The sequence below is a fragment of the Desmodus rotundus genome, chromosome 3, assembly GCF_022682495.2.
Source record: "Desmodus rotundus isolate HL8 chromosome 3, HLdesRot8A.1, whole genome shotgun sequence".
NCBI lineage: Eukaryota > Metazoa > Chordata > Mammalia > Chiroptera > Phyllostomidae > Desmodus > Desmodus rotundus.
In genome coordinates, this window is record NC_071389.1 from 198292201 (window position 1) to 198574744 (window position 282544).

General features: G+C 54.7%; 4 protein-coding genes across 13 annotated transcripts; 1 reads left to right on the forward strand and 3 right to left on the reverse strand.

Moving 5' to 3' along the window:
- The first annotated feature begins 462 nt into the window (after window positions 1-462).
- Window positions 463-58622, forward strand: MPPED1 (metallophosphoesterase domain containing 1). Its single transcript, XM_053920676.1, has 7 exons — window positions 463-523; window positions 11801-12114; window positions 19434-19615; window positions 42249-42474; window positions 54777-54892; window positions 57244-57357; window positions 58078-58622. Exons 2-7 carry the CDS (start codon window positions 11891-11893, stop codon window positions 58194-58196), a joined length of 981 nt encoding a protein of 326 aa, XP_053776651.1. The 5' UTR covers window positions 463-523; window positions 11801-11890; the 3' UTR covers window positions 58197-58622.
- Window positions 58623-62534: 3912 nt separating this feature from the next.
- On the reverse strand, window positions 62535-229379 carry EFCAB6 (EF-hand calcium binding domain 6). Of its 10 annotated transcripts, none has more exons than XM_045187052.2 (33): window positions 229246-229379; window positions 227992-228150; window positions 223391-223481; window positions 215302-215447; window positions 209765-209976; window positions 204347-204435; window positions 191309-191375; window positions 177850-177986; window positions 173665-173777; window positions 164670-164794; window positions 159172-159320; window positions 150969-151079; window positions 148763-148868; window positions 142892-143059; window positions 141859-141918; window positions 141611-141771; window positions 140436-140609; window positions 138233-138401; window positions 122433-122547; window positions 119768-119895; window positions 118155-118387; window positions 112291-112387; window positions 108578-108696; window positions 104488-104682; window positions 100550-100705; window positions 95559-95754; window positions 92549-92740; window positions 77215-77442; window positions 74410-74640; window positions 72006-72174; window positions 69826-70010; window positions 65732-65881; window positions 62535-64107 (listed from the first exon to the last, which is right to left on the reverse strand). In XM_045187052.2, the coding sequence occupies exons 3-33, from the start codon at window positions 223444-223446 to the stop codon at window positions 63985-63987; spliced, it is 4560 nt and encodes a 1519-aa protein (XP_045042987.2). In that variant the 5' UTR covers window positions 223447-223481; window positions 227992-228150; window positions 229246-229379; the 3' UTR covers window positions 62535-63984. The 10 variants fall into 10 exon arrangements, with proteins under 10 accessions (XP_045042987.2, XP_045042986.2, XP_071077204.1 ...); XM_045187051.2 differs by lacking the exon at window positions 229246-229379 and adding an exon at window positions 228946-229235; XM_071221103.1 differs by lacking the exons at window positions 215302-215447; window positions 229246-229379 and adding an exon at window positions 228946-229235 and having other exon boundaries at window positions 209765-209903.
- Window positions 229380-241045: 11666 nt separating this feature from the next.
- Window positions 241046-264662, reverse strand: SULT4A1 (sulfotransferase family 4A member 1). The gene is made up of 7 exons (XM_053919668.1): window positions 264377-264662; window positions 251160-251290; window positions 249806-249886; window positions 249031-249157; window positions 246084-246178; window positions 244527-244665; window positions 241046-241770 (listed from the first exon to the last, which is right to left on the reverse strand). Exons 1-7 carry the CDS (start codon window positions 264543-264545, stop codon window positions 241658-241660), a joined length of 855 nt encoding a protein of 284 aa, XP_053775643.1. The 5' UTR covers window positions 264546-264662; the 3' UTR covers window positions 241046-241657.
- A 5341-nt stretch (window positions 264663-270003) lies between these two features.
- PNPLA5 (patatin like phospholipase domain containing 5) lies at window positions 270004-279467 on the reverse strand. The gene is made up of 9 exons (XM_053919811.1): window positions 279275-279467; window positions 278659-278891; window positions 277881-277946; window positions 277397-277606; window positions 276114-276174; window positions 274788-274973; window positions 272947-273079; window positions 270865-270976; window positions 270004-270054 (listed from the first exon to the last, which is right to left on the reverse strand). The coding sequence occupies exons 1-9, from the start codon at window positions 279465-279467 to the stop codon at window positions 270004-270006; spliced, it is 1245 nt and encodes a 414-aa protein (XP_053775786.1).
- Window positions 279468-282544: the final 3077 nt, after the last annotated feature.

The following is a 282544-nucleotide window of genomic DNA, read 5'->3' on the forward strand; positions in this document are numbered from 1 at the left end:
CTGGAGGCGGGCAGCCGAGGGGCCAAGAGCAGCAGACGGCCGCGGGCCGGGTGCCGCAGCGCGGGCCGCGCTCGTCCTTCCTGGTCCCGGCCGCTCCCGCGCTGCCTTCCCCTTGGCGGCGGGATGCGGGCTCCGGGCCTGGGTGGGGGCCGAGGGCCGAGGCCTGCCCTGCCGGGCGGCCGGCGGGAGGCGCCGGGCCCCGGACGGAGGGCGAGAGCGCGCCCCTCCCGGCGCCGAGGCGGGGGAGACGGGAACGGGGGGAGGGGGGGAGGCAGGCGGGGGAGTCGGGAGGCTCGGAGCCGCGCGGCGGGCGGGCGGGCGAGGGAGGGGGCGGCGGGGAGCCCCCCGCCCCCCGAAGGAGGAGTCTGGCTCCCACTTGCTGCCTCGGACGCGCGGCTAGGCGGCCGCCGCCGGAGGAGCCCCCGCCCCTGCTCGCCTCCCTCCCCGGAGCCGGGCCCCTGCCTCCCTCCGAGTGCGCTGCTGCTCGCGCCGCCGCGGCCGCCGAAGACGAGCCCGGGGCCAGGTAGGGCCGGGGGCGGGCGGGGCGCGGGCTGGCGCGCTGCGGGCGCGGGGTCGGCGGGGGCGCGGTCGGGACCCTCTCCAGGCGCGGGGTGACGCCCGCGGCGCGGCTCAGGGGCGCCCGCAAAGTTACTTTGGCTGCCTTTGGCGCGTGCCGGTGCCCGGCCGGGCATCCCTGCTGCCGAGCGGATGCCGCCGGAGGGGGCTCGGCCGGGCGCTGGACTCGGACTGGGGCCGAGGGGTCAGCGAAACTTTTCCCCAGCTCGCCAGCCACTGCTGACTGCTGGCGGAGTGGCTGGGGAAGAGGCGGACTGGTGAGGTGCAAGTGATGGCGGTTGTAACAATAGCAGCCCTTGGTCTTTGAGAGCCTACTGTGCGCAGCGAGGCTCCTGCCGGTACTCGGGGGCAAGGGAGGGGCACTAATACTGGGCTGGTGGTCACTTTTTCTAGCCGTTGCTGGAAACTCGCTCCCTCCTCCTCTCTGTCAGTCCCTCCGTCTGTCCATCCATCCATCCATCCACTCACTTACTCCACACATATTTATCGCTGTCTGCTATGTGGCTGGCCCAGGGGATCGAGCTGCTAACCAGACAGGTCCCAGCCCACACAGGCAATATTTCACGGAACGCCCGTGCTAAGGAGCAGTTCCGTCTCTCGCGTGTTTATTCTGGGACTTGTTACAGGAGAGTGAATTCGTGCCCAGTCTCCCTCCACCCTGGTGCGTGCAGAGCTGGTGTGTCCCGGGGGCTGTGGCAGGCCACAGCTGCAGGTCCCAGACTCCTCTCCTGTGTCCCCTGCCATCCCCTCCCCACGCTGCTGGGTGACCTGAGGTGGGTCCCCGAGGCACTACCCCGGCATTGGACCCCAAGTCTGCCCAGCTGACCTGTCTGGGACATCTCTCCCCCCCACCCCCATGCCGGGGCAGCCTCTCTCCCACTTCCCTGCCAGGAGCTTGGTTGCCTCCCCCTCCCCATTTCCAAGGACCCTATTGAACAGCCCCGAGGAGAGCTTGTTAGATGGCGAACAATTATGAAATTAGACTGGGAACAAAAGTGGGCCGGCTGGTGAATGGTCGAGCTGGCTCGGCAGGACTGGAATGGTGATGCTCGACTTGTTAGCTGGGCTCAGCCGCGCTGTGGGCTCAGGCAGGCTCAAGCGCTGTCATACCCTGATTGGTCTTTGCCAAAATAAATAGATAAACCAACTTCATGAATAACTTATCACAGGGGCCAAAATGCTTGGGGGCATGTCCGAGAGGCCACCGGCTGACGGCTGCAGCCACATGCAAGTTGGAAGCCAGGCCTTGGTCCGCCGGAGCCAGCGCCCGAGGAGGCTGTTCGGGGCCGAGCGGTGGACTTGGCTGGGCTGGGGCAGGCTTCTGGCGGTCAAGGACACTCCAGGGCTTTAGAGCCCTGGTGACCAGAGGTGTCCCAGCGCCCGGCACGTGGTTCCAGGGGCCGCGGTGTGAGAGCCGTGCATGAGGAGCGGCTCCCTGGTGCCTGGCTCCCTGCACGCCCGCGGCTCCACAGCACCGGTGAAAGCTCCTTTCTCACGCCAGAGAGTCTCTGTGAGCAGGTCACACCTGTTTGAGTGCGCGCTCGGTGGGGGTGGGGGGCATTCGCTGGCTGTTGGCCGGTCAGAAGGTGGTCATGCAGCCGCAGGGGCCGAATCGCCTGTCTGGAAGTGCTTCATCATGCCACTGGCATCCTAGTTATGTCTCAGCCCTTGGGACTTCGGCAGACCTGGATTGGACTAGGTCCCTGTGATGTCACCTTGGGCAGGTTCAGATTGTCACCCACGTGTGGGGTGCCCTGTCTCGGCTGTGACTGCCGTGTGTGCACGCAGAATCACTCACACCTACCCGCCCCCCAGCCAGTGCCCCGTGGGCTGTGCCGGTGGACAAGCAGGCCAGAGCTAAGTTTAGGTAAGAGACAGGGCTTGGGGGTCTTTCTCCCTGAGCCCAAATACCAGGAATGCAGAGACAACATAGAATAACCATTCCAGAAAAGCCCACTTGTAAAAAAATGTCCCCGTCCACCCATGGGACTATTACATCTTCGTCTGATGAAAGTAATTTAAGTTCATTTGTTCCCGTGAACTTGCTGCACGGCCCTACAGGCAGTGACGGCCCCTGGTGTGCCCACCTGACCCGGGGCACGGCTCTCTGCACGTGTCCGAGGAATTAAGGGTGTTTGCGGCTCTCACCAAAGGGCCGCACTCAGGGAGAAAAATCAGCATTCTGGGTGCGGGTTCCAGACTGGCAGGAAACGGAAAACCCTCCCCAAAGCGCAGTCATCTTCTAATCTCCCAAAATGAGTTCGTTTCTCCAATTTCAGGCCTGCGAACGGATCACGGATAGTGGGGCAGAGGAGATGAATCGGCCAGGCAAAGACTTTTAACAAGTAAATATAATGCACAGAAAACCATGCAATTAGTGGAGGTTAGTTAATGCCTTTCAAGTTGTGGTGAGCTGCAGCTCAGGGTGGGATTTCTGCATTATCCCTGAATTGTCTGTCAAAATCTTTCATGTGACAATGTGACATGTCTCTCCCATCGCCCCTCCCTTGCCGGCAACAGAAAAAGGGCCTTTTCAAGCACCCCCCCCTTTCCATTCTTCTCCCTGAGCTCATTCTGTTTGGTATTCGGTACCTTTGTCTGCCTGCACCTCTGGAGCCAGGGACCCCAGGGGAAGGGGCACGTCAGGTGCGGGAACCTGGGCATGGGTTCTCAGCCGGCTCTTTGCCCACAGGTCACCATTCTTGGCATCTCGGATGAGGGGCAGGCTGCTTGTGGGGTCCTCCTTCTGGCTAACCCCCGTGCCCCCGAGGACAGGATGAGCCGAGCTTGAGGGGAGGAGGCAGGGTGAAGGGAGAGCTGGGGGCGGCGGCAGCCCCTGTGTTTGGGCTGTGCGGGGTCACTCTGAGTGCAGTTTCCTGCCACCACCGGGGTCCCTGGGGGGGAGGTCCCCTCTGGAGGAGACCCACAGCTGGAGTCCTCTCCAGACTGCCACTGAAATGTTTTAGTTGGTCTGCGGAAGTGGAAAAAAAATGGAAAAAGCAAAAGCGTCCCCAAGGGAAAGAAAAGAAGAGGCCCCTTTTGGGGGGTGGTGTTGGGGGCAGGTGTACACAGAGCCTGGGGCAGTTTGATTCACTGCGGCTCTCCCTGGTGACCTGGCCATTCTGCTGGCAGAACAAACGTGTTACCTTATTTTGACTTTTTTTTTTTAATTCCCCTAAAGAGACGAGACTTAGTTATGCTTTATTCCCTTTTAAATATCTCTGACCAACGAGGACAGACCAATCTCATGGAAAAAATCTTCGGCTGAGATTCTGTGTTTTAATTTTGAACTTGGATAGTGACTTGCAAGTTCTTTGGTCTCTCCGTGCCTTTCTGTGAATGAGTCTTTGGGGGCTTTCTTGGACATGAACTTGGCCGGCTTGATGTCGGAGCCTGGTCATACATCATAAATAGAAGCAGCTACAATAAAAAAAAATTTTTTTTTAAAAGTCTCCCCTCTGGTGGATGGTGCTCCACTGAGTTCAGAGCCAAGGACCGAGTAGGCCCCTCTCTGCACCCAGCGCACACCTGGGAGTTCAAGTCTCCTGCATCTTCAGGTCTCCATCCCCTCTTTCCGGGGAGGATGGAGGCTTGGCCCGATGTGCATGAAAAGACTTTGGGCATCGCCCATGCTAATTCCATCACTTTAAGAAGAAAATGATGCCTGCTTTCAATTTCAGCACACCCGACCGCTTCCCTTCACTTCATTCTTTTGCGTTACCCAACAGTGCTGCAGCCTGCGAGGCTGCAAAGCGTTTTGCACCGGCTACCTGAGATGCGGGAGCCCCCCCCCCCCCCCCCCCCCCCCCGCCCCCTGCCTTCCCCCTTCACTATAGAATGCATGGCAGTGCCCCTGACCCCAGGCTCCCTGCACAAAGGGGGCAGAGCGGGGGTGGCAGGTGGAGTTTTGCTTTTGTAACTTTGTCATCCAGGCACATTAGCTCACTGATCATACTTTGGAGGTTTAATCTTTAATTGCAAATTCCTGCATGATCACAAAAAATCCACTTAAATGGATCGTAAAGACGGCAGAACCCCAGCCTCAGACTTGAGAGTAGGATCACCGTCGTGCTGATTTGATTGTGCTTCAGTGGCGTCCGTTTAATGGATTTCCACGAGAACAGTAGGTCCACGTTCACTTTCTTTGTACATTGTATGTAAACACCGACAACCAGGACCCCCGCCCGTGCGTGTCCCAAGCCCCCAGTAACGCCAAGTGTGACTTCACGTGTATGGGGACAGGGGCTGCGGAATGCTGATTTTTACACGTCCCTCTCGTTTCCTTTCGTGTGTGGGCACGTGTGGGAGCGTGTCTGAAACGGGTCCGAGCGGCTTCCCGTTCCGACTCCCCAGATACGTGAGTCTCCAAGTGCTTTATTTAAAAAACCGGGACGCAGCCCTCGGCCGAAGAAACATCCGTCCATTCGCTGCTATGTGTGTGACTGTGGATCTGATAGGTGGATGGAGAAAGCACCAAGAATTATGATAATTTATGGAGCGGAGCACCGGGGTGCAAACCTCTTTCTCAGGGAGCCCGAGCTTTCTGGGTGTCCTTGCGCTCTCTGGCCTCTCTCGGCGCTGTGGGAGTGGGGGACACCCAGAGTCTGAAGACCAGCCGGGTGAGCTGACTGCATTCATATCTCAGATTAAAGGAATAAGTGAGCAGCTATTTGTGGCGGGCAGGACGAGATCCAGTAAGTAGACTCTTCATCATTCTGAAATAAAAGGACATAATTGGAAAATGAAGCAGCGGCAACCGGGGTGTGTGTGTGTGTGTGAGGAATTAGAAAGAGTAATTTAAAATCATGTAGTCATAATTCAAAAGGGGCCCAGCTAAAAGGTTTTTAAGTGGTAAATGCTTTAAAGTCACTCATGGCTGATCCTTTTTCAAGGAATATGGTCCAATTTTCTCGATATTTCTGGATCCCTTCATCACTGAAGCTCATCGACTCATTCAACTTGGCTGCTCATCTCAGCCGCAGGCCGGGCCGCCTTCCTCGGGCACCCACAGTGAGTGGGGGAGGTCACACGGTTTGAGGACATGGAGGCCTTGGCTCTGATTTTTTTTTAATCCTCACCTGAGGGTATATTTATTGATTTTAGAAAGAGAGAGAACGGGAAAGAGGAGAGGGAGAGGGGGAGCGAGAGAGAGAGAGAGGGAGGCATCAATTGGTTGCCCCCCATACATGCCCCAACTGGGATCGAACCTGCAACCTATGTGTTGCGCCCTGACCAGGGATTGAACCCACAACCTTTCGATGCACGGGAGGATGCTCCCTCTCCAACCCGCTGAGCCACCGGCCAGGGCTTGGCTCTGATTGTTTTCCCCACTGGACAGTTTGTTCTTTTTGCTTTCCCTTGAGTTCTTCTGTTTATTTTTTAGCCTTTATGATATTTTCAACTACCAACTAATCAATTGCATATTTTCGGACATAAGCAAAACAAGACAAAAAATACATTTTTTAAGGTGATTTTTGAGCTTGTGTGGACCTGTGGCTTCTGGAAGACGGGTTCCCAACCCCCCACCCCACGGTGGTAGCTTCCTGTTAAATATTATTTCCCTTGCATGTTCCTTGCGGGGACTACTGCGGAGGCGTTGCTGTGGTTTTCCCTGACATTTCGGCACATTGCAACTAAGTCATCAACAGCAGCCTGGGTGAGCGGCGTCTCCACTGAGCTGGCCGCCACGGCATCCCTCTGGGCTGTGGGCTGAGCCGTCCTGCAGGCGGGGCTGGCCAGCGGAGGAGCTGGGGCCGAGGTTGCCACTGCTCTCCCCTGGTGAAGGGTGGAGAAGAGTGGGAGCGCGCATGGGCTGGAGCCCTGGAGAAAACCTCTTCCCCGCACTGGGCTCTCGCAGAAGGCCGCAGCGGGGACGGCTGTCAGGGCAGGTGTTTCTTCGTGGCTTCTGCTTAACAGACAGCCGTCCCTGTGCTGTCGTAGAATGTCACCCGAGTTTCAGACTCGGGACAACACGAGGCCATCCTAGCGTCTCAGTGAGGGCCCCAAACGTGCCCACGACCGGAAGAGAAATGGGCGCCTTCTGGGCGTGGTTGCCCTAATTAACAGCCTTTAGTTGGCTTTGAACACAGGTGGCCTTTACCCTTGATGACACTGTCAGTGATGGAAACGGGGGCACTTCCGTGACCCAGAGAGGGTGCTGGGAGTAATAATCAATAGGGGACCACAGGCGTGGTCTGGGATTGCCCTGGGCGTCCACCTGGCCCTGGGGGCAGGGGCGGGGCAGAGTGGATGTATAAAGTCACGCAGCGAAGGAAGTCCACCTTCTCTCTGCAGGTAGCAGCCCCCCAACACCCCCACCCCGCTCCGAAGCCGACGCGGTAGACTTCACTCACACACTCGGAGTGATTTGGGCGGCTGGGACCACCGGTTCCTCTTTGCCAGTCCCTCCCGCTGCCAAGATGCTCCTGTAAGCCAAGGTCCCTCCGGGCTCTCCTTTCTGGGCCTTTGGCCCGTGCTGACTGGCCTCACAGTTGGGTGGGGTCCCCCGAGACTGCTCTCCCCTTCGCCTCCTGCTAACAGGCTTCCAAGATGCTCTGTGGAATAGTCTGGCTGCTCCTGCTGGGCCCCAAGGCCTGGGAGGGTCAGTTTTGCCACTGAGTCATTTGGGTCCCCAAACAGAGCCTTCCCTGGAGCGGGGGCCATGAGCGGTTCAGGGCTGGACCTGGGCTGCCCAGTATCCATCGGCTCCCGGGTGAGGGTGTGGTGAGCTTGCTCAGAAAAATTAGTCGGAGGGCACCGCAGGTGTCCAAACACAGCACCGGGGGAAGTGAGATAACTGATGACTCGCCGGGTGTGGGTGGGACGCAGGGGCCAGGAGCTCAGGCTTCCAGGCAGGGGAGGGGGTTTCTGAAAATCGCTGCTTAGTTCTCGGAAGTTCCCGGTACGGCTCCTGGGTTTGGTCAGAACTTTCTAACTGCAGCGCGAGAAGCGTTTAGTGTGCTGGGCCCTGGGCCAGCTGCCGCTTTGGGTGCTGCGTCCTGGGACCCTGCCGGGGGCTCTGGGCCAGCAGCTCCAGCATCCGCGCGGGTACAGAGAAAAGCCGAGGTCCAAGGACGTTAACGCTGCTTTTGGTCCTGGGCTGTGCGACCCCAGGGCTGTGCCACTTCTCTCTCATTCATTCCCTCCTGGGTGTCTTATCCTGTGTCTTCTCAGCTCAGACACAGGACGAGACTCCCGTGACAGCGGCTCTGGGGAGCGGAGGGGAACAGTGCCTGGCCCAGCCTGGGGAGGTCAGGGAGATGCTCCCGAGCTGGGAAACGGGTGTGGGTGTCAGTGCCCAGAGCCCGCCAGGCAGACGGAACAGCAGAGCCACGGCTCCTGCTGGAGGAGCTGGACCAGGCCTCGCAGGGCCATGAAGGAGCAGTGGGGCCTGGGGCTGGCCTCTGCCTACACCTGAGCCGTCCGCTGGGCACCTTCGTTCCTCCTGGAAAGCCCTGGGCTGACGACCCACAGATAAATGCCTTGGCAGAGATATGGAAAGAGAAACGGTTGTGGGCCGTGGGAGTTTGGAAAAGCCAGCCCTAAACGTTGCGGGGAGTTTTTCAGCCAGAATTTTCAACCCAGAAATTTCAAGAACTGAACATTAGGGCTGATTGGGCCTTGTTGGAGGGCCAGGCTCAAGGCTAACTTCACCCGCTCTGTTACCCGAAGAGGAGGCAGCGGCACAGAGAGGGCCAGGCCCCACAGCCAAGCAGCACGATCCGAAACCACCTGTGAAGGCTGCTTCTCCAGACGCCAGAGCCCAGGCCGTCCTCCGTTGCAGAAGCACACCAGCTGCCGAGAAGGAGAGCAGTGAGAGCGAGACCGTTAGGGGCTCCCTGTGCCTCGGGGCCTTTGCACTTGCTGTTCCCTCTGCCCTGCTTTTCCTGGCCCAGGTGTGGGCTGGCCTGGCGCCCTTCCATTGCCTCCTCAGGCAGGCCTTTCTTGATCACCCAGCTTGAAGGGACAGTCCCCTCCCTCCCCATCACTGTCTCTGCATCCCCTGTTCTACCTCTCCCAGGTACACCTTCTTATCAGACCGTGTTGTTTGATTTACTCCTGTGTTTACTTTATTGCCCGCCCTCCCCCCCCCCCCCCCCCGCCCCAGTTCCCTGAGGGCAGTGACTGTTTGCTTTTTACTGCTCTTTCTGGCACCTGAAGGGGGATCGCACTGTGGGGTGGGGCCGTGGTGAATAAGTGAATGCCTTCAGCCGTTCCTTCCACTCTGCTCTCTGGTTCCATTTCCTTCCCACCCCCTGGCACAGAGCAGGCCCCGGTGGTCCACCCGCTGGGAGGCGTGAGCAGGGATGGAAGCCGGGCGCTCTCCCCAGTGGGCCCCAGCGCCCCTCCTGTTGCTGCTGCTGTCTTTGGCATGCTGTGTTGTTTTGTGGACCAGGTGTAAACGCTTCCCGGTCTAAAGGCTGTTTGTCGGGAACTGCCGCTCCCCCTCGGTGGATGGGCTGTGTTCTCTGCATCGTGGCTGATGCTGCTGCAGCTCCATAAATATTAAGTGGGCATTAAAAGAAGGCTCTGCATTCCCAGTTCCCCTGGTTTCTCCGAGCAGGGCCCGTTGCGAACCCCCTTTATGTGAAATGCAGCATTTCTCTGCGGAACGCCTCCGGATGCCTCGCTGCCCGCCTCCTCCAGCTGAGTGCCCTGGTGCGGAGCCGGTCTCCCCACCTTTGGGCACCGGTGCAGCCGTGCAGGCTCCTGCTTCCGGGCAGGGGTGGGTGGAGGACCCAGGGGCCTCCCTTTCATACGGGCTGTGCCCAGCTTCCTCAGCCTCCTTGCAGGCTTGTGAGGGGGGAATGGTGGAGGGGGCCATTGCTCTTCCACCATTAGTGAGCCCTCTCGACACCCACCCTCTCCCAGGTCTTTACTGGCACCAGGGAAGGAGACTAGCGAGACCCTCCGTCTGTCTGCCCCTCCTTCTGTCCATCCCTCCTTCCGTCCTTTCATCCATTCACTAATTCAGTGTTTCTGGAGTATCTGCGAGAGGCCCTGGGGGGCGATGAGGATAAAATCATGGCTATAGCTAGCGTTTATTGGGCGCCTACTATGTGCTGGGCTCTGTGACAAGCAGTCTGCTCGAGCCGCCTCATTTCATCTTCGCTGCTGCATGAGGGAGGTATCGTTTTCTTTCCGCCCTGTGGACGAGGAAACGGAGCCTCTGGCTGGTCACGCTGCCTTTTCGGTCCGTGAGGCATGGTATTCGTCAGAGGAGCCATGGTGGGGATTTCGAGCAGGGGCCTGTGGTGAGCTGACATTTGAGAAAATTTGGGCCCTTTTTCAAGGCTCCTGGAGCTGCCTCGTTTGCTCACACTGGACACCCCTGTACCCCACGTGCCTGTCCCTGGGCGGCCCTGCTTGCAGCAGGCCTCCGATACATTTGTTACCACATTGAACGGAATAGTGATTATAACAGTCACTGTGAATATCAGCTGGGCGCGGGGGACCTGCCAGGTACTGTGCCCAGGGTCCCCATTCACTTAACCTGCACAGCTGTCTTGGAAGGTGGCATTATTTTTAAACTCATTTTTCAGAAGAGGAAGCTGAGGTTCAGAGAGGGTAGGTAGTTGGCCTAAGGCCACACAGCAAGTCAGCACAAGGCTGGGGCTCAAACCCTTGTGCAGATCTGGACCTTGGCAGCCCTGGACCTTGGAATCTGCTGCCTGAGGCTCCTCTCTGGGTCCCGGGACAGGATGGCAGGGCCACTTCCCCAGAGGCTTTGTGAGTTTGGGGCCAGGACACCCAGCTCCCCCTCAGAGACACCTGCCCTGCCGTGCCCACTGAGGAGCCGACTTACTTAGACACCAGCGCGTCCTGTGGGCAAATGCAGATTTTTTTCCCTTGTCCTCCCAAGTGGAGAGAATGGAACTGTGTTGCAAATCAGGATGAGGCTTTTTGGGGGTGGGGAGGGTGGTGTTGAGAAGGATATCGCTATTTGTCGCACCTTGTATGGGCTTGGTTGTCGAGATTCTTTAAAAATTAATAATCCATTTCTCCTTTGCGCATAATTAAAATGTCCTCCAGTCTCTAATTTTTGTCCCTTCCCTAATCTAATTTGTTTTCTGACGGTGCCGATTTCTCCTCCATGTGCAAAGGACAGGGGGTTGTCTTCTTCTTTTGGTGTGGCCGGGATGGGACTTGTCCAGCACAGTTTAAATGGCGCTGGTTTCTCCCGGGTGAAATGCAGCACAAATAGAACCATTGGAGGGTCTTAATGCTCCAAAACAGAAACAAAACAAAGCAAAACAATGTTCGAGGCGTTTCTTGTTGAAGCAGTTTAAACACACAATCAAGAACAGAGCGGTGAATCGGTGGGGCCTCCGGCCGCCGCCTGTGGGGCGTGCTGGGCAGGGCAGCGGTGTCTCCAGCACTTTACCAAGCTGACTTAGGATCAGTCTCAATGACGTTCTGGCCCGGCACCACAAATGCAAACCCACTTTCTAATGAAGGAAATGTAGAAAAACGATAACACTACAAACTGTGATTCTCATTGATGACAGAATTCCCGAGATCCTCAAAAGGCATTGGGGAAGGTATTTTTTCTTTAAAGGTAGATTCCTGCCCCCCTTCCCTCCCCACCCGGCTCCCCACCACAGGCCACCCCCTGAGCCGAGTTGGTGGATGGCAATCTGGGAAAATCCCCTCTGCAGGCCCCGAGATATCTGTAGGCAAAATTGATGTTGAGGAAGGAATTTGTGCCTGTGCCATCCCACCTGCTCGGGCTTGCAGGGGTGTGGGTGTGGGGCCCTGGGGGAGTGGGTGTGTTTGGGGGTCTGAGGGGCAGGGGTGGGGCTGGAGGGGCACCCTTCCTATTCCCTAATTTCATAGAGTGAAACTCCCCTTACCTGTCTGCAGAATACCCGCCGTTGTCCTGCCCCACCTCCCGGTCACCTGGTGGGCTCTGGAGGATTTTGTCGGAGGCCAAAAAAAAAAAAAAAAAAAAAGTCTTAAGTATTTGAACATGTTGGACCGTGCATGCATCCGTCCATGGCGTTGTGAGGTTTTTTTGTCGTCTCCTTCCTTTCCCTTTTCTTTTTACCAAAGTATATTCATCAAACTGCTGAGTTGGAAAGATTTGTAATGAGTTTTTGAGCTGTACGACTGTGTTTTTTTCCTCTCCCCCCGCCCTCTCCCTCTTTCTAAATCTTCATCTGACATTAAATAAAGCAAATCCCAAACAGATTAACTGTCGCATGGTTCTGCTCCGTCTCCTCAGTCTGTTTCCAGGTCTGGCGCGGGGCCGGGCGGCAGCGGCGGTGGTGGCGGTGGTGGCGGCAGGAGATGCCCGGGCGGCCAGCGGAGGTCCATGTGGCGCGCTAGGTGGGACCCCGGCGTTCTGAAGGCAGAGGCCCTGGCCCTCCTGCCCTGCGGCCTGGGCATGGCGTTCTCCCAGTCCCACGTGATGGCCGCGCGGCGGCACCAGCACAGCCGGCTCCTGGTCGAGGTGGACGAGTACAGCTCCAACCCCACCCAAGCCTTCACCTTCTACAACATCAACCAGGGCCGCTTCCAGCCACCACACGTGCAGATGTAAGTAGGCGGCTCGTGGCGGGGCCGGCGGGAGCGTGAGGTGTGGTGGCAGCGGCGGCGGCCGGGCTGGGCTCATGGACTGGAGCTTCGGAGCCCGCAGTCTGGGGCTCTGTGACTGAGAGGATGCTGGGATGCCAGGGTCACCGAGCTCTGAGTTGGGAGGGACGGGTGAGGAGTTGGAGAGCCATGGCCTGTGGCCGATTCTGGCCCCGAGTCCTGTTTCATTTGGCCGGGAAAATGTTTTACAAATATTAAAAAATGAGGTGACTGCATATAAAAATCCAGACTTTTGGCTTTGCTGCACAAACCCAGAAGGCCTGGCAATCCCGGGCCCGCACGTCCTCAGGGTGGCCTGGGTGGGGGGAGGTGCTGAGTTGCAGCTGCCCCTCCACCTTGGTGTTTGGGTTGGAGACCCCTGGACTGACCCACGTTCCTCACTGTACAGATGGGGAGACTGAGGCCCAGGGAGGGGAGGGACTCACCACAGGCCCAGGGCGGGTTTGGGCCCCGGTCTCGGGCTGGCTCTCTTCCCTCCCTTTGTCCAAACCCCCTACCCCCAACACGCTTCCTTTGAGAAAGCAGAGACACTTTCCAAAAGGACTGGGGAGTTCTGCCCCCTGCCCCAGGGGCTGATGGGAAATACTAGGGGGCCCAGCAGTGAGGCAGTGGCGAGAGCATGGACTCGGGACCCCATGGGCCCAGGGGAACTCTTTCTCTCTTTTTGGATTTTCTCTGCTGTCTGGAGAGGTGTGGGTGGCCCAGAGTGGAGATGGGTAGATTCCTAGCCCTGCCCTGGCAGCTCCTTGTGTTCCTGGAAGACCCCTCCCCCTTCATCCCTGCACTGCAGGGCTCGCCTTGCGAGGCAACAGAGGCCTGGACAGGTGAGGCGGCCCATGCAGGTGCACACAGCCAGCCCGGAATGCAGGCCAATGCAGGCCATCTGCCCCCGGACCAGGGCTTTCTCCGGACTCGTATCCTGTCGGTGTCTGTGGGTGCCAGTGCAGGGAGGTCAGAGCCGTGACAGGGACATGTGTCCCAAGCTGGCCCTCCTGACAGCCAGGCTGGGTCAGACACCCCTGTGAGGGAACAGGCCCCACCTTCCCCTAGGCCCAGGAGCACTGTCTCACCAGTGGGGGTCCTAGAGACTGTCTCTTTTGGGAGACCAGAGAGTCCAGCACGAGGACCCCTTAGAGAAGCTGCCATGGGGTGCCTCCAGCCTGGAGCTGGGGTGGGTGGGGTGCTGCCTCTTATTACAGTGTGGTTCCCTCAGGACCCATCCTCCATTGTCAAGGGCAGGCCCAGAGATGTTATTTTTGGGAGAAAGGGCTTGGGAGGGCAGGCGGGCTCCAGGCCTGGGGCGGGGGCCAGTGCTGGGAGCACCCTTGTCCCTGTGGCCCTCGTCTGCATTCCTGGGGTACATCAGGGCCGGCACGGTCTGTGGCTGTCTGCCTTATTTACTGGTAGCTTCCTAGTTGGGAAACTGCCTCCGATGTCCACTGGAGGGCCGGAGGGGCAGATCTGGGCAGGACAGACAGATGGCCTTGGGTCTCAGGCATACTGCTCTCCGGGACCTTGAGGCCTGGCAGGACGGGAGGCCTTCCTGGGCCAGCCTCTCCCTTTGGTCAATTGGCTCAGGCCTCCAGGGCCGGAAGCAACCGTGCCCGTGGTCCCTGGATGCCGGGCTGGGCCCCTGCTGCAGCGGGAGTGGGCTGCAGCCCTGGCCCCAGGCAGGGGGGTGGTGTACGCATGTGTGTGTGGCCGTGTGCGTGGCCGTGTGAGTGCCCACACAGGGTGTCCCCAGGCACCGTCCATGACACCGCCACGCCTCGTAGCACCAGGCACAGCTGTCACTGTCAGTGCCTTTGCCTGTCCCCACGGACACGCAGCAGCCCCCGTGCAGAGCAAGGGAAACAGCCAGTCCTCAGAGAGCAGGCCGAGGGGCTGTGGGAGGACCCTCCAGAGCTGAGACCCAGAGGAGGATAGGCGGGGCAGCAAGCTGGAGAGGGCTGGGGCAGGGGGCCATCTGAGAATGGCAGAAAGGCACAGCTGGGTGGAGGGCGCCCCCGCAGGCCAGATGGTGTCCTGAGCGAGGACAGTGAGTGAGGTGAAAGAGGGCGATTCCCCCCTTTAACTCACGAGCAACTGCGGGTTGTTTGTTGGTCCGTCCGTCCGTTCACGTATTCACCCGTTCAGGATGCTTGTCAGTGGCTGCCTAGCAGGCTGGTAGAAATGCAGGCTCTGGGCGGGTCTGCCTGCCTGGTGTGAATCCTCCCTCTGGGCTCTGTCCTCACTCACCAGCCCTGCCCATGCTGAGCTGCCCCCCGCCACAGAGCGGGGGGGCAGACGGCACGCAGGTCATAAAGGGTGTAATGGCACAGGACACTTGTCCCGAGACGTGCTCTGGAGAAATGCTTACTGGCTCTCTGTGGTCACCCAGCTGAGTGGCCAGAGTGGATTCACGTGGGCCTGCCCATCTCCACACCCCAGCTGTTCCATGCGGCCAGCTCCTGGGGCTGGGGGTGGGGTGGGGCCGGGCTTCCACAGGCAGACGGGCGCCGAGCCCAGTGCCCGGCTCCTCGTTCAGGGCTTTGAAATACAACTTTGCACAAAGCTGGGTGAAGCCAGGGCTGGGCAAGGACTTGGGGGGGCTGCTCCTCCCAGCCCCTCTCTCAGCCCCAGGCCCCGAGTGCCGGGGAAGCAAGCGGGCTGCGGGAGGTGGCTGTGCGGGTTTCCATGGTGCGTCTCCACAGAGGCAGATGCAGGAGATGGACGCCACTCCCCAACACGTGATTTGTCACCGCCCTGGGCTTTGTCTCTGGGCTGAGGGAGTGAGGGGGCCTTATTTAATAAATCCACAATTTATATTTAATAGCAGCAGTGGCAGTCCAAACGTGGCCTCCGACTGAGCCGCGTGATTCATGCGGCGGCCCCCGGAGACCCTGGTGGCAACAAGGCTGCCTTTGCCTGAGTCATGGATCTCTGGGCCTCGGGGTTTTAGGCCCTGAGAAGGGCGACCCTGCCCCTGGGGGCCATGAACCTTTGCAGTGGCCTGGCAGAGCCCCTTCAGCCGCCAGCCGTCTGTCCTGGGTGGGCGGGTGGCCGTGTGGCCTGCCGGTCGGTGAGAAGACGGGTGCTGCTGGTGCGACAGGCTCATCCTGGGCATCTGCGTGCAGGTGCCGGGGGAGCTGGTGCCAGGCACGCGCTTCTTCTCTGCAGCTTTTAAAAAGAGTCCTGTGGGTGGACACCTGAGTCCCCCAGTTCAAAGACTCTCGGAGAGCATTGGGCTTTGGGGGCTCGTGAAGGAGGCAGCAAGCATGGGGGGAGGGGCACAGCCGGATGCTAGGCCTGGGGTGGCCCCTTTGTGTTCCCAGCCCTCCCACCTGTGCCAATCCCCTTTCTCGATGAGACTGAGGCTTCAGAAGGGACCCTGTGGCCTCTAGCCTCTCCTAGAGACAGAGAGCATCAGCCTGGAGCTATGGGGGGTCGGAGGGGCCAAGACTGGAGGACCGAACCCAGGCTCTGTCTGGTTCTCAGCCCCCATCTAGCGCCCCGTGCTGAAGGGCCCCAGGAGCAGCAGCTGCTTCTCTTTCCATTCCCTCGCACAGCCCATTCTTCTGGCCCAGGCCTTCACGCACGCTGTCCCCTCTGCCTCCCCGACTCTGCCCTGCTGATACTAACCCACTCCTCAGACCTCGGTCGGTGTCACTTCCCCTGGGAAGCCTTCCCGGATCCTGACCAGGTCTCTCTCCCTCCCTCAGCCCCCCCCCGCCCCAGCTCCAGGCACTCACAGGCTTCCCCTGCACCTCACATGCTTCAGCCTGCAGTTTATACATTCACTTGTGGGATGGTTTTCTAAGCACCCGGCCCCTCCACTAGCACAGGCTGGTCCCTTGAGCAGTGCAGCAGGAAGAAGAAAGCAAAGGGAGGCAGGAGGAGGCAGGGAGCGTGGCCCAGGAAGAGCAGCAGATCAAGGAGGGCCTCCTGGGGGAGGTGGCTTAACCCCTGGACTTGGAGAACCAGCACAAGCAAAGGCCAGGGGGTGGGGAGGAGGGGCTGGCACGGGGATGCAGGAGGGCAGCGTGGCGGGGTTGCCTTGGAACCAGTGCTTCGTGGAAGAGCACTGGGCAGTTATGTGACACTGAGCCGGTGAGTCCCTGCCCCTCCTCTGGGCCTTGGCTTCCCCACTTGTAGAGTGAGAGGAGGGGACTGGAGGGCTCTCCCGTTCTAAAACACCATGGCTACTGCCCCGGCACATGGCTGGATGTGTAGCTGGAATCTAGCTCGAGGGGAGGAGCCCTCTGCACTCTGCCCCCCACCTTCCGAAGGAGACAGGGGAGGCAGGCCTCTGCTTCTGATGCCTGTGGGAGGTTCTGGCAGCAGAAGGTGTGTCTGCAGGGAGCTAACTCTCACGGGAGAGAGGCGGCTGCAGTGGGGACCTCTGGGGCACAGGGACCGGGCTGCGGCAGGGGGGGGGGGGCAGCACTGAAGGGGTGGGCGCTTTGTAGGTCCTCTGAGATCTCTCCATAGCTCTAGGAGTGAGTGGGTCCACCCCCACCCAGCAGGGCCAGGCCAGGAGGGCCCAGGGGCTGGCGAGGGGGCGCCAAGCTGCCGTGCACGCTGGGTCTCACTGCTGCTGCACCCTGGGTCCCGGGGGAAGGCCCCCACCTCGTTAGGCTGGGGACAGGCCGTGGGGCTTCAGGTCTCAGAGAGAGAGAGAGAGCAGTGGCCTTCGCGGGGCCCTGCAGAACATAGCTGGGAAATAACTGCTACGTTGTTGCAGGAAGGGGTTGAGGTTAGATGCCCGAATCCCGTTGTGAAGCCCAGGCTCAAGTCTGCTCTTTGACTGCCTAGCCGGGGCCTCGGACACGGGTCTGACTGTTCTGTGCCTTGGTTCCTTGGGGCTGCTGTGACGCGGAGGGTTTTGCCATCATAAGCGTGAGAAACCCAACTTAAAGGGTCTTAAGGAAAAAGGAGAGTTTACTGGCTCCTGTAATCAGCCAGGAAGTCCGGTTTGGGCTCGGGGTTCAGACGCAGCTGGGTCCAGGCATCAAACGGTGCTGCCAAGCCCACCCACCTGCTTGTTTGCGCTCTCCCCCCCTTTCTCCACACCTCGACTCTTCTCCTTTCCCTCACGTCCAAACACCAGCTCTGTTTCTGGGAGCTCCAGGAGGCGGCCACGTGTACACCCCTTGCAAGCAGCAGGCGCCTGTCTTTTAAGAGGTGCTCAGTGAGCATTTGTCCGCAGACTGACTGAGTGACAGGAATGAGGGCCAGGCCCTAGTCCAGCCTGGCGTGGGTTCTGGAACCAAAAACCGGCTTCACGTGTTCCGCTCTGCTGGCTCCCACAGCTGAGGTCCTAGGCAAGGCAGTGTTTTCCCCACCTCAGTTTCTTGCTCCATGAAATGGGCACGCCCTTAGCTCCCTGCCCTGTGGTCACTGTGCAGGCGAAGGGCGCGGATGCGTGGGGAGTGCCAGCGATAATGCGCCCCCAGTTCGTGGGAATCGTCCCTCCCATTCCCGCTGTTACGCGGTTGAACGTTTGTTACCATCCAGATAGCCGGAGGCCAGTGCCGGGAAATGAGAGTCTTTATTTTTCCTCTGGGGATGAGTAGGTTTGCGTCTTCAGTGAGCTCAGAAGCCTCGGGGTGGAGGGAAATAGGAACAGAGTTAATTAAAGAGCCTGGGCCTGGCGGAGGAGAGCCTCGCGCTGCTCCAGGCTGCTGGGGGCAGAGGGGCTCCTCGCTAAGAGACTCACAGGAGGGGAGATTCTGGGGATGGAGGTGGCTCTGCAGGTGGCATCTCGCTCCCTCCCCGTTTTTGTCTCTCTTTGTCTCTTTCACTTGGCATGCCTACCGCCTCAGTGTGTGTGTGTGTGTGTGTGTGTGTGTGAATGAATGAGTGAATGAGTGAATTTGATTGGCTCATTCATGTCCCTGTGCCAGGCCAATAGCCCAGTAGTGACTGGCTGCCTTTGGTTCAATAGCTGTGTTGGGGGTGGGCAGGGTGTACAGGTGGATTGAGAGACCAGCTACCTGTAAGATCCTCTGCCACATGGAGGTGGGGGAGGGGAGGGAGGGACCCAGAGGACTGACAAGTGGCGGGAATTACTGAGAAGGAGAGTTGAGTTTCCAGATCAGCTCAGGCACCACCTCCTTCTCTGGCTCCTAGCCCCACTGCTGCCCCATCAAAGTTAGTGGCTTCATTGTCACTGACTGGCCAAGCCAGGGGTCTCCTGGGCTCACAGGTGTGGCCAGAAGGTGCTGTGTTGAATGAATGAATGAATGAATGAATGAATGAAGAAGGAAGAGGAGGAGCCCCCAGCACCCTCCTGTGGTCATCACTGGACTCACTGGGGAATTTTCCTCTCCTCCCTGGTTGGATCCAGTGCCGACCCGCAGGGGTTCTAACTGGGCTCAGCAATCCCAGAAAAGGACCCGGCATGCCCCTCCTGTCGCGGCACCGTGACGGGGAGAGGCTGGCTCGGCGCCTGCGACGGCGGCGGACGGAGCGTGCAAATGCGCCCTGCACATTAGCATGCTGAACCCGCTTGTCTCGTAAGGTGTTAATTAAATTTCTTTGAAGTATATTGTCTGAAAAAAAAAGGATAATTAGAAAGATGTCTTTAAAAGTATTTATGTAACTGATATGGTCCCGCTTTTGGTTTGCCGCATAATTAGATTTAAACACAACTAACTCCTCGAGCGGCATACTCATTTGGGGAGAGCCGCTCGTTGAAATGCCATCCCGTTGCTGTTAAGAGTCGTGAGCCTGGCAACATCATTCAGTGGGGAGGCAGCGCGTGGGGGGCAGGGCGCCGAGCATTTCTTCCCTGGGACACCGGCCGCTGGCTCGGTCAAGCAAAAAGCAAGGCCAAGCGTTTTGCTTCAGGCCACACTTAGTGACAAGTGGCAGAGCTGGGAGTTTGAAGCCTGGTGTTCTGGTTCCAGGACGGATCTCTGACACCCCCTGGGTAGCCTGTGTTCCCAGGAGGGTCAGAAAACCTCACAGTTCGAAAAAGTACCGCTTTTCTCTCCTGCCTTTGTTTCACGCGCTCCCTCCGAGTCCCCCGAGTCCCCCGTTGCCTGTGGCTCTCCTCGGGTGCTGCCTGTGCCCTGTACAGCCCTGGGGACTCATCTGCATCACCCGCACCGCGGACGTGGGCCTTTGCATTCTCACTGGCATCCAGAGGGCGCCCAAGGGGGTGAACACTGGTTTTGGGGTTGAAAACAACTTACTCTCCTTATTATAAAGACAGGTCTGCAGACAGTCCCATGGCCCTGTGACCGTGGCCGTGACCACGTTGTCTTCTCTCCCTGTAGGGTGGACCCCGTGCCTCATGACGCCCCCAAGCCGCCCGGCTACACCCGCTTTGTCTGTGTGTCTGACACCCACTCGAGGACGGACCCCATCCAGATGCCCTACGGGGACGTGCTGATCCACGCCGGGGACTTCACGGAGCTGGGGCTCCCGAGCGAGGTGAAGAAGTTCAACGAGTGGCTTGGTAGGTGCTGGGCAGCAGGGGGACTGCTGCCGATGTCCAGGCCGGGGGCCGCCTCTGTGCCCGGCTGTCCTTCCTCCCTGCTCTGCCCACAGCCTCTGCCTGGCCTCCGTCTGCCTGTCCCCTCCTGCCCGGGGAAGCGTTCCCTGACCTCGGGACCAGGTCACAGCCCTCTCACTCTCCTGCCTCACCTCCCACCCCGGCCCTCGTCTGGGCTGTGACTTTCCGTTTGTGTGGGGGGATTTTGGGTTCGGGAAAGCCCCTGCCAGAGGGATTTTTCCCCAGCCGTGTGTCCTGCCCCCAGTGCCTGGAACAAGTAGGTGCTAAATAAACGGGATGAATGAGCAAGTGGGTGAGAGAGCGCGTGGCCGAACGAACGGCTGCCTGGGCACGGTGATGCCAGGGCAGGCGCTCAGAGGGCTCACACTGGCTCAGCCACCTACCGCCCTCAGATGGCTTCCCCAGGAGGGGACCCCCCTGGGCCTCTGAGACCCACAGCAGGGGCCTGGGGACCAGGTGTGGGCACAAGCAGCAAGCTGTCCAAGGCTGTGGGCCGTGATTTGCAAGCACGCCCCCAGGGTTTTGTCTGTGGTTTTTTACTTTCTTCCTAAATAAGAAAGACATAGGCCCCAGGTGCCCCCTGGGAAAAGCTGCTTGTTTGGAATCCAGAGAGACCTCACTGTGAGTCCCCCGGGGAGGGGGACACAGATGGACTGGCCCTGGGTGGCCCTGTGTACTGGCTATCATCTCAGAGGCGTGGGTGCAAGGCCGGCACCTCCATGCGCCACCCCACTCCCCTGCCAGACGGTGCGCCTGCCGGGAGGGTGTCCTGCTGCGCAGTCAGCTGGGAGCTGTGTGAGCAGAGCGGCCAGGAGCGAGGCGGCAGCTGCGGTGAGCAAGAGGCCGGCTTTGCCGGCTGAGACAAATATTTACAAGCAAGGCCTTCTCCTCCACTTGGCAGGCTCAGAGCTTTCAATACCGATTTTCCAAATGGGAAATTCTAAGCAAGGGCCCCGTTTGGGCTGAGCCCCGTGAAGGCTGGGGTGGGACAGGGCCCTTGCAGGGCAGACCTGCTCAGGCTCCTCACCTTGCCCGGAGTTGCTTTGGGGTCTGGACCGCCTCCTGGGAGGGACCCTCTCTGAGCCTGGCTTCTTATCTGTCCAAAGACGGGAGGCCACCATTGACTGAGCCCAGGGCCCGTGTCCAGGGCCGGGGACAGGAGTCGCGGGGTGCCAGGCTCATTAGTGCCACTGCCCAGTTGAATTTTGGGAACAGCTGTTTGGGGGGGATCGCTATTGGACAGAAGAGGATGTCGTCCCCCCTCCCCCCCTTGCACTGAGGTTCTTAGGGTGGAGACTGCTTCAGAGGTGCAGGCCTGAGTGTTCCCCTCGGGGTGGTGAATGAATGGACATGCGCTTGCCTGCACAGTGGGGGTGTCTCGGCAGCTTCCCCTGGCAGGCACAGGCCATGGGGAGAAGCTGGCTTGGGGCCAGGCCTCGATGGAGGGGCTGGGGGTTTGTGCAGAAAGGGCGCCACCAGGCCAAGGGGACAGCTGAGGCCAAAGCACACCAGTGGGGGGCCTGAGAGGAGGCGTGACGCACCGTTGCAGCTGGAGCCAGGGGTCTGGGCAAAGCGCGCCGGTGGGGGGCCTGACCAGGGTCCTGGGGGGCTGGCACAGTGAGATGGGCCCTTTAGGACGGTCCCTCCACCTGCCTCGTCACAGAAATCGTCAGAACAGTGCCCACCGGACCATAGGGGCCTTCTTCCTAATGTGCACTTGGAGTTGGGCGGATTCATTCTCCTGAGTTACTGGGGGCAGGAAGGGTGAGCTTACAAAGGGTTTTTGTACAGAAGGTTTTCCCCTGGGGCCTCTCCCCTTCGGTGCCTTCAGGCGTTTGCAGACGCAGCGCTTGTCACTCGGGGGGTGGGGAGGTTGCTCTGGCCCGGACTGAGTGGCCAGCAGTCTGCGCGTCAGTGGAGCCTCAGTGGGTGCTGGCTCAAGCAAGCCTCCCTGCAGCCAGCTTTGGGGGGACTTGTCCATGGTGCAAAGGGAGACACCCCTCTGTGGGCTGGCTGTCCAGCCCCCAGGGATGTGGTTCTCGTGGCCGAGAGGTGGGCAGTGCACTCACCAGGCACCTCCAGGTGCATCTGCCCAGGTGTGTGCTTATGGAGAGCTGGTGTCTGCTGAGCACATGTGTCCCCTGATTCTTCACGCTCTTCGGTGCTGCCCTTTTTGCATATCAGTATCATCAAATTTTTTCACCCTCCTGACCACGGGAGGAGGCAGGACCGCTGTCATCCCCATTTTACAGAGAAGAAAACTGAGGCCAGCAAAGGGGGCGACTTGCCCAGGCCACACAGGGTCCCAGCTGGGATCCCAGCCCAGGCAGTCGGGCTCTGGGGCCACGCTCTCGGCACCTCCCCCTCTGCTCGCCTCCCTGGTTCTTCTCAGGCTGATCCTCTCTGGTGCCCGCTCAAGTCGTGGGCTGCGCCGTTTGGGTGCGGACATCTGGGGTCTGCCCCCTGCCAGGGCTGTGGCAGCCATGTGTCCTCCGTGAGCTTCAGTGGCCTCGTTTCAAATGGGGGTGGAGCTCCCTGTGCCCTGCCCACCCCCAAAAGCGGTTCAGAGACTTCGCTGGGCTGGAGGGAACGATGAAGACACGCAGGCTGTAGCATGCTGCGTGCGGGTGTTTCTCCCCCAGCACTGGCCCGCGCCAGACCGCGGCTCCCTTTGGGGAGAGCAGGGGCCGAGGGTTGGTCCCACAGAAGTGGGGGCCTTTGACCCGAGCCCAGGGGTTGTTCGTGTAGGCCGGGGGAACAGTAGGAGAGGTTGTGTGCAAACACGCGTGGATTTCCCGAGAAACGTGGACGTGGGACCTTAGCTGTGCCAGCAGCACACGCACACGGAAGAGACTGGGAGGAAACGCTCACTCGTCTATTCAGTGTGCCTCACAGAGAACTCCCCGTGTGCCAGGCATGTCCCTGGCACTGGGTGACAGTGGGGACAGGGGTGGGCCCGCTCACATTCTGGTGATGGACAGACAGTGGCTCGAGAGGTACACAAGAAGCAACGAGGGCGCCTGATGGTGCCTGAGTGCAATCAGGGAAGCCCTCCCTGAGGAGGTGACCTTGGACAAGGGCTGGAGGATGGGAATGAGGCAGAGGTAGGAGCAATGCTGGAGGCTGAGGGCACGGGCAGCTGCAGAGGCCCTGAGGGGGGAGCAGAGGATGAGGCAAGTGTTGGGTGAGGAGGGTTAGGGGAGGGGTGCTGGTGTGCACAGGCGCTGCGGGCCCAGGACAGGAGTGTGGGGCTGGTTCCAGGGGCGATGGGAGTTTGGGACTTGGGAGCTTGATGGTGGGGAGGGACCTGTAAAGACGCCGTCAAAGGCCTGGGCTGCGGAGTGGAGTGAAGCAGCGAGGCCAGAGAGGGCAAAAGCTCTGTGATGTTCCAGAACTCTTGTCCCGGTGGGGGCGCTGGGAGAGGTTTTATCTTCCTTCCCATGGTTCTGTCTTCTTCCCCCTTGATTTTTTGCAAAAGCATGCGTTATTTGGTAGCGTCACATAAAAGCAACGCTGAAATCTCATTGTTTTTAATGAAATGTTGGCTTCTCTGGTGTCTGGTGCATGCGTCCCAGCGTGGGAGTGGCCACAGCACCGGACTCAGGGCGGTCCTGGCCTCACCCAGGCCCTCAGAAGGCCACCACGTGCCCCTTCCCCAGGCCCACTAGCCCAGCCTCCTGTGTGTGGGGGTGGGGCGGGGGCAGGGAGGCGCCATTCTTCTCCATGAGGACATGCAGCTGAATTCTGAACCTGTCAGTTCATGAGCCGGGATTTGCAAGATGCCAGAAAGCTCGCTCTCGCTCTCACTGTCTGCGCCGGGCAGGTGTCGGGCTGGCCTCCCCCTCTACCCACCCCCCAACCCCTCCAGCCAGGAGGAGCCTGCACCTCTGCACCCTCACTCCTGTGACCCCAGCTCCCACAGCCTTGCCCCTTCCCTGGCCTTGGGAGTGACCTCCAGAGGCCACAGGTTTGTTCTCTTCTGGCCTCTCCACTTGAACCCTCCAACTGGGGTTCTCTTCTCCCGTTTCCACCTTCCTCTCTGGGAACCCTCTTCTCCATCTCCTTTGGTCTCCTGCTCATGGTCCCCCCAGCTCTCACTCCCACCCAGACCTACAGAATGCTCCCAACTCTCTCTGCAGTCTAGACCTTTCTTTGAGATTCTGCCAGTGTATTGTTCCATCTTTTCAGGAGACACTTCCTCCTGGCTGTCTGCCAGGATTTCAGACTAGTTCCATCCCAAACTGAACTCCCAAACCTCAGACCCATCCCCACAGGCTACACTGTAAGGTGTAGCCCTCCAGTGTGGTGTTTGAGACCCTCCCCACCTCAGCTCCTGCGCCCCCTTCTCCCTTCCCTCCGAAGCAGATGTCCGCTGCTATCTCTTATTATTCCGACCCCACTGTTGTCTGCCCTGCCTGTGTTCCTCTCCATTCACTCATATCACCTGCTGAGCTCCTGGGGGCACCCAAGCAGGCGGCCTGCCTGGCTCCTTCCTCCTGTAGGTCCTCAGAGCCAGGCCCAGCCTGGTGCTGAGGGGGCTGGGCAGGGGGTGGTTGAATCGGCTTGGAGAGGTCTGCAGGGCACAGGCTGGACCAGTGCATTAAGTGACATGGCCCTCCGCAGAGCCAGGCAGGAGAGGAAGGCGAGGGCCTGGTAATGGCGCATTTAGAAGTTATAATTAACTTTTTACTGGTGCTCTAGCATAAAACGATATATAAGACAATATAAAAGGGGTCCAAGGATTTCGCTAAATAGAGCTAGGTCTTTTGCAAGTAAACCCTTAATTAAAATCTGTGAGGGAGGAGAAAGGAGGAAGGGAAGTGGAGAACACTTCCAGGCGGTTGCTCTGGTTCTTGCCTCATTTGCCACTGGGGAGGGACGGCTTTGGAAATGGGCCGCCGCCTTCCTGCCTCATTGTGATTCAAGGCAGCAGCCCAGGACTGGGCTCCAGGTGGAGGTGAGGGGCTTTGGGAAGGAGCCAGTGGCCACTCAGGAGCAGAAGTTATCACTCTGCTCCCCCTGCTCTGTCCCCAGCAGCCTCTGCAAGCCCTTCTGTTCTTATTCCTTCCACTGTTTTTTACGTGGGTGCCCCCCTCTCCTCACTGGGCGTTTCTCATCCGTGTGCTTGGCTTGCTGAGTCTGGGCCGAACCTCACTCTCGCTTCCATCTCTCTGTGCTCAGTCCTGCCCTGAGGCCGCAGAATGCTCCGTGGAGGGTGGGCATCCCAGGTTCTTTGTATCAGGCCCTGGAGACAGCATCGGGTGGCCCCACCTGCGTGTCCCAGGTGTAGTCTGCACGGGGCTGCCCTGGGGCGCTCCGGCCTGGAGTGGGCTGCGCTGGGTGTCCTGGGGGGGAGCCCTTCCTTTCCCCTGGCCCAGGTGGGTGGGTGGGGTGGGACAGGTGAGGTGGGGACCAGGGGTGTGAGCAGCTCTGACAGGTCCCCCCTGACCTGGGGTCGGGAATCCCGACAGCAGGGGACAGAGCACTTAGCCAGGGTTCCTGGGGCCACTTCTGGCCCTGCCGCCACCAGCCAGGTGTCCTCGCTTCTCTCACACTGGGTGTCCACACCCATAAAATGTGGGTGCTGGATTGGACCACGTGCTAATGAAGCCCCCTGCTGACATTCTGCTGCCCAGCACTCCTGGCCTGGCGAGCCCTGTGGGGGGTTCGCGGCTTCCCCGGCTGTGACTGCTGGAGATGGGAGGGGCCCACACTCACCCAGTCAACACATGTGGTGGGTGGGGGGCTGCTATGCACACTGGCTTGGGGTCGAGATTGAGCAGGGGGGTGAGCACTTGGATCTTGCTCTGAGTGTTAAAGAGGCCGCTGGGGGCGAGGCAGGGGAGGGACGTGCTCTGACTGGTTTTGAAGGACCTTTGGCTGCTGTGGGGAGCAGGGCTGCAGGAGGGTGTGTGGGGGTGGAATATGGGGCACCTGGGGGGCTGGTCCAGGTGTCACCGAGAGGCAAGAGGACCTGGAGGTGGCCAAGGGGACCGAGAGCAGTGTGGGGGTTTGGCCACAGTTTGGAGGCGAAATCAGTGGGATTTGCTGATGGGAGACGGGGGTGGAGGGTGCGTGAGACCCCTGACCTGCTGCTGCCCAGCAGTGGGCCTGGCTGGAGGCAGGCCTTCCACAAGTATCTGTGAAGTGAATGAAAAAAAAAAAAAGACATGTTTTGGGATGTGGTCCCTTCAGTCAAAATATCCAACCAACTTCTTTTTCTTTTAAAAGAGCTCGCCGCAGTCGCTGAGCATGAATAGAACAGAAGCCGTGAACCTAAAGTGGATTCTGTTCCATCGGCTAATTCCTTCGATACAATGGCCGGAGTCAGACACTTTCAGAAACACGTTATTCTCACACAGACTCAAGATGGAACATTTAAAACAAATGTTTTTCGACTCTGGGCCTCACATCACCCTGACACTGTCGGCTCAGAGGCCGCCGGCGTCCAGGGCTTTGGCCGCGAGCGGCCTCAGCGGTCGGCGGCTCGTCCAGGGAGGGGGGACATTCACATGGAAAATGGGCAGACAGTGCACCAGAGGTTTGGCTTTCGCCTAAAAAATTAATTTTCTGGATTTTTCATTAAAAAATTCCTCACAAAGCCCAAAGTGTGTTTTAGGGGCTACCAAGGAGAAAATTAACTTCTAATGAAGACGAAGAACCTAGAATTCTGAGTTGTGGTCAAGCAATTTTGGCCAGTCGTAACTTCAGTATTTCCACGGTAATGTGTAGGCCCCTCGCAAGGTGTGCTTGAGTGCCACTGTTTCAGAACAGACCCAGGGGGGGGCAAACGACATACTATTACCGAGTAGGCCCGCCCTTGTGCTCCGGGGGCCCCCCACCCCGTACTAGGTTCGCCTTGCTCGCCGCCAGGGAAAGAGACTGGGGAAAAGGAAAGGGGTTACTTATTTAAAGAGTTATACAAACTTAAGAGTAATGACTTAATGTCTTCACTGAGATCCCAAAGTCCTTTAGAACACCCACAAATGCCCAGTCTGGGGTACCATATCTTAGAAAAAGAAATAGAAGTCCGTGGTTCTTCTCTCCCCAAGCCCCATGGCCCCCAAAAGACCCCGTATGGCTCCGCGCCTGGGTTTAAATCCCAGGACCAATCTCCTCTGCTGCACCATTTCTGATTCCTCCCACAATTGGCCCCAGCTGCCAGCATCCCCGTGTTTTTCCAGCTTCAATGGGCTGCAGTAGTAAGTCCGGGCAGGTGTGGCCCTGTGGTGTGGAGCCAATCATCTCCAAGCTCTCACACAGGTGCTGCAACCAGGGGGCGTTGTCTCCTAGTTGCATCCTGGGTTGAAGTCACTCCCATCCCCCTGGCTCAAAGCACGGCCACAGCTGTTTAACGTATCCATGAAACCAGTTAAAGGTTATAGATGTTATATGACCGTTCTAGAGGTTAGCTGCAGAACTGTTGCTATGCAAAACAGCTCTCAATGGCCCTGCTCCATGCGTCCCATCCCCCAGCTCAGACTTGTGGGGGTGAGGACATCCTATATATATACATATTTTCTAATATTTCCTGGACACCGAGTTCGGGACCCCATTACAAATCCCTATTTGCCCCTCCACCCCCCGTCCCCGGCTGCACCCTGTTATGCTAATTACCTGTTTAGGGCAGAATGGCTTTGGAAATGAAATGAGACGGCTCGAGTGTGAGCGTGACTGTGTATGTGTCTTTCAAACATTTGTGGCAGTGTTTTTTTTTTTTTAAGATCATCAAAAAAAATTTTTAATTAGATGCCTTAAATTTTTAAAAAATTTAAAATATTTAAACAAGGTAGCGATACATTGTTCTGAAAACTCTGAGCTTTCTGAAAGTTCTTTCTTGGTTTTGCATATTTTGTTATTTGTTTGGACTTTTTTTGCTTCCTTGTTTACTCCCATGTTGTGCCAAAGGATTTGAGATGGTTTATAGAAACAAGAATAGTAAAATGGTACAAGACTGATGAGAAATCAAAAGGCAATTAAAAAATAGAAATTAGAGCAGCTCAAAGGGAGGGCCTAGAATATCAACACGTAGGGCTCAGTGGGTTCTGTGAGTTGGAAATGGAGCCTGAGCTTCCCGGGGGCCAAAGTGAAAAGGGAGATACGTTTGATGATGGCTCTGAGTATTGGGCGGAGGAAATGGGCCAGCGCCTCTGATGGGTCCGTCCCTGCAGCAGGTCCATCTCCTCTGCTGTGAGCACCTTGAAGACCAGACGTGCGTCCTGGTCATTTCTGTGCAGGAGGAACTTGGTAACACTTTTGTATCTGAATAATAATGAATATTCGTTTAGGGTTTCTTAGCATGTAAAACATGCCCATTTCTGTCATTCATTTTGTATTTCTCTCTCCCCCTCTCTGTTTTCTTTTGGATTGATTGAAGTTTCTTTTTTTTCCCCCTCCACTGGTTTGGAAATTCTATATTCTTTTTCAATTCGTTTAGTTGTTACTCATAAATTTTTAATAAGCATATCCGACTTGAGTCAGAATAAAATTAACCAACATCTCCATTCTCCCCGAAGTTCCCTGGCACACACCCACCCCGGCCCCTCTTGCCACCATCTGGCGTCTCACTTCTGACTCGTTTTTAAGCCTGCCCTCACGTCGTCGGTATCGCCGTTATGGTTTGCTTTCCGGTCTGCACTGGCCATTTGCTCGCTGGGTGTTTGCTGAGCGCTTCTCTGTGGCCAGCCTGGATCTGGGCCCTGGGGATGCGGCCGTGAGCAGATGGCCCATGGCGAACAGCTATCACCTGTGTGCCGGTCAGGATAAAGGGACAGGGAGGCCCCTCTGTGGAGGTGGCCCCTCAGCAGAGACCATTCTGAATGGAGGGAGCGGGCGTGTGCAGGTCTGCGGAGGCCACATGAGCAGGGGCAGCAGCTGGGACAGCAGCATGGGTGGCACATTTGGGGACCAGCAAGGAGGCAAGTGGCCAGAGTCCCATGGCAGGCCTGAGGGGTGAGAGGAGGAGCAGAGGCCAGATGGGGGTTGGGAGCCAGGTGGGGTGGTTTTGAGTAGGAGGTGGTACTTGAGGGGGCCTCCGCACTGGGGCTTTGTTGGGACAAGTGAGGGGCAGGCTCACCAGAGGTCGGAGGCCGGAGCTTTGACTGGCTGGCCCACCCAATTGGTTTGCAGTCATGCACCCATTCAACATGTGCTGCGCTCTTACCTTGCTCTGGATGCTGAGCGTGCAGTGGGCAGCACAGCAAGCGAGACTCCTACCTTAGAAACACAGAAACAAGAGTGCCATGGCGTGATGGAGACAGGGAGAAGTGGGAGCCTGCGACCAGGTTAGACCCTCACCCGCCTCCCAGGTGTGAGATGCAGGGCAGGTGGCTCGCCTGCCCCGGGGTCTCAGTTCCTCATCCGTACAGGGATGCGATGACTCCTCCCAGGCTGGCGGGTCCACGGGTGAGAGAATAAGTGCCCCGAGACCTTGCTGGGTTTTCCGCAGGAGCCTCCCAGCCAGGCAGTGGGACCATCGCAGAAAGTCATTGGCTGGAGGGGTAATGACCAGTTGGTCATTCAAGAGCTGGGGAAGCAAGATTTTCTTGCTGGTATGCTTCTGTTCTATTTTTCTTCAAACATGGGGAGATGTGTTTGAATATGAAATCAGCCAGTATGAGTTTTTAAAAATGTCATTTTCATGCTGGACTTCTTTCCAAAACAGGAATAGTCAACAAGCCAGAAAACCCTGGCCCGCACAGAACTGAAATAGTCTGTCCTCATGTGCCCATAAACTCCCGAAATGTCTGAAAGATTCCACCATGTCCCTGTGCCCACCCCTCCCCCTGCCTGCCCCCTGCACCTGGACTCTGCGCGGACTTGGCAGAAGCTGGGTCTTGGGAGCTTCCCTGTCTTCCCATTACCATCCCATCGACAAGCTGCCCCTTCTGTGGGATGTGCCCCCCGCCTGGTCTCCCAGTTAACCCTCACAGCCAGCCCTTCTCAGACATCAGGTGTATGAGAATCCCCTGGCAGGGGGGGGGGGTGTTCTGTGCATGTGGAAATCCTGGTTCGGCAGGTCTGGGTGGGTGACCCCCAGGTGATGTACCCAGGCTTTGGACCTGTGTGGCCCAGGATGGTAGCCACCTGCCTCCTGTGGGCAATTGACCAGGTGAAATGTGGCTGGTGTTCCTGAGACTCTGACTTCTGTGTTTTATTTCATGGTATTTAATTTGCAATGAAATAGTCTCAGGGGTTTAATGAGTACGGATGGGACAGTGCAGCCAGACAACCCCTTGCGGCTACTGTCTCTGCAGATGAAGACACCAAGCTCCAAGGGGTGCGGAGCTTGCCTAAGACATCCCGCAAACTAAACGTGGAGCCAGGATTCTAACTGAAGTCTGTGTGCTTTTAAAATTTTTAATTAATTCTTCAGTATCTAAGGCGGCCATTGATGTGGGAACTTCCCCTGTGTCTCCAGAGACCCAGCCTTTTCTGTTAGCCAATCCCTCCTTTCTAAGGCGGTTTTGAAAGGCGTGGTCAGGAGCAATGCTTTATAGAGTCAGGGCCAACTGAACAAAGCCATGTTCAGGTTGCTGATGGGATGCGAGAACTTCCCCATGTGAGAGCTGCAGTTGGCTGCGGAACCTCGTATCCAAGCCCCCCCAGAGGCTCCACAGCGACAGTGACTTCCCGGGGACGGCACTGGACAGTTTAAAAGGGCTTTCAGGTGGTTTGCAGGGGAGGAGGCTGAGATCCAGCACAGGGCTGTGTTCCCTGGAGCTCACCCAGGTCCTGGCTCTCCGTCGCCACCTTCCCAGAGAGGCTGTCCCTGACCTCCTGGGATGGATCAGCTTCCCACCCGATGCTCCCTGTCCCACTTACCTGCTTTGTTTTTCCCCCCATATCTGTTATCCCCATGGGACCTGGTGCTTACGTTTCAATTGTCGACACCCCACTGACAGGCCCACTTCTCTAAGGCAGGGATCTCGTCCGTCCTGCACGCCCATTGCATCTTCAGGACCGCGGACAGCGCCCATGTCTGCAGGCGCTTTGCATTGACTTATTAATAGGAAATTAAATTCCTGACGTGAGAGAGGGGCCTTCCCAGCCGGCCAGGCCACGTGTCTGCCCGGAAAGCCTCGAGAAAGCCACAATCCTCTTGTGCCTGGGTGTGCCCCCTGCAGCGTGGGGGTGGCACTCACTCCTAGTGAGGATGCATGGGTGACTGCAGTGGGATCTGCTTTCAGCCTGTGGTCTGCAGAGACCCCTGGTCTGGGTCCAGCCTCTGTGCGTGCCAGCCACCTGGCCTTGAGCGCAGTCTGTCCTCTCTGAGCCTCAGTTTTCACATCTGTGAAAGGGGGCTGATGTGGGGGGCCCCAGCGAGGCAGGGGGTGATCTGGGCTCAGCGTACGGCCCAGCGTGGAGTAACCACATGCTAAATGCAGCTGCCGTGCGTGTTGAGGCTGCATTGTGAAGCGTCTCAGTGCCCGGCCCCGAGCGCGGGCTCCGTGGGCCGCAGCTGTAATTACTCATCATCCCAGGGGGCCTTCCTCTTCTTCCAAACCAGATATTGAAAAGTTAGGGTTTGGTTCTTTGAAATTTGTTTGAAAGAAAGCGGATTTTTAAAAAGTGTACAGGTTTGTTTCTTTGACTTCTCTTCAGAAGAAGAATTTCACACCTCTCTGAGTGTGCAGGATGCAAATGAAGTTCCGAGAGCTCGGGAGGAGCTAATTCGGGGCTGGTTTGACAGCCACGACAGTGAAGGGAGGCTTGGAGCTGACAGGCGGGGCTTGCTTGGTAGCGTCCCAACCTCTCAAAATAGTCACTTTCCAGACTAACATTTGTCTCGTCGGTGCTCGCAAGAAGTTTTCTGTTCATTGATCCAACTGTGGTCCCGCCCCCCTTAACACTCCTCATTGGTTCCCCGCGGTGTCCTGGGCGAAGTCCAGATCTTTGCGGGGGGGGGGGGGGGGGGGGTTGGGGGCAGTTGGACCCCTCCACGTGTGACCCCAGCTGTCCTTCCCAGGCCTGCCTCTGTTCACCCCCCAACTGCCAAATACGCTGGGTTTCCCACCCCCCTACCTCTGCGTGTGTGGGGCCCTCTTCCTTTCTCATTCGCCTGTGGAGCTGCTCTTCACCCCGACACCTGTTTCTGCGATCCCTCCTGGCGTCACCGTGCGTGGTCAGGGGAAGGAAAACCCACTGCTCTTCCTGGTTCCGCGTGCCTGGAAGCCGCTCCCACCACAGGCCGCTGGTTACTTGTGTACGTCCCCACACTAGCTGCTGGAGGAGGGGCGGGGTTGAGGCCTCTGTCCCCAGGCTCCAGCCCAGCATCCAGCACTTGTGAGCCCCACCCCCCACACGCCTGGAATGAAGAGGTGACGAGATGATTTTACTTCAGTGTGTCTTAACATCCAAAATGTTTATTTAGCTTAAAAACACTTAGTTTTATTAGGAAATCTCCTTTAAAACAGGGATCGTCAGTGTAACTCGTTTTCAAATACTTATTTCAGTTGCTACTGCAAAGAACATCGCTTTGGGCCTGTTTGCCCCTTTCGATGGGTTGTCTGCGGTTGGAACGCACCCGTGAAATGTGAATGTCTGTTGGGCAGCGGAGGGCCAGGTCTCAGCCCTGCAGCTCTGCCTTCCGCCCAGGGCCTCGGGCCCCACGTGAAGTCGTGAACTTTCCGTAGAGGTGGAGGTGGGGCAGCCTCCCTGCCTGGAGCCTCTCAGGACTTTTTGATAAGGAGGGGATGAGGGACCAAGACCCAAATGGCTGCTTGGTCCCTTTCCACCTCTAACCCTCCGCGGCTTGTAAAATTCACGGACTGATTGCTTCCAATTCTAGAATATTTGGCCCTCAGGGTTGTGAGATTCTAAAAACAGTATTTCTAGGACCTTAAGACCTTCAGTTCTACCTGCTCACAATTCTAGTGTCTGAAATTCAGGCTCCCGGTTCTCCTGCAATTCTTTTAAAATTTAACTGCGGTTAAATACACCCAACATTTACCTTTCTTCGGGGATAGTTCAGTGGCCTCAGGGGCGTGTGGGTTGCTGTGCAGCCATCGCCAGCAGCCGTGCGCAGAGCTCTCTCCATCTTGCCAGACTGATACTTCGTACGTACTAGACACTCACCCCTCGTCCTCCCCCGGCACCGCCAGGGGTCCCCAGGAATGCGGTTGCTCCAGACACCTCATGTAGGTGGGGCCCTGCTGCGCTTGTTCTGTTGGGACCAGCTTCCTTCACAGAGCGTGACGTCCTCGAGGTCCACGCGTGCTGCGGCAGGTGTTGGAGTTTCCTCCTTTCTGCCTCTGAATCACAGTCCATTGTGCGGATGGACCACGTTGTGTTTATCCGTCATCTGTCAGTGGACGCTTGGGCTGCGTCCACCTTTTGGCTATTTCAAATAATGCTGCTCTGCTCGTGAGTGTCCAAATGCTCGTGTGAGCCCTGCTTTCCATTCTTCGGGACAAATACCCAGGAGTGGAATTGCTGGATGCTGTGCCAGTGCTGCTTTTAGTTTTCTGAGGAACCTCCGAGCCGTCCTCCACAGGGGCTGTCGGACTTTGCATTGCCATTGGCAGCGCACGGGGTTCCCATTTCTCAACGCTGGTTGCTTTCTGTTTTGGGGCGTAGCCATCCTGACGGGGGTGAGGCGGTCTCTCACTGTGTTTTGAGTTCCGTTTCCCTAATGATTTAGTGATGTTGCGCATGTTTTCATGTGCTAGTTGGCCATTTATGTGATTTCTTTGGAGAAATGTCTGTTCAAGTCCTTTGCCCGTTTTTATATTGGGTTGAGTTGCAGAGTTTTTATCTATTCTGGGTATGAACCTCTTACCAGAAATATGATTTGCAATTTTTGTTTCCATTCTGTGGGTTGCCTTTTCACTCTGTTGATGGTGTCCTTTGCTGTGCAGAAGTTTTAAATTTTGATGTATTTTTTTCTTTTGTTGCCTCTGCTTTTGGGGTCATATCCAAGACATCATTGCCAAGTTCAATGTCATGAAGCTTTCCCCTATGTTTTTTTTTTCTTTTAATAGTTTATAGTTTTAGTTCTTACCTTTAGGTCTTTGTTCCATTTTGAGTTAATTTTTGCACATGGCATAAGAGAATGGTCCGGCTTCGTTCTTCTGCTTGTGGATCTTCTGTTTTCCCAGCTCCGGCTCTTGAAAAGACCGTCCTTTCCCCACCGAATGGCCCGGGTGCCTTTGTGGACCCTCATGTGACCACGTACGGGAAAGTATATTTCTGGACTCTCTTCAACTCCACGGGTCCTTATGTCCGTCTTTATACCGGCACCGTACTGTTTTACGTAGAGTTTTGAAATCAGGAAGTGGAAGTCCTCCAACTTTGTTTTTCTTTCTCAAGATTACTTTGGCTATTCAGGGTCCCTCGAGGTTTGCTCTGGACTTTAAGATGGATTTTCTGTTTCTGAAAGAAGCGTCGTGGGGTTTTGGAAGGGATCGCATCGAATCTGTAGGTTGCTTTGGGTAGACGGACGTCTTTGCAACGTGAAGTCCTCTGGTCCATGGACGTGGGATGTCTTTCTGCTTATTGGAGTCTTCATTAACCTTCGAGCAAATGTTTCGTAGTTTTCAGTGGACAAATCTACCACCTCCTTGGTGAAGTTTATTCCTAACTCTTTTGTTCTTTTCGCTGCTATTGAAAGTCGGATTGTTTTCTTAATGTCCTTTTCGGACTGTTTCTTTTTCCTCTATAGAAATGCAGCTGGTCATTCTGTGCGTTGTTTTCATATTCTGCACTTTTGCTGAATTTGTTTAACTTATACTAACATCTGTATTGCTTTTAAAAAATGACCTTTAAAGGCTTGTTTACAGTGGCCATGAGATCTTCTCCAAAATATTATGTTGTTTAAAAAAAAAATCACTGAGGGCTTCTGGTAACAGGGAGGATCATAAGGATTCAAGTCCATGGTGACATTTATTCTTTTTCTTTTTCCTTTGTGAGGACCGTTCAATGCAAACGCCCTGGCACATCGAATTTGTCTGGTGGTTGTGGCAGAGAGGGAGAAATCAGGGGCTTCGGCCGTCGATGGGTCCGGGCTTGGATTCCCAGTCCTCTGCTCGCCAACTGTGCAGTTATTTAACCTCTCTGAGCCCCAGTTTCTTCGTCTGCAAAAACCGTACCCCTTTGGTGGAACTATGTGAAGGGTAGAACCAGGGCCCAAGGGAGCCTGTCTCAGACTCAGTGTGGGCACCTGTGGTGTCGTGAATGGCTGCCTGCCCCGCTGAGGGCAGAGCCGCCTCACCTGCCCTTGAACCTGGCTGCCCCAGGAATCCCAGCACTTAGAGCCTCCAATCTCAGAGGAGTATAGTTAGGGTTAGGCTTCCTGCCAGTTCTGTCTTCCCGTTGGTCTGAACTGGGGCCCAGTTTGATTTGGTCCTAGGTTTCGAGCAACAGGCCGAACAAGTGAGAGGCCAGGCTGTCCCTGGACAGAATTAGGAGGTGAGCAAGCAGTGCCTGGCCTCCCAAAACCTTCCTTTTATTCAGTTAAAATTCTGTTTGTGTGGCGGCCTACAAGGGCACAATGAGCCACAGAGCCTGCCGGGCTCCCGGTGCAGCCAGCAGGCCCCTCCCCAGCCCCTCCCACGAGTCCCAATTCCCATTCTCAGTGCAACTCCGGTAGTTGCTGCTTTTATCACCACAGTGTCTCAAAATAACAATCTTATATTGCTGTTGTTGGATTTTTCAGTTTTAGATCTTACTTGTTAATTTCTTACGGTGAGAAATGAAGATTCAGAGATTAGCCTCTCCACCCATATACACACGTCCTTTCTCCTGTCTTGCTTTTTTAAAAAAGTATTTTCTTTGGTTAAAGATTTTGTTTATTTATTTTTAGAGAGAGGTGAAGGGAGGGAGAAGGAGAGGGAGAGAAACATTGATTGGTTGCCTCTTGCATGCCCCCAACAGGGGACCTGGCCCGCAACCCAGGCCTGTGCCCTGACTGGGACTCGAATGGGTGACCCCTTGGTTTGCAGGCTGGGGCTCAGTCCACTGAGCCCCACCCCCAGGGCTCCTGTCCTTTTTACTGTGGTCCCATCACAGGTTTTGCTTAAATATTCACTGTACTAAGTTTTGTTATTCCTAAGCAGTCAATTGTTCTGTATGCTTTTTTTCTCTGTGTACCCGGCATGGTCCACTCTTGTCTCCTGCAGGTTTCAAGGCCCCTCAGCAGCAAAGTGACCTGTGCTGGGCCACCGGCTGGCTCATTTTTCTCATACTCCCTGAGCCTCTGCCCCCTGCCTGGGTCTGAGCTGGTTGACATCCAGGCCTGTGTGCGGCTGTGGTCCTGCGACCTCCCTTCACCATCATCTCCCTTTGCCTCTCTTGGGTCTGAGAGCCCCTGGTTCCAGCACCCCACGGCTCCGTTTACTTGGTTACTCCCTCATCGTGCTGGAAGACACCCTCCGGTAGCTTTCTGAGGAAGAACTCACTAGAGACAAGTGTTTGGCAAAGTTGCATGTCAGAAAAAGTCTTCACTCTGTCCTCGCGCTTCATTGACAGTTTGTCTAGGTGTAGAATTCTGGGTTGTAAGTCATTCTCCCTCGGAAGCTGGAAGGCATTCCTGTGTTTTCTCTCTGTTCCCAGTGTCGCTACTAAAAATCCCACAGTCATTTGGATACCTCATCATTTGTGCACGGTCCTTCTTTGTTCATTATTCACTCTTCCTGGTTCTGGGCACTCACGCATCGCAGGGTGTTGGGGGGCACCTTCCCCTGCTGGATTGGGAGAAGAGAGGGTGATCGTGCAGAGCATCTTGGAGGAGGTGGCACTTGGGTCACTGGACACAGGGTGAGTGGAATTGGAGTTGACTCAGGCAGAAGGGCAGGAAGAGGGTCGCAGGTAGATGGGACAGCATTTGCCTACATCAGGAGATCTTAAGCAGCCAGGAGAGGTGGGTGCACCATCGGTAGTGGGTGGTGAGAGGTGAGATCAGAGCGCCAACAGGGCCTGGCCTGCAGGGGGCGCCACAGCCTGGCGTTCTAATGCACGTTCCCTCCTGCTTTCCCAGCTTGGCTCCCTGGTGTCTGGGCCTGTGTGTTCTGCTGGGCTGTGACCTCTGGGGAGGTTCCTGCGGAGACTTTCTGGCTGCAGGTGGCCTGATTTTGGGGAGGACAAACAGAAAACTTTCAGCTGTCCCAGCCTAATATCACCTATGCTCTGCAGTAGCCTTTAAAGAGGGTTAGGACGGAATGTTCCTGTTTTAAAACATTTCCCAGGAAAGACAAATGTTTGAAAGTTAAACATTTTGGCTACTATGATAGAACAAAAGAAAAATTGCATTCGCCTTTTCAATATGGGCAGCAGTGCTGAGTTGTGAATCCAGAATCCATGGATCCAGAATCCATGAAGCCCACAGGACCTGTGGGCTGGGCGGGGCTGGGCAGAGCTCGGTGGTGGGGCTGAGTGGTGGGGCTGAGCACCCTCTGTTGGGGGGCGGGTCTGCCACAGCAGGCTGGTCTGTCATCTGAACACCAGCTCTGGGCAGGCGACCTAGACTCCAGGAGCTGCTGTATGACCCCAGACAGGTGACCTTTTAATGCCTCTTGTGTCACCTGCATCTTCCTGGCCAACATTCCAGGGGCAGAGCACAGCCTCTCTCCCCACAGCCTGAAGGCAGTGACAGTGGCTAACGTGGTGCCTTTCACCTTCCCTATGCTGACGCTTTGGCCTCTGGGGCCTTGCGGATGCTGAAGGGACTGGACCAGACCGCCTTCCCTGGGGTAGCCGGTCCTAGGGATGGTGCCGGACTCCCCTTGGAGCACCTCACCTTTCCTAAGCAAGCCAACCAGTCCAGAGCGCTGCCCACCCCCTGGGCTTCTCACCCTCCGGCCACCATGCCCCTGCCCTAGTCACCCCTGGGCCAAGGTGCAGGCAACTCGGGACAGTCCCTGTGCCCCGCCCCTAGCCTGCCAATGTGATTCAAACCAGCCATCCCAGACTTGCTTGCCAGGACTCCCACCGTTGGAGGCCACCACACAGGCTGTCGCCCATGTTTTCCTGCCACTTCCTCTGACTCCCATCCGGAGGGCCTTCCCTTGCAGCCCCATGTGCCTCCTGTTTCCAGGGACCCGTGGGTGTAAACATCTTCCCTGTGCCCGTCATTCCCCTGTCTGCAGGATACACGCCATGTAGGGTCTCCCCATGGACGTCTTCCCCTAGTGTGGTCCTTGCGAGGACCCCTTGAAGAGCCCTCAACATCCTGGCTTCCAGGTGGGGTCTTGAGGCTCAGAAGTGAGGCTTTCACTCCCAGCCACAGAGCAGGAGGAGGTGGAGGTGGGAGCTGGGCTGGCTCCCAGCTCCGGGCTCCATGCACACACCCCTCACCACTCTCGCATGGCTTCTCCTCTGTGGTGTGGGTGAGCGGCCCTTTTTCCCAGGGCTGCCCAGAAGCATCAGGTGCAAATCACTTATCACGACGCCCAGCCCTCTGGGCGGAGCGGGGAAAAGCAGATTCTGCAGGCCCCGCCAGGGCCCCCCAAGTTCCTGTCACCCCTCCCCCGCCATCAGCAGTCCTGGTCTCAGGTCTCTCCATCCTTTTCAGGCTACACACAGAACCCTCTCTCTGCCGGCCTCCCTGCCCTGTGTCCCCCCCAACCCCCCGTGTGACTCCATCCTGGGCATTTGTGCGCCCAACCTGCTTCAAGACCCAATGGGTGGCTGGAGGCAGAGCCACGGCACTGGTACCATCCCCGTGTGATTCCAGACCACGCCATCCGGGGAGCATGCTTCTGGGAGCCTCCCAGATGCTGGCAAGTGTTGAGACGGAACCGTCAAAGACGCACTCCAAAGGCAATCAGGGCTCATCATGCCGTCTCTTTATGCCGCCCGCTCGGCGGTGCTGTGCGTGGTGGCAATGGGCGGAAGGAGCCGTAAGTGGGCATTTTCCTGATTGTCGCCGCATTTAGAGAAGCTGCCACTCCACTGGGCTCGGCGCGCGCTCGGCGGTGGCACAGCTTGTCAAGACGCTGGTGCCTGTCTTGTTGAATTTAACAGATGATGCACTTTGGAGGCAGCACTGCCTGTTAAATGGGGCGGGCAGGTGCTGGCGATGAGGATCCTAACCTTTCGGGGGGAGATTAGTCTGGGAGGCACGGATAGCAGAGGTGTCCATGCGTGTCCCTCTTTGTGCCCCCCCACGTGCCATGAACACTTTCTGCCGTGTGGGGTCTCCGTGGGCATGCGCTGGGCGCTGGGTGTGCACGCGGATGGGAAGCTGTGGTCATCCTCTAGCGCTGTGTGGATGCTACCTCGTCAGCACCAAGGAACTCACGTCTAGCAGATGCCCAGCTCTCAGATGGGCAGGCTGAGAAGAGAGGACGCAGCCTGGGGAGACAGCCTGAAGGTTGTTGTCACTCGGAGCACAAATGCGCAGCAGTGCCCGCCCCTGCCCCAGTCCTGAACAGCAGGGGGAGGCTGGGCTGGCTTCCTCAGAGATCGGAGTTGGGAGATTAGCATCCTGTCCCACCCAGGAAGGCCCGCGTGGCCCGGCACCTAACCTGTCCCTCAAGTTGCCGCGCCAGTCTTCCCGAATGTCCTCATACCTTTTCCAGTCCCCCACTCTTGGGCTGCTGTTCAGCACTCCCGCGGTGAGAGGCCAGGGTTCAAGTCCCTACTCTCCACTGTCTTGCTGTGTGACCTCAGCAAGCCTCCTCCCCTCTCTGAGCTCCAGGTTCCTCTGTCCAGTGAGTGGTATGGACTGGAAGCTCTGCGTGTTGCTTGGTACTGACCTCATGACGGTGTCTTGGTTATCGGTGTGCCCCTCCGGTGCCTCTCGCCCAGGGTCTGAGCAGGAAGGAGCCTGCTCCATCGGGGTGTGTGGGCAGCTGACCAGGGTGGGTGCTGGCGGGGGTGGGCGGCTCTACAACAGGGTGCAGCTTCAGGGAGGGAGGCAAGTTTCTGGCTTGGTGGGGTTCGGGCATCGGCTGACTGGATCCTGTGCCTCTGTTGGGCAGATGAGGGGAGGTGGGTGAAAAGAGGCGCTTGGACCCATCCGTGCATCCCCTCCCTGAACCCCACCAAGCCAGCACAGCCGCTCAGACCCCGGCGCTGCAGCCCATGGGGTGCAGCTTTGGGGGGGCCCTTCAGACAGGCTGTCTTGCTTCTGGTCTCCCTGCGCCGCACCCATCCTTGGTCCACAGAGCAACAGAACCTTCTAGTCTCCAGGGTTGACACTGCCTCCTCTCTTTTCACACCGACCTGGAGGACTCCCCTCCCCCAGGACCCAGACACTCCCGGCCTGTCGTCGGGCCTGGGCACCAGGGAGCCCTCTTCTCTGCTGCTGAAGGACAGCAGCAAGGAGGGGCAGAGGGGTCAGTGATCGCCCCTGCGTGCAGACCTCGGGTGGAGGAACTGATATTTATCTCGCTTTTTCACCCATGAGGCCCTGCAAATCCGCGGGTCATTGGGGTCCCCGACACTGCCCTCTCTCACTGCCCAGACACCAGAAGGGAGCCGAAGCTGAGTGAGGGGCCTGGGGTGATGAGTCGTTGGCCGTTTACCCACAGTCAGGCTGCCAGATGACGGGAGCCCCTGAAGGCCCATGGAGCCCGTGGCCATAAGGTCAGAGGCAGCAGCCCCGCCCTGTGACGGTCAGGCCACCCTGAGCCTGGTCTCTAGTTCCTCTACCCCCACCTGCCAGAGAGCAGGCCCGGCTGGGAAGATTCAGAGATGGACGGTCAGGGTCATGGACGAGGGAGGAGGGCCTGAAGAGCGCTCCCTGCCAGGGCGGTTGGAGGAGGAAAGGGAGGCGTCCAGGGAGACAGAGGTCGGTTGGTATGAAGGAGACAGGGCTATCTGGATTGATCGACTTATAAACGCACCTATCTCTCTCCGCGTTCCTTCATCCATCCACGACCCACACATTGCGGTCCATCAGTTTCTCTGTCCATTCGCATTTCTTCCATCCGTGCATCTATTCATCCATCCGTCCGTCACCCATCTATCCACCCACCCTCCATTCATCCACCCATTTGTCCGTCCATCTTCCATCCGTGCTGCACCCACTCGTCATCCACCCGTTCCCATCAATCTGCCCACTGGTGGCTCCGAGTGCCACGTCACGACGAGTTTGAGGAGGCCAAGCCACAAAGATTATGGAACATCCTTTGCCCTCTGTGGTTCGATGTGTGTGACCTCAGGCCACCTCTCTGAGCCTTGTTGCTCCCAGATATGGGAATAGTAATCCTTAGGTGTCTGTGAAGGTGATACCCCGCTGGTGAGTTGCCAAGTCCAAGTGGACATCTAGACGGACATCTTTGTGGCTGGGCCTCCGGCTCAGAAAGGGTTCACCAAGGGGCAAGTCTCCCGCCTCCAAGCCATGGGGCACCTGCCTTTCTGGGAGAGACCAGACGGTATTGGGGGCGTCCTGTGCATGTACTATGGCTCCTGCCTCCCGCCTGGCTTTATGTGCAGAAGCCTTGCCCACCCCCCATCCACTCTGCCCTGGGTGGAGGGAGAACCTCAGTTGGCCTCTTCTGCGGAGGTGAGAGGAACAGGGACAGCTGACAGCTTCCTGCTCGCTCCCTGGTCCCCGCAGACAGGAGCTGCGGAAATAATGACACTGTTCAGTTGGAGTAATTTGCTAATTTGCTTAAGTAACGTCCCCAGTCCAGGACGTGACATAAATGCATTAGTGCAGCTCCGGTGCCCCCAGCCGGGGGCGGTGCTCGGAGTGGGACGGGAGGGTGCCCGGAGTGGAAACAATCGGTTGGCGGTGTGAGGAGGGGTTCTGTGAGGGGGCCCCCCGGCTCTGGCCTGGCGGCCTTCCAATCCGAACTGCTCTCCCGCGTGCGTGGGGTCACCCGGACTGACATCCAGTGTTGCCTCACCACTCACCTGTCATGGGACCGGGGCAGGTGCCCGGCCACAGGGCCTGTTTCCCCAGCTACAAGGCGGAGATGACAGAGCCTGCCTCGAAGGTCCTGTGGGGGCTGGAGGCCTTTTGCCCAGCTGGCTGGCCCACCAGTGGAGTCCAGGAAAGGGCAGCCGGCTCTCTCTGCCCTCTGTGACCTTTCCCCAGCCGCCCAGGCTCAGGCACACCTCTTCCCTCCCCGATGGCAGTGTGTGCATCGCCATCCATGGGTCCTCTGCACTGTGTCACCCTGGGGTGCTGGGGGCGGAGATGGCTGAAGCCAACAGGTCTGCTCCCGGGCTGCTGGAGCTGCCCTGCTCAGGGAACAAGCCGACCGCTCAGCAGCCTTGTTTGGGCCAGGCCCCTGTGCCCTAGAAGAGGGCCAGGAAGCGATCCCCATCACCTGCTTGGAAGCCCCAAGGAACAGCAGCCAGGGGTGTATCTCTAGGGGCCGCAGCACCGGCAGGGAGGGAGATGCCTTGCGGTCAGTGACATGGGCCAGGTGCGAGTGCTGGGGCAGGTAGGGACCGGGGCACACTGCTGTCTGGGGAGACACAGACACTCAGCACGTGACTGGGCCAGGATCATCAGTTTAAAATTGATTGACTGTTAGAAAATAGAATGACATTTGATTGGGAATCCCTTGAATTTTTTTATGCTGGCAACAAATTCAAATGTAAAAAACTAACAAGTTTTGCCAAGCAGAACAGGCCTGCGGGCAGACCCCAGCGGCGCCGTGTCTCTGTGCCCGCCCCGCAGGCAGCCTGCCCTACGAGTACAAGATCGTCATCGCGGGCAACCACGAGCTGACCTTCGACCAGGAGTTCATGGCCGACCTCATCAAGCAGGACTTTTACTACTTCCCGTCCGTGTCGAAGCTGAAGCCGGAGAACTACGAGAACGTGCAGTCGCTGCTGACCAACTGTATCTACCTGCAGGACTCGGAGGTGACCGTGCGGGGCTTCCGGATCTACGGCTCCCCGTGGTGAGTGCGCCTGTGCTGTCCAGACCGCGCGGAGCGTGAGGCCACGCTGGGGCACGCGGGGAGCGACGGCTGGGTGCGCAGGGGGCGGGGCTGGGGGTTTCAGTCACAGGTGCACGTCATTGTCTGCTGAGGACACTGAGCTCACCTGGACGGTGGGGATCAAGGTGAGAATGATGGCCAGTGTGTCAATGGGAACCCAGGTGATGATGGTGATGATGGTGATGGTGGTGATGATGGTGGTGATGGTGATGGTGGTGATGGTGTGGTGGTGATGGTGGTGATGGTGGTGATGATGGTGATGGTGATGATGATGGTGGTGATGGTGATGGTGGTGATGGTGGTGATGATGAAGGTGACGGTGGTGGTGGTGGTGGTGGTGGTGATGGTGAAGATGGTGGTGATGGTGATGATGGTGATGGTGATGGTGATAATGGTGGTGGCAGCAAACCATTCCTGAGCACTTACAGCAAGCCAGGCCCTGGGCTGAAGCTTCTATAAGCACCGTCTCCAATCCTTCCTCAGTCCTGAGAGGACGGACTGGCCCTCAGAGGCCCAGCTGGCTGTAGCCACAGGGTGCCAAGTGCTGCAGGGTGCAGAAGGCACCCTACATAGCAGGGACAGACCACCTGTGCTCCCGGGGGAGGTGGGGCAACCTGAGCCATGAAGGAAGGGAATGGAGTCCAGAGGGTGCGTGACGGGCCCAAGACAGTGCCATCAGCTGGGGCAGCACACATGGGAGCATTAGGGGGCAATTCGGAGGACGCAGAGCCTGTGAGGGTGCGGAGACTTCAGGGAAGCCCTGTGCTGCCCTGGGCGACGCTGCACACTGACCTGCGGAGACTGCGGGCGCGTTGAGGACCTGGTCCCATACCGCCAAGGCCTCCTCGTGGAGCGGGGGGAGGTGCCAGGCCCTCCAGCCTTTCCTGAGCCCCAGGAGGCAGCTGCTGTTCTCTCTTGAGTCCTCACCATGTACAGGGTCTCCGTGAACCCTCCCTGCAGCCTGGGAGGTTCCAGAAGAAGACCAAGGGGCACTCCAGGGTGTGGGGAGCTCTGTGCGAAGGAGAGGAGAGGAAGTGCCCAAGCCTGCCTCACAGGCCGGCAGAGCACAGGCCTAGGGGGGGGGAGTCTGGGAGCCAGGAGAGCGTTCTAGGAGTGTGAGCGTGTGAAAAAGGCCTGGAGGTGAGCCGAGCCTGTGGGAAGGTCTGGGGTGTGAGGTGCAAGTGAGGAAGCAGGTGAGTGGGAACAGAGGGTCTGGAGGGTCAGATGTGGGGCCTCAGGTCCCAGACCAGGGACTCTGGCCTGCATTTCTTGCCCAGTGGTTTTCAGTAATTGGCCTCCATGACACCCAACCCCCACATACCTAGCCCTCCCTCCGGCCCCCGTCTGAAAAGTTATATTCTATGGAGGTTAACGGCATCGCTTTGGAACCAAACTTCCTCAGCTCACATCTTGGCCTCACCTCTTAGGGGCTGTGTGACCCTGGGCAAGTCACTTAACCTTTCTGTGCCTCAGTTTCCTCTCCCGCAGAGTGGAAGTGACAGTGCCCCTCTCCAGGGGTGGTTGCAAAGGCGTCAGCGGCCAACTCCTTGGGTTGGCGGGAGCTGTGGAGTTGCAGCCGTGGGAGCTGGGGTGACGCAGGGCCCAGAAGGGTGTGACAGGCAGAGGGGTCTCAGTGAGCCACAGCTCTGCCCGCCTGTGGCTCTGTCATCAGCCTGTGGGACCCACCACGTCACGCCCGAGACCTGGAGGGGCCACTGTGCTTGCAGGTGCAGGACGGGCTCAGTCGAGTGCTTGGGCCCAGACGCACCAGGGACGTCCCCACTGCTCTGCCTCGCCCTCCACGTCTGACCTTTGTGAGCCTCGGTCTCGCATTGGTGCGAGGGGGCGCTAGGCAGCGGGGTCCTCTCTGGGGCAGCCCCAGGTGAAGCCAAACGATGGAATGGCAGTAACCAGTCCTCCAAAGGCATTCATGGCCGGAGAACCTCCTGGCCCACCTGCTGCTCCTGCCTGGTGCGTGGGGGTTGCCCATCACCCCCAGGCTGGAGGCCAGACACCCCCACCCCTGGCTTCGATTCCGGGCAGGCCAGGCCATGTGTCTCTGCTGTCACTGTCCCAGGCACTGTGACTTTCCAGGGCTCAGGGAAGCCATCTCTGGACCCCTCAGGTGCAGACTGGGCACGGAGCCTCTGCGAGAGCAGCTTAGAGGAAGGGGGCGGGAACCAACTGCAGAAGAGGAAGAACTCAGCTGTTACAGAAGCCTAAGTGTTAAAAAAAATTCCGTGTACATACCGCATTCATGTATGGGTTTTGGATGCATTTTTTCTCCTCGTTTAACTGAAAGCAGTCTTGATTTTTTACAAAAAGAGGAGGAAGGGAGGGAGGGAGGGAGGACGTTGGCACGCAGCTCGTCCATCTGGTCTGATTACTTCTGGTATTTGGAAGGAGGGTCTAAACCTGCTGACGCATTAAACTTCAGAAGGGGCTGCGGGCCGTTGCTGGGCGTCGGGCTGCCCCCCCACCCCCTGGCAGGGTGGGGCTGTGGGGCCTGGGGTGGGGTGGGGTGCTGGGTGCTCCGCCCAGACAGCGCATGGCCAGACTCCAGCACTCCCTGGCCTGCAGGTCCCAGCCGTGTGACCTTGAGTCAGACCCTTGGCCTCCTGTAAAATGACAATGACCTCTAGGGTTATTCTTAGGATTTAAGGAGGTCCTGTGCGTAAACTGCTGGACACACAAAAGACACTCAGCACACGGCAGCCCCACTCACCCCGGATCTCAGAGGCTCGTTGCCTCGCCGCCCAGAGCAGGGCCTGGGGAGAGCCAGCTTGCTCACGCATAGTCACCGGGACTGTAGAGCAGGGACTGGGGGGCCCCTGGACCAGGCTGGGTGGGCTCTCATGTGAGCCTTTGCTGTCCTTCCTCCCGCACCTCCCCCCCTCCGTGTACACACAGCGGCCCCTCGGATGGGGTGGCGGTGGGAGCTGAGCCACCTGGGAGTTTTAAACCTGTCCCTGCAGGAGCTCAGTGTCCGCTTGGGGATGCGACAGCTGTCCCAGTCGCTGTTCTCGCTCCAGTCGCTGTTCTCGCTGCTTCCCAGGAGGTCCGCACTGGAGTTGCCTGATCTTTGGAACAAGTCTTTGGAACAGGGAGTGAGGTCTGACCATTGTCCCCATTGTTCAGCTGAGGAGACTGAGACCTGTGAAATGAAGGGACTGGCATCAAGTCCCACAGTAACTGAGCGCCAAGTGGGGCCCCGATGGAAAGATGGAGGCCCCGCCCAGAACTGCACACATTTATTTTTTAAAGATTTTTATTTTTAGAGATGGGGGAAGAGTAGGAGACAGAGATGGAGAGAAACATCACTGTGTGGTTGCCTCTTGCACGCCCCCTACTGGGGGCCTGGCTGGTAACCCAGGCATGTGCCCTGACTGGGAATCGAACCTGTGTCCCTTTGGTTCGCAGGCCAGCATTCAGTCCACTGAGCCACACCAGCCAGGGCTAAAACACTTCTTTTCTAACATGATAAAATATATCTTTTAGAGAAAAGGGAATAAGGATGATATAATGATCCCTTGCCTCACAAATGCCTCTTGCCAGAATGTGACTAAAGTCCTGGGAACTGAGTGTCCGGTGGGACAGGGTCCCGGCCCTGCCTGAGACAGTCCCCTGGCACCAGCGGGCCCCTGCTGTCCCAGCAGCAGCCAGATGCTGGTGGGTGACCACAGTGAGGCCATCTCTGACTGGATGCCTCCTACCCCCTCGCCCTGCTCCTCCCTGGCTTCAAGGCCATCATCCCTTCCAGGAAGCCCACCTGGTGAGCCCAGTGTGGACCGGCAGCCCCTGCTCTGGGCTCCGGGCCCTCTGTCCTGCCTCCTGGCTCTGCAGGAGGAAGGGCTGGTCTGGGACTCAACTCCATGCACCTGATCCAGAACCCTTTGCTTTTTCTCTTAAGAAAAGCTTTTTAACCTTTTAGAAAACATTTATGTTTTAGTTTCTCTCCACTGATTCTCTAAGGGGTTCAGGGTGTTGTAATTTTGGATTGCATGCTCCCCATCAGTGAGGGTCTGAGGAGGCCTATGCAGCCCAGTTTGGGGGTGTAGACCAGTTTAGGGGTGGTAGTATGGGGGTGCCCCTCAGAGATCTGTGTATGCTCCAATCTAGGTGCACAGCAGGGACCCCTTTATGTCTGTCCCTTGGCCTAGGGGCTTCTCCGCCACGTGGGCTCGCTGGCTAGGGGACCAGCCCTGGTCAGAGGTCGGGGCATTGTCCTCTGCTTGGTGGAGGTGTCCTGTCTCCCTGTGGCCAGCGGGCGGCCTTTCCTGGCTCACTCTTCCCCCGAGGCCCTCCTGCGGCCCAGCTTTACGGGGGCGGTCGCACCAGCTCCCACTGCGCCCCACCACTGGGGCCTGCCTGCGTTGTCTCGCAGCCATTAGGACCCGCAGTCCCCGGTTCCTGAGGCCGGCGGTCCCTGTGCACCTGAAACCGTGTCTGTTGCATTTTATCTCCCATACCTTTAATTTTTAAAAAATTTATTGACTTGAGAGAGAGAGAGACATCTGTGTTCCTCTCATTTATGCATCATTGGTTGATTCTTGTATGTATCCTGACTGGTGTTTGAACCTGCAACCTCGGCATATCGGGACCATGTTCTAACCCCATGAGCTACCCAGCCAGGGCCTTGTCTTGCATTTTTAGAAGCTTTTAGCACAAGGCCATGGCCTTCCCACGTGTTCAGGCAGGAGAGGCCAAGACTTGCCCTCCCCTTCCATGCCTGAGACCCCACATTCGGCCACCTTCCCAGGAGCTGCCACGCAGTTGTCCCATTTAATCTGCCCAGCGGCAGGGCAAGGCAGGACGCTTTTAATCCCCCTTCCACAGAGGCGCAAAGTGAGGCTGCGGTAGGTGAAGTGACTGGCCCAAGATCTCTGCCCTAGACAGGGCAGTGCCAGATTCTGACGGTGGACACGTTCGGCTCCGGGAGCCGTCCAGTGGTAGCCTGCTGAGCCACTGCTTCCTGCCTGTCCGTGTCCCTGTCCTCCCAGGCCTGGCCCCGGCCCCCTGGCAGCCTCTTGGTCTGCAGAACCCAAACAGGCCTGGCCTCCGGGGTCCTGGATGCCTGGCTCTGGTCATGTCATCCTTTCCCTGACCCCCGGTCCTGCACCCGTAAAACTGGGCTCAGTTTCTCCCTCCCAGGGATATGCGGGGGATAGATGGGGGGCCACACAGAGCCGCTGGTCTGGGCCCTGCAGAAGCCTCAGTGGAGTTCCTGCCCTCCCCATCTTGAGCCCAAATCAAGCCAGGAAGGCTGTGCCTGTTTTAGGGAGCCAGGAAGCCTGCCTCAAGGATGGACCGAGGACACCCTGGGCCAGTGCCGCTGGCCCAAGACAGGGCCGGAGGGCTCCCAGGGACCTGGCTGTGCCCACTGCCAGCGGTTCCTTTGCTGCTCATGTCCCTTTGCCTCCCTGCACCGGAGACTGACAGCTGCAAGCCTCAGAGGACAGGCCGTACATGGGCTGTGCCGGCGGGGGGGCAGGGGGTGGGGGGTGTCCCTAGTCTCCGGTCCCCTGCTCAGCCTGCTCGCACACACCACGCAATGCCATGCACTCCCACGCCCTCCCACCCCACACCCTCCCCACACACTCGCATACTCTCACACACTCACACATGTGTTTCTCTCACACACGGTCTCTCTTTGCCCCTTTCCCGTCCACGTCTTTCTTGACTTCACGTGCTGCCCTCTCGGAGGCCCCTCACACACATAGTGCTCGGGACCAGCCTCTGCCTTCCTGCGAGGCCCCGCCAAACAAAAGATGAATGATTCTGCCGCGGAAGGGTGGGGGAAGTGAATTAGGAATGACAAAGGGACCCTCTTCTGTTCCACTTCTCTTGCTGCTGACTTGCCCTGTGCCTGGGCAGGGTGTGTGACCAGCAGTCCTGGCTCTGTGTGGCCCTGCCCCCTTGTTGGCAGCCCCGGGGTTGGGGGAGGTGCTTGGAGCTGGCACCCCTGTTATGTTATGAAGGCAGCTCCCTCAGCCTCCCTGTGGGTCCCACAGCCCCAGAGATGCGAGAGCAGGGACCCCATTGGAGGGAGCTACCGGTGGGGCCGAGGCCTGGACTGTGTAGGGGAGGGGTCAGCACGAATTCACTTGGGGAACCGGTGCAGGTCACTGACCTGAGTTTCCCCTGCTGCAGAACGGGGGCCCAGCCTCGCTGGGATGCCGAGGGTGTCCTGGGAGGCACGGGGGGCCAGTGACTGCTGTCATCCTCACCTGGAGAGCTCTCAGTGTTGGCAGAGGCCGTGGCTGTCTCCCTGGAAATGGCCCAGGGAAGTCTGGCCTCTGTGGGGGGCAGTGCAGGGGCAGGAAGAACAAAGGGGTTAGGGGTCAGGCTGAGTACTTGGCTGGGGGGAGGCAACCTGGCCCACAAGCTCAGGCTGTTGGGAAGACGGTGAAACGCCCCCCTCCCCGCCGGCCCCCATACTGCAGCCTTCACCCTGTAGAAGGAGGGCAGAAGCAGGAACACCTGGCCCCCAGCAGGCCTGTGGCAGGAGTCCATCCCTTCTTTCCCCAAAGGGTTTTCACAGGGCCGCGGGGCTGCTGGGCAGACAGCAGAGCGCCCGGCTCTCGGTGTCCCCCAGCCCAGGCCCCAGGGAATGGGCTGCCTGGGGAGAGGAGTTGGGATGTGGCAGAGGGCGTGAGTGTCCTGGATCTGGCTTCACCTCTGAGGCCTCACCTGTGAAATGGACGCATGAGTCCACCTGGGCAGGTCTGGGCAGGTGAGATGGGGGTGCTCAGTGGATGGCCAGAGGTCTCGTGTTCTTGTCTTGCTGCAGGTCTTTGTGACTGCCAGGGACTCTGGGGACAGTTCAGAGGTGTACTGCTTAGTTCCCACCTGCCTGCCTGCCAGGTAGAGACGCTGTGGGTTCATTTCATCCACCCATTCATTCATTCATGCACACCTTGAACAAACCCCTCATGGAAGCCCTCTGGGCCCCACCTGTTGGGCAGGAGAGATCCAACCTGGGCCTGCCCTGAAGGAGGCTGCCAGAGGGCACTCAGAATGAAGAGGGTCACCTGTGCTTGGGGGCTGGAGGTAATCAGGGGAAGCCTCCTGGAAGCAGTGGCCCTTGATCCAGGCCTTCACAAATAACCAGCAATGTGCTCTGAGGAGAGGCTGGAAGGGCATCTCAGACGGCTGGACACCATTAGCAGTTGCCAGGGACGGGGATCGGCTGCGCTGCAACGCAGGAACAGGGGGACTGTCCTATCTCTCAGGGGACAGGGGTGAACTCAGCAGGAAGCCTGAGCAGGGCGGCCCAGAGGGCAGGGCAGCAGGGAGCCACGGAAGGCTCTGGAGTAAAGGAGTAGCATGGGCGATAGATGTGAGGTGTGTTGGGACCCTGCAGGGACACTCAGGAGCTGCTCGGAGGCGGGCGGTTGCAGTCAACGAGGCTCAGCCACCCCACAGGGTCCTCTTCGTGTAGCTGATCGTGGGGCGCAGGGGGCAGCAGCCAGGACCTTGGCCGGGTCCCTGTAGCCTCCTCTGTGTCCTCAGGCACAGAGCTTGACCACACAGTGTCACCATTTCCTCGTCCCTTTAACAGGACCTTCCCGCAGCTTTGCCCTGAGGACTAGTGGAGCACAGATGTGAACCGGCTGCTCACGGAGGTTTGCTGCGGAAGGTGACCCTGGGGTGGCAGCCGGAGCCCAGGCTCTGGGATGTGCCATCTGGGGCTGAGCCCTGGCTGTGTCCCTTGGTCACCAGGTGGTCCTGGGCAAGCGAATCTCTGTGCCTCTCTGTACCTCAGTTTCTGCATCTATAAAATGGGGCGGTGGTGGCGCTTGCCTCCCTGGGGTAGGTGTGAGGGTGGGTGGCTTGTGTGTGCAGGTGTCCCTTGGTGTCCCTCCCCTCTGTGGTCATCAGCCCCTGGCCAGCGAATACGACTGGGCCCACTCCACTGGGGGCATCCTAGGCCTCCTCCACCCCACAACCCAGCCCCCAAGAAATGGGGTGGCTGTACCCCAGGCTAACTGAAGGACCCCTGGGAATGTCTCCTTGCCCAGGTGTGTGCCTTACCTGGGGAGACAAAGCAGAGCGGGTGCTGAGCTCCAGCCATTCTTGTAGACAAGCACCGCCCCGCCTCTGCCTCCGGAAGGCCGGAATCCCCTCGTCAGGGGCCACGCGGTTAATGGTCGGCCACGGGGAGGTCATTTATATTGGCTAAGCGGGCTTAATGAGGCTGGATTGGAGGGTCGCCACGAGCGCACGGAGACCGCGAAGGGTTAGTTAACCTCTGAGAGATTACATTGTATTCAGCGCTCTGTTAAAGTTTGAATTAATTTTTCTCATGGGTTTGTTCACATTCTAATTTTCAACTAAATGAGACATCTGTTTCAGAAAAGGAAAATTTGCTCTGGTTGTCATGGCAACTATCGTTCTGTAAGAAAATTATTCCAATGGTTACTTTAGAACAGAAAGACAGAAATTCAGGACATAAAGCCGCCGCCATGGCTCGGTCGGAATTCTGAGTCATCCAGCCTGCCCGCGGGTCTGTGTGTCCTGGACGCGGGGCCCACCCCGGGCAGTCAGGCTGGGTCCTGCCCACCCGGTGCTGGGGCGTCCATGGGTCTCAGCCCGAGGCCACCCCCAGGTGGGTGGGGGCAGTGAGGGGCTGGCAGGACCTGGCTGCTTGGATGACAGCCTGGGACACAGGGCACTTTGCACTGTGACCTCTGGCCCCAAAGGAACTTGCAGGTCGAGGGTGGAGTGGCCTAACACAGAACACTGGGAGAGCTGAGGGCCGACGCTGACTTGAGGAAGGACGGGCACCATCCTACGTCCCTTCTCCCCGAGCAGAAGCCTGGGTAGATGACATTGTCCGGGGGCCCTGGAGGCCTGTCCTGACCTTGGGACATCACCCTGAGGGCTGTAGTCAGTCTGCCTCTCCCGCTTCTCTGGTCCCCACCTTTCTGCCGCATGCCCCTGGCCGCCCTTGAGAAGCGCCCCCAGCCCGGCGACAGTGCTCCCCAGCCGGCCGCCATCCTGGGCAATGTCTCCTCTGGACGTGTCCTGCAGGGTTGGACTTTCCTGCTCCCCCGAGTTCCAGTAAAAGCCAGAACATCACCTTCTGCCGTTGACAGCACTGATGTTAGGGAGCGTCCTCCCGGAGGTGGTACAGAGTGACCCTTACACCTCCTCCATCCCCTGTCAGGCAGGGCACCGAGCAAGGACCGTCCCCGCCCTCCTGGGGTAAGGTCTGGGGACAGAGGTGTCATTGTCCCATCTGACACAGGCTGGGAGAGGGGAAGAGACCAGCCTGGGGGCAGAGCCAGGCAGGAGGGCTGAGGTCAACTTCAGTGTCCTTCCCGCCCATTAGGGGGGAACAAGGCAGCCCCTTTCCCCGACCTGACCCTCCCAGAGGGGCCCCCACCCCACCCCCACCCCAGAGGCTGCTGCAAGGCCTGTGTTCCTCATGGCCTGGAAGACAGGTGTGGGGGGAAGTGGGGGGAAGAGGGTGGCAGGTGGCCTGGGGTAGTGGTCCCGAATCTCACCTGTTCAGACCTGCTCCTCCACGGGCTCTGCCTAGGACCTGCTGTGTGATATTGGGAAGTGGGGCGACCTCTCTGGGCACCTCTGGGGACAGGGTGGATCCCACCTTCCTGGGATTTGGAGTGATATGTTTCCAAGAACCAGGCAGGTGCCCCTACAGGGAACTGTCACCCCCGAGGAGGGTTCACCGGTGTTGGGCGAGGGGGAGGTGGGGCAGGGGAGGGCTCGACCGTGTGTCAGCTCCTGGGCCTCTGGGTGCCTCCGATTTGTTTCCAAGTGTCTCTATCGAAGGGCCACCCCGTGCTGCGGCTCATGGGCACCGATAGATGCCTTCTCTCTGTACTGGTGAGGCCTTGTGCTGCTAGTAAATGCTTGGTTAGAGTTTTGAAAATGGGTCGCGCCACGGTTTGGAAGGCCACGCCAGAAATGCACTGCTCCTGGTCACCCAGGCTGGCGGTGCTGGAGGCCCCGGGGGGGAGCCACCCTGGCTCGGCCTGCAGAGCTTTCTGGTGGCTGCAGCCACACCCCGCCTCACCCTGCGGGCGCTGTGAGTGTGATGGGGCTCGGAGACCACAGAGCCGCCAGCTCAGCCCATCAGGACCGCACAGGACGGTCAGCTGTTTCTGGCCAGGACCCGGGAGGACGAGCACTTGACTTTGTGCCTCAGTGCACACGGGTGTGGGCATCTCTCTGAGTCTAAAGGTAGTTAACGGAAGTGTCCCTTCTCTGTGATGTGTCCTGTGATGGCCTCTGGTGTTTGCCGCTCACTCCTGTGCTTTACTTTTAAAAATGGCTTTTGTGACCCATCGAAGTGCAGGTTGAAAACCCTGCCCTGGGGCAAGTGTTTTTCATCCCAGCTTCATGGGTGGGTTCTAGGAGGTGATGATGGTGATGATGGTGATGGTGGTGATGGTGGTGGTGGTGATGGCGGTGATGATGATGATGGTGATGATGGTGTTGGCAGCTTCAGTGCACTGAGTGTTTACCGTGATCCAGGCACCATATATGGAAAAACTGGTGTGATTCTTTCAACAGTCCTGCTGAGGTGGGTGGTATTACTGCCCCCATTCTCCAGATGGGGGCATTGAGGTGTAGAGAGAAGGTAAGCTACCCGCCCAAGGTCACACAGGCAGTAAGAGGCAGACCCATGGTAGCCGGGTCTCCCTGACCCCCCAATGCCCTTGAAGTTGGGTGTGATATGGCATGTATCTGTGTGTGGGGGGGGGGGATGTTTGCCTGTGGAGAGAAGCTCAGCTTCCTGCTGCGCGAGGGCAGCCCTGTGAGGTGTACCTGAGGGAGGAGGTGCCCTCTGAGGGGCTGTCCCCAGTGCCACCCACCCACCATTCCCCAGCTCTGGCCACCCGGTCCCCTCACTTGGTGGACACCTCCTGTTGTTGGGGATCCCTTGGAACAGCCCCAACCTGGGGTACACGCAGCCCCCCTGTGCCCTGCCCTTCACCATCTGTTTCTCCTGTCCCAGGCTCAGGCAGATCCCCAGGCCCCCTCATCTTCTCTCCTGGGGCACAATCATGGTCAGGTGTGGGGAACACCTGACGCCTCCCCACCCACCAAGAACAAGGCAGGAGCCAACAGCCTTTGTCCTCGAGGCCAAGACTTAGGCTGGTAGGGCTTGGGGAGACGGTGGCCAGGTGTGTTCTGCCTGCTGTCAGTAATTTTCCTGGGGGACACTCGGGATCACTTTAGAACATGGGGGACCTTTTCAACAGCAACCCAATACCACAGGAAAAGTGCTGTGTGACATCTGCTCACAGTCACTGAGCCCTCCCCCGCCATGTGTCTGCCCTCCCCCAGGCTGGTGCTGGGCGCGCAAGGTGAGCAGGGAGCCTGGAGCGGAGCTCTGGGGTGAGGGTGACGGTGGTGACTGAGTGCTTTGGGTGGGGTTTCTAGGTGTCCCCGTGTTCCCACCTTCCCCTGCCCCAGCACTAACAGGCCTTCCTCCAGAGTGACAGTTCAGGACTGATAATGACGTCAACTGGAGGGACTCTTTGGAGGCTTTTGTTGTGGGTGAAGACCCAATTCTAATGGCTGTCTGTGGGCCCATAGCACTGGGAAGTTCAGCGGTGGGGTGGGTGTCTGGTGCAGCTGGATCCAGCTGGCTTTGCCGGGCCATTCTGGTTTATACAGAGGACGACTTTCCCTCTTCTGTCCCGTAGCGAAATGTCTGGGACATCCTCCATCGGGACGGCGGAGGCCACACGTATGCCACTGAGCCAGTGCCGGCTATGCCTTGCACCGATTGGCCTAGGTCCTGGGTGGGCAGCAGGCTGGGGTTTCACTCACTGGCCCTGCTCTTAGAGCAGGGACGTGCTCAGCCCTACCTGGGCCCCTGGCGGGGGCTTGGGCTGGAAGCAGGAGTGAGCGTCCTCCCCCTGGAACGCACTCCCCCTTGGGGGCGGGTGAGACTGTTCTCTGTGGGTGTCCTTAGGAAGGTTTGGAGCAAGAAAGGTCTCTGGAAAAAGCTGATTTTTTTAACTTTCCTTTCTATATTGCATAAATAATATTTGTTCATCACAGAAAAATGGAAACTGCAGTTAAGCAAGAGGGGAAAGGGAAGAGAAGGCTGGCGATGCCCATGCCGTCTGCTCTGCCAGGCCCAGGCGGACCCCGCCGTCACCCTGATCGGAGTTCCTAGGCGTCCAGCTGGTCCTGATGGCCGTTCGGTGCCCTGCCTGCTTCCCTGTCCTGTGGTTGCCCCTGCACCCACCAGCCCCCCGAACCCTGCTCTTCTCCCACAGGCAACCCTGGTTCTACGGCTGGGGCTTTAACCTCCCGCGAGGACAAGCCCTGCTGGAGAAGTGGAACCTCATTCCCGAAGGCGTGGACATCCTGATAACCCACGGACCCCCGCTGGGTAAGAGCCAGCCACTGCGCTAGCCCCGGGGTCCCTGGTCCTGGGCCCCGCTGCTCTGCCCCAGCCCCAGCCCGGCTCTCTCTGAGGGAGCATGCTGCGGATGGGGATGAGGGGAGCCCTGGCCCGCCCTGGTCTGAGCCCAGTTTGCTGGGGCATCAGGGACGAGTTGACCCACTGGCTCCCTAATCTCCTGAGCCAGGAGCTGAACTTGCTACCTCCAGCCCTGAGTCCTGGGCACTCAGCACCGCCAGGGCCACTCTCACAGGCCCCGCCTCCTGCACCCCTCGCCCCGCCAGTCACTGGGGCCTGCCCCCACCCATCCCAACAGGGCTCAGGGCCTGTGGACCCCACCCCAACATCTCTGCTCCCACGCCCTCTCTTCACCCAGCCCCACTCCCAGTCCATCAACTTGACCCTTCGGTTCTACCTCCGAACCAAGGTCGGTGCTACCTGGGTCAGTGTCCCAGCTCTTCCTCTCCTTTTGCCACCGCCGTCCTCACTGCGGTCCAGGCCAACGTCCTCTCTCTCTGACAACCTCCTCACTGGCCCCCAGCCCCAAGTCTCGCCCCTTCCACTCCACTCTCCTCACAGCAGGAGGAGGGAGTTCTCTGAATTATCCGCTCTGCCATGCTATCCCTCTGGAACCCTCTGGGGCTCCCTCAGTCCTTAGAACGAAGGTCAAACTCCTGGCAGTTCAGCCCAGACCAGCCTCTTTCACCCACCAAGGCCTCTGCCGAACCTGCCATCACCCGCATGGCCTGGGGCCAGGCAGGGCTGGGTGCTGCTGGGCCGGGGGCTCCCCTGATGCAGAGCTTGTCTCCAGGGCCCGCAGTCCACGGGGTAGAGGGGCCCAGAATGGCCAAGCCCAGTGGGTGAGGGAAGCCCCAGAGTTGAGGCAGAGACAAAGGCTGCCAGAGAGGGCCTGGGGAGCTTACAGAGGATGTGACTGCAGAATGGGGTCTGGGGGAGTCGGGGGAGGGAGGAGGGAGGGCATCCAGGGTGGGAGGGGCTGAGGGCGAGGACCAGGACACCTGTGCGGGAAGGGGCTGCCGGGAGCGCCCGCTGTGTGCCAGGCGCCTCTCTGCACCCCCACAACGTGCAGAGAGCAAGGCTTTGCTGTCCCCATTTTCAAAGGGAGGAAGCTCCGAGTCCCGGGGCCCTGAGAAGGTTTAGGGGCGACACACAGCCCTCATCACACGGGCCGCGTTAGCGCCTCAGGAGGCCTGCTGAGCCCTGGGATGAGTTCCCTTCAACATTCGCTGTCCCACAGTGAGGCTCTGGGGCAGGTGCTTCCTCCCTCCCTCCCTCCTTCCCACCCCTCAATCCGTCTTTCTAAACGGTATCTGCGGGAGTCCCACTCTCCCGCTTCACCCGGCCCCTGCCTCACACACAACACACACTCCCGTTCTGGGGACGCCTGTGCCTAGCGCAGCCCAGTTGTTGGGTGGGCCGCTGGGTGAGGAGGCCAAGGCCCAGAGAGGTTAAACAACTCACCCAAGGTCACACAGCAAGTAAGGAGCAGATCTTATACCTAAATGGGGCACCTGCCCCAGGCCTGCTCCTGCCTGCCTGCCCACTTCCTGCCTTTTCTCTCCCTCCTCCCCTTCCTCCTCTTCCTCCTTTTCATTCTCTCTCCCTCCCTCTCCCTCTCTCTCTCTCTGCCTGATTCTTTGAGTTGAGGGAGCCCCTCCCCTCCCAACAGTTGTGAAAACCCATCGTCCCCCCCAAACAGAAGGGGCCAACAGGGCCCTTAGGCATTCGCCTGGAGTATCAGTTATCCCTGGTTAGTGCAGCCACGTGCGGGAACGAGCCGCCCCGTGTGGGCGGCCCCGGGAGGCGGGCGGGCACGCAGACCCTGCCCCAGCCACGTGAGAAGCACGTTTTCATGGTTTTGTGGTATTTGTTTAGAAAGCTTTCAACATGCAAATGTTGCTCCTGGGTCCCTCTCTGCTGCTGGCCGCTGGGGGTCCTCAGGCCTCTGCCTTCCCTCTCAGGCCTCTGGCTGTCCTTGAGACCACCTCAGCATGAATAGTCAGGGGCCCGCGTTATCTCACAACCCCACCCCCGCGCCGGGCCCACTCTGGGCCTTTGTCAGCGTGGCTCTGTGCGAGGCCAGCAGAGCGGGGGAGGCTGCATGGCTGCAGGCGTCCATGACGGGCCCCGCTTTCCCTTCCTGAAGGCTGAGGCAGGGCCTGGCTTGGAAGAGCATGCCAGGGGCGGGGGTGAAGGGGGAGCTACACCCAGGCCTGTGGGCCCAGAACCCCCAGTCTCCGAGGCTGCAGAAGCGGCTGCCTGCAGTCTGTGGGGCTTGGGGCTGGGCTCACTGCCCTCCCGCCGTCCTCCCTGCACAGGCTTCCTGGACTGGGTCCCCAAGAAGATGCAGCGGGTGGGCTGCGTGGAGCTGCTCAACACGGTGCAGAGGCGCGTCCAGCCGCGGCTGCACGTCTTCGGCCACATCCACGAAGGTCAGTCGTGGGGCGGGGGATGGAGACCACACCTTCCGGGGGGTTCTCACTGGCCCTTTAGTGGTCACCTACCTTTAACCTGGTCACCTCATCCCTCATCTCTACACTGGAGGGAAATGTCCCCTTGTTGTTGATGGGGATGGGGATGGTGGTGATGGTGGTGATGGTGGTGATGGGGATGGTGATGGTGGTGGTGGTGGTGATGGTGGTGGTGGTGGGGATGGTGGTGGGGATGGTGATGGTGGTGATGATGGTGGTGATGGTGGTGATGGGGATGGGGATGGGGATGATGGTGGTGATGGGGATGGGGATGGTGGTGATGGTGGTGATGGTGGTGATGAGGGCGGTGATGATGGTGGTGATGGGGATGATGGTGGTGGTGGGGATGGGGATGGTGGTGGTGGGGATGGGGATGGTGGTGATGAGGATGGTGATGAGGATGTCAATGATGACATCTCTCTGTGTGCTTCCCAGGCATGGAGCTGAGCACTGTATGTGGATTACTATCTCACTTGACCATCCCAGCAGCCTTGGGAGGCGCACCTGTCATTATAATCTATATTTATAGGCGAGAGACCAGGTTGAGTTTTTCCAGAGCTTGCCCCAGGTGTCTTGCCCCAGGTGTCTGAGTGCCGCCTGACTCCCACCCCTCCGGCCCCCTCCCCACTCCAGGGCCTGACCTTATCCCTCAGCCTCGACAGGTGTGTGCTTCCGTTCCAGGGTACGGTGTCATGGCAGACGGGACAACCACCTACGTGAATGCTTCCGTGTGCACCGTGAACTACCAGCCTGTGAATCCGCCCATAGTCATCGACCTCCCCACGCCCCGGAACTCCTGACTGCCCCTGCAGCCCCAGCCCTGCCCGCCCCCAGCCGCTGCACACGCCTGGCTGGCAGCGCGGCCCCCCAACCCGTTCTTCCCCGCAGACAGCCCGTCTGTCCGCAGGGACCTGCCCAGCAGATGAGTTGAGGCCTTGGAATGAGGAATCTCACGCCTGACTTCTGTCACCTGGCGTCGGGACCCTGTGGGTCCCTGTCGGGGTTCTGTGCTCATTACTTTCTTCTGTGTGTACATTCTGTGTGTACCTCGTTAAAGGACCTACCAAGCCCGTGGCCCCGCCGAGTTCGGGAAATGGCCGGATCTTCATCCTTCACCGTGGGACACCTTCGTGGGCTTGGGAGGCTACTGCTATTGGGTGGATTCCGGAAGTTCTTGCACAAAGTCTCCCTCTAATGGAGGGTCTGTGCAGCTGCCAGCCCCAGGGGTGGGGGTGGGTGGGAGGTTCTACGGTCGGGTGCAGACAGCCCCTCCTCCCCTCTGCCCAGGCCCTCCGAGGGAGTGTTCGGGGACATCTCAGGAATTCGGCTGCACCTGGCCAGGCCTGCACGCTGCTGCCTCGGGTCATTCCCTGTGTCCTTCCTGTGGGCAACTGGAGCAGTGGCCAGTGCGTCCCAGGCACTTGCTCGGGGCCGGGGTGGTTTGGGGGTTCGTTCTAGAGCATGAGCCGCTCGAGTGCCCGGGACCAGCTGGAGGGTTTCCAAGCCGTGGACGGCCCCCGGCCCCGCGGGGGCTTTGCTGCTCCGTCTGGCTCAACAGCTTGGAGGGTCCGCGGGCTGAGGCAACCCTGCCACATGTGTGTGCCCATGTGGGTGTGCGCCACACACACACACTCGCACACATGCACGCCCCTCTTGATCCAATGAGTGGGTCCCGTGCTTCTTGTCACCATCCTTGAATGGGATCCGTCCCTCGGCGGGGTTTCCCTTATGTTGTTTGGGTTCCGCCTGGCCTGCCTGCCGCTGAGGACAGCCGAGTGGGTCACGGTCCTTCACGTCCCAGCACCTGCTGGCCCTTTAACGGGAGGTGGCGTGATGCCAGTGGCCCTGGGCCCCAGCAGCTCCACGCAATGGGGCTTCTTTTACGTTTTAAAATCAGAACGGGCTGGGGGCAGGGGTTGGGGCTGAGTCCTGAGGGGGCACCCAGCAGGGCCTGAGGAGGGAGAGGCTGGGGAGTCAGGACAGGCACGTAGGCAGGGCAGGGTTGGGGTCTGTCTTCATGCAAAATTGGAGTGTTTTGGTCATCACAGATTTTTTTACATCAATTTTGATTTTTTAAAAATATTAGATTCAGAGAGTATTATGCATTGTCTTTACAGAGTTTTTTGGTTCCCCCCTTAAACTGTGCTCCCACAGGAGGCCCTGTGCGCCTCGCCCCAGCCCCGGGCCTGGACACCAGCACCGAACAAACGGCCCTTTGCAGCGGCAGTCTCTTCTCGTCCTCAGCCAGTCCTGCAAGGGGGGCGCTGCTGGCCCTGTTTTAGAGATAAAGCGATAAAGGTCAGAGAAGCAAGGTAACAGCCTGAGGGTGTACAGCCCAAGGGGCGGAGGCAGGATTTGAACTTGGCTTCAAATCTCTGGCTTCACGGGCCCCTGCCTTATCACCACCCAAGGCCCCACCCCCCTGCAAGGTGATGTGTGGTCCAAGACCTTTTTTTTTTTAATTTAAGGGTCCTGTTCAGAACCTGTCTGGTTTGTTTCTCAGAGAGAGAGTCCTGAGGTGAGGGACCCAGTTCTCAGAGCCCAGCATCCTGGCACCCTGAGGACCGTGGCCCCTTCCCTGTTCCTGCAGGGCCCCCATGGGACTCGGCCACCATCTGGGGAGCCTGCAGCAGCCCCACGTTGGCGCAGGCCAGCAGGGTGCAGGACTTCCGGAATCCTGTCTGGCCCAGTGGCTCCTGGTCGCCGGGGCTGTTTCCAAGCTCTCAGGGGCCTGGCATGTGTGCCGTGCGAGGTGGAGGACACAGGCCCTTTCAGCCGCCTCCGCTGACTTTCTACGTGGGCCAAGGTCTAGAAACGTTAGAAAAATTTTCCTAAGGTATCTTCAGAATATGGTGTATTTTTATGTGGAAAAGAAGTTGCGAAGGCAGCGGTTACTTATAAAAAATTCACTGAAAGTCCTTGAGGTGTGAAAGCTGGCGGCCTGCTCCTCGGTCAGCTCGGCCTCACTTGGTTGTGGCTGTAGGTTTTTTTTTTTTTTCCTTGTCAAGCATGTCAGACAATAAAGTCTTTGTAAAAAGAAAGAGTCTCTTCTGGGTGTGTCTCTGTGAGTCGTGTGGGGCACAGGGGAGGGGCGGTGTCCCCCCGGGGTTCCTGGGTCCTGGGCAGCTTTCTGAGGCCAAAGACCTCCCTTCCACATGTCAGCGGCTGGTGTCCTCCTGCTTGCGCCAGCTTCCCCGGAGCTGGAGACCCGGGGGACCTCAGAGGTGCTCGGCGTGGGCAGCTCTGTACCCTGTTGTGTTCAGAGAACTGGCGACCTGATTTCCTGAAGCCGAGTGCCTCCAGGTGGCCTTCACTCCGGGCTCTTCCTGGAAGCAGCACGCTCCACCCAGCCCTTGTCGACCTAGGGGTCCAGGTGTTGCCCAGGAAAAGCGCTGGCAAGTATAATGACTCTAGACTCAAAGCTCCCGAAGGTGCAAAAATTCTGCCGTTCTCAACCATCCATGGACTCGATACACCCACCCACTCACCTACCCACTGACCCATCCCTCCACCATCCATCCCTCCCTCCACTCCACACTCACTGAGCACCTCCCACGGGCCTGGCTTGGACTAGGGCGGTGGCAGTGGTGGGGGCAATAGGTTTAGCACCGATGAGGAGTGGATGTGGCGGTGAGGGTGAGGGACAGCCAGGGACGGCAGTGGATGTTGGCTGCCAGTCACGGAGGTGGCGGGAGCAGGGAGAACAGGTTTGAGGAGGGACGCTGTGCTCCGTTTGGGTCTCTTGAGCTGGAGGTGCCCTTTGGATGTGCAGGGAAGGGGTCCAGTGCCAGGGGGGAAATGGACCTGGAGGAGAGAGACACTCTCTGGAGACTAGCATTTAAGGGTCATACCTGAAGCCTTGGGGCCAGCGGGGAAACCTCCCAGAGGGGCGCGCAGAGGGCAGGAGGAGCCGCAGGGCCGACCGCAATGAGGTCAGCCTCCTCCTGAGCCTGTGATGTCACACTGCTCTCTCCCCGCAGAGTTCCCTTCCCCAAGGCCTCGCTGGGGCCTACAACAGCCTGTCCTGGGCCTCGGCTCCCCAGCCGTGGGCCGCCAGGAGGAGCAGCTGGACTTGAGGCACCCCCTGCTGCTACTCTGGGCCAGTGTGCACCAGAGCGGGCTCCAGGGCAGGAGCAGGGCCTCTGTGGCTGCTGCCACCTCTGGTAGCAATGTGGCATTGCAGGGGCTGCTGGAGAGCACCAGGGGCCTGAGGCTCAGTGGAGAAGCTGCGGCTACCCAGCCTCCCGCTCCGCCGCCTTCAGTGTAGACACCTGGGTTCTGACTCACCTGGGATCTGCACAAGTGGTGAAGGCAGGGGGCGCCGGGGGCCTGGGCTCTGGTGGTCCAGCCCTCTGCATTTACTCGCACAGCCACCTTGTCCCAGGTGTCCCCATGGCCTGAAGGGACGACGATGCAGGATGGGGTCCCAGATAACCCTCTTGTTGCCCGGGGCAGAACAGTGGACAGGTCCAGCCAGCTGCCTCCCCACCCAGTCCCTCGGCCCTTTGGTAAGTTCGTTTGCAGGGAGCCCCGCCCCCAGCAGCTCTTTCCCACAATTCAATTCGGCTTCCAGGGACCTGATCCTTGAACCTTTGAACCTCTAAGGGCACCACATTCCGAGGTCTTTTTTCTTCCAGAAGAAAGGAGCCCCCTGAATAAGCTAGTGGAGGCGACACGCTCTGTGGGCACGGGCTTCACCCAGCGCTCCCCCCAACGCCCCCCACAGCCCCCAGCAGGGCCCACACCGGCCTGGCCCGCTGGGGGCTTGTCCTGGAAGGTCTTAGACAGGGCCCCCAAGCCCCTTGAAGGCTGAGACCGCAAAGATCTGCAGGACGCGGGAATCAGGCCCTGTTCTCTGCATGCTCGCGGGGGACTTTGGAAGGCTCCTCTGATCCCAGAGAAGTTGAACCCTTCCTTCCGGTTTTACATGCCTGGGGCCCAGCGAGTGGCAGATGGGGTCAAGTTTGGGGGCCCTGAGGACGAGCAAACCCAGTGTGCAGGGGACATCAGGGAACGCTTCCTGGAGGAAGGAGCCTGGCGGGGCCCTGAACAACAGGAAATGATTTTCCCATTTAAAAAAAAAGTTTTATTTTGAAATGATTTTAGACTTACAGAAGAGTTGTAAAGACACTACAGAGTTCCTCTACACCTTTCACCCCGGCTCCCCTAGTGCTAACGTAACCAGGCACACCTGTCAACCAGGAAATTACCATCGGTGTCACTGTGACACTGTATTCTTCCCTCGGATGTCGACGTTCTTTGATTCCCCTCCTCCCTCTCTTCCGGAATGCCACCCCCGATTCCATGTTGCATTTTGTCATGGTGTCTCCTCAGTGTCCTGTGGTCTGTGACAGCTTCTCAGTCCCTCCTCCATTTTTACAACTTTGGCGGGTTCGAGGCACCCTGGTTGAGCATTTCGTGGAACGGCTTCCTGTTGGGTTTGTCGGACATTCACGACCGGTCGGGGTTGTGCATTCTGAGAACAGTTCTGCTACCAGAATGCTCCCTCACGGGCCCCCTTTTAATCACACGGTTTTTCAAAACGGCTTTTGCAATCCTGCCAGCATGGAGTGAGTTTCCTGGTGGGTCATACCCCCATTGGATTGAGTGTGGTTTCCACTTAAAAAACTTAGCCCTGTGAGGAGGTGCGTGTTGTACTTTTTTTCTACTGTGGTTTTATTTTTTTTAAAAGATTTTATTTATTTATTTTTTAGAGAGGGGATGGGAGAAAGAGAGAAACACCAATGTGTGGTTACCTCTCTAGTGGCCCCTACTGGGGACCTGGCCCACAACCCAGGCATGTGCCCTGACTGGGAATCGAACCACTACCCTTTGGTTCGCAGTCCAGTGCTCAATCCACTGAGCCACACCAGTCAGGGTACAGTTCCCCTTATCTGTGAAGGACAGGCTGCTACAGGATTTCCCCACTCTCTCTCTACGCTTGTCGATGAGTGTGCGTTTCCTGCAAACTCCCCCATCCTTCCCTGACTGTGCCGCGCCTCCTGCTGAGTCTGTCCCAGGCGGTCTGCACCTCTGTGGCTGGTTTTCGTTTTTACCACCTGACGGGGATACAGGGCCTGGCAAGAAGGAGAAGGGGGGATGGCCCTGCCGTCTGGGAGTAGGGTGCTGTCTCTGGGCAATGGCCTTGACCGTGAGGGGCAGCCACTGAACCGGCCCAGGCGGCCAGGTCTGATCCAGCATGCGGAAGCACTCGGGCTCTGATGAATGAAACCTCCCAAAACTCCAAGTTTGTAAGTATTTCAGCGTTGGTGGTTCTTTCGAAGTCTCAAGAATCATTTCTGCTAAGAGTAACATTTTTATTTGCTCAGACAAATGAGGGAGGGGGTCCTGAGGCTCGGGGACAATGTCAAGGCTGCCTGGAGAGGCCGTTCCTGCGGCTGGGGCCCAGGCGTGGTGCCGAGCCCAGCTAAGCACCTGGGAAAATGCTGGCTCAGTGTGGGCCCGGGTCTCGTTTCTGGAGACAGTCTGGGAGGTGTGCGAAACCTCCCGGGTCAGACGATTCCGTTGGTCTTGGGGACTGGCCCTGCGGTCCCCATCTGTCCATGCTGCGCGCACTGCTGTAGGCCCCTACTGGAGAAAGGCCCTGAGGAAGTCGTTGTAGGAGATTTTTGAAGACAGTGTCTTGTCGTAGTATTCCAGAATATGGAAGAACTCCTCCTCCGACAGGTTGATGCTGTACTCTCTCAGGACCTACAAGACAGGAAGGAGGAGTTGGCTTCGCTCGGCGCCATTTAAGGAGGCAGGCTGCCAGGGAGGGGCTGCGGATGCACCCCCTCTGCCCGAGCAGAACACCTCGCCTCCAGCATTGCCCCTCTCTCTCCTTCTCTCTCTGCCTCCCTCTTTCCCCCTCTGACTCCCCCCTCTCTCTCCCCCTCTCCCTCACACACACACACACACACACACACACACACATACACTTTCCTCCCCACCCCCTCTCCCCTGAAGCAACCTGGAGGGAGACAGGCAGGCGCTGAGGATGGTGAAGCCAAACAGGGACACCCCCAGTGACTGTCCCGCCACCACCCAGCCCTGAACTTCCGACCTCTGGACTTCTTCTACAAGGGAGAAGTAAATGCCCACCGTGTTTCAAACGCCCACGGTGTCGAAGCTGTTGCTATTTTCCCCTCCTGTTATACACAGCTGAAGCAAATCCTAATAATAGGCACCCTAGTGCCTAACAACAAACATCACACACCCTCCTGCTGCCGCACCCCGCCTCCGCCTGGAGACTGGGGAGAGTGGCTGGCTGAGAATTTTACTTGACCCCAAAGTACAGACAAATCGTGTGAACTCGAGAGCACAGTGGGCCCCGAGGGCAGGGGACAGGCCTGGGTCCCCGGCTGCGCTCTAGGGCGGGCGGGGGCAGGCCCCTCACTGGTCAGCGTCTAGTGTGGGCCCTGGGGAGTGCAGCCCCCTGCCCACCACCAGCCGAGGTTCGGCTTCCTGGGTGGTTACTGCTGAGAAAAGGTTTTATAGTTCCAGCGGAAGCAGAGGTAACCCCAGGAAGTACATCTTGTGGGGGTGCGTTCCCAGGTCATAAACCAGCGGGTCTTGGCTCAGTTTTTTCTGACAGCGACCTGTGACTTTCAATCTCAGGTTCCGGGCCTGGTGGGGGCGGGGGGGAGGGGTTCCAGGTTATTCTACAGGTGGGGGTTTAAGTCGCCCTCGGGGGTGGCTGTGTCTTCCCTGTGGAGAAACGGAGCAAAGGTCCTGCAAGGCGAAAGCTTCCAGGCTGAGCGAGGCCCCCGTGGGACTCCCTGCAGCTGAGCGCCCCTCTGTGGTGTGCACTCTGTCGTGGGGGCGTAAAAGGCACCCGAGTTCGGCTCCAGAGAGGACAGCTGCTGTGCCTGCCCTGCTTCCCGGAGGGCAGCTGGGGGCTTGGGGCTCCCATGAGGCAGGGCCACATCTACGGGCCCCGAGTAGCCACAGCTGGGACCTCGCTTCAGCACCTCAACGTTTCTGTGCTATTCTGCAGGCCCTGGGAGGCAGACGCAGGCCCTGGGTCTCCCATAGGGGCCAGGGGAAGGCCCGGCGTGGGGCCCAGGGACTGTGGCAGTGGGCTGCGGGGTGGGCACAGAGGGGTGTCCCCAAAGGGGTCCAGAGGCCCTCAGGGAGGAGAACCCAGGCCTGCAGGCGAGGGGAAGCACAGTCTGCCCTTGGTAAGTTGGGAGTCCCGAGGAGGTGGGGTCTGGGACAGCTCCTCACATGCAGGCCTTCAGTGGGGACCAGGGTCCCCTTCTGCGGTCTCCTGGCCACTGGCACTGGGCACCTGCTTCCTGTTCAGAGGCAACAGCCACACGGGAGCTGGGCTCACCTTCCGGAAATCAGCCACTCCGACAAACCCCGTGCTGCCCGCATCATAGGCTTTGAAGGTGCGCCGCATTGGCCGCCAGCAGTGCAAAATTTTGGGCTGAATGCGCAGCAATGCCGCATAAAAGGAAGAAGTCTCAGCACCAGCTTCTTTCTGCAAAACAAAACAAAACAAACCAAAAAAACAAACAAACCAAAAAACTAAGGTTGGGGATGGTGAGAAGAAGCTTTTGAATGTGAAGGATGCAGTGGCCCAGATGCAGCCAGGAGCTCCCCTCCTGCCCCGTTCCCAGGGGCCCTCTCGGCCCCGCCCACGCTCCACTGGCTGGCCCCCGCTGGAGTGGAGCAGGGCCATCCCCGCTGCTCACTACAAGTCTGTGGGTGGGCTGTTGAAAAACCCCGTTCACTTCTGCCTCCCCCCTCCCCCAACCTGGGAGGGAGGTGGCCTCTTCATCCCCACTGCATGGATGGGAAATGGGGGCTCTGAGAGTCCTGATCGGGGCTCTGTTTGCCTCCAACAGCTGACCCCTCTCCCCCCACCCCGCCAGAGTTCCTCTCTGGGCACTGAAGGGAGGGCCAGGCAGGTACCCCGCCAACTTCCAAATAGTTCAAGGAAAAAAGAGATTTCAGTCTGGGTCTCCTAGTAGGTTACTGTAATACACTTTTAAACCCCCCCACAAGTTTGTAATTATATCTAGTAATGAGACAGCACACGGCCCTGTGATTATTTCATTTAGGGGCCATTAGATTGTAAGCAGGACAGCTTAGCGTGTGCAGCCCCAGCGCCTGCCTGACTGCCACCGAGGTGGGCTGTGGGCAACAACGTGTGACATGCTCCGGGAAAGTAATTTTAACACGGCGCCACGTAAAACCAATCAGTGCGGAGTTGAATTGCTTTCCGTTTTACACCGTTTAGCACTTGTGATGGGCACTCGGCAGATTCCCGGTCAGTGGGTCCGCGTGTGTGGGACGCGACGTGTTATTGTAGGTAGTCGGCTAGTTATTAACACAGGGAGGAAGCAGAGGGAGTCAGACATTGCTGAGCAGCATCAGCCAGGGGCATGAGCTTGCTTAGCCAGGAAGCTACAGCTTCACCCACCCCAGGGGATTGCAGCCACAAAGGGGATTAACACCCCTTTCTCCCCCACACAGGGAGGAAGGACAGCTTTTCACGCTCCCTGGTCCACTCGCCCAGATTGGAGGTTGGGGGTGGGGGGAGAACAGCACCCGGGGAGTACCAGTCACAACGGCACAGGGGGAGGTGCTTCTATGAGGCATGCCCAATAGGAGCTAAGATGGTGACCACAGAGGCCTGTCAATCTAGCCTGGGGAAAGACGGGATTGGCTGGGAGGCACACTCATCATGAGCCCGCAAAAGCTTGGGAAGCTGGTTGGTTATTTTGGAAAAGCTCCTGGCCTGTCCTGAGCTCGAGATAACAGAATCCAGTTTAACAAAGAAGCTCGCTCTCTCTCACTCGGGATAGGCGCCAAGCTGGTTCCTTCGCACATTCGCACATTCTCTTCGTGGCGACCACACGGGCCCAGTGGCTGTGCGGACTCCAGGCGCAGGCTCCAGGCCTGGGTACCGCAGCACCGCAGCCGGGAACAGCGCTGAGCTCCCTGCATGGGGACTGGCTGCTTAGTGCTGCCCATGGGCTCCAGAGGACTCAGCTTGAAAATGAAATAGGAACTCTGGACACTGGCCTTTGCCTTGGCCTTGATGAAGACACGGCTGGACTTTTTCCTTGGACAGATGGGGATGGGACACAGGGCAGCCTTCTATTTCCACTCGAATAAATCTTGCCACACCACTGTCTCCTGAACGCAGGCCTGCTTCCCCACTCCCACCGGCAACGAGAGGATGCCGGGCCCACTTGGTCTCCTGTACACACGCAGCCTGGCCCGAGAGAGGGTTCTTCACCCCAGCAGGTGTGACCACCCCAACCAGAGGGCCTCCGCCTCCCTGGCCACTGCCAGAGAAGGCAGCCCCCCAGCCGCCTCCCCCAGGGCGTCTCTGCTGCTGGAGCCTGCAGAGAAAGCCCCCATGGGACCAAAGAAATGGCCCTTTTAGCTCCTCTTCGGGGAGACAGCTGGCCCGAGCTTCTCCCCCTGTGCCCTGGGGATGGGACAAGGACAGGATGGACAGGGGGGCAGGGACTCTCTCCTCTGAAAGGGGCTGGGGGAGGGGACGTGGCACTGCCGGTCAGTCACACCCAGGTAGCCAGGGCGGCCGATGACAGGACTATTCTGAACCACTGGAGTGTCGCTGCAGCTGGGTCTGGGTGGCAAGACGGAGCACACAGGAGGTGGGCTGGCTCCCAGCAGGGGAGCAGTCTCAGCTGGACACTCTGCCCTGGCCTGCGCCCCTGTGAGGGCGAACAGTGGGCAGGAGGCAGCGCAGCCTCTACCCGGGGCCAGGCTCCGAGCAGGGCCCTGGGGCGCTCTTTTTACCCAGCCCCCTTTGAAGGCCCCTAGAAGCCAGCAGACCCCCCTGTCATTTACGGCAGGGGAAACCGAGGCCCAGAGAGGCGGAGGAAGGCCAGAGCCAGCAGTTCCCGGTCCCCTGAGGATCTCAGGAGGACGGCCTTTCCTGTGCTCACAGGAAACCGAGAGAGAACAACTGTCCTAAGCTGCTCTGCGTCACTCGGCCGGACCCTTGGAGGCGGGGGGCTCCTGCCTGTCCAGCCTAGAAGCCGCGCTGACGGGGCGCTTGGTTCTGCGCACAACGGTGACTTTCGTGACCCTGGAGCTTTCTGTGGAATAAACTGCTGCGGGCTGGCCCCTCCTCACTCTGCCGGGGCTGGTGCGTGGCAGGGACTGAGGGGAGGTGGTTGGGCCGCCCCGCACCTCTGACTCTGCCCAGGTGCCCAGGTGGGATCGGCTGTGTTTGCTCCTCAATCCACAATGCCAGCTGTACTCCTCACTTAACGTGATGTACCTTCATTCAACGTGACAGAGGTGGACTCTGAGCCTTTGAAAAGGCTCAGAGTCCACCTGAAGAAAAGCCTTTTCTTCCCCTTCATGTTTTGGATAAAACTCGAAAAGGTGAGTCAGGGAAAACACTGGTTGAAGGTGAGAATCAAAATGACAAATGATTGAGAAAAAAGCTAAAAATCCAAAGAAAACAGTGTCCCCCAGTTGTTATTTAAGCATCTTTAGGTTCTAATTCCTCTTCCAAGAAACAAAGAGAAAATCGTGTGGGTATAGTTTGTGTGAGAAAGAGGGGGGACCCCCCCGCCTCCCACCACACCTGGGGGCAGCGTCTGGCCTGTCTCCGGTGGCTGCTGAATGGATGCACACACATCACGTTTAAGTTTAAAATGTCTCACTTGGCTGTGACCCCACCCCCACCCCGGCTTTGCCCTTCCAGTTGACCCGCTGGTCCCCGCTCCCAGTGCCTCGTATGAGCAGCTGGCTTGTTGCCGTTTGCTGTACAGAAGTTCCTGGGGGCTCTGGGAAGAGCCCTGACAACCAGGTGTCTCCCACTGCGCGAGTCTGAGAACTTGGGACTCAGGCGATTGGTCCCCGGTCTTTGCATCATTGCCAAGAAAGTAAATTTTGAGCTGTTGCGTGTTCCCAAAGCCTGACGGAGAGGCCTCACCTTCACCCGCAGCCATCCCCTCCCGGATGCGAGCTCCCAGACAGGCGGGTGGCTGGCTCTGGGCCCAGTGGCTGGGCCCCCAGCGTTCACGGGCTTGCCTGGACACTGCCTGGAGCCGGGCGGGTCTGACTAAGGGAGGGAGGGGGCAGCAGAGGACTGTTTCACCAGGTCATGGACACATACCACACGTGTTCACACACATCCCACACATGTGTGCATGCATGTTCACGCCACAGAATGTGATGTACACTCACACTGTACATGTACATACCATACACGGGTGACATACGGACGTGTGTGCACAGAGGGAGACTGAGCGGGGGTCCGAGGGGAGGTGGCAGGGAGGCTGGGGACATCAGACAGGCGTGGTCCTCCCCGGCCAGTGGCCCCACCGGCGTCTCAGCACCACGGCGTCCCCCTCTTGCACAGAGCGGGCTCGGAGCAATCAGGGCCCCCTGAGCCCCAGCCCCAGGCGCTCCCTGGGGAGAACCTCGTACCATCTTGTGGGCGTTCTGGATCCTCATCCTCCGCACCAGCGAGGTCTCCTTGGCCTTCAGCAGCAGGATGCAGCTCTGCAGGAAGTCGCAGTACGCAAAGTCCCCGTTGCCCTTCAGGTCGTACTTCACGAGGAGCTGCTGGCACTCCTCTTGGCTGATGTCCAGGCTGAATTTCTCCACGAGGGCTAAAGACGGAAGTGTCAGCTCAGCGGTGGCAGTCTGTCCACACATCCGCTCACGCACGCACTCACTCACTCATCGCGTGCGGAGGCCTTCGCTTCGAGACCCTCAGACACACAAACCGGGGTGCCCGTGATGAACTATGTGCGGTAGGGAGGGAGGGGGACCCACCTCCTGCCGCCCCCACCATCCTGGCGTTTGCCTGCTGTCCTGGTTTTACGTGGTCCCCACTGCTGTGGTCACAGCAGAGTGGACAGTGTGCTGCGTGAGCTGTGACCGAAGAGTGGGCAGGGCGAAGGCAGATTTGGGGAGGGGTGTTCCCTGGGCGGGACCTTCAGAGTCAGGGCGGAGCCTGGAGGAGGGGCGGGGCACCTGGGGCAGGGTGTGTGATTGAATTCAGACTGAGCCTCCCCACGTTTTGAGTTTCCGTGAAGGTGACGACCTAAAACATATAAAGCCTGACGTGCGTGGACCCCCCTTGAGAGACAAGTGGCCTGCAAGGCCAGGGTTCAAGTCTGGCTTTTTGGTTAGAGTCACGCCGATACCACATTGGTGGCCCTCCCCTGCTAGAGGCGGGCACACATGGGTGTCAGAACACCCATGCCCAGCCCCACTCTGCACCCGCTCTCACGCTCAATTCATGGACCAGTCACGAAGCCCAAGCCGCTTCGTGAGGCTCATAATGAAAAAGAGACTTAGGTAGCATCAGATTTCAGCTTAAGGTGAATACACTGAGCTTCCCATTTGACATCATAAAAGCAACAAAGTGTCAAGGAGCAGAATGCTATGTTACTAACTATTGACGCTAATGAGGAAAACCAAGGCAAGCAGACTGGATAGGAATGATGCCATTAAGCCGAGCAAGTGCAGGCTGAGACGAGGCCGTGCGTGAGCAACAGAGGTTCCTCTGCCCCGCAGAGAGGATACGCTGCCTGGGACACGCTGCCCGGGACACGCTGCCTGGGACACGCTGCCCGGGACACGCTGCCCAGGACATGCTGCCCGAGACACAGGGGGAGATGGAAGCGAAGGGAGCTGTCCAGCACGAGCCTTTGACGCTCTGGCTTGCACAGGCCGTCAGCAGTGCATAGAACACAGAGTGACTTTTGAAAATTAATAATTTTTTTTACAGCACTACTAAAGTCAGACAAGCCTACTGCATAATGGGCTGATGGCTTAACCAAGTTCATGGTTAAAAAGAGAAAGCAGCGACGATGATAAGGACAACCGCCCAAGTCAGGGTTCATCCTGCTTAAGTCAAAAGAAATAACAAAAAAACAAGTGGGGCTCCAATAGGCATCAAACCCAGCAAACCTGTCACAGCAAATCAATGTATCAACATTTGGTTATCACCGATTTCATGTTTTTGTATTTAATTTGTGCGTTTTGGAGTACTGTTCACTACAGGGGTTTACACGTTGTTTCATCTGGGTGTTTTAAGCCGTGGTTATCACAAAAGTAACTTATATGAATAAGAGGGGTCCTCAAGAAAGTCATTTTCCTAAACGAGGGGTCTAGCTGTGGGTCGAGGGGGGAGCCAAGGCCACCGTCAGCAGAGGAGAACAGGGGCGGTCTGTCTCCCTGGGGTCAGAACGCCGCACAGACAGGACGCAGCAGCTGGTGGATGTGTAGACGGAACTGGTGTGATTGGAAGGGGTTACTGAACTGACAGCAGCGAATGGAGATGAGCTGTGTGGGTGGCGGGCCTGCGTGTCCCCAGCCGCCCCCGCTCTCCACCTGCCCCCTCCTCCCTGCCAGGCTGTTAACATTCCCACGCTGCCCAGAGGCCACAACCAGGTCTGTGCCCGCTGACGCCGAGAAGCACGTGGGTGTGGACTGTGTGGCGGGGGGCCGGCGGCTGGGAGGCATTGCTCCTCAATACTGGTGTTTGTCAAGGTGCCCAGCCTGCCATTGCCACCAGACGCTCCCCGTTGTTCCAAGGGACCGGGCTTGCAGTGGGAGGTGAGGCTGTGTCACCCAGGGCCAGAAGCAGAACCCACCCAGAAACTCGGCCGCGGTGATGGCCCCGCGCCGGTGCGCGTCCCGCTCCTTGCACTCCTTCAGGAGCTCCCGCCAGCAGCCCTGGATCGTCCTCCGCAGCTTGCGCTCGATGGGCTCACAGTTCTGCAGCAGCGGGGTGCCCGGCACCGTGCCCGCGCTGGCGGGCGTCTGTGGGACGGAGAAAAACCACCTTTAACCGGAGGGGTACAATGGGAGGAAGAGTGACAACCCACAGGTGCCCCTCAGGCTCAGGGCTCCACGACTCCACAGGCAGCACCGCCTCAGAAGTAACACGGAAAGCAGAACGTAGAGGGCGATGCTGCGGCTAAGCTTTATTCCCATCGGTGGGCTGGCTTTGTGCGGAACTGCAGTAACTAAGGCAGTTCTGGAAATAAACGTGTGGCCAGGATTCAGATCTAGAGAGATGCGAACTCAGTATGTTGCTGGTGTGTGTGAAGTGACAACGACATGGTATTCACCAGAGGAAGAGTCTCATTAAAGAAAGGGACTCACTGTGACTGGCATGGGACGTCCACCTGTACCTGGCCACAGGAGGTGGGGTGCCCTGAACGTCTGCGGGCCCAGGACGAGGCTGCGCCTGTGTCGCATTTTCCGTTAGAAACACAGAATGAATTGAGTCTAGCCCAGGTGACCCCTGAACACCTGCTCGACCTGCGAACTGGGCTGAATTCCTGGGCTTTCTGCCAAACCCTGGTCACCTGTACCCCACCCCCCAATCTACGGCAGAAACGTAGCTGTCTTCCTGGGTTCTCCTCCCTTCCCCGCCACCCTGCTCACTCTGCCTCGAAGGCACACCAGTGTCTGGTCACTGGCCACCAGCTGCCCTGGCCGGCTGTCCCTGCCACCTGGCGCTGGGCCATCAGCGCCTCTCGGGGATAGCGGCCTCTACTGCCTCCACATCCCTGCCTCTGCCCACCTGCCCCCACCACACCTAGCACAGGTCTCTCCCCCAGGGTCTTTGCAGAGCCACACAGAAGGAAGTTTGAGTCACCCCGGGCACAGACCCCTGGGCGGCTCCGTGGGTCGCCCTCGGAGGGTGAGCCCCAGGCCCGAGTGAGTCTCCTGTGGCTGCTCTAACAGGCCTGTGTCCTAGGGGGCTTAGAACAATACTCGATTTCGCTCGATTAGAACGCTCGATTTCCTTGCAGTTCTGGAGGCCGGAAAGGAGTCTTACTGAGAGCTAATGTCCAGCAGGGCCGCGCCGCTCCGGGGACTGGAGGGGAGACTCCATCCCCGCCTGGTCTGGCTGCTCGGGGCCCCACGCTCCGTGACCAGGGCCCTTCGCACAGCTGCCAAGCCTGCAATGTCTCAGGTTGTATCCTTTGGATAAGCTCCCCACCACCGCCCCCGTGCGCCCCACTTGAGGGCTGCTGTGACCACCTTGGGCCCACCGGCTGGGCCGGGATGGTCCTGTCCTAAATCAGCTGATTAGCAACCCCCTTACCACCTGCCACCGTGACCCCCGTTGCCAGGCAAGGTGACCTCACGCTCCTGGGGACCAGGGCATGGACATAGTGTGGAGCTTCTGACAGCCCTGCTGCCCTACTCACCACCTTTAACTTGCTCGACATGCATCATGCTCACTGTTGCCTGCCCGTAGTCCCCCATGAGACTGCGCCCTCCATGAGGGCGGGGACCTCTGCTCACTCTCAGCCCCAGGGAGGACCCCGCGCCTCCCCGGTGTGCCGGAAGTGAGTGCCCATCGAGTGGACAAATGATCACTCTCCCTCTGCGTGCTTACCAGGCACGAAGCATGTTACGCACATGGTTGGGACCCTCTCCCCCACCCTCCTCGGACTCTGCCATCCTTGAGGACAAAGGAGGAGCCTTGGTGAGGCTGCCCCCTCCCCTATCCCAGGCCTGCTGCTCAACCCGGGGCCAGGGCTGTGCAGTTAGACAGGCTGGGGTTAGAAACTGGGTCTCTGTGTCTAACTGGGGGACTCTGAGCACATGAGGGAGCCTCTCAGAGCCTCCGTGTCCTCCCCTGTGGATGGGTGTGACCAGCCTTCTGGGGACACTCAGCAGGCGGCCCCGCCCACAGGGGCATCTACTCAGGCATTTGCTTTCCAGCTGAGGAAGCCGGCAGCCCCTGCCTCGCCTTGCACTCCGTTTCCTGCCTCCAGTCCTCCTTACTCTTCCCTTCCACCTGCCACGCCTCTTTTCTACCCCACCCTACCCCCTTTTCCTCACACCTACCTCCCCCTTCAGGCAGGTGAACACTGGGGACCTGCCAGGGGACTCCTCTCCTGTGGCCCCCAACCAAGGCTCACCTTATGCCATCTTCTCAGTCACCCCCACCCTGTGGCAACACAAGAGACCCTGCCCAAGGGGACTGTGGGCTTGGTGCAAGGTGCCGGGCGACACCCAGGGACAAGAACTCACACAGAGGTGGCTCTGTGCTTTCATCCCCACTTTCGGGTCTCGGGTGGATGGCGACCCCGCAGACCTGCCTCCTCCAGAGACGTTGGGGACCTCGCTCCCTCTCTGGGCCTTAGCCGAGTCGCCAGTGGTCGGTGGGGTTGCCACTTTCTCTGAATTGAACCTGCTCAGGAAGTCCAGGTACTTCAGCCGCCCCTTGGCGTCGACTGGCATCTCGCCCCAGAGCCTGTCGAACTGGTGAAGAAGCAGAGGCGTTTCCCCAGAGTTAGTGTGGGGCCCCGCGGGATCTGCCCCGGCGCGGGCGTGGAGCGGGATGAGCACAGGGAAGGCAGTGTGCACGGCCCGAAGCCCACGGCAATAAAACAAATTGAAAAAGAAAAAGCCCATTCGCCCTCCTTGGGTGCAAGCCCCGGGAAGCCTCAGGAAGCCTTGGGAACCCCGAGGATGTGAAGACAGGAGGGTTACTCATGGCTTCCGCAGACGGTTTTTAATTGAATCGGGCCCTCCGTGCGCAGTGTACGGCCATTAAATCTTGTGATTAGCCACAGTGCCTGAGCGGCAGTGCCTACGAACCTTTTAGGGGACAATGCAAATCAAACCTCCGCCCACCGTGGTCTGGGGGCAGCCTGGCGGGACTCTCCCCTCCTTCTGCAGGCACCCTGGGTTCCACTCCGTGTTTGCCTGCACGATTTGTTTCCCCTAAGGACAAACAGTGCCTTCTCACAAGATGGGGGGGGAGGCATCTGGAAAGCTGGAGGGAGGTTTGTGGCTTTGCTTCGGTGCTGTGTGATGTCATAGCTGTGTCAGAGCCACACACAGCACTGATGTGGGACAATGACCCAGTGCACCCCGAACAAGCCACTTCTGATGACTTTAGGGCTTTATGGGAGGCAAGAGGAAGGGTCACGTGCTTGCAAATGGCTTCTTATTGCCCCTAAGGCCCATTGGGCCCCGGTCTCCAGCACAAGTTGGGAGAGCAGCAGCCGCCTTGCCCCCTGGCAAAGGGAGGGACCGTCCCTGCCCTTCCCACGCACCTGGCTTTGGCCAGAAACCCAAGCTGCTCTGGGCTCCGCTGGGGTTTCTCTAAAGCAAATGGAAAGGGACCAGGCCCAGCTCAATTTGAAGTTCTAGAAATGGAGTTGTGAGGGGTGAGGGAGGGAGGGAGCATGTGCCAGGCCCTGAGAGGGGGAAAGCGTTCGCTTAGGACAATATTCCCAACGCATGCCACTCGACCCAGAAGGTCGCGGGCTAAGTGACCCAGGCAAAGAGAAACAGAGGGGCCGCAGGGGCCCCGGCTTGCTGTTTTCCAGCCTATACTCAGCAGCCTGCTTCCCAAATATAGCACCATTTTTGCTAATTGCCACCCAACGGAAGCCGTCATACTTATGCCAGACTGGTGCTCTTGGTGCTGCCGCCTGCCTCGGAGATGTGTCTGCGTATTTTTGGAAAGCAGAATTTAAAAATAAGTGCTTGATGTTGTTGGGGGCGGGACTTGATGTGCTGGGGATGGCAGAGCTTTCTTAGAGGACAATTAACATCAAAATTCTCTGTCCTGAACGCCAGATATGAAAGAGCATCGTTAATTTCCATCTATAATTAGAGTGTACTTTTACTCAGTTAGAGTAAATGGAAAACCTTTATTAGTGAGACCTGTATTAGTTGGCCCTGTAGAATAATAAATGTGACTGTATTAATTTGAAAGGCTTCTATCCATTTATAGCAACACAGCAGTGTTTGGTGCTCTGAGGAACAGAATCACTTGGGAATGGCATTTTATTTAGCAAGAGTGATCACAGTGCCTAAGGAAGGTGATGCTTTAGGAAAGGGGAGTCTGATGCTCATCCTCCTAGTGTCTTTAACAATTTCATTCTCTTTGGGTGATGAGTCCACTGGCCTAGTTAGGGGTGAGGCGGGTGTGATGCTCACCCCGTCCTTTCCTCCAAGCTCAGGTCTCATTGGACGAACGTGTGCTTGGAGGAAAAGGTGACATCTCCACCCCGGGGGCCTGCAGGGAGCTCCTGGGCTGGGCCTGAGCAGAGCCACTTTCCTGAGTACTTTGGATTTCATTTTGTCACCTGAATTGTCCTCTGCAGATGGCGCATTGACGCATCTGAGAACCGGTGAGGGCCGTGGCAGGGCATTTTCTGGGGTGAAGGGAAATCCTCTCTGGTGGTTGGATCACCGGTGCTGGGCTCGAGGGGGTGGGCCGGGCGATGAGGACCCTGCACCAGACCCTGTCTACTCCTGTCTCTGTCCCCACAACCTCAGCTCTCTGATGGGCTCAAGAAAAGTTGTGATTTTGTAGATATTTGGCTATTTCTCATGGTTAGGAGGGGAGTGGCACTCTCTTTCCTGGGGACAGTGGAGATAGCTGGGGGCGGGCATGTCACCAGCATGCCTGGGACAGTAGCTCCAGAGCACTGGAAAGCCCAGCAGCAGGACCAGGAGAGGGGGTGGGAGCTGGGGAGGGGCAGAGCCACCCGCAGGCCCCTGTCCCCGCTCCGGTGGGGGAGGGACTGGCCGCTCTGGACCACAGAAGCCCAGGGATCTTGACTTTAAAAATGAAAGTGGTATTTCTGCACCCAATTGAAACGATGCAGCTCGTACCTTTTACCTAAACAGGAGGCTCCTGGGAGGGAGTCTTCAGTAAAATTTGCAACAAAACCACCTCCCGACTTAAAAGAACGCCCTTCAAATATTTTTAAAACCACAAACCACGGACTGTCCTAAACTCTCTACACCGCGGGGAAGGCTGCCCGCCGCTCGCCCACCATGCTCAGGGCGTGCGTGGACCAGGCTCACTCTCACTTGTTCGTCCGTGAGGATCTGGACGTGGCGAGTACAAACGGCCCTGAACTCGTCCCTGGACACGGTGCTCGCTTTCAAGGTGTCGAAGTTCTCAAAGTCCTGGGCGATGGCGTGGTAATGGGCGTTCACGGCTTTGTGGAGCCGGGCCAGGGTCCCCTGGCTCGCCATTTCCTTTGGAGACTTGGGCGGCGAGCCTCTGGGCATTTTCTCGGCCCACTCAGAGGCAGTCTGGGCAAAGAGAATGGAAAATAGATCTATTTAGTAAGTGACAGATCGCCCCTGGGCTCTGGGCCTGTCGCCCCTAGCAGGTCCCGGCTTAGGGAGAACGATGAGCCGGGGACAAACGTGGTACCACCGTAGGTCTGAGCAGCATGAAACGTGGGCTGGAATGCAGCCGCCATAAAGGAGGAGCAGGAATGGGCCCTGCCGGGCAGATCGACGGGCCGGCCAGGCCCCGGGAGGTGAGCCTTCTCCTCACATCCACCCACCCACTCGGCCTGTCCTCTGGTTCACTTAGCACACACGCGTACACTCTAAGCGCCTGCTCTGCGTGGTAAGGGTCTCAACAGGGACATGCCCGCGGACCGCGCTCGTTTCCGGACACCAAGGAGCTACGCACAGCAGTTAGAATCAGGAGGGCGGGTGGGTGGCTGCCACGACACAGTGCTGCCTTGGCTGAGAGGTCCCTGAGTCTGAAACTTTCCCCAGCCTGAAGGGATTTAATCCAGGAGAGTGCGGGCCCACCCTTTGCCTCTCCTGGGTAGTGGACACCTGGGTGTACGGAAGTGCCATCAGGGCCCGTGACGCTGTCCGTGGTGCTGGGGAGCCAGAAAGAGGGACAACGTCTGCCCAGGGGCACTGGGGAGAGACCAGGCTCCCTGATGGGGTTGGGCTTGGGAGACTGCAGCTCTGAGTCCTCAGCCTCCTGCAGGGAGACAGAGGCTGGGGCGTGGGCAGGGCGGGGGCACAGCCCTAGCCCCCCATGCACGTGCTGCTCGGACCTGTGCTTGCTGCGTGGGCAGGTCAGTGCCTCAAGGGAGGGTGGGCTCCTGGAGAACCCAGCAGTGACAATGCATGACAGCTGACACCGCACCTGGGTGTGTTCTGAGATGGGAAGCCCAAAGTGACCACCGGCCACAGCACCAACCCTCAGGATGCTCCGGCACCATGCTGAGACCCTGACGGGACCGCCACATCTCACCCCCAGCTGGTGCTGAAACTCGGTCACAAGGCACTTCCAGCAGTTCCACAGCAAGCTAAGCCTTACGTCAGCCCCCTCCAGGATAGAGCAGGACACTGCTTAAGGAGAGCGTAGTGAACACGGCGGGACTGTCCTCATAAACGTGCACACACACGCCGCCACGCACACTGCAGCCCACCACATCCTACACCACCCGAGAGTCACGAAAGCTTTGAAATATGTCCACTTGGGGCCATTTGCAAGGTAAAGAAATACCTTTCCTTTTGATTCTAGGAAATAAAAGTGACGTTACTGATGCATCTTACGCAGTTTCAAACAGCTGACAATGCCCCCCACAGCTACGCACATGGGCACATCCCTAACCACCCACAGGGGGACCGCTTCTGGACGCAGAGTCCCACCCCAGGCACCCCCTTACACTCATCAGGTGGACAGAACTGGGCAGAACATGGGTGGACGAGTGCAGCATGGGGTGGGGGGTCCTGAGTCTGAGTCTCGGCCCTGCCTCTCACCGGTGGTGGGAGCCCCCACAAGCCCTTTTGTCAGCACGCTCCCTCCTCTGGCCAGGAGGAGCGCTGGCGAACGCACGGGAGATGAGGCAGGGGAGTGCTCTTGGAAAGTGTTAAAATAAGAACCGGAAACCCTATTATTCTAACTACAGATCTGGGAGAATTCTGAGTAGCATGGGCAAGCTTTGGGGAGTATGTTAGAAACTCCAGAGGAAACTGAATAGTTTTCTAGCAAAATAAGGATTACTAAATTTAACTTAAGAACTACAGAGGCCTGAATAGACAGGCAGCAGAAGAAACTGATGAAGCTGTTAAAAGATCGACCACCCATCATTAAAAAGGTGTCAAGCCTAGCTGACTTGAAGGGCCAGCTATGTCTTTGAAAAGGGAAAAAAAAAAGGATCATTTTTACATTAGCCAAACCCTTCCAGATCACGGGAAGGGACATCTAGTATTCCAACTCATTGTTGATTACCCTAATACCTGCCAGGAAAACATGATAAAGAAAACACTTGAAGGGGAAAATATAAACCAGTCAAATGCATAGACATTAAAAATGTTTGAAACATTAGAAATATTTCGCACCATATTTAAAAACAGCACACCAAGTCCAACTAGGGTTTACTCCCAGCATAAGAATGCTCGAGAATGAGCAAATCCTTCAGCTCCTTACATTAGCAGAGGTCACAGGTCAACAGATGGCAGAAAGGTGTTTGTCAAAACCCAGCAGCCACTCCTGGTAAAAACAGGGTAGACCAGGGTAGAAAGAGCTGCGGGCACAGGACAGGTGGGCGTCCTCTATGTGACACTCTCACCCTGCCGTCCGCCGTCCGTTCTCCGCCGTCCGCAGAGGTGTAACATGGGCGGTGGCGGAGAGCGTTGGCGCCCGCCATCTGTTCTCCCGTGCACGGGTCCAGAGGCTCCCGGTGCAGACAAAAAGCACGGATGAAATGCACGGTTTTAACAGAAACCGAGGTCGAAGAAAAAGCAGAGTTATCCTCACTTGTGGGTCTGGGTCCTACGGCTGGAAAATCCCCAGTCAGGGAGGTGGCCGGGTAGCCTCTAAAAGGCAAGGCCGCTTTCCACAGTGATCACCACTCGTTAGAGATCGTCTCGTGGGAAACTCCTCGTCATGTTAACGGCGAGGCTGCCGAGGGCCTTGGGACCAACTCTGCACGAGAGGTGAGGAAGAGCGCGCGTTCCCCTGGAGGTCAAGGCAGCACGGGAAGGGCCGGAGAGACGTGCTCTGTTCCTGGGTGTGATGGGCCCTATTTCAAAAGACCGGTCTTTCTCAAACGGCTAGTGGGACCCTAACAAACGTCAGTAGGTATTTGGAGGAATTAGTAGGCACTCTGATATTAAAGTGGATGTAGGACATCAGTGTGGGAACTGCCACAGCCACAGCACTTTGGGAAAAGGCTGGTAGGGCAGTTCTGACCCACCCGATGTTGGAACGCCATCGATGTCACGTCATCGGACGGCGCAGCGAGGCCGGTGAGCAGGCCCGGGGCGCCTGCTCTGACTGTTCGCCAGGGAGAGAGGTGCCCACCGTAGCTAAGCCGTGAGTGCACCAGGCCCGTTTGCTACGAAAGCAGCAGAGAACAGTAAGGCCGCCTCAAAGGCAAGCTTGGGCCAGACTGTTCCTCCTCAGCCAGACGGAGCTCCCAGGCTCCACAGAGGAAGACTCTTTCTTTTCTCCGGGGTCGTCAGCTCAGAACACGGCCCTCCACACAGGGACTGCGTCCTTCTGGCAGCCTAGGCCGGGGTCACCTGGGACATTCCTTCCTATCACCCACATCCTAACCACCCGCACATCCCGAAGGCATGGATCCAGAAGGCGACCAGTCCGTCCTCGCCTGCCAGGCCAAGCCGCCCGCGTGTCTGGCACGGATTCCTGCAACGGCCTCTCTCCCGTCTGCCTGCAGTCCTTTCCCATGAGGGCGCTCGGCTGAGAGTACACACATGTGTGGCATGCACACAGGCACCGGCACTGACTTCCGATGCAGTGGTAAGCGCGGGCGCGGGCAGGCAGGTCATTAGGGCTCTGAGCTGGGCGTCTTGCTTCCCTGAGGGTCAGGTGTCCTGAGGTTGGGGGTAGGGACAGTCTGGTCGTGAGGGGTGCTCAGACACTGGACTCAGAGCCCCGCCCGACGCAACTGAGGCAGTCCTTGGTGTGAATCTGGCCCCTGCGGCCACCTGTGTAGGGGCCATGGGAACACCCGAGTCACACTGGATCCTGGACCCGCAGAGGGGGAGGGGGGCACGTGTGACATATAGGCACGTGGTGCACTCACAGAGGACGGACCTCCAGTGCATGCCCAATCCCTGTGCCGGGCCATTCAGGGACACCCTGGAGCACTGAGCTGTGCCAGGCGCGCTTCTAGATGCTGGGAGGCAGAGGGAAGAAGCGATCCACAAGCAAAGCCTGCCCAGGCGGAGGCTCTGGGGAAGAGGGAGAGGAGGACAAGTCTCCCAGGTGAGCAGAGGAAGTGTGGGTGCAAATCGGCCGGGTATCACTGCCCTTGCTGAGCGAATGGGTGGGCAGACAAACAGACCGATGGCCTTGCAGGGGTATCAGGGAGGCGGGGAAAGGCCTGGCTTCAGGGAACTGACAGAGAGGGGCGCTGTGGGGACTGCCCGCGGACTGAGTGCTCCTCTCTGCCCACCTGCCCGGAATGCAGCCAGAGGCCAGGCCTCCTGGAGCTGGGAGGGTGGAGGCAGAGGGGTCAGCAGGTGGTTTCTGGGGCAGGCAGGCAGCTCTCAGGAAGTTGCTTTTGCTGCCCGGGGAGGCGTCTTCCACTGTTTGCAAAAGTAATTACAGTGCGTTCACTGCAGAAAACTTAGACACCAAGGGCAAAGAAAAACCAAATCACCAATCGCCTCCCAGCCCCAGTGGCACTCCTGCCCTCGCTGATGGCACAGGGGCTGGACCATTGACCTGAAGGTCCCCAGGCCCCGAGGATGTGGCCCAAGGGCTGCCCCCCCCCCCACCCCCGCCCATGCTGCCCAGACCCAGGAGCCTCCGAGGGCGGAGTTCCTGGACCTTCGGGGGACACTCAGGCTGGGACTGTGTTGGGTGACGCCTTTCCGGTCCCATGCTCGCTGCTTTAAGCAGGGCCACTCAGCCACTGCCGGCCTGGCAGAGTGACTGGAGATGCCAGGGACGCACAGGTGGCTCTTGGTCTGGTGCTTCTGTGTCCCAGTCACTTGTCATGTGATCGTTAGATCTCAGTGGGGAAAACAGTGTTTTTTCTGTCACTAGAAGAAACGTTTCTCCTAATCAGAAAAGACACCGCTGTCTTCAGATGCAAATGCCACTTGCCAGCACCCGCTCGCGTTACATAAAAGGCCCCCTCAGGACAGGAGTTACAACGTGAGAGAGGAAGGCGGGGACAGGTGGGGCCCATTTGCCGCCCGCCCTCGCCTCGTCCTCCTCCACAGGAAGCCTGGGACTGTGTCCTCAGTGCCCCTCCCCCTTCATCTGTCACTTGGTGCAGGCACGGCTGTTCCGGTCACTCTTCTCTGTTTTTAATCCTCACCTGTGGATACGTTTATTGATTTTATGGAGAAAGGAAAGAGAGAGAAACATCGACGGGCTGCCTCCACATGCGACCTGACCAGGGATCGAACCTTCAGCCTTTTGTTGTACAGGACAATGTTCCAACCCACGGAGCCACCTGCCCAGGGCTGTCCTGGTCACTTTTTAATGAAAAAAAAAAAAGTGGAAGTTTATGCACGATAGGTCAGACCTGATTAAAGGGTTTCGAAGGAGTCTTCTCATTTACTCAAGGGTGTCGTGGAGCCTTGTCCTACCAAACAGCGGTCCCTCCAGACCTCACAGAGAAATACGGACCGCCACTGCCAAGAAGACTCCAGATCCCCTTATGGCCGCGCCGTAACGCTGGGGAACACACAAAAGAAACACTGTCCCTACACCTGACACACAGCCCTCAGCACCGACTACTCACGTTCCACCCTCACGGGGCGCTCCTCAGTTTAAAAGGCACCCCGCATCTCCTAGAGCGAAAGCAGGGCGTACCTTTACAGTGCACACCTGCAGCTCTGAGTCCCAACAATGCGGGAATCCCTGGGTGGGGGTCGGGGGAGGTGGCCCTGAGTGGGGTGGGGGGCCAGCGCAGAATCCGCCCGGAGCCCATGCCTCCGGCCCCAGCTCCCTCCTGCAGTCTGGGGTCTGGCGGTGACTTTGACTGGACTAGCCCTCCTCCCCGTGCACACAGCTGCCCCTGACTCCCAGTCCTTGTCTCCCCTCTTCCCCTCCACCGCCCCCCAGGATCAAGGCCACAGGGAGAGGCAGCGGTCAGCCACACTATGTTGGGCTTCCGTGCAGCAGGACCCCGCCGAGGACCAGCCCGGCCAGCAGAGTTTGGGCTCGCTCCTGTGTCAACAGCCCCGCTGCAGGACTGATCAGAAAGAGCCCGCTGCCCTGTCCACAAGGTGTGACCACGCCCTTCCTCGGAGGACTCATCACATCTGCTTGTCTCCCACACGACCTCTCCAGATGAAGGGGAGGGCTGCGTAAGGGGGAGGGAGGGCCGGCTGGCAGGCAGGCAGGCGGGGGGTGTGCGGAGGCGAGGCGAGCGCACACCTTGTTTTCTTGTGGTGCGTGGCCTCGGAGGCCCGTTCCTTCACTCTCCCTGCACCTGTGTCTCGGCAGACCCCACTGAAGAGGCGGAGGATGCCTCCCAGTCCCTCTGCTTCCCTCCCAGCCACAGGACTTTCTCTGGCCAAGGAGAGGTTAGCAAGTGTGAAGTGACAGGATGGTTCTGAACCTCCATTTAGCAGGAAGTAAAAGGGGGTGAGCTCCGGGACGAGGAAAAGGAGTAGGCGGGTCAATGCGGGTGGCAAGGGGACACAGCAACTTTCTTCCCATGGGTGTCCAAGGTGGCGGTCACCTGCCTGGGAGCAACAGGACAGACAGTGTGGCTTAGCAAGGTCTATTCCAGCTGACCGACTGGAAATACGCTGGTGTGCGGATTTAACTACGTGAAGGTTACAATTAGCTAATTGAACTACATGACTCGTCTGCTGAGTGTGTTTGGAACACCCAGGAGAAAATCACGCAGCTTCCCCACGGTTCTGTACAGGAGGAAAAGAAGGAGCCGCAGCAGGTTGCAAAAACTCCTAATGAGAAATCCTCAGTAAAGAATTCCTCCGCTTCGTTTTAGAAAACAGTATAATTACTTTTAAGAATTGAAAAATTGCTTCATTTGATCAAATATTTTGATTAGCGAAGGAATTAATTGTACTGTATCTTCATTTATATTTACAGTGAATAAATGAAGGCTAAATATAACAACAGCAGCAGAGCCGCCTGTCAAAAAAAGATAAAACATTAAAAAAACCCAGATGGAAGTGAAGTGGCGGTTCTGGGGGCATGTGGACTTCCTGCTCCCACACCCTCGGCATGGGGTCAGGAGCCGGCTTCGTGGCTCCAACAGCCCCGCAAGCACACCCAAGGGGGCCACGTCTGGGAGGAGGCCTGGGGTCTTAGTGACCAATGAGCTGGCAGGTGTCAGCACCCAGTGGGCTGTCTGCAGAGGTCGGGTGTAACACTGGGGGTCACACTGGGGTTCCAGGTCTCCTGGTGCCCAGACTGGGATCTCCTCCTGGGCACGGGTTCTTTCTGGGTGTGAGTGACGGTGAGCCCTAAGATTCTAGAACTTCCTTTGGAAAGGCCACAGTTAAGTCATGCTTCATGACTGAACCAAGGCTTGCTGAGCCCCAGTACTGGTGGCTCCTTCGCGCAGGTGCCAGGCTGGGGCATCACACAAGTCTCTCTAACCCTCCCATGGCCCTTCAAGGGGCCTGTGGGTCTCCCTGTTTTTCAGACAAAGTACGTGGGGTGCAGCTCCTCGAGGTCCAGCTTGCCCAGGGTCTCCAGGCACCTCCCCTGCAGGTCTGACTTCAAACGATGGTCTGACTTCAAATCCAGGCTCTTCCCACCCTATCGTGATTCCAGCTGCCTACCCCATGCCCAAGAACACCAGAGCCTACCGAAAATAGCAACACAGTAACTCATAAATACTGACTGAGGGCCTACTATGTGCTAGGCACTGCCCGGGTTCTGGGGACAGAGCAGTGAATGGCACTGTCCTGGCACCAACCCCTGCCCTGGAGGAGCTGACACTTTGGGATGCCCACCCAGGCAAGCGAGGAGGGGACCCACCCCAACAGCTCTGCCCCTCCGCCTGCCTCCCAGAGCCCTTGCCCATTGGCCCTATCCTCACCCTGCTTCCTCTCCCTGTCACCTCAACCCATGCTCCAGCCGCACCCAGAGTGTGGGGCTTCCCCAGCCCGGGTGTCTGCACACACCCAGGAAGCCCCACCTGCCGGTGTCCAGACTCGGTGCAGACTCGTCAGAGCACCGCCTGTGCCCGCCTGTGCCCGGCCCTGCAGAGGAGGTCCTCCCTCTCTCTCCTGCCCCTCCGGCTCTCCGAGCTCACTTCTGCCACACAGCCTGACAGTCACAAAGAATTTAGCTGGACACCTTTGCCAACACCTCATTGGCAAATCCTTCAGTAGCAAAAAATTGCCATAAAATGCAGGGAAGTAAAAGGGAAACATTTCAGCTACCCCTGCGACCCTTTAATAACTCCATAAACTCATGGTGGAAGTCATTTATGAAACTGTTAAAGTAAGTTCTTTCACCTAAGTAAGTTCCACACCATATAGTCACATCGTTACTAAACATCAGGCGTTAGACATGCACTCACTGAGGTAGGACAGGGGAAAACAGTAAGGAATGCCAGCATTTGACATTTGCTACGTCTGATAGTAAGCAAGGCTCCTTCCATAAGTAACTCAGTCCAGAGGCCAACCCTTCAGCACAGACACAAAGCCGGTTCCCAGTTGACGGGCATGGAGTGCAGGGCGGAGTCTAATCCCAGCCCTAGTGCTTCCTGTGTGCCGGGAACTGGTGCTCTGGCCCCTCCGCACTCCGCTGTTCTCATCCACAAAACATGGTAACACACCACCCATGCTCACGGGGCCGCTGGGAGGGTCCGCTGAGGTAACGTACGCAAAGCACTTAGAACACGCCTGGCTCACAGCCGAGTGCGAAGCATGTCGGCCATCGCTGGCCTGACTGCGAGGACACGGAGGCGGCAGGGCCTGGCCAGGCGCAGCCACCAGGCGCTCCTTCCTCCTCATCTCTCAGCATGGACCATTCACATTCAACCTCAAAGACGAGAGACTGAACTTTCTGGTTCCTTCATGAGTGGCCACAGCCGTGTCTGTTGGAGCAGTCCCACCACAGGGGGCCTGAGTGTGCTTGCCTGTCCCCCCACTGTGCAGACCGCTGGCTGGCATACGTTCTCATTCACAGGTGCCGAAGGCTGGGAGTTGAGATGCGTCCAGTGAAACAAGGCACCAAAGCCGCGCCTGCCCATCAGACGCACAGGTGTGCGATAATAAGCGAGGTGCCAGTGCCGGCTGCATTTCGGGTTTTCTCTACAAGTCTTTTCTGGGACAAGGACTTCTCGGGTTGACTCCTGGCTTCCTGGTGTGGTCAGAACCTTGAGCACCAGTGGTACAGCTCAGGTCTGGTGCTTATTTGGTCCAAAAATTGCAATTAAATTAGACTGTAAATGAGACTGTTGTGGCTCTGGAGGGACTGTGTGGACGGGGCCCGGCTGGCCTGGCTGGGCCACAGGCCCTTGAGCTATGACATGTAGACAGCATCAGTCTGGGGGCGGGAATCGAGAGCCCGCCAGCCCAGAGGCCACGGGGAGGGACTAACACAGGGCGGACTATCGGAGGAGCTGCTGGAGTTCCTCGGAGCAGCTCCCAGAGGCCGGCGGAGCACCTGCCACAGCTGGGACGCAGGGGGCCAGGGTTCCTTCCCCGCCCTCCCGGAGCGGGCCACCTGTAGTCTGGCGGAAACTCACGTATTCCGGTTGTACTTGGCTACGGTCTACATATTTCCACTTCTCCAGAAATTCAGACGGGACAGGCTTTCTCCCAGGCCCTGCTGGGTTCATGATCGCCCCTCACCCTCCGCCTGGAGTGGCTGTGATTGATAGGGGGTCTCTGTTGGAAAGAGGGGCGATGCGGCCGCCCTCCACCTGGGGTTGCCCCCTTCACATTTCTGCAAAAGGTGTCAGAAAGCAGGCCATGTCCCCTTTGGTGCCCAAGCCCTGTCCTGCTTCCGGCGGAGTCCTACCTGGCAGCTCAGAGTCCCAGGCGCCCGGATCCTTGGCTGCCCACACCACCAGACCCAGGGGCGGCGGGGAGACTGTCCCTCCTCTGTGGGAGGGGGTTCTGGATCCAGATGGGGCCCAGGACACTGGGGGGGGGCAGCTCTGGATTCAACTGTGCGTCACCTGGAGCAGTGGTCAAGTGACTGTGGCAGGTTGGACCCCTTACTGCTCATTCTGTGGCCTTTACCACGCTAGCCGGCTTTAAGTAGACCACCTGCACTGGTGCACATTCCGGCCGGCGCTAGGACCGACACGGACGCTGACACTCAGGGGAAGCAGGCGTCTGCCTGGCCAGGGTACCCACGCCCTCCACCAGCAGGGCAGCCAGCTCACCCAACCCAGGGGGCCGGAGGGGAAAGGCGTGGGTGCACCAGGATAGCGTGGTCCCGTGGGGCTGCCGCACACCGACCTGTAGGCCTTCGAGGTTGTTGGTGGTAACCCTGTACCTCAGCCTATACATGGCGGACCCAGCAGCCGCTACGCCCTGGCCTGCCACCGAGGCTGCCCCCACTGCCAAGTCATCCTACGTTCTCTCGCACAGCCTGCCACATCCTCAATAGGTCAAGCAGTAAAAGTTCCCTCGGCAAGTGCAAAATGAGTAAAATTTAGGGGAAACATTTAAAAATCCTTGAAACTCTATCGGGGGGACTTAGCCTTTCTTGCCATTGGGAACAAGAGTAAGTAATAGTAATGATACATTGTAACAATTCACTTAGCTGGTTTCCAATAATCCAGAGCCTCTTCTGGAAAAGGAGACCTCCCCGTTCTTCGTCACAATCATTAAACACCGTGGACACTTCCATTTACAACGGAAGGAAAGATGAATCGACGCAACACTGTCGGCAACAAGTCTAAACATGATGCCCGTAAAGGATCACAGACGTTTTGCTGCGCTTTATGGCCCCCTCTTCAGCGGAAAACTATGTTCTTACGTTCTCTCCTGGAGGACAGAAAACCGCCTTCGAGTCACGTCACATCTCAGGAGTGCGTGGAAAGCCTGTATGTCACAAACGCAAAGCAAGAGAAGGCCTCATTGGCTCTCTGCTGGCTAGACCGCGAGCAAACAATGCTCTGCGGTGTCAGCGGTTTCTGTTACAAGTTCCGCCATTTCCATGGTAATAACGCAGGAAGAGTTGACACGGTGTCTGCCGTGTCTTCTCTTAGTTCCGTGTCTGCCCTGAGCGTTATTTTTATGGTCATGGGAGATACTGCAATTGCACTATAAGACTTAAAAGGAATGTTAAATAGAATGAGTTTCTGAAAACAAGGTGATACCCTGTGTTTTGCACTTGGCGTTCTGGATGTCAAAGGCTTTTCCCGGAGGGAACAAGGAGGTACTTGCTGAGAACAGAGATGCTGGCCCTCGCGTTTCCACCCGGTCTGTGGGAATCTTAGTGATAAAGGGGCCGTGCCGTTGTCTGATGCGTGGGCCTCTTCTTCTTTCCCACTCTCCCACCACGCCACGGCGTGGCGCTTTAGTCTTCACACCTGGGCGTGATGGCTGCCAGGGGCGCAAGGCACACTCCTCGTTCCCCCCTGGAAAGACTGAAGTCACCTTCATCTTCGATCATTTTGCACGCCGTGGGCCAACTGGCCGGGTCCTCAGACCTGAGAGTAGCATCCAGAATGACACAGCCCCGCAGACTGAGCCCATGCGGGGGGCGCTGGGCTGCCTTGCCGGAGGCCCGGGGACCGCACCTGGGGAGACGCTGTTGGAACTCAGTGGCACCTCAGGAGCAGAGGAGCCGGGAGGGACAACGCCATGGCTGAGCCACATGCTGGACCGGAAAACCACACCATGTCTGTTCTGCTAAGAGCTCAGGCCTCACATGGGACAGGCACACGTGGCATAAGATGGACCGAAGTTGTTGAGGACAGACTGAGCCGTGTGCCCACACAAGAGGGGGAGCGTGGGTGGGTGTTAAGGTCCCCATGGGTACTCTCCAGGGACTTCTCTCCCCAAGGAGAGGATCCAGCTTGGCTAGGGATTACTCAAGGGATGGCCTTTGCGAGGAGGGGCACCCACCACGTGAATTGCGCTTTGGTAATCTCCTTTTAATTACTTGCCGCCTGTGCATCCCCAGAGGGAACGGATGACTGGTGTCACGTTTAATAACCTTGAGGATGACGCATTTGCTTTTCCTGTTATTCGTTACTTTACTCCCTTCTCTGAAGAACATCAGCCCAGGATGAAACTTCAGAAACTGCCGGGCTGACGTGGCATCCTTCCCGTTCCAGCCACCTCGCAGGGAGCCACCCCACGTCCCTGCTCACGAGTCTCCACCACTCTCCTTTTGTTCAGAGAAAGGGGACCTAAGCTCTGGTGTAAGGGGCGCAGGACCCCTGCAGTCTGTCTGGCCCCTACCCCCACCAGCAGATAAACAGGACAGGAGCCCCCACATAGTCTGAGATGCCCGGGGCCTCACCCCTACCCCTTCAGGCTGTCCTTTCAGTCCAGAAGCCCCTCGCTCACTGTGATCTTCTGGTAAATGCACCCTGGCTTGAGCTTTGGTTCTCAGCAAGGCCTTCCCACCCCCAGTCCAACCCCAGTTCACGGGGTTGGTACCATGTAATCCCACCACTGACCTTACACAGGCCTGGAAAGGCGGGAGGAGGCCGTGCGGGGATCCCCGGGCAGGGCCCCCTGTGTGCCCCTGGTCCCGGGATCCAGCCCTGGTCAGCCCACCATGCTCGCTCCCACTGCAATGAACCCCAAACCTCCTGGCAGGAATGCTCAGCAAAGTGCTTCTGGAGGCGCTCAGGCAGAGGCACAGCAGCATGGAGGCTACCTGAGTGTCCGCCCACTGATAGGCAAACTGATGGGCCCAGTATGGTCTGTATGTACAGGGACGATCGTCAGCCCTAAAAAGGAAGGACCTCCTGATGCCTGCTCTAGCATGGAGAGGCCCTGGGGAGGGGCCCATGGAGGGGTGCTCAGGGACATAAGCCCGCCAGTCACAGAAGGACAAGGACGGCGTGATTCCGCTTACAGGAGGAGCCTAGGGTAGGAAGTAGAAGGGGGTGTGCCGGAGGCGGGGGAGGACAATGGGGAGCCTGTGTGTAAGGGGCAGAGTCTGGGGTTTGCAAAGTGCAAACGTTCTGGGGACGGGCGGCGGGGACGGCTGCACCACGGTGTGAGTGGACCTGGGGACCCCGAGCTGTGCACTTGGACAGGGTTAGGGTGGTAACATTCGTGTCATGCGTATTCGCCACAATAAAAAACGGGGCGGGTGCATTAGAGGTAGAAGGAAAGGGTCTCCAGGGCGGCGTGGCCCATGGGAAGAACTCCGGGGCTGAAGCTGGACCTGCCTGGTGTCCACCCCTGGCTGAACGGTCAGGCTGATACCTGACTTTGGAGCCTGCCTGTTTCACCGAGGAGTGGGCACTGCCCCTCCCTCAGTGGGGACACCTAGGCGAGGACGTGCCTGGGAAGGGCCAGAGGTCGGGGGTCTCGCAGAACAGTAGTGGGAGTCGTTCTTGTCCTCACGGGGTTGAGATTGCTGTGTTCTCTGTTCCAGTTTCCAGTAGTTTGCAAAATTTCCTTAGTGACTGTGTATGTCTTTTAAAATCAGAATAAAGTACAGTTCACATAAAAACAGTGAGGGTCGCCATAAACAGGGAAAAGACAAGTCACGGACCGGGAGGAGGTCTTTGCGACTCACGTCTCGACGGAGGACTGGGACCCTGTCAGGCAATTTGCAGATGATGAGGACGCCTGAGGGGCTGAGAACACACCAAAGAGTTCGACCTCACTAAGCTTCCAATCGGCCGAAGTGAGAAGGCCTGATTGGACCGAGGGTCAGCAGGGGTACGGGGCGTCAGCGAGTCCCACGCAAGGCTGGTGGGCGTGCACGTGGCTGGTGACCCCCACGGCGGTGTCCGGGAAGTGGGCCGTGCCCGCCCGCCCATCCGGCAGAGCCACACGGGGCAGCCCCCGCTGTGTGCAGGAGACAGCCACGGAGGGTGCCGGGCACTTTGCTGGTAACGGAGGAAACCGCACACAGCCCGCGTGTTCACTCACAGCGGGTGGAACTGGACAGCACTATGCTTGTTCCGAGAAGCATACTCGTTCTACAGACTGATTCTCTAGCAGCCTGGGGGAACGGACTAAAGCCAACATGCAACGTGGACGCACCTAAAACACATGCTACTAGGAAAAGAAAAATAGGAGCCGAAGACAAAGCTCAACATAACACCATCTACACACACACGGCTTTAAACCACGCAGCCCCACAGTGCCGCTTGTCTAGGAACCGCCCCTTGAATGGCCAGGGTGAAAACCACCGGTCCCTAGAGGAGGAGCACAGCGTGCAGGGGCCTGGAGCGGAGGCCGGGCTTCTGGGGTTCACAAACCAGCTCCCCCACGCCCCATCGGGGTGGCTGTGGACAGTGACTCAATGTCTCTATGGCCCAGTGCCCTCGTCTGTAAACTGGGATGCCACTAGTGCGTGGCGGCACAAGGATCACATGAGTTAATACACGTAAAGGCCGAGGAGCCGCGGCTGTGCTGTCACCTCCCATGACGCCCCTCAGTCCTTGACAGCCTTCTTGCGGTTTGCTCCAGCAGTCTCCTTGCTGAGAGTTGAGCCCGGCAAGCAGGCAGGGATTGGTGAGCGTGGTTGTCTGTGGCACGGAAAGGTGTGAGGCTGGAGTGACCCAAGCTCCCAGCTCCGGGGGGACAGTTAGACACATCTTGGCAAAGACTGTTGTGATTTAGCGGCGGAATTATATGTGGATGTTTCACGTGTTTTCACGTGATGGCAGGGATGTGGCACCTGTGTGCCCGTCCTCAGCACTGAATGATGTCAAGCCCAGATGGCAATGATTTCTAATGATGTTGGCCTGCTTATGTTTAGAAATCAAGAAACAACCTAAGAATATACAGCTTGTGCAGCTGGAGAAGCGGTCCTGGGAAGGAACAGAGCCCTCCCCCACCCTCCCTCCTCCAGGAAGCCCTCCCTGACCTCCCCAGGGACCTGCCGAGTACACAGCTGTTTAAGCCCACTACCTCCACATTCCAACCCACGACTGACTGATGCCTGGCCCAGGGCCCGGCACATCGTGGGTCCTCAACAAATGCCTCCCGAGTAGGTCCCAGTTCCTTCCCTGCCACTCATAGCCTAACGCACAGGGGGCCTCGCTCCTCTGGACACCAGATGCTGGGAACCAAGGTCCTGAGCATCTAAAACAAGCAGACCAAAGTAAGCTCCTGAATGTCTTTGAAAATAAAACAATAGCTCTCAAATGAAGCAAAAGATACATATTCACCTTCTCACGCTCTATGTAGAATTTATACCAACTTTTCATTTAGAATGAGCTCATTACATGAGGTGATTGCCAATTTATCTGACATGGTTTTATCGATTACCCGTTTTGCAAAAACAAATGTTAGCCCGCATCCTTACCTCTTCAAGAAAACAGGTGAAGTTCTGGAGAAAATACTTCCAATTTATATAGGGGGTTAGATGAAGTCTTAGCTTTCTCAGGAAGTAATGGTACTGGTTCTCTGTTAGTTTGTAACAGAAGTCCTTAAGAACTTGTCCAAAATCCGAAGCCTTCACAAACCCAGTGTCCTCTTTGTCCAAGGCAGAAAACGCCTACAGAAAGCAAGGCAGATGCTCCTGTCAAGCGAAGATCTCAGAGACTATTTTTCTTAAGTACCGCTTCTGCGGGATGCAAATGAAATCAAGTGCATGCGAGTCCCCTGCGAATTCTGAATTACCGAATAAATGCACCGCGCTCGAAAACCCGAGACAGGTGAGAGTGTGTGCACAGCGTAAGAACTCGTGTGTCATGGGGAAACAAGCTTCATTCACCCCGCTTTGGATCCGACTGGGAGGGGCGTGAAGAGGAACCCTGGCCCCCCGCACTGGCCGGCCCTGGGCTCCCTCGACCATTGAGTCCCAGCCCCCCTGAGGACAGATCACCCCGACAGGAGGCTCAGGTGCGATCCCGCTGCTTCGGGCTGGGCAGGGGTCTCTGGGTAGGACTCTGAGTGGGAAGTGGCCGGGAGGAGGAGTCAAGGGACCACCCACCCCGTCACATGCCAGCCTGCGCTTGGGAGCTGGGCTGCCGTCCTTGCGGCAGCCGGAGCTCACGACCCCAGCAGCACAGCAGTCCAACTGAGAAAGTGCAAAAATGTGCTATAAAAAGAGCCCTTTTTCTTTCCATTTGCTGAAACAAAATCATTCATTTTTATTGCATTAGGAAATCTGTATCAAGTGGTAGGTTAACATCTTTTTTTTAAAGTAAATTTAATGTGCTTGCAGACCCCACACCAAACGCCTCCTTGCAGCGAACTCTCCTGCAGAGCTAATGAGGCACGCCCCACCAGCCCACAGGTGGTGATACATGTGTTCTCGAATTAACCTTAAAAGACCTCAGAGCCTCACATCTGTACTTAGACTTCCGTGACACGAGGCAGCTGTGTATGGTCAAAACCTCGGGCCGCAGGTCAGGGAGCAGACTTTGAACCCCGGCCCTGTTGCTCACCACCAGCCCTTAACCTCTTTGAAAAGCTTAGCTTCTTCGATATAAAAAGGGGACTTGGTAATCATGCTGTTCTAAGTTTGACTATGGCAACCTGTTCAGGGACCTGGCACGCAGTGGATCTCAACAGCCGCAAAGGAGAATGATCATAAAATGGGCGACCCGATGGGGCATCCCGTGCTGAGAGTTAGAAGGCTTTGCGGGTGTGAAATGCGCACCGTGAGCTCGGGGGCCTAAGAGGCAAACTCGGGGCCTGCACTTCCTGGCCTGCGGGGCTCCCCATGTGCCAACCCAGGCTGCCCAGCCCTCGGGTGGGTGCAAGAATCAAATGCAGCAAAGGGACTGCCACACTTTCAGAAACCAGGTGCACCTGAGACGCATCTGCAGTGACAGATGAAATGCGTGCGTTCTCCCGACACCTCCACTGCCCCCTCTCCCCATGGCCCCCTGTGCCCTCCCACCCCGCTCGCTGTGGCCCCCCTGCCACTCTCTCAGCCCGGAATCCCCCTCTCTTGCTTCAAACCTCATCGCCTAGGGAATGTTTCTCAGAAGGGAGAGCTGTGGTCCCTCCCAAAGGCTCCACAGGCCTCAGGCCAAGACACATCCTGACGGGTGCTCTATGGGGCCAAGCCTCCCTGAAGGTGGCTTTCTTTGGCCTGCACGGTGCTACTCAAAGTCTGCAGGATGGGCTGACATTTAGGCATCAGAAAGCTTCCAGCTTCCCATGAAAAGGAGAAGACCTAGCAACGCTGGCCCATTTTCAGCTCAGCAGTTGTCGGCCCGCAGGGCTGTGTCTCTGGCTTGGCTGGGCCTGGCCGCACGCCCACTGACCTCAGCCCCGGCCCTCATGGGTTTTGTTCCTGGCCCCGCACACACTGAGTCTGCAGACCCTGAGGCCCAGGAGTCTCGAGCAGGCATTCTGGTGTTGAAAGGTGGATAGGTGGGTTTTCTAGATGGCCCACAGCATGTTCAATCTGACTTTTTTAGATTATCAGTAAAATAAAGACAAAATGTTGCGTCCTCATGAGAATTCCTAGATGTAGAAACATCTGCTCTCCAAGATGAAAGCTGGGCTGCCCCGCCCTCTCCTCTGCTCCCTGCTCCCTGGTCCCTCCTGAGGCTGGGACTCCAGAGCTTCGCCTCCCTGGCTGCTTCCCTGCAGGGATGGTGCGAGCACACCTAGGCTTCTGGGTGGGGACATGGCGGGCACTGGCAGATGGGGGACAGCCCGTTGTGACTGGCCACTGGGTGGGCACACCAGCATCACATGGAAGCTTGCGCTCCCACCCCAGCTGCATGGCCAGCCCTCCGCAGACAATGCTTTCTCTTTCTGCGGCTGCTGCAAAGGGGACTCACGTGTCCTCACCAGGAACGTGGCCGAATCCCCGTTCCCCGAGGACTCTGACACAGGCCACAGCATCGTCCCCGCACATTCCAGGACTCGGCACGCTCTACAGTGTCACCCAGTTGTCAGCCTAAAATGTCCGTGTATGCGGGGTGTCCCTCTTCACACCGCCCCTGGCCTTGGGTGGTCCCTCCAGGGAGGGAGTCTGTGCCACAGCCAGTCCCGTCAACCTCTTCAGGCCGCAGGCGCCACTCATTCCCACGGGCCCAGGACCCATGGCCGCGCTGCGCCCATTCTCTCTGAGGGCCCCTGTCCTCTCCCCTCTGCCTGGGACCCCTCGCCCTCACCCAGGCCAGCACCTGCTGAGCGCTGAGCACTTCCACCTCAGAGAACGCACGCTGGGGGGTGACCATGGAAGCTTCTTACAGAGCGAAATGGACACACGTTTGCTCCTTGGAGCATTGGGGTCTGGAGCAGCCCCTCTGAGTCCTGACACCCCAAGGGGATGCAGAGAGGGGAAGGGTCCCGGGGCAGGGGAGGACTCAGTTTCCCCAGGAAAAGCACTCTGTCGTCTGCCGTACCGTTGCCAGAGCCGGGGTGGAGGCGGCGACGACGTTCTGGACGTTCTTCAGGACCTCCTCCAGGTGCAGTCCCGCAAAATTGATTGGCAGGCCCGCTTCTTTTCCTTTCAACTCAGGTCCTGGGGGCTTGCAGCTCTCCATTGCTCTCAAGAAGTCAAGGTAACTGATGGAGTTATTTTGCCAGCTGATTCCCCAACTTGTCCCCAAAGGAAAAGAAAAAGGAATATATTAATTAAAAAAACTCATCACCCATTCATTCAACAAATACTCGCTGAGCACAGAGCGGGGTGGGGAGCGTGACCAATGGGAAGACGCCGCTCCCTGGCCGGTGGGGGCCTGCGTGCCATTGGCCTCGGCCGTGGGTAGGCAGCTGCGGTGTAGGGGGCAGGGGAAGGGCCCTGAGTCTGAGACAGCGGGGCGCAGTTGGCTGGAGAGGCTGCAGACTGTCCTGGCTGAAGCTCTGAGACCTGAGGCCAACAGGGCTCCCGGGGTGGAGAGCAGAAGATGGGAGGAGGCCTGGCGAAGGAGCTGGTCCACTCGGGGGGACATGACCCTGGCAGAGCCATATTACGGAGTGGTCTGGGGCAGGACTGTGGAGGGGTGGGGGCAGGGGCTGTGCTCAGAGACCTGAGGAGCAGCAGGGGAACCTGAGGAGAAGTGCATCCGAGAGGGCGGGAAGGAAGGGAGGAACCGAGCGAACACACCATCGTTCTTTTTCAAGAATGGCCAACACTACACTGTCACGCTGAAAGCACTTGAAAGACGTTACTACGAAACCTACTTGGCTTGGTATTTTCTCAAACAGAAATTCCGTCTGTGTACGCATGTCAACAGGACATTCGTGTAGAAACAGAGGCCCCTTTAAGTCCTAAAAGACACATGGCGAAAGTCCCAAGGTTTCATGAGAACGTAAAGCAAGTTTATTAAAGATGTAATATAATTAAAAACAAAGTTCAATGGCACGCAAAGCTCATGGCTCTGTACCTGGGGTCCTCTGGGCATCCCTGGCACTGTCACTCCCAAACTTCCTTTCAGCAGGGTGGGGTGCGTCAGAGAAGAAGGGCTGGGAACCCCGGTGAGCCGGAGAGAGGAGTGCCTGGAGACTCAGCGAGGGCTGTGCTTTCCCACCCGCAGCTGCGGGGCCGCCTCCCCGGCCCGTGGCACTGGCTCCGAGACGATACTCGGAGGGAAGAGTAATCAGCTCTATTTCATCAGCAGGATAAACTGCCAACGTGGTATTAAAATGTAGTAATAAAATCAAATGCATATGCTAATCTCCTCAGTGTTATTTAGAAAAGTCTATTCTGGGTCTAGAAGAGAATAATCTACATGTAATTATGAACGACAGAGATGTTTATCATCAAGGGTCTTTGAGAGGGAACAAGCCGCCGGGCGACGGGTCCTCACTGAGGTTCCGCTGCGCACGGAGCCCGTCGCCCCACTGAGAGGTGGACAGAAGTTCCAGGGTCCTTCTGTTGTGGTTTAGGAAAGTGCCAAGACTGACTGTGTCTTAAAAGACTCTCTTATGATCATTTTGTTCATTATTTATCTGGTGCTCTTTTTCCATGATTTATTCATCGAATGCATGTAAGTTCTGCTTCAGCTGGAAACAGATTTAGTGATGGGAGACCGTGTTTGAGGAAGAAGAGGACACGTAGGCATGTGAAGATGGAATGGAAACACACACACACACGCACACACACACACAACCTGGGATTTCTCACTGCTTGAACACGAGGAGGGATGTCTTCAAAATGTTAAGGGAAAATAATTTTCTCCCTAGGATTCTATGCTCAGACAAGCTATTAATTAGTGCAAAAAAGAATAAAACATTTTCAGACAAACAAGAACTAAGAATATTTACTTCCTCTCTACCCTTTCTTGAGAAATTACTCCAGGAAGCACTCCAGAAAAATAAGAATGTAAATTAAGAAATAAAAAGGTGTGAAGGGGTGGAAATGGGGGAGTCCAACCCGGGAGGACAGCGGGGGCAGCCGAGGATGCTCTCAGGCATCAGACGTACGGCAGGAGAATGGGGCCAGGCTCCAGGATGGAAGGCACCGGGGAAGGAGCCCGAGAGAACAAACAGAAAGGGATAAAATGCTGGGGAAAGCTGAAGGTTGACAACACCGAGCTGCACCTGCGCCCCGTGCTCCTGGAAACCTAGAGAAATCGCCCTCCCTCTGTGTCCTTGGAAACGGCTAACAGCGCAGAGCCACCGTCCCCCCAGGACTTGGAAAAGACCCACAGGTTTGCCTGTGACAAGGTGGACACCCTCCCCCTAATTCCTGTTCTCATAAATGATTAGCTGAACTGGTGGTGTTCACTGACCAGTCTGTACAAAATGCCCGCTTACTTTGACTTGACACGACCAAACTTTAACAGTTCTCTGCTTCCCTGGATTGTGGCCCACCCGCAGCCTGGGCCAGCGCTGGACTGTGGACGAGCCCCTCCGTAGGGCCCTGCGTGAGACTCTGAGCACAAGGAAAGCCATTTCCTGCCACAACGGTCTGATCACACGACCCACTCATTTCATTCCCCCATACCCAGTGCTTCCTTTCCTCTCCCTGGAAAAGCCCTTGGGCTGCCTGAACTTCGAGATGCTTTCAGACTGCATGTTCAGAGCACCCTCCCACTGCAACAGCCTGCCTCCCCCCATCCCAGCAGTCCCCCCTCCCCATCGCGGGGGTCTTTTCCAGTAACGTCTGTCTTTACCAAGTCTGGGTTCGTGTCTATTCGACAAGGTGAGATACAGGCAAATAATGCAAGAAAAGCAAAAAGGAAATTAAACGCTCCTGGAAACACACAGCTTATCAATAAAATCTCCGTATAAATGCGAAGCAAACTTAGTAACAATGGGTTACAATGAAAAGAGCTGCAAAACAGAGACTCTACTTAAAGAGGAGTTCCTAGGGAAACCCCCCAAACAGAAGGGACAAAGCCAAGGGTGCCAGAGGAGAGGCACAGCTACAGCAAGATTAAACACGGCCCAGTTCTACCCACACCAACATAAAACCCTCGCTAAACCCATGAGGACCAGACTCAGACATGACACATATTTTGAAATCACCAGACAGGGAACTTAAATGAACTATGATTACTATGTACAGGGCTCTAATGGAAAATGTAGACAGCATGCGAGAACAAGTGCGTAATGTGAGCAGAGAGGGCGAACTCAAAGGAAGCACCAAAAAGAAGTGCTGGCAATAACAGCACTGTGACAGAAATGAAGGGTGCCTTTGATGGGCTTGTCAGTAGATGGGACGTGGCTGAGGGGAAAAAAAATCACTGAGTTTAAAGGATGTTAATAAAAACTTCTCAAACTGAAATTCAAAGAGAAAAACAAATTTTTAAAAAAGAACAGAATTTCCAAAAACTGTCGGACAATTTCAAAAGGTGTTACATTTTGGTGCTCAGAGAGCACCGGGAAGGATGAACCCCAAACCCCACACCTCGGCACACGGCATTTAAACTGCAGAGAACCGAGGACGAAGAGAAAACCTCGAGAGAGGCCAGAGGGAGGGAAAACCTTATCTACAGAGGAACAGAGACAAGAACTACGCTTTGGTCCTTATCAGAAAGCATGCCAGCACGAAGAGGGGCCTGCGAGATTTAATGTGCTGGAAGAAAAAATCACCAACCTAGAATCCTACATCCAGTGGAATTATCCGGTAGAAGTGATGAGGAACTAAAGACTTCCTCGGAAAAACAGAACCTGCAGGAATTCATCACCAGCTGCCCTGGCCTGCAACCACAGGCCCTGGCCAGCTCGCTGAGTTGGTGACAGCATCATCCCCACATGCCAAGGTTGCAGGTTCGATCCCCAGTTGGGCACTTACAAGAAGCTACCGAAGAATGCATGAATGCGTGGAACAACAAATTAACGTCTACCTTTCTCTCTCTCCCCCCCGCCCCAAAAGGAGATGCTATCAGGCATTCTTCAGAGAGAAGAAAGTCATGTAGGGCAGGAACTCAGATCCACGTAAAGGGAGAAAGAGCAGCAGAGAAAGAGTGAACGAAGGCAAGACGACACCGTTTATTTTTCAAACTCTCAGCCGATCTAATCATTCCGGTGAACGGCAACAGCGCCGCGGGACGGGAGGAAGGACGCGGGCCGCTCTGTCTAAGGCACCTGCGCTGCCCACGAGGGAGCGGCGTGTTCTTCGAAACCGGACTTGGGCCACTCGTCCGTGTACATCACAAACTTTAGAGCAACCACAAAAAGAAAAATATTTAGCAAGTGGGGTGAGTTGGGGGTTCCATTAGTGATAACAATTACATGGGAACTAAACAAACAGAAGAAGTAAGATTAACATTAACTCCGGGGAAAACAAAGTGCTACATAAAAAGGGAAGGAGACTGGCTAGTCCCGATACTATGAACCCCGGTCACTGACCTACCCCACACGGACACGCGGCAGGCAGTGTGGGGAGGGTGGCATCCATGGGGATGGGTCCGCGTGTGTTTCTGTGGGGCGGAGGAGGCTGTGGGGTGGGGTGGCTGGTGGCACGTGGTGTGTGGAAAGGAGTTTAATCCGCATCTTCCTGGTTGGAAGTCAATAGGCACAGCCTGACAGTAAGAATTCAAGAAGGAGCTACATAACACGTCATGTAGAAATAAGAACTTAAGTACCAAAAGGTGTCACTAAAGCGTTGGAAGGTGTGGACCCTGGAGAGGGCAGATGAGGACGGTGACGCATCGAGCGATTTGACGCCTGCCGATGTGTACGCAGAACTTGGGGAAAATGAAAACCGAAGTTACAAAATGATGGTTAGGCTGCCAAGACCCATCAGGAATCATGATGCACGTGCGTGCCTTCTCCTTGCTCGGGGGAGACTCGGGCCCATCATAATGCAGCCTGGCTGACGGAGGATGTGGAGGTTATTTCGGGTGCAAAAGTCCACGTGAGTGGACAGAGAAGAGCAAACGAAAGCCACACGCCAACTCGCTTTTCGGTCTGGGAGAGACACAGTCAACTGAGGAACGCAAACCTGCCCAGAAGCTCGGTCAGCTCCTCGTCCTTGAGGGGACAGCCGCCTTCCTGCAGCGCCTTCTGCAGCTGGCACATGGACACGGAGCTGCTTCTGGAGTCGCCGAGTCTGGTCAGCGCTTTCCTGACATCTTCATAATGGTCCTTCAGCTTGTCCCTGGAAGAGAGCACACGGCAGGCCACGCTAACACCCGGAAAACCATCGGCTCTCCAAAGCGAGAGTGTCCGGTCATTCTAATGCGACGCCTGGACGGTTCCTCTAAGAACTGACGCTGAAGGTGTTTTGTGGCCTTGGTGTGACATTCTCATTGAAAGGGGGTCTGAAAGAAGTTGTGAGTCTGCATTGTTATCATTTTATTATTATTATCCTTAGCAAAACTGTGTCAAAGGAATTACAACCTTGTCTTTTTACTGGAATTGGCACTTTAAGAACGGGACTAAGAATGGAAAAACAGTAGTATTACAGAGGTGATATTCTCCCCGTGAAGGCTCGCTGAGCACCTGGCACGTGGAACTGCTCTGGGCATCGGGGCACAACCACTGACTCCACTGGGCCCCATGGGGGCTCCATTCCAGAGGGCCAGGCTGACTGTACACAGGAGGTCTCAGAGCCTGGCACGGCGGGGAGGGAGTGGGGGAGCAGAGAGCGGGGGGACAGACTGGGGATGGCCACCGTGAGAGGTATGGGTTGGCGTAACACGAGCAAGACTGAGAGGTGAAGGAGTCAGTGGGCAGCTACCGCGGGACAGTTGTCCTGGGGGCCCAGGGACAGCGAGTGCCAAGGCCCTCAGGCAGCAGTGCTGGCATGGGGCACAGGGAGGGTGGAGGGGCACAGCCAGTATCAGCCGGGGGGAAGGGGCCCGAGGACCCGTTTTTATCAGGTCCTTTGCTGTTAAGAAACGCAGACACCACTTCTGCCCCTCGACTGGCAAGCTGGAGCCTCTCCATCTGCTTCTCCTGTTTATCCTCAGCAGCCCTGCAAGGGAGCTGGGTTGCGATCGTCCCCAGTGGACAGACAAGGGACCAGACAGTGCGGGCCTGTGGTAGGGGCAGGACGGCCAGGCCTTGGCCTCCCAGGGACACGGACAGCGTCCCGCCAAGCCCCTGCTAGAAGGGCTGCTTTTCTTGTAGACAGTGTTCAAGTTGCTATGATTCCATTTTTCAGGGAAATTCTTCCCTGACCAAAAAAAATCATTAAGGGACTAGAAAAGCGTGGACTCCTTTTAGAAGGAGTAATCTTGAATTTGACGTGCGGTGTGTTAGTCACGGGTTCCACAGCCTCGGCTGCCCCCGGTCTCCAAACAAGCTTGTCCGACCATACTGAGCCATGCGCTTGTCCAGCAGGCGGGGGCCCAGGGGCTTTCACTCAGAGAAGAGGGTATGCCGGACGCTGTGAATGTGACATCTTGGCTGGTGATTGTCACCTCAGAGACCATGGGGACGAGAGCGTCTTAGTCTGCCTGGAAAGATCATTCATAGGAATGAAAAGATCAGATATCCAGAAGACGGGCAATGGAGTGGGACCACCCGGGGAGGGACACTGCGTGGGCCACCTGTCCCCTCCCCTTTGGCCTCCAGTGCAGAGCTGGCAGATGTCCGATACAAGGAGAGGCACGACTGGTCCCTCGCTGTACACCAACAGCAGCGACACTTGGATCCCCTTACAGGCCTACGCTGAATTCAGTCCCAGGTGACAAAACGATCACTCGCCACCACAGCAATCACATCCCACGTAGTCCTTCAAAATCAAAGCAAATGCAGGTGTGGAGACATCAAACCAATTTTTGAGATGCACGCTTTTAGAAAATGGAGGCATTCAGCACTTCCTGGCCTGGCTTCTAGGCCTTCGTTCTTCCCCTGGTGGAGCGAGTGTGCAGGCGGGGTGAGTGTGCAGGCAGAGTGAACGAGCAGCCAGAGCACAGGACACTCGGGCCGCCAGCCAGACCTGTGTGAGCCAACACGCAGGGATGCGCTGCCGCTGCTCGGGTCCCCGTCCGACTCCTGGTCTGGACAGTGACACACAGCCCGAGGAGGCCCCTGTCACGGCCTGTGGAGCGGCCACGACCGCCCCCCACAGGCCTCTGCCGGAGGCCCGGTAACTGTCCCTCCCCGGCTCCGCAGCTTTCACGCCTGCACCCGCCCTCTGCACCTTAGAACCGCCCCGCTCCCACACTGGTTCCCCGCGGTGGCCCTGATTCTGATCTTCAACTCAGATGTCGGCAGGAGAGGAGCAAGACATGGAAAATAAATATGAGGTTCAGAGAGGAGTCTTCTTAATTTAAAAAAGTGTGTTTAGGGCACACCCAGCAAAATCGATTCCCTTCGGTTGGAGAGGCACACACGCCCTTGGTCACCCAAACATGACGCTCACTCAGTCTCATCCGTGCTTCCGTGGAAATGAGGAAGGAAAAATCCTGGAAACCCGAATCTTCAGGGCTGTCTGGAAGACAATTTTACCTCCCTGCTCTGCCCCGTCAGGACGGGAGGGGTCATGCCTTTTTGTGAAATCAGGCCTGCCTTTAGTGAGAGGGGACGGTCCCGCAAAGAGCACGGGTGAGTGTGAACTAGGTAACCAAGCTGTGGCCGGCTGTGCAGGAACAGGAGCGAGAGTGAGCCACACGAGCCGGAGAGGGGCGCTTCCTCTCAGAGCCTCATCACTCACACGTGGCAGGGGAGAAGGGAGGGGAAGACACGCGTGGGTAATGAGGCTGGCCCTGTCTGGTAAAGATTAATTCCCCTTTTTCATTAGCTTGATGGCATGTTTGATTTATAGCAATCTTATGCGTACACGTATTTCACTTTAAATTTCACAGACTCAAGTCTCCTGGTAACTCGGTGACATGGACGTCATTCCGAGGTGTGCTCCGTCCGCCTTCCTCTTAACCCCCGTGGAGCCGCTGCATTTCATTTCTGCGTCCCGGGGCTTCTTGTTCCCTTCGGGAATTCTTCAGCAACAAGTCATTCACTCTATCAGGGGCTCTCTGAGGCGGTGGGGACTGACGGCTGACATGACGGACAGGAGACAGACGGACACATGGGAGGGCGATGAGGAGCGGTGGAGCAGGGCGCGGAGCCCAGGCCCGGGCAGCGCTGAGGGCCGACCACCATGGACTGAGGCCGATCAAGGAAGTCTGTCTGGTAGCATCACGGTCATGTCCAATGGGGCAGAATTCCCTCCTACATCACACATTCTTAAGCTATGACACTGCTAACTAGTTTCAAACTTCGAAAATAACCCTCACGTCCCAGCCTCCAGGCAGAGCCTGACGTGCCCTTCGCACAGCACCTTCCGTTCCGTCACGGCACACATGCTGTTCCATGTGCCGCTTCCAGTCAGCCCTGTGCCACACATGTGTTCTGTGGTCTTCCTGAGGGTGCTTGTCACAGGCATGTACTGTTTCGTGTCCTCTGGGGCTGCACTTTATAGGCCAGTGTGCTCACTGGGACTGGCAGGTGGTCCCAGCTTCTGCACAGCCAGCCCACTGCTAACCTTAGGCCTCTTCTGCAGTATTGCTTTGCTATCAAGTCCTCGAAACAGAAGTATCGAGTTAAGGAATGTGTCTGTTCATTCATCCATCCATCCAGCAAGTATCCACCAGGTGCCCGTCAGGTGTCAGGCACTGGGTAGAGACAGGCATGCCTTTACAGAACTGCAGCCCGGGGGGGGGGGGGGGGGCGGGATTGCGGGACACACGCCGCAAATACCCAGACAGGAGACGCCCCAAGGGCGACGCACAAGATACACAGGAGTGTGACCTGGCCAGCAGGCAGGCTTACAGCCCATTAACTCCTTGAGAACTCTGGGACTTCACACCCATTTCTGGAGTCTGCAGGAGTGAATATCACAGTTTCATAACTTCGCACCTGCAAATGACCTTTGCACCGAGGGTGGGAGTGGACCTGGGCCAGCTCCTGGTCCCAGGATGCTCGCTGACTCACCTGGCTGATGCCTCCTTCCCGGCGCTCTGTGGCAGCTCCACGACCTTGGCTCGTCCCTGCTGTGGCTTGGTGAAGTGACCCATGAAGTTGAAGTAGTCCTCCGCATAGGGCCGGTGGACATCTGCTGAGTAGTTGATCCCCAACTTCTGCAAGAACTCCTGGTGAGTTAGCTGCCCTTTCCCCTCGGTGTCGTAGCTTGAAAGACAAGCAAACGGAATTGTCGTCAGTAGCTGCTGCGGTTGGTGCTCCGGGTTCTCCCGTGTCCGCAAGCAGCTCCCTAGTTCCCCACTGCCCAGTGTGCTCCGTGGACCAGCAGCGCCAGCTCACCTGGGGGGCCAGACATGCAGAACCTCGGGCTTCGGGCCAGACCCGAGCCGAGTCTGTGTTCACCAAGGTCCCCAGGAAACTCACAGGCACACTGACGTTCAAACCCCCCTGCTCAAATCCACAGAGGGCTCACCTCCTGCCAGGTGGCCTCCGCCCTCCCCAACAGACAGCAGCTGAACGTGTTCACCTGTCATCCTGATCGAAACACCATTGCGACCACCGAAAATTAAAATCAACCCTTTTATTCATTCAACAGTTTTTTTATTGAGTGCCTACATGTAGTGGAACTATGCTAAGGCTTAGGAGAGAATCCTTCAAACACACGTTCAATCTTAAAACTGGAAAGTGAATGCCGCTTGATTCAAATGCCCCATTTTCTCTGATGAGATGCCAATTACGTACAACCAGCGGGAGAGGAAAACAAGGTAGGAATTCTGCCATGTACCTTTCATGTCATTTTCTATTAGTGAAGTTTTTCTGAATTATAATTCATTTCAAAAGGTGTAATGGAGGGTTTTTATCTCCCAACATTATTCAAATAGAGTAAAATTACTTCAATAAAAAATTTTAAGGCAAATTGCCAATTTCTTTAAAGAAAAAAGCATTTATTTCAACAGCAAGACCTTGGCCCTCATCCAATGGGTGAGAGGGGCATTTGTGGGGGTGGTTCTTCCCAGATGAACCCCGAGTCGCGAGGTCCAAGACTGTGTTTGGCAGTGTTGCAGGCAGGGCCCTCCGCAGGCTGCTGGGGGGACAGCAGCTGACTGGGGGGGTGTGGCCACTGTCCCTCATGGTGCCTCCGCTGCTACCTGACCAGACGCGGAAGGACCCGCAGACCCGCAGCTCTGGGACCCACTGAGCCCTTTGCCTTAGTCTTACTTGAATAACAGCGAAGAAAATGCATTCTTTTACCCAGCTGGCTTTCTTGTCCTTAAGGGGTGGAGGATGGGTAGGGGACAGAGGGATAAGAAGCCCGGACAAACGTTTCCCGTACTTGTGCTACAATCTGCAGAGCATTCCAGGGGTCTGCCGCGTCCACCCTTCCCCAAGGCCAAGTGGGCTCCCCCTAGGCGGCCTGTGAGCCCCGCTTCCTGCCGCTGTGGGGCTCCTACCACCTAGTCAGCATGCAGGCCAGTTTTACCACCGAGTCTACCTGAGAAGGGAAAGGGACTCCCCTCTGGCGACAAGAGGCGGCAAACAAGAACCTGGAGTCACACACCCGCTCCTCGGCCTTGAGACTGGGCCTCCCCCTCTGGGGCTCTGTTTGCTCATCTGCGACCACTGAAGGTGTGCCTGGGTCCCATGTCTCAGCTCGTCTGTGACTGTTACTTACAAGCCCTCGAGGACCGTTCCAGGTGACCGGCATTAGTATGGCTTTGGTGCTGCCTCTCTGCCTTTGTTCCCTGGGCTCTGTCTCTGACAGAGCAAAGTGACACGCCCACCCGGGGAGGCTGGGGACTCTGCAAGCCCTGAGCCACGTCTGCCGGCTAGGGCAGAGACCTGACATTCCCAGCAGCAGCAGGAAGGGCCGGCGCCCCCAGCAAATGGCCCTCCCTACTGCTGGACAGAGAGCGAGAACTGCAGGAAGGGGGCCGGCGTTGTCAATATACCAGGGCCTTCGTTTCTTGAATTTCTCGGGTGAGTCCAGGGCGATGTCTCTCTCTGAACTGCCCCAGGCCTGTGCCTCGCCTTCTGCCACAGCAGCGATGGAGTCCTGCTACCCTGCTCTAGACACCCCTCTGACGAAGCCCCCCAGGGTTCCCCATTCCTACACGAGGGCTCCCGAGAGAACAGCGCACAGACATCCCACCAACAGTCAGCCGCTTTCGGAACCTCTCTCCTCCCCCGTCCAAAGTGCTGTACAGCGCTGACTGATCCACTTTCCCCCATTGGCCTGGGTGGGGGGGGGGTGGAGGGAGCGGGGCTCCATGGGTAGGCGTAGGTGGCCAGACCAGGGCCTGGGGCACGGTGGGTGTGTGCTGCTGTTCTCTGTCCCCCAAAAGCTCTGCCGCCCCCGCCCCCGGTCCAGGTCTCCTCTGCCTGACAGAAGGCCAGTGTCTGGAAGAGAAGCCTCGCCATCAGTGGGCATCTGCCCGGCTCACGAACAGGGCGGGCACGGGCTCCTAAGGGGGGACCGCCGCCCTGGCAAGCTATGCTCGTGAGATCGCCAGCAACACACTCGCAATCGGGGCACTTGAACTGAACACAAAGACACTTCTTAATAAAGATCGCAAGCACCGTGGTCACCAATAAAGATGGTGGCCCTCCGCTCTCATCACAAGGGAAGGCAGACCGCATGCCCATCACTAAACAGTGCTCTGAATGTGAATAACGGGAGTGGACTCAGCTTACACATCCTCGCCCTTCATCACATACTCCTTTGCATAACATTTTAGAAAAATCAACTTGCCTACAGAGGTTGAATGTCCGTGCCAGGAAACGGTGTGCACAAAAACCAGGACCCGCAGACACCTGCCTGCTCAGATTTCCCTGTTGCCAAATGCTGGGTTAGCCAGGCCCCGGAACAAGGGTCTCGGAGTGCACTCGGCCTGACTCTCCTCTCTCCCGCCGCAAGACCGCTGCCTGCCCCAGGGGCCAGCTGGCTGTCCTTCCCGGTCACCAACCCTGGGAGCCATTCCGGCATCGCTCCACCCGCCTGGCACTCCTGCTTGTGCCCTCCCTGCTCCGTGGCCCTGCGCCCTCCTCTGGCATTTGTCCCAGTGGACGCTGCACCCCAGGGCTTGGGTATGTGCCGCCCCCTGAGCACCAGCACTAAACCTCTGCATTGTCCGAAAGGCCCACATGGGGAGGTCCAGACATTCATCTGCTGGACCCCAATCCTCTGTCCATTCAGGCAGACCTGCCTTTCAAATCTACTGAGACAGAAAACAGATAGGGAGCCTACACCGGCCCTGTATCGGAGCTGATCAATCAATCAATCAATAAGGAATCTGTAAGAATTTCAAGTTGCTTTTCTAAATTAGACGCAACACAGCCCGCCCAATTCTGAACTTGGCCCACCCTGCAGCCTTGCACTTTGAAAAGATGCAAAGCTGAAAAATCACAGGAGCTGCTTCGCGAGCTCGCCCCTGAGAGGACGTGCAGGTTCGTACCTGCTCCCGGCACGTGGGCAGCCACCGACATGTGAGGGAGAGGGAGGGATTTCGGAGAGGGACCTGGAGCTCACAGACAGACATCTGCCCAGGGAATACTGCAACGGGCCAGGCTCAGAACAGCCACGTCTAAAATGCATTTTCAAAGTGCAGCCAGCGTTAGATGTCATTTTCAATTTAGAGCCTCGGGAAAGTACTCCAAGTTGTCAGACATTTGCTTATTTTCTTCCAGCAAATTACGTATCTGTGAAGCTGCTGTCCGACACCGGTTTCCATCTCTAAGCAATGGGGAGAGACTGCTTTTCCACGGGGCCCTGTGACAGTGCCGTCTTCGGGGATCGGCTTCGCTCTCGCAAACAGGCGCAGTCCAGGCCTGGACACCCTGCTCCCTGGCAGCGCACCCTCTCTGGCCTAACGGCGGGGGCCCTGCTTCCCCTGGCTCTCCTCGTTCCTGACCAGCCTCCTCCCCAGGGCTACTTTCCGTGGGGAACAGGAGCAAGGGCCCAGGGCGCAGGGCAGACGCAGCCGAGAGAACACTGCCCCTGTCCCCCCTTGACCCCCAGGTGGTGATGGAAGGCCGCTGCCGAGTCTGCAGCACGTCTCCCAAGACCATGGGAAAGGAAAAGAGCCAGGCTTCCGGTGTTACTTACCGCATCCAGAGCTTTTCAAATTCTCGCGGTGTGAGGGGAATGTCAAAGCCGTACAGCGCGTTCTTTACGTCCCGCCGACGGAGAATGCCGGTGCCCTCACTGTCCGTTTCCATAAAGTTCTGCAACAGCAGGAGGTGGCATGTAGTAACCTATAGAACGTGTTCAGGGCAGTACAAAGGGCTTCCCCTTGTCACTATCTGAGATGATCTAACGCACGCCCCCTGCCCCGTCCACCTGCTTAACTACCTTTCATCTGAGTTCCAGGAACCTCATCACTGCTCTACCGAAGGTGACAAGGCAAACACGGACAGGTATTCTGTCCCCGGGGGCTTGCTTCTGGGTAACGTGTGGTCTCAGGTGTGTGTCCTGGGTGCTTCTCCTGACCAACCACGTGGGATCAAAACTACGAGGAATAAAGCTCCCTCCCCCCACCCCGAACCTTGAGGTCACCACCTCAGCGCTGACGAGGATGCGACCCCATGGCTGCGGGAGGGGGAATGAGGAACCTGAGACTCCAGCTTTCCTGACAAGATGATGTGGGGCCACTTTAATGTCCCCGAGGGGTACAAAAGGTATCTGGAGGTCTGTCAGGCGTTTAAGAGGACCACAGACGAGGGGAGCAGGTAACGCACTAAGGATGCTGCCTCAAACTGTTTCTCACGACAGCACCGTGCGGTAGGTGCACCGGGGCACCAAGTCCTCGGCAAGTGTACCCTCCCTCAAGACCAGGAACGCGGCGCCCACCCCACTGCCCTCTGTGCGTGGCTGTGTGGGAGCTCCGTGCAGCGAGGCGGGAAGGAGGAGGGGGAGGTGCAGGGCTGGGCCAGGAACAATACCGCCGTCGCGTTCACAGATGAGCTGACTGTGTGTGTAGAACTACGAACCTCCCCACATGAAGTGTTAGAAAAAGAGAATTTAGCAAGAAATCTGGACTCTACATCCATAGGCAAAATCTTCCACATTTTAGGTATCAGACATAGAAAATGAATTTTTAAAAATAACAAAGAGCATCAAAACCAGAAAGTCCTAGGGATAAATCTTACAAACGCTCGCAAGATCTGCACACAGAAAAGTGCGAAACACCGTCAGAAGGCAGGATGGGAAGGCCGGCGCATGCGGAGATGCGCCGTGCTCCCGAGCTGGCGGGCTCCGAGCGAGGGGCAGAGATGTCGCCTCCCTGCAGACAGCCCGCGAGGCCTTCGTTTTCCATTGTGGAACCTGACAAACTGATTCAGGAGCTCTTGGAGGACGAGGAGGAGGGGCCTGCCTCCCAGCCGATGAGGATGTGTCACTAAGTGAGGGCAGCGCTGCAGACTCAGTCCTGGGGCCAGGACAGATGGACGGACCAGCAGAACAGCACGCTGCCAGGCCGTGGTGCAGCTGCAGCCCGGCATGGGCATGGGCGTGGGCACGGGCGGACGGAGTCTACAATGAGTGGCACCAGGGCGGCCAGGTCTCCACGTGAGAGAATCGCTGGGGCCCTGCCTTGGCACAAACCCGTGCCGGTTTCAGGCCCGGAGCGTGAAGGTGGAGGGTGAGATGCTACGCTCCGAGAAGGGAACACAGAGTATCTTCATGACTTCTTCAATGAGACCTTCTGGGAAATGTTGACAGATTTGACTGCTTTAAAAAGAACTCCGATTTCAAAAGGTAGCAAGTAAAAAGGGTGCAGACAGAACGACGACGGGAAGACATTCGCGTCACCTGTCTCTTACGAAAGACGAGTAGCCCAACCCCAGCCAGAGTTCCTAGTGGCCAATGAGGAAGGCACGACCCCGAGTGGAAAGTGTGAAGGGCTGAAGCAGGACTTACTTCACAGGGCGGGAAGCCTGACTGGTGGATAAAAAGATGAAAAGACGCCCGGTCTCCTTAGTAACCAACAAATGCTGATCACAGCTGCCGTGGGACGCTGCCGCACACCCACCAGAGAGGACAAAGCTAAGAAGGCGGACAGTGGCGAGGGCCACAACGGTGGCGGGAGCAGCTGTAACCGGAGCTCTGTGGCCGCAAAGCCAAAAACCAGGAACGGCCTGGCCCTTCACGGGCGAGGCGGCCGACCCCGTCTGAGCTACTGGCAACGTTCGATTCCTTCATCTGGATGGTGGTTACATGGTGGGATGCGATTCACCATGCACTTGAACTTACTTAAAAACGTACACATTGTTATTATATACAACACATGGATATGCACGTGTTCTATATATGCACAGTAATATACATATGTTATCATTGTATTCCACTGTAGAGTCACAACTTGAAAAACAATTAAGCTTAAAAATACTAGGTCTGGAAGATTTCAAGGTCCCTTTAAAAACTTACAGCACATTAAATGGGCTTAATACCACTCAATCGGTAGAGTTAAAATGGTTAAGATGGTCATTTTTATGTTATGTGTATTCTACTGCATTTTGACAAAAAACAGCCCACACCACCTGCTGTGGCCTGTGCCCTGCCCGCCCCACCCCGCCCTGCACTGGAAACCAGCCAGCCGACTCCTTGGACACGTCTGTGCTGAACTCCCTGCAGCCCCGCCCCATAGGTCCTCGCCTTGGCTGCGTCCCCACCACTCCCGCCCAGCACTGGCCATCTTTTAAACGGCCCCTCCTCCTTGGTGCCCACCTCACACAGAAGCCGCTTCCTCTGTCATGCGCCCTTACTGGCGTCCCCAAGCCCCTCACTCCACATGTTTGGGGTTCTGAAGAACAGGGACAAAGAGGGCTGTTGAGGCCATGGGGGCAGAGGGCACCTCTGAGGAGTGAAGGTCCACACAGAGGGAGAGGAAGTCAGCACATCCCGAGAGAGGACAGGCCAAGAGAGGCAGGGAGGAAGGGGTCCACAGTATCGTGGGCCGAGGAGGAAGCCGTTCAAGAAGGATGGACGTAAGGCAGGAACACAGACCACCCTCCACCTGCCCGCAGCCCTCCCTCTGGGCTCCCTCCCGCAGCCTCCTCAGCCTCTCCACAGCGCCCCCTGCTTTGTTAGTATCTGCCTTTGCCCGGTGCTGGTCACCTCCCCCGCCTGTGAGCTCGGTGGGGCTGAGCAGGCTCCTCTGAGCACAGGGGACCAGACAGAGGCCGCCCAGGAGCCCAGGAGGACTGAAAAGACCGAGCCTCCCGCTGGGCGCAGGCCAAGACAGAGCAAGCCAAACGAAACAAGGTGGAGACACCCTTCGAAACAGTGGGCAGTGACGTGCGTAACGGCAGCTTTAAAAACACTTTTTGAAGGGAAGATGATGCGCTGCATTGTGGCTGGGTGACCCCAGAGCCTGGGCCCACTGCGCCCAGACCCCACGGGGCAGCCGAACCCAAACTGTGGCCACACTGGGCGCACGGCGTGGCTCTCCTTCCAAACGCGCTTCCTAGGGTCTCGGCAACACAGGAAGGGCGGGTTCTTAAAGTGCGTTCATAACTGCGGGAAAGTATGGCAGCATCTTCCACATCTCATTTAAGTTTTTAATTCATACCAAACCTGAGAGAAAGCCAGGAATTTCTGTCATGTAACTCCTACAATCTCCTATTTTCTGAAACATCGATCGACCTTGAAGGTGAGGACTTGCTTTGACACAGCATTTTAAGACTACAGGGGGTTATAACATCGGGCCCACAGTGCCGCGTGCCCATCCCAGCGACTGGGTCCCGGCAGCTGGGTCGTCCCCGTGAGCCCGGAATATTGAAGAGATTCCCTCCCCTCTCAGGGAGATGATCGTTCCTTACCTTAGATAAGTCTGGCCATCTGGTTTTTGCTTTGGTAACGAGGTACTGATGAGCCTGTTCGCAAGCTAGTTCTGAATCTGTGACCTTCTGTTTTGCTCTTAAAAGAAAAATAAACAAGTAAGTACGCAGATGTTTCAATCTGATGGACTTAGGACTCTCCCTCAGGGTTCCCCTGGCCCCACTGTTTCAAAGGTCCCCTTAAAGTCTGTTGTCACGTCTGCTTGGACTTAATTCTTAAAATACAGCCTCATCTCCCCAGCTGTATGTTGGGGAGGTCTCCCGTTTGTGTAAGTTCCGGTGTACTTTCAGTTAAAGGCTGTTGAACTTGCCCTGCCGCTCACGTTAACAGGCAGGGCTCGCTGGCTCTCACAGGGGAAGACACGATGTAACGTGGAGTGTCTTTGGAAGAAAAACACTAAAAACATTTCCTTCTGGGGTGACAAGCTGGAGCGACCATGGGGATGGAGGCCAGCAGTCCAGGAGCGACGGGAAGCACCTTACAGAGTCCTCAGTGTCTGCCAGGGCTCAGAGGTTAGGTTTCCAGGAGGCCAAGCCAGCCCGTTCTGTTTATTTACTCCTGGGATGAGGAGCCTGTGCTGGTGGCCCAGCCCGGCCACGGGGTGGTACGGGGGAGGCTGTGACTGAACGACTGGGGGTGCCCCTGTGTGTGGGAGCCTGCCAACCCCCCACCACTTCTCTCTCTGCAGCTGCCTGGCTCCCAGCGGCTTGGTCCCTCAGTTTGGGGACCGGAGCTGCTCCACACCCAGGCCTGCACCTGTAATATTTTGCACCTGTAATATTTTCCCTGTGGATGCCTAGAGCTCAGAATGGTCTGCCGGCAAGACCGACTACAGGTCCCCTGGTAGTTCCCCGAAGGGGGACCCCACTGTGCACGTGCCCGGAACCTGCACGCTTGCTCAGAGGCACCTGGCGAAGGGTGACCGAGATGGGCACCTGACCGAGGTCCCACACAGACCCTCAAGTGAGTCTCTCCACAGGGACCCAGGAAGACCAGGGTGGGGGACGGCGAACAGGCCCTGGATGCCCAGCGAGCGGCCAGCTGAGGAAACATGGGAAGGTGCATCCCCACACCACATAAGACAAAGTGTGGGCAACCCTTAGGGCAGCGCTGCTGTGACGATGGCCCCTTGCACGTGACACGCGGGCCAGGACCATGGCGTGGGTTTCTGGGGCGATGGCTGCCACAACTTCCACGACCTGTGGGGGCCAGGAACGTGGCGCACGGCACCCTGCCGGTCCCTTCGCGGGGGAGGCCATGGCCCAGCGAGGGTGCAGCAGTGCCAGAGCCCCGGTTTCCCCTGGCCTCGGGGCGCCCAGGCAGCTTTCCGCACTGCCATTTCCCTTTTTATCGGAAACGACAGCTCTGGTGTCCACTTTGAGGTCACTCCTCACAGAAGATCCGTGGAGGGGAGGGCCACCTTTGGTGCACCCTGTGCCGAGGATGCTCCTTCCACTCCGCGCTCTGGTCCAGGTGAACAAATGCAGCCCTGCCTGAGGTGCACAGCGCCGGCCCAGGCCAGGACCCAGAGGTGACAGCCCGCAGCTCCCCGACCCGGGACAGCTCTCCTGGAACGTCCCACCCCCGTCAGACATTTTCAAAGCAGACGGCCAGCCCAGTCACGGCAGCGAGAATGAACACGCTCAGCAGTAACAGCCGCTCTTCACCTGGCCTCTCCTTTCCGTGCCCTCTAAGAAATCCTGCTGCTCTCCTGCAGCCACCCTGCTGTCCCCTCACACTGCTGGGGGGTGGACAGGGCCTGGTACCCAGGGTCACTGAGCTCATGGTGACTCTCATTACCCCAGAGGCCCACACTGTGCTGTTGAGCTGTGTGCCGCCTAGAAAGGGTCTCACACAGAGCAGCTTTTCTTCGATGAACGACATCCACCTTGACTTCCATGGCTTGGTGAACACGAATTCTTGCATTTTCTCAGTTTGCAGGGTGTGAAGGACCAGCTGGGAGGAAGTGGGGTCTTCTCCCCGACCCCTCGTTCCTGCTGAGCTGGGCCAGGTGAGAGCCTGCCTGGCTCCCCTTCCTCTCCTGGCAGATGTGTGCAGGGCACCCGGGAAAACCACTCTGGAACGCCTCTCTGCCCTGAGACCTGTCTCTAGGCTTCGGGTTCACCAGTTGCTTCTATGCTGCCGAGTCCAGGGATGTCGCTGACTGTTCTGTGACACGGGGCACTTGAACTGCCTCTCTCCTTCCCACTGCCTCAGGACGCTGCTCCTTAAATGCCACCACGGGCTGGACCCCCACCTGGGGCCCGGCATCAGGCAGCATCATTCTCCCCTCTACTGGCTCCCCCAACCCTTGGCCTTCTCTCTCCTTCCACCCAAAGTTTATTTACTCATCCGAGAGGCCACCAATTCTCCTGGTGTCCTGCCGCCCAGACCTCTGGCCACAGAGCCTGCCCCTCACCTCTTTTTCCATTCCATCTTCCCCAACTGTCTACCGGACTGCACAGAACTGTGGAATGTCCAGGGGAAAGGGCCCAAAGGTCAGCCAGTCTAACCCTCTTCACTACTTCACACTAAGGTTTGGGGAGCCCGGCAGGACCGCGGTGTATCCTTATAACAATGGCTTAGAAGGGCTGCAGGTCCTAGGGGCGCACGTCCCCTGCCTCAGCCTTTAGGCTCCTGCTAAATCCTACCTGCACCCAGAGGACGCACCTGGGCCTCCCCAGAGAGCTCTCCTGGAGACCCTGGGCGGCACTCTACCTCCACAAAGTCGGCGCGTCCAAACTGGCCTCAGCGTCTCCGCGTGCATCCAAGCAGCCCCCACCAACCCCGTCTGTGTTCCGGGCTGCAGGCTTGGCTAGCTTCTTAGTGGTTTCCCCGTCCACGTCTCCACTTTACATACTTGTCTCCTCCGGAGAGTTCGGAGGGTATTCTACAGCTTTTCCTGAAGTTACTTATTTCCACTCCTAGTGCCTGGACCTCCAGGTCCTGGCGACAGATCTGGACTCTCTGTCGGCCGGGCCCTCGTCACAGACACCAGCAAACCTGCCTTATGTGCTGCCCTGGATCCTTCCGGTGTTACGACAGGTGACATGGATGTGGACAGAGCCCACATGAAAAAATGGGTGAATCAGGTAACTTCAGAGACTGAACGTGACAGAGACTGACGGGCAGTGGGGGGGACACCCCCACTAAGAAGGCCAGGCAGTGGCTCTCGGAGGTGTGAGGCAGAGTGGCTGTGTGTGCTGGGGAGCAGTGGTCCAGGCGGGCCGAGAGGCCTGGAGGTGCTCCCACTCCCAGTTCAGAAGGAGTGGACATGCTTCGTCCTTTCTCGCCCCCGATGACAACTAAACTCTAGAAGGACACGAAACCTGGCTCCCCAAGGACACTAAGAAGTCAGTCCTGGGGGGCTGATGGACAGAGAAACCCGGGCTTGAAGAATGACTGATGCAGCGAGGGGGGTCCCACGGGCTCATTTCCTCCCGCATTCCCAGCCAAGGGTCAAGGGACGCACTAATCTGGGCCTGTGCCGTGGACGGGGACAGGGGAACCCCAGAAGAACCTGTGTTCCTGACCAGGGCACTAGGCAGGAGGCCCCTGCAGTGCACGGAATGTGGGGCACCCTCTTGCTGTCTCTTCTTGTCCTCCCCACCCATGCCAAGGCAAGGCCAGTTAGAAAACCTCAGGTCTGAGATGGTGATGGGGTGGCCAGTCTGGCACCCACAACCGCAAACCTGCTCTCCCCGGGGAGCAGACGGGAAAAGCAGTGACTCAGGGAGTGCAGGAGGAATAATCGTGTTATCTTTTTCTTTCCTCTCTACCCACTGCCCTGGAGGGGGACCCTGTCAGGGGCATCACACAACAGCACGGATAGGTTGAAACCTGAGAATTTCCAGAAAGATGACCAAAAAGGCGGGGAGGGGGCTCCTGGGGGCTGGAGAGTGTGGGGAGAAAGTAAAGAGAGGGGTGAGCAGGAAAAAGGGATGCCCACGTCTGTGCAGATGTTCCAGGTTCACCTCTGATGTGCACACGTGTGAAGGGAACCAAAGCAGCCGAGCAGAGTGGTGAGACGTGTCTGCCGTGCAGTTAAGGCTGCCTGGTGGGGCCGCGGCAGCTCTGAAAACCAAACCAACCCCGAAACCGCAGACGGCGGGTCAGAGCTTGCAGTCCAAAACTACTGGGTTGACTGCTTGCTTAAAAAAAAAAGAAAGAAAAAAAGAACCCACACACTACTAAGGGTTTTAACAGGACCAGAGGGGCATAATACAACATCGAGCACATCCATGATGCACAATCCAAAACTACTCAATATGCAAAGAACCAAGAAAATCCCAACAATTTTCAAGGTAAAAGACAGCACAATGCCACCCCCTCAGTCCACGACCTAAAATCTCTCCTGCCACCCGTAAGAGATGGACCCCTCAGCCCGGCACTCCAGCCCCTTCGCAGTGGCCCCCCTCGTCTCCAGACCTCCCCTGCCCCCCATTCCCCCCACACCTGTGCTCTGCACAAGCACCCTCTCCCCTTTCCGGATCGTGTCCAACACCCCCACCGCTGCCCTGGCCTTGAACCGCAGCTCCGGGAGCCTGTCCCTGGAAAACCCCTCTTCACACCTCAGGACACAACTGAACGTCCCACTTTTCCTCTGCTCCTCCCTGCGGCGCCTCAGCGGGGTGGAGCGCACCTGCCCCCAGCCCACCGCGAGCCCTCAGAGGGAGTGTCTGTCGTCATCTCTGCACCCCCGTCCTGGCGCAGCGGCTAGCACAGCCTCGGCCCTCATAACTGTCCGACGAGTGATGAAGAGACGCAAGCAGGAAGGCTGCACCATTTGAATGAGAAGACTGCGCTTTGTGCTTGGAATGTTCCATGCTCACCCTGCATACATTCTCCGGAAAATTCCTTCTGAAGGACATCTTTTGTGCCGTTTTAGTGTGGAGCAATCAAGCCTCCCATGAGAGCTGCTCGGAACCTAGCAATTAGCAGCAGGTGTCGGCTCCCGTGCTACGTGACCCGCTCCCTTGGAAAGAGCCTGGAGTGGCTTTCCTTCCTGCTTGCTCTGCTTAAGTAGAGACAACACAAACCCAACAAATTCGGGCAGGAAACTTCAAGTGTAAGATCAGGGGGCTTTCTGTAGCCCAACCAACAATCACACAGCCCTGGGGCAGGGGGGTGCTGCCCCTGCTTGGGGAAGCGTCTGCAGCCCCTGGGCCTCCAGGGCAGAACACCCCCAGACGCCACCCCTGCAGCAGAAAACACACTTCTGTATCATCAGGGGGATGGGAATGCTTCAAAAATACTGTTATTCATATAATAACTGGTCAAGGAGGGGCTGAACGGCTACTTCGTTCCAACCGGTCGGCTTTGAGCAGACCTCCGCAGCACCGACTGTGCCGGCCCGGGTTGGATGGGAGGCTCATCACTGCTTTGAGGGCCGCCGCCCCCGAGAGCCACGGGGACAAGGCAGCTCCAGGCTCTCCTCCTTGTTTGTGCGAGGCCAGCCTGGGGCGGACGGCGCCTGGCAAAGAGGGGTGAGGGGTCCTGGTGTCTCCCAGAGCAGGGGGCACAGCCGACCCCGGATTTACGAAAAGAAAAACGTGTGCGCACGCACATTTATGTGCATAGAAAAAAAACGGGGAGACACGCGGTGGAACCCACAGCTAGAGCTCAGGCGGCTGGCCCGGGTCGTGTCTTCTGGTCTGCAGCTGTACTGCCTAGTCTCCCACAGTGAGAGCGTGCTCCTGTGTGACTGTCCTGAACTGGGGAGAACACAAGACAATTGCTTGGGGAGGCAGCTGCACTCTGCGCCCTCGGGGGCCGAGGGAAGGCTGCACTTGGTGTTGGCAAAGGCCCGCAGGCGGGACAGGTGCTGACCCGCCCGCCCTCTCACCTAATGAGTCTTTGAGGAGCATCGTCTGTTGTGAGGGGTTTCTTCTCGAACAAATTTCGAAACTCCCGAAAATTTAACGTGACGCTGAGCTTCAGGCCCAGAAGGCCCAGCAGACGCTCAAACTCCTGGTCTTTGAGATTGAACAGCAGTCGCCGCAGCAGTCGGTGCAGGTCCTGCATGCTGACGATGCCGTCCCTGTCCGTGTCCATCCTGAAGAAGGCCGAGTAGGGGTTCTAGAAGCAGAACACGCGCGTCAAGCCCTCCCTCGGACGCTGGCGATGAGCCGCGTGAAAGCTGCACGCTCGGACGCATCTCCAGCATCGGGGAGGGGCCCTTTGGATACAGAGCTCGGGAAAGGGGCTGAGAAGGCCTTTTCCTTCCCTGCTCTTAGTTGATGGCCCGGTACCCCGTACCAGAGGTGGGGGTGTGCCGGGTGGAGGTGTTCACTGCAGATGAAAACCTTGCTCTCCATGTTTCCATGTAACTTCCGTCACGTCTGCCACCCGCTCTACAGGAAAACCAGTGCTCGCTGAATTTCACCCCATGGAGCCGCCAGAAGCCAGTGCAGTTTCTGGTGACATGTGCTGAAGCTCTGGCCCTGGCTAAGACCCGCGTGCCTGCTGCCACCCACAGGCTGTGTGGGGCGCCTGTTCTCTGGTGGCCGTGCAGCCTGAGGGCTCAGATTCCCATTTTGCAGATGAGGAAACAAGCTGCGTGCACCGAAGGGGGGCACACTCTGGAGTTGGGCGGCTGAGCCTCGCACCCCAGCTCAGCCGCTGACCTTGGGCAAGAGAAGCGTTTCAACCTCACCACCCTGTCATCTGTAAAGGGGGTTATAAGAGTCTCTAGCTCACTGGCTGGCTGTGAGGATCAACTGTACTAACACGTGCAAAGCACCTAGCTGGTGTCCGGCAGGTGTGTACAAGCTCGCTTTCCACTTTCATCGCCCTCTGTTCCTTCTCAACACAGACCCAGTTGTGGCCACTCTGCACCTGCCTCTGTGCTTGAACGGCTGCTATTTCTCCCATGTCCTCTGTTGCAGATTTCCACCTGAAGCCCATCCTCGTCACACTGAGCTGTGAGATGTTCCCTGAAGACCACGACCTGTTTGCCACCTGCCTTGCGCAAGCTCCCTCTTCTACTGTTTGTTGCCTCAGTTTCTGGCCAGCACAAGCTGAGGGCTTACGAGTCAATTCAGTGGCCACCTCCTCCAGGAAGCCCTCCATAAGGGGGTCTTTTCGCTGTGCCTCCAAAGCATGCTGCAGACCCCTCTGTGACAGCCAGTCATGACGGGTCTGAGGTGTCTTTCTACCATCTGCCTCTTGGACAGGACTGAGCTCCCTGAGCAGGGCCCGCACCTTCCGCCCCTGGCACTTAGCAGACTCTGGCACATGTGCGCAATGCTTGTTCGGTGAGTGAGTGAGTGGAGCAGAGAAATGGAGGAAGGGATCCTAAATTTGCTGTAACTAGGGTTGTCATGCCCTTTCCACCCCAGCCCCGCCCTCTTGTGGGAGGGTCTCCATACTGGGGGGGCGGGGTTTGGAGTCACACCCAAGGTGGCTGAATGGCTGGCGGGGAGCAGGGCACTAAGCAGCAGACAGGGCCCCACTCACCCTGAAGAATTCCTTCAGCCTCTGGGGGAGAAGTTTCAGGCATTCTTCAGCACTGACAAAATCACTGGTCACGTTACTTTTTGGAGGAACTGCAGTCTGAGGTGGGGTCCCTTGTGGCCCTTCCGGACCTGAAACAGTCACACAAATCGCAGGACACCCTCAGTGGCGTGCACACGTGCGCATTTCCACCCAGCCCTTGGATGCTTCCTGCCCCAGGCCGACGGAAAAATATGGGCGGATGCACCCAGCATGAGCTCTGCTGGCCTGGTCTCCCGTCCCTCAGCTTCTCAGACGCTTCGCTGTCACCACGAGAAGACCTGGCGCAGTAGGCTGCCAGGGCTCCCATCCAGCACGTGCTGACCACCCCCCTCCCCCACACACACCCTCTCATCTTGCCTCCCCGCCCCTCCTCCAGGGCAGGGGCACATCTCGTTCACCTCCACCTTCCAGGGGCAGAGAATGGGGATGCCTGCCCGGTTTCTGTTTCCCAGAATCACGTCGGAAACCAGGAACGTGCAATTCAGTCAACATTCATTAATTCAACAGGCCCTTCCTGACCAAGTGCCTGTTTGATACTGGGCGTGGTCCTTTCAACTAAGATTCTCTCCTGGCCCTGGCTGGCGTAGCTCAGTGGATTGAGTGCGGGCAGGTGAACCAAAGTGTCACTGGCTCCATTCCCAGTCAGGGCACATGCCTGGGTTGCAGGCCAGGTCCTCAGTAGAGGGTGCGCAAGAGGCAACCACACATTGATGTTTCACTTCCCCTCTTTCTCCCCTCCCTTCCCCTCTCTTTAAAAATAAATCAAATCTTTAAAAAAAATCTGGGGAAAAAAAAAAGATTCTCTCCCTATGCCTAATTTGCTCCCAAGGAATCCTATTATTACGTGCGTCTGACTCGGGAGGAGAGGGAGGCCCAGGGGGTGACCCTGCCCCTGGCGCAGTGCTCGTGGGCAGCACCGCTGTACCAAGGCCGTCAGACTCCAGAGCACAGCCGGCGAGTTACCGCATTCTGCCCTCCCTGGGTCCTACACAGAGGAAGGCAGTGTGACCTTCCACATGGCTGGACGGGGATCATGGGGGTGTGGCCCTGTCTACAGCCAGGCCGGAAACCTGGGCCTGGGCCACAGACATGGTTCTCTGCACACGCTGCACCCACACGCTCTGCACAGATGTGCTCTGCGGGATGGGCAGCAGGCACGGCGTCCGGAGCCCGTGGGCGTGCCGTGGTGCAGTCCTGCGCCTGGCTCCTGGCCTGCTCTACTGGGCCTGCCGCAGCCATCCTCAGGTTCCTGATGCCTGGCAGGTAACAACCCCCCATCTCCAGTGGTGTGACTCCGGTTGGCCATGCCTCCAACCCAGACGTCCAGCCACGAACCTCAACCCCCACCCCACTCATCTCAGCACCTGACCCTGTGGGGAGACAGACAGTACTGGGGGACTGATGGAGGAGGAGGAGGAGAAAGGTGAGGGCGAAAGAGCAGGCTGTGGCAGGGAGGAAGCCAAGAGCAGTCGGTAGCTCCTGAGTCAGGTTCGAACTCTGCAATGGACTCGCTGCCCACCGTGGGCCTCAGTTTCCTCTCTGAACGATGACCGCACCTGGCATGTCAGACACACTCACTGAACTACATGTGAATTCCTTTTCCTTCAAAAATGTCAGAGTGTACACCCAACAAAAGTGTCAATGTTCCAACTGTCTGTGGCTTCTCGCACTGCCCCTTTCTTCCTGCGGGGGACCCCTTTCCCTCTGGGGTTGCGCAGGTCTGCAGCGTCTCCCTGGTGAGGAGCCCCAGCCACCGTCTCTGGTGGAGACCCCAGGCCTCCCCCAGGCCAGACCTGGGGAGGACGGCAAGTGCAGCCGGGGCCCCCAGGCCCTGCCCCGTCCTGTCCAGGCTGCGGTGCATTTGCAGCGCAGCAGGAGTGTGTTCCGTTGACATGTTTGCCTGACTCCTGCAGCTTCTCAGGAGGGCAGATCTGTCCGCCCAAACTGCCCCCGCACTGGAGAAGCGGCCTCAGTCGTCGTGGGGAGGGAGGGGACAGGATGCAGCGGGGAGGAGGACGCCGCACCCCTCCAGGCCTGAGGCCAGGAGAGCGGACTGAGGAGCAGGGGCCACAGGAGGACGAGCTTCCGGCCCAGGCTGCACTTGACAAGACAAATGCCCTGACGCCGTCTGGGGAAGGGCCTGGGAAGGGGGGTGACTGGGTGACTCTGGGGAAGTCGCTGACTCTTACGGAACCCACGTGCTCACTGGCACACAGGGAGGAAGGACGCTGGTCCTGCTAGCACGCGGGTGTCACTCACTACAGATGACCCACCCCTAACAGAATGAGGCAAACCTCCGAGAACGCGAGGTGAGATTTAAGACTCACAAGGCTTCAGAGGCAACTTTATAAACCGTTTTGCTCTAAGTTTGGAGAAGGCTCTGTCGGGCAAAATGCTGCACTCACAATTCGGCTTAACTTGCGGGGTGGGAAAAGGGGTGAAACGCAGTCAGATCAAATTAAACAAAAGCTTCTGTTCCAGCCGGAGAACAAACACTGCGTCAACGCCTGGGCTTGCGCTCCGCCAACCCCACAGCCTGTGGCCCGCTCAGTGCTGGGAGGGGCAGGCGGGGCCCCAGGGTTGGGGAGACTTGCCCGGGTGGGGTTCACCCTGGGCGCTGAGCTACCTTCGAGTCCGGTGGCAAAATCCACATCACTCATCCCTTCTTTCTTGAATCCCATTCTGGCTGTCAGCTGGGCATACTGGTCGTCAGCCACGGGCATTCCCTGATCTTTTGGCGCCTGACAGGAAAGCAAGAGAGGGGGAGGTGGTCAGGCTTGTCCGCCCCCACCCACAGGCCCCAGTTTGTTTGTAGAGCCAGCGAGTGAACAAGGAACAAGTGGGTGCCCAGCCTGGGGCTCGGTGGGCATGGCATCCCTGCGGCAGGCGGCACTGCAGACCTTCCCAGAGGCCGGGCCGTTCGAGATGCCCAGATGCGCGTGTGCCGTGACTGCGTTCGAGTCTCGCCAGTTGGGTTTGCATTCACACGTATCCTGGGAGGCACGAACAAAACAGCTCGGCAGTGTGAGGAGGAAAAACTAAAATTTTCATTAAAGTCTCATTATGATGGATGGTCTACATTGTCAGCTATGCTTCGGGTGTGGCGCCTACTTTTCTCTCCTTAGGCGAGTCCATGCCCTGAATGTTATCCACGACCCCTTCCCCCACCACACAAACCTACTGTTTACAAACAGCTCCCATTTCGTGTGTGCGGGGGGGGGGGGGCGGGGGGAACTGAGGAAACACCCTTCCCTGCACTGCCAGCAGTGGGACAGAAAGTTCTAGATGACACTGTCCTAAAGGATCAGCTGGGCTGTTCAGGAGGCATGTGTGGACATCACCATTTTATCCATGGCCAGTCAACAACCCACAGAGCTACCTGCCCAGAGGTGAGGCCCCTAGAAGTGACACTGGGGGACACAGGCGAATGGAATACACCATTGCTGCTGCTCTCAAAGTATTTGCAAGTTAAGAGAAAACATGGCTTTTCTTCTAGAAAAAGGACACAGAATCACCATTCAAAATATGGCTGTGCCCGTATCACTACCACCATCGTCACCAAAACGTCCAGCATGATGGCCACCGCCTGCCCCCCACCCCCCGACAGTGCATAGGAAGGAAAGCTGCCTGGGAGAGCTAAGTTGGGGGTGAGTTTTGAAGAAAGAGCGTCGGAGGCCTGGGGACACACAGGTCAGCAACGGTCAGCACATGACACCACAGAGTGAGTTAGAGAGCAGAGGACTAGCAGGGCCAGTGCAACACGACTGTATTCTGTGGAGAAAGCTAAAAGGGGGAAAGGGGACAAGAGGGTATGAGTCAGTATGCATCACCATCATCATCACCACCATCACCACCATCAGCAGCAGCACCACCACCATCACCATCATCATCACCACAACCATCACCATCAACACCATCCCTATCACAGCCATCTTCATCACCCCCATCATCACCATCACCACTCTCATCATCACCATCATCACCATCACCGTCACCACCGCCACCACCATCACCCCATCATCATCACCATTACCACCGTCACCATCACCATCATCACTATCACCCCCATCACCACCCCCATTACCCCCATCATCATCATCATCCCCACGTGGCAATGCATGTGGCAGGCCTTGCGTAAGTCTCACTGAATCCTTACAACAAGCCTTGAGAAAGTCCCTCTTGCTAACTCCATTCTGAAGATGGGGAAGCTGAGGCTTAAGAGTTTAGGTGACTTGCCCCAGTCACATGATTAGGAAATGACAGACCTGGGGTTCTTCTTTTAACTCCTACTATGAACTCCAGCATCAGACAAGGTCACCGGGGCCTGCAATGTAGGAAGGTCTCTGCCATGGAGCTCTGGTGCCCCCGCCCCCATGCATCCAAATCAGCCACATGGGCAAAGACCCACGTGGGTCCTGGCAGAATGCCTTGGCAATCCCCAGAACAAACACCAAGAATAGGAGCCTCTAGGGGTTGCAGGGAGACCACCCCCCACCTGCTCCCTGTTTCTCCCAGAGGCTAGCATGGACAGGTTTTCCTTGCCTCTGGGCTCTGGTGAGGTGCAGAGCCTTCAGCCCTAGCCTCCTCACAGGAGGGCTGCAGAGTAGAAGCCCACCTAGCTGCAACAGGGTGCCCACCACCTGCAGTGCGGTCATCCACTCCTTCTGTCTGGGCGCTGTCCTTTCCAGTGGGGGGGCTAGGGCCCCGGGAGCCGGCACCGTAGGCTGTCTACGTCAGTGCCAGACCACATGCCACAGTGGCTCCTTGTACCTGTACTGCCCAGCTGTTTAGGCGCTGGACTGGCTGGGCTCATGTGTGTGTGTGTGTCTGTGTGTGTGTGAGAAAGAGAGAGATTGAGAGAAAGCCACAGGATGTGTTGGTGCAGGATCGGAAACTGAGTGAAAGGGAAGAGAACGCAGGGGTTGCCGCGTTGTCTGGGGCCTTGGAGGGAGCAGCGCTGGATTCCAAAGCTGTCCCAAGGGCCTGCCTGGCTGTGCGTGACAGGGAGTAGGGCAGCTCTGCACCATCTGCACATGCACCATCCCAGCGCCACGGAGGATCCGGTTCCAGCCCGGGACGGAGCAAGTGTTTGACGGAAAGCTGCGGCTCGCGTGGAAGCGGCGTGGGTCTCTGAAATGGATAGATCCGTTGCTTCCTTTGGAAAATAACTTTCTATTTGAAAACAATCGCACATGAATTATTCATCGCAAACTCCTCCTGCTCAGCCCTTTCATAAACGCATATGTAATGGAGAGTAAGGAAATGTCTGCTGGCAAATGTCTCACAGCCCGGAGGGTTGCGAGGCGTGGACGGCGGGGTGCGCGCAGGCAGCCTGGCCAGCAGTGCGGGCGTGGGACCTGGCAGCACGGAGCGATGCAAAGCAGTGGGTCCCAGGAGTGGGGCAGCTGGGAGAGGCACAGCGCTGTACGAACGAACATCCGCCTCCCCGTGCGCAGCTCTCCTGTCCGAGGTGAACACAGCAGCCAATCACAGCCCTCAGAGGCGACGTGCAATACCACAGAAAGCTGAACTGCAACATTTATAAAGCAGATTTTAAAGAATTTAACCATTCAGGTTCATGTCCTCTGGTCTTTCCTAGGAGGCATTTCCCTAAGAAAGTTCTTCAGAGAGTGACAACCTGTGGCCTGACACATTCTGACTCACCACGTGGTCACCCTGCGCCCGGGGACGCGGCTTAGACTGCGGACTGGCCCTTCCCTGTGAGGCCTCCCCGGCCCACCCTGCACTGGGTTCCTGGTGAGGACAGGTGCTCCGCTCACCCCGCTTGCTCCTCCTGAGCCCTGTTCCTTCTTACTGAAACAACTAGAAGCTGAGCTGAGCAACTCAGTCTGCCTAAGCCCAGTGGTGCAGAGCCTCCCGAGATGGAGCCACCCCCGGTCCCTGTGTGTGGGTGACGCAGGGTCACCAGGCCTCTGCATCACCCTTCTGTAGTTGCTCTAAGGATTCCAACACATACCCTTAACTTTTCACCATCTATTCAAACGTAACAGTGAACCACTGCAGCTGAAACGCAGAACACTCGCAACCATATGGGGCCTTACCGCCCCCCCGCTCTGCCCCGTCCTTCATGCTGCTTTGTTTTCCACGTCCCCACAGTGTGAACCCCGCGAGGCAGTGTCACAATGCTTACCCTCACCACTCTGATGCACTCCTTTTAAATCAGGGAAAACTGCCTTTTATGTTTAGTCAGGTATTTGCCATCTCCAATGTTCTTTATTCCGTCATGAACATCTGAGTCTCTCCCTAGTTTCGAGTTCTTTCAAACTGAAGAACTTCCTTTAATGTTTCTCACAGTGAAGGACTGTGGGTAACACATTTTCTTTGTTTCCTGTTTTCAACCTGAAAGCATCTTTATTTCCCCTTCACTCCTGGACGACACCTGCGCTGGACGTCAACTCTGGGCGGGGAGACTCTGTTCCTCTTCACACATCCGAGCCATCCTCCTGTCTCTGGCCAGTGCCTCCGAGGAGCAGCGGGCGGCGGCTCAGACCCTGCTCTCAGGTTGGGAATGTGCACTCCGCACTCGCTGCTTTGGCGACCGCTCTCTCTGACTTTGGGTTTTGGCGGCTTCCCTACGGTTTTCTTGGTTTTCTTCGTATCTATCCTACTTGGGTTTTCTGAGCCTCCTGAATATTCCTCTAGCGCTTTTACCAAGAATCGGGGAATTTCAGCCACCGTTCCCGCATGTGTCTTCCTTCCCTTCTATGACTCCGTTATACCCGCGCTAGACCCTTTGACGTTGGCCCACACGTCCCGAGTCACTGCTTTGTTTCTGACCTTCTTCTTTTCTTCAGTTTGTATAATTTCTACAGCTCTCTCTTCAAGCTCACGATGCTTCCCTTTGTCATCTCCATTCTGCGGCTGAGCCCATCTGGCGAATTGTCTTATTGTGGACATTTTATGTTTCTGTTCTAGAATTTCCATTTGCTTCTTTTTATAAATTCTATGTATCTGCTGAGACTTCCTACATTTTCATTTATTATGAGTACATATTCTTATGTGCCTCTCCAGGCATAGTCACAATAGTTACTCTGGCATATGGGAGTGCTGTCGCCGATCTGATCTTCTCCCCAGACCGGCAGAACTTTCTCTGCATCAGCACCAAGGCTGCCGCGCTTTCCTTTCGTTCATGTGTTCACGGGAGCAGCACCTTTTATTTCCTTTGAGAAATTTCCCTTTGCTTCCACAATTTGGCTGACAAGAGGCCTAGCCTTCAGCCTGTCTCGACTCTCCACATGCCTTTCTCACTAAACTTAATCATTTCCAGCTACTGATTTAAAGTGAAAAATGTGTAACTCTTCCTTTCAGTTGGACACTTAAAGGCCATTACAGGGTTACTAATTGGCCTGATGTTCGTATTGTTGGGTCTCGGAAAACAGAGAGGCCGGGGGAGAGGAGGAGAGCCAGGAGCAGCGAGCCAGTGGGGCTGTCAGGCTGGCCGTCTTACAGCGGCACGGTTGTGGTGCCCCAAACAACGGCGACAGTCGTGTCAAAGGTCACTCAGGCACAGACCAGTTTGCCCAAGGTCACACAGTTATTAAGGACAGAGCTGGGTTCAAACCCTGACGGCCGGGCTCCAGAGTCAACGTTTTCAATCACAATACCATAATGCTTTTCAAAATTGACTAGGTTCATTAAAAGCATGTATTGACACAGCCAGAGTGGGGACGGATTGAGGGTGGGGGGTCGGGGGAGCGGGGAGTGTTTGCGGGAAAATGGAGACAACTATAAAAAAATGCAAAATAAAAGAAAATAAAAAGTATGCTTTGAGTACTTATGTTGTGCTGGGCACTGTTTTAGATGCTGGGGACAGGGCAGAGAATGAAAAAGACAAAGACAGCCGTCCTCGTCCACCTCAGTGAGGAAGACAGCTGCAGGGAAACAGCACCCTCGGGAGAGAAGCTGGCTTGACTGGTGCAACTGGGAAAGCATCAGAGAGGAGCAGCAGCCAGAGAGTAAGGCTCGGGCGAGACTACGAGAGGCATGGGGCCTCCCAGGGGCAAAACCCAGGGGCGAAATCCAGGGGCAAAAGTCCAGGGGATGGGGGATAAGCCGCGGGCCCTGGACAACTTATGAAAACGGGACACGCAGCAACGTCTACAGTGAACAACTACCCCTTGCAAACGGACAAGGAGGCAAGGAATATAAATGGGCCACTCACAGAAGAATAAATCCTAATGGCCAAAAAACCCTCCAAAGAGAATAAACTCACTAGCGGTCTGGGAAATAAATGCAAGTTAAAGTCAACATGAGCTATCACTTTAAAGCTACCAGACCAGAGAAAATTAAACAGAGCTACAATGCCTACTGCTAACAGGGGCTACGGGAAAAGATATATTCATACATAGCTATTAAAAGCATGAGATACTATGGTGTTTTTTTTAAAAAATAAACGGGCAGTGTGTTAAAATTAAAACCATATTATCTTAGACCAAGCAACCTATTGCTGGGAATCCATTCCATGGAAATAAAGGCATCGGTATGCAAAGGCACGTAAAAGAAGAGTGTTTAAAGAGAGGAAAAGAAGGGAATGGCTGTCAAAAAGGGAAGGACTGGTGTTCAGCGTGCAGAAGACCTGTGCTTCCACGCACAGCAAACAGAAAAGCCAGACAGATACAAGGAGGTCTCTTTGGCATATCGGAAGCCTCTACAGCAGCAGGACTCACAGGGACAGAACTCTGGGAGCGGGGCCGTCAGGGGAGAGGGGAGTCGGCCACCCGGCTGGGGCAGGGCAAGAGGCCCCGGATGGGGCTGTTTGGCCCAGGTGGATAGTCTCTCCCGGCAGACAGAGAAACAAGAGCTTGTGACAAGGTCCCGGAACTGCAGCATCCAAAATCAGAGACCTGCATGGCCAGGTCCCCAGGGAGAGGGGAGAAGCAGAGGACTGAGCCGACAATGCCAATGTTCCGCTCGAGATATGTGCTGCCTCCCGTGCGGGCAAGGGCCCAGGCGGCCAGCCTCCGGGGGGCAGAGGGACTTCGCTGGCGCCCCTGTGGTCCTGGAGGAGACAGAGGAGAGAGCTCAGGACATCGCAGGGGCGGCAGCTCAAGCAATAACCCAGGCACTGGGCTTACGACTTTGGAGGCTACACCCCCAAAACCGGAGTGTTTTGGGTTTTTTGTTTGTTTGTTTTTAGGGTAAGCTTTGAGAAACTGCAATCCAGCCTCAAATCAAATCCAGTCCCTCGCTGGATTAAGGCCATCAGTCCCCATTCTATCTGCCAGGCAGAGGAAAGTGCGGTCCATCATCTAGAGCCTCTGAATTTTCTTAACCCAACAGAAGTATAGCCGGCATGCCGAGGCAGGACATGGGACCCAAAATCAAGGGGAAAACAAAGACAGAAAAACATCTATAGGTGATCCAGATACTGGAGTTGGCAGAAAAAAAGATTTTAAATGGCTATAAATACGTCGAAGAAAATATAAGATGTTGAGACAATGGAAAAAAAGACACAGATATGGAATATATTAAAAAACAATCAAATGGACATCCCAGAATGGGAAAAAATACTAAAATTAAGAACTGTATGAACAGCCCTAGTTAGTGTGGCTCAGTGGACTGAGCCCTGGCCTGCGAATCAAAGGGTCTCTGGTTCGATTCCCAGTCAGGGTAAAGGCCTGGGTTGTGGGTCAGGTCCCCAGTAGGGAGCGTAAAAGAGGCAACCACACATTGATGTTTCCCTCTCTCTCCCCCGCTTCCCCTCTAGAAATAAAAAAATAAAGTCTTTTAAAAGAGGAACTGTGAGAACAAAGTCAGCTACCGATTGGAAAGCGCAGAACGCAGGACTGACAAAGTGGAAGCCAGTCCATGGACATCCTGGACTCAGCCCTGAGAGAAGGAGGATGCGAACCAGATAACAGAATGAAAGAGACACGAGAGACACTGTGAACAGGGCTCACAGGGGCGGGGGCGCAGGGCACAGTAAAGGAAAAGAGACCACGGCTGTAAGTTTTCCACACTTTTGATTGAGCGCATCCACCAACAGCTGCAAGACGAACTGCGAAGCCCGGCAGAACCACACAAAGGAAGCCACGCCTACACGCACCAAGGAAAACTGCTGAAATACAACAGCACAGGACGGACACAGTACATTCAAACATGCAGCAACATGGCTGAGAGTTTACCAGCAGAGCTGCTGGAAGCCAGAAGACAATGGAACGTTATCTTAAAATGCTAGAAGCAAATAACTGCCAACCTAAAATACCATTCCCAGCTAACATAGCTTTAAAAGTTAACAGTGGATGCCTTCCATCAGGCCCAACCGGAAATGGAGGTCATCACTCCCGTCTGTACGGGAAGCAAGCCAAGGAAACCGGAAATCGATGCCTTTTCTTTGCTCCATCAGAGAAATCTTCCAGGCGGGGACACAGAGAATCACCTGCCTGGGGCAGAAGCCGCTGCAGTGCCCCCTGGTGGGGGCCCTGAGGGGGTGGCTCGGGCAGACTGCTGGAGGCTGAGGGAGGGGGAGCTGGAGAATGGGACCCTGTGGACGCCCAGGCTTTGGAGGGGCCACACTCACATGGATTTTACCACTGGGAACTGAAGGTGAATATTCAAAAAAAATCTCCTTGTGTGTCAAATTAAAACCCCCCAAAGGAGAAGTAAGTAGAAGCAAAAATAAAGAGCAGAAGTCAGTGAGATAGAAAGTGGACAAACAATAGAGAAAGTCAATAAAACCACAGCTTGTTTTATAGGAAAGATCAATAAAAGTGATAAACCTCTAGCCAGACTATTCAAGAAACAAAGAGAAAAGATAAAAATTACCAATATCAGGAGTGAGAAGAAAACATCATTAAGTATCACACAGACATTTAAAGAATAATGAGGCATAGTCCATATTGATATAAATGATTGAATAGATTAATAAATGGAAAGAGAGACAAATCTCCCATGCAGAAGAATTTCAAATGATTTATGCAAATATTTTGCGCTTAAAGAGGTACAGCATAATAATTCCCCACTCCGTAAGTGTGGACTGTACATAGTGACTTCTTCCCAAAGAGCGCAGTACAGAAAGAGGAGAGGGAGAGAGTACTTTTGCAGTGGAGCAGAGCCTGACAAACGCCTCAGCCAGGCGGTCAAAGCCAACTTCACCGCGATTAGACGTCTGGACAGCAGGTGCTCTGACAGGATGTGATGAGAAGGGCACTATACCTCTGTGGCCTTCCTCCCAAAACCGCTACCCCCAGTCTAATTGTGAGAAAATATCAGACAAATCCCAACAGAGGCAGAGCCTACAAAATATCTGACCAGGCCCCTCAAAACTGCGAAGGCCATCAAAAAGAAGGGAAGTCTGGGAATCGGTCACAGCCTGGAGGGGCCACAGCACACACAACCAGCAAACGTCATGTGGGGCCCTGGGCGGGGTCCTGGGCATATGCAGAACGTGAGCTGAAGTGACGGAGGGCCGCGTCACCCACGGAAATGCAGCAGTGAGGGGCCAGCACCCTGGCGTTGAACCAGAGACGGCAGGGAGGACTGCCGGCAGGAAGGAAGCGAGCCGAGGCACAGGCACAAGACGCGGGGGCGCGAACGAGAGCAGGGGCAAGCGTGGACGCGTAGCCCCGCTTATTTACCACAAAAACAGTGAGGGTGTCTCGTGGGATTTGACATACGTGTAAAATGTAAATGTGCGGCAACGGAAACGCCAAAGACTGAGGAGGTAAATGAAATCGGAACGTTTGAAAGCCCGGCCTTGTTAGGGAAGCGGCAGATACAGCCGTTTGTATGTGGCTACGTGTGCTTGGACAAGGATGCGTGTGCTGCAATCGCTGGTGTGGCCCCGACAGGACGGGCCAAAGGATGGACTTCCTGATAAACTAACAGAGGGGAAAATGGAACGATACAAGTACCTGAATAATCTCAGAGAAGCTAAGAAAGGGACAGCTGGGTCAAATAGAAAAAAAAGTTAAGATGACAGCTATAAAACCAACTGTATCAGTAATTAAATAAATGTAAGAAGGACTGAGTACTCTGAGTAGAAGACTAAGACTGTCACACTATCTTTTAAAATACCAGCTATATGCTGCCCATAAGAGATTGAGTTTAAATACAAGCACCCAGGAAGTCTGAAGTAAAAGGATGGAAAAGTGTATTCTACGTTAACATGAATCAAAAGAAAGCTGAAGCCACTATATTATTATCAGGCAAAAATAGGCTCGAAGGCAAGTAGCATCGCGCTGTATAAAGACAGTCATGTCCTAATGACAAAGGAGACAATCCGCAGGAAGTTTCAGCAATCTACGTGTACCCAATAATTTAGCTTCAAAGTGGATAAAGCAACCATCGACAGAATAAAAAAGGATCTCTCTAGACAAATCCACGATCCACTTCAACGTACTTCTCTCAATAGCTAACAGAATGAGCAGGCAAAAATGAGGTAGGGACAGAGAAGTTCTGAGAAACAGTTAACAGAGCCGACCTGATGGGCGTACTCGGCAAACTGAGGGTCCGTGAGGGAGGGAGCACACCTTCTTTCCAAGTGTATGTTTGAGCTCACAGGATGTTTGCCAGAATTCTCTGTGTGGTGGCTCCTAACCCAAGCCTCAATATTTCAAAGGACTGCCTGAGGTTATTTAGACTTTAGACTATATTCTCTCATCACCTGGAATCAGCTTTAAAGTCAATAATAAAAGGTAAACTAGAAAATCCTAACTGTTTGGAAATTTAACAATGCACTTTAAAAATAAACCATTGGAAAAAGAATAAACCACAAGGGAAATCATTAAATATTTTCACCCAAATGATGACGAGAACACGATATGCCAAAACATGCATGATGCAGCTATGCCTGTACCTCGAGGGCAACATATAGCCGTCAGTTCATACATTAGAGAAATAAACAATCTAACATTTTATCTCAAGAAATTAGAACAAGAAAAGCAAATTAAACCCCAATCAAGTAGAAGGAAGGAAATAATCAAGGTAATGGCAGAAATAAAGAAATAGAAAACAAATACATAAGAGAAAAATAACAACATAAAGTTGTTACTAACAAAACTGACAGACGTCAATTGCTTCTGGATAGGATGGAGTCATGTATAGCAAGCAAACATTCTCAGTGGAAAAACAATGAAAGAGCCCCATCGATTACAAATAATAAGAAGGCCTCAGGGAGCCAAGGAAGCTGTGCTGTCTGAAGGGATTGAAATTCCCAGGTGAGAAGGACCCTTCAGGGCAAACTGAGGCCGTGCAACTGCATTTTCCCTGGGAGCAGCCGATGGTCCTGGGAGCAGACTCGAGCCCGAGAACCGGAGGTGGGCCGGGCACAGGGCGGCTCTAGCAGCGTTCGCTAGGTATGCGGTGCTAGTATCTCCAAAGTGGAGATGGGAGGGGGCAGGCTCACACTGGGACTGGTTTCCCCTTCCAGACCTATGCTAACCCCTGGAACTTCTGGGGGCTGAAGTCCAAATCCAAGGTTGAAAACTTCTGAAAGGCAGAGTGCACGTCCTCACGCTGTGGCACTTAGGAGACAAAGGCCTGGCGGGGAGACAGGCCTGGAGAAAACCCAGGCAGAAGTGGAAGTCCTAGCGGTGTGATCAGCAGACACCGAGGGTCTGCTGCTGCTCCTGCCCTGGAGGAGCTGGCCACCTGGGCCCGGCCGGCTGCAAGAGAAGCCAGCTTCGGCCTCTGGTGGCAGGTTGGTGCCTGAAGACGGAGAAATAACAACGCATTTATACTTCTGATGGTTGTGGGGGGCTCGGACCAACAAGACTGGAGATGTGAGGGGCCTCAAACGCACATCTGCAAGGTCAGGAAGCTGGTTGTCACAGGAAGCAGAAGAACTTAGTTGGTTCATTCCTCCCCACCACCTGTCCTCAGGAACAGGGTCCTTCCCTCATTTTCCTAAAGACTTTCTTACCTGAGGTGGAAGCCCCTGAACGGGCTGGAGAGCCTGTGCTCTGTGCCCTGAAGCCGTTCAGGCCTCGGCTGGAGCATCCAGAGCTCCCCTCTGCTTGCGCAGTCAGAATGCAGCGTGTCGTTGAAAGCGCTCCGCCCCGGCAGCCCCGACAGGGCAAATGTGGGGAGACGCCTCTGAAGGCCTCCCACTCACTCTCTGGGTCTCTGACCTGGTGTCGATATGTGTTTCTCTTACTATGAACGTTTCAGTTGGTTTTTCTCACTGTTCCCTCGTTTTTGTGTTTCCCCCCTCACAAAACGGACCCTAATGAATAATAGTTTAAAAGTGTTTAATTTACCCGAGTTGTATTCTTCCGAAGAAGATATAATGCCAGATGTATTAAAATACTTAATACTTGACTTTTTAAAACAATGTGGTTCTCCCAGAGTCCCCATGGTCACTTCGTTTGCTTACGCACACCTGAGCGCTAGGAGATGCTCGCCCGTGTTCAAGGGGCTTGGTTTACATGGGGTCCCCGTCTCCTGTGTGGGAAAGACAGGGTGTAATTGGGAAGCAATGGTAGTGGGGTGAGGAGGGTGCAAACTCCCCCCAGAGGGCACGAGGCACCCACTGGGAAGAAGCAGAAAAGCTCACGTCCTCCTAAGCAAGGCCAGGTGTCCCCACCTTGGAGCAGATGAGAAGCAAGGAGCCAGAAGTGCCAGGAATCCGGGACACTGGGTTGGGCTGTCACGGATGCGTATGTCCCTAATACGCATCTCAGGGGCTGCAGACAAGCTCCGCAGCCCTGGGTCAGCCTCCGGAGGCCTTGGGCACGGACACCGGCGATGGAACTAAGAATCACAGGGAGCCAAACAGTGTTCAGTGTGTTTGCTGAGGGCAAAGAAGACAATTTCCCATCAGGAACAGCCAATTATAGGGAACTGGGATGGTAAAGCCATCCTCAAATTCCTGATGGATGGAATAGCTCAATTAGTCTAATTACTCAGTTAGACTAAGCATGACTTATGTGTCATTGGGTGTTTGTCATTTTAGGCCCCCCATGGGTCATTGTCACCAAGTAATGAGACATCTTTGCTATCCACGGTCCCCACGTGGTTTAGTCCTACGCCAAGTGTGCACCAGGCACCCTCAAAATGTTTACTGAAAAAGTTTGACAGAGGCTGTTACATCTGCCTGCCTAACACATATTCTCTCCTTCTCCCACGGGAACAGGTCCCACTTTTTCCGGAGGTTTTAATGTACTCACCCAAAAATATCTCTCACACACACACACACACACACACACACACACACACACACAGTCCTAGTCCACAAAATAAAGCTGCTGGGAGAAGATTCTAAGAATGCTGTTTTAAAAAAGAAAGACTTGTCTTGCTCTAGCCTTTTGCCCTTCACTTTCCTCTTTCATTATGCCTGACACATGTATGCAATGGCTGGTGCTCCAGCAGCTATCTTGCATGCATGAGGATGACCCTGAAAGGGGAGGAGGCTAGAAGCAGTCTGGGTCTCTGAAGGCACCATCGAGCTGCTGCATTGGCCCTGTACAGACCACACCGAGACTCCTTCTTATGAAAGAGAAAAATGGCCGCCTCTCTTACTTAAGATACCGTTTTTGGGTTTTCAGCTTGTGAAGGAGAGGGAGAAAGGAAGGAAAAATAGAGAAGAATATAAAGATTCTAGGTCACCTTAAAGTTCAAGAACAGTTTTCCTGCAACACCACCAGTTCTTGACTCATAATTTAAATAAAATGACATTAAAAAAATATGCAAAAGTCATCGGCCATATGGTACAGTGGTCAGAGCAATGAACCGGGAGAGAGGGATTTCCTGGGAGAAAAATACCGTTGACAGGATTGCCGTGGGAAATGACGCACCATATGAGGTAAGATACTCAGACCCGGGCTGGCCCAAGTCCAGAGAGAACAGTACCTGCCCCCGCCCCCATAGCTCTGCCTCTGTGAGGACCGTCAATGCAGCGTGACAGCAGTGTTACGGCACATCCCTCAGACTCTCCGACAGCTCCCACCGTAGAGAGAGGAAACCAAGGAAGACAGGTGATGAGCTAAGAGCCTGAGTTTGCACAGGGGACGATATCTCCTGACCACGGCGGGGAGAACGGGGCCCCAGCGATGGCCACCCAGGGGCTCAACTGGCTGGGCAACTGGTGAGTCCCCACTAGCTCCAGGCTCTGGTCTTGCAGCTGTCTCTTGGAAAACCTGGCGAGCCAGCCAGCCCTGCCCCCGCCACAGGCTGGGTGATGGCTGGCGACAATAAAGAACTAGCAGTCCTGGTCTAGAACACGAGGTTCGCGGGCCAGCAGCCGAGTGCTGCCTAGGTCCACGTGCTGAGTCACTGCACGCGTGCCTCCCTGGGCAAGCAGGCGTGAGGGACGCAGAGCTTCGGTCCCCAACCCTACACCCGGGGTGGAACTCCACTACCATTTCCGTACTCTAACTGGTGCGACACAGCTTTGGGGATCGCTGCACACCCACATCTGAAACGATAGGAAGGTGTGGAGGGGCACTGCTATTAAAAGTAATGTCGCCCCCTCTGGGAACTCGTTCCAGGTGGAGGGGACAGTTGGTGCACAAAGGCAGAGGGTCTGTGCCCTGAGGAACAGCAGGAGGCCAGGTGGCTGAGTGAGGGGAGGGTGGCAGGAGTCACAGTCTGAGAGGGACTGAGGGGCTGGGTCCTTCTCGGACTCCGGCCTTTATTCCGGGTAGATGGGGAGCCATGGAGGGCTCTGGGCAGGAGCAGCCCCCATACTGACTTGGTGGAGGGGCATCCTGGCTGCGGGGTAGAGAATGAGCTGCAGTGGAGAGAGCGGCGAGGAGGCTGCTGGCCTACCCCAACTTGAGGGGACGGGGAAGGCTGTGGAGTGGTGGTGGCTGCTGTACTCTGGGACAGTTGCCCAGGGAGCCGACAGGCCATGCTGATGAACTGGATGTGGGCGTGAGAGGAAGGGGACCGAGGAAGATGCCAAGATTTAGTCCTGAGTAACTGGGAAAAAGGTCGCCCTTGGCCAAGAAGGTACAGGCTGCTGGCCGAGTGGCTCTGGGGAGGATCCGGGCATTTCTCACGCACTCACGGGAGGACGTCACATAGGCAGGTGAGCACCTGAGGCTGTGGCTTCAGGGGAGCAGTCCGGGATGTGAACCAGAGGTGTGGACAAGGGAGTCACTGGCTTATCAATGGAGCCTTAACACGGAAGAACCCACAGCGGAGCTTACAGATGTAAGGTGTTCTCAGGTACCAGGTAAGAAGGTGCCCCCGGAGCCGTGGCCGTGGGTCTTAGCCCAGCTCTACCACCCCCACTGCTCTCCTCTGCGGTGGCCACTTTCTGTCTCTGGAAATTCAGAGGCAGAGTAGTGGATTCTCGGTTTCCTGTGACCCTATGGGCAGACTCTAAAACCAAGACCATTGAGCTATGTGATCCTTCGAGGCCATTCTTTGTGAGGGGACTGGAGCCAGATGACTTGGGGGGCAATGGAATCTAGGGTCCAGAATCTAGGACAAGGCACCCTGGGAGAGTTAGACGGTTTGCCCCCACTGGCCACCACTCACCCCACTGGAAGTGCTCTCCTCAGAGTCACCAGTGACTAATTATGAGCCACTCAGTCCCCAACCCAGAAATCTAGGAACCATCCATACATCTTTCCTCCTCCTTGTCCATTGCCCTCATTCCTCAGTATTTCCCGACTCCGTCCTCTTCCCCGTGCTCCATGCCCTTCGTCCGGATGCGGAGGTCTGGATGGTTTCAACTGCCATCTAACTCCACCTCTGTGCCACACCCACCCCCTTCTCCGTCCACCCTCTGGGTGCTGCTGCATGGAAGCTGGGGTGTGAGACAGGTAAAGAGCCTACTATGGCATCTGGTGTGGGGGTGCGCACTAGATTAATAGTAGCCACCAATATAATCATTCTCTTCTTGGAAATGCATTTCATCACCTTCTTCCAAATGTGTCCACATGGTAACGGCTGCATGCCAGCTGAGGGTGATCGGCGGGCAGGCGGGGGCGGGGGGCACATCAGAGGGACTCTAAGCAACCATGGAGCTGATTTCTGGGAAGTCCGCGCAGAGCCCTCCAGGCCGACTCCTTCCTGGCAGCACCCCCCCAGTTACCAGGAGCACGCTCATCAGCACCCTGAGCTTCCCCTCTGTGCGGCAGGTTGTTTTCCACCCTCTAGAGGAACCAACCGCAGCGTGGCAGGCAGGCGCAGGCCCCCACTCCGCCCCGCGACCCGCGCGAGGGCGCGCTGCAAACAGCGCACCAGAGAACCCGCTGCTTTGTTTTGCAAGTTCGGGTATCAAAACCCAGCCACGTCCGCATCAGAAGTATTCTCTGAAGAAAGTTGCCAAGGACATTTTTGACCAAAAGGATCCTTCTAAATTGTTAAAAAGATGCCTAGAAATGGATCTGCTTTGTCATGGAATAGAAACAGAAAACCCAACGCCCACCCTTTAAAGCGAGGTGGTGTAATAAAACGACCGAACTCCTTCAGGAAAGAGAGACGCAGAAACACAGAGAAAACCCACTCTCCTACCTTCCTGAAGTCACAAACGTTAATTTTGCCATCAGGCTCCTTGCTGAAATCAAGAAATTGTTTTCTGAACGTTGGGTCCTGCCGCTGCACGCAGGTTTGGAGTTTTTCGATGGCTTCCTCCTTGGTCACATTCTTGGTCGAGGTCCGTCTCTCCTCTGTGGGGTTGGCTCTAAAATTACAAGCAGGCATTTAGATGAGGCAGGGTACTTCCGAGAGACCTCACCCGTTTTCCATTCAACCCAGGACAGCAAAGGAGGTTCGCCACCCCCTTTGCACAAATAAGGAAACACGCTCAGCTGGAGGACGTGCCTTGGCGCGCCTCCTGTGCCCATGGCTTGTAGGGGCCAGAGCCAGACCTGGAGGGGGGCAGCCATGCCGGGTCACCCCCTGTGTTGCCAGATGTGGCAGCAGGTGGGGTGGGAGTTGCAGGAAGAGAACGCTGCCATCTTTGCGCTAAGATTTTCACCTGTGCTTTGAGCTGGCTGACTATGGCGGGTGGCTAGGCAGACATGGTTGAAAAAGGGTATTTTTGTGAACTGCGAAAATTATTTAAATTAAGCAGGCTGTTTTGTGGTAACCGGATCACAGGAGGGATCACACATCCATGGGAAGGGAGGGAAGTCCCCAGCTTTTCCAAGTTTGATTTATAAAATCAACTTGGTTCATAAAATACAGAGGTGCCGCGCCATGCGTGTGAGCGTGAGCGTGCGTGTGCGTTTGGAGAATAATTGTTTCTCCGGCTCTCCGGAAGTCTCCTGGGCCCCACTGCAGGGGTGGAGGCAGCAATGGCCATGAAGTAGCCACGGAGAATGAACTTCCACTCTTTTTCTGCCGCTTCTGGCGAATTTAAGAGCTCGCCAGCAATGCCCACGTTTTATGAAATGCTTAATGGCCATTACTTCTCTCACTGGTTTTAGGAGGCAGATATATATAGCTCATCACTGAACAGTTAGCCTGCTCTTAAAATATCGTCTTCCTGCCCATGTACAATGCAGCTACTACCCGAATGCCCAGAGAGTCGAATTTCATTAGCATACCATTAAAATACCCCCACTGCTCTGTGCGTAAGAACTTTGAAAAAGGGATGGGATAAAGTGAAGTCCGCTGAATACTTCCATGTTTTACCTTTCTTTATGGGTTTATTATAAGCCAGGAATAAGCAAGTTAAAAATAATATCTTTTCATTAAACTAAACCTGTATTTTTCAAAAGGAAGAAGGGCAAGAATATTCATCAGTCCAATTTTTAATAGATTTCCTAAGTGTGTTTTATTGCTATGATTCAATTTGGCAATCATTTAGATAATTCTATCATTCCTGTTAGAAAATGTTAACTGGCTAAAGAGGTGTATTTTGCGAGCAACAGTAAACAGGGGTCAGGTATCTAAGGTTCCGGAGAAGAATGGACGTGAGTGCAGGACGTGAGGGGCAGACTGGTCCCCTGGGAGACGAGAGTCCCGCGTTCCTGAGCCAGGGTGACCACTGAGCTTGTGAAACCTGAGGCGAGGCCCCAGACCTCCCAGTGCCTTCATTTCTAGAATTAACAGGTCAGCTCGGTAACTCCCAAGGTCTCTGCTTGCTCTAAAAACCCGACTCCAATCACTGCATTTATAGTTTGCCATCTTTCTTATTTAAAATAATAAAACATTAACACACTCATTTAGTCAGTAAATATTTACTCCCTCCCTTTCCACAGCAGGCTCTGCAGGGGTTTTTAAAAAAAAGATTTTATTTATTTATTTTTAGAGAGAGGTGAGGGAGAGAGAGATGGTGAGGAACTGTGATTGGTTGCTTTCGGCAAACACCCCGACAGGGGACGGAGCATGGAGCCCACAACCCGGGCATGTGCCCTGACAGGGAATCGAACTGGGACCTTTCGCTTTGTGGGAAGATGTCCAACCAATTGAGCTACACTGGTCAGGGCTCTTTGCCCATTTCTATTTTACATTCTATTTTTTTTAAAGGTTTTATTTATTTAATTTTAGAGAGAGCAGAAGAGAGGGAGACAGAGAGGGAGACAAGCATGGAACTGGTTGCCTCTCCTATGCACGTTAACGAGCGGCAGAACCACGACCCAGGAACGTGCCGACTGGAAATCAAACCAGGGGCCTCGGCTTGGCGGGACCACTCCGAACCGACTGAGCCACGGAGGTCAGGGTGGTAAGCTCTGCGGTTTCACCGGTGTTCTGTTTTGTTTCACTGTACCTCTCGGAACAATCCGGCTTCTGCCGCTCCTCCTTCTGAACACGTTCACGGAACAGCCGGTCCTTCGGAGTGAGAACTGGAGAGATGGGCGGCGGGACATTGACCCCCATGCTTGCCAAGAGGGCCTTATAAAGGATTCTTCCCGAAGCAGTATCCTCAAACTTACTGCAGAGTCTGAATTTTAAACATAAGTAGAGCACACCCATTAGAACAGCTAAAAGTAAAAAAGACGGACCCTACCAAGTGTCGGCGAGGGTGTGGGTAACCACAGCCCTTGTCCACCATGGGCTGGGTGCAACGTGGGCAGCTCCTGTGGGAGGTGGTTTGGCAGCTGAATCCACACTTACCAGAGGAGCTGGCCGTTGCAGTCCCCGGGAGACGGAGATGTGTGTCTCCACAAGGACTTGAGCGACATGTACGTCTTTATTTGTGACTGGCCCAGCTGGAAGCGGACCAAATACCCACCACGGATGGGTGCACAAGGTGTGTGTCCCGTACAACGGAATGCCGCTCCGCAATGAAAAGGAACCCACCGCGAATACGTGTGGCCACATATGAATCTCAGAATCTTTATGTTGGGGAATAAAGCCTGGGAAAAAGGGAGCATCACGTGCACTTTCAATTATGGAAAAGCCTGGAACACGCAAAGTACTCTGCAGTGACAGCAGACCCGCGGCCACGGGGGCTGGGGCGGGAGAGGCGATTTGCGAGAGGCGCGAGGCGGCTTTGGGGAGGGACGAAAGTGTCCGCTCTCTCAATGGACAGCCTGTGATGGTTTCATGGACACGTGCACTCAGGGGCTTTCGTCAAACTGCATCATTTAAGCATGTGCGGTTCAGGGTTTGTAAAGAATACTGCGATAAAGGTATAGCAAACGTAAACAAAGAAAAAAGTTTAAATTAGAAATTTTGCCATGGGATTATGGAAGTACTTACACTGGACGTGTGGCAAACACACATATTTTAGAAAACCCTAAGAAACCACCAACAGAGCAGGATCTATTACTCTTTTAACATCGTGTCTGTTACTGGTTTCTAATCGTGCAAGTTGCGCGCTCATTGCTGCAGGCTTGGCGAAGCCAGAGGCCCCAAACAGAACCTACACACGGTTTAGAATCACAAAGAGGGATGTGATGGAAAACGTGACATGAACTGGTTCGTTACCGAAAATCTTACTTCGTTAAATGCTCCGTCGTTAAGCACGGACAGAATATGTGCATGACTTTCTTGAAGCTGTTGGCGCCCATGAGCCCGGTGTCTCCGAGGTCATAGGACTGCAGCATGTTGTGGAACGCCTGGCCGTTCCTGCTGATGGCGTCACAGACCATCGCTTCCACCTGACGAGAAACGAGCACCTTTACAAGCTACAGGCGTGCGACCTGGGGTGGGTGCACCCCGGGACCCCAGAGGGTGGCGCTACTTACTGAGTCCGGAGCCGGCAGGTGAAGCGTCCTGGTTTCTGCACAGGAGGACGGCTTTCCTGTCTGGTTGGGAAAGAGAAAGTACAGCGACCCCAGTGGCTCACACAGGCAGTAGGAGCTCTGGGGTCTTCCCACACGACTGTCAGCTCTGCCCCCCGTCAGCCAACGGCTTTGAGACCTTGAGCGAGCGAGTCTGCCCTCTGATCCCCTCCTGGAAATGGGAATAAGGACACTGAACTTGTACTCATTTTTTCAAAGTACAACAAACACGAAAAAAATCTATCACCTAGAAATTGGGTAAATGTGAAGTGACAGAATGAGACAGCACTTCTGCCTATCAGCAGGGGAACAATGAAAAAGGAAACCGAGTGCAGTGTCGACAAGGAATAATAATATTAGACAACTGGATAATCTGCAGACTTGGTGGGGGGCAGGGCAGGTGGGCAGGGACCACCTCCGGGGGGCCAGGGAGCAGGCATGGAGGGGAAACTAACCAAACTTTTTAAAACCTGTTATAATCTAAAAATGCTAATAGCTATTACAGTTAAGGAAGCATTTCTAATAATAAACTGTGTCCATTTTTCAGTCAAAAGAAACAAAAATTAAAAGCAATTGTTAGTCACTAGAGGCAATAAGCAGCCATTACGTAAAAGGTGAGCTAACTAACGGAAAAGCTCTAAAGCTACGGAAGGAAACCAGAGGAGCCGTTCATGCCGGGCAGGACGGGCCGTGAGAGGCTGCCGCTCACGTTCCCCGAAAGCAAGGTCCCTCCCGCTGCAGGTAAAGGTGCTCTCAGCCGGGGACAGGTCCTCAGAAATGCCCAACGGCCCCCAGTGTGGTTTAGAAACTAAAAGTCCAAATCAAAGCACTCTTAAACACTTAACCCTTAATTCAAGTAAAAGTTAAGTCAGCTGAGAAACTCAAAGCGAAGTCATGCGTTTCTTCAAACCACACTCCCCGCATCCCTTACTTTGCTAAGAATGCTGAGTTCCCGGCCGGCAGAGACGCGCAGACACGGAGTTGTTACGGAACTTACCTGAGAGGCCTCCTCGAGCAGCCTGGTGAACGTGCGGACATCCACCAGCCCCGTGCCCCCAGGGTCAAGCGTCTGCATTAGTTCTCTGAAGTCCGAATCGCTTAGTTGTACAACCATGCAGTTTATGATGTGTCGCAATTCTTCCCCTTTCATCTGTCCGTCTGGTTTCTGAGCGTCAGGGTGTATTTAAGGGAATTTTTTAAAAAGAAAAAAGGAAGGAAAAGCATTATATATATTCAGCATTGTTTAATAAACCTCGAGCTTTCGCTAAACAGAATTATGCTGGGAAACAAGAGAACCTCGGTTGACGATCGTTACGTAACTCATGTGCCAGGAGCCCTGGAGGGCAGGGACTGCCAGAACTTTGCAAGCGCAGCTCCTGGGATGTTCTTCATGAGGATGTGGCGGGACAAGGCCCCAAGGGAGGGAAGAAGCCCCTTTGGCTGCAAAGGCTGACCTCCTGTCAGAACAGGCTAACTGTTTGCAGGCTGTCCCGGAAGGCTCGAAGAGCCGCTCTTGCCCCAACCCCACCTGAGGGCCACGTGACTCAGCCGTATAGGACGTGAAACTTCCCGGCAATTCAATTACAACTTGCTGATTTACTAAGAATATTAACTGTGCTTGTTTTTCACTATCACCAACCTCAGCTATTATGTAAATGGACAATTACTTAGGGAGACAAATCTCAGCCCTGCTTCGTATAGTCCGAGCAAAACGCGGACAGGCAGGCTTCTTCCCCAGAACGTGCAAACCAAAACAAAACACCGCCGGCAAGTGAACTGACTATCGAAACTGAGAGGTAGTGGTAACTAGAACAACGGGAAATAAGGAACCCGTGCTCACAGAAAGCTACTGTGAGTATTAATGAGACAAGCTCTCACTTTGGGGTCCGAAATCTGAAAAGGACAGAAGGTTCTCCTGAGAAAACTAAGTAGAGGGTTTGGACATGCTTACTTTTGGCTTTGAAAGGGACAATTTTTTAGTTTCTAAACAGGAATCATTGGCAATTAATTTTCTGTGTGTGATTTTCAGTAAATTTATAGCAGTGTACAACCACCCTCACCACTACTTTCAAGACATTTTCACCCCAAGAGAAACTTTGTGCTGATATGCAGTGACTCCCCATTTCCATCTTCAGCCTAAGGCAGCTAATATTTTTTGTCGCTCTGTATTTGCTTTTTCCTGGCTAGCCCATGTCACTAAAATCCTACAATATACGCATCTGTACCTATCTTGCATCTGGCTTCTATCACTCTGCATAATGTTTCTGAGGTTCATCCACGGTGTAGCCTGGATCCGTATTTTGTTCGTTGTTATTTCAGCTGCAATTCCATGGTATGGAAACGCCACTCTTTGTTCATCTGGTCACGAGTGGACGAGCATTTGGGTTGTTTCCAGTCTGGGAATTATGAACACGTGGCTATGAACATTTGCACGCAGGTCTTTGTGTGAGCATATGCTTGTATTTCTCGCAGGCAGATGCCTAGGAGTGGAATCGCTGGGTCATATGGTAAATTGCTGTTTAAATTTTAAAGAAACGACCGTGCTGTTTTCCACGGTAGCTGCTCCATTTTACATTCCCTGCAGCAGCGTGTGAGAGTTCCGTCCTCACCAACACTTATTATTGTCTAAGTGGGTGGATCACAGCCATGTATCATCAGATGCGAAGCGGCACCTCACTGTGGTTTCCCTTGCGTTTCCCTGATGTCCAATGATGGTAAGCGTTTTTGCACGTGTCTCCTTTGGGGAACTGTCTATTAAAATCTTTTGCCCATTTTTTAAATCCGGTTGTTTTACCAAGTTCTGAGAGCTCTTACACACTCCACATACGGGTCCTTCACCAGATATGGAACTTACATATATTAGCTCCTAGTCTGTGGCCTGTCTTTTCACTTTCTTAATGACATCTTCTGGAGCACAAAAGTTTTTCATTTTGATAAATCTAATTTATTGATTTTTTTCTTTTATGCGTTTAGTGTCCTATCTAAGAAATCTTTGCCTAACAAAGTTACAAAGATCATGCATGTCTTCTAAGAGTTTTATTGTTTTAGCTCTTATGTTTAGGTCTAGGGTCCATTTTAAGTTAACTTTTGTGTATGATGTGAGGTAATCTGTCTTTTTGCACACGGACATGTGTCTCAACACCGTGTGTTGGAAAGATTATTCCTTCCCCCGCTGAACTTGTCAAAACTGAGTTGACCACAGCGTCGGGGTTTGCTCCTCTACCCTCAGCTCCCCTCCAGGGACCACCGTGTCTAACCCTCACGCCAGCACCACACTCTGAATTCACTCCCGTAGCTTTATGCTAACATTCCAGGTCTGGAAGTGAAGTACTCTAACTTTGTTCTTCTTTTCCAAGGTTGTTTTGGCTATTCTGCAAACTTTTTATTTCTGTATGAATTTTTAAGATGTTTTTCGATTTCTGCCAAAAAAAAAAAAAAAAGGCAGCTGGGATTTTGATGTGGTTTGCATTGAATTTATAAATCAATTTGGAGAGAATCACAATTTTAATAATGAGTTTTCCAAGCCAGGTATAAGGACTGTCTCTTCATTTATTTACATCTTTTTCTTTCTTTTAATAATGTTTTGTATATTTTTTTTAGAGAAATGGGAAGGGGAAGAGAGAGAGAAGGCAAGGAACATCAATATGAGAGAGGAACATTGATTGGTTGCTTTTCAGATGTACCCGGACTGGGACCAAACCCACAACCTAGGTATGTGCCCTGACTGGGAATCGAACCTATGACCTATAGGTTCACAGGACGATGCCCAACCGAGCCACACTAGCCAGGGCGTGTTCTGTAAATTTCAGCGTACAAGTCTGGCACTTCTTTTGTTGAATTTACCCCTAGGTATTTTATTCTTTTATGATGCAATTGTGAGAGAAATTGCTTTCTGACATTCATTTTCGGATTGCATATTGCTAGTTTATACAAATATAACTGATTTTTGTATATTGATCTTAGATCCTGCAACTCTGAAGTCATTTGTTAGTCTGAGCAGCTCCTGTGTGTGTGTGTGCATTCTTTATGATTTTCTATTACCAAAATATATGGTATGTGAATATACACAGTTTTACTTCTTCCTTTCCCCTCCGAATGCCTTTTATTTCTTTTCCTTTCTGATTGCTTGTCCAAAGCTTCAGCACAAGGTTGACTAGAAGCAGCAAGAGCTGACAGTCCATGCTTTGCCTGTCTTCGGGGAAAGCATCCAGCCTTGTACCATTAACTAAGGTTCTCACAAACGCCTTGAGCAGGTTTCGGGAGTTCTCAACTACTTCCAGTTTTTTGAAAGTTGTTATCATGAATGAGTGGTGGATTTCTCAAATACTTTTGCTTCATCTATTGAGATGATCGTGCGACTCTGTCATTATTTCTACTTATTGTACATTACATTAATTGATTTTCTTGGAAGTTAAGGCAACCTCGCAATCCCGGGATAAATCCCACACGGCCACAGCACCGCATCCTTTTTATATGCTTCTGAATTTGCTCTGCTGACTCATGACGGATACTGCACCATGGTTTTCTTTGCTTGTGAGGTCTGTGCCTGGCTTTGGTGACAGGGAAACACTGGCCTCGGACAATGAAATAGCAGTGTTCCTCCTCCTCTATATTCTGAAGTTTGTGACGGATTCGTGTTATTTCTATAACCAATCTTTGTAGTCTCCAACATAGAGAATTTGCCATTTTTTGTCAGATATATGTCGTGGTATTTGATTTTTTAAATACTATTCGAGATGATGCTTTAAAAAGTCATTTTCTGATCGCCTCTCGCAGGACACAGAGACACTGCGACCTCTGTGTGTCGGCCTCGTACACTGTAGGCAGCCAGTGCCCTTCTGAGCTCTAGTGCTGATTCCTTCGTTTCCGAAGATTCCTTTAGATTCCTATTTATAAAATCATGGGAACTGAAAGTAAGAGTAGGTGGACAGACGGGGTACAGATGGTTTCTGGGTGGCAGACAGGGAGCCACACCTGACTCTGACATCAGTGGCCAGGCCCACTCAGAGAGACAGCAGCAGCGTGTGGAGGCAGCCCGCACAGCTGCCTGGGATGTAGGACTCAGAGATGTAAGCAGCCTTCTAATGATACTGCATCCCTCTCTGCAGCAGGAGAGGGACCTGCTTCTCATGGCTGTCCTCTGCAGCCAGGCCAGGTGCCCACCCCTGCTCAACCCCTGCTCCTCCGCTCCTCCCTCTGCTCCTTCTCCTTCCAGGGGCCAGAACGCAGCTGAGGCCCAGGCAAACGGAGCGTGGGGGGTGGGTGGGGCGTTGTCCTCGGAAGCCGTACACTCTGCACCTCTAAGGCATTCGATGGTCACTGCTCTTCTGTGGCACTGAGTGTGTGAGCTCATGTCAGCAGGAACTCGGCATCACCCACCCGTGTGCTCAGCCTCAGTGCCCGATGGGGCCCCGTGTCAGGCGGGCCCGGCGTCCTCGCCTCCGTGACGCCTCTGCTGCTCTCCAGCTGCGCGGCCCAGCAACGACTGCTCGGTATTCTCATATTTGGAATGCAGCGTCAGCATTACTGCAGCCCTCCATTAACAGAGAGGCGGATTTCCTATTTTTAATTAAATTACTTCTTCAATTTACTAATAGAAGCCGAGGTGGGTAAGCACACAAAGGTTTATTTATCTTTAAGGGTGGCCCCGCTAGCAGACTGTGGACAGCTCGGGGCAGGGCTGCTGGTGCCCGTGCTGGGGCAGCCAGTTTGAATCCCGGCCGTGCCACTCACTATCTGGGGGGCCTCAGGCTGGTGACTTACCCGCCCTGTTCCCCTTCCCCAGCAAAGGAGGATGAAACACAAGCATCACGTGAAGATGGTAACAGTGTCCACCTCACAGACGTGTTGTGAAACCAGTTCGTCACTTCAGACAGTGCCTGGCACACGGTGTTCATTCAGAGAGGCCAAGTCATGTTAGGCATAAAGACTCATGATGACAGGTATGCTAGCTGAAATGTCCCCCACAGAAAACGGAGCCCCAAATCTCTGCATCCACACGCGGCTGGGGAACCCCGAGCAACGGCATGGCAGACTGACGGAGAGAGGAGCTGCCATCCCCAGTTCAGAGCACAAACCGCACCATTTCAAGCCCCCTCCAGGCCCCGGGGGGCTCCTCCCCTGAGCGAGCGCTGCCCCACAGAGCGGCCTGCCCCTGCCTTAGCCGAGGGCTCTGGAGGGATGACTTGGAGGCCAAGTAACTCCTCCTTCGTACATATTTGCGTCTGAGGGCAAGTAATTCACCGTGGTGCCGGTTATTTATTAGAGATCCAGTTACTGAATGTGCTCAGTAAATAATGAACTGGAGAAATGCCACCTATGTATCAAAAACACATCAATGCTGCTCTTCTAAAGTAAACATGAAAGTGGGACAGGAGCTAATGGCTTAAAGCAAGTCGCAAACTCATGCCACGACCACCCTCTGCAGTGCAATCCAATGACTGAACAGGCCATCCAGGAGCAAGGACGGTGTTCCTGATATGGGCTACGAGGCGCTCATGAACCTGAACGCTAGGTTGAGGGGAAGGTTCAGTGGGGCCAGATGACTCGTCAGTTCAACAGTCAAGGATGACTAGTCACTTCGTGCTCAGTGACCTGGCCATGCACTACTCTCCTCCCCGGCACATGGCTCACTGCCCCACAATGCCTTCACGTCACCTGTCCTCCCAACTGGACCCGCTCTGCAGGCCCCGCCTCAGGTGCTGGAGCACTCAGAACAGCTCCCAGCATGTAACAGGAGCTCAAAGCACAGCTGTTAGATGGAGCAGTGAGTAGACACACAGCCTTTCCATTGCTCTCGTTCCGACCAATAAACCAGCCTTCTTAGGAACAGCGAGTGTTTTGCCCGAGAAGGGCTCCAAAGCCTTACACTGTTGACGACCAGCAACGCTTTCTTCAGTGACGTGTAGTGATCTCCGTGTCTAAATAACTTTGTGATAACATTTTCCTTGCGAGGCTGACTTTTAGAGTTGGCGCTGCAAGATGATTAAGAAAAAAAAGAAGTAAGATTATGTTTTTGAACAGTTCTTTCTTAATATAAAAAATTAAAAAATCACCCCCACAACAACTACAGTAACAGCTTCCTGGTGGAAAGCTCTTTGTCTCAAAAGCGTCCTGTGCGTGTGCAGGCCCTGTCATCCCTCGGTCAGGGTGACACGGGGTAGGGAGGCGGCATGGACATGCCCGCCATGGCCAGCTCCGTGTGCCAGCACTCTCTTCTCTCCCTGCCATCTGGCTGCGATCGGCCAGAGTGTCAGCATGGGCCATGGCCTCAAAAAGGACCAGGAAAGACACTGTAATCCCAGCCGAAGCCGCCACCCTGCTCTGGGCAGCACACCACAGCACACTCACCCACATGAGGACGGAGGGGACACAACCCTCACAACCCCTCACCAAGCCCATCACCTGCTGCACACCCTTGAGGGCCTAAGACCGCTGGAGGTCAAGGCCAGCGTACTACGCGCTCAGGTCAGAAAGGGGCTGCAGCACCTCGTAATGAAACGCTGCCCTGTTCAGTGTCGATCAGGCAGTCCGACGTGTCCCGCTGGATGAAGAATGAGAGTGAGTCAGCTCGCCTGCTCAGCAGTGCTCCAGTGTGTCTGGGGGGCTTTAGGGCCCCACCTCCACAGCCACCTGTTGTTTCCAGTTGTGCAAAAACATAGAAACGCACACACCCTTACCACTGCTTTCCAGAAACCTAAAGTAGCGGAACGCTGAGGGGAGTTCCTCGTGCGCGTGTGTGTGGCGGGGCTGCTATCCAGGACACGGTATGATAATTACAGCCTCCCTGGCCACACCCACTAAATATCGGTGGCACCTCCACCCCAGGTGGGATAACCAAAAATGTCTCATGACGTTGCTGAACATCTCCGGGCAGCCCAGACTGCCCCCGTTGGAAACCAGTGTTTTAGAGAAAGATTCACACTGCCATTCGTATGGTCCTAGACACGGTGCTACCGGAAGAGAAAACTACAAAGAAACGAGAGTAACGTCACTTAAGAAACGAACTCACGGAGGTGCATCCTGGGAACTGGGTGGGGTGGGGGTCCGAATGTGGGGAGGCTGGGGACCAGGCAGGTCACGGACACGCATGAATCCCTGAGACACAGCTGGGACCTGGCGGAATGGGAACTCACTCTGTGGTATATTTTCCTTTACAATGGAGCGCAGTGCTTCCCCTGGATGTGCTGAGATTACAAAGCCCGCTTTTTCTTTAAGATTTATACGGGCAATCAATACCGGATGCAGCTCAGTATAGATAAAATACTTCTCAAGGCAAAAGGCTAAATTCTAAAGTGTCGTATTGTCAGGTACTTTTCACAGTGTGGGGCTCCACCACCATTCACATGATAATGCTAATCTAAAGTTATGATCGGCCCCAGCCAGGTAGTTCAGCGGGTTAGAGCATCGTCCAGCTAGGCCAAGCTTGCCAGTTCGATCCCCGCTCAGGGCACATACAGGAATCAACCAATGAATGCACCAATAAGTGAAACAACAAATCAATTTCTCTCTCTCTTTCTCTCTAAAAATCAATCAGTTGATAAAATTCTAATAGAAATTAGAACACACAGAAAAAATGGCACTGGAAGCAATAATCCCATGGCCCACAATGTCTGCACCACACAGAGTGGCTGGAAAATCAGTTAACATGTATCACTCCTTCCCACATAACACCTCCCAGACGAGTGCTCACACCCAACTTCACAAGAGTACGCGAGCAGCCCCAAGTCAGTGCTGGCGGCGCTGCGCACGGCCCTGCACCCGAGCTCGGAGCACCGGCGCTGCCTCTGCTGCTCTCCAAGCCCAGGACCTCGTTAAGACTCCTCGTGGTCTCATTTTTTTCATCTAGAAATTGGAATAATAATCATACCTGCCTTATAGCTTTAAGGTAATTCTAAATAAGAATGTACAGAAAATAATTTATAAACTACAAATCACTATGTAAAAGTTCATAATTATTCTATGCAGACTAATTTATCATTCAATAAAGGAAGAAAAAGTAATTCAGATATTCTCTTTCCTTTTACATATTATGGTCTGTGCAACAAAAGTTCAGGAGTTCCATTTTTACGTACCTCGTTTTTCTTGTCAGGGGAACTGTGCTGTTAACTTCTGTCCACTGAGGATCACGCAGTGATGCTAGAAATTGCTTCCAATTGATTTTCTTGGTGGCTTTAAGCCCAAATCTGGATTTAAAAAAATGTTCAAACATTATTTCTATAACACTGCATGGATTAGTTGTTCGATATGGAATTTTAAATGGCAGCAATGAGCTTTTCGAAATTTTCAAATCTAAGGTAAACAAAATAATTTAGTAAAATCATACTACAAATTGATTTTTAAAGAGCGAGAAAAAATCAAACTGATTCTACATCTCCATGTCTCTAACTCCCATTAGGTAGAGCATACACTGATGGAGGAAACAGAGGCATTTGATTAAAATTCTGCTGTCCTCGAAACAATTCTTCAAATACACTGTGTGAGGAGCACATTTACCATGTAGGCAGAGGAAAGCCCACTCGGTGTCCACATCCTCACCCCTGGGACTGTGCAGATGGGACTTTGGTGGCAAAAGGACTGCACAGGTGTGATTAAGGATACAGTCCCCAGGATGGGAGGGAGAGCAGCCCCAGGTGTCCAGGTGGGCCCAATCTAGCCCTCCACCAGGAGGGTGCACGGGTGTCCAACCCTTGGCCTGCAGGCCACACGCAGCCCAGGATGGCTATGAATGCAACCCAACAAAAAATTGTAAATTTACTTAAAACCTCGTTTTTGCTCATCAGTTTTCATTAGCGTCTGTGTATTTAACGTGTGGGCCAGCAACGCCAAAAGGTCAGACACCCCTGGATTACAGCTAACAGGTTGAAATGCCCGCCCTGCGGTGCTAGGCCCCCACTGTCCTGTGTCACTGACACACTGAGCACCCCGCACTCGTCCACGGCAGGGTGGCAGAAGAGGTCTGTGCTGAGCTCCCCAGACAACGGGTATGAGACGCCCAAGTGACCACGAGACAAGCAGCCCTGTTTGGGTTGCTGAAAACTCGTGGCTGAGAGGGGACTGGTTTTGTGTGGATCAGACAGGGGCCACGTGAGAGACAGCAGGTGTGCGTGTGTGTGCACAGGGTCACCTCGGCTCCTGCCCAAGACGGCTACCTGGAGGAGCCAATGGACCTTACCAGAAGTTTCCCTTCTTTACTGCCAGACTGCCAGGAGCGGAGGCGGGAGCCAGCAATGAGCTGAGATGGACATGCATTCGCCCTTGTCAAAGAACGAGGGATGCATCCCAACATAAAATCCAAAAACCCGGCCAAGGCTCTCTGGAAAGGAGCTGCCTTCCGACCCTCGTCAGGCCCAGAGATGCAGTTCCCAGCTCAGAGCAGCCCAGTCAAGGCAGGACATTCACGCCCCCCCTTCTCTCCTTCCTCTGTGTACTCCAGTTCCTGGAGGAGTCAGAAGCAGGGTTGGCAGAAGGAGAAGGGAAGCCAGTTGCAAAGTGGGGAAAGGAAGACATAGCCATCTGCTTCATCCCTAATGGTTGCTGAGGCTCAGAACGGCAGGTCCCACGGGACAGTCTTCCTTTATCCACCTAGATCAGTGTCCGCCCTTGTCTGCTCTGCATGGTGCCCTGTGGGTGGCCTCAGCTGGCCTCTGGCACCTTGGTTTTCTCTTGGGTTGGCCAGTGGGAGGCGCCTGCAGGAGACTGGAAGGGGAGGAGGCAGCGAGAAGGCAAGGCGGGCGGGTGGGTCATTCCCCCGCCCCTCCCTGCTGGGCTGCAGATGGCCTGGCCACATTTCCTCTTGCAGACTTCACCTGCTCTTGGGCGACCCTCTCCTTCAGCCGGTTGTTCAGTAACTGCACCTTCTTGTGCCCGTCAGGCCTAGGAGAGACCAGGGCTTCCCCATCTACTGATTTCACTTAATCCGGGGAATAAGGGAGCTGATTCACAGCCCAGCTCCACCCTCCTGTGCCCCTCTGGAGTTACACCTGCCCACAGCCCTACTCCCAGCAATTGCTGACCTGGCCTCCATTCCTGTGGTTTTGCCTTTTCCAGAATTGTGTAGAAATAGCAGAGATCTTAGACTCCCAATAACTGGAAACACATCCCTGGGTTTGGCTATTACACTTCCTAGAACCTGGGCTAAAAGGCTTCTATCTCCTCTCAAGGTAGCAGCATGGGTGGGAACTTTCCCAACAGGAGGCATGTCTGCGCAAAGGCCCACCCCCATCGTGGGTGGGTGAGGTGCAGTCTGGGGGTTGGGACAGCACTCCCTCCCTCCTCTCAACTCCTCCTGAAGCCTCGCTCTCCCTGTTTAATGACTGGCATTATTTTTAACAGGCCTGTTCTGTGTGAAAGGCTAGGCGGCGCGAAAAGCACAGCATGTTGGTAATAAAGGTCACGTTAGCTGTTCAATTAAAGTCTACTGTTACATTAAACAGTATAGATGGAAAGTAGCTTTTAAAGTCTTTAAAATATTATTTGGATTAAGATTTTATGCCTCGTTACCAAGCTGTTAGTGTTTTACGTTTAGGCCCTAGATCTTGAGTATTTAAAAGAATAACAAACTTAAACGATGCCAATTTTTTTCTGTAATATCCACCTTAAATTGCATAGTAAGACTAATTTCTCAAATCATTTTGCTAGGCATGAGAGATTAGATTTTTACTTCCCTCTTTATTATTTCCTGAATTTTTTTTTTGCCTTAAAACAGCATGTGTTTTTAAATTTTATTTCTTAAATTAAAATGCAGTAAAATGCACTTGTTCTTCCGGTGTACAGTTTTATAAGTTTTAACACATACGCAGGGATACCTCACTTTATTGCGCCCCACAAATATCGCGCTTGTACAACTGGAACACGACTGCCTTCTCTGCAGCACTCACTGTATCACAGCGGTGGAACCGAGCCCCCAGCATCGCCCAGGTGTGCTCCCGATTCAGGCAACGCCCACACCCGGGACGCAGGGAGCTCCGCCGCCCCTCCCCCTTGTGCCCCTCTGGAGTCACACCCGCCGGGCCCCTAGTCCTGGAAACCGCGGTTCTCTCCTCCATTTCTGCGGTTTTGTTGTTCTGCGGGGCTTTAGAGGGCAGCAAAGCAAAGAGGGACATCAGGGGCTGGGGCCACCCCCTTGCCACTCAGTGCTGACCCCTACCCCCGGCTCGAGTTCACACGTCCCAGGCCAACGGCTTCACGGTGGACTCCAGCAGGTGCCCCTTTAGGTGAGCATATACTTGTGGGGGGTCCCTAACCATCTAAATTCAGGACATGGGCGCCACCCTGGCTGTGCCCGTGTGGGCCGCCCCTCGCGAGGTGTGAAGGGGAGTCAGGGGGCCGCAGGCTGGACGCTGCACACTGAGCACCGCAGAGACCCGACCTTGCGCAGCTGAGCTCCAGGGGGCAGGGGTGGGGGCGGGGCAGAAGCGCCCTGTCCATTGAGTCCTGGGTAAGAATTTAAAGTTGACAGAGGAGACATCGCAAACAACGGGGGAAGAGAGGATTCTTTAATAAGTGGTGATGGTAAAGCAGATTACCTATTTGGAAAAAATTTAATTTGGATACCCGCCTTCTGTCAGAATGGATTATAAAGTGATTTGTTTTGTTTTCAAAAAATAAAAAAAAAAGAAACAGAGTAGAAAAGTTTTTTTCAAGCCTGGGTAAGGATGATGAATTTATAGATTTTTTAAGCCACAGAAGACATTCCAAAAGAAGGAGATTAATGTGTTTGATTATATTAAAATGTGACTTCAGATGAAGAGTTACCGTGTGGCAGGGAGGGAACGGGCAGGCCGGGAACGCCGCAGCGCCTCTGAGGGAGGGGCGCCGGCGAGTACTTGTCCACTTACTGAAAGGGGCTAAACAAAGAAGTGGCAACACAACTGAAAAGCCGCTCGCGGGGCTGTTAGGTGACTGGGGCCTGCGCCCGAGAACTACCTGTTGGCTGACGAGACTGAACAGATGAATGAACAAACAGACACGTGCAAACCTAGAAAGAATCCGAACACTCACACAACGATAAAACGGATCCATTCTGACGGTTCAAGTCAAAGAGCCCTCACAGTCGGTCAGGACCTGATCGAACCAGCCCCTCTGAGAACACCCTGTGCTTTCTCCCACCGTCCACGTGGGTGGCTCCATGTCCCCTACCCGGATCCACCTGGTTCTGCTTACTCTTTGGAGACTTTTCTAACCACCCAGCCCGCAGGAGAGCGTGAAGGTAGGATCCCTGGCAACACAGGGGATCTCCCCCAACCTCCTGGTCTAATCACATGGAAACATATCAAATATACCTACAATGACTGGAGTAAAGATCTCAGAATTATTGTAAACACACAGCTGAAGTGGAAAGCAAGAAGGGGCTGTGTGCAGGAGCGAGTGGCGAGGTGGGAACCAGCTCCAGAGCTGCAGGAGTGCCAGTGGGCGCCGCGGCACCCAGGCTCCACCGGACTGCGCTGGGCTCTGGGCCGCACCCACCTGGGCCCTGAGGGCCAGGTCGTTACACCCCCGTGGGGTTGGGAGGCCTGGGCTAGACCTGACTGGGAGTAGCCCTGGCCCAGCTGAAGCAAGGCAGTGAACTACAGCGGATTACAGAATAGTCGGAATGCAGCCCCGGAGAGATAAAGACATGGGAAATACAAAAGAGAGTCTGAGAGACACGGCAAACGGGGGGGAGAGGGTCCCGCACACATCTGACAGGAGCTCCAGGGGACCCGCGGCAATGCAGTGGGGACAACCACCGAAGAACAGTAGCTGGGGATGTTCTGCAGTCCATGAGACACGAGCCCTCCGAGTGAGGCAGAAGGGTGAACAAATGGACATCTGTACCAGACGCATTGGAGGGAAACTGTAATCAAAATAAAGGGAAAATCGTAAAGGCAACCAGAAAATGAAAAAATAACCACCTTTTGTAAACTATTAGCAATTAAACAGCAGACTCTCAACAGCAAGAACAGAATACCATGAACAACTGCTACCAGGCACTCAGAGAAAACAACTCGCAAACACAAATTCCTTCCCTGTTAAATCTCCCTTAAAGAGGAAGGGGGAATAGACACTTTGAGAGCAGAGACCGCACTCACCACCCACGGGACCTCACTATGTACTTCAGGAGACGCGGTCCGGAGAAGAGACTGAGACTTGAGAAGCAGTTTAGAGCAGACGAGCCGGCAAACACGAGAAAATCCAAACAAGCATAGGCCACGTTAAATAACAATAGTAACTAATTCAGGTACTATGGAAAAGAGGCAGGTCCTGGCCAGGCGGCTCAGTGGGTTGGGAGTCGTCCCGTAAGCCAAAAGGCTGCAGGTTCAATTCCCGGTCAGAGCACATACCAAGGCTGCAGTTTTGATGCCTGGTCAGGGTGTGTACCGGAGGCAACTGATCAATGTTTCTCTCTCACATTGATGTTCCTCTCTCTCCTTCCTTTCCTCTCTCTCTAAAAACTCCCTTGAGTGAAGATTTTTTAAAAAGAGGCAGGATCAAAGCACTAGGCAATGGTGACGTGTAAGTTAAAGCTGCTTGCTGTATTCACGACAGCAAAAATATTTATTAACTTTATGCTTTGTAAGTTTAGAAGATATGTTAAAAATTTAAGGGTACTCTCTACAAGAACAGAAATAAAATACTTAAGCCTCCAGGCAGTGGAGAGAGAAAAAGAGTGCTACGGAAAACTCAGAGCCACACCCGGCTGAGAAGGACGTGAAAGGACAGCAGAGTGGGTGAGTGGGTGGGTGCAAAAGGAAGTGGCAGGAAAGCCCCGGACAGCTGCCACGATAACTGGAAACAGACTAACTTCACCGTTAAAAAGGCAAAGATGCTCATTTTAGAGTTTTGAGAACACAGATATTTGCTGTTTTCCAAGAAACACACCTAGCACTTGACCACCAAAGGCAAAAGCAAACGGCTGCGGAAAGACGTGCCCGAAGGACACTGATCCAAAAGCCTGTTCCGCGCAACCTCAGCGTCGGGTGGGGGGAGTGTGGAAGTCAGAGGGTTAACAGGGGTAACTGCACAGGGGTCAGGAAGACATGACGAACTCTTCCTTCCAGAGCCTCGCACCAGGGAACACACCGGACTCACAGCTCATACCATTAGCGCCTGGGCGCTCGCCTTGCTGCGGTCCCTCGTGCCCGTCCCACCAGGCAGTCTGGGAGAGTGGGGTCAAGGGCACGACTCGGAAGACCCTGGGTCATCCAGACAGCCCGGAGCTGGCGTCTCTGGCCTCCTCATCCGCCCACTCCAGCCCGGGTCAGAGTCCTTGGAGCTGCCTCAGCCCGGTAGGCCCCACAAGCCTGGGGCTGTTTGTTACTTCTGTCTGCGCTCTTGCCCCTCCCCCGCGTCTGGCGGAGAGCAGCACTCGGTGTGTACCCGTTAGACTTACAGCTTGGGAGACTAGGAAGGCAGCATGAAGAATGTCTGTAATATGCACTCCTATTTTACAAGCACAACATAAAACTGTAGACATACTTGGATTACAAATATGTAAAAATTATGTATCTATGTGGATACAAATGGAACAGAATGGGGGAAAATGAAAACAGTAAATTTGTTATGTCAGGTGGATGGTGACGTTTTGTTTTTCGTTTTTCTTATTACTATTAAATTATTATTTGTATAATTTTGAAAATGAAATTTAAAAATGTCTCTATAACTTTTAGTTATCCAAGAAAGTAATCCCTAAAAAACCTCCCTGTGTACAGGCAGCACAATAAAGCTATCTGCCGCACCACGGAGACATCTACCCCTAGGGCCAGGCTCTGCCCTTCGCTGCAGAAGCCGTGTGGTCGCGGGCAGTGGCTCCGAACACGCAGGATGCTGAGAAGGAAGGGGCTGCAGTGGGAGACGGACCTGCTGGTCCAGCTCGGTAGCATGTACCAGGGGCACCTGCAGCACTGTCCTGCAGGAAGCCAGAGAGCCACCAGGGCCCCCAGGGTCACATCAGCAGGACTCAGGCCAGCGCCAAAAGGCTCCCACTGGCTGAGACGGAACAGACTGCGTATCACTGAGAACAACTCTAATGGACTGAGACACATCAAATAACTCACATCCATGAATTCATAATACTATATCTATATATTTTAATCTTCACCAGAGGATATGTTTATTGATTTTTAGAGAGAGGAAGGGAGAGAGAAACATCAGTTAGTTGCCTCCCGTACACACCCCAGCCAGGATCGAACCTGCAACCTGTATATATACCCTCCCTGGGGACTGAACCTGCAACCTTTTGGGGTACGGGACAACACCCAACCCACTGAGCCACCTAGCCAGGGTCATAATGATATTTTTTAAGAAAAACCGCTCATCGTTCACTTTTGGAGGATGCTAGGAAACCAATTCGTTTTGAAGACGAGTAAGTGAAGAGCGAGAACCAAGGACATCCCGGCTTTCTTGTGTTCACGGTGTCTCACTGTTGCCACACCCCGCGGGGCGGGGGGGCTCATCACAGAGGGGTTCCGGCCAACAGGAGCAGAAATGGCCCAGGTGGAACATCACCACCCAACAATCGCTCGTCAGTGGGCTGCCATTCCTCCCCCCACGCGGCTGCTGACGTCGTGGAGAGAGAGGCCGCCCACCCGTTCAGGCTTGCCCCGCTGTGAGGCGTTCCCGCCCCCAGACTGAACGTGGGTCTGTGTAGCCATCCACGTAGGGGCGGGGCGGGGGTCAAGACGACACGTTAAACGTCCCTGAGGGCGCAACAAGTCGGGTTGATGCTGTACGAAACCCCCCGTAACAAACAGTCCAGACTTCTCTACAGAGGCCTCACAGGGGAAATGACTAGCAGAGGGAGAGGGACCCTGGAGGGCGCGGAAGACTCGTGGCAAGTCAATCAACTGAAATGTACAGACCTGATTTGGATCCTGCCTCAAATAAACTGTAAAAGAAAATACGAGACAATCAGTTAAATTTGAACCCTGACTGGGTATTTATTATCGTCCTCCCCAGTTCCGTGAGGTGTGAAAATGGTATTTTCACCACGTTTTTAAAAAGAATTCTTATCTTCGAGAGACATGGTGAGACCTTTTCAGTGAACCATGATGTCTGGGACTTGAACCAAGCCCCCTGGGGTGCAGGGAAAACAGGGAGAGACACGGAACGCTGGACTGCAGCTGACTGTTGGAGCTGGTAGCGGGCCCCTTCCCTGCTTCTCCTTACTTTCACGTGCATTTGAAATTTTCAATAGCAAAAAGTCCAAAACATTAATAAAAAATAAATGAAGCTGTTCCTTATCCTCATGGTTGACGTTTGGGGAGGAAAATGCCACAGAAACAATGGGGCTCTTACCTTTTCATTAACTGGATGAAAATTCTCCTTGGTAGTCGGTGTACGAAGGTGTCGAGGACGATCTTGAGGTAATTCAAAGATATGTACCCACACTGGGAGGGGTCCCCCGCGCTCAGGGCTTTTTCAATCTTTTCACGGGACTTTGAAAACTGCGACGAAAGAAAATTAGAGTGTTGCCTCCACGGTAATCGACTTCACGGAGCTTTTCAACCACGTTATTTTTTTGCCGAAATCCCTTCCCATTTTCCTCTCGGAAACTGATCAAAAAGGTTACCATGGCATGTGCTGAACCTCAAATGTTTAATTGATGAGCTTCTACACAACAGCGTCGCCAGTCACAGCCACGCAAGCGGCAAGGCAGACACGCTTCTCCGGGAAAGCAGCACATGTCATAGCTCCACCTCGAACTTCAGAGCTGCAAATGCTCCGCGGGCTGCCAGTTTGATACATCTTTCTTAATATACTTCGGAGCCGTCCCCTACTGTGAGCCCACCCTAGGCTCCTCCTGATTAAGTCCGGGCGATCAAACAAAAAAGCTGGCAACATTTTATTAAAAATACAAGTAGTCTTTGTAGTAAGGAAAATTATTAATATAAGGATTGCAGAAACAGTACACATTGGACATTTCTTTAATTATTCTTTTTTTGTTAATGGGGGAACTACAAAGAACTGGGGTGAATGCGCTTTGCTTATGGGACTTCTAAAACGCAGTGAAGTAGGTTAACCGCTGATTTTTATATGACTCATAAAAATACTATGAAGATTGGTTTTCTTTCCAAAGGTTTTCCTGCTGTTTATTATTGAGTAATAACAATATTCTCCAACATGTCCAACCCTCTCCACTTTGATTTCAGCTTTCCTGCTAGCTGGGGTAAGATGAACAGAACAGCCACCATCGTGGTATAAAAGGTGACTTTTTAAGCCGCTGGAACCTGGAACTACATGTACAAGAGTCTCTGCCCGCAAAAGCAGTGAGAAGGAGATTCATCACAAGTTCCTTAGACTGCCCGGAACACTAGAAATCTGCAGAGAAAGTCTTTGAAAATACTCAGAGACTCACAAAGCCTAAGCTTCTCAGAAAGTTGCGTAAAATTAACCCAAAGTGTGGCTACATTTGCACACCTCTCTTTCAGGGAGGTGGCATGCCTGGGGAAGACCCTCGTGGAGGTGAGTAGGGCCTTGGGGTGCTTACTGGGTACGGGAGTCCACTTTGACCCTCGTACTGACATCTGGCCTCCAGTGAAATTGTTTCAGGAAAGGGTTTCTGGCGGCAGCAGGAAAAGAGCAGGGAGTGAAACATAGCACCTTCGTGACAAGCATAACCTTGTAGGCATTTTCATTGTTACTGTTTACAATGAAACAAAAGATTAAAATGCAAGCAATTCTGTAAAGTATAACAAAGGACATGAAGGTGCCTGGAAGTCTCACTACCCTTTTTTTACATAGTGCTCCCAAAACTCCCATGATAATCATATAAACATAAAATTGTATAAAATGGGATCAGCCCTGGCTGGTGTGGCTCAGGGGATTGAGTGGCGGCCTGTGAACCAAACCAGTCGGGGCAGGTGCCGGGGTTGCGGGCCTGGTCCCCTGGGTGGGGGGGTGGCGTGTGAGAGGCAACTACACATTGATGTTTCTCTCCCTCTCTTTCTCTCTCCATTTCCCTCTCTCTAAAAATAAATTTAAAAAATCTTTTTAAAGAAATGGGATCATACTATACCTTCATGCCTGACAAACGCTTTTTCATTTAACAACACGTTGTGAGTATTTTCCCGTAAGAACCAGCACCTACCTCCGGGTGCTGTGACGTATGGCGTGCCATCACGCTGTCCGCGGACTCCTGAAGGTTCGCTCCTTTTCCGTGGTTACATGTTCAGTTGGCATAGATGTTTCCCTGATCCCCAATCTAAATGAGGTCTCCCTGTTGTTCTCTCTCGCAACACCTGTCCTTTGCTGTCCCGCCAAATACAAGCTGTATTTATGACTGTGTTTGTGTGTCTGGTTTTTCAATGTGTTTACGTGGTGCGCCTCTCCCTGAAGCTCGGTCACGCAACCGCCATGAGAGCAGGGACTGTCCCCGTTTTGTTCACCACGAATTACCCAAAGGGACAAACAATTCAGCATGCAGTAGGCACTCATCAAGCAGTTGTTGAAAATGAATTTTTTAACCAAAAATGTTCCAAAGGAAGGTTGCAAAAAAGCTATTTGACACATCAGTTAAAAAAAAAAACGTGAAAATTAAAATCATGGCTGAGCAGTACAGATTTAAAGCTCTGACGACGCCAAGTGCCGGTGAGCACTCAAACGGCGGACATTCTCCTCCGCGGCGGGAGGGGTGCACACATTCTGGAAAACAGTCGGCACTGCCAAGGAGAGCTGAGGAGCGAGCGCCCTACAAGCTGGCGAGTAATCTCGCACAGGCACAATTCTCAGGGAAGCTTTCACACGCGCACCGGAAGGTGTGCACACACCCGCATAAGGCGGCACGTCGGGATTGGTGCAAAGCAGGAAGCAGTTCTATGTCATCCCTGCAGGAGTGTGTGACTTGTGTAGATTTAGATGGTGGAACACTCCCCGGCAGTGAAACTGGTAACACAGCCATACCCATAAGATGACTCCGCCCTAACCACGCACAAACAGGATGAAAGTAAGTGGGTTTCCAATGCTTCGAACACAGTACAAAAAAAAGAAAACAAGAAACAAATATCAAGCAAAAGACAAAGAACCCAGTCTGTGTGGAAACAATACAGAAACAATGTATCGCCTATAAAGGTTTCGTGCCATTAGAAGGAACTAAATAAAAATATAAATTCATTAAAGGAAAAGCTTGAAGACAAGATGGTAAAACAATAAAAGCGATGAGAAGGGATATTTCAAAGCTAAGAAAATAGAAAACAAAAGCAACATTATATGAAATAATAAATTCGAAACAGCAAGAATAAGCAAGGAGACTGAAATTAAAATGAATAGTTAAAGGAACGGCCTGAAAGGCCCCAACGAAGGCAGAGGAAGCTGGCAACCTGGTGAAAGCAACTCGAGGAAGATGACAGCGATCGAGGATTGGCGCAGGGGTGACCGGGAGGACCCTGAAGGAGGACAGAGGGAAGACAGGCAGAGGGAGGGGGAGAGGGCACAGCGAGGGAGGAGAGTTAGTGAATGAACAGGGAAAACTTTCCCGAAAGGAAAGAACTAACCTGTGCAGCAAAGAACCACTGGGCTCCAGGAAACCTGGACTGATGCCCCATGCCAACATAGCTTACTTTTGCTTTTTAATTTCAAGGATCAAGAAGAAATACTTTAGGTGTCTAGGCAGGGAAACAATCACCTACAAGGGAAGGAAAAAATGAGCTGACCTCAGGCTTCTCCTCAAGAACGTCCAGGGCCAGAGGACAATGGGAAAATGTAGCTCTCTGAGAAAAAGAAAGTAAGAGGGGACAATCAGGCCCAGCCAAGTCTTTGTCCAAGTAAAAGAGCAAAAGGGAGCGAGCCTCCACAATGAAAAATGAAGGGAAAGAGCACCCACGAGCCTTCCTTAAGGAAATTACTAGACAATGAAAGCAGCCAACCAGGGAATAAACCACAACAAAGAACTCGGAAAGGGAGAAAATGTTGATAGCACGCGTGGCGGTGAGGCCATGTGCTGATAAAATGAAGGCAGAACCCTGGGGGAAGTCCTGCGACAGGGCACCGGGCAAACGCCAGGAACGCTGAGAAGGAGATGCAAACAGCAAACACTGGGAGGAGCGGGAGGGGCAGCAGGAAACCCAGCAGAGAGCCAGCCCTTGCTGTCTGCAACTAAGACATCCTCCAAACCCCCAATCTCTCCAGTTCTCCACGGCTTTCTCAGTCGCTCTTCTTGCCTCACACCCCGTTTTGGGACCCAGCGTCTCCTGAGCTGACGGAATTTTTATCCGAAGTTCAAACGTGACTTTGGTTTCACTGGAGGACGGCGCCATGGGTGAGGACTAGGGTTGGAGCGCGGCTCCAGGGTCACCTTGGGCAAGTCCTTAAACCTCTTTGTGCCTCAGTTTCCCCAGCTGGGAACGAGGATGATAACAGTTGCTGGAAAGACTGAACAGGGGACCCCCCGGAGGTGCTTTCAGCCTTGCATGGCAGGTAGGCAGCCCAGAAAACATTTAAACTCAACATGCCTTATTTGTAAAGGAAAAAAAAAGCATGATTCTCTTTTATGAAGTTGTTTCTACCTGTGTATGCACTCACCCGCCCACTGCGGCGGCCGTCCTTCTACAGCTGTGAACAGAGCCAGGCCTAGGACTGTGTTCTCTGAATGCTGCCTTTGACTACTGCTGGGTCGTAGGTTTTAAATCACGTATTCCTTTTCTCTTTATACTTTTCAGAATTGCTCACATGTGTTTTGTAATGCTCAAGTTTTCACATAAACAATAAATTCACGAACGACGACCACGAGAGAAAAGTTTTACCGGCTGACCGAGTGCACGGAAGCGCCCGCTCCTCCGACACCCTGCCCCACGTCGCCTGTTCTTAGCCTGTTCACTGAGAACTCTCTACTGGAAGTTTCCTACTAATGACTTGTGGAAGTTCTCCGTTTGTCAGGAGCGGCTCTCGTCCATCTGTCCTTTCTGCGGCACATACTTCACCAAGTTTATCCTCCGTTTATACGGAGTTTTGCTGCAGAAAGCTTTTTCATTTTGATGTAGTCTAATTTACCAATCTTTTCCTTAATGGCTTTCGGGCTTTACTTCACATTTAAAAATCTAAATGTCAAGGTCAAAAAATTTTCACCCACATTATTTATTTTTAAGTGTAAACGGTGGCTGCACACAGAATTGACTTGGGTGTGAAGAGCGGAAGTGTCGGCTCTCCCCCGGGGGCTAGCTGGCGAACTACCCGGTGAGGAGCCGCTGCCCCGGCCCCGCCAGGCCCCCTGTCGTCAGCCGAACCCACCTGTGAAGCTGGTCTGTCACCCAGCCACTGCTCTAATCGATTCCCACGTCCATGACAGCCGGTGCCGGGCTGTCGTTACTGTACCTTTATAAACACTTTATATGCGATAGGACAAGTCTCTGTTACAACTTTTAGAAAGAAAAAGTGTGTATATGTGTATGTGTGTGTGTGTATACACACACGTCTCTCTTCATCTACACGGAGGGAGCTCAGGCATTGGTAATGAGTCTTCCAATCCAAGAACTAGAAAAGGCCTCTTTATTTATTCACGTTTTTCTTTATTCTCTCAGTAAAGTTGTGTCATGTTTTTATATGGCTTAAGTATTTCTTGTAAGCGTTAGTGTGTGAGTGGCGCAGAGGAAGCCCTTGACTGACGACACATCCTGTCGTCACTGCGTTACCGTTACTAGGACAACGCCACATCCTGCCGTCACTGGGTTACCGTTACTAGGAGCGGGTGGGGGGCGGGGCGTGCGGAGGAGTCGCGGGGCGGAGGCAGGCCCAAAGCTAATTTCAGAAACCACGCCCAGCCCGCGTGCTCGGTGGCCCTGGGACCGGGGAAGCACTCTTACCTCTTGGCAGAAGGTCCTCCCGATTTCATCTAAGGAGCAGTCTTCCCAGGTATTTTCAGACAGATCTGAACTGAAGAGGTAGTCCCTTCTGGAATTTTTGATTTGTTGATTCTCCCATGAGACCTCTATTAAAACAAAAGAGCTTTAGTTTCTCGATGTAGTCCAAGGTGCATTTAAATATTAAATGTTTCATTTTCGTTATAACCTGACTGGTAGCACCTGAGCCCTGAATAAACCAAACCCATGACGGACTATGTAATAAATGGTGCTGAAGTAACCAGACAAACATGTTAGAAAAAAATTAAATTAATCTCCTTGCTATCTTATTCTTGGATGAAACTTGGAGTAAAATGTACACCAAGTAGAATAATAAAACTATAATAGAAGGAAATGAAGATGAATACTACATAATACACAATGTTTGAGTGAGAAGCCCTTTCTAACTATCACCTTAGAGCCAGAAATCATTGAAATAATGACTAGGTCTGACAATAAATTTATTTTTGTTTGGTTAAACACACACACACAATAATGAAAGAAAAATGAGTGGGAAAAACTACTGTTAACACACATGAGGAATACAGATAAATTTCCATAATATAGGAGTAGCTCTTACAAGTCAGTAAGATAAATACACTCAACAGAGCAATAGACCAAGGTTATAAACAGGTAATTCACATAAAAAGGACTAAAAAAAACCAACAAATGTATGAAAAACTGCTCCAAGTCACTGGTAATTTTTAAAGTCTAATTAAAACAAGTTAACATTTTTTCCCCACTTGTCAAGTCGGCAGGGATTGAAGAGATGGCAAAGAAACCAGGTGGCTGGAGCTGGTGCAGAGAAAAGCCGGCGCTTGAACGCTCTCCAGCCGCCATCTAGAACTCGACAGCGTAGGACTGAGAGGGCCACGCAGCAGCCGCAGGCGGGGAGGGTGCTCTCTGCACTGTTTACCAGAGGGAAGACCGAGCAATTTCAGTGCTCGTGAATAGAGGGTTGGCTTTATAAATCATGGCGCGTCCCATCTATGAAATACTACCCAGATATTTAAAACAACGGTGCCTGTCTCAATTAATGGATGTGGAAATTTTTCTTTAATATATAGTGTTTCATGATTGAAAGGAAAAAACGACTAGCATAATTTAATTCTCATTTTAACACTCATTTTGTGTATTTGCCTATGCGTCCAGACTCCCATCCATCCATCCATCTGTCCATCAGTCCGTCCATTCACCCATGCATCAGAAACAAAATCTGGGTGGACAATACACCAAAACCATTACAGTGGTGGGATTCAGGTGGAGGATTACAGGGGACTTATTTGTGTTCATGTGTTTCCTGGTTTGTTTGGGGTTTTTTGGCAACAGGCATGTATTATTTTTATGATAAAAGATAATGAAATAAATCTAAAATATAGCCATTTCTTCCTCAAAGCTGACTGTAAAGGATCACAAATGGTTTCCCAGATTTATTTCCTAACATGTCTGCAAATAAGCTTCACTCAAATTAAGCACACTTGTAACTACTCAGCTGTAGTTAACAAACTGCCAGTCATCTGGAATCCCACTTCCTACCAAAAGAAAAAAGGGAGGAAGGGAGGTGAGGAAGGGAGGGGGGAGGGGAGGGAAGGAAGGAAAGTGGAGGAAAGAGGAAAGGAAAGGAAGGAAGAGAGAAAGGGAGGGAGGGAGAGGCAAGGCTTCTGCAGTGGACTCTCTGGCTACACGATAAAATACAAAGCCAGCCGGTCCTTCAGAACTGGACCTGGGATGCTGGGGCCTGGGCAGGCCGAGCATTGGAACTCAGGCTCTCAGAACAGCAGGCACAGCCTCACTGAGGGATGAGGAAGCCACGCCGAAACCATGCTCTGCCTTGGCCACGCACTTGCTGACGCTGTGTCCTATGCTCCCTCCACTCGGGCGGCACTGGTACACTGATGGAAGCTCACAGGGACGCACACAGCACCCCTAAAGAAACCCACGGGACACAGGAACCATCAAGCCAGGGGCCGGGGGGTGAAGGGCTATCAAAGGCCTGAGACCTGCCCTTGGGAGCTGCCTCTAGGCACCGAGTGGCTGCAGCCGCTACAATCATCGGCTGGCTGCAGACCCAACCACACCTCATCCAGTTACACCAGGTTCCAGTGAAGCTTCGTCATTCCTGCCACCTCCCCATAGTCCCTAAATTTCCTCTGAAGGAGTCTCACTTATTTTGTAGTGGGGTGCAGAGCAGGGGTCACCCGAAACCCCCCCAAACCTGGATTGGGGGAAGGGAGAAGTGGAAGATAATGGTGGTTAAGATACTATGCATAACAATGGCAAGCTGACAGCTGTGTGTGTTGCTGTCCCCAGCAAAAGGTGTATGTGACTTACAGAGAGTATAGTGACTCGTGAACATAGCCAGGGGAGGTGAATGCTCACTCCAGATGTTCTGTGCATCATGGGTAACTCTTGCCCTGACTAAAGATGGCAGCTGAAAGAAGGTAAAAGATATGGGGGAGCTGGCAAAAGTAGCACATCATAGGAAGAGCTGCCTATGAGGTCACATAGGAAGGTCCAGGCTGCGCATTTAAAATAACGGTGGGCTGAAAGAGAAGGGGATTCTGCCATGCGGCCTGGGATAGTAAGGAGGAGGATGCCATGTGGTCTATAGTGAGGTAGCAGCCCTGTGGGCCAGAGGACAGGGTGTAAGAAGAGAGCTCATGGAGATGTGCGGGGGCCTGCCAAACCAAGCACAGGTTTGTGGGAGATGCTCGGAGCCCAACTAAACTGTGACTGGGAATGCTGAATGCGGACTTCTGCTTCTCTGAAGCACGTACGGAGAAGCCACTCTCTTGGAACATGTGCCTCCCTGGACTCCACTGTGATCCAGTGTAACACAGCACAAGTTTCCTGGACCACCGCATGGAGGCTGAGGACAACGCACCCCCGATGCTGCAGGAGAGAGCTGCTGCGAGAGGATGGCGACTCTGAACCTCACAAGTGCACATTCCAGAGGGCCTGGAGACCTGTTTGTGCAACTGGCTTAGGAACAGATAAGGAGCTGGGGAACTTCTGGGCATGGGTGTGGCCTACAGCCTGGCGGGGAGCAGGGGGAGTGCTGGGGCTGGGGGGAGAGCATTGGCTCAGCAGGAGTGCCCCCAGCCCCATTCACCCGAGGCTGGGGTCCTCCTGTAAACAAACCTGTTTCCCTCAACACTGACTGCTGGTCGTGCATCAGGGCGCCACGTGGATGAGACCCAGTTCAGTTGGTCACAATTTGAAATTAGGTAGAGAGACATGTGCCTCCTTGCACAACCCCATCAAAATCACAACTAAAACATAGAACAACCATCACTCAGAACTTTCAGAAGTCAAGTGGAATGGAAGTCTGACTACCATGGAATTAAAAAAACCACATCCATCCAGACCAGTAGGAGGAGCACAGACTCGGAAAGGGCTGGTCCCTCACCCACATGTGGTGGATAAAAATTTGGGAGGGATATCTTGGGAACGAGGGGTCCCAGCCTCATCCAGGCCCCTCAGCCCAGGGTTCCAGTGCCAGGAAGATAAATCCCTAAAATTTCTGGCTGCAAAAACAAGCAGGAAATGAGTCAGTGGAAGAAACTTCTGGAGGCCCAAGCAGTTTCTCTTAAAGAACCCACACACGGACTCACCTGTCAGACTCACTTCCTCTGAGCTCCAGCACCGGGGCTGCAGCTTGAAAGGCCGGTGGCATACGGGGAGAAACTGAAGTGCCAGGCATCAAGGTGAGCAGAGGCCATTGTCCCTTTTCTAAACCCTCCCCGCACAGAGCCAGCAAGCTGGTAGCATATCTGAGACCCCACCAGCCTAGCTAACACTGTTTGACCTGCCGTGGAGATCCCCAGAGACCGTGCCCCACCCTACTTACAGGTCCACCCAAGCTGCTTTTCCACATGAATGGCTGGTCTTGGTTCACGCTTCACAGCTTCCTAAATCCTGTCAAACAAGTAACAGTTGGCTCCCTGAGCCCCAGGCCTGGCAGTAGCAGCAGCCAGCTCAGATTCATAGCTTGGCTTTGACTGGGAATCTCCAAGCCCAGCACAAGTAGCAGCCACCTCAGATCACTTTATAGCTTAGGCAGGGTGCCTAAAGTGGGGGCTGACCTTGGCCTGCTGAAAGAAGGTAAAAGATATGGGGGAGCTGAGGAAACCCCAGAGCCTACACACCTGTTGGACAGCTACAGACCACGCTGGAGCGCCACCACCTGCCCCTGCACAGCTGATCCTCCATGGAGGGCAGAGGTTGGTGGTAAGTGGTCACAGCCAGTCCTTGCAGCTGACTGGCCTGGGTAAATCCCTCCCATTGACGTGCCAACAGCAACCAAGAGGAGCCCACATGAAGGGTGCACCTTGAGTACCCTGCTTGGATAATATAGGAGGCTGTGCCACTGGGCCCTACAGGACACACTTATTACATGAGGCCACACTACCCAGACACAGAGTCAAAGCAGCTCTACCTAATACATAGAAACAAACACAGGGAGGCTGCCAAAACGAGGAGACAGAGAAACATGGCTCAAATGAAAGAACAGATCAAAACTCCAGAAGAAGAGCTAAACGAAATGGAGATAAACAATCTATCAGATGCAGAGTTCAAAACACTGGTTGTAAGGAAGCTCAAGGAACTCAGTGAGGACCTCAGCAGCATAAAAAAGATCCGGTCAGAAACGAAAGATACACTAACTGAAATAAAGAACAATTTACAGGGAAACAACATTAGAGTGCATGAAGCTGAGATTCAAATCAATTATTTGGAACACAAGGAAGCAAAAAACAACCAATCAGAACAAGAAGAAGAAAAAAGAATCCAAAAAAATGAGGACAGTATAAGTAGCTTCTGGGACAACTTCAAGAAGTCCAATATTCACATCATAGGGGCGCCAGAAGGAGAAGAGAAAGAGCAAGAAAATGGAAATCTATTTGAAAATATAGTGAAAGAAAACCTCCCTAATTTGCTGAAGGAAATAGACATGCAATACCAGGAGGCACAGAGAGTCCCAAACAAGAGGGATGCAAAGAGGCCCACGCGGAGACACATCATAATTAAAATGCCAGAGGTTAAAGATAACGAGGGAATCTTAAAAGCAGCAAGAGAAAAGCAGTTAGTGCTTTTAATCCCTACAAGGGGATTCCCATAAGAATGTCAGCTGGTTTCTCAAAAGAAACTCTGTAGGCAAGAAAGGATTAGCAAGAAATATTCAAAGTCATGAAAAGTGGGGACCTACAGCCAAGATTGCTCTACCCAGCAAAGCTTTCATTTAGAATCAAAGGGCAAATAAAGGGCTTCCCAGACAAGAAAAAACTAAAGGAGTTCATCATCACCAAATCATTATTATATGAAATGTTAAAGGGACTTATTTAAGAAAAAGATCAAAACTATGAACAATAAAATGGCAAAAAATATGTATCTATCAAGAATTGAATCTAAAAAAACTAAGCAAGAACAGACAGAATCATGGATACGGAGAGTGTTTGGATGGTTGCCAGATGGGAGGGGGTGGGGAGAATGGGTGAAGAGGTGAGGGCAGTGAGAAGTACAAAGAGGGAGTCACAGAACAGCCACGGGGAGGTAAAGTACAGCAGAGGACATGGAGCAGCCCATGAACTTACTCATGACCCATGGACGTGGACAATGGTGGGGCGACTGACTGAGGGAGTGGGGGTGCTGGGTGGAAGAGGGCAAAGGGGGAAAAATCAGGACAACAGTAATAGCATAATCAATAGAATATACTTTAAAAAACAGAAGTTGCAGCAACGTACGGGGCTTACAGCGTCTGTAAAAGTACGATATACGACAGAAATGTAACAAAAGCAGGAAAGAAGAGCTGGGCAAACACTGTCACGTTACGTGACTTTGCGTCATATTGTTTACAAGTAGATTGTGATTAATTAAAGATGTACAATGGAATAAAATGCTCACTTATCCAAATTTCTTGAAATTATGCAAACCCTACAGGAAAAATGTCGAGGGGCAGGCAGGGGGACACAGAAGGAGGGGAGGAATAATGCAAAAAGGCAAAGATTCCCTTTTGGGAAAAAAATCTAACTCGAGGTACAAAATTACTTTATAGAACTTCTTAGTAAGAACATGAATTCAGTAAAAGAATAAAAGAAGATAATAAAACAACAAAATGAGATGAAAAAAAATATAGTAGACCAAAGGAAACACCATTATAGAAGTAATAAAGTAGACACAGCACGTACCAGAATATACTTCAATGAAAATCAAATTACAGGTACAGACAGAAGAGCCGAGATGACCCTTGAGAAGGCAGAGGAAAAAGAGAATAAAGCGCACTGAGAGATTTTAATCAATACGGAAGACAAAGACAATCCAACACAAGGATAATTTGTGTCACTGCGGTTAAAAATCTGAAAAACGGGACAGAAGATATTAGAAAGTACATAATATTACTACCCCCCCTCAAAAAAAAACCTTGACACAAAGAAGTAATTAAATTGGCAACTTGAAAATACACTGTGTTTTGGGAAATTGCAGAAAGCTCAACACCAAGACACACCCCAGCCATACTGCTGAAATTTGGGGGTACATAACCCTTTAGGCAGCCAGTTCCGACCAGGGGGGGAAAGCGGACGGGCCCAAGACTGCTGCACAGCTGCACTCGGCAGCAGAAGGCAGCGGGCTGAAGTCTGCGAGGGTGTGGGGAGGGGAAGTGTGACCCACCCATGTGATGTGCAGCTCCGATTTAGTCAACACTTTCCTCATTTCTCATGTCAATTTCTCTTTTTTCTGATACACTCAAGTAAAAATAAACACACAAAATAGCATTCTCAGGGTCCGGCACAAATAACACCCCTGTTTATTACAACGTCCTAAGCATGTCATTCTGTAACATAACAATGTCACGCTCAAGCACGCCACAGGACAGTTTAGGTGAGATGTTCAAATTAGAAGTATAATTATTACACCCACATCATCACCCAAGCAGCCACACTCAAGCAGGCCCTACTTCTGCCGGACCCTGTATCTGAACTCATTTTTCCAAATGTCTTTCTTCCTCTCTGTCCCTCCCTTGCACAGACTTGCATGAGAAGAGGCCAGAATTGATGCTGATGGTGGTTGTTTATTCGCGGGTGGCCGTCCCCTTGCTCCTCTGCCCTTGTGCCCGCCTCCCTCGGCTGCGGTGACCACAAAGAAAGACTAGTGCCCGGCATGGAACAAGCGCTCATGACGTGGGGTCAACTATTATGGTTATCAACTTGGTACATGAACTTACTTAGGATGAAAACGCTCCTCAATCAGGCTAGATCCCACCTTACATCCCACTTGGGCTAACCGCACACACCCCAGGGCCGTGCACCAGGGTGCCTGATTCCTCGGCATCTGCCACACGCACCCTGGGAATCCTGGTCCTGCCTCCCAGCTCGGCCATCCCCACCCCTCACCCCGTGAGCACTCCGTGACATCTGTTCTTCCCTCGAAGGCATTTTAATCATTTATTTTGGAGCTGAACCGTCAAATCTCAACTCCACCACAAACCGGCTATGTGGCGTTGGGACATTCATTTAGCACCCCAAGTCCAAGTCTTCTCACCTGAAAATGGGATCATCAAACCCATTTCACAAAACTATTCAGAGAAATAAAAACTGAAATTTAGGTTTATAAAGTATCTACACAGAGCACAATAAATAGTTGCTTTTGATTATTCTTTTTTATGGGACTTACTTTATCTCACCTGCCCTATTTAATATGTGTGTTATACACAGGGTCCGGCACAAATAACACCCCTTTCTTACGACAAAATCATAAACATGTAATTCTGTAGCACAACAATGTCACGCTCAAGCACACCATATGACGTTTTAGGTGAAATGTTCAAATCAAAACCATAAATCATTACATCCATAAAATTATCTTACCAACCACACTCAGCAGGCATCACTTCTGCTGGACCCTGTATGTATGTATGTATATGTATGTATATATATACATACACACACACACACCATATACCAGCCCTAAATGATGCACACACACACACGCGCGCGTGCACACTTCTTAAACACAGAGTGTGCGCTTGGTTTTGCACCCAGTGAGGGCCTAGCAGCACTGGACCTGCGCATGAACTAACACAACACGAGGGACGAAGGGCCTTTGGAAGATCACCTGGTCTAGTAACTCCCCGAACTCGGGAGGCTTTAACAAGTAGTCCGGGAGTATCTCCCTCAGTGGGTGGCACCGAGCTGAAATCTGAGAATCTGTGGTTTTTAAGCTTGCTGGGGAGGCAGGTCTGAGAATCAGGTGCTCAGGGAGTAGTTGCTGTGCTGAACTCAGCTGAAACCATTCGGCACCAGCTGCCCTGGAATGGGCCACTCACAGGCGGTGAGCTCTGAGACGAGAAACCCCCTGGTTTCTCTCAAGTGACCAGAGGGCTGCAAGCGAGACTGTCCAGCTGCATCCCTCAGACACGCGTCCTCAGGGGACTGGCCTGCAGGCCTTATGTTGACCTGGCTAGGATGAAGAAAGGCAAACTTCTCGAGCTTCTAAGCCTGCATCGGCTTAGTATAAACTACTCAACTTTCTGCCCTTTTACAGTAAAATTCTTCCCCATTGTGAAAGGAATAACATGCAGATTGTCAAACCTTTGGAAAAAATGGAAGCAGCCGGAAGAAGAACCGAACAACACCTGGAGACATACGGTTTCGAAATATTCTGTAGTTTGGAATTTCTTTCCCGCCAGTTGCTGATATTCCACAGACACGCTCCACATTACCCTGCCCTGCGGGGGAGCCGTGGCTCGCGGCTGCGCTCCTCAGCACGGCATGTGCGGTGACTCACGGACCCTCCCGTCTAGTGAGACGTTCGAGTTGTTCTCACAAATCACGACACCGGGACTTGTTTGGGGATGACGCGCGTTCCCTGTTTGACACCACGTCCTCGGGACAGGGCCACCGGAGAAGAACTACCATGCCAAGGGATGGTGACATCTTTAGCTCTGAACTTTAAAAATACGTACCTTGGTTTCCCATGTCGTACTTAAGGTTTAAGTTATTATTTATACTGAGGTTCTTCAAAAAGACATTGTAATCCACTGCAGTATCTTTATCAATGCTGTAGTGTTGCGCAAACCTGAAACAGAAACATTCTTCAGTGATCAGAAACGATGAGACAGAGGCTAAAGATGGAGACGGTTTGTGACTGAGGTAGTCTTTACTCTGCCGTTGGAGTTCATTTTAATGTGTGCTTCTGAATGGAGCCGAGTTAAACGTGAACGCCAGCGCTTCTTCCGCCCCGCCCTCGCAAACTGCTGAAACCCGCCGGCCTTCCTGGGAGGAGAGCTGCGAGCACGAGCCCCCGGAGTCCCGCCGTAGGAGAAGGGATGCAGTGTGAGGGCAGGAAGCAGAGTGGCCGTGGTGGGCAGACTAAGCCGATTTTCCGCGAAAAGGCTAAAACTACGAAGACTGTGCAGAGGCTTGAGCTCGCTGAGCCCGGCTGCAGAGCGGAGAGAGCGCTGGCTACTGCGAGGGGCCGGCGCTCTGAACTGGAAGGAGACGGGAGGAGAAAGGGCCACGTGGCCCAGTTCTGAGTTTCCTGTTTTATTATGTGACAATACAATCTTGAGGATTTGGTATTTAAAAAAAAAGAAAAGGAGACCCTAGGAAATATCACCCTTTCTTTAAAAAATGGACACTTATAAGGAGGGCGCTTGACTCTGTGGGTGGGTGGATGCAGAGTCGAACGGGACAGGAACGCCTGGGACCCAAACAAAGGGCAGCTCCTGCCCGGGACACCTCAGGGACTTCTCCTTTCTCTGGAGGGAGGTGGGAGGGGACGCCATGGCATAGGTGACAGGAGAGCCGCCTCTGCACTCAGAGCAAGGGTAGGTCCCACTTCCCTTTCGTCACTGGGTCACTGGCGGGCACGGAGCTGGGCCACCGACAGGTTCTCCTGGTGGAATATCATTCATCAGAGAAACCTAGAGCTGGGTGGAGGGGAGAAGGTGGCCCACGGTCTTGACCAAGCACATCATCTCCCCAGAGAACCTGAGGCCCAAGGTGACAGTCCGTTTCAAAGTGGTCAAGTGCAGTGGCTGGGGGTGGGGCAGGTGTCTTGTCCCATGAAATGATTTCTATACAGAGGACATTTTTAAGCACAACCAATGTTTCTCCCTGAAATATACTGATACTCCTTATTTAAAGTTGAGATAAATGGGGATTTTTTCCAATTATTCAAATCTGCCACTTGATAGTTTTCTACATAATTTCTGCATTATTACATTTATTAAAAAATGACAGTTTTTAAGTGTTTGGTTACATTACCTCCATATGTGTTGGTTTCTATAATTATCTAATTCTGTGCTGCTTTCTAAAAAGTTAGTAATTATCCCTTAAAGTATTTGTTATTTTCCTGTTTTCCAAATTTAACAAAGAGTAATGTCATGCATTCATTTCAGTGCGCACCTTTTCTTCCACTCTGACGAAGCTTGCCTATTGTTCTAAAAAGAAAAATTGTCTCGAGATATGACAGCTGCCAGATGTTAGCGCTGCTGCGCCCTAAATAGCTCCCTCTTCCATCCATAGCATGTCTGGTGACAAGAAGGCTGTAAGTTCTAGAACCCAGACAGCGGCCCTACTGTGCTCCTTTTCCAGTTTGCTTACCACCCGAAGGTGTTGGCCACTGTCTGCGCCAGGAAAATGTCAGGATGCTGATGAAAATCTCGCCACCAGCTTCCTCGCTTTCTGTGAGGATCCGGCGACCCTGTGAACTGCTCTTTGCCCCTAAGAGCACCCTGGCCTTTCCCAACGCCCAGCACACACCCAGACACAGTGCCAGCTGCACGCTCACCGAGCACAGGCAGAAGCCCGTGGTAACAGCGCCCGTACAGATGAAACTTCAAAGATGAAGCCTCAGCGCTGCCCAAGCCTGCAGGGTCTCACGGGGCTTTTTTACAAGAATAAAGGCCTGGGAGACACAACCATTCCTAAGATGCCACAACCAAGGCCACTTTCCCAGGGACCTGAACCCACACATCCACAGAGTCCCCTAGGCAGGTCCACACACATGGGAAGGCCGATTCTCACGGCAAAGGGAAGACACCTCTTGACCCGTAAACCTCTCCAGGTTCACCAGCTGGAGCTGAGCCTTGGGACTTCACTCCTAGGCTCCGGCAGCAGACTGGCTTCTAGTAATGGGGGTGGGAAGGGAGTTTGGTTTTCATGCTGCTTATAAATTCTTTCACCTGGACTCAAGTCCTTTGGTCTGCAGGCAATGGAGGGTAGGTGTAAGGTGGGAATGATAAAAGAAAACCCAACCAGTCTCGGAAGGGTCTGATTAAGTATGAAACTTGGTGGAACCTTTTCTGGCCCCTTGTCCACGTAGACGGGACAGTATTCTACAGCCCACAGAGAGCCGCTTCCCATGCAATCAACAGATGACGGTCTCGTCACTGTGACTCAGGCACCTACTCTGTGACTTGCGCATGGCGAGCATGCTTTGTGCATTGTGTGGAATCTTCATACCAGCCCTGCAAGGTGGGTTCCTCGGTCTCTGGTTCCTTAAGAGAAAACTGAGTCTCAGAGAGACACGGCAGCCCCCCACGGCTCACGAGAGAGGAAAGGCTGGGCACAGGCCTGACCCCAAGCATGCCTGACTTCAACGCCTAGGCCACGCCTACCTACCACACCAAGAACTGAAGGCTAAAATGAAATAGAAAGCTATTTAAAAAAAAAAAAAGGATTCAAAGATGCATTGTGTTTCCTGCTCAAAAAACTAAAAGGCAAAGTTAATACTGAAGCAGCTTCTCAAGGAACAAGTGTATTCTTCAGCATCAATCAGAGAGGCATTAAAGCAATTGAAGAAATGGGCTGCTTTGATCTCCTACGTTTCCATCCTCAAGGAAAGCAATTCTATTAAGTTTCTCAAGCCTTATCGTGAAAGCGGTATTGTTTTTGAGGCTTAAAAAAATCTCAAATAAAAACGTGTGGAGTTCTTTATTATTCAATGCCTGCGAGATGGGGGAGCAGACAGTAACATTTTTTATAGATTTACTAGGTTGGAGACTGCAGTGCCAAACGCAAGGTTTATTGTCAAATAAAACAGTTTTGTTTTTTGATTGCCTGCTTTAAAAGAGTGTTGCTTCTGTTCTATAATTACGTGCACAAAATTATTTAATTTGTTTTGTTTGGATCTTATTCTGGACACTTTCCCAGCCGGAAAGATGTAAAAATTAAAACATCTATTATGGCTTTTATATTCTGAGGTGGGTTATAAAGAGGAAAAAAGAAATTATTCAGCAGACTAGGAAATATCCGTTGTTTTAAACGTCTCCTTGCTTTTCAGACCCTGCAGGGCCTGCGACAGTCACGTGTGCGCTTGACTACCTCGGTGTGAGGGACGCAGAGAGCCACTGGCACAGCGATGGCTCGCCGCAGTGTGACGTGGAACCTGGGTCTCTGGGTGGACTGCTGTGTGTGCTTCCTTAGCGGCCTGGAGGATAGTTACAAAAGTGGGAAAGGCAGGAGAGAGAGTGCCTCCCAGCAGAGTACTATATAAATAAAGTTAAACATGGGCCCTCCTTCTAGTGGCTTCCATTCACAGCTCAAGGAGTCACTGAAGCCCGAGCTGGCTGTCCGTACACGGACCGCCCTGGAGTCAGGAGCATGCGGAAGTGACATTCGAACGCCAAGGACCAGCTAAAAGTGCAGTGATTCGCTCTCCCCCACGGCAACGGCCCCCAGCCTCAGCAGGAACGGGCCTCCAAGGAGAGTGAAGTCTCGGTGGCTCTATCAGGATGGAGAGCCAACAGGGAGCCCATTAACTCATGAATGCAGGCGGAAAATTTTTCATTTTTCTCCCAACACCCCGTACCCCAGTTCTGAGAACAAGTCCACTGTGAGCTGGAGCCACAAGGGACGGAGGGCTGGTGCCAGCCCAGAGGACAGTGGGCTGGTGATGGAGGGCTTTAATCTAGGCGCTGAGGCTGCAGGCCAGATGCGCACGCCCCAGGCTTCTTCAGGAATTAGAATCCTCGGCCCCTACGTCTGAGAATCCACGGAAGGGGCCAGACAGGGGAGAAGAGGTGGGAGGGGCCTCTTTTCAGAGTACTGGAGGCACGAGGCAGGAGGGAGGACATCTGTGGCCCCAAGGCACCCGACAGGTCGAATTTTGAGAGCAATCTCTCAGCCTTCCTTCACTTACTCACTTTCTATATTCGTTGTCTTTCATCTTCAAACAGAAGGTCTCCAGAACCCTCCGCAGCCCCTGGGGCTGGACCAGGCCGGTCTTGTTGACATCAATGAGCTTCAGGGCACTGATGACAGTTTTAATGTTTTTTAAAATCTGTGTATAAAAGTGATTTAGGAAAAGTCAAAAGATCCAGTTTTGAAAACTGAAATGGTAATAAGAAATGTGAGTGTTTAAATGGCTTCTTGTAAAATAAAATGTTTTCAAAGACTCACAGTTGTAAGCATTGCAAAATGACATGTCTATGGAAAAAAGAACACTTTGCATTTATTGAATGTTTTCAAGGCAATTTTCTCTGTAAATAGTCTTAGTGAATTTTTTTTTTAAATCCTGATGTAAAGAAGTCTCATACACAATTCATTCCTTTTTAAGCCGTATGAAAAATCTTTTTTTGTTAACTGATACTTAAAAACTACAGTTCTGGCATACCTAAACTTACACAAGTTTTATTTTTCATAGCCATATGCAAACTATTTTTACTAGGAGCTGAATGAAAAATATGACTGTGTATTTAACCCCCTCTGAATTTTTAAAAGATATTACAGAAAATTTTTACGGAGATCTGCCCCACGTTCAGCAGGCGCAGCCTTGCGGGGCGCACGGCATGAGGAACACCTGGACCGGCTCGGGGAGCTGCGCAGAGTGCCGAGCCGCGCGCCTGCCCTTCAGCTACTTAGGTTTCAGGGAAGAAACATCCATCAGGCTCCACGTGTGCCCCGCACAGAGCCACGTGGCTGCCTCCTCCCAGCCCACTTGTAGGCGTTTCCCCATTTTTAGATAAAAGGGAGGTACAGGGAGGATCCACCGGCCACCCAATGCGACCTGGCTGGGTGTGGGTGATGCTGGGACTTCTGCTCAGGTCAGCCCTTTAACCACCTGACCCTGTGGCACAGAGACGGCGCGGCACAGACGTGAGTGCTGACCAAAGCCTGGCCCGGGGGCACAGGAGCCAACTCAGAGACAAACAAGGTACCATAGGCCTTCCCATGGAGAATAAGCACTTCCAGCCAGAGCCCTCTGGGGGCCTTCCTGCAGGAGGCGGCATCTGAGCTAGGAGGGGTGCTGGGGGCTGACTGAACCAGCATGGAGCCTCCTCTCACTCCCAGACAGGACACGCGGCTGCGGCTGGGACTGTGCGGGAAGAGTGCTGAGCAGCCGGGAGGGCTGGGCCCTGGAAGGCCTCCCTCTCCCACCCCATACTGGACCACATCCGAGGGCAGCCCTGATTCTGAGGAAAATGAGCAAAGTCTGAGGAGAGAGTGTAGGGAAAACTCCAAGGTGAACTAATCTGTTCCCTTGTATTGACATTGCTCCTGATGGTTCCCTTCACCGACAGTCTTGGGCTGACCGGATTCCAGAACAACCAGCCTCGCAGCTCGCTCCGGGGTGGCTGTCCTGCTCATGCCACAGGAGCCATTGAGCTGGCTCCTGGGACCTCTGAACTCCAGCCCCTCCTGCAGGGTCACTTGGAGACCCTCCTGTGCCCCTTCACGGCTGTCTGGGGGACCTCAGCCCCTGGCGTGCCCACCGGTCTCCAGACTACTTCTCACAGCTGACCTCTAACGACCGGTCCCTCCGTTCATGGTCCACCTCCCTCCAGGGCTCATGGCTACCTGCTCAAATGCCACCCCCTAATCATTCCTAATAACTGCCACCCCCAAATCTAGGCCCATGCTCCAAGCACCCCTCCCACCTTCCCAGTTCCCTCCCTTGAGCACCGAACCCCAACAACTTTCTCCCTGCCAGGACCCCACCTGCTGCCCTGGCTCCTTTTCACACCCTTCCGCTCCCTGTCCTTGGACCCCACACCCATGTGGCCGGCCTCCAGAACCCTGCGCCCCCACCCCCTCACCCACTGTCCCCAGAGCAGCACCGACAAAGCTCATGGCCCCTTCTTCCCAGAAGCCTATCTCCTATGGCATCCACAGCCCTCTCCCCATTACCTTCGCCTTTCTGCCTCCTGGTGTCCCCGCCTCGGCCCTCCTCTCCCAACCTTTGCACTCGGAGCACCGTAGGGCTCAGCCCTCCAGTCACCACCCTGATGCCTGGGGCCCGGCCCTGCAGCCTCGAGGAGCAGCTGGAGGCTCTCATAGGCCTGTCTCCAACCCAGCCTCTGCTCTAGGCCCAGCTGCCCAGTGACGTCCTGGCCAGCCTCACCGACCGCCCTTCCCATAGCCTCTGCACCCCAAACTGGGTGGGGCCACCCGCCAGACTCGCCTCTTCCCACACCCTCTGTCCTCTCTGTCCAGACGGCCTTGCAGCCCTCCCGTCACCACAGTTGCAGAATCCAGCCCCTGTCACCCCTCCAGCCAGGGTGAGGCCAGGTCTTGCTGTGACCGCCCCCAGGCTCCCCAGACTGGCTCCCAGCAGCTCTCCCCCTCCGCTCCCCCCACCAGTGTGGCTCTTCCATCCACACAGGCCTGCTGCCCCTCGAGAGGGCCAGGTCCTCCTGCCTCAGGGCACCTGTGCGCACCATCATGCTGCCTGCATTGGTCCACCCCGGGGGGGCCACCTGCCACTCTGCACTTCATCAGGGTCTCAGCCCAAGTGTCATCTTAGCAAAACTGGGGCCCCTGAGCATGCCTGTAAGACAGGATACCGCGCTCCCCACACGCTTACCTTCCTCAAAGTCCTTCTCACCCCTAATATGACGACTGCCCGTACTGTCTCCCCCCACCCCCGAATGCCTGCTCCCTGCTCCCCCCGCACCTGCCTGGGGAAAAGCCACACTGTGGGGAAGCCTTGTTATACATCTGCAACACCCCCTCAGGGCCGATCCTGAATGGAGTAACATGCTAACTGAACGCATGTTACCTGAATGTCGGTCGTGTGCAAAGTCCTGTGCTAAGTTCCACACCCATCTCCCACTTCCAACCCCCAGAGGGCGCTGGCTGAAACTATCTTCATATCCAAAACTGGGGATGCTGAAAGAGGAAGACAGGCCGACCTGAGCTATGGGTGCGCCCCCCGCCCCCTCACTGCAGCTAAAGCTCTGAAGCACAGGCCTGGCCTCCAGAGCACATGCTCCCTTGGCCAAACAAAGCCTCACACCCAGTCTGTGGCCTGATCCAGCTCACCTCTTCCGGTGAGGTGCTGGACAGGAGGTGATGTGCTTTTTTAAAACCCCAAAGCAACCCAGATGGACCTCCGCGCAGAACGCCGGGGAGCCGCCAGCCTGGCACAGAACTCACTCCCACCAGAGGTATGTCTCCAAGTTTCTTATCGCTCGTCAGACTGAAGTTTGGCAGGATCTGAACAGAGCTGCAGATGGTGAGGCTTACCAAAGGCAACCGAGCTGGGGCCGTGGTGTACAAGCCTTGTCCCGTGCAGTGTGGGAGGGAAGAAAAAGGTAGACAGAACTGATGTGGTGGGGGTCCCAGGGACCAGCCTGGCCCCTCCCCATCTCCCGCTGCTCTGCAAAGGGAGAAGAGGGCAGCAGAGGAAAGGGGGGAGAGAGGCAGCATCTAGCTCCTTTCTAGGCCAGCTAGACTTCTGCCATTTCGGTGTGACTGGGGCAAGTCTACAGTAAGAGCCAGCTGTCTCTGAGCCTCCTGCGGACGCCCCCACCCCAGCTCCAACTCACACAATCACCGCCCCCCCCACCCCGAGCCCCCAGATCCAGCCGTACAGAACTATTCCATTCACGAGTGCAGCGGGGTGTCTTCCCACTAAGGAAAGTCCTTGCCCTGCTTGCCAAACCCTAGATAATCTGACCGCCTCCCCCAAAGACCTGTCAACCACACACCCCTACTCTCCCCTCCTGCCTCAGCTCCAGCTACATGGCTCCGTGTTCTTTCTCACACAGTCAAGTGCGCTCATCCACCAAGACTTTGCCAAGCCGGTGCCTCTGCTGGACAGCTCCCTGCCAGCCCTCCCTGGGTCGCCACACCCACCTGTGCCTTCAGCCTGCACTAAAGCACCCCCTCTCCCCTTTGTGACCACTGGCTTCTTCCCGTTCATCTGCACCTTGGAGCAGCGGCCTCACCCTCCGTTTCCTCCTCCATGAAACGGGAATGAATGAGGGCGTTGGACCAGTCTGTGGGAGGGGAAATATGCTCATGTGTCTCCATAAATGGCGGTGTGATAGAACTGCTGGCTGGACCAAAGGCTGAGGACAGAGATCCAAACAACCAGGAAACCACACTCATGCCGGGAAATAGGAAGGGCTTGAACCAGCATTCCTCCCGCCAATCCCCGTCCACAGCCCTGCTGCCCAGCCCAAGTTAACGTGGGCCGTGACAGGACAATTCTGCAGTGGGTGGGAGTCCAAGGCAAGAACAGGGCCTGGACCGATGAACATTTATTGAGTGGATAGATGGATGGATGGATGGATGGATAGATGATGATGGACAGGCAGACGGAAAATGGGTAAATAGACGGACAGATGGATGGTGATGGGGAGACAGATGAACGATGGGTAAAGAGATGGACGGATGGATGGATGGACTGATGGGGTGACTGCAGCATTCATGGGGAAGACGCTCTTGCAGGCCAGGTTAGCCCTTGTACAGACAGGAGGGTGCCTGCAGACGGGCAGATAGGCATCTCATTTCCCAGCAGACTCAGTGACCTGCTCTGCACCTTTCTGGGGACGAACTAGGAACTCAGCAGACACACAGAGCAGGTTGGGACGGGCAGATGAGAGCGGCCTGCACTCCCACTGTTGGCGGAGATGGGGCATGTGGATGTTCCATGGGTGTATAAGCAGAGACCAAGAAAGGCAGAAGGCGAGCTGTCCCGCTTCCAGGGGCTGCTCATCAGGCCAGGGGACCCAAGAGGCCTGAGGAGGAGGTGGAGCCTCCTCAGCAGGAACCCTAGGTTTGGAGGCCCCAGGGCGTGGTCCTGATCCCGCCCCCTGTGCCCTGCAAGAGAGCAGCCTTTCTTTGCCTACTGCCCGCAGAGGACACAGTGCGGGGAGATGGACCTGCTCCCTTCCTGGCCCCTCACAGATCCACCAACTGGAAGGCGGGGAGGGACGCCACACAGCTGGACCCGAGCTCAAGGTTTTAGCCTGGGCCAGCCTGTGCTGGCCTCGTTTACGCTAAATGTGACCAGAAAGCCAGAGATCTGCCTCAGACAGCCATCCTTCAGGGACAAAGGAGGCAGATGCACTAGCGCCTGCTTGGGAACAAACAGTGTGAGGCGAAAACTCAGACGGCTCCATATTTGTACCCCACTGAGTGCGGATGGTTCGATAAACTGCTAACAGTGGGTGTTATTATTACTCTATGGTTCTTTGTTTAAAATTCTTTTTGCAGCACTTTGAGCTCCGGGAAGGAAAGCTGTGAGCCAAATAAACATGCCCGCCCAGACTTTAAAGAGGGCCGGAAAAGGCCCAGAAAAGGCCTCAGGTCTCCTGAGGCCCAAACTCCCCTCAAGTGGCACACCCCTGCTCTGGGCCTTGCGCCCCGCCCCCCCCAGGAGGACGAAGCTTCTTCATGCCAGAGCCCAGCCTTACACAGTAACTTAACCTTCGACATTCTTACCAGGCGCTGTTCCGCTGTCTTCTGTTCGCTCCTCACCTGGAACTGCCTTCTCTGCCCTGGCTTCTGGCAGAAGGGGCTGGGGAAGCATCCCTCGCCTGCCTGCCAAGCGAGCCTCCTCCCAAGCCCCAGCAGAGAGCCTGGCGCCCATGTCCGGGCTCCGCAGCGGAGTGGGGGGGTTCTGCATCCACTGCTGTCACCCCGCACCTTTCTGTCACCCTGCACCTTTCTGTCACCACAACTACATTCATTGTACATTTAAGGAGTAAATTTTTTAAATGAAACCATGAAAAAGGAGTTCTCTTACAATAAACACATCAATGCTCATTTTCCTTATTATTCTACTTTTGGCTATTTCGTATAAAATCTTTAATTAAAGTTTTTCTTTGGAATTGTCGTTATCCGCCCAGAAGAAAGGAGGGGGCGCACGGCACAGCTGTGCAGAGATGAGGCACTATTCAGAACGAAATGAACTGGAACGGAGCGAGCGGGTGACTGCTATCTTCCTTGCGTTGGCTCTGCATCCTCCGCAGCGCGGTCTGACTTGTCACTTTATATCGATTCCATCTGTTTACACTCCACAGAGTATTGGCTTCCTACTGTGAACATTTCCTATTTACCAGCTGGTAGAGATGAGCCAAACCAGATAGGAAAAAATTAGAGTACGTTCAGAAGCTCATCAACAGAAACTTTCGATTTGGGGACATGTGGGAGGGGCTCGGCTCACCTTCACAAAGGGTTCTTCATCTCCTGCCCCCGCCGGGGGGTCACTCTCCCTGGGCTGGTGCTCACCCCCACAGGCCCAGGGCTTCGCAGTTACTACCTACCGCACATATGCAAACCCTGCCTCCTACCGCAACTGAACAAGCTTACATAAAAAGACACTGAAATGAGACCATGAAAACAGAGCGAAGGGAGCTGACCGAAAAGGAGCAAAGGCGACCTCAAAGCCACGGCTGCTGTAACGGAGCGAAAATGCAGACGTCTGCCGCTGGGTTTCCTTGCAGCCGCGGTGAAAGAAAAACTTGCTATTCTGTGCGCCACAAGCCACGTGAACCTTCCCCCACACTCGAGTTCCATTTTTAAAATGCTTATCTGCACCATACAGCTTAAACACTTTTTTTTAATTCTCACTGGCAGATATGTTTTCAGTCAGAGAGAGAAAAGGGGGTAGGGAGAGAGAGAGAGAAACGTCGATGTGAGAGAAACATCGAATGGCTGCCTTCCGTATGCGCCCTGACTGCGAATCAAACCTGCAGACTTTTGGTGTAAGGATGATGCTCCAATCGACTGAGCCACCTGGACAGGGCTTGACGACTTCTAGTAAGAAATTTATCTACCCATGGACCTTCTGACACTGCTCGAAAAATAAGCCCCAAGTCTAAATACCTAAGGCTTTAAAAAGGTAGCCAGATCTAGAATATTTCCTCTCTCTCCTCTCTCGCCAACCCAGGCCACACGCCCAGGATGGGCTCCACCCCAGGCGCTGCAGGCCAAGAATACAGGGGCCCCTCTCACCCTGACCCCAGCTGGCTCATAGGACAGGGCTCCACACAGGGACGGGCAAGCCGATCCCCTCCTGGGAACCCTACGTGTGCCCCACACACCAGAGGCGCTCAGCAAATGGAGGCTGACAGCGACAAGTGCCTGACTCCTTCCAAGTCCGATCACAGGCACCCCTGCGATCAGAGGTGACGGCTCTGCTGGCACTTCCCAGCACCTCCCTTCTCAGGCCACCCCCCCAGTCAGACACCTTCAAGGAGCCATGGCTACCACCACCTCCACGGCCACACCATGTCCCGTGCTTTAGGGTTAACGTCCAGCCTTCAAGGTCTCCCATCTCTTTCTCCAGCCTGCCTTTCAAAGTTGACAGTCCCCTCCTGCCTGGAAAAACGGAGCCCTCTGCAGAACGGTCACAGGCATGCCTCCGCCCACCCCTGCCCTCTCCACTGCCCCTGCTTCCAGGGCCCCTTCTTCCGCCAGACCGCAGTCCTGGGAGCTACTGCACCTGCACCCTCCACCCCATCCTGGGCAGCAAAACACCAGCCAGGGCCCAATTGCAGCTCCCAGCTCAGCTTTTCTCGTGAAGTCTTTCCCAGGCTCCGATGGCTGCGAGCTTTTCCTACAAAACTTCACTGGCTCACCCCAGACACACTTACTGCGTTCCCCTCAGGTGCCGAAGGCACAACGGGGAGCGAGGTAGAGAAGTGCTCGCTCCGAGGACACAACAAAAGCCTCGGCCCAACTGACGTTAAAGAACATGCACAGTTTTAGTACAATCAAAGGGTATCTCCCCGCAGTGACTGCCCCGGCGAGCGCTGTAAGCCAGGCCCCCGAGAGCCAGCATCTGGACCCGAGGGGCCTCAGGAGGTCCGACCCACAGGGCACGGGTGACTCTGGGTGTTGTGCAGAACCGAGGATAAGGGCCGGGCGGGAACAGGGAAAGCAGTCTGGGGGTTGTTGGCAAAGCCTGGGGCGGGGACAGCGGTGGCAGTGGGGATGGACAGAGGTGATGGGTGCAGGACCGATTTCAGGACACAGTGGACTGGACCTGCTGAGGGACTAGGGATGGCAGAGGGACCAGTAAGGGAAAGACAGGCACCAAGGCTGGTCCCAGCTTTGCCCTTGAATGACTCGGTGAATGCTGGACCTGTTTACTGAAACGGGGCGGCGGGGGGGTGGGGGGGGGAGGCCGCGGGAGGTGAGTGAGGAGGACAGTCAGAGGCTGTCACTTGTGCTATTGACAGTGGTGAGCCCTGAGCCCCAGACGGAGACAGAAATGTGCGTGCCCTCGGCACAGAGCCCTCTGGCCCCTCCTCTCTGTAGCTGTAAACCGTAAATGACCACGTGCTACCGTGTAACGGTCCACAAGATAATTATGCACGTCTCATCTCCTCCAAAGGCAAACTCCCGGTTTTCTGAGTAACTTCCGGCATTATGGTAGGTTCATGTCATATTCATTCTCACAGAGAATCTCCACAGGAGCCCTGCACGCCGTTTCCCAGGTCCCAGCCCAGGAGACGGTCCGCGGAGGGACGTGTGCTCGGGGTCGCTGAAACTGCGCGTGCTGGTGCTCAGTGGCACACCCAGGGGGCGAGCCCAAGTATTGACCCCGCCCTGCCTCAAACATTCACCCCTGCGATCTCATTTGTACTGTTGATTAGCTACATACAGAAAGAAGTTCTTTTTTAAAAAAAAAAAGATAAACTTAAGTCTGAAATAATTACAAATTCTGATATAATGGAATCTTTGCTTTAGCTTCCTGATGAAGCCTTTAGTAAATTAATAACAGGGCAACAAAAATAGTTTCTGGAGTAGAAGTGTTTTCAACATAGTTTTTTTATATAAAATGGCAAGTGACTATTTTGCTCTGGGAAGTTCTCTGGATCACAACGCAAGCACTAGTCTTCCTGTGGTCGCACGCAGACGCACGAGAAAGAGCTGTGACATTATTAATCACTATATTCAGTTATGATTGATAGGCTTTTCTGCGGGGAGGAAAAAGTGCCTCAGATGCAATCTGTCCCAACAGCTCTGCGATATGCTAATATTTCCTTCAGATGAAAGAGGAGATGTGTTCAAATACCTGCTCTAAGAGGCAATTAATACCTAGAGCACCAAGGCAGAGCCGATGGAAGTGGGATTAGGAGAATATTGCGAATTAACCGAAAGCTTGTACGTTTCAGTGAATGGCATCATTCTGGGTGTGACACAGTCTTTTTATTGGGCAAACAGCCTGCATTCCGGTACATTCGTTCACGCTAATGTGGTGTTATAATGCTAAGGTATGTTTGCAAAATGGTTATGATTCTAGAAATTGTTTCTTTATCCCTCAAGCCATAATTTTTTAAATTCTCTTTTAGGAAAATTCACCTATTTAAGAAAATGAATCTACCCATTGCTTTTGTCTTTCCTTCATGAGGGTATCACACACTGAGCAAGCAGCTTAGTACTCGCACCATTTCCTAATTGCTTCTGAAACAACTAAGGCTGCATGGACAGAACCGCGAGGCACCAGGGCAGTCCCGTAAAACCTGTGCTAGGTCACCGGATGTCCTGTGGACGCGCGAGTCGCGGCTGGCTGGGGAGACCACATGTTCTGACATCGTGGAGCCCAGGCTTGAAGCAGCGTCCCTGACTTGTGTGGTGACATGCTAGAGAGCAAACAGCCTGGGCCTAGGGCGTGTTTACTTAATCTTTCTTTCTTACGTCTTTAACTGAATTATACCTTCTGGAATCCAGCCTTCACTTAGGAACAGTCTTTCTGTGCATGTGGGGCGGCGGGGGCAGGGGGCGGGTTGGGGAGTGTCAAAACATTCCCAAACACCCACTGTGGGCTCAGGGAGGTCAGCGAAACTTCCTGTCTCTCTGGACCCCCAGACAGTTGCAGGGAGCACGCACCCCTCTCAGGCAGCCAGGTGAGATGTCCTTCCTTGGTGGGTCTCTTCTTTCACTGCCACCTAACTCTCCCGTGGGGAGCTGACCAAAGACAAACGGGGTAAAAAGGGCGAAATTTAGTTAGCCTGGCGACACATGGAAGCTCGGCTTCAGTCCTCTTTGTCTCCTCTTTGTCCTGAGGAAGGTGAAGACCCACGTCTTGGGCCTCTGGGCCTGGCCACCGCTCCTGGCTGGAGCTGGGCCCTCAGGGCAGGCAGGTTGGGAAGAAAGGGAGGGCAGGATGCTGGAGGCAGAGAAGGAAGGGAGCCTCCCGAAGGCCCACGCAAGCCAGTGCCACGTGGGTGAAAGGATGGCCCTGTGGTTGGAACAAAGACCTCCCTGCATTCATAGACGGCAGCAGAGAGACGTCGCCGTCCTACCATGGGTCCTGCAGGCAGAGCACACAGTCACTCGTTCTGAGTGCGACATGAGTGTCCCTCCCAGAGGCAGGGCCGCTAGCGGTTCACGCAGAGCCCCGCTGCCAGGGAAGCCACTGCAGCCGTGTGCCCTTGGCCAAGCTGCTAAGCCCCTGCTCAGGTTTCCCTCCATATCAGTGCGGGGTGATGATGGCACCTGCCTTGTGGGCTCCTCCTGGGAGCCACATAATGTAGGAAAGCACCTGGAATGGCTCCTACAAAGTGCTCAGTGCGAACTGTTATCATCACTAGAGCTGCCAAAACCCAAAAATCACCTCCACATCCAAAGGACGGAGGCCGGGCAGCCCAGCCAGAGCCTTTTCCTGGGGGCCGAAGCAGACGCTGCTGGCTGCCTTCCCCAAATCCATTCACCTGGACCCTCCAGTTTCCCTTTTGTTCAGATACCCACCTCTGGGGGCCACACCAGGGCGACGATTCCACTGCCAGAGATTGGTCTGGCTGTGGAACCTAATCCCAGGCTGTAAGTCATGGGGAGAAGCTTCCCCGAGTTTATAAAGAGCCGCGTTGGGAGGGCAGAGCACAGGGGACAGAACTTGACGTTGCAGAACACGCAGGTCCAGCCTGGCTGGCTACATCCTCGCGACCAGGGGAGATGCGAGTTCGTGACTCTGGGCCTGCGTGCCCTCCTGACTTCCTCTTGGATAGGACGAGACCTTCACAGTCTCGGCTAATCCAGCTAGACTTTTCTGTGTCCCACAGGCTGGAACAGCCAAACACCTGGCAAGGAGGCTAAAGGGGAGCCACCTGGTGGCAGGTAAAGCCTACCACAGAAGGGGTTTCAGTGGCTGCCGGGAACGGCCTCCCTGGGGGAGGGGGGACTAGCAGTTATTCTCACTCATTCTTATAACTGCCCTGAGAGGGGAGTTAAAGGGAGTCGGGACAGGGCGGCAGAGACCTGCCCAGAGCCCCCTGTGTGGAGGAAGCGGCAGAGCCTGGACTTCAGCCCGGCGTGCTGATTCACACCAAATCCTTCTGCCTCCTACAGGACTATGAAAGCAAAGGACCTGAGGACCAGAGTCCTTACTTCCTGTCTAGTCAAAGGCACGGAGGAGGAGCCAAAGGAGAGAGAGCACAGTCTGGTTTGTGACCAAGTGAAACACCGGGGCCAAAAGGGCGAGGGCACGTGAGGTGCAGGCAGGGCTATGAGAGCCGCAGAGGGGAACCTGCGTGCAGGTGACCAGGGACAGGGCCAGCAGGAGCCTGGACACAACGCCCCGAGCACCCCGTGGGCTTCCAGAGCTTCGTCTCCCCCCAAATCCAGGGCCCCAGGGGGTCACACAGCAGCCCCTTCCCACGCAGCCCGGGGCGGCGGGGCCTGGAGAGCATCCACTCCTCCCCTTGGCTGATGGAGATGATCGGACACAGAGCTGCAGGTCTCAGATGGGGAACGAGCGTGACCACAGTCGTGTGTCGGAGGGTCTCAGTGCACGTGAAGAAGGGAGGGGCTCCCATCGCTCAGAGACATGTGCATGCATTCTGAGCTCCAGCGAGCTGTGGGGACTGCTGTGCGCACAGAACACGCAGCGCTCTCTCACTGCCGAGCTGCAGAGGCCCCCAGCAGAGGGGCCCCTCGCGCACCATCACCCCATCTCACAGAAGAAGAAAGCCAGTAACAAGGACTTGCCCGAGGCCGCCTGGCTGGGAAGTGGCAGTGCCCAAGGCAGAAACCCAGGTCTGATGGGGTCCCCAGGTGGGCCTGGTGCCACTGCACCTGCCTGTCCAGGGATGCAGTTGTGGGTAGGATCGGGCCACAGCTCCCACTGGTCAGAACACATGACAGGGACACTGGGTTACCTCAACGCCAGCTCCTCCGCCTTCTACTGTCACCGCTTTGTTCTCACCAGAAGCTGCGTGAAAGCTGCAGGGTTTAAACCGCTGCTCAACCCACCAGAGGGCTTCTCCCACCCAGGTGGTTAGAGGGAGGGGCTGGGGGAAAGGTCGGTGGGGGTGGCCAGCCCTCGCAGCTTTCCCCCTCAGAGCCGTGTTTGCAGTAACTTAGGGTCCCACCATCTGTCCCTATGCTGCACAGTAACCACGATGCGGCACTGCTGACCCCACTGCTGTCCACGTTGAGGGGGCAGTCATGCATGGCTGACTTTCCTCCGAGAATCTCCTGTAACAGTGTTTGTGAAAAGGCAGACGACGCAACCCACCCAGAACGTCCGGCGTAGTGGGTATTCCTCCCAGAGCAACACGGGCCACGACAGAGGGAGCGCGTACTCGGGGCGGTTCCCACCAGTGTCTGCGACAGTGGGCGGGCTCCCTGGGAGCACACGGTGCTCGAACACGACTGCCCTCACGGTCACGCGTCAGCCAGGAGAATTCAGAAACACGTCTTGTGGATGTCTGGCTACTTTTGATTTTCAAGTGTATGAAAATCTCAGAAGAGTTCAGAAAGGAAAGAGAATGTGTCATATTTCAAACTAACATATTGCATCAAATAAATTAAGCCGTGACTCTCAACGGCTCGTGGAAGTGACAGGTTCGGATGCATTTTAAAGAGGGATTTGATTCCAGCCCCAGACCGCACGAGCGCCCCCCTCCCCACCTCTCACGAGCCGTGCAGGCTGTGGCTTCCAACCGCGGGCGGCACACGGGAGCGGAGCACTGTGCTCCTTGTCCAACCACACGGAGCAGCCTGGGTGGCTGAACGGTCCTTCCTTCCACACAGATCACTGTGCGTTCCTGGTATTTCCACCTGCTGCACTTGACTGGCATATACCGCTGGAAAGCAGAACTTTTCTCTTTTTACAGAAAACCTTGCTTCAGTGTTAGACAAAAACGGAAAGGGCAGCCCTGCTCATAACGACTGGAAGTTAATACCAAAGCGGTGCTACTCCAGGACTTCTGTGGCGTCCGCGGTCAGACAGCTGCCCTCGGAGGGAGGTGCAGTCACGTGGGCACCGGCGTCCGCGCGGGCTGGTCAGAGCCCTGTTTGGCCAGACCACTTGGACAAGAGAACACCGATGACAAGACATGGCGCAGGTCACATCGTCTGCCTCTGCTAACAATGACTTCTGGCAAAGGGTGGGGGCGGAGAATTTTCAAAGCTCTCTCTTACCTTTTCTCCTACTTGGGTTTCCAGTTCTTTCAGTGTCCGACAGCCACTCATTTCATGTCCACTGTCCCTGAAAAACAAAAATAAAGACTGTTGGTTAAAATGTTCTAACCAAGTAAATAAATGTTCATGCAGGACATTCAGAGATCCAAACGATTAGGATTTCTAAAGTGTATGTTTTTAAATGCGAGACATTTCTTATGCACTGCCATCAGCTGGAAGCATAACCTTGGGGTAATTACTTAGCTTCTCCCCGCCTCGGTTTCCGGTCTGTGACATCTACCCCTCCGAAGGGTGGATGGGACTGGAGTAACCAGGGCCTGCACTCAGCGAGCACTTCCTGTGGCCACGCCTCACCTCATTCTGTCCTCGGGATGACTCTGTGGGTTAGGGGCTGTCTTCTTCCCAGCGTGCAGAGGAGACTGAGGAGCCCACGGTCACCCGTGAAGAGGTGGCGGCACCAGGGGCAGACCCAGGTGGTCTGGCTCCCGGGCCCACCCCTACCCCCTCTGCTGCAGTCCTGTGTCCTGACCTCGAGGTCCCCGGTCCACGCCAGAGTGCACCCCAGCCACCCACAGGGACTTCAGAGTGAATGTGTTTGTGCCACTCCTTGGCTCCACCCGTTTCATTAACTGCTTTTGAGTCTGCACTGGCCATGAGGCAGTTTTGCAGAGACCACGGGAGAGCCCCTCTTTGGGTCACACAGGAAGGGCTGGTGTGGGTGTGAGGAACAAGAGGGGCGTGCTGCCCCTCGGGTCATACTGCTTATCCAGCCACCTACGCCCAGGCCTGGGGCTGCCATAGAGCCTGCGACACCGTTTCCAGTGACAGAACATACACCGAGTGATGTACGCTGCAGTAACAACAGGAGCCCTGAAGGAAACTGCGGCCTGAGGGGACAAGATGGGAGACCCCGCGAAGATGGAACAGCTCTTCTCGCCAGGGGGACAGCAAGACCCACAAGCTGAGGAGCCAGGAGCCAGCCACCAGGAGGAGAAGCTCTGGGGGCCAAGCAAAGGCAACACACCACAAAGTGAAGCCCAGCGGGGACAGGCGGAGGGACAGGATGAGCTCCGAGCCAGGGGCAGGTGCCAGCCCTGTGGTGCTGCGGGCCATGGTAAGAAGCCCGACTTCACTCGAGGGTAAGGGGGAGCCATCAGGACATTTCAGGCAGAAACTAACCTCGTTTTACCCAGGAGGACACAGGCTCAGAGGAGTTAGGTGGCACACCCAAGCTGAAGTGGCACCTTGCCAGGAATCCAGTCTTAACATTCTGTTAAAGGTCATATTTTAATAGCTTTAATTCTGTGTTAAATAGAAAACACTACTGGTAACGTGTTTAGGACGCAGAAGATAAAAATCAGACAAAGGCCTGTGCGTGCACCATCAGTGGAAGAAACGCACCTGGGCCTGGCTGGCTCCCCGCACTGATCTGCCCCTCCCTGCAGCGGGTGAAGGCCTGCCAGCCGCCTGGCACGGGGGCTCAACCCACCCCTCTGCCGGCCCTGCTCAGGCCTCTGCTCTCCACGGTTTCTTCCCTGATCCACACCATGCGCCCCAAACTCCGTTTCGGCGTCTGCTTCCAAAGAATGGTCCATGGTCTGATAAGCTACTGACATCAGCTTTCTTTGGTATTCATTGGAATGGTGTTTTTTTAAAGCCCTTTCATTGTAACCATTCCATAAACACATTTTGGTGTTCCTCTTAGCAAATTTTACTATTTGTTACCTAGTCAACCTATGCTTTAAAAGTGGAACATTTATTATAATTACTGACATATTTAGGGTTCCTATTTGCCCTGCCCCCTTCTTCCCTTCTTTTGGGTTGGTTGACCCCATGTTTATCATTCTGTTGCTTTGCCTCTGTAAGTTTGTGAGTTACTCAGTTTTTAATCTCTTAACAGTGGCTCTGGAAATTACAACCTGCATACTTTTCAGAGACCAAATGAATCAAAACTTGTATCTTCCTACTGGACCACGTAACAACTCTAGAGCATGGGATCCCAGCCCTTCCTCTCAATTGTGGTATTACCACTATCCTGTATGTTAATTCCATTCTGTTTTTAAATTCCAGGAGCTGTCGTCATTTCCCACAGTTGCTAGTGCTTCCCGTAGTCAGCAGATGCTTAGAGGTCACCATGCGCCCGCTGCCATCTCTGCTCTTCCTTCCTCCTCCCATCACCTCGGACCTTCCGTCTGGGATCAGTTCCTTCCACCTGAAATTCAACCTGAGCACTGCTGTACGGGGTCTGCTGGGGGCCAGACCACTTTCGTTTGAGAATGTCTTCATTTCAGTGCTGGAAATGCTGAAAGATAGTTTCATTAGCTGCCTGAGTCTAGGGATTTTCTTTCAACACATTGCAGTGAGTAAACCACTCTCTCCTGGTCTCCATTGTGACTGCTCAGGAGTCACTTTTGTCTCAATGCTGACATTTGGCTTTGGCTTTGGGGTTCTGTCTCCACTCCTGCTTTTAACCCTGCTTGAGATTTGGCTTTTTGAAACTGCACGGTAGTGCCTTCAATCAGTTCTGGAAAATTCTCAGCCACTGTTCCTTTAGATATTATCTCCACCCCATCTCTCACCCGTCTCTTCACAGAATTCCTAATACATCTTCTGTGTCGCTGTACTGCTTTCTGGCTAATTTTTTCTGACCAATCTCTCAGGTCACCTATTTCTTCAGCTGCGTATAATCTGCTTATTAAATTCCTTGAGCCTTGTTATTATGAAATATAACCCATTTGCAGAGAGACAACATATATGCAAAGTTTAACAATTACCCAAATGAAGAATCAAAGCCGAATTCAAAAAGCCTCCCCATGCCCGCCCTCTCTAGTTGTGATGTTTCCCCTCCTCCCAGGAGTAACTGCTCTCCTAGTATCGGAGATGCCATTTCCTTTCACGTGGTTAAAATTTTACCACCCTGGTATGTATCCCTAACAAAATATGGTTCAAGGTGTCTTTTTTGAATGTCACGTGAATAGGTGATGCTTTTGTTTTTTACTCCTTCACTCAATATTATGTCCATGTGATTCATTCGGGTTGCTGACTACAGGTGTTGTTTGCTGGCTTTCATGGCTGTTTTTCCATCTATTTCTTCAATACATATGTGGTAAGCACCTACTATGTGCCAAACACTGCCCCAGGGGCTTGGGACTCACTGAACAATAGAACTGATAAAGGCCCCTGCCCTCACGGAGCTCACACTGAGTGTTAACCTAAAGGGTGCGGCAGAGTGGCCTGCACGGGAAGAGCTGCAGAGGGGACAGCTTGCCAAAGGCCCTCAGTCGGTAACACCGAGGTGGTCTTGGGTGTGCAGCACAGGGGACAGAGGAAAACAGCAGAGTCCCCAACCTGCCAGGGGGGACAGATCACAAAGGGCCACCTAGGATCCCATTTCTTCTGCCTTTAGCATATCTTTTAGACTCTCCTTTAGCCAAGATCTGCAGAAGATAAACAGTTTTTATCTGAAAATGTTTTTATTTTACCCTTAGTCTTTTATTTTTTAATGTTTCTCATTCATTTTATATCTTTAATCTTCAGAAATTCAAGCAAGCTGTCCAAATTGAAGTGACCCCTAAAAGCATACAAATTCAAAGTGATACGCAGAGGGCTTCTTCTGTATGGGTCCCCTTTCTGGAGCTTCTTGGTAGCAAACAATCCTCTTCCTCCCGAATCCTGCTTCTCAGGGCCCAGAGCCTTTCTTCCCTTCTTCCTTACCACAGCCGACCTGCTGGGATCAGCTTCACACCTGCTCTGTCCACCAACGCCCTAAAGGCCGACACACGGTCTTTGTGAACCAATTTAGTTTCAACATAATTCTCAGGCTCTTTAGTAAGTTCTTCTTCAGACCTCTGGGATGAGTCTCCTTCTGTGGAACTCAGAAAGCTTTTAGAAGTTCCTCCTACGATGTTGTGATTGTTCTGTACGTTGAGGGTTGCAGTTGTGCTTCAAGGAGGTAGCTTTGTGCCAAGTACCACATGGACTACGTAATATGCAGAAAACATGCAGTGCATATGCAGGAACGTCCTACATATCCACTGGAAAAAGGTTCAGTTTTACTTCCGGCCAAGATGGAGGCAGAGGTAGACACACTGTGCCTCCTTGTACAACCAAAAGGAGGACAACAACAAATTTAAAAACAAAAAATAACCAGAACTGCCAGAAAATCAAACTGTATGGAAGTCCAACAACCAATGAGTTAAAGAAACATTCATCCGGACTGGTAGGAGGGGCGGACACAGGCAGTCAGAGTGGAGAGGATGTGCGGCAAGGTGGCTGGAGGGCCAGGCAAGGCAGATGGCTGGTGGAGCGGGCGGCCCCACATTTGCCTGTGGATAATCCGGGAGGGACAACTGGGGAGCGAAACAGACCTGCAACCAGGGTTCCAGTGCAGGGAAATAAAGCCTCAAAACCTCTGACTATAAAAATCTGTGGGGGTTGTGGCGGTGGCGGAAGATCCTAGAATGTACACAAACCCACCTACCTGGGAATCAGCACCAGTAGGGCACAACTTGCTTGTGGTTAGCGGAGGAAGTAACTGAAAGCCAGCCAAGAGCTAAGCAAGCAGCATTGTTCCCTCTTGGACCCCTCCCCCACATACAATGCCACTACACAGCAACGTGGGTTGCCCCACCCTGGTGAATACCTAAGGCCCCGCCCCTTACTACATAACAGACATGCCAAGACAAAAAAATATGGCCCAAATGAAAGAACAGATCAAAGCTCCAGAAAAAGGAGAACTAAACGATGAAGAGACAGCCAACCTATCAGCACAGTTCAAAACACTGGTGATCAGGATGCTCACAGAAATGTCTGAGTATGGTCATAAAATAGAGGAAGAAGTGAAGGCTATGAAAAGTGACATAAAGGAAAATGTACAGGGAACTAACAGTGACAGTGAAGAAACTGGGACTCAAATCAATGGTTTGGAGCAGAAGGAAGAAATAAACATTCAACCAGAACAGGATGAAGAAACAAGGACAACTTTAAATATTCCAACATCCGAATCATAGGGCTGCCAGAAGGAGAAAAGAGCAAAAAATTGAAAACTTATTAAAACAAATAATGAAGGAGAACTTCCCCAATCTGGCAAAGGAAATAGACTTCCAGGAAGTCCTGGAAACTCAGAGAGCCCCAAAGAAGCTGGACCCAAGGAGGAACACACCAAGGCACATCATATTATTACCCCAAATTAAAGGTAAGGGCAGAATCTTAAAAGCAGCAAGAGAAAAGCAGACAGTTACCTATGAAGGAGTTCCCATAAGACTATCAACTGATTTCTCAAAAGAAACCTTGCAGGCAAGAAGGGGCTGGAAATTCAAAGGGACTTTCATTCAAAGTCATGAAAGGCAAGGACCTACATCCAAGATTACTCTATCCAGCAAAGCTATCATTTAGAATGAAAGAGCTGATAAGGTGCTTCCCAGATAACATAAAGTTAAAGGAGTTCATCATCACCAAGACCTTATTATATGAAATGTGAAAGGGACTTATCTAAGAAAGAGATGATAAAAAATATGAACAGTAAAATGACAACAAATTCACAACTATTAATAACTGAACCTAAAAAACAAAACAAAACAAAACAAAAAACAAGCTAAGCAAACAACTAGACCAGGAACAGAATCACAAAAATGGAGATCACATGGAGGGTAATCAGCAGGGAGGGGGAGGGAGAGGATGGGAGAAAGGTACTGGGAATAAGCAGCATAAGTGGTAGGTACAAAATAGACAGGGGAGGGTAAGAATAGTATGGGAAATGGAGAAGCCAAAGAACTTATATGTACAACCCACTGACATGAACTAAGGTGCTGATGGGAGAGGTTACAGGGCAGAGGGGGATAAAGGAGAAAAAAAACAGGACTGCAATAGCATAATCAATAAGATATAATTTCAAAAAGGTTCAGCTTATTAAGTAGAATAATTCCTTTGATGTTTCCGAGGGTTGATGATGGTACTACCATTACTGTAAGGGATGTGAGGTCCCCCCTGCTAGATATGACAGCAGTTCCACATCTGGTCCTTCTCAGCTTTCTCACACTCAGAGGAACAAAATTTTTGATATCATTCCAGCTCTTAAATGTCTTTAATAAGCAAAATGTCCTCTCCGATCTTCATGTTTCTTTCACTTCTTTCAACCCGTATCTCCAGAAGTGAAGTGCTGTGACCAGAATAGTAAGTCCCACCACCGCAGATGCGGGGCAGCTGAGCTGCAACTCTGTCAGTGTCCTGAGATTCAGCCCAAGTCTCGTGACCTGACCAGCCGAGGACCACAAAGGCTGCCTGGTATTTTTATCCAAGTCGGTCTGAAGAAAGTACACGAGATCCAGTTGAAAGGTAACCTTCCACACCACGGGCCAAGGGGGCAGCTACTTCTCCCTTTTCCAAATACCCTACTATCAGTGGGTGAGCGCAACTGTGGCAGGAAGAAGAGAGGGTTCTAGGAATTCCCAAAGAAAAAGAAAGCTCTTGTTCCTATTCTCACAAACAGTACAGAAATCTAAAGTGGCCAGTATTTTATTTCAGCACGCTGAAGAGATTTTTCCCCACTATCTTTTATACCTTTGTCACTGCTGAACTCAGTGTCAGTCACTCCTCTGAAATCAATTCACTTTTTCTTCTCAAAGTACTGAATTTTTTCTCTCTGATTTCGATGTTCTGTGGTGTCACTGTGACGTGTCTAGGCGTTTCTTTTTGTCATCCAGCTTGATATTCTCAGCCATTATCTTTCCAAATAGTGTCTCTGTCCCAACCTTCCTCACATATCGACAAATCCAGTAAGAAGTACTTTCGGCCTTTTCTTCCCATCCTCCATGTGTCTTATTCTTTTCTTCCGTATTTTGCATCTTTGTTTTTCTGCGCTGCGTTCTGGGTAACTTCTTCAGATCTATTTTCCACTCCACTGATGCTCTTTTCAGCTGTGTTCAATCCACTGTTTTCACCCATCCAATGAATTTTATAGCTACCATTATTGTAACTTTCAGCACCAGAAGTTTCATTTTGTACTTCTTCAAATCTTTATTTTTATTACCTCTTCTTTTGTATTCATATATTGAATCCATTCTTTCATTTCTTTAATCATTAAAACACTACTTTTAGATTCTGTATCTGATACTCTCCTGGCTATTGTTTCCACTGGTTTTAAGTCGGCATTGTTTGTCTCTTCACATATTTTCAAGGTTTTCTTTTGTGGTCTGATGTTACTTGGTACTTTATCTGTGGAAATTCTTTAAGGGCTACGATGAAGAAGTATTCCTAACAGAAGGGCATACCCAGTCCAGGGCCGTTTTAAGTAAAGCCCTAGCCTGAGACTTTTCAGGCCACACAGACAGCATTATTTCAGGCACAGACTGGCAGGACAATCAACTTGTAATTATTTTCCCTATTCACCCAATGCCAGTGTTCAAACAGGTACGTTTCCATGTTGTGCCCTTCTGTGATGCCCTCCTTCCTGAGGGTATAGGTGTCCAAACTTTGTATGTATCGATCTTCTATTAGTTTCCTCCACCTTGGGCACCCCTCTAGGCTTTGTCTCTTGTCCCCTTCACTCCGAAAGGCCAACAAAACTGACACACAAATTCATCAGGATTTGGCCAATACTCTCAACGTTAACAGTTGGCTTTTTAGAATACTCACTTCTTTGGATCCCAATTTTCATTTCACATTTGGCCTCTGGGAATTACTAGCTTTCCCACCAGCTCGGTAATGTGTTAGAGTATTTTACCGTCTACCCAGGACTTCAGTTGTTTGCAGTGGAAGTGCCGTGCGTGACTGTACGCTGCCATATTGCTGGAAGGAGAAGTCTCCGTGAACTGAGAGGCATCATCCTCAACAAAGAGAACTCAGCTTCTCTTCTCAGAAAGTCGTCAGTCTTTCAAATTTAGTTCAAATATTTAGCCTTTTTTGTGTGAGGAGCAACTTCTGCTTTTATTTTTTTTAAATATATTTATTGATTATGCTATTACAGTTGTCCCATTTCCCCCCCTACTCCACTCCATCCTGCCCACCCCCCTCCCTCCCACATTCCCCCCCTATAGTTCATGTCCATAGGTCATACTTGTAAGTTCTTTGGCTTCTACATTTCCTACACTATTTTTACCCTCCCCTGTCTATTTTCCACCTATCATCTATGCTACTTATTCTCTGTACCTCCCCCCCCGCTCCCACTCCCTTAATGACAACCCTCATGTTCTAGTTGTTTGCCTAGTTTGCTCTCGTTTTTGTTTTATGTGTGGCCGTTAATAACTGTGAGTTTGCTGTCATTTTTCCTGTTCCTATTTTTGATCTTCTTTTTCTTAGGTAACTCCCTTTAACATTTCATACAATAAGGGCTTGGTGATGATGAACTTCTTTAACTTGACCTTATCTGAGAAGCACTTTATCTTCCCTTCCATTCTAAGTGATAGCTTTGCTGGATACAGTAATCTTGGATGTAGGTCCTTGCGTTTAATCTTGGGTAATGTAATTATGATGTGCCTTGGTGTGTTCCTCCTTGGGTCCAGCTTCTTTGGGACTCTCTGAGCTTCCTGGACTTCCCAGAAGTCTATTTCCTTTGCCAGATTAGGAAAGTTCTCCTTCATTATTTGTTCAAGTAAGTTTTCAATTTTTTGTTCTTCCTCTTCTCCTTCTGGCACCCCTGTAATTTGGATGTTGGAATGTTTCAAGGTGCCCTGGAGGTTCCTAAGCCTCTCCTCATTTTTCCAAGTTCTTGTTTCTTCATTCTTTTCTGGTTGGATGTTTGTTTCTTCCTTCTGGTCCACACCATTGATTTGAGTCCCAGTTTCCTTCTCATCACTATTGGTTCCCTGTACATTTTCCTTTGTTTCTCTTAGCATAGGCTTCATTTTTTCATCTGTTTTTCGAATAGATTCAACCAAGTCTGTGAGCATATTGATAACCAGTGCTTTGAACTGTGCATCCGATAGGCTGGCTATCTCTTCGTCGCTTAGTTTTATTTTTTCTGGAGCTTTGAAGTGTTCTGTCATTTGGGCCTTTTTTTTTTTTTTGTCTTGTCGCCTCTGTTACTTTAAGGGGCGGAGCCTTAGGTGTTCACCAGGGCGGGGTAATGCTGGTGGCTGCGCTGTGACGCTGTACGTGGGGGAGGGGCCGAGTGGGAGCAATGGCGCCCGCCTCACTCTCCTCCGGCTTTCAATCTTTCACTCCGCTACCCACAATCAAACTGGGCCACTCTGGTGCTGGTTCCCGAGTAAGTGGGCCTGTGCACACTCTAGACCCCTGCGGGTCTCTCCAACAACCTCTCCTGTGAGGCTGGGAGTCTCTCCTGCTGCCGCCCCAACCCCCAGGGGCGCTTTCAATCAGAGGTTTGAGGCTTTATTTCCCCGAGCTGGAGCCCTGGGTTGCGCAGTCTGCTTTGTTCCCCGCCATTCGTCTGGTTTATCTGTGGGCGAACGTGGTGCCGCGGGGTGCTACCCACTGCTCTGCCTGCCCCGTTCTCCGCCACTCTGAGTCCGGCCCTCTGGGTTTATCTGTGCAAATGTGGGGCCGCAGGGTCTGCTAGTGCTCAGACTGCCTGCGCCATTTGCCCCACACTCCGCCAGTCTCAGTCCAGCCACAGCCACGCGAGTCCTCTCCACCCCAGTGCCCGTCTCCGCCCCTCCTACCAGTCTGGATGAATGTTTATTTTCTATTTCCTTGGTGTTGGTCCCCCTTGCTGTTCAATTCTCTGTCAGTTCTGGTTGTGTGAGGAGGCGCAGTGTGTCTACCTACGCCGCCATCTTGGTTCTCTCAACTTCTGCTTTTAATTTCAAGTTAATTATTAGACTGATATTTCGAAATTTAAATATAAAGAACTCTCCTGCTTTCTGTGTTTACAGTTGTTTAGCTTTTTCAACGAAGAATGTGAAATTAAGTTACTACCCACTCACCAAGGTTGCCCCCTAGTGGAGATGGTGTCAGGCCAAGAGCATAAATCTGCAGCCTGTAAAACAGTCATTCATCCTCTTGGATGACCCTGGAAACCACCGCAGTCCCCACTCCCTGAGCACTAACTAACCAACAGCACAGAGAAGTCCCGGATCAAGTACTCTGGCAGTCTTGTTGGAACTTCTGTACTAATTCGCACCTTTTTTAAACAGTGGTAAACAAACAAACAAAAAACACGTAACATTTGCCATCTTGACCATTTTTTAAAGTATAGTTTATTAATGTTAAATAAATCCACACTGCTGTGTAACAGGTCGCTAGAGCTTTATCACCTTACAAAACAGAAACGCTGTACCCACTGGACGACAGCGCCCCATCCTCCCCGCCGCCTGCTGCACTGGTTCCTCCGCCTCAGCTGCAGCCACAATGGATTCAGTGATGGCAACGTCAATACCAAAATTTGTTACTTTAATTCCTGAGAAAACGAGGCTTACTCACTTAGACAATCTGAGTTTTTTTTTTACTAAAACAGTATTTCCTAAATCACACATTAGAATGGAAAAACTTTACAGATGAAACAGAACTGAAGTTCACACTTTAACACTCCCATTTTTCAGATAAAGCAAATGAACCGCATGCTTATGTTAAAGCTACAAAATACAAAAAAAATCATTCAAAAATTTTAAAAAAATATTTAACTTCTATCAAAATATAATCACCTTCTATTGACACTTAAATCATATAAAAATGAACAAATTTTAAATTTAGCATCTTAAAGTTTTTTACTTCAAAATTAAAATTATTTCCAAATCTGAAATACATTGTATATATTAATCTGATTTTAGTTTGCTATGTTTCCATTTTTTAATATAGTATTGCTTCTACTCTCTGAAAAATATCCTATATAGGTGTTAGAATGTTTTCTAAATAGATGTTTAATAGATGTAAGTGCCTTTGCTTCTGAAATGCGGCTTCGCCGCGTGCACAGCGTGCCAGGCAGTTTTGGAGGGACCCGCAGTCGGAGTAAACCTGGGCCACTGCAGGAGCGGCAGGGCTCCTGGCTCTGGGCGCCAGGATGTCACTGCTTGGGCAACTCAACCTTCAGAGTTTTTCTTCAGCTGTTTTTGGTGACATATGGAGAGTCGTCTTGGATTCCTCGGTATGACAGAGAGGTCTGACCTTGAGGAAGACTGGAAGCCCACATCCTCTGCTTTTATAGGCTTAATGACATGGCCTGGCTTGGTGACGACCTTGGGCATAGTCAGCTTTTGGAAGGCCCTCTGGGTGTTCCACGTAGACCCTATAGGGGTCTGGATGGTCCTTTCAAATTGCCGGTGGTGGGTAAATGGATATGGAAGACCCCGGACCTGGTGAGCTGCTGCATGGATGTTTCGCTTCTCACTGATAATCACATTTGGCAAGTTCTTATCTTTTCTTGGAGGACCTTCAGGGGCTTTAATGAGAAACTGATGTCTCTTCCTAGCACTGGGCTTCAGGCCCACACCAGCCCACTCGCCCCAACCAGGCAGAGTCAGGTCCAGGACCATTGGCTTACTTGCCTCCACAGCTTTCCTCTTCTCCTTTAGGAAGTCTCTGATGACATCGTCTCCAGCAAAAGCTTCCTTTATCACTTGCTGGTGATCCCTCTCCCGTTTACCTTCCAGCTCCTCTATGGTCGTGGGAACAGCCAAGGACTCTGTGGAAGGGGACTTGGTGGTGAGGATGCTCTGGAGGTCGATCGTGCGCTTCCTTTCCTCCTCCTTGGGAGCACGAGGCTGCTTCTGGCTTTTGGCCTCTTTCGTGGCCCCGGAGTGATTCCTGACCATCCAGGGGTTTAGTCCATCTGCTGTCACCTGTGCCTCATGCACCACATTTGGGACAAGGAAGTCACCCTCTTCTTCTGCACCTCCCTCCTCTTCCTCACTTCCGGAGGCCACCTGGGGTTTCTGTGTCAGTTCTTTGTTCCTGGTCAACTGTTCCTGCAGAGCCCGGCGAGCCCCCACATCGTATTTGGCCGTAATTGCCTTTGACTTTGCCCATTTTCCACTGTTCTGGTGCTTGAGGCTCATCCTCTCCATCACTCTGGCCTTTTCCAGTTTTTCCAGGTCTCTCAGTGCGGCAGGAGGACTGACCTTCCGCAGCTTCTCAAACTCTTTGAGAACTTTCTTGGCCTTTCCTTTCTTCAGAACTCTGTGATGCTTTTTGCTTTTGATTTTCTTCTCTCTTCGAGCCCTGGCCTCATAGTTGGACTGCAGGGCCCGGGCCCTCTGAAGCTCTGCTCGGCGCAGCTTCGCCTCCTCCAGGCTCATGGCTTTGAGTGAGGCCTTTTCCACGGGAGTCAGCAAAGGGTCTCTCACTGGCTGCTTGTTGTTACAGAGAAGGTTGAAAATTTCCTGCTCCAGGGGAGTGCCTGCCTCCCAGCCACCGAGCATATGTTCAGTGGGAGCAAAGGCTGACTGCTCCTCCTTCCTGGGGAAAATCAGCTGCTCTGCCCGGCGGTTCTTCAGCACGATGGGGTCCCACCTGGAGAGGACCTGGGCGGTTTCATGGAATGCCACTTCTCTGTGGGTTCGCTCAACCTCTTCTTGGGTGAAAGGTAATTCCATGGTCTTTGATTTGACTCTGTTCAGTTGCTTTTTCACAGCGGCCAACGAGGATGAAGTTTTACAGGGCTCGAGCAGATCAGAAAGGACCAGCCTTTCTCCTAACCCTTCAGCACTGACAGTGAACTCGGACACCTTCAGACTAGCCTCAGACCTCTCGGCGAATTTCCACCTCTTCTTTCCATCAAGGGAAGTGACAGCTTCCAGAAGCTGTTGATGCTTTCGCTCTCCATCACTGTCCCCCTCGTCTTCACTGAGGCTCAAGGGGTAGTCATTTGGCAAATCCTCTAGTTCGTCCCGTGCGCTTACAGCCAGAAGGCTCCCCACAGCCCACGCCGTGCTCATTTCTGCAGCTCGTCTCTCCCATGGGTCAGGGGCAGAAGCTGAAATAAATGTTTGACTGAGGATTAACTCCATTATACTCCATAGGGACAAGCTACCAACACGTCTTCCATATACATCTGTCAATGTGAGTAGCTCTAATGACCTTATGTCCTATCTCTTATCATTTCAAAGTTCACATTTTCATATGAATAACAACAAAAAACCCACTTACCGCTTTTTAACATTTATATTTGGGTCAATCCCACCGAACCTGGACAGGAATTCAAGGTAGGGAACGGCACCAGAGCTCGTGAGCGGGATCTACATTCAGACAGGAAGAACGACAGCCAGTTAGAGAGTGCAGAGGCCAGCAGGGGGCAGCGCGGCAGGTCTCGACCTGGAGGTGGGGTGCGGTCCATGGGACGGGCGTGTAGGAAACACACCGCCGAGTCCAGCAGTCTGAGCTGACACGTGTGCTCAGCAAAGCAAGTGCAAACAACGTGAATGACAGTCTGTGCTCAATTGAATGTCAATGAGTTGGCTGCAAAATTATCTCAAATCTAGCTCCATGTAAAAATGAAGTAAAAGTAAAAATATATTTTAACGTCTATTTGACATGCATACAGGTTAATAAATATGACCTATGTATAAGTGTAACGTACACGCACTTCCCAAGAGGCTGAGGCCCACAAGTTTTACCGAGTGCCACGTGCGCTCTCTACACATTTATGTGTTTTTAAGGTACAGAAATGTCACTTTTAAATTCAAAATCCTATCAAGAACAGTACTGAGTCAAGAATGTCAAGACTGTAAATTAAACGAAGTCACTTTCTCAGTGTGCGGTTTACTGGAGTTGATAACCGTGCTGTGACGAGTAAGAGAATAGTTCTTATTCTCAGAAAACGCACACTGAAGTATTTAGAAGAACCACAAATACAAGCAGCTTCCTCTTCAAAGGTTCAGAAAAGCAGTGTTGTGTCCGCCTTCCTTGTGTGTATCGTGGACAGTACCGTCTGCGCGTGCACTCGTGTGTGCACGCACACCCCGGAGCTCACGGGAGCAGCGGGGGAAGTGCATGTTCACAGCGGACGAGCCGGGTACAGGAGCTGGGCGTTGTTTGTGCCTTAGGGGTCTGTCTGCGCTGTTCTTAGTCTTACAAACTTTCTCGGGGTGTGAAATTACTTACAAATTTAAAAAAAAAACAAATTTTTTTAAAGTGAAAAATAATTTCTCCCTCCAAAAAGAATTATAAAACTAAAACTAAGATAAATATACACAATAAACATAAATACATTTTATTAAGGTTCGAGTCAATACTCAAAGTCCAACTTCCCACACTGCTGAGCAGCTCCCAAGTCGTCCCACTCGACTCTGACAGTGCCTCAGCCCTTAGAGTCCCGGCCGCGCAGCCCAGCAGGGCCGCCTCAGTCCTCCCCGAGGGACACACTGCTCCTCACTACTTACAGTGTGTGCAACTAGGAGATGGAACCAGAGGAAGAGGGGTCCCCTGTGACACTTTTTTCCTGGAAAGGACACCCATGACTTTTATTTGATAGGGCATTTTCTAGTGGCTATAATTTTGGGTAGACACTTCAAAGTCTCCCTTATCTTAAAGAAGAAGAAGGGTAGGGCCAGATGAACTATGCAGCTCCACGACGGTGCCCTCCTGGGTTTGGGAGAGAGAGGAGTAAGGGAAGCAGGAGAGAAACATTTGCAGAGCTCACGCTCTGCCCACGGGCACAGGCACCACACAGGGTGTTTTACGTGAGTGGATCGTGCAGCCTGAACACCCCCTTCGGAGGGTGTGGAAACGGCCCAAGCTCCACAGAGCAGAGGTGCGACCTCCCAACGGAGCACCTCCAGTAAGCGCCGGATGTGTCAGCGACTCCAGGGCCTGCGTCTACCTTGCCACACGAACCGCCCTGCCCGCAAGAACAGCACGCCCATCAACCTACGGAAGCTTCCATCACATTCCGTACTGTGGCTTACGGCCTGGCACACATTCTGACGTGGCAGATACCGTTCTGCCGTGACCCGTCTCCGAAGCTAAGCAGAGAAGCTGGTCCATTTCAGTATTTGTGATTCCAGCAAAAACGTTTAAGAATCAACACCATGCACAGGTGATTGGCTGAAAGCAGATTCTCAGACCGGGGCTGGAGGAAGACGGTGTTTGAATCAATATTCACGTTGAAAAGTATCTTCAGAGTCTTCTCTTTCCCACCTGGCACAACCACTGGGACCAGGCAGAACTTTGTTTTCTTTCCCTGTAATCTGTTTACCAATTCAACTTCTTTTAAAGTTTTTGTGTTAATATTCAGAGGCTGAGGCCACATTAAAAGAAAGCCACATTACTATTAACGGAAACTAAGGGACAGGCCCTGATTGATCATCGAACACCCGATAGTCGGACATGCTTGACACGGGTCTTGCAGTAAAATTAAAGTTCAAGTAAATTCACTCTACCTGGAAAATTCTTTTCTAGTTTTAAGGGGGAATCCCTATGAAGTACTTTCCCAGTTTAATATGTTACCCATTAGGCTTATATTAACTGTTGAAAAAAATTCGTATCACCACATGGAGTCATCATTAAAAGACCTAGAAAAGTCACACTCTCCGGACTCCAGGGATTGGGAAGAGAAGCCCTGCCCTCCACTCCCAGTGAACGTGGCCTCCTGCTCGCTGCACCAGACCCCACCTCCCTGCTGTACACACAGCGCTTAGGAGCTCAAGGTTCTGGAATAACATGCTCATCGTTTAGCATAGACGACGGGGACCTGTCTTTTTCTTTTTTTTTAATCTTTGAAGTTCAACAGTTCCCAGCGACTTCTTTTAAAAACAGATGTAGCTCTTAAAAACAGATACACATCTCACATTTTCTGTACTTTTCCTCTCCCTGCATAGCTGATTAGCTTGGGAAGACTGTCAAATTTTTAAATTAACATTAGATCACGAATACAGGAGACACTAACAGGAAACAGTATTTTTCTTCTCCATGTGGCGTGAAGTGGCTGTTAACAAAGCTCACGAGAAAACGGACATGCTGTCTGCAGGGACAAGTGCTCTTTAAAGCAGGGGAACACCGCCATGCGACGCAGCGGTAGCACTGCCAGGCTGTGCCCAGTAGCAAGGAGAACACGCACCTACACAGACACCTGGCCACGACGGTTGACAGAAGCCACAACGTGGAAACCACCCAAAGGTCCAGTCAGGAGGTGGCCTGTCCGTCCACAGGCTGAACTGTTATTCGGCCGTGAAAGAGCGAAGTGCTGATTCACGCTCCGACACGGAGGAGCCCAGAAAACACTGTGCAGAGTGACGGAAGCCAGACAGGAAGCATCGTGCACTGTGCTGTTCCATCTGTAAGACATGTCCAGAACAAGCAGATCTGTCGTGACAGGGGGTGCATGGGGGGAGGGGGGAAGGGGAGGGAGAAGTGACTGCTAATGAATATGGAGTTTCTTTTCGGGGTGATGAGGATGTTCTGGAATTGGAAGTGATGGTGCACAACTCTGTGACTATATTAAAAACCACTAATGTGGACATTTTGAAATGGTTGATTCTGTGATATGTAAGTTTTATGTCAATGACGTTTTTATTTGAGACGCACACACATATGAACTGACCGTGAAGGCAGGGCTCATTCTGGGCTCTGTTCTCCCCACCGGTCTGTGTCTGTTCTTGCGTCAGCACCAGGCTGTTCTGATTACAGTGGCCTTGTTGTGCGGTTTGATACCAGGGAGCGGGATTCCTCCACTTTGATCTTCTTTCTCGAGATGGCTGTGGCTATTTATACTCTCCCGCGGTTCCATGCGAAGTTTTGGAATACTTGTTCTAGTTCTGTGAAATATGCCAATGGTATCTTGATAGGAATTGCGCTGAGTCATGGGTTGCTTTGGGTGGTGTGGACATTTTTATGTTGTTGTCCTTCCTGTCCACGAACATGGCATGCGCTCCCACGTACTTGTATCCTCTTCAGTTTCTTTCTTCGGTGTCTTATGATTTTCTGAGTACAGCCCTTTTACATCCTTGGTTAAGTTTATTTCTAGATATTTCTTGATGCAATTAAAAAAGGGATTATTTTCTTTCATTTCCCTTTCTGATAGTTCATTATTAGTGTATAAAAATGCAACTGATCTCTGGATATTTATTGTGTACCCTACTACCTTACAGATGATGTGTTATAGAATTATACATCTGAAACCTACATAATTTTATGAACCAATGTCACCCCGATAAATTCAAAAATAAATAAAGTCAGGAAAAATTAAATAAATAAAGCATGCATACAACAAAGAGCGGCATGAAAGAGTTAATATTACTTTTTGAAAAATTTTGGAAGTGAACAAAGGGGATACTTTTTTTAAAGAAAAAAGCTCTCCCTCTTTGTCCCCCCTTCCTTCCTTCCCTATCTGTCCCCTAACGGCTCACCCCAGAGTCACCCAGCGGGGCAGAGAGCTGTGGGGCCGGCGGTGTCAGAGGAGCTGTGGCCGTCCCGAGTGGGAGCGAGAGCGGAAGACTGGACACAAGTCGCATGCCAAGGAGACTGATCGGATAAGTACATACACTAGGAATGAGAGACGTCAAGTTTCTCATCTGAAAGGTCAGTTACAAACACGGAAAGCCAGAAAACTAGAATGAACTCTGAGGTATTGAATTGTAATTGGCAGGACTGGTGTGACCTCTTGGTTTTCAGTAAAATTGATACAGAAATAAACATAGATGTAAGTATATGTATATATGGGGAGATGCTTCCCCTCTGGCTAAATACCCCCTCCTCCCAGAAGCCCTCCTGGACTACCAAGCCTCATTTTTAGGTAGTGCTTACTCCTCTAATGCCACACCACCCCCTAATTGCCCGGCCCTAGCACTCAGCAACATGTTCAGAGTTCCCCCTGCAGACCAGGATCCTCTCGAGGGGGCCCGCGTTCAGACCACTCTACACTGGGTCAGGCATGTAGTAGGTACTCAACTACCACGGGGTGCAAGAACAGAGACCAAAACACAGACAGCCCACTGACCATGGTTTCACTTACGACCAGTCAACTTTGTGATGGTGTGAAAGCGACACGCATTCAGTAGAAACTGCACTTTGAACTTTGCTCTTGTCGGGGCTAGTGACACTCTCTGGTGATGCTGGGCAGTGGCCACAGCTCCCAGGCAGCCACGCAGTCACGGGGTAAACGACAGACACTCGACTCTGTCAGGGGACTCTGCCCAGCTGGTGGCTGATGCGAGCGTCCTGGGCGTGGCACAGGGGGCTGGGCTGAGCCGGGGGTTGGGTGGGCTGGGGTATTGCATGCATTTTCGACATGCGATGTTTTCAATTCATGATGGGTTTATCAGGACGAAACCCATCGTACGTCAAGAGCATCTGTAGTCAGTTCTGAAATATAAGTCAGCCAAATACTTCATACACTGGAAGCCTTACCAAAATTACTAAAAGAAACTGACCGTAACAGTGCTGCATGCGAAATACCCCCGAAGTCCGTACCCATCTCCCCAAACCTGCTAGAGCTTAAGTAAGTGAACTGTGAACAATACAACGAACTGCTCCCTGGGACACAGGGAGGTCCGGCTGGAGGACACCCTCCTGGCCTCCACGTCCTCTTTCCCACGGCCGGGCTACTCTAGGTCGCTACATGGACTGTACCTGGGCCAGCACCTCGTGAAACTGTTCTCTCGTGAGAGGCAGCAGGAAGATGGTGACAAGTCTTCTCAGTGCACTCCTGGACACTGTCATGGTGTGACTGGTATCGAGCAGCTGAAAGGCTTTTACCAACGCATCTCCTCTAGTGGTAATTTTTTGAAATAAAATCCGTTTAACATCTAAGAAGGACAGTATTGGATTTGCAATAGCTGTGGCTGTGAAAGAGAAATAGCTATTTATTAAGCACACTTAAAGCTAAGCCACCAAAACCGCTGCACTGGGCACTAGGGTCAACCGGCCTCCGAAACAGCATGTCTGCTGTATCCGAGTTTCTGCATCTGGTCGTCAGATGACATGCCCTGGCGAATCTGCCGTCACCTCGTCACCTCTGACGTTTGATCAGTATGAGATGACTGTAATAATACTACAGAGAAAAATCAAGGCAAACATGACCTTCCCTAAAAAGGACATATGTCATTACAAGTGAAAAACAGGGATACTGGAATAAAACTTGGTTAAGAATCCATACCATTTCAAATCAACCTTTAAAACACCGTGTTGAGTTTTCATGCTCTTGTTAATTTTTGAGGGAAAAACACATAATCCTTATACCTAGCTCACTGCCCTGTCAAAGACATGGAGGAAATGGAACGGGCTAGGCACTGGCAGGCAGCGGAAGGGTGCCCTGCCTGGGGGTGGAGGAGTGGTGCCCTGGCTGCAGGGCATTAGGTCCCAGGGTCCCAAGTCACCGAAGGAGAGATGAGAAGACAGGCCGGCCTTCCCCTGGCCTAAGAGGAAACCTGCTGCAGAAGCAAGGCGACGTAACAGCATAACGCGGCAGCGACAGAGCCAGGCACACTGCCAACCGGCACCAGAGGCGTGAAGACCTGACCACTGCGTTTTTACTTTAGGGCCTACCAGGGAGGGGCTAAGAAGAACGGTGGTTTGCTAAATCTCTCCTGTTCGTTCACGAGTTTGCCGAGGCTCACGACCATGGTCTATTAGTAGCTCTGTCTTACATAGTAAGTTCTGGGTGTGAGTGAAATGCTTTTAACATTGCCTCAGTTTTTGTAAACATACTCAAGCAGGAGAATGGGAAGAGTGACTGTAATTCCCTTGGAAGACAAGCTGTTGAACCCTCCCAGCATGGGGCCGTGATGGCTTTAGTCTTGAGGTGACAGACACAAAGGACAGGCTCTCAAAGTGCCAAACTGGACCCCCCCAGAGGGCCCTGAGGGCTCCCTCACAGCTGGAAGACACCCCAAGATGCCTCCTGCCGGAGGTAGAGAATCAGACCGTGTTGGTGCCCACCATCACTCTGGGTGGAGACCTGCCCTGTGCCCTAACCTCGCGAGCCACAGCACGGAGGTCCTGGGGACCCTGTCCGTCCTGCCCAGGGGCTGAGCTGGCCATCAGCGATGCTCAGTGTCCCTGCTCGCTCCCACGGCCAAGCACACACAAGGCCGATGGCGGGGGGCTGGGGATGCCCCCTGCTCACAGGGCCTGTGGAGCGGGGGAGTTCAGAACAGGTACACTGGAGACCCAGAGCAGAGGGGGTCAGTGTGGGGTAACAGGATGGAAGCTCTTAGGAAAAGCTTCTTAGAGGAAGAGGTGACATGTAACTGCAACCTGGAGGACAGCTGGCCTAGGCAGAGAGAGGAGGAGGGGACAAGCAGGGCAGGCATCCCCCGGAAGGCGAGCCTACAAGTGTCAGCGGAGCCAGCTAGGAGCGGTCCTGTTGCGTGCTTTATGTTCTAGGTCAGGGGATGCCACAGGGGGGTTTGCATCGAAGGGAGGGCATAACCCAATTTCATTCTCGAATCTCACTCTGGTGTCATGGGGCGGAGGAACAGAAGTGATGGCAGGAGACAGCTGGGTAAGGACCGCGAGCTCAGGCGGGTGTTAGCGGAGGTGCGAGTCCCTCAAGGGACGGTCACGGAGTGAAAGCGGGGCTGAGCTGAGGGGACGCTGAAGCAGAGAAGGTGGAGCCCACAGCCTCCCTGACGGGGTGGGCAGGAGTCTGGCGCGGGGGCTGAGGGAGAATACTGAAGCAGGTGGCAGATGGTGTTCTCTAAGGGGGCAAGACAAGTGCCTACCATCCATGCTTTCCTACCGATGTCACGTTCACACTCCTCCAGGCCCAAAGTGGGGTAGACGGCCCTTCCCCTGGACTCTGGGTGGGCCTGGGACCAGGGCAGAATTGACGCTACCCTATTTCCAAGAAAAGGTAGCAAAGACACTGTAGCCTCTGCCTGGGCACCCTCTTCAGGCGCCCACACCAGCCACATGCTGGGCGGAAATCAAGGAGCCACCAGGAGAGGCCGCCGATGCTCACAAAGAGAAGTGCTCTGGCCAGGTGCTCACTCCCCTGGGAGAAGAGGGTTGGGCAGAGAGCCTGTGGGAGGAGAAGAGGCTGCAGTCTCCCCAAAGTGCTCAGAAGTGCAGGGGGTGCCACGCTACCCTCTCCATTCCTGACAGTCACGGTCATGGTCTTGGTCATGGTCACATGGGCTCTCAGAAGCAGCTGATTGGAAAGCCGCAGCTCTACGTGCCCTATCAGCTCAGACCAGCAGCTCCCTCTGTTGCCCTGCGCAGAAAGCTCAGGGCCACAGAGGGACCTGCTTGTTAATTCACGTCTCCATCTCCGTCTGGAAATCTTTTTTCAGACTTGCATGGACATTATTAGTCGCTCTCCAAGAAGCCCCATCTTTTCAACCAACAATTCTAACTTGAAATTATTAGAATTACAGAAAATAATGATTTGAAACCATTATTTTCATTCAAAATTACTGGAAGGAAAATTTCATGTGCCCCGAAACTTCTGGGATTTAGAATGAGAGCAGCAACCAGGCTTTGCGTACCCTGCAGGCAGGAGCGCAGGCGGAGGCACCCTGTCTGTCGTGGGCAAATCCAGGATGTTTTCTACATCCGTCCAGGACACAGGAAGTCACAGCAGACTGTCACTCTCACCCTGACGGTGAGAAAAAGGTGAGACATGCTAAAGAAGAGGGGTTTTAGAAAGAGCCCAGCAGAGAACTGAGGATGCAAAGAAATGCAATGCAGAAAGGACCAGCTGCTCCTCAGAAACAAAAGCCCATGGCCCCTCTCCCCCTTGCAGAGCCACAGGAAGAAAAGCAACCGCGCCCTGAACGGGGTGAAGAAAACAGCCGACCCTTAGAGGTCACCAGCGGGCTGCTGCAATGGGTCCGTCCCCATGGGGCTTGGTCACAGAACAAGTCTACACTGCCCTCTTGGGCCCCCATGTGTGTGTGCAAGAGCACCCCAAAGCTGGAGGTGAGACACAGGGCTGTTGACACACCCAGGGCCCAAAGGGTCTTCGCAGGTGTGGGCAGTGGGGCACCAAAGCTGAGCACAGGACAGAGCGCTGAGGCCAGTCCCCCTGGAGGCCGGGTGGCAGGGCAGAGAGCTGGGGCTGGGCTGGCAGACAGAGAACCGCCAGACACCTCCCAAACTGGCAGGTAGGCTGGCACAAACAGGGCCCTCCAAGAGGCCAAGCTCACCACAGGGCTGTGGGACAGAGATCTCTGGAGTCTTGCCAGGGCTCAGATGTCAGAGCCATTGGAAGCAGGCGTCAGCACCCCACGGTCTCGTAACTCTAACGGAGACTGCGTAAGGACAGACACAACCCACCTCACTCAAAGCCTGCAGAAGGGGGACATTCCTTTTGCTGGGGCTGAATATTAGTTGCCTTTGTCTCCACAGTATTTTACACAAACGTCTGCTCTTAAATCTTTTTCAAATTGCAAGACAAGTGACATAAGAAAGGTGAGCTTTCTTATTTATCCTAACAAAGAGCAAAAACAGGCATCAGAAGACCCACAGAGAGAACAAATGTAGAAATGATCAGGTATTTAAACTGAGAATGATAAATTTGTTAGAGATTATAAGAAAAATTGACAACATGCTGAACACATGGGAGATTTCAGCAGAAAAATGGAAACTTTTTAAAAAGTACATGAAAAAGTTAAAAAATAAAAATACAGTATCAGAAGCAAAAAAAACCTCATTTGATTTGCTTAATAGCACACACGGTAGAAGAAAGGACTACTGAATATAATGTCAGGTCAACAGAAATTATTCAAATTGAAACAAACAAAGCAAAAAACCATTTAAAAAGGTAACAGGTGTCTAACACCTGGCCGAGAGGCTCAGTTCACCCCGAACCCTGCTTACGTGGTAGAGGGGCCAGACAAGCGCGCGCCTGCGTATGCGCGAGGGTGGGGCTGGCCTAGCGGTGATGTGGCCACCTCTATAGAGGAAAATGCTGCTAGGGGACACTATCTACAATTTTCTAATTTTAGAAAAAAAATAATTCAGTACATTAAAAAACACCACCAATAAAAATAAAAGGCAAATGACAAATAGAAAAGACACCAAACGGCACCTTCAGCAGACAAAGGATTAGTATCTTGAATACAAAGACAGCTCACACAGACCACTAAAGAGACCAACCAATAGTAGGGGAGTGGGCAAAGGAAGGGAAAGGTAGATTACCCAAGAAAAAGACCAGATCAACCAGATAAACTTGAGAATCAAAGTTACCCTCTAGTATTTAAAGACAGGCAAATTACAATCAGAACAGAACGTCGCTTTTGGATTTCAAAGGACAAGCTGCAAAGGGCCCTCCTCTATGAGCGTGCTTAGGAATAAGCACTTTGCACCCTTGCTTGTGGGGGCGCACGAGCTTCCTGACAGGCGATCCTAGGAGCCTGAAGAGCGTGGGTGGCCTTTCGCCCAGCGACCCCACTCCAGCCCTCGGCACCACCAGGACACAGCTACAATGGGACGCGTGCAAAGGACAGCACAGACGTGGAGCTCCTGGACTGGAACCGACTCTTTCCTGACGATAAATTTTCGTGTTGGAAGTTGCCATCTACTCTCCCCTTCTTCCTTAGACACAGACCCCTGAGATTTGGGCAGACGCAGGGCCGTCTGGAATAAAGTCTGTATTTCCCAGGCTCCCGAGTGGATGCGTGTGACCGTGTGCTTACAGCCACCCCAACTGCAGGAGCACACAGGGGCCGAGGGTGACTTCTGACTGCCTTTCTCCCACTCACCCTCTCCCCATGCCCCGGTCCCCTGGTGGCCAGGCGGTGCCCCCACTGCGCTCCGTGCGTGCTTCTGTCGGGGCATCTGTCTCACGCCACTGGATGCTTCACCTCCCTCTCTAGACAGGGGGCTCCTCGAGGGCAGGTCCTCTACCAGGCCCACAGCCTCAGGACTTGTGACAGCTCTTGTCACACACTGGGGCTCATAAAATGTTTGGGGAGGGAGGGAAGGAGGAAGAGAGGAAAGGCTCAAATCATGATCCTGCCACTTAAAAACTATGTAACTCTTGGGCAGGTGGCTTAAACGACCTGTATCTCAGCTTCCCCACCAAGAAAACAGGGACAGCAACGGAATCCGCTTCACAGCGCTATTGTGAGGACTAAGTGTGCAGCCTCTGGGCAGAGCCTGGTACGTACTAAACATGCACAAGCGATGTCTACTGTTAGCTCTACTGGCTCACGAATACTCACTTGAAGAAGGTCTGAGCATGTTTGGGAAACCATTTCTTGCACAGAGTCTACATGGTGAAGAATGGGGCCTTAAGTCTGTGCGTTTTTGCATGTGAGGACACGAGGTACGCCAATCTGGCAAACTAGCCATTTTGCACATTAAATCCCTGCGATATAAAAGAAAACAGATTACATTACCTTCACGCACACATTACGCATGTGGCCAACCTCCTATCTCTCTCTCCCTGCAAGGACAGCTGGACAGGGTAAAAACGCAGCTAGCTATGACCTTCCTGCCAACATCTCAGAGACTGTTCTGAGTGAACACAAAATCATGACTTTAGACCGCCTGTTTCTAGCAGATCCAATAATCTTCCAAAGTGGGAAAATAAGGAAGCTTTTGGACGGGAAAACCCACTGGCATCCTGCCGAGCAGGCACTTCTTTGGTGGGGGTTGGGGCAGAGAGTTGGCGTCTCTGAGCTTTCCTCACTGCATGCCCGGCACACGGTCAGACGCAGAGCTGACCCAGCAAATCCCTCCTCCACACAGACAAGAAGAACACTGGCAAAAACCGTCATGATGAACTGTCTCAAAACTCGCAAAGTTGACCAAAGGTTCGCAGCAATTAGGGAGCCCATGTCCCGAAATATGGCAGAATCTCTGTATGAACACCAAGTTCTGTGCCATTTTACCCTTCTCTGTTCCCATCCCCCCACCCCACCCCCCATCTGCAGGAGCTTGAAACGGAGGCCTGCGATCACTGTGGGAACCCGGCAGCCTGATGGCCACTGGAAGGAGCAGGAGAGGCTGGACCACCTCCAGAGTCCCAGTGCCAGAAAATGTCCACTACCAGGCCTGCCTGATGGCCCCCTGAAAGACCCTCCTCACAAGGCTGTCTTTATTTTAATGAATTCAGAGCTCACCCAGGGAGGACAGGCTTGTCAGAAGGTGTTTGTTGAAAACAATCAGAGACAACTGTTTAAAATCTGAGCTGCCTGAGGGGTGGATGACAGATGCAGCAAACCTAGACTAACCAAACAGTTTAAAGGGAAAAGCTGGGGAAGGAGATGTGCACAGGGCCTCTGAGAAGCTCCCACATACTCCTGGGAATCTGAACGGCACAGTGTGCCCATGCGCAGGGCTGTGAGCATGTCCCGGGCGCTGTGCTTACTCTGGAAAGACCTGAGAGGACCCTGAGCTCTCACCTCTGGCTCACCTTGAGGTTCTCGTCAAGGTCACGAGCAGGAAGTGAAGGCTGCCTGGATGAGAGTTAAAGGGATGCTCCAACAAAGAACCCCTCAGTAAAGATCAGAAGACTATTGTTTCCAGGCATTTAAGGAAAGAAAGACTTTATCAGACAAACAAAAATTGAGGGAATTTGTCACCAGCAGACCTACTTACAAGAAATCTTGTTAAAATAAAGTCTTCAAAAAGAAGGAAAAGGTACATGGGTCAGAAACTCAGACCTACCTAAAGAAAGGAAGAGCATTTGAGAAAGAATAAATGGAGGTAAAAGGAACATATATGCCCCCAAAACAGCACCCCAACACACCTGAAGGAAAAAGCGATGGCACCGAGAGGAGAAATACACGCTTTAATGCTAACGGATGGAGACCTCAGTATCCGCTCTCAGCAATGGACAGCCCGACTGGACAGGAGAGCGACAGGGAGCGGGAGGCCCACACAACACTACAGACCGCAAACAAGCCAGGCCTGACGGGCAGCTAAAGGACACCCCGCTTGCTGCAGAACACACACTCTCTCAAGTGAACACGGAACACCCTCCAGGACTCACCTCACGGTAAGACGTAAAACAAGGCAAGATAAATTCAGGAGGGTTGAAATCATCAGTGTATGTTCTCCAACCACACTGGACTAAAATTAGAAATCAGTAGCAGAAAGAAATCGGGCAATGCATACATACGCGGAAACTAAACAATACACTCCTACGTAAGCCATGGGTCAAAGAAGAATATCACAAGATGCATCAGCAAGCGCTTTCCGATGAATGACCAGGCAGGCACAACATGCCAGTGCCCCCCCCCCCCCCCGCGTGCTTACAGACGCAGAGAGAGCGGCGCTCAGAGGGACAGTCATAGCTGTTAGTGTTTATATAAAAAGTCTCAATAAATAACCTAACCATCTTCCTTAAAAAGCTAGAAAAATAAGACTAAATTAAACCCAAAGAAGAATAAACAAACCAATAAAGATTAGAGGAGAAATAAACAAAATTGATAATAGAAAATAGAGAAAACCAACAAAATTAAAAGCTGGTTCTTTGAAAAGATTGGCAAAACTAACAATTTTTTAGCTAAACTGGCCAAGAAAAAATGAGGCATTCTCAAACTATTAAAATCATGAATAAAAGAAGGCCATTACTACTGAACTTTCAAAAACATAAAGGATTATAAGGGAACACTAACTATATGCCAACAAATTAGATAATTTACATGAAATGAAAAAATTCTTAGAAAACACAAACTACTAAAACTGACTAAAAATAAAAAAATCTAAGTAGACCTACAACAAAGAGATTACATGAGTCACAAAAACTTACAGCAAAAATCCGAGGACTGGATGGGTTCACTGGTGAATTCTACCAAACATTTAAAGAAGAATAATTAAAACCCATCTTCCATAAACTCTCCCCCAAAACAAAAAAGGGAGCACTTCCCAACATGTTGTATGAGGTCAGAACTACCCTGATACCAACCCAGACAAAAACATCAAAAGAAAGCAAAAGACTGATATTCCTTAGGAATATTTTTAAAATCATCAAAATATGAAAATACATAAAAATATATACTTTAAAGATTTTGTTTATTTATTTTTAGAGAGGGGGAGGAAGGGAGAAAGAGAGGGAGAGAAACGTGTGTGTGGTTGCCTCTCAGATACCCCCTACCGGGGACCTGGCCAGAGCAACTCAGGCATGTGCCCTGACTGGGAACCGAACCAGTGACCCTTTGGTTCACAGGCTAGCACTCAATCCAAGGCTAAAAGTATATATTCCACCCTAAGATCCAAAACAAGATAAAGATGTCTGCTCTCACCACTTTTATTCAACATTGTGCTAAAGGTTTCAGACAGAGCAGTTAGGCAAGGAAAATAAATATTTACCAAGGTACCAGGTTGGAAACTAATAAAAACTATCTCTATGAAGAAAACCCAAAAGAATATACGCACACCAAAAAAACACCATGAGAATAAACAACTTCAGTAAGGTTGCAGGTTAGAATCAATATACAAAAATCAATTGTGTTTCTATATACCTGCAACGAACAGTCTGAAAATAAAACTGAGAAAACAATTTCTCTGAAGTAGGAAGCTGGGCCACCAGTAGCAAGGACAGGAGAGGCGGCTCGGGAACAAGGGAAGAGGATCAATGATGCCGTCTGTGGCTGTGGCAGAGGCGGCAAGCAGGGCAGTGGGAAGAGGAGAGGGTCACCAGGGACTCTCAGGAGCCCCTCTGCTGTCCACGCCATGAACTTCGAAGGCAGGCCCAGTGGGGCTGTGTGTCTTCTCCGGCCACGCTCAGCTGCCCGGGGAGTGGAGAGTTGGCTTTACTTTGGAATGGGGCTTTGACAGGCCAGCGGGGCAGGGCAAGGTGCGCCCCTACTGCTCAGAAAGGGACACCGAGAACGAGAACGGTGGCAGGCACTGGTGGGGCTGAGCTACCTGGACCAGATCGACAAGACCCCCAGGCTTATGAAGAATTTAAGAAGGGAAATACGTTATTCTAATTCAATTAGCTTGGACCGGGGCCTTACTTTGAGCCAGGAAAGGTGCTTAAGATTTGTGGAAGCCCGTCATTTACCCCTCCCCATGCCCAGAGTTTTTACTCTTCCCATTTCGCAGGTGCGCAAATCAATGCTCAGAGCAGGCAGGCCATCCGCCCAGGGTCACGCAGCTACTGGGCCAGAGCTGGGTCTGGGGAGAGCTGCTCCCAGGAACCCGGCTGGCATGGCTGGCAATGGCCAAAGCTTTCCTAATGCTTTTTACAAAATTAATAACCAGCTCCCCGAAGGCGGCGAGAAGTCCCTGGCTCCCCCCTGCTGCATGGATGGTTAGGAACATGCTACTCCTGCCTCACCCAGCTCTCCAAGCAGGCGGGGAGGTCTGCTGGAACTGTGCTCCTTATTGCAGTTATTACTGATGCAAATAACCATTTTATTTTATCCATAAATTCACTTCATAATAACAATCAGGCATGCCAGGGCTTTGGCCTCATGCCTTATTACACCACCTGAGGAGTGAGATAATCATCCAGAAACATACTGCCTGTTGTGCATTTTATTACTTGAATACAAAGTGATTGAATTCAAGAAACACTTAGTTGAAGACAGCATGAAAAAAATAACCACCATGTGAAAAGTAATTCTTCCCAGGGCTACTGCACGCACTGCAGGGAGTGATCCTCTCCCAGCGGGAGGGTGCTCTGGCTGACCTGCTGGGCCTTCTCCAGTTCTGATTCCTGCCAGTCATAGGATCGTGAGAGCCACTGCGACTTCGACTACACTGTGAATATTCCACGGAGCCAAATCTGGGCAGTTCTGGAAATGCAGCCTGTCCGGGTGTTCGACCCGGACAGCCTTGCTGTAAGCATTTCCCAAGCAACTACGTGCTCGGCAGTTCATCCTCCAGCACACCCCATGGGCCGCACACGGGCCAGGGTGGAAGAATAGGAAGAGGAGTGTGCCCCGCCCGGCCCTCTGGTAGCTCACCGTCTGATTCAGGGGTTAAAGAAATGTGTGTGTGGTTTAAAAACCAGGGAGAAGGTATCCAGCTGCACAGCACCTCCCAACTACACCGACCAAGCCGCAGCTCAGGGACACTCTGCCTCCCGAACACTGATGCGAGGGTCAACTGAACTGCCCCTCTCAGGGCAGGTTCACCTCCAGAGGGCAGAGCTGCTCCCTTTGTAGCATCTTCAAGCAGAAGTACCGTGGGCTTTTCTGGCTACTTAATACCATTATTTTTTAAACGCATTATTTCCCATTTTTAAAAATTGGCCTTAAAAGGCTGCTGAGGCAAACACGAGGCTTTAAAACAGTCATCCTCAACATGTGGCCCCGAACCAGCAGCAGCGTCACCTGGGGACTTTTCCGAATGCGAGTCTCACGCACCCCTGGACCAACCAATTGGACTCGGGGCTGGCCCTGCCGCGGGGCTGTAACAGCTGAGGCTGCCGCCCTGAAGACCCAGAAGCTGGTTTGTAAGTGTGAGTCCACAGTGTTTCATGGACGCTCGTGGGTGAATATCAAAATGACGTTAAAACACCAGCAAATGTCACACTGACGTGATTCTAGAGTCACCTGGCCGTCAAGAGCACCTACTTTCATGGCCACTGGCTGATCCTCAGCCTTGTCACACCCTTGTGAGCTACGCACTGTTATTCCCGCTGTTGGAGGCAGAGAGCTTAAACCCCAGAGAGAAGAGATAACTTTACTCATAAGGCCAAAACGCAAACTCTCTTAAATTTAATCCTAGGCTTTTGGCCCAACTGTGCTAAGAGTGTAAATGTGTGTGCTCACATGCATGTGCATCCACTGGCACAGGTGCATGTGATTCATGTGCATTAGTACACAAACACATCTCTAACAACAAAGTTTGCATACATTGATAGAGTAATAAAACCCATCAATCCTCAAAAATGCATACCTTGCATTTGCAAAACAGTCTAACTCTGCAACTTACTCAAAAGAACATGTGAAAAATTAAAAGTAAGTCATCTACATAAATACCTAATCAAATACTGGGATTCCAAGGTCTGTGTGCCTACACTGGAAGCTCAGTCCAGCCTCCCCTGTCCCAGCCTCCCCTGTCCAGCCTCCCCTGTCCAGCCTCCCCTGTCCAGCCTCCCCTGTCCCAGCCTCCCCTGTCCCGCCTCCCCTGTCCCAGCCTCCCCCGGTCCAGCCTCCCCCAATCCAGCCTCATACCCCCCACTGTCTTCCAACCAACTGGCAACCCTATTCTCTCGTTCTGTACAGGGGAGTTAGAACACACAAGCTGATTCACAAATGTACTTCAAATGACAGGGTATCACAACAACCAATTGAACCGGTCACCCAAACTCAATTTAGCAGAAAGCCCTTGGTCAGAAGCCACCCTCTGCACAGCACACAGGTAGCGCAGTACGACCACAGCCTTCCTCCACCAAGGTCTCCCTGTGCCGGGGCCTCTCAGACCCCACACAGGTGGTCGCCTTCCTCCCAAACGTCACTGCCAGCCCACCACACACCCTGTGGGATGCAGGCGCACACACTCAGGAGTCAAACGCAGAGTGTAACGCGAACCTCTCCAAGTTAACAGGCTGTAGTGGAGCGGCCTCTCGCTACTGTGGACGACAACTGTGAGGCCTATGCTGAGACACGAGAGCACGTTCAGGACCACATGAGAGAGAAAGCCCAGGACGCTGTGAACACAGCGACATGAAAGGGCACTTCCACAATGGACAGGGGCTAGAAGACAAGACAGAAATGGCTGTGCTGGAACAGTAAGTGTGCTTTAGCAAGCGTGTCACGGCGTGCTAGCTACAGCATGCTACCAGGCAGCACTCAGCCCTGCCCACCTCTCCCTCCCTCGTCACTCCCCCACAGCCCCACACTCCTCTGCCCTGTCCCTCCCCACCTCACCAGCTAACTCCTTCCCTCCCCTCCATTCCAGGGGCGCCTCACCCCCTCAGAGAGGTCCCCTGATCCCGCAGAGTCTGTCGCAGCCTGCCCTTCCCCCACACTGCACTCATCACAACCGGTGAGGATACCGTTTATTTGGGAAAGTGGGAACTCGATTACAGGCTCCAGGACCTGAAACAGTGTCTTTAGCCGCCGCGCCTGGCCCGACATCGCCCAGCACAGCCCTGGCGCCCAGCAGCGTTTACTGAGCGAACAAACAGAACGCAGGGTTTTCACAGCCCATCGCTCAAACAGCACTGCCCTCTCTGCCACACGCCCCCTGACCCCCTCCTGGGTCTCATTCAGGACGTCACTCTCTTTCCCGTCATCCAAGGCAAAGCTTCAGCATCAGCCCTGCTTTCCCTGCTTTTCCCCCCCGGACACTGACAACTAGTGAGCAGCATCCAAAGGGCCCCTTCATTAATGCCCATGACCCTCAGGACCCGTCGGTGGCTGTCTCCCCGTTAGGCCACTGATGTCATGAGAGCGGGGGCCACATCTGACGATGATGATCCCAGAAGTAAGGGACGTTGAGTTTAACTGAACTGAGGACTGTGGTTTTGGGGTACTTTCTCCAGCCCGAACGCCTCGCCGCCCCAGAATAAGGACCCTAAAGAAAAAGTGTGTGTGGTTTTGTTTGTGATGTGCTTTCTCTCCATTCAGAAAGCGCCTCAGAAACTCACTCTTCTCTAACGAATGTCTCAGACTCACTGCCAGCCCCAATGTGATGACAGACAAGTCAACAGGCGACGGGAAAGCAAGTTGTGTCAGAAACAAGGACGGCACTTGGCGGCTGTCAAACACTTGCTCCCGTCTCAAAAACGCTTTGACTGGCAGCCTCTTGAAATGCAAGGGCTGGAGACCATTCCGAGCTGCCAGCTCCGGGCGGCGCAGACAGGGAGCAGTTAACACTTCCTATTTATAGTGCGCCAGGCCCGCCAGTGCTCCAGGCAGGGGAAGGAAGGTGGCCAAGGTTCCCCGCTTGTCGGGAAGGGAAAAGTTTGCTGCTGCTGCCCCCTAGAGCAGGAAACATGAATCCAGCCGAGGCAAACTGCCCGGCAGCGCCCGGCCACCCTGCAGGGAGGCCGGCTGAGGGGCTGTCTGAATCTGCCCTGGCTGTCTACCCTTTGTGGTCCTGCTGGGCACCACATCGAGGACATTCAGCTTTAAAACCTGTAGCTGATGCTTCTTGACGGGGTGGGCATGTAAGTTCCTAGACAATGCTGGCACAAAACCCAGCATTTAGCACGTGACGGCTGCGTAAGCGACCAACACAGCGAGACAGAAGGGACAGTGAGTGGTGTCACCATCAGCCTGCAGAGCACCCCTCTGCCCCCCCCTCCGAGGCCTGAGCCCTGCACACACACACTCGTGGCCTAAGCTAGCCGTGGCCCTCTGACCATCAGTGCCCCAGGTTCCGGAAAGAGGGGCGTCTCACCTGGCCTTGGTGCTGCCTGATTTGGTGGGGTTGACATTCATTTTGCTTCGGTTCATTACGTTCAAGGCAAACGATTCTGGATTTGTGTATTCTGAAAAATGAGAGAGCAATGGGATTAGCCCAGACTGCCTGACAGCTCTCCTTATTTAGCTCATCATGCCACAAGGGCGGAGCCTTTGGGTCTTCGAGATAATCAGGGAGCACTGCAAGGTACTCAGCTGGGTTGGAAACCTCAGGCCGGTTCTCTGCATGAGTCTCCCAACAAATGTTAGGTCTCCCAGGTGGAGGGTTTATGTCAACTCTTCCCATTCTCTCCATCTTTCACACACACACAAATACACACCACCACACACACCACATACACAACATACCCCCACACCACACACACACACACACACGTGCGCACACACACAAACCCCTACTAGGGTCTCCTGTTTTCCTCACATCAGCCAAAGTCATCATTGCAAAATGCTGATCTCGTGGTACTTCCCTACTTCGCAAATTCCAATTGCTTCCTATTGCTCTTGGAATGAAGACCAAAGTCCTTCACAGCGTCAGGCCACATGGATGGATGGGCCCGCTGCTCCTCCAGCTGAGTCCCTCTCCTGGGTTCTCCATGTGTCGACAACACTGGCCCGTAGCAGTCCCTCAGACATGGCCCTTCCACGGGAAGGCCTTCTCCCATACACTGCAGCCCGCTGCCTAGGCCACTCATGCCCCTCCCCACTCAGCCTGTGAATTCCTCCCTGTCCGGAAGATCAGCGGTTCTCACACTGCAGTGTCCATCCGGATCACCTGCAGGGCTGGCTAGACCCCAACTGCGGGGCCACCCATAGGTGCTCAAACTCCAAGTGAGCAAGCAAATCGGCTTCCACTCCTGAGTTCTGGTATGTCAGGGCAGAAATGCCTGCCTTCGGCCTCAGCCCTCTAAGCAATCGGCCAGTACTGTCAATTTTACTTGGAAAACCCCTCTTAAAGCTCCTCGCTGCCCCTCCGTCCCCAGTGTCACTGCCCTGCTCATCCTCACTCATCTGGAGGAAGAAATGGCCCCTTCAATTGCTTCCTGGTCTCCAACTTCTCCTCTAACGCATTCTCCTCGGTCGCCAGGCTTTATCTTTCTAAAACACAGATATAATTGTTACTCCTTGGCTTAAAAACATGCAATGCAAAACTCTGTGTTAAAATTTCACAGAGCTTCGCACAAAGAAAAAAAGAGTGCGTGTCACAACTGGTGAACTACGACTAGGCCGGCCGCTTAGTCACTCGCACCGCACGACCGCGGCGTCCTGGTTCCGACCGCTGTGCTGCGGTTACGCTGTACCATGTGTCACTGGCAGGGAGTGAGGACACACTGGACCTCTCTGTACTGATTCTGCCACGTCTCTGTCAACCTAAATTTTTTAATTGAAGAAAAGCATACAACACTTTTCCAGAGCGTAAGATTTCCGTCATTAATAATCTGGCCCCAGGCGACCCCTCCAGGTGCCAGTCTCACGAGCACTGCGTTTTTACAGCGCTCCGAATATCCCACGTGGTTCCTCACCTCCACACTTTGGTTCCCTCCTGCTAGAATTTCCTTCCTCCTCTTCCGCCTGGCACACTTCAATTCATCTTTCAGGATTCAGAATGTGGCCCCCCCTTCATGAGGTCCTCCTAGCCTCCTTAACAAAACCAACCTCACAGTTCCAGAGAACTGGGTCTTAAGAGTTTTGTTGTGCCCGTTGCTTTATTTAATGAAAGAAAGGACAAAAAGGCCAGAGGCACCCATAATTCCACTGCTCTGCAATGGGGCTCGGGGGAGAGGGGCCTAAGTGGAAAGAAAAAGTACCAATACCTCCCCACCCATCCCCCCAGTTCTGCGTCTACTTGCACTTGGATTCTCTGCTTCCCACTTCCCCTTGGCTGTGTACCGGTGCCCTCTAGTGGAGGGGCAGCAGCCCCTATTCCCCTACATTTGGCACCTACCTGGCGGCTGGCTGCGTGGTAAACTCTCGGTAATCTCTGTTCTGGTGGACAGCAGTGGTCAACGCCCACCACCGGGAGGGCCGGAAGCCTGGGCTAGTTTCACCCTCACTGTGAGAGCTAAGCAATGTTCTCAGTACGAGCAAGCCACAGTGACGAGTTCTGTAGATCAACCCTGGCTTTACCTCACCCTCAGTTTAGGTTTTCTAAATAGAGAGAATTCTAGGACACTAATGCACTCATGATTACTCCAGAACTTGGTCAAGTAGAAATTAGCAAGGATTATAAAACCAACGCTCCCCCTCCCCACCCACCCACAGAAGCCCCAACTCACAGACCGTCAAATGCACTTCTTGCCCGCAGGCAGGAACTCCAATCAAAGGCTCTCTCACTCGTACATGTACTTGCCAGATACGTATTGATGTCCAGTGTTTAACAGATGCTATTTATAGCAGAATCATAACAAAAGTGCCATCCATCTGCCTTGGCATCCAGAGAAAACATAATTCAACACGAGACTGAAAAATGTGCGCAGCCAAACAGAAATGGCATCAGAAGCAAAAATTGTTGGAACTTGTTTCACGGGGGGGAAATGATCACTTGACTGAATTGGAAGAAGTTGCAAGCCACACAGAATACTTTGGCAGCTAACTCCGAATACTTGTGAAAAATCTTCTCCTTGACTATTCTGATATCAGATGGCCATTCTGTATGTCTCAGGACACCCCCCCAGAGAGGGCCCCTCCTCGCCTCCGGCGCACTCACTCAGGACCTGCCGAACCTCCACAATGGGAAAAATGAAGGGTTTGGAGTCAAGGAGACATGGAGCCCAGCTGGTTCCACTATCTTCTGTGCAAACTCGCCAGTTAATTAACCTCCTCCTGCCCCAGTTTCCTCGTCTGCAAAATGGAAATCATCTTTCTCTGTAAAGCAGGTATGCCTCACTTGGAATTTAGGGACGAGGTCCGTGCATGCTTCTGGAGGACTTCGAAGTCTCTGAGGTTAGATACATACAAAGTGTGTGGGGGGTGATTTTTCTAGCCAGAGCGTACATTACAAGTGACCCCAAGCTGTTAAGCACCACGCTCTAAAGGCTGTGCAAGGGTCACAGATAATGCATCTAAAGGCCTGGCATACAGTAGGTGGCAGACGCCAGGGCAGACGGCAAGCGGACACTGCAGAGTACGGCGTCCAGGGTCGTCTCAGGGTTTCAGGGGCCAACAGAGGAGGGCAAGCCAGAGGCAGGGCAGAAGAACCCCAGCAGGAGAGAGGGACAAGGCACAGGCACCAGGGGTGCCAGGGCAGTCAGTGCCCAACACTGGGGCCTCCTTGGTGCCTAGACAGGGCCTGGCACGTGGCAGGTGCTCAGCAAATAACTGTGAGGTAAATAAGCCAACAGGTGGATGAAACCAACCCAGGGGACAGGGAAATACCATTTACCAATTCCTAGGGTAAAAACAAAATTCGGAGGGTGTCACTGAGAAGTACTGATGTGCAAAATTGTTTTTAAAATTCCAAACCAACATGACGTTCCCCATTCCCTCCCTGGACAGCAAGGACCCTGAGCCCATCCCAGGTCAACTGCCTTTTGGACCTACCTGTTAGAGAAGCCTCCTTTTTTCCCAGAGGAATGAAAATGCCTCATTTGCCTGGACAAAATTAATTCAATTTCCTTCTATTGTTTGTTTGTTTGTTTTTAAAATTTTTTCTTTTACCCTGAGTTCAAGAAGCTCCAAGATGAGTGTGTAGCCCAACTGTACCAACCATTTTGGACAATCTGAGCAATATCTTTCCTCCTGACGTCACTTTCCCGTTCAACCTGTACTGCGCGTGACCCTGACTTACAGGTCTCTCTCTACCACGTGTGTGTGTCCCCACAGCCGCCGCAGGGCCTCGGCGGGGCACGGAGAGTGCCACAGACTCGGGAGCGCTGCACGGGTCAGGTGTGCAGGTTCTGTGCTCGGGCTGCCCTGGAGTGGAAGCCGCGCGCTCCCCCGTCTGTGTCGCAGCCCCTCAACTGCCCCGGACAATGGCAGGAGTAACTGCGCCTTTCCACAAGCAGCTGATGGGGACTAAATTAAAATACAGATATGTGAGGTGCCCAACTGTGCCTCGAATGTGGCAAGTGCTCAACAAGCAGCGGCCGGGAGGGGCCGACGAGAAGCAGCAGGGAAACTGCGGGCCGAGTACACGCAGAGGAAAAGCCGCCTGGAGCAAAGTAAACCACACCCACTGGAGGGGGAGGGTCACAGCCGGGAGGAAGAAGTGGAACAGAAAGCTCTCTCACTGGGCAGGTGTCCTGTCCCCGTGTCATCTCTAGTCACAGTTTCACAGACAAATCCCCTAACTTTGCATTGACTTCTTCTAAATGGTGGGGGTATCCTGGGAGATATTGGGCTGAAAATGAGTTCATCTTTAAACACTGTAAGAATCCAGTCGTCATAATTGTGCAAGCCTAAAGGAGGGTATTTTTAGATACACTTCCCGGAAGGTAAGCGGCTGATAGCTTCCTCTCTCCCTCGCAGTTCTCGTCTATTCTACAGCTAATGTTTCCATCCTGGTGGGGAAGGGGTCATCTGAGGACACCTCCAGTGGCTCTCACCGCCGACTAATCGCAAACACACACAGTCAGCACACACCTGGGAAAGAGCTTCACTAAATCCGCCGTCTTGTTAACAGCCAGTGGCCTCCCAGGGCGTCCCCGCTCTGGGCAGGTGCCCGCCCCATCTCCCGGAGCTGGTTGCTTCTCCAGGTGCCACACAGCTGGGGACGTCACAGCATGAGGAAGAGGTGGAAGGCTGGAAAAGAGCAGAAAAAGAGGCAGACGGAATTGGACAGCAAATGTAGAGTCTCAGATCGGCATTTCTTGACAAATACTTAGCAGCACCTCCTGTGAGCCAACAGTAAGCTGAAGGGGTAAGGCAAGGGAAAGCGCAGAAAACTAAAATAAAATCCCTGCCCTCTTAAAGCTTGCGTCCGGGCTGAGTGGGAGACCAGCGTCCCCAGATACCAAAGGGCCGTGCCGGACTCACTTTCCGATCCCCAGGATGAGGCCAACTAAATGCCTGTTAGATTGAAGAAAATGAAAAGAAACAGATGAAGGAACTGCAGTGTGTGAAAGTTGCCTTTTTTTTTTTTTTTTAACAGCATATCTATAAATCCACCCATTTAGGGGGACATACCTAAGAAACAGTAAATTACTTTCCCTGAAAGTGATTTAGTGATTTACCAACGGTCCTAAGTCCTGTGCAACCGACCATTCACAGAGTGCCTCCAAATGAAATGTCTGGGGAATAACCACGCGCGGTCCACGGAAAAAGAATGTTCTAGAAAGACCGGAGATTTCTGACGTGGGATCGAAATGCTGAGTTTAAAGCCTGACTTTGCAACTTCCTAGTTGTGTGATTTTGGGACAGTCCCCTTCACCCCACAGGGCTCAAGTCCCCATCTAGGAGGTGGCTATTGTAAAGGGTGCTGTGGGGACGGATGAAACGCGGGCCATGAAACCTTCTGTAAAAGCGGGCGAATGAGGCATCACACGTTTCTCACGTGACCCTCAGAGATCCGGGGGCGAAGATGTTGCCACCTCCCACCTTGTTTATAATCCGACTTCCCCAAACACCACGTCAGCTCCACGAGAACAGGACCGTCTTATTCGCCGCAGCAGCCGTAGAACCTTGGCACCCGCTGGCGCGCCACACACACCACAGAAAACGAGTCACCAGCGCTCCACCACGTACGAGGAGGGCAGGCTCTGCGTCCCGGGCGTGGCCAGGAGCCGTCTCGGGGCAGCGGGACCTCACGAGAGGCACGCCCGCCACCCACATACTCGGACCCTCGCCGCCCCACTTCGACTCGCGCACGGCCCGGGTGCCGAGGACGCGCCGCCTTACCCGCGCCCCCTGCCTATTCTCCTCGTGGGGCTAGAAGTGCGCGCTGGATGCCCGGGACGCCTGGCCGCTGAGACCCAGCCCACTCGGAGTCTCTAGGACGCTGTTGCCCGAGCGACGACGACACTCGCGGACTGGAGAATGTTTCTCCGCACTCGTCAATAAGCTGAGCTCCGATTGGCGAAGTGGACGACGGAGTCGCGAGAGCGGAGGGGCGTGGCCAAACCCAAGCCGGGCCCGCACGGCGGCTCCGCCCCCTGTGGAAGGGACTTCCGCCGGAAGTCCTGTCTCGGAGGCGCGGGAACCTGCCCTGACGTCGTGCGTCATGGAAGCGGGCTTCTGTTACGCGGCCTTCGCTAGAGCTGACGTTTGGACTACTCGCGCCGAACCACTTTGAGCCGCGTGGTGTAGGGGAAGCCGGTCCTTCCCTGAGAAGCACTCCTCACCAGTAAAAACCGAGCATATCCACTCGGGTCCTGGTGTCTGGATGCAGGGACGAAAGTTTCCAAAGCCCCCACCACGCATGCTGCACCTTCCTAAAGGTTAGCATTTCCGGCGATTGTGATTGTTGCCCTAGTTGGCCTGTCTGGTTGTGTCCTGCAGGCTTCCCCGGTGAACCGGGGGCTAGCTTCGCCCACAGGGTATCCCCAGCCCTGCCCAGCCTGCTCTTGGGCGCTGCGGTGGCTGGGAGCCAGGTGAGCCCATTCTTATCCACACTAGCGGCAGAGTGGAAGCTCAGTAAGTCGCGTTGATAACCATGATAGCAGCGACAATAGTTGTCGCGGCCCTTAGGGAGCACATCCCTTTGCCAGGCACCCACCCACGTATATGTCACTTGTCATTTAATGTGCATTGATCTGCACAGCAGCCACACGAGATAGGTGCTACGATTACTCCCATTTTACAGATAGGAAATTGAGGCACAGAGGGTCTTTCAGCGAAGGACTCAATGGCAGGACCAGAATTAGAGCCCTGGCAGGTTAGGGCCCCAAGCATGCTCTTAATGACCCTGCCACACTACTCACTGGTCGAGCGACGCAGTGACTCGGCTTCGGCTGGCTGCGGACTTCGCTCTCCACGGTTCTGCCTGCAGATAAATTACAGGGGGCCCAGCCGAGTGCTCTGGAGACAATGCTTTATGGTCCTTGCTTGGCAATGTGACCACACGGCTGGTGGCCAGTTTTCCTACTCTCCAAGAGAGTTATTCCATAGGCTGTCTCCCCCGGGGACCTGCACCCTTTACCTCATCACCCTGAGTGAAGGGTGGGCCTGAGATCTCACCGAGAAAAGGATTCCGTGAGAACGGAACACACAGGTTGTCTCATAACCACTGTGGCACCATCTCTTCACTCACTCTTGTTCCAAAAGATGAACAGTCACTTTGCACATAGGCCAGTTCCTCTGCTGGGGTCCTCCATCCCATCCCCCGCCCCCCTTCCCGTCCTCTTGGACTTAACTGCTTAGGTCACCAGTTCTTAAAGTGTGGTCTGGAAACCCCTGCCATCTGGAGACCCTTCCCAAGAGTCCGTAATCATTAAACTGTTTTCATAGTAATACTAAGATATTGCTTGTGTTTTCACTTCTATTTTAATCCTCACCCTTGGATATGTTTATTGATCTTAGGAAATGGGAGGGGGGTGGGAAGAGAGAAACATCCAGATGAGAATGTTGATTGGTTGCCTCCTGTATGCACCCTAAGGATGGAACCCACAACCTAGGAATGTGCCCTGACTGGGGATCGAACCCACAACCTTTTGGTTTAGAAGATGATGCTCCAACCAACTGACCCACCTGGCCTGGGTGCACTTTATTCTTTTTTAAGACATGTGTTTAAGGCTGTAAATCCTCCTCTAGGTATGGTTGTAGCTGCATCCTCTGGGTGCTGATATGATAGATTTTTATTAGCATTTGATTCAAAATCTTGTTTCAATTTCCACAGTGATGTCTTTTTTGACACATGGTAGTATGGAACTCTATTAATTTCCAAACATTTGGACATCCTTCAGCTCTTTCTTTGTTGTTGATTTCAGCTTAATTCCACTGCGGTCAGAGAACATACAAGTAAAATGTCAGTTTATTGAAATTTTTAAAGACTTTATGGCTCACCACATGGTCAATTTGGTAAATGTTCTATGTGCACTTGAAAATAATTTGTATTTTGCAAGTGTTAGGTGAAGTTGTTGGGTTTTTTGTAATTAGGTCAAATTTGTTAATTGTGTAGTCAGAATTTTCCATTTCTTTACTAATTTTTGTTGTTGTTGCTATTCTTTCAGTATCCAAGAGAGATGACACTATAAATTGTATTTAGTGTGGGTCTGCTGGCATTAATTGACTCAGTTTTTATTTATCTGAAAATGTATTTATTCCCCTTCATTTTTAAAGGATATTCTTCCTGAGTATAGAAGTCCAGCTGTGCAGTTATTTTTATTCAGCATCTTAAAGATGCCGAATTCTACCTTCCATTGTTTCTGTTGCAGAGTCTGCTGTGTAATTGTTATTGTCTTGAAAGTAATGTGTCTTTCTTTTCTCTGGAAAATTTTAAGATGGCTCTAGGAGTGGTTTTCTTTGTCTTTATCCTGCTGTCCATCAGTTTTGGGAAATTTGCAGCCAGCATTCCCGCAGATATTGCTCTGCCCATTTTCTCTTTTCCTTCTGTGACTATGAGCCACAAGGACCTGTGGACATAACACTAGGACAGTTGTTGTTTTAAAAAGTGCATTCTGGCCCTAGCAGCTCGGTTGGTTTGAGTGTTGTCCCATAACCAAAGGGTCGCAGGTTCGATCCCCAGTCTGGAACATACTGGGGAGGCAACCAGTTGATACTTCTCTCTAGCATCTGTGTTTCTCTCTTTCCCTTCCTCTCTCCCTTCCTCTGTCTCTCTAAAAGCAATTTTTTTTAAATGTCCTTAAAAAATGTCCTTGGGTGAGGATTAAAAAAAAGAATACATTCATTGGCTATTTGTAATCTCCGGGATTATCTCACCGGATTGTATTTTAGAAGACCTATTTTAAATATCCCCTAACACATCCAACACCAAAAAAAATGTAATGTCACAACACTAGGAATTTACTAAATCTTTTAAATTTCTCTTTCTCCAATTCCGTCAGGTACCCTTTTATTCAGAATTGGCCATGGTTGGGGTAATTTGTTCTTCAAAACCAAGTAACTGAGATGACAAGTTGCTATGTGAGAGTCTTTGCAAGGATTCTTGTTTCTGTAACTTCTTTCTGAGGGAAAATTGTAGGTGAAAAACCCTGACTAATCGTTGTCCGTGTGAGCAAATGTGGGACCTAATGAATGTCCTTTGAGCCGTCCTGAACTCCGTAGTGAAGCCTTTCCTGGTGAGTGGTGCATGATGGGTCAGCCGAGCCCAGGGCTGGAGAACTAGGAATGCTGCTGACTGCCTGGAACACAAGGGCTTTTCCGGGAGTTTAAATGGCTGATTAGATCACTCTGTCATGAGGCTTTGTCGTGTAATTTTTTTCCCCCAACAACATCTTCACTCAGACTGTTTTCCAGGATCTTGGCAATTTCTCACTTCCCTGTGAAGAGTTAACAGTTTCTTGGGGTTTTTTTTACAAGAAACTCACTGCCCAAGAAATTCACCTCACTGTGTATTGTCCTGATGAGCTCGTAAAGCCTCTTAGATTAGGTTTTCTGTCTGTTCAGACAGACCAGAGCTCTGTAATGGGACAGTGGTCCCGAAGACGAATTTGGGGGAAGAAATTATTGTCCATTCCCCTTCCATTCCCTTGGGTGCTCTGTGGTGAATCTGCTTTCAACAGAGCTGAACCTGGTACCTTGTCCGAGGTACCACTGAGCATCAGTGAAACCAGGAAAACCCACTGCCCAAGAAACTCTGACGGGCTCCCCCACTTACACCCAGTGCAGGAGTCTGCTGCTCAGAGCCGCTGAGGATGCTCTGGAGAAGCCGACCGTGGGAAGCTGGGGAAACGTTTTTACCCCGTGACACCCAGCAGACAGCTCATTTCCTCAGCCATCAGGAAGACACTTGGGGGTCGTGGAGAGCTGTGTCCCCCCTCCAGGCTTTGACTCCTCGAGGCTGCTCTGTCCCCACAGTCTGTACACCCAGCAGACTGGGCCCTGCAATCAAGCCTGTAATTATTTCACAGTAATCGAAAACGGCGTTATAAATGGAAGTTTGCCTTCACACGAAGACACAGACACATGCGCATCTGAACGGAAGCTGAGGCCAGCGGGCCGCTGGCTGGGAGAGATCTCTCTGAGTGCCGTCCTTTCCGCGGCCTCAGGAAGCGGAGACCAGCCTCTCCTGAGCTGTCCTTAGGGGAAATTTGTTGTTGTTGTTGTTGTTTCTCTTTTATTCTGATTCAAGAAACGGGGGAGGGAGAAAGAGAAACACCGCCGGGCTGCCTCCTACCAATCAGGGATCTGGCCCACACCCAGGCTTGCACCCTGACGGGGAATCGAACAAGCACCCTTTTGGTTATGGATCGACACTCCAACCAACAGAGCCCCACTGGCCAGGGCAGGGGGAAAGTTTTTTAAGTAAATGAGGAATAAGTCACTCCTTTGGAAGAGCTGCTGTGGTTATTTTTTCTGCATGGAAACAGACGCACTCGCAGTCACCTCGACAGATGACGCAGCTGCTCATCTCGGGCCAGTCAGCCTGACACAGAAAGGCACAGTGGAACCGTGTCACAGCACATAACTGATTAGCACTTGTAGACAGGGGCCGTGCTCCTGCCGGTCCTGGGGCCGTATGTCCATGCGGGCAGGCCCAGCGAGGCACCCCAGCAGGCCCCGCCCCTTCAGTGTGCTCTTGTGCTTTCAAGCTCTCAATTTCCTCCCACAGTTACCACTTGTCTCCTGTCATGGAAACAGGAATCAGAATCCACTTATCTTGCTCCTGAACAAGATTCCATAGTGTAGAATGCTGGCACTTAGAATTTTAATGAATCCTGCACTCTGAACATTATATTGCAGCACTCTTCAGAGAACGGCTCCCCCTCCCCCACCCCCGGGGGACAAAGAAGCAGTTAGGAAACAACAATTTCATGTTTTATACACCTGGGCAACTAGCAAACCCCTGACAATCACTAGTAATTCTCTTTGCTGAGAGCAGGATCTTGCAACAGCTTGTAATTAGTACTGTTTAGCATTTAATTTGCCTTTAGTTAGGTAACAAGCATTTATTGATTACCTGATAGGAACGGAGCGCTGTGCTAAGCACAGAACGGGGACAGAGTGACGAATGAGCACAGTCCCTACTTACAGTCTACTTGGGGCTGAATATGTATACTTTGGAAAATAAATTTGAAAAGCAGTTACAAAAATGTTTTCTTAACTATGCTGCCACAGGAAGTTACTACTCTTTCAGAATTCAAGGCTCTACCTCCTGGCACACTCCATTCTAAGGAGAAAAGCTCCGTGGCTGCATCCTGTCTCAGGGCAGGAAAGGAGACACACGAGTCACAGTCCTCTGGGCTGAGGGCGGTTCCAGCCTTCTCCTCGGGAAAGCCCCAAGTGTGGTAGGGACTCGGGGGACAGGTGGCCACCAGCCACTGAGAGCTGGCGTGTCTGCTACAGTTGGCAGCCCCCCTAATGTGTTTGGTAAAAATGGAGCCCTCGGTACCTACAGGGTGGCAGTGTCAGCGACCCAAGACTACTTCATGATGGCCTCCTGGGGACTGAGTTTTCAGGCCAATGTGAGGCAGGTGGTGGAAATGCGTTGGCAGCACTTAGCAGTAACGGGTCCACAGCAACCTTGTGAAAAAAAGAACAAACTTGGAGGAATCATGTTACCTGGTATCAAACTGTCCTACAAGGCCGTAGTAATCAAAACAGCCTGGTACTGGCATAAAAAACAGACACACAGATCAATGGAACAGATTAGAGAGCCCAGAAATAAGCCCACACCTGTGTGGTCAATGAATCTATGACAAAGAGGCAAGAATATAAAGTGGGGCAAGGACAATCTATTAATGAATAGTGGGGGAAAATGAAGTGAGACCACCTTCTTACACCATATACAAGAACAAACTCAAAATGGACTGAAGACTTAAATGTAAAACCTGAAACCATGAGACTCCTAGAAGAAGACGGGCAGTAAAATCTCTGACATTGCTCTTAGTAATATTTTTTCCTGATATATCTCCTCAGGCAAGGAAAACAAGAGGAAAAAATAAGCAAGTGAGGCTGCATCAAACTGAGAAGGCTTTGCACAGCAGCAGAAACCATCAACAAGACACGAAGACGACCTGCCGATCCTGGAAGATACGCGCCAGTGACACCCCTGGCGAGGAGCAATACCCACAATTTCTAAAGAACTCACACAACTCAACACACACACCCTCCAATTAAAAAGTGGGCGGAGGGCCTGAATAGACGCTTTTCCAAAGAGGACATGCAGATGTCCAGTAGACATGTGACAAGATGCTCGTCATCACTAATCAGCAGAGAGACACAAGCCAAAGCCACAATGAGGTCATCACCTCGTGGCTGTCAGAATGGCTGTCATCAGTAAATCAATAAGCAAGCTCGGAAAGGATGTGGAGAGAAGGGAACCTTCTTGCATTGTTAGTGGGGTTACTAATTGGTGCAGCCAGTATGGAAAACAGTATGGAGGCTCCTCAAAATATTAAAAAATAGAACTGCCTTATGACCCAGATGCTCTGCTTCTGGGTATTTATCCAAAGAAATCCAGAATAGTAATTCAAGAAGGTATGTGCACCCCTATGTTCACTGCAGCATTATTTATACCAGCCAAGCTATGGGAGCAGCCCAAGTGCCCGTCAACAGACAACCGGGTTAAAAAGCTGTGGTACATGCATACAATGGAATATTACTTGGCCATACAGAGAACAAACTCTTACCATTTGCAACAACATGAATGAATCGAGAGAGTATTATGCTATGCAAAATAAGTCAGAGAACGATGAAAACCACCTGATTTCACCTATACGTGGAATCTAAAGAAGAAAATAAACACCAAAATGGAGACAGACTCAGACCCCGAGAACAGGCTGATGGTTGCTGGATGGGAAGAGGTTGGGGGCTGGGAGAGAAGGTGAAGGGACTGAGGGGTACAGGCGGGGATGGAAAGTCGTGCACAGGGAGCGTGGTGGGTAATAGTGTGATAACTACGTGTGGTGCCAGTGGGTACTGGACTTGCTGGGGATCGCTCCGTAAATTACGTGAATGTGTAACCGCTGGACTGTGCACCTGAAACTGATACAAAATAATATTGAAGGTCAACTATAATCGACAAAAATAAGTAGATGTTTAAAACTAGCAGGGAAGGCTTCCCCAAAGGGCAGAGTGGTCCACCAGAGCCAAGGAAGAGCGTGCTGGGGTTAGGTCAGGGCCGCGGAGGAGCAGTGTGCCGGGCCAGGCAGGGCCTGTGTGGCGAGGCAAGGCTGAATTCAGCAGACGGGCTGTTCCAGTCCTCAGCGCTCCTCTGACCACCTCTTGTGAGCTAAATTCTCGACACAAAGGACAGCGAAACAGACCTGCCTGTGGCCTCAAGAAGCAGGTGGTTGCTGGCCCTGGGAATGCTATGAGAAGCACGGAAGCAGCCCTGCCAGCCCCGGCAGTGGTGGCCCTGGGAGGGAGATGCCGGGGGGGGGGGGGTTCTTGGCATAGACCATGGGCTTAAAGCCTCATTTGGCGTCATCCTGGCTAACCTTGGGAGCGGCAGCCCAGGCAGAGGGGGCACCCTGAGCAGGGCAGAGGCCCCCAGAGCCAGTGCTTTCACATGAGATGAAGCTACCAACTGCGTTTAAGGTAGGGGTGCTGAGGCTGACAGAGGGCAGGCAGGTGGCTTGCCCGGGTCACATAACCGACCCAAGACAAGGCCAGGACTGTCGAACCCAGCGCTTGGGTCCCCCATTACACCTCTTCCCATAAGTATTCAGGTAATGAAGGCAGAGGTCCCAAGGAGCAGAGTAGGGGGAGTTAAATTTGAAGGCTGGAGAGGTACAGAATTGTGTCTCCTGGACCCGGCACAGGGCATTACCAACAGACAACAAGCAGCAGGGAGAGAGACGGAGGGGAGGCGGCATGTCCAGCGAAGGGCGTAGGCTGGTGTTCATGGGCACCGTGCTTCTGGGCTTGAGGGTGGAAGGCGAAGGAAGGGAACCAGGGGCTCTCCCATGGCCACACCTGGATCTGGGAAGGCAAGGACTTGTCAGAAACAGTGTCCCAGGGGAAGCAACAACACAAATGACCAGGGTCATTGACAGCGAAGACACCACAGACAACAGGGACAAAGGCACAGAGCCGTGGGTCAGGATAAGGAGGCAAGACACCAGCCTGGTTTTGGGGAAGGAAAGCCTCCAGGGGTGGAGCCAGGAGCAGCACACAGAAGGTACGGGGCGGGTGGTTTTCAGGACAGATGAAACTCTACCAGCGAAGGTGCTCAGTGAGGCCTTGATCTTATGCCAAACTGCCACCTAGTGGAAGGACGACACAGCACAGCACAGCCCTGCTCTGGGGGGTCACTGTCCACGGAGAGGGCGGAGCAGTGAGGGGGGCGGGATGAGAGGAAAGCAGAGGTGTTGGGTCCAGGTGAGGGAGGCCGAGGGCTGGGGCCGGGGGCCTGCAGAAGAAGGCAGAGGACTGCCAGGAATGGGGTGGCTGTCCCAGGAGGTGGCGAGCTTGTCAGGGATTGGGTGTCCAGCTGCCAGGATGCCAGAGGACATTCCTTGCTGACTAGGGATGCACCACCTGGCAGACGTGCCTCCTGGTCTGAAAGGCTGCTTCCATAAACCGTGAAAGGTGGCATCTCGTAGGTGGGACTGGGGTCAAACCCTACAGGAGGACGAGACCTGCAGTGTGGCGTGATGGACACCGAGGACCCGCTCCCAGCCATTACAAACTCCCGTCACCCCACTCAAACAGGCAGGTCAGCGTGTCCCACACTTTAGACCTCCAAGGACAGAAGGCTGCACATGTGTATCTGTGGTCCTGAGGGTGACCTCGTGGAACAGCTGTCAACTCCAGTGTGGCCACCTGGGGGCGCCCGCCAGCAGCGCTGGGTACTGAGGATGCAGTCCCAGGTTTTGTGTGCGCTTCCACTCCTGTGGCCATGCTACAAAGTGAGCAGGGCGAAGATTATGTCCACCGTGTGATAATGACACCACGTCAGAGAAGCTCAGTGACTTTCCTGCCTAGGAGGGGGCCTGCCGAATGAGTGAGTCGGTGCTGGTCCTCTCCAGTGGAGAAGCTACAGGATGGGCCCTGGCCAGGTGGCGCAGATGGAGTGTCTCCCGCACACCAAAAGGTTGCGGTTCGATCCCTGATGGGGGTGCATGTGAAAGGCAACCAATCAGTGTTCGGCACATTGATATTTCCCTCTCCCCCTCTCTAGAGTCCATGCACCTGTCCTTGGGTGAGGATTTAAAAAACCAAATGACAGGTTCCAAGTGGCACGGTATCGGGGTCAGAAAGAGAGCCTGAGACGGTTCCAGTGTGCAGAGGAGCTGTTTGGGAGTGAAACCCTGAGCTGGTCCCCAGAACCCATTCTGAGGTCTCACTGGTCTGTGAGGTCGAAAGCCTGGGGCAGTGGTTCTGTAAAATCACATCCGCCAGGGCCCCTCATCCCCCCGGCCCTACTCACACCCCATCAGCATCAGGGGCAACTACCCCACCCGTCATGCCATTCTCCACTGGCCTTACCTGTAGGCTCACAGCACCTTCTGCCTTGACTTATTTTGTCTCGGCTCCAAGTGGGCAAGGGAGGAACCGCAGGTACTGGTCCACACACACTGCCCACGAACGCTGGCTTGGAACCAGACTGTTGGGTCACGGGAGCCTCGGAGGTGCTCTAACACAGGGACCCCGAGTCACACACACAGGAAAGGCCCTCACCCCACAACCTGCAATCTGGTCCAGTCCCACCACAGCGACAGCACGCATACGAACACGGGCTGCTCACGTGGCCATCCCTCCGCCACTTCTCCAGCCAAAGGTGGGCCAGGAAAGGAGGCGGGGGTGGGGGTGTGTAAAGATACCACCTCTGCTCCCGCAGGTGTACTGCAGTGCGGGGCAGGCAATGGCAAGGGACCTTCTGAACACCCAAGGGAGCTTCTGAAACCAAAGAGGCCGCGCTCCTATGATCAAACCCGCTCACAGCTTCCTGTTTGCACAAAACCTGAACTCTCGTGACCTGCAAGGCCCTCCCAGGGCTGCCTGCCACCCCAGCCTCCACGCACTGCCCAGCACACCCCCTTCCCACCCCACCCACCCTGGCCTCCCCCACAGATGGCTCCAAGCCTGGGCCCTTCAGTCTTCTTGGGTCTAAACTCACCTCCGGTTTTGTGACGGTGGGCGGTCTGCTCACTCCCCCAGGGCCTGCAGCAGTGCCTGGCCCCTGGTAGGTGCTCGGGTGTTTGCTGAATGGACGTGTCCACAACACGAGGTGAACCAGCAACCAACCCGGGCCAGTGGTGGTGTCCCACATCAGCACTGCCTTCCTCGTGATTCACAGACTTCACCTTGGGTTTCTGACTTCACGGTGTTTATAAATGATGTGGGACATAGCAGGCTGGGTATTCCATAAACTCACTTGGGGTCTAGGGTAATTCTAGACATCAAAATCAATCCTGGGATTTCACCTGAGACCTGAAGGAGCTAGTACACTGGAAGACAAACAGGGCTCCTCAGGAAGCCCACACTTGTCAGATAAAACGTCTTGGACTTCCTCCCATGAGGAACTGGGAAGACAGGTGGCAGCCTTTCCAGGGCAGTGCGACCGCACCACCCTGAGGCATGCCACCTTGATCGCGGGGCCTCCCAAGGCTGAGGACCTGCATGCCCCAAGTCTCTCCCAGGCTTTCCTCTTCTCCCCACCCCGCCTTCCACCTCAGCTCGCAGACGATGTCAAAGGTGATGGACAGTGAGGTGAATGCGACCCTTGGAAAGTTGAAACCGAGCGGAACAGTGAAACCCACCATGGGCCGGGGACCCCGGCGGTCAGCTCCGGGCCTGGGAAGTCCGTGGGGCTCACCCTTGCGTTGCCCTGAGGTGTGGGGGACGGCTGGGGCCCTGCACCTGTCAGCACACGCTCGACACCGGGCCTGGGACACGTCTTTATTGAAGATGCAAGCAAGCACAGAAGTCTCAAGTGGGCGCTCAGTCATATCCATACAGTATGAGAAATAGAAAAATAGAAAAGAAATTCCACAGAAAGCAGCCTCCCTCACAGACGTGCAGAAAAGGTGCCGCTAAGCCCACATGCCAAGCTGCATGCCACCTGCCGGTTCCAGCTGCTCTCCTTCCCAAACCCTTTCCAACACGGAGCAGATTCCTTACCCAGTAGTGACCCCTGGCCCTCTCTGGGCACTTCCCAGCCACATGAAACCAGCCTAGTCCCACCACAGCGACAGCACGCATACGAACACGGGCTGCTCATGTGGCCATCCCTCTGCCACTTCTCCAGCCAAAGGTGGGCCAGGAAAGGAAGCAGGTGGGGGGGGGGCGGTGTAAAGATGCCCCCTCTGCTCCCGCAGGTGTACTGCGGTACCGGGCAGGCAATGGCAGGACTGCCACACGGTCTGAGTGAAACGGGGCTCTAAACCTGCAACGTGGTCCTCCCGCGGCTGAGCACCTCAGGCTCGGATGGGATGGAACAGCCCGAACACTAGGGGAAGACCAGGAGCCCCAGAAGTTCACCGAGTAGCGTCTGCTCGCCAGTGCAAGCACGTTTCTGCTCCAGGGAATGAACGAAAGACCATGAACGAGAACTCGAAAGTCTGAGTGCTCAGCGTGCGTCTCCAGGGCGGACGCTCCAGTCGCTACATGCCAGCCCCCCCCCCCCCCCCCCCCCCCGGTGGCTGAGGTCCCTCGCAGAGGGGCAAACCTTTCAAAAATGCCCCGGTGAGCAGTTTCTGCTTCGTGTGAAGGAGGTTACAAGAACGACACACAATCTCGAGACAGGTCCCCAAACCCCCACCACACCCGGGCCCTCACCCTCCGCAGTGACAAGGGCTCGGCCACGCCTCACAGAAGAAAGCTGCAAAAATATAGAGTCCACCCTGAGGTCTTCCTACCACTGGGGAGTGGCTCGCTCCTGAGTCCCCGCGGAAATGAACTTTTATTTGGTTTACACTGACTTTATTTAGATTTCCAGTGAAAAGCTCTAGAAAATACGATAAATAATGTGGGGCCGCAGAAGGCAGACATTGCAGCTGCACACGTTGCAGACTTTGACTTGGGGAAACGGCCGTCAAGACAGCGATCCTGACGACGCAGGTGATCAGACGCGTGCGGACTGCGGACTCAGGCGGCGGCAGCTGCTCCGGCCCAAGGCCAGCCCGCCTCTCCCCGCCCCCTCCGGGCGCCCCGGAGCCTGTCCAGCGAGTAACGAACACGTGCCTACGGGACTCGTAGCTAGTAGTGTCTGGGGACTGAGCATGCAGGGCTGCCGTTGCTGTTATTATAAATGAAAGTCAAACGTGAGGTCGCACTTCCCCATCTTCTGTTTGTACACCAGGTCGAACTTCTCGTTCATGGACACGGTGAAGATGTCCTTCCACAGCCCGACTCTGCCTGCAACACAAACGAGAGTGCATGCTGCATCCGTGTGCTGTCGGGCCAGCCAGCGAACCAGAGGAAGCCTTGGAAATGGACCTGGAAGGTTCCACATCTACTCCCGGACCCTCCACATTGGCCTAGGGTGCGGGACAGGCGATCTGAACTACAGATGAACTGAACCCACTTCCCTGAGTCTGTCGTCCTGGTGTCCTCTCCCCACTCGGTGGCCCAGCACCAGGAGTGCACAGAGTTGGGGCTGCAAGGGCTGCTGCCCTGCTCGCTGCTGGGCCCCACCCCCAGGCAGAGTGGGGCCTCTAGGCACCCAGGGGTGGTCAGTGTCTGTGATAGGGGTCCACCACCCTGGCACCATGTGGGTTGGGGCTCCCGTGATACCACTACTCACTCACGGCTCAACAGCCCCACCAAGGTGGCATTTGCTTCTGAAGAATGTGAAAAGGGAAAAAATATCACCCAAAAAGTGGAACATTTTATGGTGAGCAGGAAGCCTCCAGGGCAAGAAGGAAGAGGGAGCAGCCTGCTCGGGAGGAATGAACAGGCAACTAGCTTTCATGACTGGATGTCCAGTGTTCGCAGCAGTGAGAACTCCGGACTCCCTGCCAGGTAAGTCAGGGGCCGTCCCCAGCCATGTGCCAGGGCAGCAGCACAGGGAGGCCAACACCTAGGAGCGCAGAGCCTGCAGACTGGCCAGGCTCTGGGCAACCTGCTGGTTATGCAGGATTAGTGCAGAGAGCTCAAAATGACCCCAAAGTTGAGGACCCCCCCCACCTCCCTGTTAACTACAAAACCTGCAGTTGGTCTGGTAAAATATTAACAGTGACTGTGACCATGACCAGGGGCGGGGGGGGGGGGGTGTGGAGAGGGGGCGGGAATGCTGGCTGCCCGGCTCTGGGAATTGGGAGCCCGCCGGCCGCAGTGCTGTGCTTTTCAGGCGTGGCCTGGAAGCACTGAAAGGGCCTTCAGAATTATGTTCACCGCCAGCATCTGAGGTCAGAGCTCTGGGGGCCACCCGCAAATACCCTGAGTCGGACCATAGTTAACAGCCGGCCTCGTCCTGGCAGGACTTCAGGTACGAACGGCAGCCCTGCCAGCACTGAGCTAGTATGTGCAACGGGACAAGATCTCTTTGGCAATGAGAGTTACGTGGCAGTGCTGGAGAGGATACAAACAGGAGAGACTGTTCCTGCCACCTGCTCATGATACCTAAGGGAGAAATTAGGAGGCATCTAGACCAACCACACTATAAATATATTTTTCCATGATTATTTTTCTCAGCTGACGCAGCTGAAAGCTCATCAAAGGAGTCACCCACCTGGTTTAGGATTTGGAATCAAGACAGTGCAATTTATGCTGTGATATGAATCAAATTTAAGCAATGCAGCTGGCTACTCAAGCCCCTGCATTCTCACCAACGCAAGGAGGTCTTCTGAGCAAAGAGGCAATGTGCTAAAAGAAAACAAAATCAAAGAACTGAAATAAAGCAAAACCAAGGTGAACAATGGTAAAGCAAACACACACACCCGAAGCAGCATGCGGAACGCAGGGTGTTCCCGACACTCTACCACACAAATGAACCGAAAGGGGTGTAGGTCACACCCAAGGATAACAACACAGAGCACAAGCGAAACTAAAAAAGAGCAAACAAAGTTTAAATCATAAATATTTGTGAGGATGCAGCCAGGCAATAACTCGCAAGGTATTTGGGTTCCAGTTTTCTCCCTGGAAAAGTGGGCTACTCTGTCTTTACGGAAGGCACCGTCCACTTGACCTTCAGAACAGCCCAGGAGCCACCTGGCAGCCAAGATCAGCCCCTTGCAGAGAAGAACGGGATGCTGGTCAAGTTCAGAGGCATGACCAAAGGCACCCACCCCCAGCGTGCAGGGCAGCTGTAATGACAGCCCCGCCCTTCTGCTACCACCCAGGTGTCTCCCTGTGTATCTGAGACAGGTGGACAGCAGACTGGAGGAATCTCTTCGCCCTTCAAGCCTTCCCGTCATCCAAGAAGCTCCAGATCCACATGTCTAGGCGGGACCTGGCCTCAGGTCTCCATCACCACATGTAAGAGCAACTCATTCTTAGCAAGAGGGGGGCCAGGGCCACCGCTCAAGGTCAAGGTCAGATTTTACTGCCTGAGTTCTGCACAGCCAAGCAGCCTCTGAGGTCTGGAGGGGATGTGCCAGGAGTGTCTCCTCCACCTCAAACTGCTTCATGTGCAAGAAACTGCACCAGGAGGGAACACCAGCCTGGCCACACCTGTGCGAAGCCTGCACTTTCTGCTCTCAGCCCTCTGCCCTAGAGGAGGGGCACGTCCCCACCCATACCACCAGCACCTATGGGTGAGTGCGGGAAACGGCACTTCCTCACATGGGAACTTTTGCCTACCCACTGCATTTAATCTCCCACAAGCCAGATAAAGGCTAAAGAATCCACCTGTATGCTTTGAGGTTTCACAGCCCCAGACCCGTCCCCGGGCTCTGCTCGGTGGGGCCATCGGGGAAGACACCTGCTGGAAACCATCTGGCCCACAAAGGCTGGGGCATCCCCAGCAGGCTCTCCTGTGAACTGAAGCGCTGGTGGCCCTGTGACAATGCCCATGGCTGCAGGGGGGCACTCCACTGCGCCCGGAACTGGCGGGGCTGGCTACCATGTGGCCTTCCCACCCCACACAGAGCAGAGCGCTGGAGAAAATGAGACACAGGGCGGCGGGACACAGGAGGGGGACTGGGCCTGGGCCCCTGGGCAGGGGCGCGTACCCCGGCCCACAGGCAGGGCCTCCGCGTTGCAGCACTGGTCCACCAGCTGGTGGCAGTGCTCGATCAGGGACTCCAGCTGGGCCTTGTCGCAGGACACCCCCAGGAATCTGGCCAGCTGCTCCACCATTGTCACCAGGTCCTGGAAGACAAGAGCAGAGAGCAGGGGACCCATCAGAAGCAACGCCTCCACTGACCGCCGACTCTGGGCTGGACACCACAAGGGGCTCTGTGTGCACCGCCGATTTGGTCCCGAGCCAAGCCTGAGATGAGTCTTGTCTGGAAATGAAATCCCGGGCTTAGGAACTGGCCCAAGGGCAGCTCTTAAGTTCAAATCCAGGTCCTCGGGGGAGTCTGGAAGCAGATGGGAGCTGGGGCCGTGGTGAAACAGCAGCCAGAAGTAAAACTCCATGTCAGACCGTGCCACGGGCAAAGCCCAGGCACTCCCGCTTCCCCACCCTTTCCTCCCTCAGCTGGAATTGGACGGGGAGTGGGAGAGCAGGGAGGCCCCTGGGGACCCCTCCCCCTGCGGGAGCTGGCTTGGCTGAAGCCAGAGTCACTCCCGGCTGGCCCACTGACAGAAGGCCATCTCTGAGTACTACCACTCTCTCCCTGGCAAACCGTGGGTCCTCTGATACTGACATCCCTGTGTTGAGCTCCTCAGAGCCTCTGAGAGGCCAGCAGGCGGCACGGTGACCACCGGTCTTGAGCCACCAGGAAGTCGGGAGACATGGGTCCTGAGCACTGACTGGTGCTCGGAGGTCACAGGGAACCTGACAGAGCAGCACGGGGGTCCAGGGCAAGCCTGGCTGGAGCGTCTCAGACAGGAGCCCACTCTGAGGGGCTCCCCAGCCAAGGGGAGCAGAGTGAAGGCGAAGAAGCCATCAAGGGAGGAGGGCTGGGCAGGCTGCTGGTTTGTCATACGGACAAGCAGCCATCAGCTCGCTCCTCTCCAGACGCCCCAGACCCGCAGAGGGTCGTCCTGCTCTGGAATTCAGTACGCTAATACGCCAAGTACCGCGGACAGTGCTCAGTTCACGGAAAGGCTAAAGGTGTTGACGAGGAGGGAGGTGACTGTGGTACATGACAAGGCAGCCCCCCTTCAGACAGCGAGCTCCCGAGGGCACAGGCCTGGCCCTGCTCCCCCACCCCATGGCCACCACTGGTCTGGGCCCTTTGCTCCTGCACGCTCGTCTCAGCTAAACCCACGGGGTTCTCAGCAGGCGGAGAACCTCCACTCCAAGGCAGGCAGGCTGAGAGATGACAAACTTGGAGTCCACCATCTCGGGCCCGCAGCCCTGAGCCGGTCAGCTGCGTTGGAGAGGTGCTGGGTGGCAGCAGGGGGGGTCTGGCTGGGGCCCCGCCTCCCTGCTAGGGCAGGGAAATACACAGGCTTCCAGCAGGGGCAGGCAGCAGACCGGACACACTGCAGCCTGGGTGGGCGGCTTGCAGACACTCCAGTGAGTCCTGCACTCAGTTCACAGGCGAGCAGGCTGCAATGCACCCCCCACCCCCCCAACCACGCCCCCCCAGGCCCAGGCGCTCGCGGGCGGGACTCACCCGGTGCATGTCTTCATACTTGAGGAACAGCACATTCGAGTCAGCGCGGTGCTCCCAGAACTCCTGCACATGCTCAAACCAGGAGCCGTAGCCCACTGTGGGGACAAGGGGACGGGGGTCACACATCACAGGGAGGGGGCGGGCTTTGCTCCCTGCCTTGGGAGGGCTCCCCTCCTACTGCCTAGGGGCGGTGACGCAGGAAGGAAGAGCTGAGCTGGCTGGGGGAGGGCGCCACCCAGCCTCCCTCTCTGCACAGGTCTCTCCTGTAGACAGTCGTCTGCCCCGCCCTCTTGCCTTCTCGATGACTCGCAGACCTGACACTGGGGTGAAGGCCTCTCCTGAGCACAGGTAGTCCTCAGCACCCACGGGCGTCTGGGTTTAACAGACAGTCACCGGGAAGGAAGTGACACCCAGAGAACCGGAAACAGGGCCAGACAGCTTGCTGGCGGGGTTGGGGTAGGATGCAGGAGACTAAGCAGATTCTAGCCCACGCCCACGAGGCCAGCAGTGACTGGACTGTGCAACCCCTGCTCTTGGCCAGTGCCAGTCTGCCATCTCGCCAGCAGGTGGCAGCACAGCAGCAGCCTGAACCCACAGTGCTTGAGGGGTCCTGAGGGATCCCGGTGTCAATCAGGCGTTAGGGGTTGCTGAGGGGTGGGCCCTAAGGAGCAGGTTGCAGCAGAAAGGCCCTGCCCAGAAGAAGGCAGAAGCTCTGCTCAGAGAGGAGCAAACGGGGGAAATGAATGGAAAGAAGAGGACAGGGATTTGGCCAAAGGCCTTGTGTGGGACCTGCTGCCAGGTAAATCCTGGCCCCTCTGCTGCTCCCTCCCCCAGGGGGTCTAGCTGTGGGGCCCCGGAACCCAGGCCTTGGCCCCCTCCCACAGCCAGCCTGGCCCATCCCTGCTTTCCCCTGCACGCCAGGAGGAAACCCACGCAAGGCAGGCCCCAAACACAGTCACACCACCTTCCGCTTTTGAGAGGATGGGGTGGGGGGGAATCCAGAGAAGGGAGTGACAGCCACGTCACCACCAGGCTAATGGACCGTGGGTCGGTGGCCTGGGCCCTGGGCAGAGCAGGAGCCATGCCATGAACATGGAGCACAGAAAACCCCCCTCGTGCACGAGAAAACTCACAGGACAGGTGACAACCACTGTGTGTGAGGCGGAGCTGGACAAGAGAGCTGACTCGGGGACCTTGAGGACGTGAGGACCATGGTCACTGAACACAGGAACAGCATGTGCCTGCACCTCTGAGCCCTGGCTGGCAGCTGCAGAGGGGCTGTGGACCTGGGAAGGGGGCTCCGGGAGAGATCCTGCCCCCAGAGCATGGCTCCTTCCAATGCTCCTGCCCCCAGACTCAGCCCCCCAACCCCCAGCACCCAGCTCTGTCAGTGGGTCCCCTGACCTTGCTCTCTTAGTAAATGGTATCATTTCACGGCCCCACCGCACCACCTTATTATTCAAAATTTCAGGACCTTGGACAGAGAAGCCACACAGGGGGCCTCCTTGGAGCGGAGGTATGGGGCACCAGGTGGGCACAGAGACTAAAGGGAACAACTCGCAGGGCCACAAGGAGAGGCCAAGGCCTCGAACTTCAGCTCAGGACAGTGCTGTGACCTTGACAACGTGGACAAGTCTGCTTTGGGATTACTTTTAAATGCTCTGGCCCGAGCAGGAAGCTTTAAGCCCCATACCATGCGGAGATCCGAACCTGCTGGACACCTATTTGTGGCAGCGCTGTCCCCATATAGGTGGCTGCTTCTACAGAGACATGCTGCATGCTGGGACTTGAAAACACGGCTTTGGGAACCACAAGGGCAGCTTGTTCCAAATGCCTGGCAGACCATGAGGGACCTAAGCCAGACAGCGGGCAGAGAGCCTTTGGCAGGCTCCAGGGGCCTTAGGGTGCAGGGGCTGTGGCTGCCCCCTCTGGGCCCCTCCTGGCAGACAGTAGGGAACAGTGTGGCTCCAGGCCTGCAGACTCTGGGCCACATGGGCCCCCGCACGCAAGTGGGGGTCTGCATGTGCACTGGGCGGGGGGCAGCTCCAGCTCAGCTGCCCTGGGCTCCATGGACATTTGGGAAACTGTGTTCCTGGATGTCCGCTCTGCGCCTGATCCTAATCCCATCACTTAATCTCCCTGCAGAACCCCGGGCTGCGCTGGACAGCGGACACCGGGGCTGGGCGTTACTGGAGCTGGGAAATGAAATAGCAAGTGTCTTTTCACGCCTGGCTACGCAACAGTCTCGGAGCAGATCAAATCAAAGTAGGGACATGACCCATTTAAAAACTCTTCTGGGAGCCAACTCTCAACTGCCCACTCGCGGTCTCGGAAGGGTGCCCAAAGAAGCCATGGCTGGTCAAGAGGGAGCCACCTCAGGTGAGGGGAACGGAGGGGTAGTAAGGACCTGCTGACCCGCTGACAAGGAGACAGCCCGTGTGACGCAGCCCACTCCCCCTGTGGGGAGGGGATATCCGGAAGGGCCCCGGCATGCTCAGCCTGAGCTCACCCCTCCCTGGGACCGAGCTTCCTGCACAAAGCATTGCCATCCCCTCCCCCAAGCGTGCCCCACCCTGGGTCAGCTGAAGGCCTGAGGGGCCCCACTTGGCCTCTGTCACCAGTAGGCGAGATGTGTGAGCCTCCATTTTCACTGTTGGGAATCCAGGCAGGAAGAGATGCTTTTAACAGGAGAACTTCTCGGAACCCCAACATTGTGGTGGGAGAGAAGGGCTTCCGAGTAGTACGCCCATTCTGCTGCGCATGAGCTGCAACCTCAGACAAGCTTCCCATCGCCCCCCAGCCCCAGCGTGTTAGCCTACAAGCGGGAAAGCAGGCCCACCGTGCACGGGGAAGGCCGGAACTGGGGGACGCGGGCAAAGCACCAGCACACGCCGGCATTCGGTGGACAATAGGTGTCACGGCTGTGCCCGCAGGCTGACACACTCACACTTATCGTTCATGAACCTCCGGCAGAACTCCTGGAAAGTGCCTCGGTAGCTCATGGTGCGCAGGGAGCGGTGGAACTGGTAATAGGACACCACCAGATCCTTGGGGTTCCGAGCCATGTATATGACCTGTGGGGGGCAGGGAGGGAGGAGGACAGGGAGGAGGGACTGGTACGTCACTGATCCCCCACCCAGGGAGCCGCCCTGCGCAGGCTCACAGACCCACACACCTCTCCTACAGGCACACTGACCCGGTCCCGCATCACCGCCGGCCCCACATGCCCCGCAGCCAAAGGTGCCGCACTGTCACGCTGTATCAGCAGGTGCGACCCTGTCCCCACCACAGCATCCGCTAGAACAACTCCCTGAGTGTGCCGTCACATTTCCATCCTCCCCTCTGTTTTAACATCAGTAGACAGAAAATTCCGGTCCTGACACTGGTGATGAGAACTGCCGGCCTCATACACTGCATGCAGTTGAAAAAACGGGAAAAATCAGCCTGGAATCCTCTGCCTCGCTGGGCAGAGGCTGCACTTAAGCTGGTCAAGGTCAAGTTCAATTATGGGGAAAAAAAGCCCAGATTAGAAACACAAATACAATGCTAGAGATACAGGCTCCACCAGGGGTACACGGCCCGTACCAGGGGTCCTGCTCCACGTCAGTCCTCTGGGACCCCACGAGGGTGACAGACCAGTGTCTGTACTCATTAGGAACCTGGCCGGGGGTTGGGGTTGGGGGGGGCGGGAGCGGGGAATAGAGCGGATAGCAGGGAATTACCTTGGAATCACCGTTGTGCAGATCGGAGGGCAGGAAGCGGTAGGGGAGGTGGCTTTTGATGAGGCGGGGAGACGTCAGCTCCTGCAGCAGGGTCAGGGGAGAGGCGTCAGACGTCACAGGGCACATGGGTCATGGGGCCTTTCTAATGGGGGCCAGGCAGAGAGGGTCTTGGGTAGTGCGGACCAGCATTCCACCTGAAAAACTTCTCTCCAGAGATGTGACCACCTGCTAGGCTGAACCTTGGGCCAGATGTGAGCAAGACGCGGCCACCCTCTGGGACCCCCCGGCCACATCGGCCTGTCACCGTCATGAGGGGCCTGCCCACAGGCCCAGCACGGGCCTCAAAGGACAGCAGAGGAAGCACCAGGCACAGAGGGGCTGTGGATCCTCACCACCAGCTGGGCCCCCAGGCCTGCCTGCGGCTCCTGGGACGGGCCGTGCCGCTGGGCCAGGCCTCCGGGGTCTGCACACTGTCCCTCTGCCCCGACTCAGCAGCTCTCCTCTCTTTCAGGACCTCACTCAACGTCCCCACTGAGACGTCCGCCCTGTCCAGTCCTGCTTTGCTCCCTCCTGGCACTGGTCACCCGTGAACCACCACACCTCCTTGTTTTGCTCTCTAGTAGGTGGCCCTCCTACACTGTCAGCTCCGTGAGCCTGCAATGTCTGTTGTGGGTCCCTGGCTGTACCCCCACGCCTAGAGCTGTGCTGGCCCACGCCAGGCACCCAGTGCAGCTCTACGGACGGTTGCAGTGGATGAGCTGGCACAAGCTGAATCCATGAGGCCACGCGGGAGCGTGGTCAGCAGCTGGGTGGACCCCAGAGCTCGGCTGCAGAGACCAGCTCACACAGGACCTTGGACTTCAGAGTGACAAAAATTACACAGAACGCTGAGCTAGTGGGGGAAGGGGCAGGTGGGCCAAGCCAGAAATGAGAGCTGAACTAAAGAGGTGGCAGAGGGGACGATGGAGAGAAAACTCCAGACACACCAGAGGGACAGAACGGACGGGACCTCGGGATAATGTTTGTTTCCTTCTGGACTCCAAATACCTGATGCAAACGGGTGACCCAGCTGCCTCGGCAGACGGGGTGACGCACAGGGAGGGACAGGTGCAGCCCCACCCCCGGTGCCTGCCTCCTTTCTGCCCTGAAGTCACCCACGTCACCCACTGATCTGACCCCAGGGTCACTGTCACAGGTTCCGGCCCGTCTCCTGGCCCCTGGAGTACTGGCAGCTTCCTGCTCTCCCTCTGGCCACAGCGCCCCCCGAACCCCTCAGGAGGAACTGTCACTTGGGGTGTGAGGGCAGAAGCGGCCCAGCGGGCCATGGGGACCGGGTGCCACCTGCCTACAGCACCTTGATGACGTCCAGGCCCGGCTGCGGGTACTCCAGGACCGGGAGTTGCTCATCGATGTTCATCACGCCGATCTCGTCAGGGTCGGCACCCTGGCTCACCAGATAGACCACCTCCTGCAGCAAGCTCGTGCCTGGAGGGAAGAGGCCCCAGGAGGGGGGTGCTCAGAGGGAGTCCCCTTTTCAGGTCAGCACCTGTACCCAAGAAGAGGGCTGAAGGGCCATGCAGGAGGGGGTCCCAGGAGCACCTTAAGTCTAGTGGAAGAACACTGGCCTGAATCCCACCCTTCGGTGGCCGTGGGTGAGCTCCCCCCGAGCCTGGGCATGCAGTGGGCTGCCAAGGCAGGAGCCCTGGTGAGCACCCAAGGCCAGCAGGCAGCCTGGGGGAGCAGGGTGGCGAGATCCTCACACGGACACGAAGTCCCTGCACTTCCTCTGGTCCCTGTGTGCGGGCCCTCCACTCAGGCTTTCGGCTCTGGGTTGCCAGGGAGCCCAGGACCACCCCCGGTCCCCACCCCGTCTGGAGTCTCAGAAGGAACGGGCACAACGGGTCCCCTCTCAGTGCTCTGGCCCCTTCTCTTCAGGGCCCGGGTCTCTGTTGCCGGCTCCTCACCTATGCACCCTACAAACGCTCACTGCCCCACAGCGGCTGTACCCGCTCCCAGAAGGGCCTCACGCAGCCCCATCCCCACATTGTCCACCTGGGAACGAGAGGTGCCCACCTGCCCCCTCAGCAAACAGCCTGGGCAGCTGCTCAGACCAAACAGAGACTCACAGTCCTCACTCCTCACCCCTCCTGAACGGCTGGTTCTGCCATCACGTGAGCAGAGGGCACCCTTCTGCCACTGCCCGGGGGCGGGGGGCGGGGGGGCCCCTCCCGCAGCTCTCAGCTCTGCCCAGCTCACACACCCCGGTCTGTTCTCCATGAAGCGGCGTGAGAGATGGTGCCAACAGGGACACCCGATCGCCTCCCCGCTCAGTGAAGACCCTCCACTGGCCCTGTACCTCCCCAGAGTAAAGGGCTTCTCCGTGGGCCACACGCGTGTCAGCCTCGCTCCGTGCCCCCACCTCTCTGACACCTCCTTCATCCACAGAGCTCCTACGGCCTCTCTGCTGGTCAGGGATGTGCTGTCTGCATCGGCTGCGCCCCTGCCTGCAGCCCCTTCCTCCCTCCCTCAGGTCCTTCAGGTGTGAAGGCTCCCTGACCAGCCACGTGATTAACACTCCAGCCCTTCAGCCTGCCCCCTGTCCCCTGCTGTGCCAACAGCCCAGGAGTGACCTGCACGTTCCTTTATTCTGAATGCAGACAAACCCTGGTGCTGAGTAATCAGAAAGGAATATGTTGATCAAGGAAGACTTCCTGGAAGAGGCAGCTTTGGAGCAAAGGCCCAGAAGGAAGGAAGTGGTGCAGCAGCTCTTCAACTCAAACAGAAAGAACTTTTGTCCATTAACAGTGGGAGCCTCCCATCCACCCGAGAGGTGGGGCCCATCACTCCATCTACAGATGCGGCTCCTGAGGCCTACGGGGGCCCAAGGTCACAGTGGGGGCACGGCCCCACCCCATTCCTCCTGGGGTGGCCTGTCCGCCAGCCAGCTCAGAGTAGCACGAGGCGGGGGTTGGGGGTGCTGTGTGCTCAGAAATGGACTGTGGGCAGAGTTCCCGAAATGGCCTCTCCCAGCATGGCCTCGGAGCCTATTTTTGGTGCTCCCCAGTCCAACCCCTGCCGCCCCCACAGGCAGTGACCCAAACTGAGGTGCTCTGCCCATTAACATCGACTTACAACAGTATCGACGTGTCCATTCCAAAGCCCCATCCCCGCCCCCATTAAATGCCTGTGCCAGAAGCCTAGCCTCGTGAGGCCGGAGGAAGCCCTCCACCGCCAGACCCACTGGCCAGCCCCCAGTGGCCCTTGCTCCAGCCACCCACCCAAGTCCGTCTCCTGGCTGAGCCACTCTCTGCTTACCTTCTCCGGTTCACAGGGGACTCAACAGGAGAGCACTCCGCACACCGGCCCGGCCCCAGGGCAGTGGAGGCGGGGGGCGGGGAATGGGGGCACACAGGGCCAGTGCAGTGAGCTGGTGGGCTGGAGGTGACAGGAGGGTCACAGAAGCCAGCTACAGACAGTGACGGAAACTACACTGACCAGTCACCACAAGGCTCCAGACACTCCAACTGAAGACCAAGCACTTGCTTTGCAGTCACATAGCCCAGGCTCTGCAAGGGTCCCCGCCAGGCACTGGCTGTGTCCAGTCCTTCCACGCCCACTGCCCCAGCCCTAAGTCCCACCCACACAGGTGGCACCCCAGGCATCAGCACGAGCCACCCTTGGCCCTTCCATCCACTCTCCTGGCTATCACGGCCACCCAACGGCCCTGTGCAGGCCCCAGTGGCTCCAGCATCCCGGGGACGCAGTCCTGCTCGGCTTCGGCCTTCTCTCCACCCCGCCGGCACTCTGCTGCAGCCAGCTCTCCTGCGCTCCTAGAGCTCAGCACCCTGGGGCCCAAGCCTTCAACAGGCTACCCTGCCAGCTGGCCAATGTGGACGTCATCTTCAGGCTACTGACCCCAGAAGCCTCCTCAGGTGCTCTGGGACGCAGTGCCTGCCGCCCAGACTCCCACCGCCCCACTCCAGGAGCGGAGCAGGAAGGCTGGGATCTGAGTGCGGGCCCGAGGCCCACCAGGGCCTGTTCTCTCTGCAGAGCTCTACCCTCCGTCTGTGAGGTCTGGAGTCCGTCACCGTCCTCACTCAGGATCTGATGGTCAGGCCACCCTCCTGACAAGGGCTGGCCCTAGGAGTCCCTGCCCCCTTCTAGAAAATGGGACGATGCCCTTCCTTCTTCACAGGGCTTTGGGGTCAGGGCCCGACGTGACCTGCTCTGGGCCGAAAAGGTTCTCTACCAGTGAGCATCGCTCTGAGCCCCTAACACCATGACGGGCACCACTGGCTGGGACCCTCACACACAAGGCCATGCACAGCCTCCGACAAACCAGGCAGCCCTCCCCGAAACGTGGTAGCCACTCCCCGGGTGACAGGGGACAGCTGGGACAGCACGCACCAGGCAGCAGGAGGGTCTGTAAGCAAGTCCTATATAGACAGGGAAAGGGAAAGCCTGAGTTCAGGTGACCAGTCCACAGTCACGGGAAGGGGAAAGCTACATCTGCAGTGGGAACCCAAAGATGGGGGTCCCCACTTCCCTCACAGCCTTCCCAGAATGCCCGGGGGGCGGGGGCATGATAGGTTGAGAAGCTCTGGGTGAGGCCCCGCAGGAAGCCTGCAGGGCCGATGGGGGGGCACAGTGGCCACAGCCATGCTGGCTGTCCCTCCACTCCTGCAGCCCCCCAGACCAGAGGCATAAAAGCAGGTGGGGGCAGAGGGGGCCTCAGCACCCCAACCACCCCCCACAGGGTTCTGAGCCCTGGGGGGGGGGGTGATGAGCACAAGAGGGCACAGCAGCAGGAAGCATGACTCCCAGCACACCGAGGTGAGGCAGCAAGAGCCAGGCGCTTTGCGTCACCGGGCAGGGCCGGCAGGGCTGCCAGGCTGGGGAGACACCCGCACACTTCCCTGTCCCCCAGAAGCAGTCGCCCACAGAAGAGCTGCTGCTGACGCTGGAAATCACTCCTGCGTGGACTTCTTGGGCTGAGACCCATCGGGGTACTCAGGGGACTCCCCGGGAAATCGGGGGCCCGGCCTGAGCCCATCAGCAGTTCCACCCACACTGGGGAGAGAGGAACCAGCACCACTCGGGTCAGAACCAACGGAACTTTGCGCCCAACCACCAGGGTTCTGGGGCTGGAGTTAGGATTCTTTTATTTTTATTTTATTAGTAACCAATCACACATGCACCTAGTTTAAAAAGTCAGAACATTATTAATAGAAGACTTATAACAGAAAATTCAGTTACAGCCCCATCCGAATCCCATGCCCAGAGCAAACTCTTGTTGATTCTTAGCACAAATGTTGAACATGCTTAGACAGTTACTTCACGATCTATGTTTTCAATGGTCTGCTGATTTTCAGCTAAGGGAGAAGAGGACCTGGCCAAGTTCCCTTACACAAGCTTCCCTCCTCCTTTCTTGCACGAGATTTTGTTTTTCCTAAAGTAAATACTGCCTTTGTTTGCTTGTTTAGTTTTTTTTCTTTTTTAAAAAAAGATTTTATTTATTTTTAGACAGAGGGGAAGGGAGGGAGAAAGAGAGAGGGAAACATCAATGTGTGGTTGCCTCTCGCACGCCCCCTACTGGGGACCAGGCAGAGAATCAAACCAGCAACCCTTGGGTTCCAAGGCTGGCACTCAATCTACTGAGCCACACCAGCCAGGACACTTGCTTACTTTTCTATGTAGCTATTAATAGTTCTTCCCCCGACTCTGTAGCAAACCCTCTAGACATGGCCAAGTGCATGGGGCGAGCTCCCAGTTCTTTTTATTTCTCAGAGACATGTCCCTCCGTGCTCCACGACTGTCCTCCTGCAGGCTGGAGGCACCATGCTTTATCCGTGTGTCCCTCTTTGGTGGTGGGACCCACCCTCTAGCTGCTTCCTGAGCGTGAGAACTGAGAGCCCCCGACGACAAGCATCCCTGTCTATCTCACGTGCAACTGGTAGTTCAGCTGGGTACAGAGTCCCAGGCTGGGGGCCTTTCCCCTCAGAACTCTGAAAGCGCTATCCCCGTCTTCCCGCTGCCAGTGTTGGGCTGAGCCTCTAAGGGCCTGGTCCCCAGCCCTTTGAGTGTGGCCCATTTTTCTCAGGAAGCTTTGAGATCTTCTCTCTGAGTTCTGAAATTTCGCAATGCTTCAAGATGGTCTTTTACTTCATCGCTGTGCCAGACACCTGGAAGTTTTTTAATTTTCTTTTAATCCTCACCTGATGACATTTTCCATGATTTTAAACAGTTGGCTTTTTTTTAAGATTTAATTTATTCATTTTTGAGAGGGGAAAGGTGAGAGACTGAGGAAGAAAAACATCAATGTGTGGTTGCCTCTCAAGTGCCTCCCACTGGGGACCTGGCCCACAACCCAGGCATGTGCCCTGACTGGGAATCGAACCAGCGACCCTTTGGTTCGAAGGCCCACACTCAATCCACTGAGCCGCACCAGCCAGAGCATTTTCCATGATTTTAGAGAGAATGAGAGAGAGAAAAAGAGAGACATTGATGTGAGAGAGAAACATCATTTGGTTGCCTACCACATGCGCCACAACTGGGGATCGAACCCACAACCCAGCTACGTGCCCTGACCAGGGATCGAACCTGCAACCTTCTGGTATACAGGACAATGCTCCAACCAACTGAGCCACCAGCCAGGGCAGGGGTTTTAAATTTAACTCATGTCCCTGAGTTCTGAAAATCCTGGTTTCAATAATTTCTTCTCTTCCATACTCTCTCTTCTACCTTTTTGAAACTCTGGGATCTTGCAATTTTCTTAGATTTTGCTATTTGCTATCATTTTGTAAAAATTTCTGTTCTTCCTCCACTTGACCATCCAAACCTCACCAGTGGGTTTTTTAAATTCCAGCAACCACCCTTTTAAGCCCCAGGAGTCCCTCCCACCCCTTCCCTGCTCCCTTCCAGTCAGTGGCGTGCTTTCACCGTGGCGCAGCTGCTGCCGCTTTCCGAGGACGTCACTCTCCAAGGACATCACGCAGAGTTAGGGTGGCAGGCCACGTCTGGTTTTTCTTTTTTAGGTTTTCTCCTGCTCTGTACATTGTCTCTCGTTCTTCCAAGCTCTTTTTTCTGCTTTTGTTTCAGCAGTACCTGTCCTTGACGTTGGCAACTTTAAGATCCGGTGACCTTGACTGCATCCACAGGTGAGAGGAAGGACGGGACTCAGCCGTCTGCGGCGGGCACGGCTTGCTGACTGCAGGGCTTTGTGTGTCTGGGAAGGCAGCCCAGCGCTGGCGCCCTCCCTGCTGAGATGGGAGATGCTGCCTGCAAGTATTCATGTCTCCTCTTTTTCTCCAAAGATGCCTCCGCTCTTCGCAGCAGGACCACGAGCATCCGGGGAGCCAAGTAGGGGAGGGAGCTAGGAACCTTCCTTTCACAGGTGCAGTTTTCATTGATCCCCATTTCCAATATGGCCCTGTATCATGGCCTATAGCTGTGCTCCATACCCCAAATGCACAACCTGTCTGGATCAGCTTCCCCAAAGAAACCCATCTTTTGCAAAAGCCTCCTGTTTTTAATGCCCCCCCCATCATGTCTGCTACCCTCTGGTGCCAGGTGCATCCAGCCCCTGGAACCCTGAAGCTGGAGCTGGTTCATGCGCCCACCGCGCACCCCTGCTGCCTGCTGGGCCAGTTAGTTGATGCTCAGCCACCACACCTGATCTTCCGGAGCTCAGACGGCCTCCCTGATGCACTGTCACCGCCTCTCCTCCTCTTAGGGCTTCAGTGGTCTCTACTCCTTGACTGGCATGGAGTGAGGGTGTGAGGGAGGCAGAGATGAGCATGATGCCCCTCTCCACTGTGTACCCCATGGGCACTCCAGAGCCAGGGCCCAGCCAGCTCCCTCAGTAGCAGCAACAGCTGGGTGCTGAAGAAGCACCCTGACAGATCTGGCCCAGCTTATCCAGGGCCCGGGGCGGCCGGGGTGTTGCAGGGCCCCCCCAGGGGCAGGGCTTGCCCTCCCAACAGACACTGAGAAGGCCTCCAGGACAGGAGAGAGCAAAGGTGACTACCTCTCGTGACACACCTGTCTCGTCTGTCCAGGTGTCACACATGCTGCTAAGATGTCTCTCAGAATCATCTCCTGATTATCTCTCAAAACGACCCCACGGCATGCACGAGGATGAGGACCTTGGACAGCAGGGGCAGTCTGGACGGCAAAGGCAGGCGAGAAGCCCGCAGAGGCTCACACGCAGGGGCCCCGCAGTCATCCCAGTGACAGCCAGGTGCGGCGCTCAGTATCCCGGGCACAGTCACAGGCACTCACGCAGCCTGCTCCTCATAGGATTCTCACCAGGCCCGGGGGGCAGCTCTCGCTACATTTCACACTGGACAAGCAAGCACACAGACTACCTGCCCAAGGCCACAGATCAGGTGGGCCGTGGACCCGGGACCCAGAGCTCTGACTCCAGAACTGGAGTGTTTTAACACATACGCCACGCTCATATACACACACACACACACACTCACATACACAAGGCTCGGGGCAGCCAAACCAAGGCCACGAGCCATGGGCTCTCGCTTCCAAGCTAAAGCTCGGACCCTCAACCCCCCCAGACTGGGGATGGAGCAGGGTGACACAGAGGGAGGAAGTGGCTGGGACACCTGCCACCCTCTCCCACCCCCACAATGCAGGAGCCCAGCGCCCAGCTGTGGGCCCCGCTGGACGAGGGGAACAGACCTGGTCCCTGGACAGAGCTCGGACGATGTCAAGCACTGGGCGCTGCCCACCCTGAGACAGACCTGGCTTGCTGCTATCCCTGTCTGCCCACAGTCCCTGTCTAGTGAGGCCCCGATTCCCGGCCTAGCTCTGTGGAGCCGGGAACAGTCACCACGCCTCTGGCCCTTGGCTTCCTCAGGGTGAAATTCTCAGGGGCCTGGAGCCCAGGGTTCCTGGAGCCACAGCTGTGGACACACAGACCAGGGGCGGGGGTGTTGCCTGCGGAGGGAGGCCCGCTGGGGCTCCACGCCCAATACCAGCCCATTGCTCCCCAGGCCTCAGCTCCTCACCTGAAAAAGGGCCTCTCTGGCAGCAAAGCTGGGAGGATGTCAAGACACAGAGGTGGGACCCTCTCACCTCTGGGTCCGCTCTGAGGCTTGACAAGGACCCGGGCAGACCTGAGGGGTCTCTGCCATGGTCCAGTCCACACCCTGACACTGGCAGGGGGTGGGATCCCAGGAAACCCCAGCTCACTGCAGGCAGCGCTGAGCCTCACAACCACCACCTGTGTGCCAGAGAGCCCACATGAAGCCCACGCTGAGCTCCCCAGCTCTCCAGTCCTTCTGGAAGTGACGTGAGCTTCCAGAAAAGTCCAACACGTCTGCAAACGTGCTGGAGGAAGGCTCCCACCTCCCCGGCCCCATCCCCTTCACACGCCCCCCTCCGCTCCAGAAGCCGGTGCTGGGACCCTGCCCCCTGGGGATGCTATGTGACACTCCAGAAGCCACAAACACACGCACTGACTCACCTGACCCTCCAGACTCGGGAAGCAGTGCCTCTGGGCTAGTGTGCAAAGGGCTGGGAGGGGCACGGCTACCACACTCATGAGGAAAGGCCAGGTGAACTACAGATTCTCATGGGACTTGAGCCCATGAACGAGCTGAAGCCACGAGACCGCAAGTGGCTGCCATCCCCGAGAGTCGGGCCCTGGCGGGGCCAGGAGAAGCCAGGCACCGTGTGAGTGGGCAAGAGGGGTTCTGGTAGAATTTCCACGCACTGCAGTGGCTGTGGACTGAGAGCCAGCACAAGGAGAGAGCTGGCCCGGAACAGACTTCTCTGCAGATCTGCTGCACGCGTGCCCACAAAGAGGACCAGCAGCGGCAGGTGGGCACCCCCTCGGTGCCGCTCGGTGACGGCCAGGACCGTCATCCTCTACAGGAAAATGACTTCAGCCCACTCTGGGGCAGGGGGAGCAAACCTGTTCCCCTTCCAACCCTCTTTACACTGGTGAAGACCCAATGTGGCTAGAAAATGGGTGAGAAAAAAACCTCGGTCCTGGAGAGAGGGGCAGGAAGCCATCCCTGGGCTCTGTCAGAGACCCCCCCAAACACTGGACAGGGGGTGTGAAACTTCCCGGCACAGGCCCCGCCACCAAGGCAGTGCTGGCCGTCACTTGGAGAAGGTGAGGGTGCACAGCCTCATTGGGGAGGCGGGGCCACACAGCTGTCACTCAGGGGAGGCGGGGCCACAGAGAAAGCCGCACCCATGGCTGCAGCTGCACCGGAGGACAGGGGCCGTCTCTGTCCAGGCCCCTCCTCTCCGAGCCAGTAAATTGGAGCAATAAGTCAGAGCAGTGCCCCACCCCCTGGGGGAGAAACCCTTCCAGGGCTCCACCCGAAAGTTGAAGAGGGGGTGGGAACGCCCAGGCCAGACCCTCTGGAAACTCAGCCCCAGGTTAAGCACCCGGTGAAGCTGCGGGAGTTGGAGCCAGCGGTCACCCAGAGGTCAGAACAACAAGTGCAGCCCAGCTCCCCCGCAGAGCGGCCCCCTCCCACACAGCGGGCCGGGTCAGAGAGAACAGGCCCTTCCCGAGCACAAATACAATTGCCCTCCGCCTCTGACATCAGCACACATGTCCAGTGACTGATCAAAAAGCACTCGTTTAAAAAGGCAAGGGAAAAAAGAGCCCCGTCAAAAGAAGAAACAATCACAAACTCAGCAGTTAAAGTAAGTCTGACCAACACGTTAAAGGATTCCATGGTAACGGTGAATAACACACCCCTTTAGGGTGTATTTCAGGGTTATTTTGGCAGACAGATGGAAACCAGAAGTCACAATACCACGGGAAAAATAAAAACAGTAAGAGAAATAGAGTTCTTTGGCTGGGCTCCCAGACCTGACGCAGAGGAAGAAAGAAGCAGTTAACCTGAATACTGGCCGACAGAAACTGGAATGGGAATCGGAATCTCACAAGAACAGAGGACAGGACCGGAGAAATATTGAAGAGATAATGGCTGAGAGTTTCCCCAAAATAATGAAAGGCATCAAACCATAGCTCCAAGGTCAGAAAAACCCAAGCAAGATAAGTATCCCCACCCTGGAAAAAAAAAAAAAAAAAAAAAAAAACCTAGCCATATCCTATTAAGTGCTCAAAATCAAAGATAAAGAGAAACCGGTGAAGGCAGCCAGAGGGAAAAAGACCCCTTCCACAGAGGACCAAAGAGTTACAGCAACTCTTCATCAGACAAGATGCAAGCCAGCAGACACACTGTGCTAACCACACCCCTCTCTCCTCACTTCCCAGAGCCTCGGAGCCTCCGAGCCACCCAGCAAGGCCGTGAGGTGGTCTCTCCTGCCCCTGCAGAAACCACAGCACATGGGGGCTACATTATTTGCCAGCGTCACCCAGGTGGCAAGCAGCAAAGCTACATGCAAATCCGGGACTTCAGCTTCAAAGCCAGGCTCTTATCCCTAAGCACCTGTGCCACCTACAGACCCACTCCTGGTTGGGGGGAGGGGGAGGGGAGAGGGAAAGGGTAGGGGAAGGAGGTATGAACTGGGTTCCCTGAGGTCCGCCTGCAGAGGACTCAGAGCTGTGACAAAAACCTTCGAATCCCTAAGGGCCTCGGACTTCCATGCTATGAAGCAGGCGGAAAGAAGGCGTGACCTCCCTCCTTCTTGGGGTCTGAGTCTGGCTGCCCTGGTGACCTTCCAAGGGCCACAGGCACCTGAGAGACAGGGGAGAGGCCCCGGAGTCCCTGAGGAGAGGCACGAGCGGTCCTTGTGGATTGCCACCGCCCAGCACCCAACCCAGGACTCGGTAAGTGGCCCAGCGACCATTCCCAGAGTATTCCAAGTCCCATTCCACACCGTGACTGGCCCGTGTCCAAAGTCACAGCCCTTCAAAGGGCCTGGCAGCTAGGAGCCACCTCTGCAACTGGGCAGTTGAAGCCGTGGGTTTTGCAGTCGGGGAAACAGAAGCTCGGACTCACCGGAGGCCAACCACCAGCAAGGACCCAGATCCTGCCCCCAGACCCCTCCTCCTGCTATGCCAGCTGCCACTGGGGGTGACTTCCAGGTCCCGTTTTCTCTGGCTAAGAGAAGCTCTTCAGAGCAGACGTTGGGAGGGGCCAGTTCTTCAGTGCCGGTGAGCATTTCACATTCTGAACACCACAGGCGGCAGGGCAGGGAGTGGGGAAGGCTTCGGAAGCCCTGGTTTAAAGCCGGCGCGGCCACCGTGCCCAAGAAAATGGCCCACTGACCCTGTCACCATCCCGTGCGATGGGTGAGAATGGTGAACTGGGACAAAGCGAAGAACCAGGAAGAGCCTGGCTGGTGTGGCTCAGTGGATTGAGTGACAGCCTGCAAACCAGAGGGTCGCCAGTTCGATTCCTGGACAGGGCACATGCCTGGGTTGCAGGCTGGTGTCCAGTACGGGGCATGCGAGAGGCAGCAGATCAATGTTATCTCTCACACATCAGTGTTTCTCTCCCTCTCTTTCTCCCTCCCCCTTTCTCTAAATAAATAAATAAAATATAAAAGAAGAAGAAAAAGAACCAGGCAGAAAGTAAAGAAACAGAAAATACCAGCCTCCACAATACCCACAACCCTGCTTCTCCTTCACTCCCAGGCTCTCAGTCACCTCAGCTCAGCCTTGGTTCAGCCACAGGAGCCTGGGCACAACCTCCCAGGTCCTCTGTTCCCCATCTGGGAGACAGGAGCCCACAGTCTACCTCGCAGAGCTCTGGGGAGAATGTGCTGGAATGGCACACACTGGGCTGTGAGCTACAAAGCATTAGAGCACAGTAGGCTACTAACGCCACATACTCCCGGCTTACACACAGTCCCGGCAGGCGGTCCTGGCGGTGCCCAGCCCTCAGGTGAAACAGGTAGGCAAAGCAGGCAGGGCACCCGGAGAAACAGTAAGAGTGGGGAAAGGCCATACAGGCTGAGGGAATTTGTAAGTTTTGAAAGGGGAGCTCTCCAGGGCTTTGTGTGAAGGGACCTCGCAGGAAGGTCCCCAGGCCACTGCTGGATTTTCCGTCACCAAGGCAGAGCCAGGTGTTGGCTCTCCCTGTAAAAGGGTGTGCTCTTGTCTGCTTCAAAAGATTCAAGCTCCAAACAATATTCGAGTTTTGATTATCTAGAAAACTCCCGTAAGTAACGCCTCCTTCCCCATCCAGGTGCCCAGGAAGGTCCCTGCTGCCAGACCCCAGCAGGGCCCCTCTAAAGCAGCCCCTACAAGCCCCAAGGACCTGGCTTTCCAAGCAAGCTCGGGGCCTGCGCCTCCTGCCCTCCTCCTGCCCCCCGCCCCCAGCAGCTACTTTTCCCCTCCACCTCCTCACAGAAAAAGCAACACGGAACAGAAGTCCCTCGCTGGCGACTCCAACATCCTAGAGACGCAAGGTTTTTCACAATTCAGGTGCAGGCAAACCCTGTCCCAAACTGACATAAGGCTACTTTCAGTCTCTGTGGATCCCACGTTCTGGGGTGGTTCAGGCGGCTGTTCTCACAGCGCAGGCATCTCCTATGGCTCTAAAATCTGGAAAGTCCCAAATCCCCCCCTCTACCCCCTGCGCACGGGGCTGGGTGAAGGGCTGTGGGCTTCAGTGGGAGGAAAGTCCCCAGCCACAGCAGGGGCAGGGCACACCTGCTTCCCTCCTCTCCCCAAGGGCCGCCAGAAGCGCCTGCAGACTTCTCTTCTCCAAGCTCCCCCACCAACATGGCTCCTCCGCCCTCCACTCACAGCCTCTCCCCAAACCCTCCCCAGAGGAGTCGGGCCTAGCCCTTGGGTGTCTGAGACCCTGCACAGCTCTTCCAGGCGCCTCCCTCCCTCCCCAGCACGGTGGCAACAAGGGAAACCGGCCTCTCTCCCTGCAAGCCTCCCAAGAGGCACTGCAGGATAACCCTTTCCATCAGGTCCTGGCTTTAAATTCCAGCCCTACCACTCATCAGCTGTGTGACCTTGGGCAAGCCACTTCCCCTCTCTGAGCCTCAGTGCCTATACAGTGGGCGGTCGTGCAAAGGACGCCCGTTAGAGTGGGGAAATGCGGGTGCCCCAGGGTCCTGCCTGATACTTGGGTGAGGGAGGCGGCCCTGAAGCAGGGGAACAAGGCACACATTCCGGGTATGGCTGGTCCCATCCCCCGCCCAGAGTCCACGCAGGAAGGGAGGGACGTTCTCGGCCTCCACGCCAATTTCATCCCTTTCCTCGGGTGATAGCCAGGACTTCGCACTCATCAAAGGCTGAATCGGGCCCGGGAACAGAGAAGGTAAGGGACTGTCCAAGGTCACACAGCCAACAGGATAATGGGAGGGGGCGCACAGAGAAGCGGCGGCCCTGGGCCGGTCCTCATGGAAGCTGCAGCCAAACAGACTCCATCCCCGCGGGACGCTGTCCAACCTGCAGCCACGGACACCGGGACCCACCCCCGAAGGTCTCCGACCTTAGTTTCCCCAAATGCAGGCCGACCGCCCCCGATCCCGCCCTGGAGGGATCCAGGCGCGGGATGGGCGGTGGGCGACCCGGCCCTCCCGACCCCGGACTGGAGGCTCGCCGGCTGCAGCTCCTACGCGGGCGCGCCGCAGAGCCGGCGGGCGGGGGCTGCGCGGGCTCACCGGACTTGGGGTAGGTGACGATCCACACGTCGCTGGGCCGCACCGGGAAGTTGGCGATCTCCTCCATCTTTCCGCGGCAGAAGGGCGGCAGGCGCACGCCATGGAACTCGAAGTACTTGCTCTCGAACTCGCCCGGGGTGCTGGGGGTCTCCGCCTCGCTCTCCGCCATGCCGCCGCCGCCGCCCGGGCCCTAAGCCGCGCCGCGCCCTCACCCCGCGCCGAGCCCGCACCCCGCACGCGCCCACGCCCGCCGCCCGGCCGGCGCGCGGCGCTCCGCAGGCGTGACGTCACGGCGCCGCCTCGCCCCAGCAGCGCGGAGGCTGCGCTCCGCGGGTATGACGTCATGGCCCCGCCCGCCGCACCACCTGCCCTGCCTGCCCTCCGCAGACGCGACGTGGTGGGGTCTCCGCGCCCGCCCCACCCCACACCCAGCCGCTGGCACCCACGCGGTGGGCTGGAGACCCCCGCCCGCGCTCCGCCTCCCAGCCCGCGGCCCGCAGCCGCATCCCCTCCACCACGCGCTCATTCGTCGACCTTTGGCTCCGTCATTCCGCAGGCGCTCAACAGACTCAGGAACTGCTCCTGCTGGAAGTGACCTTAGAGATTCATGCCTCCACTCAGCAAATATTTAGGAGCATCGGCTCTGTCCCAGGCACTGGTCCAGGTACCCGGCCCTCTCGGAGCTCACGTTTGTGACTAACCACGGTAACTTCAGGCCCTGACATGTGCTCTGAAAAACATGCATCATCATTTCCAGGGGGCAGAAGGCGATGGGGGGAGGGGTGAATTGCATTTTCCAGGACCAACCTCAAACTTAAAAAGACATTCTGTCCAGATAGCGCCCCAAATCTGCATCTAATAAGGGACTTCCCATGCAGACAATTTGAGATCAACAGAATTCTAATGAGGTTTTAGAACTCGCTGAACAAATACACATTAAGCACCTAGTACATGCCTGGGTCTGGGGAAACTCGAAGATTAAAACCATGAAATCCCGGTCTAGTTTTCTGAGGCTCCTTGTCCTCGGCTGAGAGAAGATGAAAAAGAAATGACAGTGGGTACCTCGAGGTAGTGTGGCCGGGAGGATGGAGGGAGAGGACTACACCGGCCAGAATCCAGAGCACAGGTGGGCGGGACCTACTCCCTCAGTCTCCTTCTCGCTCTATTTCTTTTCATTGACTTTCAGAGAGAGTGGGGAAGGAAGAGAGGAGGGAGGGAGAGAGACAGAAACATCAGTTTGTTGTTCTGCTTATTTATGCATTCATTGGTTGGTTCTCACATTTGCTCTGACTGGGGATGGAACCCGCAACCTTGGTGCCTGGCCGGGGCCCCTCCTCCGTGTTCTAGACTGAGACACCTGCAGTCTGGCAAGCGGGCACACGAGTGGCTGAGAGTGCATGTGTACCCACAGACAGAGAGGGGGACGACAGCAATTACCCGACTTGGGAGGCTTGTGGACGTCTTTACAATGTCAAAGGAGGACATTCCGGGCCCCCGGGACGTGATGAAGAACGATTTGACGTCACACAGAGGCAGCTAGCCAAAGGCGGAAGGAGGTGAGCGTGTGAGTGAACGGCCGATGCTTCAGAGGAGGGTTCTCGCTGGGAAAGGAGGCAGGGGAGAACCCTGTGGCGTTGGATTGGAACCTGCAGTTTGGATGTGAGTCTATTCTTTTTAGAAATATTTCTTATCTTCGCTGACAAGGCCCTTAGGCACGGGGATTCCAGGAATCCTAGGCACACCCACTGCCCAGATCTCGGTTGCTGAATACTTCCCCCCAGAAGGAATCAGGGTTTCTTGAAGAAAAGGTCAATTTCAGGTCTGGGCAAAGAAAGTACAAGAGGAGCCTAAAATGTCTTGTTGGGCCAAAAAGTAAGAAAGTATTTTTTTGTAATGATAGGAATAGGTCAAAAGGACAGAGGAGCGAGCTTGAAAGACCAAACGAAGAATGATGTGTACATGACAGACAAAAACCAGAGACAATGAAGGTGCCCGCCAGCAGCAGGGTGCATAAGTCGTGACATAGTCGTACAATGGAATGCCTGCGCTACAGCGATTTAAGAAAAATTACTGGTATTCACGACAACATAGGCGAACTTCACAATCAAAACGATGGACCAAAGAAGGCAAATAACAAAGGGCGATCTGTTGTGTGACTCCATTCACATACGGTTCAAGGACAAGCAAAATCTACGGTGACAGAGGCCAGAAAAGCGCTGAATTTGGGTCAGGTGGAGAGGTCGAATGGGAGTAAACCCAAAAGTACCCTCCAGAGCGTCGGGAATATCATCTTGCTCCCGGGGATGGGTTAGATACTGTGTAGACAGAGGCGCAGGGCCTGCCGCGTGGCCGTGCCACTAGGGAAGTCCTACGGCGCCCTGTGCTCAGGAGGGCCCTGCACTTGGGCTTCAATGCTCTGTGGTCACCACCTTGAAATTCTTAACAACCTCATTTGAACTTGTGCTTTTTAAGTGAAGTCTGGTGGGCTGATGGAGCTTGTGCACCGTCACTTGGGGCCTGGGTTCCCAAGCAGCTCCACCAAGGCCAGGTCTGCCCCGTGGGTAGTGAACACTCCATCTCTGGAGGTGTGTAAAAGGCCAGGTAGCCTTGTGCCTGCAAGAGACTTTTCCGAAATAAGGTGGATCCGGAAATTCTGTGCCCCACCCCAGAACCCTTAAGACAGCTGAGGTGGCAGAAAAGCCAGCGTGGCCAGGCGCTGTCCACGGTGCTGAACGTGTGCGGCTTCCAGATCCTGCTGCTCTTCATCTGTGATTTCAAGAAGCCACAACTGCAGGGACCCTGCTTCTGCCTTGTTTTCTGTGCTGTCTTGCTGCCTATTTTTCTATTTGTATGTATCAAAGTTTTCAGGGTAAGTACTCATTTATTATAGAAACATCAAACATATAAAATTGGGGAGAATTGCATAATGAACTTCTATGTACACATCACCCCACGTCAAGTGTCGGCAACTCGTGTCTCATCCTCTCGCCCACTTCCCCCCACCCCAATTATTTTGAAGCAAATGTCCTGCATCATGTCATCTCACTCGTCAATAGTTCAGTATGATCTCTAAAAGACAGGACTTCTTAAAAACATATCCCCAATACGTTAACACAAGTAAAAAGTAATAATTATACCGTAACATCATCAAACACGTGGTTAGTGTGCACAGATTTATGGGTGGAATGCAAAGCTCGGAGGGGCTGAGGCACCTACCTGGGATGCCTAAGGTAGCCAGGATTCAGTGCCGGACACAGGTGGCCCCACCAATGTCACGTGACCACAGCCACTGATCAGCACATACCAGCCTGCTGGTCACAGATGACATTAAGCAAGTCTGAGGCACAGGGTGCTGGCTTGGGCACAGTCACCCCTACAGGGTGTCCTCAGGAGCCACCAGTTCCCAGGAACTTCAGGCTCCAGCCACACTCCTGCTCAGACAAGTCCAGGTCAAGATCAACTACATCAGAGCCTCTGCAGGCGAGTCCTGGGCACCATCATTTCCAGCTGGCGTCCCAGTGTGCAGACGGGATGGAACGACAGCCTGATCTGAGCTTGAACGGGATCTCCGTCAACGACAGGCTGTGGCACCTGGGACAGGACACTTCGCCCCTCTGAGCCTCTGATTCCTTGTCCGTGTAACTTACCATGGGTCACCCAACTGTGTTGGCACCTGCCATCCCCTCTCCTGGCGTGACTCTCTGCCAACCCAAATTCTAGGCCTCCATAAAGACCCAGTCAGAAACCCGTTCCTGTGGCTAGCCACTCCCGGGATCCCCTCTCCTCCATCTGACCACGGGGCACTGCTCTTGTGCTGGGCTCAGAGCACAGCTGGGGGCCCCTAAGGAGCCAGCTAGTCCACCCCCTGCCTTCAAAGCCAGGAGACGAGGGATTGATGGAGGAAAGCGCTTGCCCAGTGTACAGAGCAGACGTGCAGTGAGGCTGTGACGGTCTAGGGATCTTTCTACTCCCTGGGGTTCCACCTTGGGAGGTTCTAGCTCAACCTCTTACCAATGAACATCATCTCTCTGCCCCTCAGTTTCCTCATCTGTAAATGGAAGAGGAAAATGCCTACTTCCCAGGGTTGCTGACAATCCAGCGAGATGAGAGCTTTGTAAACTCGAAAGCAGCATGCACCTGCGGCAGTTAGATTCCCTAATACCTCCACAGAGACAGCAACAGAGGCACGTGAGCTTGGGGCAGGGATCTGCCGTGGGCATCGGGGCGCACCCAGCAGACAATGGGCACTCAGGAATCCAGGCTGTGGGGCTTGCTGCCAGCCCAGGAGTGGGGTTCAAGAATGGGAGTCACAGCCATGCCAGGGCTGCAGAGCCCGGAGAGGTCCTTGGGGGGACACGGGGAGGAAAAGGAGGCTGGTGGAGCCATGACGTGAGCCCCGGTGGGTGGAGGCCACGGTGCAGAGGGCTCTGACATCACACAGGCCCTGGGCCCAATCGCAGCTCCCCTGAGCTTGGTGCAGACTGCCCCCCAGCCAGGGACGGTGCGAGGCTCAAAGGGGACCCTCCTAGTCTGGTGCCGGACACAGAGCAGAAGTGTAACCAAGGCGCTCTCCCTGCCCCCTCCCTTCCTGAGCAGCAGTCCCTAGCAGGTGTGGGAGTCTGCAAGGGGTGTTTGATTTTCTCAGACTGGTATTCCATGGTGTATGTGTTATGGTGGCTGTCCGGCATGGGGCGGGGGTGGGGTGGGGTGGGGGTAGGGACTGAGGGGAGGGGATCTCCCCCAGTTCCACCGATGCTGAGTTGCAGAAATGGGACTCAAACCCAGGCGTACCAGAACTCAGAGCCCAGGATCACTCTCCGTTCTGTGACACCTCAGGGCTCTGTGTCAGGGGGACAGAGAGGTGACAAGTCAGGGAACTCTGACCAAGATCAGTTCCTGGGCTGTCTGCTTTGTCAGCTGAGCTGTCTCAACACCTGGCCAGGGTTATGGTGCGGGCTCTGCTCTGAGGATAGGAAGAGCTGTAACCCCCAGGAGAGGCCAGGGGAGGGGCAGAGGCACTGTGGACCGTCCTGTGGAATAAGGGGCTGTAGTGGCAGCCAGTGGACACCCCGGCAGAAGCACCTCCAGCTGGGATTCTGAAAAGATTTAAGTCCCTTTCGCCTCCCCTCCGGTCCCCTCCCATCTCCTCGGGCTCTCGGCTTGGCTGGGTGGACCCAGGAGGAAGTCAGAGATCAAGGCTGCAGGAGGAGCAGACCATGCGGGTCACCCCCAAGGGCTGGTGCCGGACAGCAGAAGTTAGTACAGGATCTGAGGGAGGCACGGCACCCCCTGACGCCCACTGGTGCCCCGGCCTCCAAGGGGAGCCTCTGGCCCAGGTCCTGCAAACCCCTGTGCTCGGCTCTGCCATAGTACCGGACCCCTCCCCTGCAGAATGGCCCTGGCGGCCCCCGGAAGGAAGCTCCAGAGCCAGGATGCATGTCAGCTCCTGCTTCCTGCCTCCCTCTGATGGGACAGGGCCGGGGTGACCTGGGCACACGGTGACCCCGGATGTGCCCATCAGGTGGTACCTCTCCCCAGAAAGAAGTCCCCAGCCCCCAGGGAACTGGCTCCAAGGAGCAGGGCATCCAGAGGGGCTGATGGGGCCTCCTCTGGCTCCAGAGGGCGCCCTACCCACAGGGGCTGGGATGAGAGTCTGACAGGGAGAGGAGGAGGCTGCCCTTGGGCCTCCACTTGGCCAACAATTCCAGTGCCCAGCCTGGGCCAGGGTCTAGGCTCCTGGAGGCATCAGAGCCAGGCCTCCCTCCAGGGGGCAGACATGGGCACACAGTCACTGCTTGGGCCCAGCCAGGTGTCCCTCAGGCCTGAAGCGCAGGGCAGGTCCCAGCTCCTTGTCTGGGTCCATGGGAGGGGCTGCCTCAGGCTGGAGGCAGGTGGCTGGCAGGCTGCAGAGGAAGCAGAAGCCAGTGAGGGCAACCTGTCGGCACAGGGGGGCTGGGCTAAGGGCAGGGTGGGGCCATGGGGGCAGCTGGGAACACAGTGAGCCCCAGGCCACGCTTCTCCCAAGTCCTGCAAGGAGGGAGGGCTGGTGGAGGCTCTATTCTGGCTGAGCTGGGGTGACAGGAAGGCCCCAGGGAGGGCTGCGCAGGAGTCCTTGGTAAACAAATGGCTGGGAGTGGGTGTGGGAGGACTTCGGGGGCTCCAGCCAGCAGGGGACGCAGGCTGGGGAGAGACCCCACCCAGGGCCTGTGGGGGCATCTGGAAAGATGCAGGCCTGACAGGGCAGGGGGGTTGGGGAGCAGGGAATGGGCGGAGCAGGGACATAGGCTGTCCTCTGCAAGCTCGAGCAGGGGTACGGTGGCTGCCCTGAGGGCCCTGCAGAGCAACCAATGGGGCGGGTCGGCACCCACGTCCAGGCCCAGCACGGAAGATGCAGACTGCCTGCCTGGGTCCAGGGAAACAGTGGGTGCCTCCCCACCCAGAACCACCTTTCCCACTCCACCCCAGCCTGTCTGCCCGCCTCACCTGACGAGCCCCAGGAGCTGGGCCTTTGTCCTGGAGCAGACCCCGAGGGCCGAGCTCCTCAGCACGCCCTGCATCCATCGCAAGCCAGCCAGCACGTCGGGCAGCCACACCACCAACCTGGAGGGATGGCACCAGCTTTGGGGATGGGGATTAAAGAACGTCCAAGGGTATCGGTTCCACCACAGGGCAGCTTGGACCTTGGACCCAGGGCATCTCTGAACTGGTGGGAGTAGCCAGGCCCTTAGGGTGGACTCTGTGGGGCACCAGTGGAAAGCCCAGGGGAAGAAAGGGCAGGGCTTTGGGGCCAGGCTGGCTCGGGCTGCCACCCAGCCCCACTGCTTAGCCGCTGTGTGACCTGGGCCGGCAGGGAGCCTCTCTGGCCCTTAGCTTTCTCACCTGCCAAGTTAGGACAGTCACCTTGCCTGCAGTTCCTGACCTCCTCCCTCTCTTGGTCCCTTCCTGTCTCGTCCCCGCAGACTAGCTCACCACCCCAGACCCCTGCATCCACTCTCCTCCCAGCAGCCCATGATGGTCCTGAAGCACGCAGCCCACCGCAGCCCCCTCTGTCACCCATCAATGCCCCCACCTGAGCCCTGAGCGGCAGCAGAGGGCCAGCCATCCACCCGTGGCTGAGAGCACTTGGCTGGGCACCTTCTCGCACACACGGGACGCTGCAGGGCTTTGCCCCTCCCCAGCCACCACATTGCCCTTAGAGCAGCTTCTAAACCAGGGCCTCAAACTGGGCAGATGGTCCACAGTGTACTGTGGCAGCAAAACACAAGCTGGACGGTCACCCCCCTTGTTCTGGATCTTCTGCCTCTATCACTGCACCTCCACGTCGGCTACAGAACACACCCAGCATGGACCCCCGCGGGCTGGGCAGGCCTCCCCGTTGGCGCTTATGCGGGGATTTCTTTTTAACCAAAAAGGCTAGAATGTGCCTTTATCCTTGTTGATTTTGGCCTGTGATTTCAGTGTGACAGCTCAGCGTGAGCAGGGCCAGTCAGCCCAAAGCTCTCCCCCAGCTCCGGAGCACCAGCAGCTTAAACAGCAGGGCCGAACCCGCCATCAGCTCCACATGGAGGGGGGTGGAGACTTGTGGCCACTGTCACAGGCCCTCCTCCAGGGAAGACAGAGTTTTTAAAAGGTTAGATCTCCCGTGACACCATGGCCACCCTTGGTTGCCTCCCCGCCACTGTTGGGATGGAGACCGCACTCCTCTCCTCAGAAGGCCACAGGGCCCTGCGTGTCCGGCCCCGCCCACCTCCCCAGCGCTGTCTCAGACAGCGCTCTGCCTGGATGCTCCAGGCACACTGCCTCCCTTTCTGCTCCTAAATGGGCCTTCCTCCCTTCTGCCCCAGGATGTTTGCACGTGCTGCTCCACCCATCTGAAATGCTTTTCCCCTCCCTCTTTGCTTAGTGGACTCTTATTCATCCTTCAAGGTATAGCTCAAAAGTTACCTCCTCCGGGCAGCCTTCCCTGCCTAGATAGCCTCTAGTGGGAGCCATCACAGTTCACAGCCGGGGCAGACCCGTGATTACACGTGTGGGTGTGTGATGACTTGTGCGCCATAGGACTCCACAGGGCCAGGCTCTGGGTCTGGCTCAGTGCTGCCTCCCCAGTCTCCAGCCAGGGCCTGGCCTCTGGAGAGCCCTCAATAACTAGCGCTCGAACAGATGAACGGCAACGCGGAGGGATCCGTTAGTCGGCGGAGTTAGAATGGTCAGTGAGGGCTGAACCACAGCCAGCCTGCCATGGAAGAGCCTTGTTTTATACAAAAGGAGTCTGAGGCCCAGAGAGGTCAAGAGACCCTGCCCAGGCCAAACAGCGAGTCTGAGCCAGTCCAGCCCCTAGGGGTATTTTCAAAACGAACAGATGGTCTCTGAGGCTCTGCTCAGTGGAGCAATGGGCCAAAGGTCCTAGAGACCAGCGCAGAGACCCCACTTATCACAGCTGCTACACTGCCCCCCACCCCAGTCCCCCAAGACCCCATCTGCGTCATTCGGCCAACACCAGGCAGCACGGTGTGCCAGCTGCTCTTCCCGCCGTGGGTTCCGGCCTCCCCCCACCCCCTGGCCGGGCTCACCTTCTGCTCTGGAAGTAGGCGTACTCGAAGGGCAGCGTGCAGGGCAGCAGCAGGTATGTCAACACCCTCCCAGGCCTCGACCGGCGGAAGCGGGCCCAGGGCCTGGGGTCCCTCATACACGTGTTCTTCAGTGCTACAAGAGAAGCCGGAGCGTGCCCACCTGTCCCTTAGGCCTGCCCCAGGATGTTTCGCAGTCCACAGAAACGGCCCAGATCAAGCCCCTAGTGTGAGCCAGCGGGCGGCCAGGCCCTTGTGCTCTCAGTATTGTCCCTGAGCTGGGCAGGATGTGCCCCTTTCATGGAAGAGGAGACAGAAGTTCAGAGTGGAGAAGCGACCTGCCCAAAGGCCACTGCCAAGCAGTGGCAGGCCAGGATGGGCCCAAAGTCTCCTCAGGCTCCTCCAGCTCTTCCCCCCTCTCCCAGCCCCAGGAAAGTGCTGTGGCCACCCAGGATGAGGCGGGTACCCACGCCCTACCTCCCTCGGTAACAGGAACACATTGGTATTATTAACCTCGGCAGTGGCGGCAGCTGGGACCAGAACGACCATTTCCTGAGCCCTTCATTCCCTCCATCACCCAGAATGGAAGGGACCTGCATCCTGGCTGGGGGCAGAGCCAGAGCCTGAAAACCCGCCCCAGACCAGGGCAGCTACGCACACTCCCCCAAGCCCACTCTGCATCTGGCCGGTGCTCCTAGAGACAGACGCTGGGAGCGCTCACAGAAACATTCCAGAAACATTCCGGTGACACAGCTCCCAGCTGACTAGGACACGCCCCTTCCCTTTCCCAGGACCTTGGTCACCTCCCCTGTAACGGCAGGACCTGTGTCCCTGGGCTGGCAGGTGAGGATTCAGGGATGCCTGTAGGGGCCGGGCCAGGCCAGAGGATACTGCTGCCCCATCAAAGAGGCGGCTCTCGCGCGCCCCCGTGTGGCGGCAGCGATGCTGCCAGGGCTCAGCACACATCTGAGTCCCTGTGGTTTCCAGTGCTGAAATAAGCAGCCGCACTGCCACCCCCTCAACCACCTCGTGGTCCCTGCTCCGGCCTCACCACCGTCCTCTCTCCCCCCAGACAGGTGCAGCTATCACTAGCCTAGAGTGCAGAGTAGCAGGGGAAAATGCAAAGGAGGGGTCGCCCCAGGAAACCCTGCGGGCCGTGGCCATCCTCTAAGCCACTTTCCTGACCCTCCCAGCAGGTCTCTGCTTGCTCATCTCTGCTACCTGCCCCTCAATCACGGTGGCGGGGCCCTGGGGCCCTCTCTCCTCTCCCCGTCCCCACAGGACACGTGCATGTCCTGTGCCTGCCGCATGTCTGTGGGACCCTGTGCTTTCCTGTTACTGCGACCGTGACCTTAGGTCACCGCGCAGACCTGGCTATGTGGCTCCAAGCAGAGCTCTGGGTCCTGCCCTATGTGGGCCGCTTAGCCTCTCTGTTGTGGTTCCCAAGGCCTGGGACACATACTGTCCTCAGAGTACCGCTGAGAGGACCGAAAGAGTCCAGGCCCACTGCATGTGCCCCTCCCAGGTCCCTCGGTGCCCCTTGCCTCTTCCTGGACAGTGGGCAAACGCCTGGCTTTCTCAGGCACAGACTTGGGTTCTAGTCCCCTGGGAGGCCCTGCTGAGTCCCTTCCCCTCTTGGGGCTTCAGTTTCCTCATCATGGAAGTGGGGCGAGGCCCCGGTCATGGTGACAAGTGACTGACACAGAGGTCAGGGCCCCCAGCACCGTGCCAGGCAGTTAGTGGGTCCTCAGAAAAAGGAGCACCTTCAGAGCAGGGCGCGGCCCCAAGCCCCCTGAGGGCAGGGACCTGCTCGGTGAGAAAGGGCAGGAAGGAAGGGGCAGTACCAGCCTCCAGTTCCGGCGAGAGCTGCTCAAAGTTGGGCACGTCCTTAGCCAGCATGTTGGGCACTGCCCAGTTGATCGACAGGCCTGCCTTCTGGCCTCTGTTGTGACCAGTGTCCCGGGTCCCCGCAGCTGGGGCTGGAGGCTCCTTAGATACCAGCATGCACAGCACCGGCTCCTTGGTGAGCCCTGGGTCAGGCGAGAGGAGGATGTGACAGGTCGGCACACCCGGAGCTTCCGGGTGACAATGACCCCCGGCTTTCCACGCTGTCCACACTATCTGCACCACTCAGCCTCCCTCAGCTCCCGGCACCCGCTTGCCACTGGGCAGACCCAGGGCTCATCCTGAATGACCCTTCTTGAGCCCCCCACCCCGTGCTGCTCCCTGTCTGCGGGGCACCCTCATTTTCTCTTTTCCTATTTCTTCTTTGCATTTTTCCAGTTCACGCTCTGGAGGTTAGTCGGAACCCTGAAGACCTAGTCTGGGGTTCAAATCTCGGCTCTGCCACCTGTTAGCTCTGTAACCTAACAGCTCCCTTCCTCGGTTTCCCTCTCTGTGAACCAGGGAAAGGAAGACCTGCTCTACCTGGTTTTCTCAGAATCACGTGAGTCACTAAAGCTGAAGCCCAGGACTGGGCACGTGGCAAGTGCTCAGCAAATGTGTTCTTGCTGCCGTGTGTTTGGGGCCACAGTTGGGGGCAAGGGTCAAGGACATGAATGTTGGGGCCATTCACCTGTGTTCAAACCCCAGCTCTAGCACTCTGAAGAGCGTTGCCCTAAGGGGTGACATCCGAGCCCTCTCTGGCCCACCCAGTGCCCCGTGAACACACACACACACTCACACCTGCAGCCATACTAAGTCATGTTCCCTCAAGGTCTGACCTCTGTTCCTTCATTCTCATTCGTCTTCTCTGACTAGACTGTCCTCTTCCTTTCCATCTTCAACCTCTCATAGTCTCCCTCACTAGACAAAATCCAGCTTACGTGTCACCACCTCCAGGAAGCCCTCCCTGCCCACTCCACCCGCCCCCCCAGGATGGGTCAGGTGCCTCCTCTGGGCTCCCACAGCCCTGAGCATTCCTCCATCTCTCAGGGGAGATGTTACTCTCTGGATCTGTCCCCCTGAACCAGGCAGTGGGCAGTTTGAGAGTGGGACACACGTGTGAGTCCTCCCTGGGCCCCCAGCACCCAACTCAGGCCAAGCACAGAGCAGATGCTGAGGAAGAGAATGAGTGAGCTGAGGCCCATGACTTCGTATGCCCAGAAGGCAGGATGCACCTGGCGCTTGTGTGGGGCGTGACCCCAGCTACTGTGGCGGCTGTCACCTACCGCGTCTCTCCAGGAACCTCAGAGCGTCCAGGTAGCCTTGCCTGCAGTAGTGGGCCACTACCTGCCAACACACAGGGCACGGTGGGCTGAGGAAGGCCTGGACCGATCCTCAAGCTGGTGGTCACAGGCCAGACACCTGTCTTCAACTGGAAGTGATTCCAGCCTATACTTCCCAAGAGACCTCTCAGAGAGGCTCAAGGACCCTGGGGGGCCCAGCAGTGGGGAGGGGGGCATTGGACGGCAGCTGGGACAGATCTGTAGCCTCCTCTGCGACTCCCTGGCTGGGGACTCCTGCTCCAGCCCCCACCCCCTGCCTTAGTTCCCTCCTCTGGCCCAGGACGCCTGGGCCGTTGCCTGGTTCGTATAGGTCGATGGATGAGGGCCCTCTTTGCCCTGGTCTTCAGTCCCAGAAGTGGCCAGAGATGGCAGAGGGGCCCCAGGGCCAATGCCCCCTGTCTCAGTCAGAGTCCCCCCACGTGGGGAAAGGAGCTCTGCCTTCCCTTGCTGTGTGGCCTCAGGGAAGCCAAGCCACCTTTCTGAGCGCCTCGGTTTCCGGGGCTGTGAGACGGGGCTGAGACGGGGTCCGCCCCTCCTCTGGCGGACCCGGGGAAAGGAACCGGGCCGTCTCATACACTATAAAGCTCTGTACAACCTGAGGGATGAGCGGTAGGGGAGGGCCAGGGCGTGGTGGGGCTGGAGCAGCCTGTTAGGATGACAAACTGTTTGTTACCAAATCACCTATTTTCCAGAAATACTAAGGGGCCAAAAAACAGACAATTCTGGTCTGCTTGCCCCCCTTTTTCTGAGCCTGTGCCTCACCTCCGCACAGGTGGCCTCCAGCCCACCGTCCAGGGCAGCAGCCAGCAGTACGGGCCCAGGCTAGCTGAGGGCTTGAGCCCTGGCTTGGCAGTGTCAAGGCTGTGTGAGTTTGAACAAGTCACTTAACCTCTCTGAGCTGTGGAGCTCTTCCCTGAGACGTGGAGACAATGGTGGTGCCTTCTCTTAGACCCTGACCAGGAAGAGCGCCAGCAGAGGACCGGCTCCACCCCTGCTGGCCTGAGGGCGCTGCCATCACTGGTAAGTCAAAGTGCGCTTGGGGAGGGGAAGGGTGCTGAGGGCACAGCTTGGGCTCCAGGCAGCGGGCTCGGGAGCTTGGCGGTAAGGCACAGGACCTGGGTCCTCACTGCCCTGAGGCTATGGGGAGGGTTCGGAGTCTGCCTCACGGGGCCCTGGATCATGGCCGAGGCTCTCATACCTTCCAGACTGGACACCGCCAGACCTACCTCAGGGTAGGGGGTCAAGAGGCTGGTGATGCCCAGGAAAAAGTTCATGGTGGAGACCTGGAAGCTGGCATTAAAGGCGTTCAGCTCAAACATGCTGGCAGAGGTGCTCTCGGGGCAGATGTCCACAGTCCCAGTGAAGGGCGACACGGTGATGACGCAGGGGCTCTCCGCGAAGGGCAAGTTGTTGCTCAGGGCCCCATCCATGTAGCGCTGTGATGGTGGTGGACGCTGCCCTCAGGATGCCTGCCCCACTCCCACACTGCCACGGAGCCACCCACCAAGAGCGGGCTGCAGCTGGTGACCCTGTGGCTGCCCCTGACTCACGGGGTCCGTTCTAGCCCAGGATGCTCTGAGCACCCCAGGAGCAGGGGGAAGGCGGGCACACAGTAGGTGCTCAAGTAATGCAGGTACCCTCCACCCACACCCCTCTCACTGCGGGTGCCTTGGGCTGCCCAAAGCACAGGGCAGGGCCTCGGCCACTTACCTCCCCTCTGAACTTGGGGGGGATCACCCCGCAGTAGAAAGGAAAGTACAGGGAACAGACCAAGGCCTGGGAAGACAAGAGTCAGTGGACACAGCTGTTCACATCCTCATGCTCAGAACCTGCTCCAAGCGCCAGGTCTAACCCCAGGACAGCCCACGAGGAGGCTGTTATTTGTCCTGCGTCCAGGGGAGGGAACTGAGGCCCCGGAGGCATCAGGTCCCAGCCACATCCTCAGAGCAGAGAAAGGATTTGAATGCAGGCCCATCTCGACATCGGCCCCCCTTCCTGCTGACAGGACCCTTGGTGACTTGGGGCTGCTGCGGGGATGTCTTCCCCCAAGGACAAACAGAGGCACCAAGTTCGACTGGTCGGATGGTCGGAGCGTCCCTGGAGCCTCTCTCTTAAGATAAATAAATAAAATCTTTAAAAATGTAGGACCAGGGCGGGTTAGGGGCTGGCAGGCACCCCTCTGGAAAGAGCAGCCCCTTGGAGGGCTCTGACTAAAAAAGCCTGACCTTTCCCCCTCCCCAGACATGTACCTTCTGTGTGCAGCCGAGGGGCCCCCACTGGGAGCTGGAAGATCTCCAGGTCCAGCTGGCCGCTCCTCTCTGCGCCTCAACTCCCACATTTGTAAACAAACAGGGGCTGCCAGTTCACCACCCCCACCCCCACCCCACCCTACAGCTGCGTCTGCCTTTGGGAAGTGCCCAGAAGTCACTCTGGCAGGAGGTGAAGCCCACCCAACTGCCCCCAGGCCCTGGGCCCACCACCTGCTCACCTGGATGACCTCATCACGGCTGGCAAAGTCCGTGACAATGAGGTTGTGGCCATCAGGCCAGTGGGTCATTGAGATGCCCAGCTGCTGGGAGGCCAGGATGTGAATGTTGTCAGGCAGAATGCGTTGCAGCTGCTGCTTGATGTGCTCAATGGGCGCAAAGGCAGGGTGGAAGATGCCCAGGCTCAGCTGCTCTACCTGCTTGGCCAGGCACAGGAGGTGGGAGCAGCATAATTCTGCAAGCAAGGGGACAGGGACCTAAGCCACCAGGGAAACTGCTGCAATGGGCAGACCTGACTTTCCTCCCGGCTGGCTGCCCTGGGAGTGGAGGGTCCTCCTCTCTCCCGCTCAGGTCTGTGCCCAGCCCTGCGTCTTGCCCCAAGGGGCCTTGGGAACAGTCTTCCTGGCCCTGAGCCTCGGATCCCGCTTCTGTGGAATGGGGTAACCGCAATCGCGAGTTCGCAGGGTTCTCATAAGGCTTAAAGAGGAGGGTACTGGGTGTAAAGACCGTGGGCCGGGCGCCAAGCTCGGGACCTTGAACAACCCTCCCTCCGCAGCCACCGCCCCCTACCCCACCCACGTCGGAATCGGCTTCTGCTGGGGCTGTCCCCGGACGCACCGGTTGACATGTCCATGACGAGGCAGAGGGCGGCAAGGGCCCCCGACGAGGAGCCGTAGAAGCGGCGGGCGCCCCGGAGGAGGCGCGGGGCGCGCTCCCGCAGGCAGTGGATCACGCCCACGTGGTAGAGGCCCAGAAAGCCCGCGCCGCTGAAGGACAGGCTCCAGCTTCCCTCCTCCTCAAAGCAGCTCATGCCGTGCCGTGGGGCTGGGGCCGGGGCAGGGTCGGAACTGGGCTGGGAGCCGGGGCCAGTGGCGGGCGCTGCCGGGATGGGGCGCAGGAGGTGGAAGGCTCTCGGGTTGAATGAGGCGCGGCCCAGATGGGAAGCTTGGGCTGGAGAGCCCGGGCCCCGCCCCTGTGCCCGGTCTGGTCTCTCGGCTGCGTCCTCTGTTGCCCCAGCCAATGAGGTCCCCGGGCTGCGACCGACCCCTCCCTCTCCGCCAGGTGAGCCCCAGGTATGCCCCAGAAAAGTGCCAGAGCGCCGTGGGTGCCCCGGTGCCGCCCCCACGTGCCCGCCCTGGGTCGGCAACTGGCCCCATGTTTCCGGGTGACTGGGCTGCGGGGCAATGGGACCAACTCTTGGTCGCATCCCTGGTAGTCTTGATGGAAGCCTTATCTTGACCTCATATGACAGTAGAGAAAACCGAGCGGAGCGCGGGGGAGTGAAAGCCAGGAAGTGGCAGAACTGGACCCACAACACCTGGGGTCAAAGGGACTTAATTCCGCAGCAGGTGAGCTGGTTCGGGGACCAGGGAGAGCCGTGGGAGGCAGGGAATATTGGCTGCGGACTCTGCAGTGAATTGGGCGCCGGCCTGCAAACCAAGGAGTCCTTGGCTCGATTCCCAGTTAGGGCACGTGCCTGGGTTGCCGGCCTGGTCCCCAGTAGGGGGCGCTCAAGAGGCAACCACACGACGATGTTTCTCTCCCTCCCTTCCCTTCTCTCTATAAAAATAAATAAATAAATCTTTTTTTAAAAGAAGTGAACACAAGCATTAATTAATAATACAAGAGTAAATGCTGTTTTGCATGCCACCCTTACATCCTCAGGCTGCAAACAGAAGGACTAAAAGCATTAACCTCCACCTTTCTCAGTGGTTGAGGACAGCAGTCCTGAAACTCTGATTTGTAGGAATGAGCCAAAGAAAATATACAAAGAAGAACAGAAGGCAGGTTCTCCTCAGAGGAAAGAGTTATGAATGTGGGAAGACGGAAGGCCGAATGCGCCCTGAATGGCACTGAAGAGATCAGCTAAGCTCGCGGGTGTAGACAGAGAGACAAAGGAGAAACACAGGTGGCTCGGTGCGTCCATTATTCCCACGCTGTTTGGTTCTATCTGGAAGCTCTGTGCTCTGACCCAGCCAAGAAGCAAACACAGCCAGGTAGGAAGGAGTGCACTAAACACCAAGATCTTGGTTTCCTAAATGCCAATCCACACAAGAAGGAAACGCTTGTAGGGGAAGGACTGACTGCAGGCTCCAGCCAGACAGACACAAGATGAGCCTGGGACATCTTATGCCAAAAGCAAGTCTTTAAGAAATAAGGGGGCTTGTCAAAAGGATACAGGAGCCAGGTTGAAGGGGGTTTCACTGGCTAAATCTGGGACAATCTGAGCATCCAAACAAGGCATTTTAATAACAGAGTGTTCGTGGAATAAGATGGAGTCTGGGAGTCCATAAATGAGATAAATGAATAAACAAATGGAGAAGTCCAAGCTCTGCCTTATGTAAATGCTAAGTAATCTTTGTAGAAAATGGAGAATCATTTTGCAAGATTCTCAGTAACAATGGATTCGGCCAATAATCATCAATAGAGGCCAAAATCTGGTGGGAAGCAGGAACAGGGTATTTACATAGTTTCAAAGTAACTCCCTCACGTTTACTATTAATTTCAAAAGTTAAAAAAAAAAAGCGCATTATAGTGGATTACCCTTGCAAATAGAGCCATACCCAAGTAGCAAAGTCATTGTCCCCAGTAACAGGACAGACTGACATTGCATGCCTCCAGGTGTGATCCCCTTAGAACATGGGAAAGACAGAACAAGGATCCTCCAAATATGACCACATCCTAATACTCAGAGTCTAAGAATATGTTATCTTATGTGCCAAAAGTTCTCTGTGGGTGGGCCCCGGCTGGTGTGACTTGAGCCGGGCCTGTGAAGCAAAGGGTCGTGGGTTCGATTCCCAGTCGGAGCACATGCCTGGGTTGCGGGCCTGGGTTCCCCAGGGTGGGGCTTGCAGAGGCAACCACACATTGATGTTTCTCTCCCTCTCTATCTTCCTCCCTTCCTGTCTAAAAATAAATAAAATCTTTTTTTTAAAAAAGGTCTTTGCAGATGGGATTAAATTAAGGACTTTAACGCTGGCCAAGTGGCTCAGTTGGCTGGAGTATTGTCCGTATACGGAAAGTTTGTGGGTTCAATCCCTTATCAGGGCACACATAGGAGGCAACCAATCAATGTTTCTCTCTCTCTCTCTCTCTCAAATCAATACACATAGCCTCAGGTAAGATTATTCTGGATTGTCTGCACAGGCCCTTTCATTGAAAGGCACCTTACCAGTAGAAGAGGGAGGCAGAAGAGTGAGAGAGACTTAAAGACGCTGCAGTGCTGACTTTGAAGATGGAGAAAGAGGCCATGAGCCAAGGAACGTGGGTGTCACTCAAAGGCAGGGAGTGTGTTCTTCTCCCCAAAGTCTCCAGAAGGAACACGGCCCAGCTGCCGCTTTGATTTGAAGTCAGTGGAACCATTTTAGACTCCTGGCCCCCCAGGCCGTAAAGTAGTAGCCCTGTTTTTTCTGCGCCACGTGGTCTGTGGTCATTCGTTACAACTGCTGCAGGAAGCCAGGACGCAGCACTGCTGTAGCATCCTTGACGGAAATGCGTGACTTGAGTGAAATTATGCGGGGTTATTTAAGGGATTAAGTTACATTAAGGGACATTCTACTAAATAACTTGCCTGTACTCTTGAAACAAAACCGTTCCCTCCCCGCCCCCAGCCTCTGTCCCCATCCTGGCTGCCGCACCTGGCCCCGGATGGGCCAGGATCCCCCAGAGGGCTTCACCCAGAACCCAGGCCCAGATCTGAGAACTGGGCTGCAGGCTACCAGCCTCCTGGAGCAGACACTGCTCGCGACAAGTTGCTACCTCTCTCTGGGCTCGCCCCCCACCTGTAAGTTGGGAAACTGATCTACAGTGGTCAACCCCAGGCTTTGTCAGAATGAGGATCACACTCAGCGCACACACACACACACACACACACACACACACACACGC

Coding starts and splice junctions, on each gene's coding strand:
- MPPED1 (XM_053920676.1), top strand. CDS start 11,891: ATGTGGCGCGCTAGGTGGGACCCCGGCGTTCTGAAGGCAGAGGCCCTG. Junction 19,616..42,248: donor GAAGTTCAACGAGTGGCTTG/GTAGGTGCTGGG, acceptor CCCGCCCCGCAG/GCAGCCTGCCCTACGAGTAC. Junction 54,893..57,243: donor AACCCACGGACCCCCGCTGG/GTAAGAGCCAGC, acceptor CTCCCTGCACAG/GCTTCCTGGACTGGGTCCCC.
- EFCAB6 (XM_045187052.2), bottom strand. CDS start 223,446: ATGAACCGAAGCAAAATGAATGTCAACCCCACCAAATCAGGCAGCACC. Junction 173,778..177,849: donor AAAGACAACGAATATAGAAA/GTGAGTAAGTGA, acceptor TTTCTGTTTCAG/GTTTGCGCAACACTACAGCA. Junction 70,011..72,005: donor CACCGCGGCCGAGTTTCTGG/GTGGGTTCTGCT, acceptor TTCCGTCTTTAG/CCCTCGTGGAGAAATTCAGC.
- SULT4A1 (XM_053919668.1), bottom strand. CDS start 264,545: ATGGCGGAGAGCGAGGCGGAGACCCCCAGCACCCCGGGCGAGTTCGAG. Junction 249,158..249,805: donor TGCACAACGGTGATTCCAAG/GTAATTCCCTGC, acceptor TGCCCCCCACAG/GTCATATACATGGCTCGGAA. Junction 246,179..249,030: donor GAGGTTCATGAACGATAAGT/GTGAGTGTGTCA, acceptor TTGTCCCCACAG/TGGGCTACGGCTCCTGGTTT.
- PNPLA5 (XM_053919811.1), bottom strand. CDS start 279,467: ATGAGCTGCTTTGAGGAGGAGGGAAGCTGGAGCCTGTCCTTCAGCGGC. Junction 277,607..277,880: donor CCCCCAAGTTCAGAGGGGAG/GTAAGTGGCCGA, acceptor CCACCATCACAG/CGCTACATGGATGGGGCCCT. Junction 273,080..274,787: donor CTCGCCGGAACTGGAGGCTG/GTACTGCCCCTT, acceptor CTTCTCTTGTAG/CACTGAAGAACACGTGTATG.